The sequence below is a fragment of the Castor canadensis genome, chromosome 12 (genome assembly GCF_047511655.1).
Source record: "Castor canadensis chromosome 12, mCasCan1.hap1v2, whole genome shotgun sequence".
In the NCBI taxonomy this organism is placed as follows: domain Eukaryota; kingdom Metazoa; phylum Chordata; class Mammalia; order Rodentia; family Castoridae; genus Castor; species Castor canadensis.
In genome coordinates this window covers 79,258,009-79,546,366 of record NC_133397.1, presented here as the reverse complement: position 1 = coordinate 79,546,366, position 288,358 = coordinate 79,258,009, and the positions used below count along the sequence as shown (strand labels likewise).

Here is a 288,358-nt window from a genome sequence, read left to right as displayed (position 1 = left end):
ATCTAGGATTGATTTTGTGCATGCTATGAAGTAGAATTCCAATTTAGCTTTTCTTTATAGTTAAACAGTTGTTCCAGCAAGATTCGTTGAATAGTCTACTCTTTCCTTGTTGATTTGCAGTGTCACATGTTTTTACTAAGTAGTGTCCACACACATGGATTTTGTGATCTACAACATTTATCTCCACTTATTCCTTATCTCTGATGATGGACCAGGAGACTCAGGGAAGCTCTTAACTCGAAGTACTGTGCAAAGATGCCAAAATAGGAGTGGAAAGAAAACTGGAATCGAAGAAGAGGATTCAGATCCTGCTCTGAAACCTACTTACATGACTTTGAGCACATTTTTTTTTCAGAATCTTGGTCTCTTCATCTGTCAAGTGGGAATAGTAATTTCAATTCCAAAGCCAGTACAAATGGTTAGATTAAATTTTATATTTTAAGGGTTTTGAATATGCCCAGCATTAGAATGGAGCATTTTATAGCACCCTCAATCCATGGCCACATGGATGTTTTCTAATAGCTCTAGTTCAAAGTGAGTCAGGTCTCAGAATTATCCCATAAGAAAATGAGACTTAGGCCCCTAAATAAACTATTTGTTTCAGTTTACCAAACTCTTTTCCCACACATCCAGACTTACTCCAAACTCATTTCAGAGGGCATGGGGCTGTGACATTTCCTGCTGAAAATGATTGAGGATAACTGGAAAAGAGAAACTTACTATGTATTACTGAGTTGGAAATGGCAGATGAAGAAGAAAGTCACTCAGGGGAAGTCATGGTCAAGCACTTGAACTTCAGCTTCCGCAGTCCAATGTAAAGAAAGGCTATCAAACCAAGTATTGGCAATATAATACAAGTAAAGCACTTCACAATTGATGAAGCATTCCTATAATTTAGTCCATTTTAATAGATTGATCCATTTTACTCTTAACACTGTGAGGTATTCTGAAATTGGAAGTTGGCTCTGGGAATTTGAGACATGCTCAAGTTTATAGAGCAAGTAAATAAGGTTATCAGGTCTCAGATTCTGGTTTGGCAATTAAAAGGCTCCTTTTATTACACAAATGTGACTACCTGGATGTAGTGGGATTATTTCAGAGTACAAGGTCAGATTGCACAGTTCAATTTGGGCTTCAGAAGACAGTCTCATTAACTGACTCAAGATTTCTAGTATTACTGGGCTTGGGCATTTTTCTAGAAGACTACCAAATTCTCTCAACTCCCTAAAATGCAAGAAGATTTAAAAATATTACTTGTATACAGATGAAAATGCTTTCTAATGGGTTTGTCTTCATCATCCACTTGCTGTAAATTTTCAACTAGGCCTTGGGACCACAGTGATACTGACTAGATAACCTGCTTACACAGAACAACATGGCACAAGGAAATCCAGACTAGGTTTTAGTGACCTCAAAGATGTGGCCTAAGCACTTGGTCCTGCCCTGGAAGCAACTTGAAAACTGGAAGCAAAACATTGTGGAAATTGTCTGAAAGATTTCCAAGTTTCTGTGTCTCTTTTCCTGCCCCTGCAACGTATACATATTGCTCTCACCTCTCCACTCCAAGGCACTGACCCTAGAACACCAGGGACCCCCTTATCATCTCTGAGTTTTAATACCTTCAGCCCCTTTCTCCAGAGTCTCTTGTTATTGTCTCATCTCTAATTGAAATGCTTCATCCTACTTACTGTAGGAGATAGTTTTATGGCTCATCACGCTTTCCCTAATATGACTTATGAACCAAGCTTTCTGCCTCTTTCTCCTGTTATCCACACTGAAGGATCCATATGCACCTCTCCTGTGTAGATAGCCTCTGAATTTTCCTCACTCAGACCTGAATATTGATGAGAGTAGCTTTCTTCTCTAGAAACCTGTCTGTGCTCTCCTATACTTACATCTCATCCTAAACTGTAATGTTTCTAGTTTTTCCTTATCCATCAATATTGCCACAATTTCATCAATCAACAAGGGATATCTTTGCCATCTCCCTTCTCCCCCCTCATTCCCTGTCTTACCCAGTAATCAAATCCTATCTATTCTCCCATCCATAATAATACTTTTCAATCTTGGTCTAGATTTCCAGAACATGTTCCAGTAGCCTTCTGACTTGCTTTCCCATGGACAGTTTCAATGTTCTGCTGACATATCAAGCCTTTCTTCATGTTAGATATTTTAAAATCTTCCTCTTCCAGCCCTTCTGGAAGTGTTTTCCAGTCTTCCTGAGCATATTAAGTTTCTGATTTTCTGTAGTGGCTTTCACCACTGTGATTGTATGTGTGTGTGGAATCCTGGCCATTATACTACTCACAACCACGGAGCCTTCTCCATTTTTGTTGTAGGTACTATGTTGTTTGGTCATATCTATCTTGAATGGCCACTATCCTGATTCCTGTATATCTTGTAACTTCTCTGGCCACATAAAACTCCATTCCAGAATCATCTACCATTTCTTTGACACATGGTTTAGTGGAATTAAGGGGTGAATTACTGCTTCTCAGAATAGAGGTCAGGGTTGGAGCTGGGATCCTTTAGGCCAGGTACAGATTTAATCTAACTTTCTAGACGTTTTTGATGCTTCCAGACAAAGTTTTCATTAATTCTTCATTGACCCCCTTTTTACAACTGTGTGTTCAATCTTCTCAGCTGTCCTTGACACCTAACTTCTCTCAACAACTTACTTCTCTTGCTTCCTCTTGGGAACATCACCTCAGTTCATACTTTGCTAAGTTCTTAGGTACACAGTACAATAGATTGAAGTCATAGAGTCAGGAAAAAGGAATTAAACTCAGAAAATCTTATGTCATTTATAGTTTTGGGAAAGTTACTTATCTTCTCTTACATTGTACAAGATTGTCTTACATGAAAGCTAGAACTAGTAATACCTCCCTTTTTGTATGTGATCCAGTGACATAATAAACATGGGAAGCCTTTCAGACCATAAACCATAAAGTGAGGGTTACTGTTAGCCACCATTTTCTGCACCTTCAGACCTTTATATATTCCTATCTCCTTCTTATTCTTGCATCTCCTTCCTCTAACTTGCAATTCACCTCACACTTCACACTGGTTGCAGCAACTTCTTTCTCTATTGACACACCCCATCCTCTAGCACATAAACAACATTTTACTTAACTCTGCTGTCTGCTCTACCTCCCTCAGCCACTGTCTTCCTCCCTTTCCTTTTATAATCAGAGAGGACAACAATCACCTGATGGCTCATTGCCCACTCTTTCCATAACTCTTGCATTTCTTTTCAACTATGCTTCCCAAGCTAGCAGATCTTTCTACCTTCTTGGTTCTTATCCTTCACAACCTTTGCAGGGCCCGACTCTGTAAACTACCCCTTGCTCTTTAATCTTTGTCTTCTTTTAGATTTCATGACACTTCACACTATTACGGTATGTATCTCTCCTATAGACACTCTTTTACCAACACATTGCCTCTTTTTTTTTAAATTTTATTATTCATATGTGCATACAAGGCTTGGGTCATTTCTCCCCCCTGCCCCCACCCCCTCCCTTACCACCCACTCTGCCCCCTCCCTCTCCCCCCCCACCCCCTCAATACCCAGCAGAAACTATTTTGCCCTTATTTCTAATTTTGTTGTAGAGAGAGTATAAGCAATAATAGGAAGGAACAAGGGTTTTTGCTGGTTGAGATAAGGATAGCTATACAGGGCATTGACTCACATTGATTTCCTGTGCGTGGGTGTTACCTTCTAGGTTAATTCTTTTTGATCTAACCTTTTCTCTAGTACCTATTCCCCTTTTCCTATTGGCCTCAGTTGCTTTTAAGGTATCTGCTTTAGTTTCTCTGCGTTAAGAGCAACAAATGCTAGCTAATTTTTTAGGTGTCTTACCATACAAGGCTTGGTTTATTTCTCCCCCCTGCCCCCACCCCCTCCCTTACCACCCACTCCACCCCCTCCCGCTCCCCCCCTCAATACCCAGCAGAAACTATTTTGCCCTTATCTCTAATTTTGTTGTAGAGAGAGTATAAGCAATAATAGGAAGGAACAAGGGGTTTTGCTGGTTGAGATAAGGATAGCTATACAGGGCATTGACTCACATTGATTTCCTGTGCATGGGTGTTACCTTCTAGGTTAATTCTTTTTAATCTAACCTTTTCTCTAGTTCCTGGTCCCCTTTTCCTATTGGCCTCAGTTGCTTTAAGGTATCTGCTTTAGTTTCTCTGCATTAAGGGCAACAAATGCTAGCTAGTTTTTTAGGTGTCTTACCTATCCTCACCCCTCCCTTGTGTGCTCTCGCTTTTATCATGTGCTCATAGTCCAATCCCCTTGTTGTGTTTGCCCTTGATCTAATGTCCACATATGAGGGAGAACATACGATTTTTGGTCTTTTGAGCCAGGCTAACCTCACTCAGAATGATGTTCTCCAATTCCATCCATTTACCAGCGAATGATAACATTTCGTTCTTCTTCATGGCTGCATAAAATTCCATTGTGTATAGATACCACATTTTCTTAATCCATTCGTCAGTGCTGGGGCATTTTGGCTGTTTCCATAACTTGGCTATTGTGAATAGTGCCGCAATAAACATGGATGTGCAGGTGCCTCTGGAGTAACAGTCTTTTGGGTACACATGAAAAAATGCTCACCATCTCTAGCAATAAAGGAAATGCAAATTAAAACCACACTAAGATTCCACCTCACCCCTGTTAGAATAGCCATCATCAGCAACACCACCAACAACAGGTGTTGGCGAGGATGCGGGGAAAAAGGAACCCTCTTACACTGTTGGTGGGAATGTAGACTAGTACAACCACTCTGGAAAAAAATTTGGAGGCTACTTAAAAAGCTGGACATCGATCTACCATTTGATCCAGCAATACCACTCTTGGGGATATACCCAAAAGACTGTAACACATTGCTTCTTGACGCCTTTTCTGATTCAGTATCACCCTCATCTCTTTGTATATGAGTTTCTCCCTGGACTAGTTTTCTGTCATTTTCTCTACTCCAAGTGGAGAAATATCATCTCATTTTATTATGTGTTACTTGAACCACACCTGATGTAGTCTGTTTACTTCTAGGTTTCACCTTCAGTGGGCATTATTACAAATGGGGTGATGAGTTTGTAATAACTTATAAAGGATGACCAAGATGGTGAGGAATCTAAATGAGTCTTATGGAATATTTGAGAGAATGGCTGTTTAATCTACAGAAGAGAAAATTCAGAGAATACAGCTTTTACTGTCTTAAAACGCTTAAGATACAAAAAACATCCATCTACTGATTTTGATCCCTACAGAAAACAGAATGTGATAGAAATTACAGACAGGCAGATACAGATTCACCAGCAAGGCATCATCTTTTAATCCTATATAGCCTTTGTAGTCAGGTTAACATGTGTTTAAACCCTGCTTTGGAACTCCTTAGCTGAATGATCCCAATCAAACTATTTTATTTCTCTGTGTCTTTGTTTCATCATGTGCAAAATGAAGGCAGATAATGATAGCACCTATCTCATAATTCTCTTTTTAAGATTAAATATGATAATAGAGTATCTAGCAGAATGCCCAGCACAAGGAAACTGCCCAATACATGTTAGCTATCTTCTTGTCATCCTCTTCCTTCTTCTATCAACATTGTAATCATCACCATCATTTAGAGCTATCCACCAGTGGAACCAACTCTTCACAAAGTAATGAATCCCATATTTCTAGAATAATGTTCAAGCCAAGTTGTGTTGAGCACATGGCAGAAACTTCTGCTGCTGTGGGGTTGGTAGATGGTCCCTTCCTATGTTCACTTTCCAACTCAATAATCCCTGAATAACTACCTTTCTGAGTTCACTGGGTCCTTCCATGGTAGCACAATGCTGTCTAGCACATAGGCCTAAATCATCCCTCCAGTCACATAGCTTTCTTATACATTGCATATGGCAGACACAGTGGCTTTCTACACAGGCTCTCATTCCCACATTGCGACTCATGCAAACTGAGCCTCATGTCCCTCTCATCATTAGTACCAGAATCTTTGTCCCTTGTCCTTCTAAGGTTTAGCATATCTTGTGGAATTCTTTTATCATCTAACCTTAATCATTCCTTTTTATTGTTGAGCAGTATTCCATTGTATTGATGTGGACATTTGGGTTGCTCCCAGTTTGGGGCTATTATGAATAAGGAAGGCTTCCATGGATATTCATGTACATGTCATTGTATGAACATATTTTTTTTTATTATGAGTAGATACCTAGAAGTGAAATTGTTTGCTGATATGTTAACTATTTATATTTTAAAGAAACTATGTGACTCCTCTTCACTCTGTTCTTATATATTATCTCTTGGTTTATGCTAGTTAAACTTCCCCCTCTACTGTCTTCTGAACACACCTTCTACATTCTTATCTTCATGGTTATATTCATTCCACAGGATGAATTTCCTCCAGGAAATTTCCACTTGATCCATTTCTTCTCAGTCATGTTATTGCAATAAAGGTTTATTATTTCCTGAACTGGACATTATATGTGATACAGACATGATCATGTCCAGTGGAGATTGCAATCTACTGGGAGAGGTAGAGTTACACTTGGGTCATTCATATATGAAGCAGATAATTGAGCTAGAGGAACAAATATGATGAGAAGGGGAGAGATCATTTCAAGAGGGGCATAAGGAAGGATTGCTTAGTGGAGGCAGGATCAGTGTAGGTAAAGACCTGGGGATGACAGAAAGCAGGACTTGAGGACTTCCCCCATGTCAAATTTTATCTGATTTGGGGAGCCTTTCTTATGAAGCCGTCACAAGTGCTTGTCTTTCTCAAAATCTCTGTGTGGACCTCATGCTGCCTGTTATCTTGTAAGGGACAAGTGTCTTTCAGTCTACTCTACAACTGAAGCTGTATCTTATTCTGGTCTGAGCATAGACCTAAGCATTTTATCTAAGGGGTGGATGGTAGAAGCCTACAGTATACTCTGAGGAGAGGTCAGGACATTGCAGAACACATTTATTGGCTAGAAAGCCATCCAGAGGGAGGAACAGGTATAGAGAAGGCAGGTGTGTCATCTACCTGGAAAATGGAATACAGCCACATAGATGTCCCTTTATGTTCATTGTCTGGGGCAGAGCTGTGCAAACAGCAGTTTCCCTATGAATAAATGAATGAATGAATGAGCACATGTCACCATGTAGGTTCTCATATATGTTGGGTCATAATACATACATAATTTGGATCAGTCAGGTATGTAGATAGTTGAACACCTACACTTCTTGCTACTTTCTGGTTAAGTGCTCAGCAATCCACATACAGAGTTGAATGTCTAAGAAAATAATTTCTTTGCGTTCTGATGCTGTAAAATATTGTTTGGATTAAAAGGGCAGGAACAAATTGATGGATCTGAGATTTTTTTCTTTTGGCTTGGAGATGACAGGGCAATCCATCAGACAACTTCCTTGGCTCCCTGTGACATTTCAAGCTCAAATGTTATAGCTTTCTTATTTTTTCTTTTCCCTTTTTTTCACCCCCAGCTCTCTATTGAACTGTGGCTCTAGGAAATGCATCCTGTAGATTTGACTTATTTGACACTTGTCATACAGCAGGAATTAAGCCTTGTCAGATGGTGGCTGGGAATACTTGGGCTAGTTTAACAGGTTGTGCTAAAGATGAGGTAACTCCTTAATGTACCTAGGATGCTGTCTTAGAACATCCAGCAAAGGGTTAGACAATGGCCAAGGACATAGAGGCCCACAAAAGGTGATTTCAGCAGTTAGGTTGTGTGTGAAGAGAAAGTTCTAGAAGTTAGAATGTTTGCCTGTCTCTGCCACGTGCATAATGTAAGCTTGGAAAGGCTACTTAACCTCTCCAAGTTACAACTTTTCAACTTTTGAGCCAGAGAAATTAAGTAAGTATAAGGGTAAAATGAGATAGCAACTATGGATGCATTGTGAAGATTCAGAACTTAACTGGAAATGGTATACATCCTCTACATTTGCTATCTGTTGATATGTAGTAAGTAACACTAAACCTTCTTGAATTAAAACAACAAACATTTATTACCTCACAGTTTCATGGGGTCAGGAATCTGGGTTATGACTGGGAAGTTCTTCTCATAGACTCTCAGGTCACTGGTTGGGGTTGCAGTCATCTGACAGCTAGACTGGAGCTGGAGAATCCTCTTCCAAGATGGTTCACTCATGTAGTTATTGTCAGGAGGCTTCGGGGCCTTGCTGGCTGTTGTCAGGAGGCTGCAATTCCTCATGGTGTGGACCTCTCCATAGGACTGCTTAAGTGTCCCCATGACATGGCAGCTGGCTTACCACAGAAGTGAGAGATCCTAGACAGAAGATACCAAGGGTTTTTCTAGGAACTGACCAAAAAATGTTGTGGATTCTAGGAGGTAGGGGGTCAGTGGGATCATGTTGGAGCCTGACAGCCATACTTTCTTTTATTCTAAAGGGTTTGTCTGGGGAATGAGGGAGAATAACCGATAATTTATTCTTTAATGGGGTTCTGTGGAAATGGCTGTACATTGCATCTGAGTGGGGGTCTTTGGAGCTCATACTGTGCCGAGCTGCATTAGTTGGTCATCTTCTGGCAGATAATTTCCGCCTGGGCTACACAGAGCCATCACACGCTCATTTATGTGAGATGGAGTCCCTACTATGACAGTAAGGAGATGACCTATGTGGGAGAGGAGGCTTAAGAATAGTGCTCTGGTCTCCAGCCCTAGAGAGCTGCCTTTAATGTGAGTTTGTGTGTGGGCTCACTTTTGATTCTGTCAGCTGAGATAGAAAGAGTTGGCATTGTTCCCTTCATTGTGTGGATTGGAAACTAATGCTCAGAAAGTCCTAACTGAGGCAGAGCAAAAAAAAGATGTCAGATGGGGGTTGGCTTTGATCTTGAGGTGTCTATGGAGAGCATATTAAGTGAAGTTAATGTGCAACCTTAAATACAGCTTCCAGATGATTAATTTGTGCATAGAACAAGACCTAATGTCCTGATTATTTTGCTTTATCTGCATATTTTTCCACTCCTTCCTGCTGATGTATTGTGTTCTTTCTTCTTGGTCCAGATGTCCTGGGTCCATTTCCTCAAGGCCATCCTCCTTAGCTTCATCAACCATGTTGGCAGCTTTGAGTGGCCCACTAATTGACCAGAGCTGCTGTCTACTGGGGAGGGTGCTAACTGAGCTTATATGAGTCCCTATGAAGAGAGGCTGGGAGAAGCTGCAATAGTGTACTTCACTATCCTTTAGAAAGAGCAGAGTTTAAAATAGCCCATCATCCAAAGGGACCTCCACTTTCTATTTCTGTTTAAGGTTTTGGGGTCCAGCCTACAGTTATCTGTGAAGTAATGAGGTTACCTATAAAGATCTATCTGGACTAACTCTCATAGACCTGGTATTTGCTTGAACCCACCATGCTGCCTCCACCCACAGCTGCCAGCTTAGTGCCTGGCCCCTTGTGAACCCTGGTTTGCCCCCAGCTTTAGAGGATCATGAGGATCACCAGAGTGGAATTTCCTGATGGCCAGGCACCCCACAATCCTGTCCCACATGCCATTGGGGCAGCTGTCTCTCTAACCTTATCTTCCTTCTGCCTCCACGGAAACCTGAGAAAGACAGAAAGGGGGAAGTGGCGTGGTTTCCCAACACAAATAACCCCACAGAGCTTTCTCAGCAGTGACCCTTAGCCTGTCCTGTCAGCCTCGGGCTGAAGGAGGAAGGAAATAGACCTTCTATTCAGTATTTTTCTTTCCCTGTCAAGAAGATCAGAGGAATTGAGAAGGGAGAGAATAGGAGTCAAAAGCACCTTGTGGCCTCCTCCTGCAGGATTTGTGTTGCCTTTCCCCTCCCTCCTGAGCGCTAAGTAAACAAACTCCTCAACTAAGCAAGGCCCCAGGCCCAACTCCAAGCAGGCCATAAATAAGAGCCCTTCAGCCTTTCACTCTCTACAAGAGGAGAGGGCATATCTGAGTGGAACATTCGATAGCAGGACCAGAGTGGCTGGGGGAGGGAGGGAGGGAGAGGCCCCATGTTAATTGAATCCCAATTTCCTTCTCTCAGGCTGGCTCTTATCTTTTTAATTATACAAGGCCTTTAATCTTCCCAAGGACTTGTCTCTGTCATTAATGCGTGATCCCTATTAGAGATAGAGGTCTGTTCATGGGTAATGGGAGCCGCAAGCAGAGGCCTTTGGCAACTTTTGTTGCTTTTTAAAACACCTGGAATTACCCAGGGCAAATCCAGGTTGAGGGCAGAAGACATGGTGGGCTCCCCACAGCTCTCAGATGGGTTTTTTTGAGCTGTCTGTATTCAAGAGGGTCCACTCTTGAATGGGGGACAAGAGCCTCTTATGTCACTATTGGTTTTTGTGACTCCCAAACCAAAGGGTCACCTGCTCTAGCACCTAAGGGGCAGGTAAGCTACCTGAAAGCAGGTCTCAGGTCACCTGCTCCGAGAAAAAACATCACACAAACTACTCACAAGATGTTGGGTGCCAGGATAGACCAGGACAGGTATTTTGCATTTCCTGAATATTAGTCTGCATTCAGGGCTTGTGAGTGGAAACTTACATTCTCATGGCTTTCCCTAACATCCCAGAGGTGCATTATCTCCAGGTGACAGTAGCTTGGGACACTCCAGGGTTATGTTTCTCTTCAACCTCTGCCCTCCCAAGCTGCCCTGTCAAATGGCTGATGGGCAGTAAACTGATACTTAGGAATGAAAAAGACACACCCCACTGGAAGAGGTATGGTTCATATTAGGTGTTCAATAAATGTTTGCTAAATAACATTTCAAACAACAGTTCTGAGATCCATTCAGTTTAAAACTTGAATTCACAAGTGTCAATTGAGCAATATAACTCCTGATTTATAGCCTTAAATTCTACCAGAATTTTTTCCCCCGGGATACAAGTTGGGTTTTAGAACCCTTCACTCAGGCAGTCTGATAAGTCACATACCACCTTAGCCATTTGGTATAAAAAAGGTAGGCAAAGCTGAGTCTTTGCCAGGAGCCTAATGCTCAGTTGGGAAGATAAATTGTATTAGTTTTAAATATATTGTATAAATAAATACATTTACATATGCACAAGCATAAGGCAGAGAATATATATATATACACACACACTATGCAACTGTATGTTTACATAAGTAGATATTTATGTGTAGCACATATGTGTATATGTATGTATGTATTTATGAACTCTTACCTTCAAAGAATTCAGCTGTGATTTCAACTACATATATGTCTGCATATACACATCTGTGTATATATATATGTGTGTGTGAGCGTATACACACACAAAAATAGAGCTGATGTCACAACTGACTTCTTTGAAGACAGAGCATCAGCAGTGAACTAAGGCCTTGGTGATATATTTGTGTAGGTTCTGGTTGCGCTTGTGTCTCATCAGCTTCCTGATGAGACATACAACTACCTTAGTTGCACAGTGACTGATGAAGGTCACATAACTGAAGGAGAAAGAATCAGGATTCCAACCCACATCTGACCACAGACTCCTGAGTCCCACAGCCTTAACTGCAATCCTTGCTGGAAACCACGGTCTGTCTGCTCCTGAAAGTGTGAGGTTCTGGTCACAGGCATGCGTGAAGACATAATGAACCCAGATATGGTCCAGAGAAGAGCAATTAAAATACTCAAGGGAAGGAGAGGCTTCTGTTGGAGGACAGTCTTAAAAATAAACAGCAGTAAAGGCAGAGCAAGATGTAATGGAAGTCTATGGCCTGGGGAGGGGACCGAGGGGAAGAGACAGGTATACCTGCCAAGGGGGCACCCACTGAAGCTTAGATGCAGCCATTCTAGGACAATGACAAGAAAGTTCTACTTAACACGTTCCATAAGTTTGCTGCCTGCTGTGGGTTCTCAAGAAGTGGCACAAACTGAAAATATAAATAGACTCCCAGTCTATGGATGCATTGCTGTGAGCTCCCTACAGAATGCCTGGTGTCTCATTGCCTTAGTTCAAGCTCCCTCAGTTTCTAATGGCCAAAACAAGGAGTCAGCACACTTTTTCTATAAACAATCAGACAGTAAATATGACCTTTGTGATCCAACTCTGTTGCTACTGCTTAACTATGCTGTTGCAGTGCAAAAACATCTGTAGACAATATATATGAATGACATGCTGTGTTCCAATAAAACTTTATTTATAAAAATAGGCAAGGGCTCAGATTTGACTAGCAAGCTGTAGTTTGCTAATTATTGGTCTAGAACAATTCAGGGTTGGATTGAGTCAACCCTGAATTTTAAACTCAGAGGCATCTTGATGATTGCGCCCTCATTTTGTAGAGTGTAACAGTGACATTCTGACATGTCAAATGAATTTCCCAAGGTCATACAGTGAGGCCCTGAGTTCAACCCCCACTATCACAAAAAAAGAAAATGTGCCAAGGTTATACAGCTGGAGACTCACAGTGACTATAAGGGTTTTCTGTGGGAGAATATTTAGACCCTCTGAAGATACTTATGCAGGATAGCAACAAATTGCTCCAGTACTGAGCATTTCTGACTCTCTTAATTGTAACTCAATGCTATATTTCAGGTAGGGGAAGATTTGGAAGTATAGCATACTTTAAGAAAATTAAAGGATATTTCAAATTCTCTGGAAATCAGAAAACAAGTAACATGCTGTTCTCTCAAGCTCCCACACCATCCCTAGCTTTGAGATGATAGAAAATTATTTCTTGCCAGTCTATGTAAATACCATCGACCTTCAGAGTCAAGTCCCTTTAGAGCTGAGGTCTAGAAGTGTAGGTTATACAACTATCTCTCTTAGGTAGAGAGGTGCTCCCTGGGGCTTGTCTGCTGAGAATGTTCAGCTCCCACAGTTGGGCAAGACTTTGCTGAAAACAACCTTGGCCTGCTCTGGCCTGCCATATTCTGTTGTCTAGAGCCCAGAATAACTCAAATTGGTTAGTGCTTAGAGCCCTTACGGGGAAGATTTGTGTGTGCGTGTGTGCACGTGTGTATGTGTGAGTGTGTAGCTGGTGGGGGAATTGCTTAGGAGTGCATCAGTGCTTGAATGTTCCTAAGAACTACTTGTCTGTGTTTTTTTTTCTTCTGGGACCCATTAAAGATCCCTTATGAAAATAAGAGCTCATTTATTAACTCTCTGAAAGTCAAAAATCTTAGACAGTGTCCCAGGCTTGTTGTTCTAGGCTTGGCATCTGGCGCTCTCAGTGGTATCCCAGCTCTCACCCTGTGGCTCTCAGCCTTGGCAGACTCAGCACTGTCATCTGTGTAAGGTTGCTGTGTTGCCTTTGTTTTTGGCACCTTGGGGAAATGGCTGTAGGTGAGGAAGACAACAAAGGTGAGGGGCGAGAACAGGTTATTTTAAACTGGGAGGTTTGATTTGCCTCTGGGGATAGCATTGTGCTTCAGGGATAGAAAGGATTTTCTACAGACTTAAAAAGGAGTCCAGAAGCTTGGTGACAAGGGGACAGTAGGACCTGATAATTTAACTGTGTTCCAGCCAATCCCTGAGCAATGCCTCCCCCAAAGAGACATTCTCCACATGAAGGCCATGTGAATCTGTCAGGAGACAATTCTCCACAACAGATTGCAAAATCTACCTATGTCTTGATCCCAAGAGGCCATGCATGCTGCTGGATGTATAAACAGTACTACTTCCTGTAGGAGGAGAAGACTGCTTCAAACATGAGCTTAAGAAGGAGAAAGTCCTGGATTCGGATTTTAGCTCTTACCAGCTTCAGTTCATTACAAGAGTTATTTGATTCTAAATCTCAGATTTGGAGCACAGAAACTAATCTATAGCAGGTGCTCAGTAATATCCCTTTCTTTCTTTTTCTTTCTTTCTTTCTTTCTTTCTTTCTTTCTTTCTTTCTTTCTTTCTTTCTTTCTTTCTTTCTTTCTTTCCTTCCTTCCCTTTTTCTTTCTTTCTCTCTTCTCTCTCTCTCTCTCTCTCTCTCTTCCTTCTTTTTTAAAAAAATCTCACCAGTCCTCATCTCCTGGCAGCCTTTTCATTCAACTTCCCACCCAGTACAGACCTGCCCACCCCATAACAGAAGGCTGTATGTCTTCTGTGCCCATTTACTGAGCTGCTCTAGATAGATCTCAGAATCTATCACTTATTCTGCATAAAACTGCTCTTCAAATATTATTATTTTTATCATAAAGACAACAATGCATTGCAGAAGATTTTGAAGACATATTAAAATTAAATGGAAGAAATCACTGGTAAATACAACCTGTGGTGATAAGCATAACTGGTAGCATTTTGGCATGTTTCTTATTTGTGCATGCATGGGAATGCATGTGTTTTACAAAATTTGTATTGCATTTACTTTAGATTTTGTATATAGCTTGTTCTTTCCACTGAAGTTGTGATTATTTCTCCTATCATTAAATTATCTTTGAAGACATATTTTAATGATTGCTAAATTTTCTGTGGTATGGGTGTATCACAATGTGTTTAACATACCCATGGATGTTTAGGTTGCTTCTAATTTTTCAACATTATAAACATTGTAGGAAATGGCATTGTAGGAAAATCTTCGGCACATTCTGATTACTTATTTGAAATAAATAGAATAAGTAATAGAAATAGAAGTCCTGGCCCAAGGATGTGAACATTTTTTTAGTGGGTGTTTGATATCTAATACCATGCTTTCTCTAAATAGGTTGGGTCAACTTCTATCAGTGGGGCATGAGTCTCAGCATGACTTTGTAATACCCAGATCAAAGCTCTCACATAAAACTCGTCAAATATTGGAAGGCAGCTCTCAAAATTCTCAAGTTCCTACCCCTTTTGGCTAACCAACCACATCTTTATAATTTTCCAAAGGCTACTTTCTAAGCTTTTCAAAGTTCTAGTTTATGGTTTCTGATTTGTTGGCTATGGGTTTAAAAACATGCTACTTAGAACAGAACACATTAACATTATACCAAATGTAATCTGACCCATTTTTGCCTCTATCTATATATCTATCTATCCATCATCTATCTATCTATCTATCTATCTATCTATCTATCTATCTATCTGTCTATCTATCTACCTATCTATCATCATCTATCTGGTTGGATTTTTGAGATTCGGTCCTGCTATGTAGCCCAGGCTGGCCTGGAACTTGAAATTCTCCTGCCTCAGCCTCTTGCATGCATGAATTGCTGGAATGTAGCCCCACTTCTTGCTAACATCTTTTATTTTCAACCCTATACTTCCTTAAATGCAATCTAAGATTGCATTAGCTTTCTGTTTTTGTTTTAGCAGCCAATTGACTTATGTGAGTTTGTGGTGTGCTGACATTTTGAGGTCTCAGTGCTTTGGCTAATTAGAGTTTCTGCCATTTGGTACTTGTTCAGTTGATTTTTCAAACCTAAATCCAAGACATATCTGATTGAAAATAGTTCAGTGTCCCACTTTTTAAAAATGCCAGTTATGTCACCTGAGAACAAGTCTGTGGTGCCCCAGATGGGTTTCCACACCACATTGTCCAATAGGCTCAACCTGGGGCTTTTGCCCAACCTGTCCTAGTGCAGAGGTCAGCAAAAGGTCATGGGGTTGTTGAGGCCTGGGTTGCCTGGCGCCACCTTGACCAGCCATCCACTTACAGAATGTTCTCAAGAGTACCTGGGATCTTGGATTGAAATAACTCTAGTGAAGGGTGCCGCTGACCCCCTGAGAAGGGCTCTTATGTGATGCTGGACAATCCACTCACAGGAGGGGGCTTCTGGGCTCTGCAGACCATGTACCCACCTGGCTAAGGTCTCTAGTCAGACCAAGGGACAGGACTGGAGACTGCCAGGACTCTGGCTTGTTCTGCCTCTCTTTAGCCTCTTTTCCTATACAAATAGAATGTTATTCCTCTGTAAAGCTGGCACTTAACTCCGTTTTATAGGCAGGTCTGAGTACTGGCAGGTTCTGTGGTAAGAGACCTGAGGCCTTGCTAGCTTCCATTTCTCCAGCTCTGACCTGAACCCTGAGAGACTTTGTGCATAGATTGTGGACACCTTGTCCCTTCATAGTCCTTCTCTGAAATTGGCCACCTCACGGCCTTTCCTAGGCATAGGTGAACTAGAGCACTAGGTAGAGTGTGGTTACAGGTAGACTTGTATCCCTGTTCCCCAGAATCCACACCTGGTAAGAAGGATCATGGCTGATGAGCCAGAGCAGAAGCCACAACAGAGCCATTGAAGACATGTGGCCGAGGGCAGGGACTCAGGCTATCCCAGGGTGTAAGGTGACATTGCTTATGGGCAAACTGTTAAGTCAACCATTTGATCTCTGTAGATCAATAAACTTCTGTGTGTGGTGGATGGGGGCAGGGAAGAGGTGAGAGTAAATGTCTGAATGGAGCAGTGGAACCCACACAGGGCAGAAAACCTGTATAAAAAAAGGATTGGGTTCAAATTTGAGTGCTCTGTTGTACTTGTAAACAAGAAAATTCAAGGCCATGTTCAGATTGTGGAAGAGACATTGGCCAAGGAACAGAGCCTGAACTCTTATTGTAGGATCTGGCCATGGAATGTTCTGGTCACAGGACCCTAGGCATTGTGGCCAACTAGAGTTCAGGGTTGCAGGTGTGAAGGATCTGCCTCCATTTGATTCCCAGGGCCTCTGAAAGCTTGTCTCATGGCACCCATACATGTGCACTGCAGTACTATTGCCTGACCACTTCCCAGTCCTAGAGGAGATTATGTCTTGTTCATATTTGGAGCCACCTCGGCTCCACTCCACATTCACTCCACATTGGTTACTATGAGGGATAATGAAACTCTTATTTAATTCAGATCAGTTCAATTCCATCCCACTCAACTGTCTCACATCAACTTTATCTCTGTTTTTTATTGCAATCATCATTTGCTTTTTTGAAGGAGGTAAAGCAGAAAATGGAAACATACATTAAAAATAAACCCCCTGTCTTGCACTTCATAGTCTCAACGTGCTTTCACATAAAGTATTTCATTACAGACTCAAGCAGCTGCTGTCATAAAATATGGCCTCAGATGTAGGATCCATGAAAACCAAATGAAAAGATACCCTGAGAGCAGATGGATGAGAGAACAGTTCCATTAGGGCCCCGGCCCCATTTCCGTTAGGTACAGGCAACAACTAGGCACCTGCTTGTTACCATAGTAAAGTGAAATATTTGGACACTTCTGTTTCTTCCAAAATTCTACTTTATCTCTCAATTTCTTCCCTTATTATACTGCTTCTTAGAAATAAAATCCTGAACTCTCAGAGCTGAAAGAGGCTCTAGTCATTAGGTCAGTAGTTCTCAAAGTGTGATCAATGGAGCAGCAGCATCTGCCCCACCTGGGAACTTGTTAGACTGTCTCAGGCCCCACCCCTGACTTGGTGAATTTGAAGTTCTTGCAGGTGACTCCAGTCATACATATTTTAACAAACCCTCCAGGTTCTTCTGATGCAGACCCAAATTTGAGAACTAGTGATAAGGGCTAACTCCCAGTTTTCAAACTGAGGCCCCATGGGCAGAAGAGTCATGTCCCTCTTCAAACACTGCCAGCTGAAGAGCCCAAATGTGAAGCCAGTTCCCAGGCTCCTGTCCTGAGCACTTTCTCCTGCTCCCACACTCCCACTGCTGACCTCTGGGTTGTCTCCCCCACAGAGCAGTTCCACTCCCTGCTTTTCACTCCATGTCTGAGGATGCAGAAGATGAACCAGAAAGACAGCCAACGTCCCTGCAATAGCAGGGGCCAGTGCTTGCTAGTAAGTTGAACTGCCTGTTACCCAAATATACTTGCTGGAACATTTTGGAAACTATAATCTCTAAAGACACATGACTGCAGAAACTCAGAACTCACCTTCCTGCCCCTCCACCACTCCGCCTCCATTCCTCCTTTGGTCTTTCCTCTTGAGGATAAATTTGCATGTATGAGCAAACTCAGGGTCTTGCTTGTACCAAGTGGACAAACACCTGGCTAGGAAGATCTGGGTTATCTCCAGACTGTTAGCCAGGAGTTGGTTGGGTTGCTCCTCTTCAGTTCCTGCTAGAACTTGGAATCCAAAAAAAGTGCAGAGATGGGCAACTTGATTCTGTGATCCTAGATACTGGCATTCTTGGGATAGTTTTGAAAACAATAAAAAATATTTATTACATGTCAACCCTGGTTGTAAGTAATTGGGTGTTTACTAAGTACCTAAAATGTGCCATTCTCAGGGTCAGACCTTGCCTTTTTCTTCAAGGCTTTGTGGTCAGTGAATCACTAGGGCTACTCTTAGGCACATTTCCACTCATGTGACATGCATCCTCACTCTTTCCATTTCTCCTCCACAGTCTCTATTGCTCCACAGATAGAGAATGTGGCATTACTTTTCCCTGATGGATTGTGGACAGGCACAGGGAGCCTGACTTGTGAGAACAAAAAGGTAAAGTCACCTGCTGGAAAGGAAGGTGAGGATGGAATCAGGCCCACCAGAAGACTGGAAAAGCTTCTGGATAATGGGACAATTGGGGAAGGAAGTGCCCAAAATGGACATGAGATGAGTAAAACTGCCTGGTTGATAAAAGAGACATCATAGGCAGAATGGGGTCTCAGCATGACCTGGGGTTTTGCATGGAGAGGCAAGGGCTGACAGAGGTCAATGAGGATGGTAGAGGGGACCTGATCACGAGGATCCAGGCTGACATAATTTAAGTGGAGTTCTAGAGATCTAGAGATCAGGGAGCCTTGGTGAGGGCAGAGGAGCACAAGATGGTCATCAGGAAGCTGATGGTCAGAGAAGAAGAAGTGGTCAGAGAGGGTTGGTATAAGGATGTGAGACAGATATCATCTTAGAAATTAAAACTGGTCAGAAACAATAACTGTAGTTGCAGTGCTTATTGAACCCTGGCCCTGGGCTAACCAATAAGCTCATATTTCCTCCTTTATCCCTCACAAATTTTTTTTCTGGCCCCTGTAACATGCCAGGCACTACTCAAAAGTTCTTTTGAATCCCCATTTCATTTGGTCCACTTCCCTTCACCACACCTGGGAGGACAGATGTGGAAAATAAGGAATGTGACTTGCCAGGGACCCATGGAAAGCAGAAAACCTTGATGGTCTTAGAGCCCACATCTTCTCACTCAAAAAAAATTTAAAAATGTCTCAGAGGGATCTTGGTGCTCAGAGAAACTAGAAAAATCAACAAGCCAGAACAACCAAAGAGATGCAGTCACAGGGGGCAAAAGGTCCTCCACTGAAGCCAGTACCCAAGATAAGGAAGAAGAAAGCAGAGGGCTGACCTTTGTCAACACACTGGGCAGCATGCCCCACACCTCCTGATGCAGTATCATGGAAAGCTCACAGGATCTGTGCTCAGAACCCTCCCTGCCCGCCATGCTACTACTTATTATTGAGTTGCCCCTGGAAGAACCTTGTGTATCCAGGTAGATAAGAATGCATGCTATAGCTCATTTTCAGAGGTGCTGGGAGGACCAAAGGGGAGAGTGGCTGCCAGAGAGTGATACTAAACTTCATTTCAATGGTAGTGACTTCTATTTAGTCATTCAACAGGTATCTATGGAATACCTGCCATGCCATGTGGGGACCTCAGCTTGTACAAGTCAAAGGTGAGCTCCCAGAAATATTACAGCAATAACCAAAAGCCAATGAGTGCCGCAACTGCTAATTCCCCAGGTCACTTATCACTCTTGAGTCATCCCTCCTTTTGGTCCTACCACCAGCCACAGTTCCTGACTTTTTGACCCTTGAGTAAGTTGGTCAATATGTGCTGTCTTTATGCTGTTATTGAACAGACTTCACCTGGAGGAGAACAATAGCCCATAGGAGAGGTTCAGCACAGGTGTGTGGCTCCATAGCCCAGGACCTCTTGAAATAGCTTTGGATAAGACTGGAGCTTCCCTGCCTTTGCTGCTGAGACCCATTGACTTAGGGCTCCTTCTAGGAGACACCTTGTATCTGCCCCTTATACTAAGACTCTCCATGAATTAAATGACCTTGGATGAAGATAAATACTTGGGACAGGGGAAGGTGGTGAAATCTTGCATGGGTTGGCAGTTTTAGGAAGTAGAGGAGCGAGATTTTCTCAGAAGAAATGCTCTTATCTAGTTCCAAGTAACAATTTGGAATGTTTTAATAATTTATCTAGCTACTAAGCTCAGCTTGTTTTTGGTTTTGACCTTTTTGTCCTCTGAATTTCCAAGAAGAATGTCCATTCTGGTCCTAGCTCTTCCTCCTTAGGGCATCTGGATTGCTCATTGAGCTCCCGGCAGAAAGAGTGGACTTGAATTAGATCTACCACATATTGACTATGTGACCTTGAGGAAGACAGTTCTTGAACATGAGTTTATTCAACTGTGAAATGGGGATAAAAATGTTCATCCAGGCTGTGTCAGGACCAAACTGCATCCACAGCACCTTCATCACCACTAATCTGCTAACTGAGTGGGCATTAACCACATGCAATTCTGTGCTAGGCATTTTATGTGAAGCACCCCATTTAATTCTCATACAACTTCTATGCTACAGATGTTATAAATGAAGGAATGAATTGAATAATGCATGCATAACTTTCCAAAACTGTGAAGGTAGGCAGTGATGGGGAGAAATTTGGATCTAGAGACTGACTTCAGGTCTGAACTCTTCAGCCTCTACTGCTGCTACCTGGGAAACTGGTCTCCCCTGATTTTCTGTTCTCTCTTTCTCTTTTAATGTATTCTGCCTTCCATGTAGACAACTGTATTTCACCTTGGGTAATACTTCATTGGACACAGAGAAGCTTGGAGGCATCTCTTCCACTCTCTGACTCTAATTCTTTCTAGGAAAGTTGCTTTAATTTCCCATGTGCCTACAGATACCTATAGGACTGCATCCAACATAGCTGATACTAGGCTCTTTGAAATAAAATAGCAAGTGAGAAGAGGAAACAGTGACTTGTGGGATAAGCCCAATTTGTGCACTTTCCCAGAGCTTGGGGGAGGAAAGGATAGTGACTTGTTGCTTGGAAAATGCTGGTGGCTGACCTGGTATCTTGGGAATGTGCTCAGAAGGCCAGGGGATGTTTTTCCAGCCTCTCCGTCTCCTCCCCATTCCTGAGATGGTACTTTGGACTCCTCACCACTATTCCCAGGCACAGAAGAGAAATTTGTGACTATTGTTTTTCAATGCTTTTAATACTAATCTCATCACAAAAAGCTCTATTTCAGTATCAGTATGTGCCTGACTTAATGCTAGTGTTCAATGCTATCTAACTTACTTTTCACAATCCTATGAGGGAGCTATTATTGCCCTCATTTTATAGTTGAGGGGACTGAGATTCAGAGAGGTGAAGATTGTATAGGTGGAAATGATGAAACCAGGATCTAGGTACAGGATCAAGTCTGGATTCTTACTCACTATGTTATACTACTATGACTCATGAAGCCACCCTCGAGCATTTTTTTTTTTAGCACAAAATGTGCCATCCTAGGTATGCCCATGCTTGCTTCTTTTGTGTTGAGCTAAGGCTCTATGCATGCTTCTGTCATCTTGGGGCCTAGCCTGGTCAAGTTGCTTGGCCTTTTTGTCCACGTAGAGCACCATGGCCACTGTAGCAATGTACTCACCCTGCAGGGCCAGTGAAGAACAAATAAAAGGAAAATGATGAAAGACACTTTCAACTCATCAGAAATTTATTCAGCTGCAATCATTTGTTGGTGCTAAGTGCTTTAGAGGATGATTAGACCTAGATCTAGATCCTGATGTCCAGGGACTGCAGGCTCAGGGAACTAGAAGTGTAAACTTAGCCTAAAATTGAGGGAAGGAACCCTGAATGCAAAGGCTTAGGAGAGGTGAAGGAGAAAATAATTCCAACACTGGGAAAAACTCGGAGCAGATGTTCTAAGCCAGGGCTTTGAAAGACTTTGAAAGCAGATGGTAGGATGGTAAGGTACTTCTAGACAGGTATGAGGATATAAAGTGAAGACATGAGGCATGTGAATGAATGGTGCGTATGCTGGTGCAGTGAGTCTGTCTGCGGACTGTATTGGATGCAGTGGTAGGTAGGTGTCTTCATCTGTTTGGGCTATTATAACAAAACACTATAGCCTGGGAAACTTAAAAATGACAAATTTATCCCCACAGTTCTGTAGGCTGGGAAGTCTCCAGACTGTATGGTCAGGGTCTTCTTTCTAGCTCAGAGGCAGATCTTTGCTGTCCTCACATAGCAGAAAGGGAGAGGGTCACTTTGGGACTTCTTTTATAAGGGCATTAATCCCATTCATGGAAGCTCTGCATGTAGGACCTAATTACATCTCAAAGTCCCTACCTTGTAATATCATCTACTCAATGTTGGGTCAACATACGAATTTGGGGGTGGATGGGAAAATATTCAGACCATGGCACTCATCTTTGAAGGTTTTGACATATACTCTCTAAGTTACAAAAAGTTTCTGCTGATTTTGAATGGGGAAATGGCATGACACCACCTATTTGGGAAGATCTTTGCAGGGCTGCACTAGAGGAACTGGATGGACCTAGAGGAGGGTGTCATAATAATTCAAAAAGGAGGTGATGAGGGTCTGACCTTGGACACTCAAAGAGGGGATAGAGAGGAAATGTAGGGGTCAAGAGACATTAGGGAAGGGGAATGGACAAGTCCTGGGAGGTAAGAAGATGGAATGATTTTCCATCTAATGATTGTCATAGCCATAACTATGATAACTGTAGTGATAATAATATGATTTCTTCTAAGGATACTAACATGTGCTGGGTGGGGGTAGAAGGGGTCTTGGAAGAAATATGATGAGATCCAATTGACTGGCAAACATCTCTCAGTCATGTGGAGAAGACCTAGCTGAGAGGGACATATCTCCAGCCTTTGGAGAATGGACTTGTTCTTAGGTAAGAACACATATAACCCTTAGAAGGGCAAGGAAGGCCCTGAGTATCTGATGTATGCCAACTAGGTGCATATTGGCTGGTAGGGATAAAGAAAGACACTTTGAAGCTTTGGACCTTCTTCCCATCTCTGAGAAGCCTTCCTGGGGTTCCCAGGTGACAGTGGTCCCCATTCCTGCCCCAGGCTCCTTTGTTTTTTGGCCATACAATTAGCCTTTAATAAGACTTGCTGTGTCACAAAATAAAACATTCATAAAAATGAGTTACAAAGCCTGCTTGAATTATTACCTCATTTAATCCTGCCAACTACAAAGGCTAGCATTATTATTAGCACTCCTTCCCTATAAATGTATTCATCTCTTCAAAAAACTTGTATGGAGCAGATAGCATTAAACACTGAAAATAAAGTTTGTGTGGGGCCAGGTGCTGGGCACCACCAAAAGCAGTTAGTTAGGGGCTATGTGACTTAACCCTCAAGCTGGACTCACACCTAGGTCTTCTTTCTCCAAGCTGTTTGCTCTTCTCCTGTTCCACATTTCCTTCCTTCCTTCCTTCCTTCCTTCCTTCCTTCCTTCCTTCCTTCCTTCCTTCCTTCCTTCCTTCCCTCCTTCCTTCCTTCCTTCCTTCCTTCCTTCTTTCCTTCTTTCCTTCCTTCCTTTCCTTCTCCCTCCCTCCCTCCCTTCTTTCCTTCCTTTCCATGTTTTTGACAGTGCTAAGGATCTAATGTAGGGCCTCATGCTACATTCCCAGCTCACTGCTATCTTAATTTTGAAGTGTGCAAACTACCAAATTTTAGCACTTTACTTGTGCATGTTTTCAATATTTAATTTTTCTTCCTAAACACATAGGATAAATCTATATATAAGACTTTACAATTACAGCCTATTATTATTAAAGAATAGTTGTAACTGAGTAACAAAATGGGGAAATTAAAAGATCCTATCTCCTAGCTTTAGCTGAGTTCCTTTAAAAACATTGGTCTCTACCCCCATCTTAAAAAATTTTCCAAGAACTTACTTTTGGAACATTTGGAGTCTTTATTTTAAAATTATTTTGCATCCAGTTTTTAAATGATGTCCAATATTTGAGAAGATATTAATATGTCCATTAGGAAGAGAAAACAATTGAGGCCAGGTAGGGATAATTAAAATCTTAACCTCCTTTTCAGTGGTCTGAAGCTGGTCTTTATTGCATATAGGTTCCTTAGACAGTTATGGAAAGATGGAAGGGCCTTAGGGCTGGCAATCTTAGTGGGAGATTGACTGTGCAATGCTGCCATGTTGTGGTGGAGTTTGATATCTTCTGTTCTTTTCCCACTAGGAGGAAACATATTTAGTCAGTATGTATTTGATGAGCACCTGGGAGTTTTACTCCCAGGTACCAGGTGTTGGGGATACAGGTGTCTTGACTGTTCAACAACAGATGTATACTGGAGTATGACTAGTTGTTTTGCTTGTTTTCCCCTTGCATCCTCCATCCCCAAATAGAGAAATTCCTTGGGAAAGGTATGCTTGTCCACAATGACAAAAATTGGAAGAAGAAAGGACTAATCTCTTACTCCCACCCTGTGGTTGGGATGATTTGTCAACACTTTTTTCCCTTTTAAGTGGACTCTTTTTAGAGTTCTTTTACATTCCTAGCAAAGTTGAGCAGAAGGCACAGAGATTTCCCATATACCTCTAGCCCTGCACTGATGAATCAGAAGTCCCTGGTTTATATTAGAGTTCATTCTTGGTGTTGTATGTTGTATGCATTTGGACTTGCATCACCATAATGGTATCACAAAGAGTAGTTTAATTGCCCTGAAAACTTTGTGTGCTTCACTTACTCACTACATCTTTTCCCTCACTCGCAATTATGGATCCTTTTCTAGTCTCTCCATAGTGCCTTTAAGTTGAAATTATGCAGTCTTTTAAGCCTGGCTTCTTTCACTTAATAATATGCATTTAGGCTTCTTTTATCTCTTCTCATGGCCCAATTGCTCATTTCTTTTTAGTATTAAATAATACTCGAATGTTGGGTGTGCCTTAGTTTTTTTTATTCACTTAACGAAGGACGTACTGGTTAGCAATTATGAATAAAGCTGCCTAAACATCATGTGCTGGTTTTTGTGTAGACATACATTCTTAACCTCTTTGGGTAAATACCAAAGAGCACAAATTTTGGATTGCATGATAAGAGTTTGTTTAGTTTTGTAAGAAACTGCCAAACCATCTTCTAAAGTGGCTGTGCCAGTTTGCATCCTCACCAGTAAGGAAGAAGAGTTCCTATTGCTCCACATTTTATATACAAGTTTTTTTTTTTTATCATCAGTATTCTGGGTTTTGGCCATTCTAATAGGCATGTAATTATATCTCATTGTTTATTCATTTGCAATGCTTTGATGACATACAGTGTGTAGCATCCTTTAATATGCTTATTTGCCATTTTAGTGAGTTATTTGCTCAGGTCTTTGGCTTATTTTTGAAGTCAAATTGTTTTCCTACTGACTTAATTTTAAGAATTCTTTGTATATTTTGGATAACGGTCTTTTATTAGAGGTATCTTTTGGAAATATTTTCTCCTAGTCTGTGGCTTGCCTTCTCACTCTCTTGATATAACCAAAAGGGGTTCCCCACCCCTGGACTTGTTTGGGTAAATATGGGGTGCTATGCAGAGGTACCTGCAAATAGAATCATCAGACTGAAAGAGTATATTCAAGGTCATGAGCAGAGAGTAGCTTCTGGAGGTGGCACTGTTGTGAATGTGGGCTGGGCCAGGGTCTGGATTAATGCAAGAACACTGAGATAGAGGTTATCACACAGTAAGGCTCAACTTGTCATTATTGTTGAATTCCTTTGAAATGCTTCTGATTCTGGGCAAATTGGAAAGTAAATACCCACATTTTTTGTCCTAATATTTGTGAATCTAGAACTATGATCAGATATCGAGGAAAAAAATAAACATTGAAAGAGTTCAATGGACCAAGCAGTGGCTGGTGATTTCTCAGCTACAGGTTTCAAGGTAAATATAAAAGGCAGAGAAAGAAAAAAAGAAGAAAAACTGAAAGAAGTATGGAAAGAAAGAAAGTAAAAAAGAAAAAGGAGGGCAGGAGGAAATCAAGCAAGCAGGGACACAGAAAAACGAAGAAAGGTTGTTCTTGCAGGTTTTCTAGATGCAGAAGTGTATGATTTAAAATTGAAGGAGAAAACTTGGGCTCCTCTTCCCCATGTCCTCCCTGCTTTGCACTGAATTAGGGTCAAGCTCTCCCATCATCTACCCAGTTGCCTGAGGAAGGACATGAGGCCAAAGTGTAAGGGAGCCTGTGCAAGATCACACAGTTTAGGGCATTTGTCCCCCTTCTATGTTAAAGGTTTGAAGAAGTAGTTTTTGGAAATGATACAATTAGAACCTTAGACACAAATTAAAAGTCATTAACAGCTGAATAAAGGTAACATCAAACAGATTTACAGAATTAGGGAAAGAGACTGAGCAGAAAGCAGATAACTTAATTTCCATAATTCAGGCAGCAGTACAACTTAACAACCATATGACAGCCTTTAAGATCTGAAGCCAAGAAGAAATAACCCTTAAGTTGTAAGAACTAAAGAAAAGAAAGATGGAAAGAATGAGAAAATTTTGTTTCTGAAAAAGAAACTTCTTTTTCAAAATAATCATGTTCATTAAACCATTGTCCTTGCCAATTTGTCACTTGTAGGAAGAATACAATAGAGTAGAAAACCCACAGCTGCTGGACCAGTGACACTACCACTTGGCTTCATGCCTTCCTCACCCTTCCTGTTCTACCAGAAGGTCCTCTGTGGCTCTCTTTTCCCAATGTTTATTCTTTAGTGGGACCAACCTGGCCTCCCCATCTTCCCAAGTGTCAGAAATGATTTCCCCAGCAAGTTTAGCTCCTAAATTAGCCTTTTGATTGCCTGGCCTGTTGACTCCAAAGCCTTGCTGCTGGGTAGAATCACCTAGAAAACTGCCCCTGGCCCTAGAGATACGAGTCATGTGGTCACTGATGTTTCAAAAGGCCATAAGGTGACCCTAATGTGCATTGAGGGTTGGCTTTTCTGAGCCCTTGAGAACCTTTGTAATTCACAGTTGCCAAAGTTCAGAAATATTGGTGGAGTTTCCTGATGGCTTTATAGAATGTGTGAAGAGGCATTTAAAAAAAATTTTAAGTTTCATTTCTCTTATTAGTTGACACATAGTAATTGTACATATTTATGGGGTACAGTGTGACATTTCAATACATGCATACAATATGTAATTAAATCATGGTAATTGGCATATTTATCACCTTTGATATTTATTATTTCTCTGTGTTGGGATATTCACCAAAATTATTTTAGTTATTTTGAAATATTCCATTAATGGTTGTCCATCATGGTTGTCTCACTGTGCGTTATAAGTTATTCCTTCTATGACTGCATGTTCCAACTGTACCCCTCATCCACTTATCATCCTCTCCCCATTTTCTTCCCAGGATCTGGTAACTACTATTTTACTCTTTGATTCTTGGAGATCAACTTATTAGCTTCCATATAATAATTGTCAAAATGTCTTCCAGTTCTATCTACACTACTGCAAATGACAGGATTTTATTCTTCTTATGACTAAATTAATATTCCGTTGTATATGTATATCACATGTTCTTTATCCCTTCATCTGTCAATGGACACCTAAGTTGATTCCATATTGTGGGTGTTGTGAATAACACTGCAACAAACAGGCAAATGCGGACGTGTCTTTAACACATAAAACTTTCTTATATTTACACCAAAAAGGGGGTCTCATCCTGGTGGTCTAAGGAACAGTCTCTCCTCCTTCTACTGAGAGTCTCTACTGAAAATTCATGGTAGGCACAGTCTAGGGCAACTATTTTTGTGGGTTTGCTTACTTGTTTCATACATGGTTATAGTGCAATGTCAAATTTTAGCACAAAAATGAACACAAAACAAAGGAAATACGTATTCAATAACTTCATCAACACAAATAAAAAGAATAAGCCACTAAAATGTCTGGAGATGAGAGACAGGCCAGAGCTAAAACCAGTAACTAGAGATGATATAGGAAAAGCAGTCTGAAATAAGCAGCATTAATCCCAAAAGAAAAATAAAATCATACATGGAACATGAAACCAAGTAATTAAAATAGTTAGAAAATCAACTACTCAGTCAGCCCTTGCAAAAAAATAATTGTAACATTTTTAAAAAGTCCGAAAAAATTGAAACAGAAAGAAATATTAACCCAAGAATGGAAACCAACACTTGATTTTTTTATTTAAAAATATGACTAAAATAGTCTGGCTTGACCAACCAACAAAAGAGAAAGAATATTATGAGAATATTAACTTGTTTTTAAAAGGCAATTATCATCATTTAAAAAGGCAATTATCATCATAGAAAAACTGTAATTTTTTTCAATGTTATCTACCAGTTCATGTAACTGTAAATGCTATGAATGACTGTGCAAATTAAACTGCTTGAGAACCCCAAACTATTGGAAAGTGTAGCTGTTGGGTTATAAAATGAAGCTGTTGGGTTATAAATGTCTTAAGAGTGGGGCTGGGCTCCAGTCCCTGAGGAGCCGAGGTACCATTGCTGCCATTCCTTCCCACTGGCCACAGAGGGTGCTGTTGATCACTGTCCTTTCTTGTCCAATGCCTGCTGGTCCATCCATCTTCACAATCCTAGGTGGCTCAGTGATGACTCAGGACAAACATGCCATACCACCCTCCCCCCCTTTTCTGGCTATATAAGCAGGCTATTTCTCAGTTTTATTGGGTCAGTCTTGGAGACTTCTGTCCTGTGTACTGTGTACTACACTCCCCACTACAGTGTTGCAATATTAGACACCAATAAAGGCTTCTCCCATATGGTCTTTATTCACTACTTGTGGTCTTTTCCACAGGTGCAGTGGGCTGACCTGGTTGCACAAAGAACAGAAGAGCTCCTGGGGTTTTTAGCACCAGAACTACCCAACAGCAGTGAGAAGGACCCTTTTTAACAATGAATGCGAACTTTAAAATGAAGGATAGCATTGTAAATCAGGTACTGTGAAAGGGTGTGAGGGGTGAGGGGGAGTGAAGGGAATAAAGAAAGTGAATATGATCAATGTACTTTATATATTTGTATGGAATAGAACAAAGCATGTAATTGTTTTAAGTAATGGGGGAGGGATAAGGGACATGATTGTGGAGTGAACCTAAGTAAGGCATATTGTAAGCATGTACAGAAATGTCACAATGAATCCCCCCTGTACAACTAATATATGCCATAAAATGATTAAGAAAAGACTTCTAGGGAACAGCCTGGAGCAAAAACTGTGGAAAGCTGAGACTGCAGAAGGCAAGAGGCTATGATGAACTGTAGGCAAAACTTGCAATCCTTGCAAGCCCCAGTTACTTGCAAGAGTTCCTGATATCTGCCAAAGGTTCTGACACTTAGAGCTGTAACACTAGCTGTGTATTCTAGGCTGCTGGCACTCAAAGCCCAGAGCAATAAGCTTCTGACCTGAGCACCAAGAGATACAGATCTTTGGTTTTAAGGTCTGGAGCAGTAAGGGTATTGTCAGGCCCCAGAACTATAAGCCTCTAGGTTTGCTAAGCCCAGCCTGTAAGTCTCTGGCACTCAGGAGCTCAGGACTGCCAACACTAAGGGAGGTGCTCCTTGCTTATTCACGATTTTTACCCAAATAGAGCAAAATTACCCTGAGCAGCTGTTTGTAATAGGACTTACACTAAGTGCTTTTTTTCCTTCAGTGACCATAGCCCTACATTGTCTCTTGCCCAGTGATTGAAAAACCCTTGTTCCTTCCTATTATTGCTTATACTCTCTCTTCAACAAAATTAGAGATAAGGGCAAAATAGTTTCTGCTGGATAGCGAGGGGGTAGGGGGGGAGAGGGAGGGGGTGGGGGGGTTAAGGGAGGGGGTGGAGGAAAGGGGGAGAAATGACCCAAGCATTGTATGCACATATGAATAAAATAAAAAAAAGAAAACAGTTGCTTTATGTATTGTTCAGTTTTATAGCTAATCAGAGTAGAAGGATATATTTGATGCCTTTTACTCCATCATAAGTGGAATCTGAAATGCCTTGCTTCCAAATCTCTTTTATAATACATTGACAGATATGTTCTCATAAAGATTGCTAATTTCATTAGTTGGAGGAGAATTTTACTTGTTTACATATTAGAGCAGACATCACTACTTAAATGTCTACTAAGACTGGCAAGCAATGTAAGTGAGTAAGGATGCTTGGGTGGGGACTTTATTGTATTGGAAAGTGTGGGCATGGTCTAAACAGTACTTGATATTCAGGTCTATGCAAATGCTATTATGCAGAATACACACTGGCCATACATTTCCAGCTGTCATACTGTAGGCAGAATTCCTAAATAGCAATGACTTCTTTAAGATTCCCTGCTGAGATCTGTTTCTCTCATTGGCCTGGATGTACCAGTTATCACCTTTGGTTTATGCTACCTGGAGATAAGTATTGTCTGTTGGTCTGAAAGTAACTGGGAAACCATATTCTTTTCTGGTGTCATATCTTGAAGAGACATGGGCCACACAGAGGTCACCTAGAGAAGAAATGCTTGGACCCTGTAAGTCCAATTAGAACTGGAGATATCTAGATAATTTCTTTAATCTTAGTGTTTGTTTTATGAGTTAACTGCATTGTCACCATGTTTATTTTGTCAGCAAAATATTTGTATGATAACCATTCTCTTCCATGCCGATTCCAATTTATATATTAATTGTGTGGCTTCTCAATTTTTCCCCTTAAAATTACTATCTCCCTGTCAGTCTTATTTTATTTATGTTCTTATCTTTGAGCACCTATTTTGTGAACTAAATTCTTGCTCATTTACTCTGGAGTATAAAACAATTACGACGAATTTCCTTCAATTCTTCATGGCATTATTATCAGTGTTGATGTGCCTGCTAAACACTGTAGGCATGGTATCTGGGACCCATAATACTTTACAAGCCCAGAAAAAGTGTTTTAATTTTTAAATTTCTTTTTAAAATTATTGTTGTGCTGGGGGTATGTTGTGACATTTACAAAAGTTCTTACAATATATCATAGTTGAATTCAGCCCTTCCATCATTCTCCTTTATTTCCCCTTTAAATTTCTTTTAAATCAGAAAAATAAATAATATTGTCTATGTAGTATTGAATCTCTATTGGATAATATTGATTTTTATGCCAATGAGATCATGAAAGATGCTTTTTAATAGTGTTTTCATGGAAGAAGGGACACCCAAAGACAAAAGACAATGAAAGTCATAATGCGACCATGATTATTCTACCTAATACAATTGACATTAATTCCTTGAGTCAAGGAATTATAATCACCTTGATTATAATTGAATTTCCCCTGCTATCCTAGACTTACTTGTGAGTAAGACTCACAGCTGGCTGTGAGTGTGAGGATCCAAATAATGTGAAACATTAAACTTGACTGTCAGGACTCCTGAGTCTAATCTAGGGTGGCTCCTCTTCCCTCTTAGTCCTCACACTACTGAACTGTTGCAGACATCAGGCTAACTGCCCCAACCAGGTTGGTTGCCTTACTACCAACATCTATTTGTCTCATTTTAATGTCATTTAACTTCTTTCTCTAGTTTTTATATTTTTTATAAGGGAAGTCTGCATACAGGCTTAATAAGTACAAGTTGAACTTCTATGGAAAGGATGCTTTATGAAAAGAGGCATGTTTCATGTCTCATCACTAAAGAGGTCCCCATGTCTGTTGCCCCAATTTTCAGAACAATAAAGATTAGCAACTCCATTCTGGTAGTGATAGAAAATGACTAAATGTATTAATATTGCTGCCTAAAATTTTTTCATTAGGCTTTGAAAATACTAATTTTTCTGCTTTGTTCATTCCTATGCAGCAGTTCTTACATCTGGAACTATTTCATTCTTATGGTTCATACAGAAAAATTAGGGTACACACATCTCTTTTTTCCTATTAAGCAGTGCTGTGCTGATTGCTTTCATTGCTATCTAATGCAGTTTCCTTGTTCTTTTTCTCTGCTGAAAAGCTCAGAAACAAAAACAATCTAGTAGCAAACAAGTTTGCCCAGGTCCAGTAGTTGGTCCTCTTAGTTCTAGTCTCCAAGGAAAGGAATCAAGGTTTCTTGAAGGCCAAGGAATCAAGATTCCTTAAAAGAATGACTGATTCCAGTTCTGGGGACTCAAGATGATTCTGGAATATTTGTCATGTCAAAAGCTAGGAAGTTATCAATAAGTAATAGCACGAGTCAAAAGGATATAGGGATTTTACTAGGACAATGTCGTAACAAAAAAAGAATAACAAAAGTGCTTAATTAAAAAACTGACTATTTGAAAGCTATGAACTCACCAAAGAGAGGGAGAAAAGAGATGGATGGGGAAGGGAAAGGGGGAGGAGAACATAAAAAACTGCATTTCTATGTCTTTAGTTATTGACAAATGTCCCCTCCATAAGGGTGGCATCATTTTTCCTCAGCCTCTGAGACATGGTCTCACCGTGTTGCCCAGGCAAGCCTGAAGTTTGCTGTGCAACCCATTTGGCCTGGAACTCACGATACTTCTGCCTCTGCCTGCTGGGTGCTGGGATTGCCGGGGTGAACAACAACTAATACCAGCTAATGCCTCCTGTTTTCAAGCAGATTCACCAACAGAATATATTGTTGAACTTTAAGATGAGAAGTGACCTCTTGGTACAGCTTCAATTTGCACTTCAGTATGAGCCACGGTAAGCGTCTTTTTGTATGTTTAAGACCTTTCTTTCAATAAACTCTTTGCATATCAATGGCTTGTTGTCATATTCCCTCCTAGATTTATAATAGCTACTTGTATATTTGAGATAGGAGCTCTTTTTTTTGTACTGTAAGTTGCAAATACATGTCTGTACGTTGTCACCTGTCTGTTGGCTGTGATTATGGTCCTTCTTATTTTGCTATGCAAAAACTTATTTTTGGTTTTGTTCTGTTTTTCTTTAATGTAGTTGAATTTATCAGTCTTTTAAATTGCTCAGGATTTTGTGTCATTATTACATGGGTGACTTTTTTTTTTTTTCAGTACTGAAGTTTGAACTCAAGGCCTCACTCTTGCTAGGCCTACTAGGGAGGCACTCGACCACTTGAGCCACTCCACCAGTTCTATTTTGTGTTGAGTTTTTTTCAGGATAGGCTCCATGAACTATTTGCAGGGGCTGGCTTGCAACCTCTACCTTCCTAATCTCTGCCTCTTAAGAGCTAGTATTTCAGGTGTGAGCCACTGGTGCCCGGCTCCATGGGTGACTTCCTGACATTTTTTTCAGAGCATCTGAAAATTGTTTGCACTTTTGATGACCTAACAAATACTGGGCTTTTTATATTTTCATGAGAAACAGGAAAACTGACAGTTGGAACTGGCCTGGCTCTATCTGCTAGGCCTGGGTATGACTATAAGCTGAACCAGCACCCACAAATAGGCCCCTTGGTTTCTCCACTTGGACATAAACAATTTCACAGAACATCTTCATGGGATAAGACCACGTTGTTTCCTTACTTATCAAGACAAAAGAAGACCACTTGGTGACTATGTCTGAGAACAAAGCATAAACGTTGTTCAGATCACAAAAATGACAAGACATCTACCTATCTGTGTCAGTGCCTGTTGCTTCATACTAATTACAGCTTTCTCCTTCTTTACCAATTACAGCTTCTTTTATCTTTGTTTTCATTTTTTTTTTTGAGGCAGGGTCTTATCGTGTAGCCCAGGCTGGCCTTGAACTCATTAGGAAGCCCATGCTGCCTTCAAACTCATGATCCTCCTCGCCTTGGTCTCCCAAGTGCTAAGATTACAGGTTTATACCACCACACCCAGCTCCAATTGCAGCCTTAACCCATTAAAACTTTAATGTAGTTTTACATCCTTCTAATAAGATTTATTAAGATACCTAATCCTAAAATACTCCTGCTTCCTGACATCATCCAATCAGAATATGGCCCCATTTCCTTAAAACCTCCCTCTAAATTATTACCACATACAACCCTGAATCTAAGTCCTTTCTAACATCCTCCTAGTGAGATACTTCTCAGTTATCTATTCTGTGCATTTTCTTTGCTCACTAGTAATAAATCCAACTTACTCAGCTACAGGTGTATTCCCGGTTGTCTTTCACAAGAGTAGAATGACACCACCCCTTTTTCTGGAATCAGGAGGCTAAAGAGGGAAAGATGAGCTGGGGGGGTGTCTAAGAGTTGGTTGGAAGGGTTGCATGTATGTCACTTCTAGGCACGAGCGCCATGAGGACTCCACTGGGCTTTGGCTTACTTTCCTAATTCCATGTGTGGCCCTGACTTCTGTTAGGCAAAGTCCATCTCGATGTGCACTCTGCCTTATTTCTCCTGTTCCTCCCACTAGTTATCAGCAAAGAGAGGAGCACATGAGGATGCCCATCAGGAGGGAGGGGTTGGAAGTGGGTGAGTGGCTGAGCTCTGCTGTCTCTCTCTGTTTTGTTCCTGAATTTTATTTCTCCACCTTGAATAAACAACTTCCTGGCTTTATTGTACAAGATTGTGTACCTTTTCTTGTTTGATTGCTGTTAGATATGTTTTATTGGTTTTAAAATTTATTAACTTTCTAATTTTGTTAATACCAAAGGATGGAAATTCTGCAATGCTACTTCCTTCTAATAATGAAGGTGCCTCCTCTGCCTGCCCCTAGCTTGTTTCCCCAATAAAAGCAGTAAGCAGTAAGTAGTCTCTCTTTCTCTCTTTTGCAATACTCTTTTCTCTTTTACCTTTTTTGCAGACCCTACAAATTCTCCTTTCTTTCAGCTTATGTTTTTGGAAACAAAATTCAGGTTATACTCTATTAAAATAGAGTCAGATTGTTGATTGAATAAAGAAAAGGAAAAGGGAAACTGCAATAAGAATTTTGTAATACCAGAAGTATCTTATTTCGTTACCTGGTTATGTAAGTCTTGTCTTATTGCAGCACTCATGTGTGCTTGTTCATCATAGTTTGTTGGTCATGTTGAATGCTCCCTGTCTGTTTATAGGGACCTCTCCTTAGTGACTGGCAATTGCACTTACCAGGAATTTTGTGTGTTGAATAAAAAAAAAATAGTTTCTTGGAGTCTTAGTCTGTTTTGTGCTGCTATAATTGAACGCCACAGGCTGTGTAATTTATAAAGAATAGAAATTTATGTCTTACTGTTCTGGAGTCTGGAAAGTCCAAGATAAGTTCCCCTCCCTTCCCTTCTCTTTTCTTTTCTTCTTCTTTTTTGGTGTTGGTGATCCAATCCAGAAATTTTGTGGATGTTAGGAAAGTAATCTACCATTGAGCCATGCTCTCAGTTCTAAGATGGCATCTTGAACACTGTGTTCTCCAGAGATGAGGAACATGTTTGTCACATGTGTGAACCCATTTCCACAAAACCTTTCTATAATGGCATCAGTCTGTTCATGGGGACAGAGTCCTCATGACCTAAACCCCTCCCAAAAGGTCCCACTTCCAACACTGCTGTGTTAGGGAGTAAGTTTCCAGCACTTGAGTTTCCAGGGATACATTCAAACCATAGCACCAGTGAATTCCATCCTCGGAACGACTTCTGTTAACTGGAATAATGTGAAATAAGTCTACACACTTTAGCAAATGACCTTCCAACCCACTGAAACCCAACATCATGTGACCATTTGAGCTTAATCTTCTCTTGATTAAACAGCTGCATCTGTTCATGCTGGCTTTTATGCGACAAGGAAAACAAACTTTTTACCATCCTGAGTTTGTAAAAAAGGATTTTTACAAACATTACGTGGAAATTCTTGGTTTAGAACATACTTCTTAGAATTGTAGTAATAGATAATTAGGTGATGCTTCTTGATAAATGCTTATGAATTTTGTGTACAGCCACACTACACCGTTCATATCAAATTTGTGGCTAGTTAAGATATTTTTTTCTGTTTCCCCTACTATATTTGTATATTTAAAATTTGAAGTAAATTGTACATTATTTTCATTTCTCTCTCATAGTTCATTGGTTTGTAAGTTCTCTGAGGGCTGGAATTATGTATTTAAAAGCAGTATCACTGTGCTGTGGCCACCTCACCTCCTTATTCCTAATTTGTAAAAAACACCTGGGTGGTTGAACATATCAGTCTAGGAAACTTTTCTTCACTATTACTTAGCACAGAACTAGAACATTCTGTGCTTATTAAGTGAGTAAAGCCTTTGTCTCCCACAGTCATAAGGAACACACAAGAAGAATGCCCTTTACTGGCTGCATTGATTCTGTTCTGCACCCACCTACCTTTGCTGAACTTAGCAGTGTGGGAACTGCCCTGTGTGCTCAGAATTCAGTTTGTCTCTTCCCTCCTGACTGAGCTCCTGTGTGTGCTTGCATAGGTTGGCATGTGCAAGAATCATCTTTAGAAGTTTACTGTCCTAGTCTATTTATGTTGTTATAACAGAATACCACAGATGACATAATTTGTAAAGAACAGAAATTTATTTCTTATTGTCTAGAGGCTGGGAACTCCAAGATCAAAGACATTGGCAAACTTGGTGTCTGGGGAAGGATCCCATCTCTGCTTCCAAGATGGCAGTCTGAAGTCTACACACTCCAGAAAGGAGGAATGTTGTGTTCTCACATGGCAGAACGTGGAAGGGCAAAAGGGTTCAAACTCTATCTGTCAATCCTTTTTATAAGGTCACCTAAGCCCATTCAGGAAGACAGAGCCCTCATGGCCTAACCACCTCTTAATGACCTCATCTTTTAATCCCATCACATTGAATTTTGGAAGAGACACAGTCAAACCAAGCAGATACTCATAAAGCTGGAAACATGGCTAATGCCGGAGAGGAAAATGGGTATCTGGGAAAACTTACTTCTGAATTTTACAACACGTGTTCCTTTCTCCTGTGCAGATAAATGAATTAACTGGAGCAGAAGAAAAGAAAGGAAACTGGAGAACTGTATTATGGGCCAATGACAGCAATAATGGCAAATTGAGTGAGAACAATGTACAGGTACCAGGACAACTGTATCTTTTTAGCAACTTGAAGATGGAAGAGATCACTGAGTCTTGACTTTGATGAAACAGAAACAAGACTGAAGATCATATTCAAATGAGGCAGATGATAGTTCTTCTCTATCCACTGCTCACTAGAATATATGACTATTATCATTTACTCACTTATTCAACAAAAATTCATTTTGGTGTAGTAAGTTCTATGCCCTGGGGTAGACATTTAGGAAGGACAAAGGGAAGAATAAAAACTTTTAATTAAACAGTAATTGTGTTAAGCAGTTGACATGACAAGGCAGACACTTCCCAAAGACAGAAGGATAGTGAGGTGTGTTCTCTCAACGCACCAGATCCCTCCACATCCCTCCCTCACTGGAACCCACCTTTACTATTTTCCTATTCTACCTCTTTCATCTCTCAGTTTAGGAATTGCTTCTTCACAAAAGTCTCCCTAGCCTCTCAAGCTGGTAAAATGCCCTTTTTGGGCTGCTTGGGACCCTGTTGGCTCTCATCAGAAAAACGTCATGATGGATACTCAGTCTCTGGTTTATGTGTTTGTCCCTTCAATAGACTCTGAGCTCTGTCCATTGCTGAAGCTTAGGAACTAGCACAGGTATGTCCCAAAACGTGAACTAAATGAATGAATCAATGGAGCTATATAGCTGGGAAAAGAGAATGCTCATAGGAAAGAGTGATCACAGTTGTACAGGTCTGTCACAGGCTCGGCACCAAAGGTAGAACTAGACTGACAGATAGAAGAGGCGAATTTTGACTTCACCCCAGGAATGTCATGAAAACCAGAACTAACCAAACACATAGGTGATACAAGGGAGGGAGGAGGAAGTCTTTCATCACAGGAGTTTTTAGGTGGAGCTAAGAAATACATGGTGCCAAGTGTGCGTTCACTATTTGTTGACACCAGAAATTCAGAAATAATGGTCAGTAAACTCTAGTAGAAAGTTCACAGGAATATTCTTTTTTCTCATTTAAAAAAATTTAAAAGTAGTATTGAGAAGAGTTGGGGGGAGGGTGGAAAAAGTGTGGCTAGGTTTGACGAGTGCACACTATGTGCATGCAGAGACTTTCCACACTGAATCCCACTCGTGTGTAATTAATTCATATGAATAATTTAATGATAAATTAAAAGTTCAAGAGTAATATAAGCTTATACTGAAGAATTTGAAAGTACACAAATCAAAGAGAAAAGTAACAACTGATAATCCCATCAATAATGATAAACTAAAAGTTCGGTTCAATCTTGCCTATCTTTTTTATGAGTTATAGTTGAGCTTAAAAGATAGTAATTAAAAATTTTATCTTGATTTTTTTACTTGACAATATATAAACAGTTCTTATGCCATTAAGTTACTTATTTTTAGTGATTATCACTTTATTTTAAAGGATCATATCCCTTTTCCCTACTGTTCCCTGCTTTTGTATCCTGCCTACTATTTAATTTTTCCTTAATGTAAATAATACTGAGATGAACAGAATATGTAGATTTCAATTACAAATGAATACAATATAGGTAACACTACCAAAAATGTGGCAGTCATAATTAGCTAGAACAGGTTTAAAGAGATTATTTTTATTTCGAGCATTCTTTAATAAATATATTCTATAGGAGGTAGGCAATAAGCATTCATTCCTTCTTACGGTTTTGATAAGTTTATGTTAAGACAGAAAGGATGGGTATCATCTGACTTTTTCTGATAGTGACAGGTGAGGAGGAAAATTTAAAAATCCAGAAATTCCTTTGCAGTTCTTTCAGAGTCAGATGCAAGTGCAGGGAAGTAGTGGCCTCTATCTAAAATAAGGAAAGTAAAACCTCAGCCATTAAACGAACGCATGTCTCCCTCTAGTGGTTACAATGAACACATGCAGCGTTTCCCAACACACTAGCAGGCATGGCTTAATTTGTACTTACAGTTTCATAAAATAGAAGAACTGGGTGGAGTTTTGGAGATCAAGTAGTTCAATTTCCTCATTTGCAAAAAGGAAAAAAACACTGTTCGGAATAAGGAAGTGAGTTGTCCAAGGTCATGAAAGACATTACAAATTGAGCTTAGAATAAATTTCTCACTTCCTGATGCCCTGATTAATGTTTCCTTCTGGCACAGCTCTACCCTGGATGCTGCAATTATTTCTGTTTTGCTCTCCCACCCTTTTTGGACCTGGTGTGTGTGTGCATGTGTGTTCAGGTGTATGTGAGTGTGCTTGTGTCAAGGAGGGTAGACATTAGGAGTCCTTCCTCTCTAACTATCTGAGCAGTGTGTGAGTAATTGCTAGCCTCAAATGTGTACCACGCAGTTTCCCTTCCTACACTCTGACCCCCAACACACTCCTGATTCAGTTTCTCTTCCTGATATTTTGCTGGGACTGTCACCCAAACAGCCTGAAAACATCACAATCCTTCAGTCTTTCCCTGGCAGTATGATCCTGAGCACCTCCTCCCTAATTGATGAGGAAATTCCCATGGGACTCTTTACTGCTGCTGGTGTTCATCAGGCTGGGAGGGACTTTTTTGAGGCAGGGCCTCTCCAGATGAGGGCTGAATTCATTCCTTGTACCTCTAGGCTCAGTTCATCATGCACTTCTTCCTAGATAGCATCAAATTGATGGTGATCAAATTGATGGTGCCATTAAATTGATTGGCTGGGTAATCTCATTCTTAACAAAGGTTACACACAACCTGTAACTTATAATGGCTCAACTTTTGACTTTTTTGGCCTTATGGTGGGGTGACAGCAATGTGTGTTCAGTAGAAACAGCTCTTTGATTTTGAATTTCGATCTTTTCCTGGGATATTCTGTATGACCCTCTCTCCAGTGCTGGGTAGCAGCAGTGAATCATGGCTCTTAGTTAGTCACACAAACATGAGGGAAAACAACCAACACTATGTTGTATTTTGTGTTTTCACATGCCATTGTGTCTACAAAACTCCCATCTGTGTGTGTACATGAGATATCCAACACTTCATTATATATAGGCTTTAATTTTACCAACTGTAGGCTAATGTAAGTGTCTGAGCATGTTTAAGGTAAGCCAGGCTAAGTTATGATGTTCAGTAGGCTATGCATTTTTCACTTATGGTATTTTCAACTTACAGTGGGTTTTTCAGAAAGGACATTGTACAGCATCTGTATCCACTGGAGATTAACAAATCATAATAGGACACTTTCCTCAGGCCACAGTTTCAGCTGGGAATAAAATAGCAGGGCTGAGGCTAATTTCTGAGGACCAAAGACTCAGGTTCCTACATTGAGCTGTAGTAGATCTGGGACCAGCTCATGATCACACTCTACAGCAAGTGCATTTCGCAAATGTCAGCTACTGGGTTAAAGAAGAATGAGAAAGGGTCTGAAGAAAGACTCCAGGCACTCCAACATTTAAGTGGTGGGCAGAAAAAAATATATATACAGTAAAAGACAGAACAAGCAATCAGGTAGATTGAGAGAGAATAGACTCACAAAAGCAAAAAAGGGAGGCTGAGGATGTAGCTCAGTGGTAGAGTGCAAAAGTCAAGAATACAGCATTGCAAGAAAACAACAACAAAACACAAGCAAAAAGAAGGACATTTTAAGGGAGAAGTGAACAACAGCTTGAAGATCAGGTAAGATAAGGGCTGAGACACAAGAGTTGGTCATGCTGATTTGTCGGTGCGGAATTTGCAATAAAGTGGTGAAGGCAGAAGCCAGGCTATAGCAGGCTGATGAGTAAGAGAATAATAAAGAAGTGGAGGCTGTGAGTATAGACAATTATTTCAAAGCAAACCGCAAAGAGGAAAGTATGGTAGCCAGAGAGAGCACAAGCAAAAGGAAGAGGCTGGGTTGTGTTGGATGGGTGGGTTTGATATTGGATAGGAGAAGTCAATGTGTAGAAGTTGAAGAAACTGCAGGAAGGGCGATATGGTAGGGCACATCTGGGGAACAACAGTGGGAAGAAGCTTCTTTTGCAACAGGAGAATGGCTGGAGGAGGTGGGAAGGGGCACGTCCTCCTCATCTCTTTGAATCTCCCTATGCTCTTCTTGCTGTCAGGATCCAGCAGGATGCAGGGGAGCTCATCTGAGCTTCTAAGCTGTCACCTGCCTCAGATTGATCCAACCCACCTGTGCTAACAGGGAGGAGCTGTGGGGGAAATGTGTGAAAAGGAGTAAAGAAATTGTTGCTTTTGTAAAATTTATTCTATTTTATTGATACGCTAATTGTACATATTAATGGAGCCTAGCTGATATGTCAGCACATGCATACAGCACACATTGATCTCTAAATCAAGCTTTCATTGTGTTCTCTCCTCCTCCTACTCTGGATTCATGTGGATAATTCACCATACTTTGCACATGGGTGTTAAGAGTTGCAACCCTTGTTCTCACACACATTCAGGACTGTTGTTGACCGGTAGTTCCTACTACCTTCAGGAATCTTTCTAGAAGAGTTTTATTGGTAAGTTGTGGTTATTGGAGACCAGAAAGTAAAACAGTTGACATTCAGAGGCTTCCACATGGGGCAGATGCAGCCTATAGTGATCAATGTCCCATCAGCCATGTGAGCAGTGAAGGCTGGGCCGAGACACAGCACATGGCTCCCAGTCAGAGGGGAGGCTGCCAGTGGACTGCAGAGTGATTTGTCTTGTGACCACATGGACACCAAGCCACATGTGCTTCTCTGCTCCATGGGAACCACTAGGAATAACCCAGGGATGAGTTCTAGGCATATCACTCACAGAATCTGTGGTGCCTCAGACCCCAACTTTGGTTAATCAGGAAAAGGCAGGTCACTGCTCTGACCAGCAGAGACAGGGTGGGAAGGGGGGCTCAGTGTCATGAGTGAGCTTTGTGAAACTTCTGCTCTGTGGTGGGGAGAGGCAGCAGTAAGGTGGGAAGAAGAAGGCCACTCATTTCATGGCAGTCAGGGAGCAGAGATGGCATGCGAAAGCAAGGGGCTGCAGACCATATAAATAGCCTTCAAGGCAGGTCCCCAGTGATCTACTTCCTCCAAACTCAGCCCCACCTCTGAGTGTTTGCACCACCTCCCTATAGTGCTGCTAGCTGTGGACCAAGCCTTCAAATAGGAACCTTTGAGGGACATTCCCATCCAAACTGTAACACCTGGCTTGGCTTCTTCCAGCTCAACGGGGTAAAGATGCCTCTGGGATCTCTCCTCCCCATCCAAGTTAACTTAGGCAACATAATTATGGTAACATTCTTTACCTCTTTCACAGCAGCCATACACCTCCTTTGGTTTATTGAGTACCAGCTCTGTCTTGCTGTGCATGTTGGGACGGGGAGGCTCTTCAAGCCCAGGGAAGGTGGAGCAATTGGGGGCACACGTGGTCCATTCAGAAATGAGATATACTAGGAGTACAAGTGGGTGGACTCAGTTTCTTTCTTTCTTTCTTCTTCTTCTTCTTTTTCTTTTTGCAGTACTGGGCTTTGACCTCCCCACCCCATTTGGCCCATGGTATTTTTCAGATGTGGTCTCACAATTTTTGCTGAGGCTGGTTTCTCAACGTAGCTCGGAATACAGGCATGAGCCACCATGCCTGGCCTTAAAAATTACTAACTTAGTCAGAAAAGACCTTCAAAAGGGAAAGACTCTGGTTGGGTCTTAGACCACCTACTTAGGATAGGACAGGTATCATCATGCATTTATATGTGTGTTTGTGAGGAGATTGGAGCATGGAGGGCTGAAAACCCTCATGTGTCATTCCCTTCCTGACATCCTGGTCATGCTTTGCCCACAGCTAGAAAAACTTAAACCACTATGAAAAGTTTATAAATTCTGTTCTTTCTGTACCCATTTCTGTTTTTTTTTTGCATCCAGAGCATGAAATAGACCCTTGTTCTCATTATCTCTTCTCTCCTCCCAAGGTCAGTAATGTAAAACTGTGGTTAAGAAATAGATAAGAGGGCTGGGAGGTGGGGCATGACTCAAGTGGTAGAGTGTGTGTCTAGCAGAATAAACCAAAATAAACAAGTCAGATAAATAAGCCAAAATAAACCAAAGCAAAACAACAAACAAACAGATAAGTTGGAAAGTTGGAAAAGACATAAAGTCTGGGGATTTTGTACATCTTCTCAGCACCAAAATTGTGTTTGCAGGTTTCTCTCCATTCTCTGTTGTTCCTGATGGAGAAGATGCTAGCTGAGCCAGGAGGCTCCTATCATATCAGAAGCTGCATTCTGAGGGTTTACAGAGAAAAGCTTTCAGGCAGTTACTGTTGGATTCTGAGGAGATTAAGATGGAGAAGGCCTGAGTTAGTCTTGAGAAAGGCTGTGGGGGTGGAAAGAAGGAACTCAAAACTCAGATCAATAGCCATAGCCTTGGGATTCCAAGAATGAATAACAGGGATCTGGGATGGACTCCGAGTCAAGAAGCCCCATTTTATCAGTGGCTATCCCTGACTTTCATACAAGTTAGTACTCATCTTGACAATGGTTCCATATGGCTCCAAAAGCAATGACTTCAGATTCTTGGTGGAGATTGGCTAGCATGAAGTAAGCTTTATCCTAGGATGTGTGTAGGGATCCTGGAAGTGAGATACTGTACTGTTCAGAATGCAGAGGGTGAGTGGTCAACAGGGAAAAAATAACACCTCAGTATTGGAATTATTGAAGAAGTTCATACCAATTGTACTAACATCTAAACACAGGGGCTCCCCATTTCCTGTCAATCTGTTATGCTGCTTTTGAAATCTAAGGTCTTCTCTGGTTCTAGGTTAGCCCTGAAGGTAAGTTCTGTATTTCAAGAGCTCTATTTTTTGCTTTCCCCTCCAGGCAGGGCATCATTTTCCTTCTGGTCATTGTCCAAGGATACAAAATATTTACAAGAACACTGGCATCCACCTCAGTTCAATATCCCACTCTCCAATCCCACAGGACTTGTGAATCCTTTCCTTTTTAAAATAATTTTTAAATTTTTATTATTTTTACATTTACTCACATGAATCCTTTCCTTGGTTCCTCAGTTTTGCATGTTTCTGCCTCATCCATCCCCAGTCTGTATGAAGATCTGATGTCCTGTGCACTACCCAGGCTCTGAACACTCCTTGCCAGTGCATCCCTAAGGGCTCAGGTGAAGCTCTCTACAGCCTGGTTTTCTGGAGAGCAGGTGACTGGGAGACCTTGGGGAGAGAACAGTTCAGTTAGGTCCTCCTAGGTGAGGCAGTGGCTGCTTGGTGCATCACTCTTCCGTGCAGTATCAGTGCTGTATTCCTCATTTACTCATTTATTTCTTTTTTATTTTTTGAAACAGGCTCTTACTATGTAGCACAGGCTGATATCAAATTTGCTATTGCCCTGCCTCTGCTTCCTGAGTGCTGAGATTACTGTTGTGCACCACCACAATTTGCTCTTCGGCAGTGTGAAGGGATTATCATCCTGACCCAGGTACCAGTCTCTCTGTGTGGACCTCCTGGAGAGATTCTCCATCTCCTGTACTTCACAATAAGGTACATGGAGAAATATTTTAAATCCAGGTAAAGCTTGGCTAAATATTTGAACCCTCTATTTTCACATCACTCTCCTGGCACCAGATGTCCCACTCAGGTGCAGCAGCAGGGGAGACAAACCAGCTTTGTCTTCAGCATCAGCACTTGGGAGCCTGTAAAGTGTTGTGTGTGAATCAGTCTTTTAGTTCTGACTTGACTCAGTAGAAGGGAGAAATCTCTAATTTAGGAATACAATATCCATTTGTCTCTATGTCATTTGGCCTAAGATATTGCTGAGGATTGTTGGAAAGAGCCACCTTCCTACTACTTCTTTCATTTCCCCCTTCAGAGACAGTTGCAGGGATTCACTGGGCTCTCCCCTAACAGAATCCAGTGATGAAGGAGGCCTGAGGGTCCCAGGAGGCTCCATAGAAGCACAGGTTAACAGTTCTCTCTTATGATACTTGATCGTCTGGTCAGATGTTAACTTGGCATCAATTGGAACAGAAACAGAAGAGCCTCTCATTCCATGGGAACAGAATGCCACTCAGCAGACATCTGATTGACTCTGGGGAGAACTCAGTTCTGTCTTTTGGCTAGGAGCTCTATGAATGGGTTAGTTCCACTGTCCCACTCAGTCCAGACTCTGTGAGACCAAAGGCATCTTCTGCACCACTACCACTTCAAATAGGGTGAGCCTCTTTGTCCTGGGAAGGCCTCTGGTTCAGACCATCAGGTATGCAAATTGGCTCAAAGCAATGTGCTTATTTAAGCCCCTGAACATGGGCTCTAATTCCAGAGCATCCCTGACAGGTAACCAGCCATCCAACTCCACTTTAAGTCTAGAAGCAGTGGATTCTGTGGACACTCCAAAATGAGCTCCCTGGCCAGGTTCCTCTGTCTCCTTGTGATGGGCTTTCAGGGTGAGCACATTTTCTCCACAGATCTTGAGCTGGAAATTTAGCTCTTGACACAGAAATAATGTGTTTTAGCTGTGCCTTGGAAATTACACTATAATATGCACAGTTCTTTTGATTTAGCTCTTATTAGGAAACCAAGGCACAGAGTCCAAGTCTAACAATGAGGCAGAAGTACAAATAACTTTAGACCTGTCCTCTGCCTGAGCAACATGGAGAAGTAATATATGTGTTGCCTGAATGTGGTGTCCTTGCAGGCTGTAGGGGGAAGATCATCCTGACTCAGTTTCCAGAAGCCCTGGCAGCATCTCAAGGTGACTTTATCTCCATCACCTGTAGAAGCAGCATGGAGGTAGGTACCTCCATGGCCTGGTACCATCAGAAACCACAAGAGGTTCCTAGGCTGCTCATCTTTGGGGCTTCTGCCCGGGCTGCTGGAACCCCTTCCAGGTTCCGGGGAAGTGGTTCTGGTATTGACTTCTCCCTTGCCATCCATGGGGTAGAAGCTGAAGACATTGGTACATTTTACTGCCAGCAACACTTCAGTCAGCCTCTCACAGTGACAGATCCCCAAATAAAAACATCCTTTCAGGGTGGTGGACACCTGTTCTGCTACAGGGACACCTGCTTCCTGCAGGAGACATAATGTGATAGGTGTGAAGAGCCCACAGTAAGGATGTCCATATCTCAAAGACTGTGTCTTCTGAGGTGTTGAAGCAGGGGCAGGCAGAAGAGTAGTGACCTTACCTTTAAACCAGATCTACACAGAGGAAAAGATGGAAAAGAATTAAAGCTTAGTTGCGGTTCAGAAGATGCTTCACATGGATGCATTTACTGATGCTTCCATTAACTATTGCAGTATAACAGAGCACTTCAAAATTAAAAGAATTGAAATAATTTATTATTTCTTGTGATTTTTCTGGGTTGGTGGGCTGATTTCTCTGCTGGTCTGCCTGGGCTCCTTCATGCAGCTGCAGGCAGGTAGGCTGGGAAGTTCATGTTGGCCTCACCCACCTGTCTGACAGTTGGGGCTGGTTGTGCCTCAGTTCTCCTCTTTGTGACATGCCAACAGAAGGGGTAATGGGAACATTCCACTTCAGCTTCAGGCATTTCAGTATAGAGTCTCTGTAGAAAATTTGAAATGAATAATAAAACTGCTTTTTTTTCTTTTCCCTGTGCACCAGTAAATTCTGAACAATATCAGATGAAATGCTCCTTCCTCCTGCCTTACATGTTATAACACTGAAAAGCTCTACTCATATGTCTGGGGGTTGATGCTGGATGCTGGCTGGGCACTTCAGTCTCTTCCACCTGACCTTTCTTTCTCCAATAGGCAACATCAGGTTTTTACTTTCCAAGAGTGGAGGCTGAATGCTGCAAAGTGGCTTAGTCCAGGATCTCGGGCACTGTGCTGATCTCACCACTTTCTACTGGTCAAGCTAGGCAGAGTTTCCAATATTTCCTCCTCTTCAGTTCTTTTGAAGAATTTTAGAAGTATTGATATCGTTTCTTAAATATTTGGTGAAATGCATTAGTGAAGCCATCAAATCCTGAGATTTTCTTTGACGGGAGATTTTAAAATTACTGATTCCATTTGATTACTCATTATTGGTTTATTTAGATTTTTTATTTCTTCATGATTCAGTTTTGGTTGGTTGGTTGTATCTAAAATTTATCGATTTCTTCTAGGTTATTCAATTTGTTGGCTCATTGGGGTCTCTTGTGATCCTTTGTATTTCTGTTTCCTCTTTTATTTCTAATTTTATTTGTGTCTTCTAAGTTTTTTTTTTTTTTGGTCTAGCTAAATAAGAAGCTAAGGAACCAAATATTGGAAATAAGGGAACAAAATTGATGGTTAATCATTTTTGTTTATATTTAAATAAAACCAAAACTTAGTTTTGTTTCTTTTCTACTGTTTTTCTAAGTCTCTAATTTATTTATTTCTACTTTGATTTTTATTTCCATTCCTTATGCTGTCTTCGGGCTTAGTTTACTCTTCTTTTCTAGTCCCTTAGGTATAATATTAGGTTGCTTATTTGAGATTTTTCTTCTGTTTTAATGTAGGTCTTGCTGCTATAAAATTCCCTTTTGAACAGTTTTGCTCCATCCCATAAGTTTGGGTATATTATATTTTCATTTTCATTTGTCTTAAAACAAAGATAAGTTCCTTTTGATTTCTTTTTTGAACCTTTTGGTAGGTCAAGAACATGTTTTAAAAATTCCATATATTTGTGGATTTTCTAAAATTCTTCTTCTTGCAGAGTTCCAGTTTCATACCATTATGGTTAGAGAAGACACTTGATATGATTTTACTTTTCCTAAGGTTGTTAACATTTGTTTTGTGGACTAACATATGATCTGCCTTGGAGAATAGTCCATGAGTGAGATGAATGTGTGTTTTGCTGTTATTGGAAGGAAGGTTCTCTATGTGTCTGTTAAGTCCATTTGGTCTAAAATATACAGATTTTCTGTCTGGATCCATTGTTGAAAGTTTCTACTATTATTCTTGTGTTGCTATCTACATTTCTCTTCAGAACTATTAAGATCTGTTTTATATATTTAGGTGCTCCAGTACTGGCTATGTGTATGTTACCAATCAGCTGGTTGAGGTACTTTTTGCTCTACCAGAGTAGAAATTGCGAGTAAGCAAGGAGTAGCTCTTCTAGTATTGGCAGCTCCAGGCTCTAGAGCGCCCAAGGCCTAAGGGCTTGGCTGGCAGACTCAGAGTCTTACAGTTCCAAGCCCTGAGAGCTACAAGCTTCTTGATCCAGGCTTTAAAAGACAGAGACTTGTGACTCTAAATGCTCAGGTTAGAGGCTTATTGCTCTGGGTTTTAACCAGCAGCAGAGCAGCCCAGAGCAATAAGCACTTGGCAGCTATTTTAATACTTGGTTTCCAGCAGCAGTGAGTAGCAGCAGCAGGCAGTACCTGCTAGTGTTACATCTCCAGGGTGGGCCTTGGGTTCTGGAACTCTCAGAAGCTATAGCAGCTAGTGTAACAGCTCTTGGCCCTAGGATGTCAGGACACTTCTCCTTTAAGGCTTGGCAGCTCCTTAAAATTCTTTCAGTGATCAGGTACCAGTTTCTTATAATGGGTTATTCATTGTCTTTGCTACTTCTGTTCCCCATCATTTTTGCCCCAGAGAATCTTTCTGGAACCCTTTGGCTCCTTTCTTACTGCTATTGCTGCTGTAGTGGCAGGTGCTGCCTTCGCTGCTGCTATCACTCTGCTGTGGCAGCATCTCCTCTTCCTGTTTCCAGCTCAACTAATACTACTAATGATAAAGATAAAAAATAAGTAAAAAAGGCCATTCAAGAGATTCTTTTTTTTTTTTTTTTGGTGGTACTGTGGTTTGAACTTAGGGACTCATGCTCTCTAGGCAGGTGCTCTACCACTTGAGCCACTCTGCCAAACCCTTTTTGTGTTGGGTATTTTTGAGACAGGGTCTTCCAAACTATTTGCCTGGGCTGACCTAAATCATGGTTCTCCTGATTCTGCATCCTGAATACTGAGGATTAAAGATGTAAGCCACTAGTGTCCAGCCAAAAGAAGCCTTGAAATAGCTTAATGTTTGCAACATCAGGGGCAGCCCAGGAGAGTGTCTCCCTGCTGACTGGAAAAGAGCCAAATAGCCTGCTTATATAACCAGAAGTAATGTGTGGCAAGGGTTTCTGCACCAATCAAGGTACAGTCATTCATGTAAATGAAGGCTTGTGTTTGCATCAATCACAGGCCTTCTGCTGGGCTAAAGGAAAGTGCTTCACTTCTGGCCTGGGTAAAAGTATCTACAGGGTCATCTCCATTTCATTCACATTTGTCTTGTTTAGGGTGCTGCTTTCCATGACTGGTGCAGACTGTCTGGATTGGTCATGACTGGAATGTGCTGCAGTCTGACTGGTTGCCGGTAAAAGGCAATTTGGCTGACAGCTCCCTGTTCAAGACTATCAGACATAAAGTAAGGGCCTGTCAAACATCCCACTTGTGACAGTTTTAATCACTCACAGAAAACATTAAAAGGGTATTTATAATAAAGGCTTAACAAAAGTTCACCAGAGAATAATTCTAATAGAATTTCATATTACGTAACTGTATTTAATGATGTTCAATGAAGCTTAACTCATGCCCCAGTACTCCAGAGAGTGTTGGCTCTATCATATGTATATTTATAATTGTTACAGCCTTTGGTTGAGTTGACTCCGTTGTTATCTAATGTCTTTCTTCATGTCTTTTTCTGGTGGGGTATGAACCCAGGGCCTCATGCATAGTAAGCAAGTACTCTACCACTTGAGCCATGTGTCCAGCCCTTTTTGTTATAGTTTGTTTCAGATAAGATTTCATGCTTTTGACTGAGACCGTCCTCCTAGCCATGCTCCTCCTACCTCTGCCTCCTCAGTAGTTGGACCACAGGTGTGCCACACCCTGTCTGGCTTATTTTTTGGGATAAGATCTTGCTAACTTTTTGCCCAGGCTGAACTGTATTCTTCTTATCCTTGCCTCTTCTTTATGTTTTTGTTCATTTTTTGTCTTAAAGCCTATTTTGCCTGTTGTAACTATAGTAATTCCTGCTCTCATTTAGTTCCCATTTGCTTAGAATATCTTTTTCTGTATCTTCATTTTCAGCCTATTTCTGTCCTTACATCTGAGGTAAGTCTCTTATAGGAAGCATATAGTTGGTTCTTGTTCTTTTTTTTTTTAATCTAGTCAGGCTTATGTCTTTTGATTAGAGACTTCAATTCTTTTCTATTAAACATAATTATCGACAGATAAAGACTTACCACTGTGTCATTTTTGTTACTTTTTGGTTGCTCTTTGGTTGCTTTTCTCGTTCTTTGTCTCTTACTGTATTCCTTTGTGATTTGATAATTTTTTATGACGATTTCCTTCTCCTTATCTTTTGGGTATCTACTATACATTTTTGCTTTATGTTTACCATGAGGTTTATGTAAAACATCCATAACCGTAAGTCTACTTTAAATTGATAACTACTTAACTTTGAACACATGTAAAACCCCTATACTTCATCCTGTTTTATTAGAGAATATAAATGTACTTTTCTCTTTCTTTCTTTCTCTGTTTCTTCCTTTCTTTTTTATTTCTTTCTCTCCAACCTTTTTTTCTATCTCCTTCCCTCCCTCCCTTCCTTCCTTCTTTGCATCCTTCCTTCATTTCTGCTTGATCTATTTTTTTTAATTGTTGGCCTGACAATATGACAACCAATTTGTTGATATTTTCAAATAAAACTCTTTTAGTTTTATTGATTTCCGTTTTTTGTGTGGTATTGGGAATTGATCTCAGGGCCTCCTGATTGTTAGAAAATGTCCTACCACTTGAGTCATGCTCTAGTCTTTTTTGCTTTTAGTTTGTTTTTCAGACAGGTTTTGACTATTTTTCTCAGGCCATCCTTGGACAATGACCCTTCAACTGCCTTCTGAGTAACTGGGACCTCAGGGGCATACTATCATGCCTGACTTATTTTTGAGGTAAGATCTTACTAATTTTTTGCTTGGGCTTGCCTTGAACTACAATTTTCCTCCTGAGGATGTGGGATTACAGGTGTTGACACCACACCTAGACTTGATTACCTATTTTCAATGTAATTGACTTTTCTAATTTTTATCCTTTTTTCCTTTGGCATAGTTTTGTATTTCTTTTTTAATTTTTCTAAGGTAGAAGCATAGGCAATTGATTTTAGACTCTTCATCTTTTGAAATATATGTGTTCAGTGTGTAAGTTTTCTTTTTTTGTCAGTACTAGGGTTTGAACTCAGGACCTTGTATTTGCTATAAATTTTGTCTTAAGTATTGTTTTTACTGCATCCCACCCATTTTCACCACTTTTTTTCCTTGTAGTGTTGAGGATTGAACCCAGGGCCTTAGCTGAGCTACATTCCCAGGCCCCAACATCCCACACATTTTGATAAGTTGTTTTAATTTTCATTGAATTAAAAATATTCCATAGTTTATCTTGTAATTTTTTCCCCCACTCACTTGTTATTTAAAAAGCATGTGTTTAATCTTCAATTATTTTGGGATTTTCAGCTTTGTTCTTGGTTTCTTATTTAATTACATTGTGACCTGGGAGAAGACATTGTATGATTTCCATTCTTTCACAATGATTAAGGTATGTTTTGACCCAGAATATGGCATATCTTGGTGAATGTTCCAAGGAGTTAGAAAAGAATGTGCAATCTGTGGCTGTCAGATGAAGGAGCATACAGATATCAATTATACACGGTTGATTGATTGAGATTTTAAGTTGACATATCCATATTGATTTTTTCCTGCTGAGTATCTCCATTTCTGATGGAAGGTTATTAAAGTCTCCAGCTATAATGGTAGATTTATTTATTCCACCTTATAGTTCTATGATTTTTGCCTTAAATATTCTGACACTCTATTCCTATATACTTACATGTGTATATTAAAGAGTAAGTTTTTATTAGCAAATAGATCCCTTTATTTTATGTAAGGGTTTATAACCCTAACAAATTTACTTGTCTAAAGTCTTTTCATTTTGAAATTTATGTAGATGTTATAGCTTTCCTTTAATTATGTTAGCAAGGTATGTATTTCCTCATCTTTTTACTTTTAATCTATATATTTCTTTACATTTAAGATGGATTTTTTTCTAGATAATATACTTGAGTGTTCCTTTTTAAAGTCACTTTGACAGTCTCTATATTTTAATTGGTATATTTAGACCTCTGCCGTTTAAAGTGATTATTGATATAGTAGTATTAATAGTTACTATATTTGTCACTATTTTCAATTTGTTGCTCTTGTTTTTTTGCTATTAATTTGTTTTCTGTAATTTTTATGCCTTTTAATTAAGCATTTTATGTGCTTAGTATTTCTCTTCTTTCTTAGAATATCAATGATACTTTTTTCTTTACTTTTTTAGTAGTTGTCTTAATGATTGCAATAAATTAGCAGCTAATCCAAGTCCACTTTCAAGTAAACCATACTGCTTCCTGGCCAATGCAAGTGTTGCATAATAATAAAATACTACAAATTTCTCCTTCTTGTTCTTTATATCATTGCTGTCAATCATTTCACTTATATATAGGTATACACAAGCCATCAGTTCTTGTTGACCTTTGCATTAGAGCCCATAGCATACTAATTATAACTTCTTAAAATTCCTGTTTTGACAATTCTAATGTTCTTGCCATTTCTAACTCTGGGTCTCATACTTGTTCAGTGTTTTAAACTGTGCTTTTTGTCTTTTAGTAAACCTTAGGATTTTTTTCTTAAAAATGGACATGATATACTGAGTAAAATGAACCACAATAAATGGACTTTTAATAATGCAATATAAGATGTGTGTGTGTGTGTGTGTGTGTGTGTGTGTGTGATACATTCTATAGTCTTATCCTTAACTCTTGGTATTTTGTGAGTCTGGGCCTGTGGGCTGTAGGGTTTTATCAGATACTTGGGTCTTCCTCCCAACTCCCCTGTAGGAACAAAAGGATGATTAGAAGGTGCTAGAGTTAGGCATTTCCCTTTTCTTCCTTGAAAAACTAGATATGGCTGGAGTTGAGTGTTTTTTTTTACTCAGATAGATTAGTGATGAAATCCTGATTGGTAAAACTATAGCAAAGTAGTTCCTCTCCTGAATATAGGCCTTGTTAATAAGAGAAGAATGCACTGGGATACTTTGGAATGGTTTATTTTTCCCTATTCACTGCTGGAAACATGAGGGGATTTTTCTTTGATATTCATTTTGACAATCTGATACCTAGAGGTAAAACTCATAAAAGCATGAGACTCTCCTATGAGTTGGTTCTGCTGGAGTTTTTGACTCTCAGACTTGGCCATGTACCCTGAGCTGCTAGTAATCTGCCAACTATAGTTTAGGTTTCCTTACTCCAGCACTGATTCTCACAGAAGTTTCCGCTCATGGGATTCTGGTCTGATAAGTTGTGATTTTGTGCATAAGCCTGCTTGTCTATCTAATTTTGGAGGCTAAAATTTGCTCTATGACTTCACTTCTCTAACAGATCTAAGAAGAGTTTCTGATTTTTTCAGCTTGTTCAGCTTTTTACCTGTTGGGAGAATGGAGTTGTGACTTCCAAGCTCCTTATACTCTGGACTGGAAGCCAGAAGTCCTGAGTTTTATTTCTTAATTTCTGGTATTATGCTCTGAGTAACAATTTGTTGACTGTCTCCCATCTCTTTTTTTTGCATTTCTATTGAGGAGGGTTATTACCATCATCAGCAAAACCTGTAACACAGAGACTGATGATATAGTCTACAATGCCATGTCATAGTACCAAGAACAACTAGGCTACACACTAAAACTCTGTATGAATTTTTAAGGTTCAACTCTCTGCCCTGATGGTAGTGACAGTTAAAAATGCCTAGACTAGAGATTTTGTTTTTCATTTAAGAGTCTGGAGGCTAATGACATCATTAATTTTTAATGTCAAGAGCTTAGTAATTCAACCGTTCCAGCACCTATTCAAAGATTTGGCAATCCCACATCTAAACCAAGAATGAATGCGGTCCTGATCTATGTTTTTAGTTTATGTTTATATATATTATATATAATGTTTATATATATATATATAATATACAAGTGTGTCTCTCAAAAGGGAAAATAAGACATCTTTTGACACAATTTTGCTATTAAGTTTTAATTATAGTAGGCTACTAGGAACAACTTGATTCTAAAATTAATATGGAAATTTAATAAGCAAATAAAAATAAAAGTTTAAGAAGAATAAAATTGCACAGCAGTCTGGTAGTAGGACTAAAGGGTAATTTTCAATTGAACTGCTTCCCACATGGGCAACTCTGCAGACTGTCTTCTAACAAGAGTGGCTACAAAAAATTAAATATTTAACCACAATAATGAGTCTTGGATATGAATGTAATTGAGCAAAATAATGGGTTAAAGAGGAAGACAAAATCATATTGATAAATTATATAAAATTGTGGCTACATTTTACACATACTATTAATTTTTAATTAAGAAATAAGTCAGTATAGTAGGAATAGAAAGACTTAGAATATAGGCTGATTGTAAAGTTTTAATCTAAAATGGAGTATCGGTGAGACTAAAAAGGGAATTTAGTGACCACTCTATCAGGTAACTATATCAGTTCTCTATCTAGAACTCTATCAGACAAAAAAAGAATAGTTACCCTTGATATGACAAAGTAATGGGAGAAAGTTAATGAAAGACATGAGAACAAAGTAATACAGAAAATGAGAAAAGTGTACACTATGCATTAATTCCCTAAAGAATCACACTGACCATGGAAAACTATGAGCCTTCATAGTACTCCAAGAGACATGACATAGATTTGCTCCAAGACATTTTCTTCTTCCTACCCTCATGCTCATAGTATTTAATCTAAACAACATACCAACATGGAACCATTATTTCATACACATCTCTAGAAGATAATATTCTATTGACAATTATATGTTCATATTGAAGTTTAAGCCTTGGGTGTCATCTAACTTTGTTTTCTTACTTTTAGAAAGACAATAGCCTATTTTAATGATAAACTCTTAGACCCCTCAAAGGACAAATAAGGAGCAGAAACATGACAGGTGGTTTTATCTTAAAATACCAAGGAGAAACTCCTCTGGGACTGAATGTGAACACCAGAAGCAGCTGAACCCTCCAGGGGCCTCAGCTCTGCAGCTGGCAGGCAGGACAAGCTCCACCTCTTGCTGATTTGCATTTTTACCCAGAGTCCATTCCTGTTCCTCAGGATCCTCATGAATACCTGTTAAATGAATCTGAGGAAAGAGTGCCTCAGGCAGGGTCTAGACTGAATATGGGTGTCCTGCTTCCACTATTCACTCTTCTGCTGCTTTGGATCCCAGGTGAGGAGGGGATAGCAGGGAAAGTCCTAAGGTGATGGGAGGTTTCTCCTGTTATCACTGAGATTATTCATGGTTCTGTCTTTGTGGGTCTCTGACCCATGATTTCCCCTCTAAGTTCCAAGTGCTCACAGGTAAGTGGACCAGGACAGTCAAGGTCTGCTGGAGGAAAAAGTAGTGGGTCCTTCTTAACAACCATGTTTTTGTGGTTTTCTTCCTTCTAGGCACAAGCGGGAACCCCTTGCTGACACAGTCTCCAAACTTTCTATCTGTGACTCCAGGAGAGAGCATCTCCATCATTTGCACGGCTAACGAGAGTGTTAGTGACTATTTGACCTGGTATCAGCAGAAACCAGGCCAGGCTCCTAAGATTCTCATCTATGATGCTGATAACCTATATTCTGGTGTCCCAGATCATTTCATGGGGCTACAGTCTGGGACAGAATTCATTCTCAAAATCAGCAAGGTAAAGGTGGACGGTATTGCCACTTATTACTGTCAGCAGGGCTACACAGTCCCTCCCACAGTGTTATAGCCCCTGCGTAAACCTCCCAGGCTGGCTGTGTAGGGAAGTTATGTGACTCCAGCAGGTGTCTTCTCCTCTACTGTATGTTCAGAGGCACAAGATTTACATGGGGGAAGTATTTGCAAGTCCTAAGGGTAAAGGCATGCAAGGGACTGTAGTCATTCGAAAGCCTGTTTTCTTGTAAACACCCCTACCCCAAACACTTTAATTAATTCTAAAAATGAGATCTACATATCAGACCTGCAAAGGACTTATCTTTGAATCTCTTCTCTGAAGAGGAATTCTGAAAAATGTTTTTTAAAGGCAGAGAACTGCATCTCTCACCTCACAGGGAATATGGGAATTATTTCTTCTCCTTCTCCTCCTCCTCCAGTTAATTAATGTTAGAAACATTAAATATCAATAAAAAGGTAACATTCAAAATCTTATCTCAATATTTTAATCATATTTTGTGTTACAAGATCAATTATCAACGTCATAAATATGTAACTGGTTTAAATCATCCCAAGGACTTCTTATTTTATCTTACTAGATTATATCTAAACTCCAAATTTCAAATATATAGCTGAAGGTTCCCCATAGAGAAATTATAAGGGGAGGAAACCCCAAATAAGCAGAATAAATGATACATTTTAGAGCAGTAATTGGTAACATATAGCCAAATATAAATAAAACCAAATATAAAACAAAAGCTTCTCGTCCTTCTCCTCCTGTGGTAATAGTAAACAGCAAAACTACTCCCTTGCCAATTCCCATTTACTGGTTTCTTGAAGACTTGCTCCTGTGTTAAATATGGCTCTTTGGACTTCCTCATCTAGTGCAATCAATCCCACAATAATTCTCTATAGATGATAAATCAGAGTTTCTCAGAGCTTAGCTTATTCAAGGTACCAGTACTGATAGGGAAGAACATGGTAACAGATTCTGATACCCTGTCTCCTACACATTCATTCACTAAAGATTAGATACAGTTAAGTGCAATAAGAAATAAAGTGAGTACCAAGTTTACAGCTGAATGAATATAAACTTATACACATTCTCTTGAACTACTACCTTTAGGGCCTAAGATATCCCCTCACGATTTCTCCAGAAGCTTCATTATTTTAGACTGTGATCTTCCACTAATTCATGTGCTTTTCTGTTGTGACATGGTCAAGATTTTTTCTATGACCTATTTGATTTCATTTTTATATCCAACTACTCCTCAGCAATTAGTGACAAAAATAATGAATGAACTTATAATCCATTTTAATACCTGTGTTAGAAATCAGGTGACCATGAATATATGGGTTCTTTTCTATACTCTGTTTTTTGTTTGCTTATCCATTTATTTCTCTACTAGTGCATTATACTGTCTTACTGAGACTCTTCAGTCTTTTTAAAAACATTTTTGGTTCTTGGGATCAAACCCTGGCTCTTGTGCACACAAGTACTCTTAGTGAATTATGTTCCCAGCCTCTGGAATAAGTCTTAAAGCATGACATTATTAGTATTCTGATTTTATTTTTTCCTTTTAAAAAGTTTTGTAGCTATCACATGTGCTTGGAATTTCCACATAAATACTAGATTTGACTCATCAATTTCATAAATCTTTTGGAGATTTTGATTGCATTGCAAACATACACATGTATGTATACATATATGTAATATATATTAATTTAAGGAAAATAAAATCTTAACCATATCAGCTTTTCTACTCTATGAACATGCCAGAAGTCTCTATTTGTTTAAATATTATTCAATACACAACACATAATATATATATGGACAGTAATTCCTGTGATTTCATGAAATTATTCTTTGTAGTGTTTGTTGATAGGGTCTTTAAGAATTTATGTACAAAATTTTTTTGTTAGTACTTAAAGATATTTGACTTCTTTTTTTGGTTTTGTGGTACTAGGGCTTGAACTCAGAGGCTTATGCTTATGAGGCAAGCACGCTATTACTTGAACTGCTCCTCCAGCCCTGATATTTGACTTCATTATTTCAATCTTGTGAATGTGAGATTGTAGACACATTATCAGGAGTGTAAGCAGAGATTTTCAAGATTGTTAAAGTGGGAAGGGCCTGAGGTTTGTTTGACAGGTAATAGACTCATTAACCAACCACCCAATGAATAACTCCTTGCCCATGTAGAGTGCTACTCTCTGTCTTCACATAAATGTTTTCAGAAAACTGAAGGTCTTGCTCATCTGTGTAGTTGTGGTTATCCAGGGATCCATACTACTGAACATAATTGAATGTTGCCCATTATAAATTATTAAAAAGATTAAGACAGCTTCAGAGACATTGGGAAAGATTGTTAGGTACTAAAGAAAAGTATGCATGGAAGACAAATTTATGGTCAATGACTAATTTCATCCAGATACAGTCCTGCACCAAGAAAGATGGCTAGACACACTGAGGGCACAAACAAGAAAATGACACATTAGGCTTCCATTTTTTTCTCAATGAGTTGTATTAAACACCATTTGGCGAAGTCTAGGCATTTGGTGAAACAGGATGACGCAAATATTGAATTCTACCACCACAGGAGTAAAATTATATGCTAAGAAGGAGCCTTGGGCATTTTCTGACATGTCCACCTGGACTTGGGTTGCTCAAGGGCAGAGAAGAGAAAGCAAACGTCTCTGTAGCTGGGAGCCCAGCTCACCCACGCACATCTGCTTTGCATTTTCCTCCTGGCCCACTCTACTGTCTACAATCCATATCAATGCTTGGGTCCAAGCTCTGGGATAGATAGGATTCAGGTAAGATTCAGAAAAAACCATGGAAGTCCTATTTCTGTTCTCTGCCTCCCATTACTCTGACTTGCAGGTGAGGGGAACACAGGATGGTTATGTATATGAAAGTCTCTCAACTTTTTTGAGCTCTAACCTGGCATCTCTATACAGCAAGCACAGTAATTAAAGCTACTTATAGATTAGCCTGGTTCTACTAAAGATTACAGGAATAAAATTTTCCATTTTATTCTCAATCTCAGATACCACTGGACAAGCCCTGTTGACACAGTCACCAACCTCCCTATCTTTGTCTGCAAAGGGACAGAGTGCTGGCCTCTGCCTAGCCTGATATGAGCAGGAGCAGGCTCCCAGGCTTCTCCTCTTTTCAGTAACCACCAGTGCCACTGGTGTCCCAGCTGGGTTAAGTGGTTGTGGGTCAGAGACAGATTTTACTCTTATCATCAGCAGGCTGGAGCTTAATGATTTATAGTTTATCACTGTTATCAATATAAGAGCTGGTACTCCCTAGTGATTCAATGTGAAACAAAAACCTTCCCAAGATCACCAGCGTTATTTTGCTGAAAACAGCTGCTTCATTTGTGGGCAGCTGCTGTGGTGAATGCTCTGATTTAGTATCTTTGTTTTAGTATCTCTGTCTTTATTTGGAAATTTTGTGGTTTTAAAAAGTAACTTGATGACAAGATTTTGACTGATTCGTTGAGTTTTCCTCAGACTTAGTTGCCCAACCAAGTTCAAGAACAATTTCACTGCTAACAGCAACGGCATCTCATGATCAAAATCCCATGAGTGGATGCCTTTAAAGGTAATCATAGTATAGAAAGGCAATGCAAAACCCAAGAAAACAAATTGGTTATATATTTGTGGGATTTACCCTACCAAAAATAATCTTTAAAGCATGATATAATTTCAACTAATCAACTGCAAATTAATTTCTTTTATAGTCTCATTAGATGACATTTAAAATATATGGATTCATTTCCATATATCATAGATGAGCTCATTTTACCATGTGTAAGAGATCCCAGGGTTGACAAGTTCCACATAGTGATCTCAGGGACAAATTAATCATCATAGCATTTTTTTTGTTCTGCAAAGCATTTGAATTCCAAGATACTTAAAGTTCATTGTACTATCACAATTCAAACTTATGAACCAAATCAAATAATAATCATACAATAAGTACATTTTTCTTCAAAGTATGTTCAATTCATATGTATGCATAAAAGCATGCATGCAATTGAACTCGCTAAAAGGTGAAACCAATGTGTACATGTAGTCATTCTTGCCACACCACTCAGTAGGAATGAGGAGAGTAAAATTCAGATAGAGAGATGGTGGCTGTGGTTAAAAGTCATTTACCTATTTGAAAAACATCATAGGGAACTTGGAAATCCCATTTTTGAGGACAAGCTGTTATTTAATAATTTTAAAGATGTGTCAACGTAAATGTGCAAAGGACATCTCAGAACAACAGGTCCCAGACAGAGCCCACAACTTCTTTGGATATATTCTAATTTTTTCCTTGCCCAGTTCACTTTCTCCTTGAAATCTCAAAGTTTTAGTTAATATCTGTATGGTAATATAATTCACATTCTATGCAGTTCATCAGTTTAAATTGTACAATTCAATAGGTTTATAGTATAGTCACAGAGTTGTGCAATTGCCACAAGAATCAATTTTGGAACACTTGCATGCTGCCAAAAGCAACCCTGTGCCTTTTAGCCATCAATCTCCATTTCCCCAACTCCTATTTAGCCTGATGCAAATACAAATCTGTTTTCTGTTTTTGTATGTTTGTTTTTTATAGATATTTTGTAAAGTAAATTTATATTATATATTTTTATGATTGTTCTTTTATAGGATTTATCCACATGGTAGCAACTATGAGTACTTAATTTCTCTTCATGGCCAAATAATACTCCATTGTATGTATACACACATTTCGCTTATCCATCCATCAGTGGATAGATACCTGAACTGTTGCCAATGTTTTGGTTCTTTAAACAATGCTGCTTTGAACCACAATGTACAAGTTTTTGTGTGCACAAATGTTTTCACTTGAGGGGATAGAAGCATTGGAGTGGAACTGCTAGATTATATATGGTAACTCCATTTTTATTTTTAAGGGAAGTGACAGACTGTTTTCCAAAGGAGCTGCCTCATTAACCTGTGTAATGAGAAAAAAGAATCTCTTAATTAGTGATCAATTAGAGAAGTTAGAATATATCAGGTTGCAATGAAATAAGTCTGAGGTAGCTCAGAAATTCTCATTGATTACTGTTAATTTGCCCCACTCTTCACAAGATAAGGTCTATCTTATTTATTCCTGGTCTATGCCAACTCCAAAAGTTACTGAGAGGAGGGAATAGGCTAAGGGACAGAGGAAAAATATTGCTTACATAAGGAAGAATTGGCTAAAGACACAGAACAAGGAAAACAAAAATAGTAATGAGGAGACTTCTTGTAGGAGGAACAGAACATTTGAGAGAGAATGCCTTGTCTTTATGAAGTGTATTTCTCTTTAGGATCCTGGGCTTCTATATTTGGTACATTTCCTAATGTAGAATAACTGGGGTACTAATATACACTCCTTTTGCTAATTAACCTTTCGGTTTGTTATTCTAATTTCTCACATAAAGTACAAGAACTTTGAGAATGTAGATGTTTAATATTCTTTCCTCTCTCATTGTCTCAATCTTTGCATCTTGTTGCATGAGAAAAATTCATTTTATTAGTAGATGACCACTGTGAGTCCTAACCAAAACACATGAAAATAAATGAAGAATCAAAATACAAAGAAAACAAGCATAATGTTTTTAATACTTTGTTGCTGTGCCCTTTGGGAAAACAGGTAAAGGCAGAGGGAAATGTAGGAGGATGTGGGGTAAGAAGTTGATCTCTGGGACCACAATAATGTGTATTTATGTCCCATTCACGTATGAGATGGCAGGTTTTGTGCTCCAGAATAGAGCATGTGATGTTTAGATCTGTTAGATTGAAGAATATTTTAGAAGCAAAGACCTATGCTCTAGTGAAGACTGACACAGAGAGGTGGTATGGTGTAGATTTCTAGAGGCCATTTTGTGCCTTGTATCTCTTGGGTTCAAAATTAGATATTTTGGGGAGTGTTAATCAATACCACATCAATATTGAGTAGGAGTATAGCTCAGTGGTAGAGTGTATGTTTAGCATGCGTGAGGCCAGGGTCCAGTCTCCAGCACATACACATGTACACACAATCACAATAGTAAAAAAGTAACTTCTCTTGAAATAAATAAAATAAAATTCTGAAAATGACTCACAGTGTTTGTACATGATCTTGCACTATTGTCTTATTATTTCAGGATCCAGTTCCTGCCCGTTGCCCCTGGAAAGCATGCCTCCACTTCTTGTGGGTCTAGTCAGAGTCTCCTACGTAGTAAGGAAACACAAGTTTGTATTGGTACCTGAAAAGACCAAGCCAGTCTCCATAGCCCCTGATCTATTTGGGTTTCAACTGGTCCCCTCTGGGGTTCTGATGGATTCAGTGTCAGGACAGATTTCATGCTCAAAATTGGCAGGGTGAAGGCTGAGGTTATTGGAATTTGTTATGCTTGCATGCTATAGAATTTTCTCTGGTAGTGGTACACCCAGGAACACAAACCTCCCTACTTGGAGTGACCCAGTTGCCCTCATGTGTTGTTTGTCTGTGGAGCACCACAGCAAATTATATAAGTCTGTGTGAGAGGAAGATACTGGAGAACTGAGGGGAATGTTTGTTGCTGAGGGCTCCGGACCATGAGTGCCGCATGGCTACAGCTCAGGTACCACCATTCAAGGCCCCATCAGCTCCAACAGGCTTGGCATGGCATAGGCAGGAGGGGAGTAGGGGTGGCCCAAACAGCTAATGATGGTGATAATGAGATGATGACATGGTGTTTCATGATGGCACTTAATAAGAGTTCACCTGAATCCTCTCTGTTTCTCTTATATTTTCAGCTAAATTTAATCAGTCCAAATGCCAGACAAATATATTTGTGCCCACAGTTATTGAATATGTCCCAAGGCTTATTGAATTTGAGAAATTTAATAAGTTAATTTTCCATGATCCCAACTTCTCACTTCTCCTATTTACTATTTATCTTCCACTCCATAAAGATGGTAGAGATAACATTCTACACTGGTGATTCTTTGAGACAGTTGGCTGAGGACAATCAATAAAAATCCCAATGTTTTGCATGTAAATATGCTTTTCTAAGTTAATATTGTACACAAGAATCTCAAGTACATATTGCTGATAGAGAAAGGGCTTTATTATAATTCCAAAAGTGGGCTTTAAAAATAAAAAGCATAAACTGGAAGATATAGAGCATAGATTTTTCCCCATATACCTCTGGAGATATGACTTTTTTTGTGTAGTAAGGCTAAAGCTTAAGACTGTGTGTAGACTGTAGAATTAGAACATGAATGGCATGTGGTTTACTGTTTAATTAAATGCTCTTTGGCTTGCATTTGGTGGGCTCTGGATGGGGGTGAGGGTGGCCATCTATGATGTGAAGCTAGAAAGAGGCCTGGTGTGTTTCTTGAGAAGAATCAGTGCATAAGGTACCAGGGTCTGGCTTCCCAAATGCAGCCTGCACCACTACTAGACTCACAGGAAAGCAATGCATTGAGCAGGGCTATAGGTCCAAAGTCATCAAAGGTTTAGTGAAGTACCTGTGCAAGGAGATGTGGTATTATGTCACTTAGTTCCACTCATCCCAACACGGCCAAGGCGAGATTCTGAAACTCTTATTCAAAGGTGGCCAGGCAGATACCACACAGCTGGGATTGAGAACATGGATCATGTAGCGACATGTTAACCAGAAGGTTCAGCAGGCTCTTTACCAACAGAGAAGCAATGATTCAGATATACATTAAGGATGGTGTATGCAGCCATGAGGGGGAAAAGCACTCTGAGTCTGTGAGAAATCTGCCATTCTTCAATGTCACTCCCAGCCTGCAGACTCAGGCATCAGAAAATGTCCCTTGGAAAACACTGGCCTTGTGCAAAGGGTACCCTGTGCTGCCACCAAGGCTCAGATGCATTATTCTTCCCCAGATGGTTCTTCTGTCTGCATCCAATGAGTTCTTGTTTGCAAATGCAAATTTGTCAAATACTTCAGAGAATAAAAAGCCAGATAGAGTTCAGCTTAGCTAGAAGAGGTGATTTTCACTGTGATGTTTTAGATCATCTCATTCATGCTTCTTCCATTGTATTCTGATGCCATTAATATACACATATTCTATTGCATTCTTTAAATTTTTTGTACCTTTCAGTCATTGTCTTGAACTACCCATCCTTAAATCATTGTATCTAGGAGTATTTCTGAATTAGTAATGAACAAGTCAGTTTCATGCCATGTCATAGCATGATTAGAATAAAAGAACATTTTAGTCACTAGGATAATGGATCCCATGGCATTTATGATTGAATGTGCTTTCTTAAGCAGACAGAACAAATATAAAGTAAAAAACGTTTTATAATGAGTTTGTAACACAAAGAGCGAGCCCTGGAGCAACCAGTAAGGTCCCTGCTCACCTCATGGCTATAGCCACACTCAGTCAAGTTATCAGAGGAGGCTCAAATCATTATCAGATACTTTGGCCTCTCTGGCCACAATCTTTTCATTGGCATTCTGTTAGGAGAATCTGAAATTTGACATAATAACTTTTTAAAACTTTCTACTGTTACTTAGTTTCAACAAAACACTAGGGGGCACTCAAGTCCAATTATATACAGACATTTCAGACATTTATCTTGTTAACAACTTCTGTCATTATATATTTGTATCTGATGCTTTTATTGAGATCTTATTGCTATGTGGATGGTTAGTGCAATTGTTTCCTTACTGACATTTACCTCTCTCTGAAATGTTAACTATGGGATAATATTTGTATCCGTTTTTTCCTTTTATTCATATATTCATATGTATATACATTGCTTGGGTCATTTCAGGTTTTTTTTATTGTTTATTTTTATCCACAAGATTTTAGGGTTGAACTATAGTTGTAATACTACAAGTTATGTTTGAATCCAAGAATAATTGTTTTTACTGGGTCTTCAAACTTTATTATTAAGTCAGAAACAAAGATGTTATTTTTGCTTAGGTGCACCCTCAAGAGTATTTTTAAAGTCTAGCAAATACTTTTGGTAGTATCTGCATGCAAACAATAGCTGTCTACCTTTAACTCATAATTCTGGTGCAATCTGCTTTCCTGGGAGAGATGATTAATATAAATTATCATAATTAATCTGAATATTCACCTTATACTGCTGGCATGCCAGGGCGCCAAGATGTGGCATGTATTGCCTGAAAAAATGTCTCCTAGATGCTTTCTTCCTTTTAAGAAGACAGGTCTTAAAACACTAAATGGAATACATACCTTTTGCTCCAACTTGTTCGTGAATTTTTTTTTTTGTCAATAGATGATAATATTTTCTGAAATTTGGATTCAGTTGCAGAAGAGAGTGCTCATAAACAACAGCTTCACAGCATCTCTACTTAGGGGAAAACAGCCTCCAACTACAGCAGTTATTTAAAAAAAGCATCCAGATGGAAACAACTCTCCTTAAAAAAAAAGTAATTTAATACAGGACTCAGAGGGAAATGAAGAAAATGGATACCCAGTTCCTGACTCCAACAAAATAATGATAAATGACATAAGGAACCCGGTGACATCCAGAAAACACACTCAAAGAAGAAATCTTGCAAGAAATCATGGAGAATTTCAAGAGAAGATATTAGACATGGTTAAACAAAATGTAGAAGATGCACTTGAGAAGTTTCAAGACACCCAAAATAAAGAATATGAGAAGACACAGAAACAAAGAAAAGAACACAGAGGAGCCCTAAATAAACACCAAAGTGCCAAAGTGAAACAGAGAACACTATAAATAGAGAGGTAAATGACTTAAAGATGAAAGTAAAAAATATTAAAGAAGTGACACAAGATATGGAAAACATCAGAAAAAAGAATAAAACAGAAACACATAACACAGTGGAAGCCACCCCAGAAAACTAGAACAAGTGGAAGACAGAATCTCAGAACTCAAAGATAAGATAGAAATTTTTTAAAAAACTGAAGAAATGTTAGTCAAACAACTGAAGGACTGTGAAAGGAATATGCAAGAACTCACAGACCCCCATCAAAAGAGCAAATCTGAGACTCATGGGCATTGAAGAAGGGGAAGAGGTCCAACCAAAAGGGATTTATAAAATATTCAAGAAAACAATAACAAAAATTTTCCAAATCTCAAGGAAGTTTTGCACATTCAGGTACAGGAAGCCTCCAGGACACCAAACAAACTTGACCAAAATAGAGCCTCCCCATGGCATATTATCATTAAAACAACATACACAGAGAATAGAGAAAGAATACTGAAGGTGTATGAGAGAAAAAACAAATAACGTATAAAGGTAAACACATCAAAATAACAAAAGATTTCTCAGAAAATACCTTGAAAGAAGGAAGGGCATGGAGTGAGGTATTTCCAGTACTGAATGAAAATAACTTCAACCCTAGAATACTCTACTTGTTGGGGACCAGTCATGACCCTGGACTGGGAATAATAGAGTTTGCACAGCCTCTCCATGTAGGAGTTTGCACAGCCTCTTCTACCATAATTTCCCTAGTACCTGGTGTCTTCACCTTTGTTCTCACATCTCCTTGAAGAATACAACATTCTGTGTCTGCATACAAGCTCCTTGATGCAAAACTAGATAAAGTACCAGAACTGTTAGGAGACTGCCTTATGCCAGATTAATCAATACCTTAGATAAGGTGTCCTGAGTGCCTTGATGATTCCAGAACTGATGTGTCACAATTAAGCTTCTTTAGCTTTAGGAAAATTAGCCCACCAAACCTCATTCCTTTCACCTTGCAACAAGAATTGTAAAAGCTTGATTTTTACCTGAGTCTTTCCTTGTCCTGACCTAATACAATATACACTCTGGCTTAGGTAGGCACTCACGTTTCCCATCAGGAACGTGCGGTCCTCCCGACACCAGCGTTCTGTTTTATGTTGTATGTCTCTAGGTTGGTGTGTATTTTATTTCTCATTCCCCACTGCTCTTAGTCAGGCTCATGCAGCATACCCACACAGGCTGGGGCAAGTGGCCCTCTGAATCCAAACCAGGAGACTATAAAAAATCAGGAAATGGCAGCCACCACAGCTTTAACCAATTTCAGCTGTCACTGCCTTCAGCCCCTATGGCTCTGGTGGAACCCCTGCCACCTTGTTCCAAATTTAACACACTCCTCACTGATACAGATTCTGAGAATGGATCTGAGTCAAAAGGCAACGATAATGAGGAAGATTATCAGGATGCTCTGCCTCAACCTTTCCAAAAATCACTTTCAACTATATCCTCTAAAAAGAGTCCATTACAACATATGTTGGCTCTGGCATGAAAGTCAGGGGAGGACAATTTCCGTTTTAATATATACCCATTCTTTGAACAAACTGATGCAGCTACAGGTCAGCCTCAGAGGCATTATGAACCTATTCCATTTAAAACCTTAAAAGATCTCAAGGAAGCTTGCACTATGTATGGAGCTACAGCTCCATTTACACAGCAATTGTTAAATGGCAATGCTGCTGGCCCTGCTTTCCCTCCTGATGATTGGAGGGTTATTGTTGAAGCTTGTCTGGGCCCCAGAGATTACTTACTATGAAAAACTAGCTATACTGAAATATGTAAAGAACAAGCCATCCACAATACTGCTCATGGCATACCAATTACTGCAGATATGCTCCTAGGTCAAGAGAACCATATAGGCTTACTAAATCAATAAAATTATCCCCCTTTAACATATGACCAAACAGGTATTGCTGCCACTAGAGTGTGGAAAAAGCTACCCACTAACCCACTAAAGGAGATAAGACCCAAGAAGTTACTAAAGTTCTTCAGGGTCCTGGAGAGCCTTTTCAAGACTTTGTGGCTCACTTATTACACCATATGGGTGGAACTTTTGGGGACCCTGAACTGGGTACTCTCCTTGTAAAGCAGTTAGTCTCTGAAAATGCTAACAAACATTGTAAGGAAGCTCTCAGACCTTACAGAAAAAAGGCTTCTTTACAAGACATTATTCAGCTTTGTTCAGATATAGGGGAAGGCTATGTTCAGAGAATGGCATTAGCGGCCACCCTGAAGGAAACCTTACGCCCTTTAAAAGCAGGTCTCTGTTATAATTGTAAAAAACCAGGTCATTTTGACAAAGAATGTCATAAAGCCACAAAGGCAAATTCACCATCTGTTGGATCTTTTGGTCAAGGACAAAAGCCCCCAGGAATATGTCCTCATTGCAAAAGTGGCCATCACTGGGCTTATGAGTTTCACCCACAATCTGATATAGAAGGGTGACCATTTCAAAGGCAACAGGGAAACTCCTCATGTGGCCAGCCCCAGCCCACATCAAACAGTAGAGGCACTCACCACCTCCCAGGAAGGACCAATCAGGTCACCATTACAGACCTCCTTCGTGCCACCCCTGGAAATGCAGGACTAGATCTCAGTCCCTCTACCCAATATGCATTAACTCCTGAGATGGGAACTCAGACAATCCCTACAGGAATCTATGGGCCATTACCATAAGGGACAATAGGATTAATTTTAGCAAAAAATAGTTTGACATTAAAGGGTCTGCAAATACATCCTGGAGTTATTGACCAAGATTATATGGGAGAACTTAAAATTCTTGCTCAAGCTCCTCAGACTTTTGTGGCTATTGCTCCCACACATAAGATTGCATACTTGATAATCTTTCCCAATGTAAGGGTAGGAAAAATGCTCATGGACACCCCACAGAGAGAAAAGGGGCCTGGTCATTCTGATCATGCTTACTGGGTACAGCAAGTCACTTCTGACCACCCTGAGATGGCTCTATTTTTAAATGCCAAGCAGTTTATGGGATTGCTAGATACTGGCAATGTTTCTGTAATTGCAGAGTGATACTGGCTATCCACATGGCCTTGTGTTCAGGCTACAACAGATTTAAAAGATGTTTGCTCTGCCACTGCTCCTTTACAAAGTGCTTGTGCTATCTCTTGGCATGGTGAGGAAGGACATTCTGGCACCTTTTTACCATTTGCCAGTAAATTTATGGGGAAGAGATGTTTTACAGGAAATGGGAGCTATTTTATTTAACCCCAGTGCTAAGGTTTCCCATATGATGTTACAACAGGGTCTTGATCCTCATAAAGGCCTAGGAAAGAGTCAGCAGGGTATAAAGGAAACCTTCCTTTCTGTGCCCCATCCTCCTCGTATGGGATTGGGATATGAGACATCTCCTACACATTTTTAGAAGGGGTCCTGCTTAATAACTCCCCCCACTTCATACAGCTGCTAAAATCACTTGGCTCACTAATGAGCCAATATGGGTGGATCTGCGGCCCCTAATGGGAGTATTAGCAGCACAGGCCTTAATTCTGGAGCAATTTTAAGCAGGACATATAGAAATATTTCATAGTCCATGGAATATGCCTATTTTTGTTATTAACAAAAAGTCAGGCAAATGGCGTTTGCTACAGGATTTAAGAGCTATCAATAAAGTTATGCAACCAATGGGATCTTTAAAACCTGGGCTTCCCTCACCAACTGCCATTCCTCTACAAAATTATCTTTATATTATTGATTTAAAAGATTGGCTTTTGAATATTCCATTACATGAGGAAGATAGAGAAAAATTTGCCTTCTCTGTACACATGCCTAAACATCAGTCTCCTTGTAAACGTTGTCATTGGAAGGTTTTGCCTCAGGGAGTGAAAAACAGCCCTACCATGTGTCAAGATCTTGTTGCTAAAGTTTTAAAGCCTTTAAGACAAAAATTTATTCAGTCTTATATCGTTCATTACAGGGATGATATTTTACTTAGCCACCCTGATTTAGATATTCTAAAAACCTATTGTCTCATGTATAATTGGCAAAGTGGGGCCTTATTGTAGTGCCAGATAAGGTATAAAAACAATCTCCCTTTTCATATTTGGGACAGCTTATTGAGAGATGCACTATCTGTCCACAAAAAATAGAAATTTGGAAAGAGAATTTAAAAACTTTAAATGATTTTCAAAATGTATTAGGTGATATAAATTGGTTACGTCCTGCCTTAAAACTTACCACCTGTGAACTGTGTCCTCTCTTTAAAATTTTACAGAGAGACACTCAACCATCATCTCCTAGATATCCCACACCAGAAGGTTGTATGGCCCTGGATAAGTTTGAACAAGCTATTCATAATTCTCAGAGAACTCATGTTGATTATTCTCAACCAATACACCTTCTTATTTTACCTACTGCAAGTCTACCCACAGGAGTTCTTTAGCAGACTCAGGGAGTACTAGAGTGGTTACATTTACCTCACCCCCCCCACTAGAGTCATCACTCCGTACCATAATATGGTAGCAAAATTAATAGCCATGGGACGTTTTGATACTGTACAACTGCTAGGACTAGAACCATGCCTTATTATTGTCCCATTTATCAAGGAACAACAGGTGTGGTTATGGCGCACTGATACCATGTGGCAGAATGTATTAGCAAACTTTACAGGACAGTTTGGAGAACATTTGCCTTCCTCTAAACTTCTTAATTTTGCTTCTCAACATGCTTTTATATTTCCTCACAATATCCAAGAGGATACCTCAGGCTCTTGTGATTTTTACTGATGCTTCAGGTTCTGGAAATGCTACTTACTTTTCCTCTCAAGGACAAAAGGTTGTACAAACAGGTTTTTCCACTACTCAGCATGCTGAGCTTCAGGCCATTATATTGGCTTGTCAGGATTTTGCTCATGTTCCTTTTAATTTGCATACAGATACTGCATATGTTTATGGTGTATTGAAACAGCTTATATAGGTCCTACTAATGACGAACATCTTTTTCATCTCTTCCATGAGTTAAGGGCTTTATTACAACAATGCCAACATCCCTATTTTGTGGGCCATCTCTGGTCCCACTCTGGCCTTCCTGGGCCATTGGCAGAGGGCAATTGCCAGGCAGATGCCTTAGTTTCTCTATTAATTTTACAGGTGGATAACTCATCAAAAGTAAACCAGGCCATACAAAGTCATTCTCAGTTCCACCAAAACACCAGAGCTCTTCAAAAATATTTTCATATCACCCAAGAACAAGCTTGTCAAATTGTTAAATCATGTTCAAAATGTGCTCCTCATTTGCCTGTGCCCAGTGAGGGAGTTAACCCTCGTGGTCTTCATCCTCTATCATTATGGCAGATGGATGTTACTCACATTCCATCTTTTGGATGACAGCGTTATGTCCATGTTGTCATTGATACTTACTCTGGTTTTGTTATTGCCTCTCCAAGATCAGGAGAAGCAACATGCCATGTCATAGATCACTGTTTAGTTGCCTTTGTAGTGATGAGCAAGCCGCTCTATATTAAAACTGACAATGGCCTAGGCTATACATCTACTGCCTTCAAGGCTTTTTGTTCCTCCTACAAAATTCTTCATACCACAGGCGTACCCTACAATCCCCAAGGCCAAGCTGTAGTAGAACAAGATCAACAAACTTTAAATGTTCAATTACAAAGACAAGAAGGGGGGGATAGCTCCCAGCCACTCAAATTAACAAAGCTCTTGTTAGTTTAAAATTTTTAAATTGCTCTAAATCTGGCTTTCCTTCAGCTGAAAAGCATTGGGAACATCGTAATAAACAATATTTGCCACAGGTATTGTGGAAAGATGTAATGACTGGGGCCTGGCAAGGCCCTAGACTGGTCTTGTTATGGGGCCAAGGCCATGCTTGTGTTTTTCCTGAAAGTACAGAAAGCCCAATTTGCATACGCTCATGGTTTGTGAAGACGCATGGAACCCATCAGCCATCAGATGCAGAAGCTCCACCTGATGGAGGAGGAGAGGAGGCCAAGCCCACCAAGAGCCAAACCAATGGAGATCTTGTCACTGAAAGCGATAAGGAACCACCCTTACCAGTCCTACAAGAGATAACTTCATGACCTTGACAAACACAGTTAAACAACCCATGGATCTATTTCCCCAACTTGGGGTCAAACAAAATAATTGATGCATATGGACAAGAATGCCATTAAGCAGTGGGGACAGGAGGAAACTCCTGCTGTTCTGCTAGCTATGATTAGCATCATTAGTCAACAGGTGAATGCTGCAGAGGCCCAAAACTTAGTACATTGGGCTTTTGTGCCTCACCCACCTCTGCTTCATGCAGTTACCTGGAAAAGTCCACCTATATCAGTTTTTACTAATGATTCTAAGCTAGTAGAAGGTCACTCCAGTGAACACTTGGTTCCTACTTTCACTAATTATAATTTTACAGGACAAGCTGTTGGTTTACCCATATGTCTGAGGAATTTGCCTTATTGTCTCCCTCTCACACCCATTTGGAAAAGTGTTCTGTTATGGAATGGTACTCAGTTTCTTGATAAAAAGAACTAGAATTTTTTGGTTTTAATGTCACTAAGCCATATAATGTTATACATTGGCCTCACATTCCCCACTGTCATGACAAACGCAATCTCTGGCACCCCCATAAGGGAGTAACACTGATGAGAAGTAATTTGAAAGTCATATCTCATAATGTGTATCTTGAGCATCCAAAGAGACCTGCAATTAATCTCAAATGAAGTGTTTCAGTGTTTTCTCATTGGTTTATAAATATAGACTTTTTTTTTTGTTGCTGGTGATGGTGGTTCTGGGGTTTGAACTCAGGGCCTCATGCTGGCAAGGCAGGCAATGTACCACCTGAGTTACGCCACCAGTATAAATACAAATAATAGTTCCCATGACTAGAATGAGAAGACACATGGTAAAATACGGAAGACTCTTTCTGATTGTCAAACTTCTGAATCCTGAGTTTGCAGAGGACACACCAGGATAATTCACTGGAATGTGTCCAGAAAAGGGTAACCCAGGTGGCAGAGAACATGAAACCTGTCATCTGGGAACTTATGTATAGACTGATAATAAGACTTAAAGGAGTTGTGACAGTGTTTTAAATTTTCAAGGCCAGTCAAGTATTAAAATTCAACAAAGGTTTCAGAAAGTGCCTACATATCTGGACATAAGGCTAGTTGTCTGAGGTACAGTTGTTTATTTTGACTTAAATACTATCCTGCCTTTGTCTAGTTGTGTCATTGGCATTAAATACCTACTATTGTACCAGAGCTTAAATTTACCTAAAAAAATTGGTTATTATAAGTTTAGGAGGTGAGAGTTAGGTTCCATAGGACATAATGTGATTGAGAGTTTATTTTTACTTCTTTCTGTCTGTGTGTTTACAAACAAAGCAAAACAAAACCATTCTTTGTTATCAAGACACCAACTAAGGTATGTCTCTCACTCCCTTTGACTTTGTGCTTCCTTTTTCTTTTTTTGTCTTTTCCTTTTTGGTGTTGGGGATTGAACACATCCTGCATGTAGGCAAGCAATCTACATCCAAGCCCTACTTTTCATATACATTTGAGATTACTTATCATTTCCTCATGTCCTTATTTCATTTGGCAAATTAAAGACTATGTTAGGGAGGAAGCAGGTTTTGCTGGAAAGAAGAGTGGGACAAGTATATACCAAAGACAAAGTAGAATAGAATTAGACATTAATATAAGTGAGTGCCCCTATGTGAAATGCTTAGAAGTGTTTCAGATCTCAGATATTTTACTATTTGCACATATCTAGTGAGATATCTTTGGGATGGGACCCAAGTTTAAACATGAAGTGAATTATTTTTCATATATTCAACAATAGTTTTAGTGTGCCTGCATATTGACTGTGACCTGTGACACGAGGTCAGGTATGGCATTTTCTGTTTATCAACTTGTCTATGTTGGAAGGTTTTTCAATTTTGAAGCATTTCAAAATTCTGATATTCACATTAGGGTGACTCAACTTCATATTTTGTTGGTACTAGGATAAGGTGGTCAATGAATTGTAGTCTCGCACATATGAATAAAATAATTAATTAATTAATTAATTAATTAATTATTGTCTCTTTGAGTCAGAAAACTGCCTGTAATTCTTTCAACTCTGCATAGTATAGTAACTGTTGATAGGCTTATTGTTCCTCCTGAGGTAATTTTGCACTTCAAAGTGAAATGATGACAGAACTAACTCAAGAGGAAATGGCAAATAAGAAATTCTCTCAGAAGAACACAGGCCAGGAGACACACACAGGAGCTCTGGGTACCATGCACCAGGCTGCGCCCAGCACAGCAGAGATGCTCACTTGTATACCCCTGAGGCTAAGAGGACTCGGCTAGAGAGGCAGGGACACGTGTCCTGCCATAGGCCTGTGGTGCTCCACACTGGCGGGCTCCGTGGCAGCTTTGCGGCCTTGTCCACCGACAGCCTTCGTGCTATGTCCCTGGGAGCTGTGTGCATATCTGCGGAGGTGAGCTGGGTGTAGGCGGCGGGCGAGGGGTGCGTGTGTCCTCCAGGCCGACTCTCAGAGCACGGTCGCAGGACACCAGGGGTTTGGGCGCACCTGCGGGCCACAAAGGAGGGAGTTAGTCGCTCCGGGATTCCCTGTCTGAGGCACCCAAGTCATTCCCGCCCGCTGTCGTTCCCGTGCAGGTGGCCCAGAGCAGAGTTGCGGCGGTGGGAAACACCACAGCAAGCGCTTGTCCTGGGAGCGCCATGGCGACAAGGCTGCCCGCGCCGAGATCGACAGCAACAGTGCCTGGAGTAGGAGCACAATATCACGATGGGGAGCAACAATGACCCCAGCGTCTACAGCCTGCCTGGGTAAGGGGGTTTTGGGGACCAAGGTGTCGGGTGGCAAGTTCTTCCTGATGCCATCTCGAAATACGATTTAGTGGCAGAGTTCTTGTTTTCCCGGGCTCTGACTCCTCGGGCGCCAGGGTTGAGGACAGGTGCGGTGTGGTGGACATGTCCCCGCCGTCTGCCTTACCTCTCTGGGTCTCTGCTGTTACAGACTGCGTTCTGAAAACCATTTCCGCGGCCCTCAGGCGACATGGGAGGCCAGGAGCCAGGGGCAGGCGCTGTGGGCACATCACGGAGGGGAAGCTGCAGTGGCTAGAGAGGTGGGCCACAGGGGCAAGTGTCTCAGCAGCTAGAGAGGAAGGCTTCTGGGCGCGCATCTAGGAGGCGGCTAGAGATGGCGACCTCTATGGTGCAAGGGGGGCTGCTCCCCCCGCGCCGGCCTCGTGGTTTTGGCCAAACAGTGGAGGTGCGCTGGAGTCCACTAAGTGAACTTCCAGAGCAGGGGCGGCGGGATGCCTAGCACCCCTGCGGGCAACGAGGGAGGGAATTCTGAAAGGTGGAAGGGGACACCAGGTGGGACTGCATGTTGACGGATGTCCCTGTCTTAAGCAGCCAGGTAGTCATTCCTGTGCAGGTGACCCCAAAGCCAAATTGTGGCCGTGGAAAACCCCACCAGCCAGCTTGTGTCCCAGAAGCGCCAAGGCGTCAGGGCTGCCAGTGCCTAGAACGACAGACTCCATGCCCTGGGGAGGGAGCACAAGATCACGGTGGGGAGCAGAGATGAGCCCAGTGTGTTCAGTCTGCCAGACACCCAGGTAAGTTTCCTGCTCCGGAGAATGGGTACATGAGCCCACAAGCCTGCGGCAGGGTTCCCACCTTGAACTGCCCTTAAAGGGATTTCAGAGACCGAGGTGCCCAGTGGCAAGTCCTCTCTTGGTGCCGCCTCAAAAATAGGATTGAGGGACGGAATTCTTGTTTTCCTGGGCTCTGACGGGCTTGGCTTACATGATAATTTTGTTTGTTTGTTTTTTTGGTGCTACTGGGGTTTGAATTCAGGGCCTTGTACTTGCTGGACAGCTGCTCTACCGCTTGAGCCACACTCCTGCCCGTTTTTGCTTTAGTTGTGTTTTTGGATGATGATCCTCTTATTCATGCCTTCTGCATACCTAGGAGGACAGGCCTGCACCACCATGCCAAGCTTATTAGTAGGGGTCTTAACACCCTCCACTTCACTCACCACCCCACCTGCTGCCTCCAGTCTTGATCTTGAAGATCTGCACTCTTCAGTAGCTGGGATTGCAGGCATGAGTCAACATACCTAGACTGTTTAGTAGTATTTTGACTTAGTAATGTACAATTTTATTTACTTGTTTGCCAGTCACTTATGTTATTCTGAAGTACAGATTTATATACTTTTTTCTCTAAAGCAGTAGATAGTAAATATTTTAGGCTGTAATTCATCCAGTCTCTGTCTGTCTAAAGTATTCTGTTCTGGCACTGTAGTGGGAAAGCAGCAGAAAAAACAGTAAACAAATGAGTGCAGTTGCTTTCCAATGAACACTATGAAAGCATCTGGCTCACTTACTGTAGAGAAGAAGCTAAGGAGTTCAGTCTTTTCGCAATCCTGTGAACCTCATTTGTTTATGAGCTGCTTTTGTTAAGGAAGCTGTGTTGCTTCTTGACACTCCAAAATTTGCATCCCTGTTCCTGGAATACCTTGTATAAACCTGGGATAGGTAGGCAAGTAATATTTCCTAAGCATTTCTCCAGTTTTACTAAATCAATGATGTGTTTTTTAGTATTTATTTATTTATTTATGGTGCTGGGAATCAAACCCAGGGTCTCACATTTACCAGACAAGTGTGCTACCAATAAATTGTATCGCCAGCTCTTAGATTTGGTTTTTGTTGTTGTTGTTTGGATTTTTTTTTTTTTGTGGACTGGACTGGGGTTTAAACTCAGGGCTTCATGCTTGCAAAGCATGTGCTCTACTGTTTGAACCACGTTTCTTGCTCCAGTCCTTGAAATTTTAATTTTTAATGTTCCTTTGTGCAAATTATTAACTAAAATTGTGTTTGTGAATTACTTACAAATTCTGGTATCTGTAAATTTCAATCCAACTCATAACTGAAACCTGTTTAGATATGCCTGTGAAAAATGTATATTTGACTTTAATTTTTTTATTTTTACCCTTTTCTGAGGTGTACTTGGAAACATGTAGTAATTGTATGCCTGTGGGTTAACCTGGCAGCAGGGAGTAGAGTAATCCAAAGGTGCTGGACTAGCAGTGATGTGCGCAGACTCAAGTCAGGCTGTGATTTAGACAGCACTTGAGAATGAGCCATTTGGGCCATTTTCAGTGCTGTATTAATTCTATTCCTACAATTTGTTCAAATTCTAATTTATTTACTAATTTTAAAGCTCATATTCTAGGGCAAAGTCAAGCACCTCTTTTTACCCTTGGGAGCAAAGTAACCTTTTAAAAATTCTTGGGTCCCAATTATTCTAGGATGATCTACTGCTTCTTACAGCTCCCTGGGGACAAAGAGTTTGCATCCTGGCACCAGGATTTGAACAACTGTAAAAGTCCACACAGCAGGCTTGGTCCATGGTTATCCTCTGTTCTGAAAGAAGAAAAGAGGTCTTCATCTCTGGGTCCTCCAACAATTGAAATGCAAAGATTCCAATGATCAAGAGGTGCAGACAACAACAAAAGAAATGGTCTCTAAACTGAAGAGACCACCCACAGACTGGGAGAAAACATTGGCCAGCTATACCTTAGACAAAGGACTGATAACCAGAATATACAGGGAGCTCAAAAAACTAAACTCTCCCAAAATCAATGAACCAATAAAGAAATGGGCAACTGAACTAAACAGAACTTTTTAAAAGAAGAAATCCAAATGGTCAAAAAACAAATGAAAAAATGCTCACCATCTCAGGCCATAAAGGAAATGCAAATCAAAACCACACTAAGATTCCACCTCACCCCTGTTAGAATAGCTATCATCCAAATCACCAACAACAATAGGTGTTGGTGAGGATTTTGGGAAAAAGGAACCCTTGTACACTGCTGGTGGGAATGCAAACTAGTACAACCACACTGGAAAACAATATGGAAGCTTCTTTAAAAACTAATCATAGATGTGTCATATGATCCAGCAATCCCACTCCAGGGATATACCCAAAGGAATGTGACTCAGGTTACTCCAGAGGCACCTGCAAACCCATGTTTAGTGCAGCACTATTCACAATAGCCAAGTTATGGAAACAGCCAAGATGCCCCACTACTGATGAATGGATCAAGAAAATGTGGAACTGATGCACAAAGGAATTTTACTCAGCCATGAAGAAGAATGAAATCTTATCATTTGCACGTAAATGGATGGAACTGGAGAACATCATCCTGAGTGAGGTTGGCCAGGTTCAGAAGACCAAAAATTGTATGTTCTCCCTCATATGCAGACTTTAGATTTAGAGCAAAGGCAGTAATGTTGTTTGACTTGGGTCACATGCTAAGGGGAGAGCACATATGCAAGGAATGGAGATAGGTAGGAAAGCCAAAACTTGTAAGTGATGTCCTCACTGCAGCGGAGATAATACAGTAACCTTAAAGCAACAGAGGTCACTATAAGAAGGTGTCTGGGAACTAGTGAAGAGGTCAAGTACAGATGAATCAATTCAGGTTGTTATATACTTGTGCATGGAAGCAATGGTAAGAACCTCTCTGTATAGCTATCCTTATCTCAACTAGAAACATGCTTTGTCTTTCTTATTATTGCTTTTGTCTTCTCTTCAACAAAATTTGAGAAAAGGCAGAACATGTTCTGCCTAGAAGCGAGAGGGGTGGCAGGGAGAGGGAGGGGGTGGGGAGCAGGGTAGAGAATTGACCCAAACAATGTATGTACATATGAATATATGAATAAAGAAAAACAAATAAATAAATAAAAATGATTAACAAAAGAAAGAGGTTGAATCTACAGGGTCCAGGAATAGAGACCTATTTTCCTGTGTTAGAAGACAAACAGCCTTGTGGGTACCTTCTTTAAAATGGTTTACACAGTCTTTTCTGTGCTTGGATGAAGTTGTCTAGGATTGACTTCTGCACTAAAGCAAAAATATATTGTGAAGTTGCAGGCAGTAAACTTTATTGCTTCCAATATGGAAAGAGTACCTTGCAGTACTTCGTTTTTGTGGTGCTGGGAGTTGAAATTAGGGTCTTGTACTTGCTTGCAAACACTCTACCACTTCAATTATGCCTCCAGCTCCCTTGCAGTACTTCTGTGTGCTGGACATACCTGTTACCTTATTTGTACTTGCAAGGGATCTCTTCTGTTACAGCAAAACAATTGCACTAAAGGGAACCATTGTGGGGGAATCCATGATTCATTATGTTTTTCCAAGATATTGGTTAAGAATTAAACCAAATAACGGTCCAAGGTTACATAGAAAAGGAGAATGGATTTATAGGTTATTTTTGCATGAGGGATAGAGTGGCTTAGTAATATGGGAAGTCATTGGTATGATTCTATGATTGCCACTTGTTTTTTACATTCTGTTTTTTAAAAGGAATTTGCTTGTTCAACCTGTTTTCTTCTGTAGCCATAATGACTTTGTTGCCATACTGGATCTCCCTGAGAAAAAGCAACAATACAAGTTCTTTGTGGATGAACAGTGGACTCATGATCCATCAGAGTAAGACTTTGATACCCAAAAAGAGCCATTAGCTTAAAAGTCTCATTTTATCTGCTATTACTGTGAGGACTGATGGGCATCAGCTCTTCTGTGCTAAGGAATTTCTCTTTCAATAAAAGATGGAGGTGCTAAGTATAATCGCTTTTAACTTTTAGTAAAAGCAGAGGGGAGGTTGGATAGAAGAGGTGGATTTGAAAAGGGAATTCAGTAATGTTTCTGGCCCCTGTTTCAGCCTTTGATTACCAGCCAGCTCATAGAGGTTTGGGGAACAGGGAGAGTGAAACCTCTGCTTATTTTTCCATACTGTTACTTTTCTTGGGGGTATAACAGGTCATCTACTTTTCACGCTCTCTTTCTCTGCACTTTCTTCTGAAACTGCTTCTAATTTCAACTGACTGGAATAGTAATGATAACATAATAAATAAGGACTCCATATTCCTATGTAAGAATGTGTTCAGTCAGATAAATATATGCATATAATATACTCACTACAGGTTCATAATGAAACATGTTTCTTGAACATACACATGTGTATGTGGCAGGTGTTATCTTACATAATGTGAATATAGGATATATTTTGCAAATTTTATAAATTTCCCAGGATTAGTCCACCTAGTACTTTTCTGTCATAAGGTTTTTTTTCAACATTGATTGGCTTGATTTTTATAATCTTTTAGTTCCCCAAAGCACAGACTATATCCAGTGTAATTTCATTATCATCCTCTTATATTCTTGGGAGATATTGGACTTTACTAATCCTGTTTTTCTGGAGTATTTTAATAGATTAAAAGTACTCTTGTATCCATGCAATTTTATCATTAATGGCTATATAAGAAATATCAACAAAAATTCTAATATCAGAGTATATATAGGATTCATCGCCCTCCTTAACATTCTTGTCCCAGCCTACTTTACTTTCTCTTTCCTGCTTTCTTTACAGCCTACTTTCTTTACCTCTGCAGTATATTGATATCTTAGATATAGTGTATATATATATATATAATTATATAAAATACATATTGGGATATATCCCAATAAAGTCCTAGATAACAATGGCTGTGGTTTCAATTTCAGAGGTGAATTCTGATGCTTCCTTTGAAGTGGAGAACCATGCCAAAGTGAATGGTGATTCTATCCAAGAATCAGTTGATAATACACATGTGATTCAACATGACCTCATTGATGCTGCACATGTCCTGAAACAGAAGATTATCAAAACAAAGCTACTGCTCAGAGATCCAAGATGACAGTTAGGGTAAGAAATCAGAAATCCTGAGCTCTGTGACACCAGAAACCACCTCAAGACATGGGAGCTTCACTTGGAAGATAGAGTATCAACCATAATCGAACTGCCACATCCTGGATCCCTAACCTGTGGAAAGCCTCTCTATGCCCTGCTGCACTGAACCCTGTCCTAGGAAGTGTCTGCTTTAAGAAGAGCAACATGCTATTTCTCCCCACCAGCCCGTTTAAAACTGCTTGTGTAAACCTGTAAACCCAGTAGGTGAGCAACACACACTACACACAACTTCCCTCCAACCCCCGGGAACACAATCTAGTGCAGCCCCTGAGCAGATTGAAACCCCTCTGAATAAAGCTGAAAAACAGAAACAGTGAAGGGTAATCTAACCCCAACAGTGAGAGTGGGGTGGAACACTGAACCTGCCTTGGAGAACAGGGTGGAGCAAGTATCAGAACTCTCAGTGAATGAAGGTAAGAAAAGCAACAAAGGCTGAGATCAGGGGTGGGGTGACAAGCCAACCTCCCAAAGCGGAGCATAGTGGATCACTGAGCTAGTCTCATGGGACTGAGGCTTGTACTCAAAACTGAATTGCCCCACCTTGCTGGTGGAGGAGCTGACCAATCAGAGTTGCAGCTGTAAGGGCAATGTAGCTGCTGTCAGGCAAAAACAACAGACCTGACCACCACCTTGCACTAATGGGCAGTGACATACCTCAGATTCCAATTGGAACCTGCTTGTGGACAGGAACCAAATACTACTCTGGTGAGATGACTTTAGAGCCCCCATTTGCAATGGATAACCTATAAGAGCAAGGAAAGTGGGGAAAAAACCCTCCAGCTGTCTCCAACCCAAGCTGTCTGACAAGACACGCAGCACCCTTCCCCACAAAGCCCATAATAACAAGTGCCAATACCTGGAATGTATACCAATGGGATGAGTCCAGAACTTTAACAAGCAGACTGAACTTTTTGTTGTTCCTGTACCTGTTTTTTTCTGTATTATTAATTTTCCATCACTATTTTCTTATCCATATTCTTACCCCCTTCACCTTTCCCTCCTTTTCTTGTGCTACAATCCATTGTTCTCCCTCCCATCTACTCTTCCTTTCTCTTCTCATCCACTCTCTCCCCCAAAATTGCCTCCTCTCCTATCCTTCCCCAACCTGTCATCACACTACCCCTCCATCCTGCACAGTCATCACCCACTGACTAGCCTACTGTACCATCTGTACACACTCCAGCCCCTTGCAATCCCTGATAAAAGCACCCTCCAGTACAACAGCAGAAATATACCCAAACACACACAATGGGCACAAAACCCAGCAGCACCCTTATATCTTCCCCCACCCACCCACTTCTTTCTGCCCTCCCATTTAGTGCAAATTCTTGTCCAGCTCCTTCCTCTCATTCATGACCCTGCATGAGCTGCACTTGTGTCTCACCTGCTTTGGAAAAGGCTATGAGCTCCTTCAGATCTGATTTTAATACTGCTGCCTCTCTTGTTCTGAGAACCCAGCAACACCCAGCCTTCTCCATTTTCATCCCCTCATCCAGTCCAGAGCTAGCCTCCTCTCACCTAGACATCTGCAACCTCCAACTGGTTCCACTCTGCTTTCCACCATTCCTTCTCAGGTTCCATCACCTTGCACACACTTATAGGATTGCCTTCCTGATGGTTGAAAGATCAAGTCGGGCTCAACAGCTTACCCCTCAGCCAGTCTTCAAATGTCCTACAACTACAATGAACTTTTTTTCACCTGTTTGGCTAAGGCCTTTTTCTAAGCTGACCTTGACACCTTCAATATGATACTGACATTCCAAAAGCTCTGCCTTCCCTGACTGTTTCTCTGTTTGTATCTAAACCACTCCTGTCCTATGGATCCAGCAATAATGCTGGGGACAAGGAGGAGGGGCAGTCCCTGGATTACTCCAGGCAGAAGCAGTCCTAATCTGCTTTGAGCACCCGTGAAACTGTCTGCTTTAAATCTCTCACCACCTTCCTCATCATCACTGATTGGCTCCTCTTAGGTCATGCATTGTGCTGTGAGAGAGGTCCTTGCCTAGTTTAGTTCTGTTTTCCACAGTGCCTTATGTATAGGAAGACTCAATATTGTTACTAAGATTAAAACATAAAAACATTTGTGTTTCTGTCAGTATCCTAAAATTTCAGTGAATTGTCCTAAGAATAATATACCTAGTATCTTTTTGAAAAGTTCTCAAGTCCTGGTGTGGTGGTTTTCAGGTCTGTAATACCAGCTACTCAGGAGGTGGAAGTAAGAGGATCAAGGTCTGAAGTCTGCCTGGGAAAAAGTTGAAAAAGAAACTAAAACAAAAAAGGCTCGAGGCAGGGCACAATTAATAGAGCTTCTGCCTCCCAAGTGGGAGTTCAATGCCCAGTATCACCAAAAAGGAAAAGAGAAGTCTTCAAGAACCGTTACTCTTTCTGACCTTTAATCAAGGCAATGGGAAGGCCACACCCACAGCAGCAGTTGCACCTACTTGAAGTCAGGCTGTCTTCAGGGAAGCAGCAGACTCTTACTTGAGCATCTAGATTCAGCATAGAACATGCAGAGCTTCACTGGTGATGGAGAAAGCTTTTCCCATACTGTGAGTCCACTTGGGCCTTAAGGAAGACTGCCTGGTACTTAAAAAGCTAAACATTGATCTACCATTTGATCCAGCAATACCACTCTTGGGGATATACCCAAGAGACTGTGACACAGGTTACTCCAGAGGCACCTGCACACCCATGTTTATTGCGGCACTATTCACAATAGCCAAGTTATGGAAACAGCCAAGATGCCCCACCACCGACGAATGGATTAACAAAACAAAAAGGAGTGGGGAGAGTGTGCACTCTTGTCTCATTCCTTCCTGATTTCAGGGGAAATGGTTTCAGTTTTTCTCCATTAAGTATGTTGTTGACTGTATGTTTGTCATATATAGCCTTTACAATGTTGAGGTACATTTCTTCTATCCCTATGTGTCTTAGCACTTTTCTCATGAAGTGCTGTTGGATCTTATCAACATCTTTTTCTGCATCTATTGAGATGCTCAAGTGGTTTTTGTCTTTGCTTCAATTAATGTACTGTATTACATTTATAAATTTGCATATGTTGAACCACCCCAGCATCCCTAGGACAAAGCTGACTTGGTCATGGTGAATGATCTTTCTAATATGTTGTTGGATTCAGTTTGCCATTATTTCATTGAGGATTTTTGCATCGATGTTCATTAAGGAGATTGGTCTATAGTTCTTCATTTTGGAGGTGTCTTTTTATGGTTTTGGGATGAGTGTAATACTGCCTTCATAAAATGAGTTAGGCAGTGTTGCTTCTCTTTCTGTTTCATGGAAAGCTTTAAGGAGATTTGGTATTAGTTCTTCTTTAAAGGTCTGATAGAATTCAGCTGAAAATCCATCAGGTCCTGGACTTTTATTTTTTGGGAGACTATTGCTGCTTCAATTTCATTTTGTGTTGATCTATTCAGGTGATTAATATCCCCTTGGTTCAGTTTTGGATGGTTCAATTTTGGATGGTCATAAGTATCTAGAAATTTGTCCATTTCTTCAAGATTTTCAAATTTATTGGAATATAGGTTCTCAAAATAGTCTCTGATGATTCTGTGGATTTCCGTGGTGTTTATTGTTATCTCTCCTTTTTCATTTCTAATTTTACTGATTTGCATTTTTTTCTGTCTTAGTCAGGTTTGCCAGGGGTGTGTCAATCTTATTCATTTTTTCAAAGAACTAGCTTTTTGTTTCATTGATTCCTTTTTTTTCCTTTGGTTTCTATTTCATTAATTTGGGCCATTATTTTTATTATTTCTCTCCTTTAGCTTGCTTTGGGTTTTGCTTACTCTTGTTTTTTTAGGAGTTTGACATGTAGCATTAGGTCATTGACTTGAGATCTTTTTGTCCTTTTAGTATGTGCACTCATGGCTATAAACTTTCCTCTTAGGACTGCCTTTGCTGTGTCCCATAGGTTCTGGTAGGTCGTGTTTTCATTTTCATTAACTTCCAGGAAAGTTTTAATTTCTTCTTTTATTTCATCAAGGACCCACTGATCATTGAGCAATGTGTTCTTCAGCTTCAGTTGTTTTCATGTTTTCTACAGTTGCTTTTGTTGTTGAGTTCCAGTTTTAATTCATTGTGATCAGATAGAATGTATGGGATCATTTCTATTTTCTTATGTTTGCTGAGGCTTGCTTTGTGCCCTAGGATATGGTCAATTTTGGAGAAAGTTCCATGGGCTGCTGAGAAGAATGTATACTGTGCAGTGGTTGAATGAAATATTCTGTAGACATTAGCTAGGTCCATTTGATCTTGGTATGATTTAGTTCTATAATTTTTTTATTGATTTTTTTGTTTGGATGACCTACCTATTGGTGATAGGGGGGTATTAAAGTCTCCCACTACTACTGTGTTGGAGTCTATATATGTTTTTAGGTCCTTCAGTGCATGTTTGATAACGTTGGGTAAATTGACCTTGGGTGCACATAGGTTGATAATTGTTATTTCTTTTTGGTGTATTTCCCCTTTTATTAGTATGGAATGTCCTTCTTTATCTTGTTTGATCAATGTAAATTTGAAGTCTTTGTCTGAGACAAGTATTGCAACTCCTGCCTGTTTGGGGAGGGCCATTGGCTTGGTATAGCTTCTTCCAGCCTTTCACCCTAAGCCAGTGCTTGTTTCTGTCAATGAGTTTGGGTCTCCTGTAAACAACAGATTGTTGGATCTTCCTTTATAACCCAGTTTGCCTAATGGTGCCTTTTGATGGGAAAGCTGAGTCCTTTGACATTCAGTGTTAATATTATTGATAAGTATGTGGTAATTCTTGGCATTTAGTTGTTTTTCTTCTTCAAAGATTTGATTGTGTGCACTGAATCAATGTTACTCTCTGATTCCTTATTTTTTCTTCTCCTGTGGCTTGATACTGCCCATGCTCTCAGTGGTTTTGTTTGCTTTCATGTCTGTGTGCAGAATTCCTTGGAGAATCTTTTGTAGTGTTGGCTTGGTGGTCATATATTGTTTTAGTTTCTGCTTATCATGGATGATTTTTATTGCTCCATTTATTTTGAATTATAGTTTTGGTACATAGTGCCCCAGCCTGCATGGGTATGCTGCATGAGCCTGACTAAGAGCAACAGGGAATGAGAAATAAAACATACACAAACATACAGACATACAACATAAAACAGAATGCTGGTATCAGAAGTACTGCATGTTTCTGATGGGAAATGTGAGTGCCTACCTAAGCCAGAGCATGTGTTGTGTTAGGTCAGTAGAAGGAAAAGTCTCAGGTAAAAATCAAGCTTTAACAATTGTTGATGCAAGGTAAAAGGAATAAGGTTTGGTGGGCTAATTTTCCTAAGGCTAATGGAGCTTAATTATGACATATCAGCTCTGGAATCAAGGCATGCAGGACATCTTATCTAAGGTATTGATTAATTTGGCATCAGGGAGTTTCCTAACGGTTCTGGTACTTTATCTAGTTTTGCATCTGGGGGCTGGTATGCAGTCACAGCAGGTTGTGTTCTTCAAGGAGGTGTGAGAACAAAGGTGAAGACACCAGGTACTAGGGAAATTATGGTAGAAGAGTCTGTGCAAACTCCTACATGGAGAGGCTGTGCAAACTCCATTATTCCCAGTCCAGGGTCATGCCTGGTCCCCAACATCTCCCCCTACTCTCTTTCTTAAAATCTCCCTATGCATTTCTAGGTTTAATCCAAGGAGTCACCTTTTGATCTTTCGAGTTCTGACTGAATGTGAGCAAAAACAACAAATCATTAACAGTACAATACCAATGAAATACCACAAGGAATATTTTAGAGTATTAAAAAGGTTAAATCCTTGCAATTCATCTAATATAGTTTTTGCTATACCTGCAGGAGCAGTCACCTGATCATGTGCCAGCTGCATGGCTAAAATTTGCCGTCTTAAGGATTGTAAGTTAAGGGAATCATTGTTATTTTCCCAAGCTCCCATGACATGGGCTTTAGTGAGTTTCCATGGGAAGTCTGTGGCATTGTAGGGTGCTGCAGTAACAAAAATATGTTGGAAGCCTGCATGGCACAGTAAATCTTGACAGAATTTCAGCATTTGAACTTTATCTCCCATACCCAGCAAAACAGCTTCTAGAGAATTTAAGCGTATATCAATTTTTTTATCATAGTAAATTGCTGTTGAAAGGCATAACTGACATTTTTTGTTAAGGTATTAACATAATGAGCATTTTGAATGCTTTGGGAGAGAGCTACTGCAGCAGTAGCCATGGTGGCAATAGCAGTGATGGCTGCCACAATGCCTGCTATCAAGAACCCTACAAATCTTTTTTCTCTTACTAATAAAGATTTTATTTCTTTGACAACATGTAGTCCTCTGTCATGATACCATGGTCCCATGAAATTTGTAGGTACCAAGATATAGAGATTTTGTTTTACTATAAGTAGGCTGCCATTTATGTAATTGTCCACACATGAAGTTAAATGACAATTAGAACCAGAGATATCAAAAATAGTTCTACTTTTAGAGATGTTAATTGATCAAGCCAATAAAGCAAAAGAATGTTGAAGAGAAGCTTGCAAGCCTTTAATAACAGAGGTGCCTGAATGGCTAGTTAGATTGATATTAGCAGTAGCAACTCTGAGCTTCCAAATATCTGATTGAATGTTTCCTCTGTCTGGTCCCATCAGTGGGGTGGTTCAATATCCCATAATATTAGTTTCAGAAGTGCCACTATAAGACCCATACACAAGCTTGAATACAGCCTGTAATGTTAATAGCCATTTGAGAAGCAACTATACACTGTTCCCATGAGGCTCCCTTATGGGTGTGCCAGGGATTGCATTTGTCATGACAATGGGGAATGTGAGGCCAATGTATAACATTATATGGCTTAGTGGCATTAAAGCCAAAAAATTCTAGTTCTTTTTATCAAGAAACTGAGTACCATTCCATAACAGAGCACTTTTCCAAATGGGTGTGAGAGGGAGACAATAAGGCAAATTCCTCAGACATATGGGTAAACCAACAGCTTGTCCTGTAAAATTATAATTAGTGAAAGTAGGAACCAAGTGTTCACTGGAGTGACCTTCTACTAGCTTAGAATCATTAGTAAAAACTGATATAGGTGGACTTTTCCAGGTAACTGCATGAAGCAGAGGTGGGTGAGGCACAAAAGCCCAATGTACTAAGTTTTGGGCCTCTGCAGCATTCACCTGTTGACTAATGATGCTAATCATAGCTAGCAGAACAGCAGGAGTTTCCTCCTGTCCCCACTGCTTAATGGCATTCTTGTCCATATACATCAATTATTTTATTTGACCCCAAGTTGGGGAAATAGATCCACGGGTTGTTTCACTGTGTTTGTGAAGGTCATGAAGTTATCTCTTGTAGGACTGGTAAGGGTGGTTCCTTATCGCTTTCAGTGACAAGATCTCCATTGGTTTGGTTCTTGGTGGGCTTGGCCTCCTCTCCTCCTCCATCAGGTGGAGCTTCTGCATCTGATGGCTGATGGGTTCCATGCATCTTCACAAACCATGAGGGTACCCAAATTGGGCTTTCTGTACTTTCAGGAAAAACAAAAGCATGGCCTTGGCCCCATAACAAGACCAGTCTAGGTCCTTGCTAGGCCCCAGTTATTACATCTTTCCACAATACCTGTGGCAAATGTTGTTTATTATGAAGTTCCCAATGTTTTTCAGCTGGAGTAAAGCCAGATTCAAAGCAATTTAAAAAATTTAAAGTAACAAAAGCTTTGTTAATTTGAGTGGCTGAGAGTTATCTCCCCCTTCTTGTCTTTGTAATTGAACATTTAAAGTTTGTTGATCTCGTTCTACTATACCTTGGCCTAGGGATTGTAGGGTACGCCTGTGGTATGAAGAATTTTGTAGGAGGAACAAAAAGCCTTGAAGGCAGTAGATGTATAGCCTAGGCCATTGTCAGTTTTAATATGGAGTGGCTTGCTCATCACTACAAAGGCAGCTAAACAGTGATCTATGACATGGCATGTTGCTTCTCCTGATCTTGGAGAGGCAATAACAAAACCAGAGTAAGTATCAATGACAACATGGACATAACGCTGTCATCCAAAAGATGGAATGTGAGTAACATCCATCTGCCATAATGATAGAGGATGAAGACCACGAGGGTTAACTCCCTCACTGGGCACAGGCAAATGAGGAGCACATTTTGAACATGATTTAACAATTTGACAAGCTTGTTCTTGGGTGATATGAAAATATTTTTGAAGAGCTCTGGTGTTTTGGTGGAACTGAGAATGACTTTGTATGGCCTGGTTTACTTTTGATGAGTTATCCACCTGTAAAATTAATAGAGAAACTAAGGCATCTGCCCGGCAATTGCCCTCTGCCAATGGCCCAGGAAGGCCAGAGTGGGACCGGAGATGGCCCACAAAATAGGGATGTTGGCATTGTTGTAATAAAGCCCTTAACTCATGGAAGAGATGAAAAAGATGTTCATCATTAGTAGGACCTATATAAGCTGTTTCAATACACCATAAACATATGCAGTATCTGTATGCAAATTAAAAGGAACATGAGCAAAATCCTGACAAGCCAATATAATGGCCTGAAGCTCAGCATGCTGAGTAGTGGAAAAACCTGTTTGTACAACCTTTTGTCCTTGAGAGGAAAAGTAAGTAGCATTTCCAGAACCTGAAGCATCAGTAAAAATCACAAGAGCCTGAGGTATCCTCTTGGATATTGTGAGGAAATATAAAAGCATGTTGAGAAGCAAAATTAAGAAGTTTAGAGGAAGGCAAATGTTCTCCAAACTGTCCTGTAAAGTTTGCTAATACATTCTGCCACATGGTATCAGTGCGCCATAACCACACCTGTTGTTCCTTGATAAATGGGACAATCATAAGGCATGGTTCTAGCCCTAGCAGTTGTACAGTGTGAAAACGTCCCATGGCTATTAATTTTGCTACCATATTATGGTACAGAGTGATGACTCTAGTGGGGGGGGTGAGGTAAATGTAACCACTCTAGTACTCCCTGAGTCTGCTAAAGAACTCCTGTGGGTAGACTTGCAGTAGGTAAAATAAGAAGGTGTATTGGTTGAGAATAATCAACATGAGTTCTCTGAGAATTATGAATAGCTTGTTCAAACTTATCCAGGGCCATACAACCTTCTGGTGTGGGATATCTAGGAGATGATGGTTGAGTGTCTCTCTGTAAAATTTTAAAGAGAGGACACAGTTCACAGGTGGTAAGTTTTAAGGCAGGACGTAACCAATTTATATCACCTAATACATTTTGAAAATCATTTAAAGTTTTTAAATTCTCTTTCCAAATTTCTATTTTTGGGGGGTGGATAGTCCATCCCTCAATAAGCTGTCCCAAATATGAAAAGGGAGATTGTTTTTATACTTTATCTGGTGCTACAATAAGGCCTCACTTTGCCAATTGTACATTAGACAATAGGTTTTGAGAATATCTAAATCAGGGTGGCTAAGTAAAATACCATTCCTGTACTTAATATAAGCCTGATTAATATTTTGTCTTAAATGCTTTAAAGCTGCAGCAACAAAATCTTGACACATGGTAGAGCTGTTTTTCACTCCCTGAGGCAAAACCTTCCAATGACAACATTTACAAGGAGACTGATGTTTAGGCATGTGTACAGAGAACGCAAATTTTTCTCTATCTTCCTCATGTAATGGAATACTAAAAAAGCAATCTTTTAAATCAATAATATAAAGATAATTTTGTAGAGGAACGGCAGTGGGTGAGGGAAGCCCAGGTTTTAAAGATCCCATTGGTTGCATAACTTTATTGATAGCTCTTAAATCCTGAGGCAAACGCCATTTGCCTGATTTTTTGTTAATAACAAAAATAGGCATATTCCATGGACTATGAAATATTTCTATATGTCCTGCTTGTAATTGCTCCAGAATTAAGGCCTGTGCTGCTAATTCTCCCGTTAGCGGCCACAGAACCACCCATATTGGCTCATTAGTGAGCCAAGTGATTTTAGCAGCTGTATGAAGTGGGGGGAGTTATTAATCAGGGCCCTTTCTAAAAAATGTGTAGGAGATGTCTCATATCCCAATCCCATATGAGGAGGATGGGGCATAGAAGAGATGGGTTCCTTTATACCCTGCTGACTCTTTCCTAGGCCTTTACGAGGATCAAGACCCTGTTGTAACATCATATAGGAAACCTTAGCACTGGGGTTATATAAAATAGCTCCCAATTTCCTGTAAAACATCTCTTCCCCATAAATTTACTGGCAAATGGTAAAAAGGTGCCAGAATGTCCTTCCTCACCATGCCAAGAGATAGCACAAGCACTTTGTAAAGGAGCAGTGGCAGAGCAAACACCTTTTAAATCTGTTGTAGCCTGAACACAAGGCCATGTGGATAGCCAGTATCACTCTGCAATTACAGAAACATCTGCTCCAGTATCTAGCAATCCCATAAACTGCTTGGCATTTAAAAATAGAGCCATCTCAGGGTGGTCAGAAGTGACTTGCCCCTTTTCTCTCTGTGGGGTGTCCATGAGCATTTTTCCTACCCTTACATTGGGAAAGATTATCAAGTATGCAATCTTATGTGTGGGAGCAATAGCCACAAAAGTCTGAGGAGCTTGAGCAAGAATTTTAAGTTCTCCCATATAATCTTGGTCAATAACTCCAGGATGTATTTGCAGACCCTTTAATGTCAAACTATTTTTTGCTAAAATTAATCCTATTGTCCCTTATGGTAATGGCCCATAGATTCCTGTAGGGATTGTCTGAGTTCCCATCTCAGGAGTTGATGCATATTGGGTAGAGGGACTGAGATCTAGTCCTGCATTTCCAGGGATGGCACGATGGAGGTCTGTAATGGTGACCTGATTGGTCCTTCCTGGGAGGTGGTGAGTGCCTCTACTGTTTGATGTGGGCTGGGGCTGGCCACATGAGGAGTTTCCCTGTTGCCTTTGAAATGGTCACCCTTCTATATCAGATTGTGGGTGAAACTCATAAGCCCAGTGATGGCCACTTTTGCAATGAGGACATATTCCTGGGGGCTTTTGTCCTTGACCAAAAGATCCAACAGATGGTGAATTTGCCTTTGTGGCTTTATGACATTCTTTGTCAAAATGACCTGGTTTTTTATGATTATAACAAAGATCTGCCTTTAAAGGGCATAAAGTTTCCTTCAGGGTGGCCGCTAATGCCATTCTCTGAACATAGCCTTCCCCTATATCTGAACAAAGCTGAATAATGTCTTGTAAAGAAGCCTTTTTTCTGTAAGGTCTGAGAGCTTCCTTACAATGTTTGTTAGCATTTTCAGAGACTAACTGTTTTACAAGGAGAGTACCCAGTTCAGGGTCCCCAAAAGTTCCACCCATATGGTGTAATAAGTGAGCCACAAAGTCTTGAAAAGGCTCTCCAGGACCCTGAAGAATTTTAGTAACTTCTTGTGTCTTATCTCCTTTAGTGGGTAGCTTTTTCCACACTCTAGTGGCAGCAATACCTGTTTGGTCATATGTTAAAGGGGGATAATTTTATTGATTTAGTAAGCCTATATGGTTCTCTTGACCTAGGAGCATATCTGCAGTAATTGGTATGCCATGAGCAGTATTGTGGATGGCTTGTTCTTTACATATTTCAGTATAGCTAGTTTTTCATAGTAAGTAATCTCTGGGGCCCAGACAAGCTTCAGCAATAACCCTCCAATCATCAGGAGGGAAAGCAGGGCCAGCAGCATTGCCATTTAACAATTGCTGTGTAAATGGAGCTGTAGCTCCATACATAGTGCAAGCTTCCTTGAGATCTTTTAAGGTTTTAAATGGAATAGGTTCATAATGCCTCTGAGGCTGACCTGTAGCTGCATCGGTTTGTTCAAAGACTGGGTATATATTAAAACAGAAATTGTCCTCCCCTGACTTTCATGCCAGAGCCAACATATGTTGTAATGGACTCTTTTTAGAGGATATAGTTGAAAGTGATTTTTGGAAAGGTTGAGGCAGAGCATCCTGATAATCTTCCTCATTATTGTTGCCTTTTGACTCAGATCCATTCTCAGAATCTGTATCAGTGAGGAGTGTGTTAAATTTGGAACAAGGTGGCAGGGGTTCCACCAGAGCCATAGGGGCTGAAGGCAGTGACAGCTGAAATTGGTTAAAGCTGTGGTGGCTGCCATTTCCTGATTTTTTATAGTCTCCTGGTTTGGATTCAGAGGGCCACTTGCCCCAGCCTGTGTGGGTATGCTGCATGAGCCTGACTAAGAGCAGTGGGGAATGAGAAATAAAATACACACCAACCTAGAGACATACAACATAAAACAGAACGCTGGTGTCGGGAGGACCGCACGTTCCTGATGGGAAACGTGAGTGCCTACCTAAGCCAGAGTGTATATTGTATTAGGTCAGGACAAGGAAAGACTCAGGTAAAAATCAAGCTTTTACAATTCTTGTTGCAAGGTGAAAGGAATGAGGTTTGGTGGGCTAATTTTCCTAAAGCTAAAGAAGCTTAATTGTGACACATCAGTTCTGGAATCATCAAGGCACTCAGGACACCTTATCTAAGGTATTGATTAATCTGGCATAAGGCAGTCTCCTAACAGTTCTGGTACTTTATCTAGTTTTGCATCAAGGAACTTGTATGCAGACACAGAATGTTGTATTCTTCAAGGAGATGTGAGAACAAAGGTGAAGACACCAGGTACTAGGGAAATTATGGTAGAAGAGGCTGTGCAAACTCCTACATGGAGAGGCTGTGCAAACTCCATTATTCCCAGTCCAGGGTCATGACTGGTCCCCAACAAGTAGAGTATTCTAGGGTTGAAGTTATTTTCATTCAGTACTGGAAATACCTCACTCCATGCCCTTCCTTCTTTCAAGGTTTTTTCTGAGAAATCTTTTGTTATTTTGATGTGTTTACCTTTATACGTTATTTGTTTTTTCTCTCATACACCTTCAGTATTCTTTCTCTATTCTCTGTGTATGTTGTTTTAATGATAATATGCCATGTGGAGGCTCTATTTTGGTCAAGTCTGTTTGGTGTCCTGGAGGCTTCCTGTACCTGAATGTGCAAAACTTCCTTGAGATTTGGAAAATTTTTGTTATTGTTTTCTTGAATATTTTATAAATCCCTTTTGGTTGGACCTCTTCCCCTTCTTCAATGCCCATGAGTCTCAGATTTGCTCTTTTGATGGGGGTCTGTGAGTTCTTGCATATTCCTTTCACAGTCCTTCAGTTGTTTGACTAACATTTCTTCAGTTTTTTAAAAAATTTCTATCTCATCTTTGAGTTCTGAGATTCTGTCTTCCACTTGTTCTAGTTTCCTGGGGTGGCTTCCACTGTGTTGTGTGTTTCTGTTTTATTCTTTTTTCTGATGTTTTCCATATCTTTTGTCACTTCTTTAATATTTTTTACCTTCATCTTTAAGTCATTTACCTCTCTATTTATAGTGTTCTCTGTTTCACTTTGGCACTTTGGTGTTTATTTAGGGCTCCTCTGTGTTCTTTTATTTGTTTCTGTGTCTTCTCATATTCCTTATTTTGGGTGTCTTGAAACTTCTCAAGTGCATCTTCTACATTTTGTTTAACCATGTCTAATATCTTCTCTGTGAAATTCTCCATGATTTCTTGCAAGATTTCTTCTTTGAGTGTGTTTTCTGGATGTCACTGGGTTCCTTATATCATTTATTATTATTTTGTTGGAGTCAGGAACTGGATACCCATTTTCTTCATTTCCCCCTGAATCCTGTGTTAAATTACTTTTTTTTTGAGGAAAGTTGTTCCATCCCTTCTTCTTCTTCCCATTGCTCCACTTTGTACTGTGCAAGTATGTTCTTGATAGGCTAGTTGGTTGTTTTAGTCACCTGTTTTCTTCACCTTGATTTAATTTTTACATTGTGCTGACTTGGTTGTTAGCTACGCTGTTGTGCTATTTCTCTCCCTGGTCTGGGAGGTATAATTTAGCAATGACAATTCACAGGTTCAATACCCAACCAGTTGTTTATATATTACATAGAAGACTCCTTGGTGGTAATATCTATAAGCAGTGGGAGTTGGGAGGTTAATGTTTGTTAGGCTAGCTATAGAAGTTTGGGGAGTTGGTTAGGGTAGCACTAAAATGGGAGCCAGGAAGTGGAGTGGGTGAATGAGAGAAGTGGTGCAGGAGCTGCTGGGTTTTGTGGCTCTTGTGTGTATTTGCATATATTACTGTTGTTGTAGTGTAGGGTTCTTGTTGTGTAGGGGGTTGGGGTTGTGTAAAGTTGTTATAGGAGTTTGGTCATTAGGTAGTTTTGCAGTGCAGTCTGGTATTGGATGGTGCTTTTTGGCTCGAGATCATCTCTGTGATCCACTACCTGCCCTGCTTCAGGGAGTGTCTTTTCACCCACCTGCTCTCAGTCTTCACTGCATTTCCTGGGTTTCTTTACTGATAGTTTGGCACTGGGTTTAGCTCCTTGCCTCTTCCCCTTTCTCTGGGATAGATTCAGCGTTTTCACCCGCCCCCTCCACTGTCCATGTTTGATTACAGTTCACTGCTTATTGTTATTTGTTGGTGGGTCAATCAGTCTGCCCAGGGGTTGTGCTGATTTATGTTCCTGGGGTAGATAGGGGATTCCCACATGGTGCATAGTGCTCACCTCTTTGTTTTGTCAACTGATGTGCAGGCAGGTTTGGAGCTGGCTGGGGTGGCAGCAGCAGTGGCAAGAAATGGTGGTGTGGGGAGGCTTCCCATGGGCTAGAGGTTCATGATGTCAAAAGTTTGATTCTGGTTGATGCTTTATTTCCACTTGATGGAGGATGGAGAAGAGAAGGAAAGAAAAAAGAAAAAGAAAAAACATCACCACAGGGGAGGAGGGTTTCCCTAGGGCTGGACCCACCTTGCTGACTGTGCAGCAAGTTGCAGCTGTTAGGTGCAATTAAAGGTTGGTTTGAGGGTCAGTGTTTGAATTTTTTTCCTGCACCTAGTGTGATGGCAGTTATTATTTTGGCTAGAAGAAGTCAGAATTACCCAAGTGTGGCTCCAGTATCTCAGGGAGGTTTTTGGAGTCACAGAGGTTAGTCTTTGTGCTTCCATACTCTAGTCACCATCTTGGATTCACCCTCAAAAACTCTCTATTTCAAAATCCATAACACTTTTAGTTCTTAAGAATCCTGTTTAGACATTTCTTGTTATTTCTACATCAATCTTTGAAGAATGACACTAACAGTTATGCAGTAGTAACCCTACCATTAAGCTATCTGCTAAAATAAACCAGAGGCCATCATCACTTGCTATACTTTTATTTTTGATGAACTACTATTAAAGCTTTATGTACAATATAAATATTGCTATTTTTACACTGGAACATTGGCTGAGATCATTTATTAAATTCCACATTTGTGTTCATGAATTATAATTTCCAACATTTCCTTATTTAATATAGTAAGCAAAAAGAAAGATGAAAAATTCTTTCCAAAGACCATTTGAAAACCTTCTCTTGGTTGTGATAAGATAATACACTTAAGAATCTGTCCAAACTTGTTTCCATTTCACCTTCACAAGCATTAAACATAGGACTGGTGGAATGGTTCATGTAGCAGAGCACCTACCTAACAAAGATGAGGCATGGAACAATAGAGACATGCAGGAACTCAATTCTGTGTGCAGGCTAAATAACTTTCTATGCAATATAATTGTGGGGATTCTCCATCTTTCAAAATTGAAAGTCATTTAATACTATCTGAGAGCAGGGATCTTTTTTTTTCACAAGAGAACAGAAGTTTTACTTAGGTGAGTTCAGTGCTGAAAACTTGCTGCTGCCTGTTCCTAGCCTAGAATGAGAATAGTCAATGGACAACGCCATTTCACTCCAGTTTTCATTGTTTCCTTGTGTGATTTTATTGTTTCCTTTTTAAAAAAAATTATTTTATTCATATGTACATACAATGTTTGGGTCATTTCTCCGCCCTTACCCCCACCCCCTCCCTAACCCCGCTCCCCTGCTCCCTACTTTACCGCCACTTACCCCTCGCTACCAGGCAGAAACTATTTTGCCTTTATTGCTAATTTTGTTGAAGACAGAGTATAAGCAATAATAGGAAGGAACAAGGGTTTTTGCTGGTTGAGATAAGGATAGCTATACAGGGAGTTAACTTGCCTTGATTTCCTGTGCATGTATGTTAACTTCTAAGTTAATTCTTCTTGAACTAACCTTTTCTCTAATTCCTGGTCCCCTTTTCCTATTGGCCTCAGTTGCTTTAAAGTATCTGCTTTAGTTCGAGAGCAGGGATCTTTGGACCATCTTGCACTATTATAGTCTACCAGCAACATCTGTCCATAAATTAACAAATCATATTTCCTATTAACATGATATGCTAAAAGAACAGAAAAGAGAGTCAATGAGTTTTGCAGAGGAGTAGAAAGGAGGCAAAGAAGAAAGGTTCAGAATGACTTCATGGAGCTCTGGGCAGCCAGGGAGCACCAGAAAAGCCTTGGGCCACTAGACCACTTGGAATGGAAAAAGCACTTAATAAAAGGTAGGAGATGTTACAGGACCCACACATTTCATTGTCTTCTCATTTTATATAGCATTAGTTTTACTTAAAAACATTTTCAAAATATGCTATTATGTGTATCAGAATACACGATATTGAAAACAGATTGAAATTAAAGGTAGAAATTTTTTCCCTTAATTAAGTTCACAGAGATAGTTGGCTGACTTTGGCAATAAAATTGAGATTATTCTTCTTTCCATTCCCTCATATGCACGTTCTGCTACACCTTATGGAGCAAGCTGAAAATTCAACAAATAAATGCATTCATTATTTAGCAGAAACAAGGAAAACTGCCAGAGCCACCCCACAGATCTCCCACTTTGACAAAAACAATTACAGTGGTGTCAGGACTGGTGGTATGAACCCAGCCTGTGGGCAGACCAGGGATGCTGCTTCTGCAGTTGTTGCTTTTAGAGCTGTAATGAAGTAGCTGTCTCTCTGGCATTAGAATCTGAACATTAACCATGACTGAGAAACAGGAAGTTCAAATATGTTCATGTAAAGGGTTCTTCCTTCCTCTCCTTCACTCTGCACAAAAGTATGTCCTAGTAAAATTCAAGATATCAGCTTAGAATATGTTAATGCTTATAAATTAAATTGCTCATATAGGTGATAATTTTTAATGTTTACACTCAAGATGTTCTTTTTCATTAATACTTAACTACATTTGTACTCTGCTCACTGCAGAAAATGTCTGAACTTGCAGAGAACTGCAACAAGTTGTACGACATCAAACTACAGTCATTTTCAAAGTCGCACACTTTAACTAAAGAAAAAGAACTTAGCTTCAAAGTGTTGACATCATAGAGACTAAGTTACGCTGAGGAAGTAGTGGGAAGTTACTTTGTATACACAGATTTTTTGAAAGTTATTTATTTTGCTAATATGGAGGTGGAAATTATCCATCCAAAGTGTTTGTGATGTACTCTTAGGACACATGAAATTAAGTGTTCTCCCAGCACAAAGTTCATTGATTTAGAATCCACTGATTTTTAGTTAATGTTACTTCTTAACTATATAGAGCTAGAAAAAAACTAGATTGTTTACTAGCTGTGACCTTGAGAATTTGACTTAATTTCTCAGAATAAAACATATGATAGTTTTATGAGTATTAAATAGTATATGTGGAGTGCTTAGGAGAGCTTCGTGTATATTAGTTATTGAATAAATATTAGTTCTTTCCAATGTATTTTACCTTATGTACTTCCATTGTGCTTTTTGGTACTTTCTTTCTAAAAATGGAAATGCGTTTATCTGAAAATATATACATATCCTACTGTGGATAATATTGTTTCTGATATTGTCTGGGATCCTACTCTGAGATAGGAACAATTCAGGAAAGCAGATGAAGAACATTGAAGTATTCTGCAAAGGACAAAACAACAAAACAACAAAAAAACCCAACATTATGCGTCATTTAAAGAAAACAGATTCTCATGGACTAAAGTTGACAGAGTGGCATAGCCAATCTATAGAAAATAAGATGGGAAAATATAAAAGAACATTTTTTAAGATAAACTGGATTCTTCTCATCCTTAGCTTTTCTCTGGCTTGTTTCTGTCTTGTTTTTTAATGATATGTGAGAATAACTCTATCATAGAAATTTCTAAGTTTTCTTAGTTTGATGATAGAAAACATTTCAGCTTAAATAAAGATAGCAGCAAAAGAGAAGAATTGGCACTAATGAGGATGGGTGGGGTCAAGACAGACTTTTAGTACTGATAAAAGTGTGATTTGTACAAAATGGTTGGAAATTTTCCTCTCTGCATATGATCAAACTTGCTGTGCACTGGTGAAACATCTAATTGTCAATGTAAGCATTTTACTACTAGTGAACTTGTTGCCTAGGTAGATCTCAAACATGTCTTTGGGATTAAGTATTTTAAGGTATGAAATTCTAGATATATAAATACTTTCCATCTATGTGAAATTCTAATTCTATAACCTTTGCTTTCAGATATCTATGGGTGGCAGGCCGCCGAGCTGGCCGGGCTGAGGCTCAGGCGGGATGCGGCGCTGGTGGAGGGCGGGGCTCCGAGGCGATGGCCGAGGCAGGAATAATGGCACCGGCAGAGGCGGCGCCGGTGCTCCTTCCTTCTCCTCAGAAGGGGGCCAATGGCGAACAACAAGCCGGGGCCTAGACTCGAACCTCAGCCCATGGGGCTCATTGCCATCGGGGCCCGCCGCTGAGGCGGTGGCTGCGGTGGCGGCGGTTTTGGTGGCGGTTGGTGACGCGATGGCTGCTAACGCGACAGTTGCTGATGGGGAGGTTGCTGGGGCGGCGGTTGCTGGGGCGGCGGTGGCTGACGCGGTGGTAGTGGGGGCAGCAGCAGCAGGATAGCAGAGCTGAGGGAGCCTCTGGCTCCGGCTGGAGGGTGCTCCCTGCGGGAATGATTAAACCCTGGGTGCGGATCCCGCAACTTCCGGATGAAATTCTCAGTGGTGTTTGGACTCATACAGATCGGAAAGGTCAGCGACAGGGACATCGTGGAGACAGTGCTCAACCTGGTAAGGGAAGAGGCGTCCACCGCGCGTCCCCGGGAGCAGGGCTTGCTGGGCAGAACAGCGGGTGACCTGCCCGCGCGCTGCCTAAGCCAAGCCACCCTGTGCCCTGGTTGGGTCCATTCCTGCCAGCTGAGCGCAGTGCCCAACTCCACACCGCTTCTCATCACTTCTCCTCCATGGCTGGAGGTAAATCGGCCCTCCCCTGAAAAGACTGTGGGTGGACTTTGGAGTTAGGGAATGAGGGGAGAGACCTCTGGTTCCCCGGGGCTCCTCCTCCCACACTCTTTAATTGTCCTTGGTGTCCTCTCCAGAAATGACAGCCTTGGTCACTGGAGTCTAAAATCTTCCCTGCTACTGAAATGTGAGAAGCACATTAGCTCCGACTTGAGCAGCTGGGGTGTGATGTTTTGGAGGAAAAAAAATGATGCGGTTTTGCGTCTGTCTTTAAATATATTCCGAGGTTGTGGTGGAGAGTGTTGTGCCAGTATCCACTCCCTTTCCCCATCCTATGTCTTAGGCAGCCTTCCCTTCTTTGTAATTTTGCCCAGAATATATTGGTTTGCTGAGTCATTTTTCTTTTTTCTTATTCACACAGGTGTTAAATGTGAGGGCACCAAACCATGCAGGTTGGTTTCTGTGGTTGCCTTTAGGAGAGTGACTCATGGATAAAGACTAAAGGAAAGATAGTAAATGCAGCCTGTGTCTTGTTTTCTTTCATAGTAAGAGTTACTGCAGAACTTAATGTTTTGCACTATCTTCAGAAGAAGCGTTCAAGATGTCAGGGGAAGAAATAAGGAGAGGAGAATCATAAAGTATAATTAAGAGTAGTTCATTTTTAATGCTTTGTAACTGCAGTGTTTGCTGCAGCAAAACATTTAAAAACAGTTCTCTGCAATATCTAGTCTTCGACATACTTACTGTAAGATTGGTTTTGGGAAGGCAAGGTGTAAATCAGGAGCAATCAGTTGACTATTGAACTTGATGTGGAGTCAGAGCAATATAAAAATATGCTTGCCAGGGGATTTAATAACACCCAAACAGTCTGAGTTTTTGGCTCAGCAATTATTTTTATTTGCTCTATTGGAAAACTGACAGAAAGCTTCAAATAACAGCAGTGGTGCCCTAAGACAGGATTAGATAATGTGTATGGTTTATGAGCCTTTTAAATTCACAGAGGGGTTGAAGCATCCCCACCCTCCTTTTTTTTGCCAGTGTTTCGAATCAGAACTAGGAGATTACTTTGCTATGTTTATTACTATTTAAATACAAAACACCTTTCTCTACTTTTGCCTACCCAACAAATAAGCCACTATGAAGGCAGTGTAAATTTGGAAGAATATCACCCTGTTGATAGCACCAGTTCTTTGCAAACACTCAAAGAAATATAGCTTTCTTGGGCTTTTAATTTTAACTAGTTGTCAATAAGAGGTCACTACTTGCCTTTTTTTTTCTTTTTAAAAGTAAAAGATGAATTCTCAAAAAATGTTAGCATAGTAGCTGGTAATGTATTTCCATATATTTAGTGGAACACATTTTTAAGTTTTTCCCACTTTTTCTCTAACCAATATAATTTTTACTGAGATAGTGTGATAATGGTATTTGTATGCTTACTTAGTCCATCAAAAACTGATAAGAGGCAGTAGAGCTTTCACAAGCTGGAAACTGATTGGAATGTGTAAGCAGCTTGGACTCTGTACCAGAAGAGAAGTATGCTGAATCAATTCTTAACAGGTGGGGGTTCTTTAGATATAGTAGACTCAGTAAGGAAGTGAACTATTTGTCTTGATGTAAAGGCATTTAACTCTTCAATGCAATGAAAATCTACCATGAGACATGCAAACATTGTTTCTGAGATTAGCATTACTTTTAAGCTTAGAGTCCTTACAAATACAGTAATATCTATTGGATATCCTGGTATCCATTAAAGGCCTTCTATCTACCTTGATTTCTGGAAAGAAAAAGTTAGGTAAAATTTCTTTGTACATATTTAGAGAATGCAATCAATTTTAGAGGAAATTTTTGGGACAAAGGATGAATGACAAAAGGAGTTGTTTATTTAGTTGCTAATTATACTAATTATAAGCATAGAAATAGTCATTTGAAGTGTAAGATTTCATAAAAGGTAGGTTTATGGTTTTACTGTTCCAAAACACTCATGGTGAATAGTGTAATGTGAAATTTTAAGCTGATTCTCAAAAATATATTTGGAGATCATAGGCATTTATAAATTAATTATCAAAACTTTATTCTCTTTGTAACCAATGAAGTTCATTTAGGGCACGAAGTGACTTGTTAGAGGTTGGAAGCCTTTAATATTATTTCTAAAATTAGTTTTCCATTTCATTCTTAACTTAAAATATTAAAGAAAACTTTAAGTTGAAAATAGTGAAATATCTATCACAGTGCACTATACAACAGAAAAAAGGAAACTAGTGAAACTTGATAAGTGTTTAGACAATAACATTGTCATAGTTACCTTTGTCAGAATGTTTCATTTTTCCTATTCATTTATTCTTCCCATGTAATATGAGAATACAAATATTTGGTTTTAGGTGCTATTTTATAATTGTTTTGCCCAGAGTAAAGTTTAAGTATTCTGTAAATTATAAGACTTCTTCAACCCTTGCTGTGTTTGGAATTTTTCTACTTTTTTGCCAAAGGTGGACCGCCGTTTGTACTATTCAAGTGGCTTGTGGGAGTTTGGAGGAGACTCAGCAATGTAATGGGAAATAAAATGATGTCATTGTAAATGCATGCATTTTGCAAAATGACTTTATAGTTAACTTTAAAACATTTCAAATAAGGCATGGAGAGTATCAGGAAGATGAGTAAATAGTTTGTGAACAAAGTTAAAATGAGAATTTATTCTCAAGGATTTTGCCCAATCAAGTGAAAGAAACTGATCATGAACAAGCTTTGGGTTCAGGAAGTATTATTTAATGTGGCATTATAAGATGTTTTAATTATATTCAATAGATTTTATTGGTTGGTTTTCTGTTTTAAAGCAGGTACACTACTTAACATAACATACTTCATATATGTTTATATAAGATTTCTCCTTTCTTGAAGTAAATGCTATGTAAATATCATGTGTATTTTTGTTTAGAACATGGAAGAAAAGATAAGATAGAGGACTAATATTTAATGAAATGATTCACAATAGGTGTGTTGAATAGCACACCTATTATGTAGTATATAATTCTTTAAGTATAATTATAGAATTTAATTATATACTTGTAGACTTTTTCATGAATTTGTAGATTATTTTGTGAATTACTATAAGGTATATCATTGTGTCTTTAGTTGTAGGAAATGGCATTTAATTATATTTTTTTAACATTCTAAGTGACATGTTGTTGACTGTATCAAAAGCATGCCAAGACATTAGAGGCGATTTTGTTGGCTATTATATTCCTCTCCTCTTTGTATACATATCATAGTATGTTAGTCAAAAGGGAAATTTTAAATTATATTGTACTTGAATTGACAATAACTGTTCTTCCTCAGGGATTTTTCATTTATAGCTTGATAGTTAGAATAATTTTTATTTTGGTGCTATTTAGAATTTTACAAACAAAAAGCCTTTTAATTGAATTTTATTTAAGAAATACACAGAACTATTTAGTTGTGTAATGACACTAAAGCAGCCAATACTCTAGCCTGCATATGATCAAGTTATATTAATTTTAAGTAGATATTTTGTATATTACTAGTCTGTTTGTGACACATATATCATTAATTAAAAGCATCTCAGAGTTCTCTTTCCTTTTATTATACTTATCCCCAAAATAGTGTAAAGAAATACATTGGGTCTAGCAGAACCGGGACCATTTTGTATACCAGTGTAGCTGTATTAGTCAGTCATCTGCACTTTCACTATTGACTTAAAAATTGTTAGGCATCAGTTCCAGAGGTCTTTGATTTCATGCCTGTACTTCTGATATTTATGCACTGTTATCCTATATCTTTTGTATCACACATCACTCTCTAGTATTGAAATCATTATGTGTGCTTACTCTCCTTGTGTGTTAACTCCATGAGACAGTAGCTGATTTTTTATATTATATATATGTTATAAAAATATATGTTATGTATATTATATTTAAATATATACATTATAAAATATTTGTTATAAAAGGTTTATATATTATATAACACACATATATATAAAATTTAAATATATAATTTTTTTGCATTTCTATCATTAGGGTAAATTAAGTAAATTTTTTTTTGTTTTTGGCTCTACTGAGGTTTGAACTCAGGGCCTTGCATGTTTGCTAAGCAAGCCTTCTACCACTTGAGACACATCTCCAGGCCTTTCTTTTTCCTTTATTTTTCAGGGAGAGTCTTGCACTTTCTCCCAGGGCTGGCCTTGCACTACAGTCTTCCTAAGTATTTATCTCACTTGTCTGTGGCACCTGCCACCATGCCCAGCTAATGTATTGAAGCAGGGTCTCCATACCTTTTTGCCTGGGCTGGCCTCAAAATGTGATCCTCTGATCTTTGCCTCATTAGTAACTAGGATTATAGGTGTATACCACCACATATGGCCCTAGTCAAGTGCATTTTGAGTATGTATGAAATTAGACAGTACTAGTTATGACCAGTTTTTGAAAGTGTTTTCAATAGGAGCATTCAAATTCTGGAGTTAAAGTAAATCAAACTCAAAAGTTTAATGTACTGCTTATTCCTAAAAGTAGAAATGTGTATTGAGTATGTGTATTATCTACATATGTAAAAATTGTTTTTAATTGGCATCTGAGAATAAGTAAGAATTAAAAGCTTTTCAGTTCTATTTTCATGTGATCAATAGAGAAAAAATATTTTTAAATTTCAAAATATTTAAAAATTGTTAGCATTTTTCATTATTAAGAAAAACCATCAACACCTCTTGTTTTTGTCACTCTAGCATGCGTTTTCTCTTTCTGTAATGGGACCTCAATTTTCCTTTGCCAATGCCCCATTCTTAGTTCAACTGGTTTAAATGGGTTGATGCTTGCCTTCAGGGGTGACCAGAATCAGTGGTTGGTTTAGGGATGAACCTCTAGACCAAGGGGAGTCACATACACAGTTCAGGGCTTGTGCCAGGAGCTCCTTTTGTTGGGTCTGCTCAACAGATAGACTCTTAGTCTATGACTACAGTGCCTGTCTTAGATTCAATCTAGTGTGAAGCCAAAAGAAACAAATGGCTTCTTGATTCTATTGGAATACTTGGAACCTGTGCCTGTGATTATTATCTTCTAACCCTTAAATGTTGTCTTTTAAAATATATTAATGTTCTTGTTTTCAAATCAGTTGAAGTTGGGTTTTTGTCAGTTGTAAATGGAAATAATCCCTACTAGCATAGAATTAGTATGGGAAAATAAGACATTATAAAATGCAGATCTTACATGTTGAAATGGAGTATAAGACAGTGAGGACTTTGCTATCCCCTAGCAAAGTAATTTTAAAGGATTACAGAGTGGCTGTTTAAATTGTCACCTGTTATATTGTTGAGGCTTGAATTTTAGGGATGGTGGAGTATTTGGCCACTCCTTGAATCTTTGAAAATATCTTATAAGAGAGCAATTAGTTGTGGTCCATGGTGGCATACCTGAAAGCAGAGAGGAAGGAAAATGTGGTCTTTCTAAGTAAGAGAGGCCTTTTCTGCTTGGAGCTGCCATACAAAATGGAAGAGTATCAGAATACCAAGAGCTTTGGGGTGGGGTGGATCATGCCTGTAATTCCAGCTACCCTGGAGGCAGAGACAGGAGGCCAGCCTGGCAAAATAAACTAAAATCAATAGGGACTGGGAGTTCAAATTGGGAAAATTTCTTTTCTCTAGGCTTCTCCCAAGTACCTCATGCAGTATACTTCCAGTCGATAGGCGAATGTAACAATTAATACAGTTGTAAGAGCTTTAAATTAGGATGCATCCAGGGAACAAGTGATAGAGTAGTTATGCTTCCTCATCCAGCATATTGTTTCACACTGCTTCAAGGAGGATCACCATGATGAGGGTTAAGAGGTAGTACTGGGAAGAGCTATTGCTATGAGACTAAAACTTAAACACTGAACTCCAAACTGGTTTACTATATCTTGGCAAGGTCTATTGTTTTGGTTCATAATTCAACCCATTGGCTGAAGTAAATTGACCAAATAGCTTACTAAGTTTTTAGGGGAGCTATATTTTCAGCAAAATGTCCAACATGACAAGCAAAAGCCTCTATGTTTTGTTCTAAGGCAATTATAAGCTCTTGAGGCTTCACTTAGAGGGAGTGGGCTGCTAAAGCAGATGGAGTTATGCTGGCAGATAATGGAAGTGAGGTCTTCTGTGACAGTAGGAATAAATGCTTCCAAATTTGGCTGACTAAAAACCTCCGTTAGTGAGGAACGGGAATTTTTGCTACTCTGACCATAGATTATGCTTTGAAGTAGAGACCATGGTCCACTTTACATTCTCTACTCTTGTAAGTGGCAGTTATTATTACTATTGTTTGTATTCCTCTTTACCAGTGCATATTAATTATGAGGGTCAGGAAATTTTGTTATGTAGCTAAATATTGCCAGACTGTGAAGTACTACAATGAAGAATCTACTACAATGAAGAATGTACTCTTGGACCAAAGAATATTGTTTGTAATGCAAAATTTTTGGGCTTGTACCTTGTATTGGGACAATAACTTGACATTGTCCTTTAAAATTGACTTATTTATTTTACCCAGTGGTGTGTAGTAGAGTCTATTTTATGTTGTGGCCAACATGGTAATAGTGTTAAACATAGCTTTTTAAAAAGTTGTAAGTATGGAAAGGAATGAGTGAGTGTATGAGTGTATGAATGGCTCCTAAGGGATAGATGTTACAGATTGCTCTTGGTTTGTGCTGCTTAGCATACATTCTTTCTGCTTTTAATGGCTCTAGATTTTCTGGTATTTACTTGGGAAATCATCCCTTCATCATTTTTAAACTTTGGGGCTTCCTTGGACTTCTCTCTGCTTTCTTGGACCAGACATAGAAACTCACATTTGGCTCATCAATAACAGATAGTTTTCAGCTTGATAACTTCTTTTCTTCTATTGGAAAAAATAAAAGGTGTTTTCAGTGGGGTTGTTAAAATGTTAGGTTGTAATGTAAGAGTTGAGTAGCAATCTACCATGATGAAAGAAGCATCTCTTTGAGAATGGAATACCATAGAGGCACAAAGATCCAAGAAAGAGGTTGGGATGGCAGCTTTGCAACCCCTCATTCGGTTATATCTCCAGGCATTTTAGTGGATTAATCTAGTATATCTCCTGGTTTGCTTAAGCCACTTGAGTCCTATTTCTATTTATTGATTCCCAAAGATTCCTAATATTCTAAATTGAAATCAACCCTTAAATGTTAAGTATTATAGGACAAGTCACAAAAATATTAATTTGTAAAGGGCTTGCTACATTTTAAGAAAGAAAAAATATACATGGTTAATATCAAATATACCCCCACTAAATAAGGACATGAGGTAATAGCACAAAAAAGAAGTGATTAAAAAGAAATGATTATTACACAATAATTATTAAACAATTGTTTAAACAATACTTAAATCTCAAATGTTGTTGTTAATCATGTAAAATGTTCTGAATGACATTTTAGCAATGCGTATCAAGAACTTTAAAGAGGTTCCTTTCATTAATCTTTATTTCTTTAGACTAAGGAAATGTACCTGTGGTTAGGTTAGAGAGTAACATACAGATTTACAATATAAAATAATTGACAAAAAACCAAATATTCAACAATAAGAAAAAGATAAATGAACAATTTCATATCCACTTGTGGAATAGTATATAGCCATTGATGTTTTCAGTGCCTCAGTTTCTTAGTTTTCATCCTTTTTTTTCAGTGGTAATGGGGGTTGAACTTGACCCTTGCACTTGGTAGGCAGGTGCTCTGCCACTTGAGCCATGTACTCAGCCTCTTTGCTTTAGTTATTTTTTGGATAAGGTCTTACATTTTTCACCCTAGCCAGCCTGGATGAGATCCTTCTATTTATGCTTCATGCATAGCTGGGATTACAGATGTGATCAACAGCCTTGTGCCTCAGTTTTCTTATGTATAAAAGGTGATATCTCTCATATATGTGTTGTGCAGAATAAATGAGTTAATATGTGTAATATGTATGGAATATAGCTAGCTTTATTAACTACTTGCTATTGTTATTTTTATTCTTAGCTTAGTCCTGGGGATCATCTAATCCTCAGGAAAAAAATAACCTAACTAAAACTAAGCTATCCTATGTTAGTTTAGAGTTTCTGAGTCTGGTGAACATGTCAGGGAAGGATAGGTTTTCATATATCCACTAATCATGATCTCATAGTAAAGCTTTAAAGATCTGTTCTCCTGAGTCCTTCAAAATCTTTAATAATGGGTGAAATAGTTTTTTTTTAATTCCCCCCTAATTTCCTACTTTTAGTGAGAAGAGAAGAATAGAATAGGCATGAACGTTGTTACATCTCTTCCTTCCCTCACATAGTTGAATCTCATAAGGACATGTAGTAGGACATGAATGGTGATCCTAGGCAAATAATGCCTCCCTCTGGGAATATTTGCTGAAATATTTAGAAGACTGCTTGGGTAACAAGCCTTAGGGGCAAGATGGCAGGTTAAACACTATTTCATGAGTTCATCAGTTTGTTTTAGAAGAACAATTTTAGCCTTTATTTTAATGGCTATTAAAATATTTATAGTGTATTTGTGAAATTGGACTGTATTATGTAATCCTCAGCGTAACTCTTTAATATATATCATTACTTCTTTTAGATAAATTCAGAAACCAAAGACTGAGGAAATATGTAGTTGACAGATCATCTAAAATTCTTCAAATTCCAAAGTCTAGGTTTCTTCCTCACTACTAAGCAAAATATAGCTATGTAGAAATTATTCCACAGGCAGTATTGTGTGTAGAGATAACATAGGAACTGGAGGAAACAGAGAGCCTCAATAAGTTGATTCTGTGGTACAGAATGCTGGACAATTGGTTGGATTTGTATACAAAAGGAACTTAGCAAGAACTATACTATGAGCTATTTATTTTTGAGTGTTGTGGAAATAATTTGCTGTATCATAGTATGGATGATAAGTGGCTTTGAATTTTATACCTTCTTAGTAGGCAAAATAGGAATGCTCTATGTAGTACTTGAAACCAGAAGGATAGTGTTCATTAATATCTTTCATAAAAAGTAGATTTGGTGTGGGTTGGTTGTGGTGGCTCATGCTTGTAATCCTAGCTCCTCAAGAGGTGGGAGGCAGATTTCAGGATAATCCATGCTTAGTGGCCAGAGAGGCAAAATATTAGTGAGATTGCATTTCAACCAAAGACTGGGTGTGGTGGTACATGACTGTCATCTCATTTTCATAGGAGCCATAAGTAAAAGAATTGCAGTCCAGATAAGCCTGGACTGAAATATAACTAAAAGCAAAAAGTGTTGTGAACATGGCTCAGGTGGGTAGAGTGACTGTCTAGCAAGTGTAAAGCCCTGAGTTCAAATTCTAGTACTGCCAAGCAAAGTAGATTTGGTGATTTTTCTTGTTATATTTTAGATTAGAGGAAATTATAAGGACCACCATGTATGTTTGCTTGAATGTATATTGAGCCATCATATTTGCATAAATAAAACAGGTAATATTTCTAATAATTATGATTCCTCTCCAGTTAGTAAAGTAGAACAAACATTGATTAATGGAAAATTTTATGGGCATGTAAATTTCTAAGTATATCTCTCTTTAGCAAATTCTTTCATTTACTGAGAGAAATACCTTGCAGTTGATTTAAAGATCATATGTAAGTATTTCTATTACCATTTAAAACCTTTTCACATTTGGAAAGGAAATTGTCATTTATAGGTTGGGTTTTCATTCATACCTTATATATTCATTGTCATCTCCCAACTCAGGAAACTTTTAATTTCCTCTTTTATTTCATTGATGACCAATTCATCATTGAGCAATGTGTTGTTCAGCTTCCAATTGTTTGCATTTTTTTATTGCAGTTTTTGTTGTTAATTTCTAGTTTTAATGCATTGTGGTCAGATAGAATGCATAGGATTATTTTGATTTATATTTTCTGAAGCTTGCTTTGTGCCCTAAGACATGATCAATTTATGAGAAGGTTCCATGGGCTGCTGAGAAGAATGTGTATTTTGCAGAAGTTGGATGAAATATTCTGTAGACATCGGCTAGGTCCATTTGATCTATGGTATAGTTTATTTCTAGAATTTCTTTATTGATTTTTTGTTTGGATGACCTATCTATTGGTGATAGGGGAATATTAGGGTCTCCCATATCACTGTGTTGGAGTTTATATATGTTTTTAGGTCCTTCAGAGTATGTTTGATGAAATTGGGTGCATGGATGTTGAGTGCATATAGGTTGATAATTGTTACTTCCTTTAGGTGTATTTCCCCTTTTATTAGCATGGAGTGTCTGTCTTTATCTCATTTGATCAATGTAAGTTTGTAGTCTACTTTGTATGAGATAAGTATTGCTACTCCTGCCTGTTTTTTGGGGACCATTGGCTTGGTAAATCTTCTTCCAGTCTTTCACTTTCAGCCAGTGCTTATTTCTGTCGATGAGGTGAATTTCAATTCAGGTGATTGCTTCAGGCAAGGCTCTGGTGGATTACACTTTAGTTATTCATTAACATGATTGTGACATTATGTCTTCCTTCCAAGAACATTGGAGGAAATGATGTCACTTCACATATTTTTCTTAAATTGATTCTTTTTGAAGTGCTGAAAGTGTCCCCTCCATAGTGTAACGCATGGAATTTCAGCTATTGCGGGTAACATTACACTTGCATTGAATATGGGCAGGTTTGTATTTCTCTCTTAGTGTGTATGTGTGTGTGTGTGCATGATATTTGTGGTTTGCAAGTGTGTTGATTTCTTTGCTCTTTCTAATAAATTCTCATACTACAAATTATTTCACACTCATTGAGTATACCCACTATTTAGGCATGCATAAGACTCCTTCAATCAAACTCTTTCTTTAACACTGTTTAAATTGATGGAATGCACTAGTGTGTCCTGGTAATCAATGACTTCTGGTCTTGATCAACATTACCTAGAAGCTGAGAAATTCATTTAATCGATAACAATTAATATATCAACAATTTGTGTGTGTGTGTGTGTGTGTGTGTGTGTATGTACGAGTGTGTGTGTGTGATCTTTCTGGTTCAATTTGCCATCAGTGATTTGTAGATATTCGGTTAATTTCTGAAGTCACTTTGAGGAAAAGGCTTGAGTCCCCCTGACTTTAAGTCCTCAGTTCCATGAAGGAAAGGTGTAGTGTTTTGTCCCTCTGAGAACCTTTGTAGAAATGAGGGTCCTTCCAGAGATTTTCATGATATTCCATACTTTGTGTTGTTCCTGAAAGCTGCTGTTCACTGGAGAGATGGTACCAATTTCACTGACTAAGGAATACTAAGCATTCATTTACTATCTCCTGTGTGATCCACTGTATTTCTTGGATGAAAGTGAATTAATTTCTTTGTCGACATAAAGTGAATTCCTGTGGTCAGTTTCAGGATCTTACCTGACAGTTTGCATGTTTTCATGAAGTTAGGAACAGAGAAGCCTGGAATAACAAACCCTTGGTTCCCAGTTTGGTACACTTTGTGTCCACATAAGGGAATAGCCTCAGGTGATGGGAGATGTTGTTCTCATAGGGAAATTGCCTTGAAGTGAGTTTTCATGGCTGATGGTATTACAATGGGATTGAGGCATTTTTGTACTCACCACAAACAATACTTCCTTTCATCCAGCTGTGGGTGTCAGATGGGAAGTTCTTTGGGACAGGAGAGAAATGTCATCCCAGTTCCACCTTGAACAAGCTGATGAGGGAACATGGAGGAGAAAAGCCATGCTCAGATCAGAAGATCTTGCCAGGACCCCATCACAAAAGTGGATGGAGAGTGGAGTGGGGGGGGGTCCTTAGAGGGATTGCTTATGCAATCCAACCAATTAGGAAAGACATGGTTGTGATCTCACAGTGGGCTAACAGCCCCTGGAAATTGGAGAGTCCTGAGGCATCTCCAGCCTGTCCTGTTGCTATGGCAGGCCAGCCAGCCAAGCAGGAAGGAACTGAAGGAAGGTGCCACTGTCTTGTGTGGAAGACTTCTCAGTTCTGTGTGGCCTAGAGAAACAAGTGGCAAGGAGCAGGAGCACATGGATGATGTGAGCACATCAGGTTTGGTGGAATCCATTCTTCACAAGTAGCCTAAGCTACCATGCCCCATGGTTTGGAATGTCCACAGGCCGTTGTGCCACTTGGGGTTGGATTTCACTTTAGAGAACTGGCTGACATGGATCTCACTGTGGTAGACAGGCTGCCTTGATTTCAGGGATCACATGTCCACCTGATCTCAGGGTGTGGTACAAGCACACTGGCAAGGTAGGAAAGAGGTTACACGGAGGTCCAAGCACTTGTTCTTCTGACATCACTTCTTCTCTGGTCTGCGGGGTGCACTAACCCATGGGCAACGAATGTTAGAAGAAGTTAACCTAATCCTCTAGTGTTTCCTGGTGTTCATTAAGAATTGGATCGGCAGGAAGGCACATTTGTTAAATGAAGGCCAGGAAATTTACTGAATCCAGAATATTTCCTATTCGAGGAGCATAGCAAGTTTGTCTCTATGTGTGCATTTGTTTGTGAGCATTTGTGTGATCTTGTGCGTTTGTGTGTGTGTGTGTGTGTGTGTGTGTGTGTGGGTATGCAGGCATGGTTGGTTGTATAATAATTCTTCTGTCAGTTTCTGTGAGATACTCTGTTCCAAAAAAGTGCAAGTCAGGAATGATTCCTGGAAGTCAATAATTTTGGGTTGCTCAAACTTCTTTTCCATAGGACAATTATAATACATTCTGAAAGGAGGAAATATTCAGCACTCATGGCATATGCACAGTGTATGTCCGGGCGTCATGCTACATGTGTCAATGTGCATCATGGGCTTGCTAAAAATGATTTCAATTCAAGTGATTGCTTCAGGCAAAGACTCTGGTGATTGCGCTTTACTTGATCATTAACATGATCGTGGCATTATGTCTTCCTTCAAAGAACATTTTAGGAAATGATGTCACTTCACATATTTTTCTGAAATTAATTCTTTTTGAAGTGCTGAAAGTGTCCCCTCAGTAGGGTAGTGCCTGGCATTTCAGCTATTGTGGGTAACATTGTACATGCGTTGAATGTGGGCATTTTTTGTATTGCTTTCTCTATGAGTGTGTCTGTGTGTGTGTACAATATTTGTAGTTTCGGAGTGTATTGACTTGTTTCCTTTTTCTAATAAATTCTCATACTTCAAACTATTTCACACTCCTTGACTAGTCCAATGTTTAGGCATGCATAAGACTCCTTCAATCAATACTATCTTTTTAAACAGTGGAAATGGGTGGAATGAACCACAGTGTGCTCATGTTCAAAGACTTCTCTTGGTCAATGTTGCTATTCATTATATAGAAGCTAAGAAATTCATTTACTAGATAACAATTAGAATATCAACACTTTGTGTGTGTGTGTGTGTGTGTGTGTGTGTGTGTGTGCTCTTTCTGGTTCAAATCACCATCAGTGACTTGTAGACATTAGGTTAATTTACAAAGAACCTTTGAGGAAATGTCTTGAGTCCCCCTGACTTTAAGTCCTCAGTTCCATGAAGGAAAGGTGCAGTGTTTTGTCCCTCTGAGAACATTGGAGAAATGAGTGTCCTTCCCGAGTTTTTCATGGTATTCCATACTTTGTGTTGTTCCTGAAAGCTGCTGTTCACTGGAGAGATGGTACCAGTCTCACTGACTAGGAAATACTAAGCATTCATCGACTAATCCCTGTGTGAGCCCGTGTATTTCTCAGATGAAAGTGAATTAATTTCTTTGTCAACATTCAGTGAATTCCTGTGGTCAGTTTCAGGCTCTTGCATACCAGTGTGTGTGTTTTTGTGGTTTGATGAATTTAGGAACAGAGAAGCCTGGAATAACATCCCCCTTGTTCCCAATATTGTACACTTTGTGTCCACATAAGGGAATAACCTCAGGTGAGGGGAGATGTTGTTCTCATAGGGAAATTGCCTCTTTCAAGGTAAAGGGAAGTTTCCTGGATGCAGGAAGTGCAATGCGATTGAGGCAGTTTTGTATTCACCACAAAGAACACTTCCTGAGGTCCAAACTGTGGGTGCTAGATAGGGAGTTCTTTGGAACAGGAGACAAATGTCATCCCAGTTCCACCTTGAACAAGCTGACGAGTGAACATGGAGGAGAGAAGCCATGCTCAGATCAAATATCTTGCCAGGACCATGTCACACAAATGGCTGGAGACTGGAGGGGAGGGTGCTTAGAGGGAGTGCTCACACACTCCGACCAATAAGGGAAGACTAGGTTTGATGTTACAGTGGGCGTACAGCACCTGGAACTTGGAGTGTCCTCAGGCAGTTCCTGCCTTGCCTGTAGCTATGGCAGCTCAGCCAGAGAAGTGGGAAGAAGGTGAAGGAAGTTGGCCCTGTCTTGTGTGGAAGACTTGTCAGTTCTGTGTGGCCTAGGGACATGGGGGGTAGGAAGAGCAGGAGCACATGTGTGACCTGTGCATATGAGGATTGGGGGAATCCGCTCTTCAGTACTAGCGTAAGCTGCCATTCCCCACGGTATCGAATTTCCACAGGCCTTTGTGCCTTTCGTGCTGGATCTCATTTTGCAGAACAGGCCACTGTGCATCTCACTGTGTATGTAGGCTGCCTTGATTTTATGGGCCCAATAAGGCTACCTGATCTCAGGGTGTGGTACTAGCGCACTGCTAGGTAGGAGTGAGGTGACATGGAGTTCCAGGCAACTGTTGATCTGACATCATTTCTTCTCTCACCTGCAGGGTACACTAAACCATGGGCAAGGAGTGTTTGAAGAAGTTAATCTGGTTCACCAGTGTTTCCTGGTATTCATTAAGGATGGGTACTGCTGAAAGGTACCTTTCATATATGAAAGTGCAGAAATTCACTGACTCCAGAATATTTACTATTCGAGGACTGTAGGAAGTGTGTGTGTTTCTGTGCGTTAATTTATGTGTGTTTATGAGTTGGTGGGCGTTTGTGTGTGTGTGTGTGTGTGCAAGCACACGCACACTGGTGGTTGTATAATATTTCTTCTGTCAGTTTCTGTGAGGTTCTCTATTTCAAAAACTGCAAGTCAAGAATGTTTCCTGGAAGTCAATAATTTCAGATTGCTCAAACTTGCTTTTCCATAGATCAAGTGTAATACATACTGTGAGGAGGTAATAATCAGCATTCATGGCATATGTACAGTGTATGTCCGGGTATTATGATACATGTGTCAATGTGCACATTGGCTTGCTGAAAATTATTTCAATTTAATTTTTTGCTTCAGGCACAGACTCTGGTGGATGACGATTTAAATGTTCACTTGCATGAATTTGTCAGTATGTCTTCCTTCCAAGCAAATTGGTGGGAATGATATCCCTTCACATAGTTTACTTAACTTGATCTTTTTGAAGTGCTGAATGTGTTCTCTCCTTAGGGTAACGCGTGGAATTTCAGCTATTGTGGGTAACATTCCACATGTGTTGAATATGGGCAGGTTTCCTATTTCTGTGTGTGTGTTGTATGAGTGTGTGCAATGTTTGCAGTTTACAAGTGTATTGATTTCTTTGCTCTGCCTAAAAAATTCTCATACTATGAACTATTACACACTCATTGAGTATACCCAATGTATAGGCATGCATATGACTCCTTCAGTCAAACTCTTTGTTTAAAACAGTGGAAATTCATGGAATGCACCAATGTGTCCTGGTGTTCAATAACTTCTGGTCTTGTTCAACATTGCTATTTAGTACATTGAAGCTTAAAAATTCATTTACTAAATAAAAATTAGGATATCAACACTTTGTGCATTTGTGTGTGTGTGTTTGTGTGTGGTGTGTGTTTATGTGTCATGTGTGTGTGTGTGTGTGTGTGTGTGTGTGTGTGATCTTTCTGGTTAATTCTCCATAGGTGATTTGTAGACATTAGGTTCATTTCCAAAGAACCATTGAGGAAATGTCTTGAACCCCCTGACTTTAAGTCCTCAGTTCCATGAAGGAAAGGTGCAGTGTTTTGTCCCTCTGAGAACATTTGCAGAAATGAGTGTCCTTCCCAAATTGTTCATGGTATTCCATACTTTGTGTTGTTCCTGAAAGGTGCTGTTCACTGGAGAAATGGTACGAATTTCACTGACTACGAAATACTAAGCATTCAATGACTAATTCCTGTGTGAGCCCATGTACATCTCGGATGAAAGTGAATTAAATTCTTTGTCAAAATTCAGTGAATTCCTGTGGTCAGTTTCAGGCTCTTGCCCGCCAGGGTGTGTGATTGTGTGGTTTGATCAAGTTAGGAACAGAGAAGCCTGGAATAACCACAGCCTGGTCCCGAATATTGTACACTTTGCATCCACATAAGGGAATAGACTCAGGTGATGGGAGATGTTGTTCTCATAGGGAAATTGCCTCCTCCAATGTGAAGGGAGTTCTCCTGGCTGATGGAAGTGCAATGGGATTGAGGCAGTTCTGTACTCACCACAACGAACACTTCCTGAGGTCCAAACTGTGGGTGCCAGATTGGGAGATCTTTGGCACAGGAGAGAAATGTCATCCCAGTTCCACCTTGAACAAGCTGACCAGGGAACATGGAGGAGAGAAGCCATGCTCAGATCAAATATCTTGCCAGGATCATGTCACACAAGTGGCTGGAGACTGGAGGGGAGGGTGCTTAGAGCGAGTGCTCACACACTCTGATGAATAAGGGAAGACTAGGTTATGATATCACAGTGGGCTTACAGCCCCTGGATCTTGGAGTGTCCTGAGGCAGCTCCTGCCTTGTCTGTTGCTATGGAAGCCCAGCCAGAGAAGTGGGAAGAAGGTGAGGGAAGTTGCCCCTGTCTTGTGTGGAAGACTTGTCAGTTCTGTGTGGCCCAGGGACATGGGGGGCAGGCAGAGCAGGAGCACATGGGTGACCTGAGCACATCAGGATTTTGGAAATCCACTCTTCACCTCCAGCATAAGGTACCATGCCCCACGGTATCGAATGTCCAGAGGCCCTTGTGCCAATTGGGGCTGGATCTCACTGTGCAGAACAGGCCACTGTGGATCTCATTCTGTATGTAGGCTACCTTGACTTCATGGGCCCAATGCGACAACCTGATATCAGGGTGTGGTACTAGGACACTGCAAGGTACGAATGAGGTTACATGGATGTTGAAGAAACTGTTGATTTGACATCATTTCTTCTCTTGCCTGCGGGGTACACTAAACCATGGGCAAGGAGTGTTTAAAGAAGTTAACCTGCTTCAACAGTGTTTCCTCATATTCATTAAGGATGGGTACTGCTGAAAGGTACTTTTCTTTCATGAAAGCGCCGAATTTCACTGACTCCAGAATATTTACTATTGGAGAAGCATAGCAGGTGTGTGTGTTTCTGTGCATTGATTTGTGTGTGTTTGTGAGTTGGTGTGCATGTGTGTGTGTGTGTGTGTGTGTGTGTGTGTGTGTATGACTATGATCTTTCTGGTTCAATTTGCCATCGGTGATTTGTAGAAATGAGGTTAATTCTTGAAGTCACTTTGAGGAAAATCCTTGTGTCACTCTGATTTTAAGTCTTCAGTTCCATGAATGAAAGGTGTAGTGTTCTGTCCCTCTGAGATCCTTTGCAGAAATAGTGTCCTTCCCAACTGTTTCATGGCATTCCATAGTTTGTGTTGTTCCTGACAGGTGCTGTTCACTGGAGAGATGGTACCAATTTCACTGACTAGGGAATTCTTAGCATTCATTGACTATCAGCTGTGTGATCCAGTTTATTGCTCAGATGAAAGTGAATTAATTTCTTTATCAACGTAAAGTGAATTCCTGTGGTCAGTTTCAGGCTCCTTCCCGCCAGTGTGTGTGATTGTGTGGTTTGATGAAGTTAAGAACAGAGAAGCCTGGAATAACAAGCACCTGGTTCCCAATATGGTATACTTTGCGTCCACATAAGGGAATAGCCTCAGGTGATGGGAGATGTTGTTCTCATAGGGAAATTGCCTCCTCCAATGGGAAGGGAGTTATCTTGGCTGATGGTAGTTCAATGGGATGGAGGCGTTTTTGTACTCACTAGAAAGAACACTTCCTAAAGTTCAAACTATGGGTGCCAGATTGGGAATTCTTTGGAACAGGAGACAAATGTCATCCCAGTTCCACCTTGAACAAGCTGATGAGGGAACATGAAGAAGACAAGCCATGCTCAGATCAGAATATATTTACAAGAGCTTCTCTCAAAAGTGACTGGAGACTGGAGGGGAGAGTGCATAGAGGGTTTGCTTATGCAGGCTGACCAATGAGGAAAATCATGGTAGTGATACCACAGTGGGCTCACAGCCCCTGGAACAAGGAGAGTCCTGAGGCAGCTCCTGTCAGTCCTGCTCCTATGACAGCCCAGCCAGACAAGCAGGAAGAAGCTGAAGGAAGGTGCCCCTGTCTTGTGTGCAAGACTTCTCAGTTTTGTGTGGTCTAGAGAAATGACTGGCGGGTAAGCCATAGCACATGGCTGACCTGAGCACATCAGGATTGGTTAATCCATTCTTCACTGCTAGTGTAACCTACCATGCCCCACGGTTTGGAATATCCACAGGCCTTAGTGTAACTTGGAGCTGCATCTCACTTTACAAAACAGGCCACCATGGATCTCACTGTGGTACACAGGCTGCCTTGATTTCACTGCTTGTTCCGGACCACCTGATATCACTCTGTGCTACAAGCAGACAGGCCTGGAAGTAATGAGGTTGCATGGAAGTACAGGCACCTGTTGTCTGCCATCACTTCTTGTCTTGGGTTCAGGGTGCTCTAACCCATGGGCAACGAGTGTTGGGAGACATTAACCTGATATTCTAGTGTTTCCTGGTGTTCAGTATGGATTGGTACTGCAGGAAGGTACATTTCTTAAATACAGGCCCAGAAATTTACTGAATCCAAAATATTTCCTTTTCGAGGAGCATAGCAAGTTTGTCTCTGTGTGTGCGTTTGTGTGTTCTCATGCATTTGTGTGTGTATATGTGTGTGTGTGTGAGAGGGCACTTGGCATAGTTTGTTGTATGGTATTTCTTCTGTCAGTTTCTGTGAGATACTCTATTCCAAAAAGTGCAATTCAGGAATGTTTCTTGGAAGTCAAAAATGTTGGATTGCTCAAACTTCTTTTCCTTAGGTCAATTATAATACATTCTGTAAGGAGGAAATATTCAACATCCATGGCATATGTGCAGTGTATGTCCGGGTGTCAACATAAATGTATCAATGTGCATCATTGGCTTGTTTAAAATAATTTCAATTCAAGTGATTGCTTCAGGCACAGACTTTGGGGGATTATGCAATACTTTTACGTTGGCATGAATATGGCAGTATATTTATTTTTTACTTTCTTAGAGTCTTTATTTTTTTTTTATTCATATGTGCATACAAGGCTTGGGTCATTTCTCCCTCCTGCCCTCACCCCTTCTCTTACCACTCACTCCAACCCCTCCCTCTCACCGCTACCCCCTCAATACCCAGCAGAAACTATTTTGTCCTTATTTCTAATTTTGTTGTAGAGAGAGTATAAGCCATAATAGGAAGGAACAAGAGTTTTTGCCGGTTGAGGTAAAATAGCTATACAGGGAGTTGACTCACATTAGTTTTTGCGTGTGTGTGTGTTACCTTGTAGGTTAATTCTTTTTGATCTCACCTTTTCTCTAGTTCCTGGTCCCCTTTTCCTATTGGCCTCAGTTGCTTTTAAGGTATCTGCTTTAATTTCTCTGCGTTAAGGGCAACAAATGCTAACTAATTTTTTAGGTGTCTTACCTATCCTCACCCCTCCCTTGTGTGCTAAAGCTTTTATCATGTGCTCAAAGTCCAATCCCCTTGTTGTGTTTGTCCTTGATCTAATGTCCACATATGAGGGAGAACATATGATTTTTGGTCTTTTGGGCCAGGCTAACTTCACTCAGAATGATGTTCCTCAATTCCATCCATTTACCAGTGAATGATAACATTTCGTTCTTCTTCATGGCTGCATAAAATTCCATTGTGTATAGATAGCACATTTTCTTAATCCATTCGTTAGTGGTGGGGCATCTTGGCTGTTTCCATAACTTGGCTATTGTGAATAGTGCCGCAATAAACATGGGTGTGCAGGTGCCTCTGGAGTAACCTGTGTCACAGTCTTTTGGGTATATCCCCAAGAGTGGTATTGCTGGATCAAATGGTAGATCAATGTCTAGCTTTTTAAGTAGCCTCCAAATTTTTTTCCAGAGTGGTTGTACTAGTTTACATTCCCACCAACAGTGTAAGAGGGTTCCTTTTTCCCCGCATCCTCGCCAACACCTGTTGTTCATGGTGTTGCTAATGATGGCTATTATAACAGGGGTGAGGTGGAATCTTTGTGTGTTTTTAATTTGCATTTCCTTTATTGCTAGAGATGGTGAGCATTTTTTTCATGTATTTTTTGGCCATTTGAATTTCTTCTTTTGAGAAAGTTCTGTTTAGTTCACTTGCCCATTTCTTTATTGGTTCATTAGTTTTGGGAGAATTTATTTAAGTTCCCTATATATTCTGGTTATCAGTCCTTTGTCTGATGTATAGCTGGCAAATATTTTCTCCCACTCTGTGGGTGTTCTCTTCAGTTTAGAGACCATTTCTTTTGATGAACAGCTTTTTAGTTTTATGAGGTCCCATTTATCTATGCTATCTCTTAGTTGCTGTGCTGTTGGGGTTTCGTTGAGAAAGTTCTTACCTATACCTACTAACTCCAGAGTATTTCCTATTCTTTCCTGTATCAACTTTAGAGTTTGTGGTCTGATATTAAGATCCTTGATCCATTTTGAGTTAATCTTGGTATAGGGTGATATACATGGATCCAGTTTCAGTTTTTTGCAGACTGCTAACCAGTTTTCCCAGCAGTTTTTGTTGAAGAGGCTGCTATTTCTCCATCATATATTTTTAGCTCCTTTGTCAAAGACAAGTTGGTTATAGTTGTGTGGCTTCATATCTGGGTCCTCTATTCTGTTCCACTGGTCTTCATGTCTGTTTTCGTGCCAGTACCATGTTGTTTTTATTGTTATTGCTTTGTAATATAGTTTGAAGTCAGGTATTGTGATACCTCCAGCATTGTTCTTTTGACTGAGTATTGCCTTGGCTATTCATGGCCTCTTGTGTTTCCATATAAATTTCACGGTAGATTTTTCGATCTCTTTAATGAATGTCATTGGAATTTTGATGGTAATTGCATTAAACATGTAGATTACTTTAGGGAGTATCGACATTTTTACTATGTTGATTCTACCAATCCATGAGCATGGGAGATCTCTCGACTTTCTATAGTCTTCCTCAATCTCTTTCTTCAGAAGTGTATAGTTTTCCTTGTAGAGGTCTTTCACATCTTTTGTTAGGTTTACACCTAGGTATTTGATTTTTTTTTGAGGCTATTGTAAATGGAAATGTTTTCATACATTCTTTTTCAGTTTGCTCATTGTTAGTGTATAAAAATGCTAATGATTTTTCTATGTTGATTTCATATCCTGCTACCTTGCTGTAGCTATATTATGATGTCTAGAAGCTTCTGAGCACAGTGTTTTGGGTCTTTAAGGTATAGGATCATGTTGTCTGCAAATAGGGATATTTTGACAGTTTCTTTACCTATTTGTATTCCTTTTATTCCTTCTTCTTGCCTAATTGCTCTGGCTAGGAATTCCAGTACTATGTTGAATAGAAGTGGAGATAGTGGGCATCCTTGTCTGGTTCCTGATTTTAGAGGGAATGGTTTCATGTTTTTCTCTGTTAAGTATAATGCTGGCTGTAGGTTTGTCATATATAGCTTTTATAATATTGAGGTACTTTCCTTCTATTCCTAGTTTTCTTAGAGCTTTTATCATGAAATGATGTTGGATCTTATCAAAGGCTTTTTCTGCATCTATTGAGATGATCAAGTGGTTTTTGTCTTTGCTTCTGTTAATGTGGTTTATTACATTTATTGATTTTCATATGTTGAACCACCCCTGCATCCCTGGGATGAAGCCTACTTGGTCGTGGTGAATAATCTTTTTGATGTGTTGTTGAATTCTGTTTGCCATTATTTTTTGAGGATTTTTGCATCAATGTTCATTAGGGAGATTGGCCTGTAGTTCTCCTTTTTGGAGGTGTCTTTGCCTGGTTTTGGGATAAGTGTAATACTGGTTTCATAAAATGTGTTTGGCAGTTTTCCTTCCCTTTCTATTTCATGGAACAGTTTAATGAGGGTTGGTATCAGTTCTTCTTTAAAGGTCTGATAGAATTCAGCAGAGAATCCATCAGGTCCTGGACTTTTCTTTTTGGGGAGACTCTTGATTGCTGCTTCAATTTCATTTTGTGTTATAGATCTATTCAGGGGATTAATTTCCTCTTGGTTCAGTTTTGGATGGTCATATGGATCTAGAAATCTGTCCATTTCTTTAAGATTTTCAAATTTATTTGAATATAGGTTCTCAAAGTAGTCTCTGATGATTTCCTGGACTTCCATGGTTTTTGTTGTTATCTCCCCTTTTACATTCCTAATTCTACTAGTTTGGGTTTTTTCTCTCCTCATTTTAGTCAGGTTTGCCAGGGGTCTATCGATTTTGTTTATTTTCTCAAGGAACCAACTTTTTGTTTCATTAATTCCTGGTATGGTTTTTTTTGGTTTCTATTTCATTGATTTCAGCTCTTATTTTTATCATTTCTCTCCTTCTATTTGTTTTGGGATTTGCTTGTTCTTGTTTTTCTAGGAGTTTGAGATGTATCATTAGGTCATTGATTTGGGATCTTTCAGTCTTTTTAATATATGCACTCATGGCTATAAACTTTCCTCTCAGCACTGCCTTAGCTGTGTCCCATAGGTTCCGGTAGGTTGTGTTTCCATTTTCATTGACTTCCAGGAACTTTTTAATTTCCACTTTTATTTCATTGATGATCCATTCTTCATTAAGTAATGAGTTATTTAGTTTCCAGCTGTTTGCATGTTTTTTGTCTTTACCTTTGTTGTTGAGTTCTACTTTTACTGCATTGTGATCAGATAGTATGCATGGTATAATTTCTATTTTCTTATATTTGCTGAGACTTGCTTTGTGCCCTAGGATATGATCTATTTTGGAGAAGGTTCCATGGGCTGCTGAGAAGAATGTATATTGTGTAGAAGTTGGATGAAATGTTCTGTAGACATCAACTAGGTCCATTTGATCTCTTGCATATTGATTTCTCTTGGATTTCTTTATTGATTTTTTGCTTGGATGACCTATCTATTGATGATAATGGTGTGTTAAAGTCATTCACAACCACTGTATTGGCATTTATATATGCTTTTAGGTCTTTCAGGGTATGTTTGATGAAATTGGGTGCGTTGACATTGGGTGCATACAGGTTGATAATTATTATTTCCTTTTGATCTATTTCCCCTTTTATTAGTATGGAATGTCCTTCTTTATCTTGTTTGATCAATGTAGGTTTGAAGTCTACTTTGTCAGAGATAAGTATTGCTACTCCTGCCTGTTTTCGGGGGCCATTGGCTTGGTAAATCTTCTTCCAGCCTTTCATCCTTAGCCTATGCTTATTTCTGTCGGTGAGATGGGTCTCCTGTAAGCAACAAATTGTTTGATCTTCCTTTTTAATCCATTTCATCAAACAGTGCCTTTTGATGGGTGAATTAAGTCCATTAACATTAAGCGTTAGTACTGATAGGTATGTGGTGATTCCTGTCATTTAGTTGTCTTAGTTGTTTGAAGGTTTGATTGTGTGTACCTAAGTTGAAGTTACTCTCTACTGTCTTGCTTTTTCTTTTCCTGTGGTTTGGTGCTGCCTGTCTTTTCATGGTTAAGTTGGGTTTCACTTTCTGTGTGCAGAATCCCTTGAAGAATCCTTTGTAGTGGTGGCTTTGTGGTCACATATTTAGTTTCTGCTTTTCATGGAAGACTTTTATTGCTCCGTCTATTTTGAATGATAGTTTTGCTGGGTACAGTATTCTGGGGTTGAAGTTATTTTCATTCAATGCCCGGAAGATCTCACCCCATGCTCTTCTTGCTTTTAATGTTTCTGTTGAGAAGTCTGCTGTGATTTTGATGGGTTTACCTTTGTATGTTACTTGTTTTTTCTCTCTTACAGCCTTCAATATTCTTTCCTTAGTTTCTGAACTTGTTGTTTTAATGATGATATGTCGTGGGGTAGTTCTATTTTGATCTATCTGTTTGGTGTCCTGGAGGCCTCTTGCATCTGTATGGGAATATCTTTCTCTAGATTTGGGAAATTTTCCGTTATTATTTTGTTGAATAGATTATGCATTCCCTTCACTTGCACCTCTTCTCCTTCTTCGATGCCCATGATTCTCAAGTTTGGTCTTTTGATGGAGTCGGTGAGTTCTTGCATTTTCTTTTCACAGGTCTTGAGTTGTTTAATTAATAGTTCTTCAGTTTTTCCTTTCATTACCATTTCAAGTTTAAGTTCTGAGATTCTGTCTTCTGTTTGTTCTATTCTGCTGGATTGGCCTTCCGTTTTGTTTTGCAGTTATGTTTCATTCTTTTTTCTGAGGTTTTCCATATCCTGGGTGGTTTCCTCTTTAATGTTGTCTATTTTTGTCCTGAGTTCATTTATCCATTTATTCATTGTGTTCTCTGTTTCACTTTGGTGTTTATACAGTGCTTCTATGTTTTCCTGTATTTCTTTTGCTTTTTCAAATTCTCTATTTTTGCTGTCTTGGAATTTCTTGAGTGTCTCCTGTACATTTTGGTTGACCCGATCCAGTATCATCTCTACAAAATTCTCATTGAGTACCTGTAGTGTGTCTTCTTTTAAATTATTCTTGTGGGCTTCATTGGGTCCTTTGGCATAGATTATCTTCATTTTGTTGGAGTCTGGATCTGAGTTTCTGTTTTCTTCATTCCCCTCTGGTTCCTGTACTAATTTTTTGCTGTGGGGAAACTGGTTTCCCTGTTTTTTTTGTCTTCTTATCATTGTCTTTGGCGTTGTTACTGTCCCTGTACTGTGTGCAATTAAGTATTTTCTAGCTTGTAATAATAATAATGGTAATATTAATAATGGAAGGGTGAGCTGGGATGGAAAGCAAGAAGTTAATGAAAAGGGGAAAACAAATACACAGATATGAGGGAGAAAGTAGAACAAGGTTTCAGACAGGAAAGTTTCAAAGGTATAAACAGGGAGCGTTAGTGTACTAATTGACAGTAAGCTGAACAGACATTAGAGAGACAGAGAGAGGATTGAAAATCAAAAATAAAAAAAAAGATAAGAATAAAAATAAAAAACAAGTAAATGAAAGAAATATCTATATATAAAAATGAATTAAAATAAAATGGAAAATAGAAAGTTAAAAAAACCAAAAAACAAAAAACCCCCAAAAAACCTCCAAGTTGAAATGTAATGAAGTTTCAGTCTTAATAATTTGGGTGTCCACCTCAGTCTCCAATCCTGGAGATGGTGCCTCAGATGTTGTTCTGTAGTTTTCTCATTCAAGGGGATGCATAAAGTAGAACAAAACTACACACACACACACACACACACACACACACACACACACACAACCCACCAAGTGTCCCAAGTTCAAATACAATACAGTTTCAGTAAGTTTTACTGCTTGCAGGTGTAATTTGGTTGTTCTCTCATCAAACGTTGGGAGAAAAAGAAAAAAAAGGGTTTGGAGACAGTTCTTAGAATGGTATCTGCAGCTGTGGCTTGCCTGCCCGCTGCTGTCAGCCTGCTGTTGCTGTAGGCATTGTTTATGCAGATCTCTGCGGTGAGTTTAGTACTCACCTGGCCCTGCAGGCTTTGTTTGTTCAGAGTTCTCTTGTGTGGGAGCCTCTGCTACAGGCTTTCCCCTTTCCAAGCACTGGGAAAGATGACACTGCACCCACGTTGTCAGGCCTGCGTGTTTATTTACAGTTCATGTGGGAGGTGGTTCTTCTCCCCTCTCCTGTGGAGTTTTCCTCCCACCGCCACTTTCAAAAGCTTTCCTGCTCCTGATTACTGGGTGGTGCACCTTGTCCTGCCAGCCACCATGTTTGTTTACAGTTCACGTGGGAAGTGGGTCTCCCCACCTCTCCTGTGGAGTTTTCCTCCCTCCACCACTCTCGCCAGCTTTCCCACTCCTGGTTGCTGGGTGTGCGCCCTGCCACTGCTCCTGCCAGAGCCTCTCTGGCCCACCCGACTTGTTTATTTACAGTCCCAGGAAGGATTCCCTTCCCCCAATCTTCAGTGCACAGGGCGTCCCACCCTCTTTCCTGCATGTCTTTATTGCTCTTATTGCTTATTACTCAGTTTCTCTTTTTGCCCCGGGAGGAGGTCAGTCTGTCCAGGGGGCTATGCTGCTCTGGCCCAGGCTTGTCTGTGGGAGTACCACGGTACCACAAAGCTCACCTGGTCTGCGTCTTCCCAAGCAGTCTGGGTGCCTATGAATGGCGGCCCAGGGGCCCTCAATATTTCTCCATTTAACTTGAAGTGGAGATTCTCTGCGCTGGCTGGACGTGAGGAGGGGTCAAAGTTAATCATCTCAGTGATTATGCCTGCAAATTGTGTCTCCAGCGTCTCGTAAGATTTCACTATAGGAGGCTTTCTTTCTGCTTCCTCCCTCTAGCCGCCATCTTGGAATCTTCCAGTATGTTTCTTTCTAAGAACATTGGTGGAAAAGATATCAATTCACATATTTTCCTCAAGTTGATACTTTTTGAGGTGCTGAAAGTGTCCCCTCGATAGGGTAATGCCTGGCATTTCAGCTGTTGCTGGTAACTTTCTACATGTATTGAATATGGGCATATTTTGTGTGGCTTTCTCTATGAGAATGTGTGTGTGTGTGCTATATTTGTAGTTTGGAAGTGTATTGATTTGCTTCCTCTTTCTAATAAACTCTCATACTTGTGTGGTTTGATTGTGTGAGTTTCTGTGAGATACTCTGTTCCAAAAAGTGCAGTTCTGGAATGTTTCCTGGAAGTCAATAATGTTGGGTTGCTCAAACTTCTTTTCCATAGGTCCATTATAATACATTCTGTAAGGAGGAAATATTCAAAATCCATGGCATATGTGCCGTGTATGTCCGGGTGTCAGCATACATGCATCAATGTGCACCATTGGTTTGCTAAAAATGAGTTCAATTCAAGTGATTCCTTCAGGCACAGACTCTGGCAGATTTTGCAATACTTTTTCCTTTGCTTGAATGTGGCAGTATGTTTCTTTCCAGGAACATTGGTGGAAATGACATCACTTCACATCTTTTCTTCATGTTTATACTTTTGGAAGTGCTGAAAGTGTCCCCTTGGTAGGGTAGTGCCTGGCATTTCAGCTATTGTGGGTAACATTGTACATGCGTTGAATGTGGGCATTTTTTTATTGCTTTCTCTATGAGCATGTGTGTGTGTGCTATATTTGTCGTTTGGAAGTGTATTGATTTGCTTCCTCTTTCTAATAAACTCTCATACCTCAACGAATTTCACATTCACTTTCTGCACCCACTGTTTAGGCATGCACAAGACTCCTTCAATCAATGCTATCTTTGAAACAGTAGAAATTGATGGAAAGAACCAGACTGTCCTCATATTGAAATACTCTGGTTTTGGTCAATGTTGCTCTTATGAACATAGAACCTAAGAAAATCCTTTACTCGATAAGAATTAGAATATCAACACTATGTGGTCTTGAGTGTGTGTGTGTGTGTGTGTGGGTGGGTGCATGTGTGTGTGTGAGTGTGTTTGTGTGTGTGTGTGTTTGTGTAAGTGATCTTTCTGTCTCATTTGCCAGCAGTGATTTGTAGACATTAGGTTCATTTACAAAGAACCTTTGAGGAAGTGTCTTGAGTTCCCCTGACTTTAAGTCGTCAGTTCCATGAAGGAAAGGTGCAGTGTTTTGTCCCTCTGAGAGCATTTGCTGAAATGAGTGTCCGTCCCGAATTTTTCATGGTATTCCATACTTTTTGTTGCTCCTGAAAGCTGCTGTTAACAGGAGAGATTGTACCAATTTCACTGACTAGGAAATACTTCGCATTCATTGACTAATCCCTGTGTGGGTTCGTGTATATTTCGAATTTATGCGAATTAATTTCTTTGTCAACCTTCAGTCAGTTCCTGGGGTGAGTTTCAGGCTCTTGCATACCAGTGTGTGTGTTTTTGTGGTTTGATGAATTTAGCAACAGAGAAGCCTGTAATAACATCCCCCTGGTTCCCAATATTTTACACTTTGTGTCCACATGAAGGAATAACCTCAGGTGAGGGGAGATGTTGTTCTCATAGGGAAATTGCCTCTTCCAAGTTAGAGGGAATTTTCCTGGCTGCAGGAAGTGCAATGCGATTGAGGCAGTTTTGTACTCACCAGAAAGAACACTTCCTGAGATCCAAACTGTGGGTACCAGATAGGGAGTTCTTTGGAAGAGGAGAGAAATGTCATCCCAGTTCCACTTGACCAACCTGACCAGGGAACATGGAGGAGAGAAGCCACTCTCACATCAAATATCTTGCCAGGATCATGTCATAGAAATGGCTGGAGACTGGAGGGAGGGGGAGGGTGCTTAGAGGGAGTGCTCACACAATCCGACCAATAAGGGAAGACCAGGTTGTGATGTCACAGTGGGCTTACAGGCTCTGGATTTGGAGTGTTCTGAGGGAGCTCCTGCCTTGCCTGTTGCTATGGCAGGCCAGCCAGAGAAGTGGGAAGAATGTGAGGGAAGTTGCCCCTGTCTTGTGTGGAAGACATCTCAGTTCTGTGTGGTCTAAGGAAATGGGGGGCAGGCAGAGCAGGAGCACATGTGTGACCTGAGCACATCAGAATTGGGGATTCCACTCTTCACTTCAGGCGTAAGGTACCACGCGCCACGGCATCAAATGTCCAAAGGCCTTTGTGCCACTTGGGGCTGGATCTCACGGTGCAGAACATGCCACTGTGGACCTCACTCTGTATGTAGGCTACCTTGATTGCATGGGCCCAATGCGACAAGCTGATCTCAGGGTGTGGTACTCGGGCAGTGCAAGGTAGCAATGAGATTCATGGACGTCCAGGCAAGTGTTGATCTCACATCATTTCTTCTTTCCCCTACAGGGTAAACTGAACCATGGGCAAGGAGTGTTTGAAGAAGTTCACCTGCTTCACCAGTGTTTCCTCATATTCATAAAGGATGGGTACTGCTGAAAGGTACTTTTCTTTCATGAAAGTGCCAAATTTCACTGACTCCAGAATATTTACTATTGGAGGAGCATAGCAGGTGTGTGTGTTTCTGTTCATTAATCTGTGTGTGTTTGTGAGTTTTTGTGCATCTGTGTGTTGATGTGTGTGATCTTTCTGGTTCAATTCGCCATCGGTGATTTGTGGAAATGAGGTTAATTCCCGAAGTCACTTTGAGGAAAATACTTGAGTCGCTCTGATTTTAAGTCTTGAGTTCCATGAATGAAAGGTGTAGTGTTCTGTCCCTCTGAGATCCTTGGCAGAAACAGTGTGCTTCCCAAGTGTTTCATGGTATTCCATACTTTGTGTTCTTCCTGAAAGGTGCTGTTCACTGGAGAGAAGTTACCAATTTCACTGACTAGGGAATTCTTAGCATTCATTGACTATCAGCTGTGTGATCCAGTGCATTGCTCAGATGAAAATGAATTATTTTCTTTGTCGAAATGAAGTGAATTCCTGTGGTCAGTTTCAGGCTCTTTGCTGCCAGTGTGTGTGATTGTGTGGTTTGATGAAGTTAGGAACAGAGAAGCCTGGACTAACAAGCACCTGGTTCCCAATATGGTACACTTTGCGTCCACATAAGGGAATAGCCTCAGGTGATGGGAGATGTTGTTCTCATAGGGAAATTGCCTCCTCCAAAGTGAAGTGAGTTTTCCTGGCTGATGGTAGTTCAACGCGATAGAGGCGTTTTTGTACTCACCAGAACAAACACTTCCTGAGGTCCAAATTGTGGGTGCCAGATTGGGAGTTCTTTGGAACAGGAGACGAATGTCATCCCAGTTGCACCTTGGACAAGCTGAGGAGGGTACACGAAGGAGACAAGCCATGCTCAGATCAGAATATCTTGCCAGGAGCTTGTCACAAATGTGACAAGAGACTGGAGGGGAGGGTGGTTACAGGGAGTGCTTGTGCGTGCTGTCCGACCAAGGAGGAAAAACATGGTTGTGATGTCACAGTGGGCTCACACCCCTGGAACAAGGAGAGTCCTGAGGCAGCTCCTGTCAGTCCTGCTCCTATGGCAGCCCAGCCAGACAAGCAGGAAGAAGCTGAAGGAAGGTGTGCCTGTCTTGTGTGCAAGACTTCTCAGTTTTGTGTGGTCTAGAGAAATGATTGGAGGGAAGCAGTAGCACATGGCTGACCTGAGCACATCAGGATTGGTTAATCCATTCTTCACTGCTAGTGTAACCTACCATGTACCACGGTTTGGAATATCCACAGGCCTTAGTGCAACTTGGAGCTGCATCTCACTTTACAAAACAGGCCACCATGGATCTCACTGTGGTACACAGGCTTCCTTGATTTCACTGCTTGATCCGGACCACCTGATATCACTCTGTGCTACAAGCAGACAGGCCTGGAAGTAATGAGGTTACATGGAAGTACAGGCCCCTGTTGTCTGCCATCACTTCTTTTCTGGGGTGCAGTGGGCACTAACTCATGGGCAACGAGTGTTAGAAGACGTTAACCTGATTTTCTAGTGTTTGCCCATGTCCATTAAGGCTTAGTAGTGCAGGAAGTTACACTTCTTAAATGCAGGCCTAGAATTTTACGGAATCCAACATATTTCCTTTTTGTGAAGCATAGCAAGTTTGGCTCTATGTGTGCATTTGTTTGTGGGCGTTTGTGTGTTCGTATACATTTGTGCGTGTCTGTGTGTGTGTGTGTGTGTGTGTGTGTGTGTGTGTGTGTGTGTGAGAGGGCACGCAGGTATGGTTGGTTGTATGATATTTCTTCTGTGAGTTTCTGTGAGATACTCTGTTCCAAAAAGTGCAGTTCAGGAATGTTTCCTGGAAGTCAATAATGTCGGGTTGCTCAAACTTCTTTTCCATATTGCTCAGATGAAAATGAATTATTTTCTTTGTTGAAATGAAGTGAATTCCTGTGGTCAGTTTCAGGCTCTTTGCCGCCAGTGTGTGTGATTGTGTGGTTTGATGAAGTTAGGAACAGAGAAGCCTGGACTAACAAGCACCTGGTTCCAATATGGTACACTTTGTGTCCACATAAGGGAATAGCCTCAGGTGATGGGAGATTTTGTTCTCATAGGGAAATTGCCTCCTCCAATGTGAAGGGAGTTTTCCTTGCTGATGGAAGGGCAATGGGATTGAGGCAGTTTTGTACTCATCACAAAGAACACTTCCTGAAGTCCAAACTGTGGGAGCCAGATCGAGAGTTCTTTGGCACAGGAGAGAAATGTCATCCCAGTTCCACCTTGAACAAGCTGACCAGGGAACATGGAGGAGAGAAGCCATTCTCAGATCAAATATCTTGCCAGGTCCATGTCACACAAGTGGCTGGAGACTAGCAGAGGGTGCTTAGAGGCAGTGCTCACACACTCTGACCAATAAGGGAAGACTAGGTGGTGATGTCACAGTGCTCTTACAGCCCCTGAAACTTGGAGTGTCCTGAGGCAGCTCCTGCCTTGCCTATTGCAATGGCAGCCCAGCCAGAGAAGTAGGAAGAAGGTGAGGGAAGTTGCTCATCTTGTGTGGAAGACTTCTCAGTTCTGTATGGCCTAGGGAAATGGGGTCAGGCAGAGCAGGTGCAGATGGGTGACCTGAGCACATCAGGATGGGGGAATTCACTCTTCACTTCTAGCCTAAGGTACCATACCACACGGTATTGATTGTCCACAGGCCCTTGTTTCAGTTGTGGCTGCATCTCAGTTTGCCAAACAGGCCACTGTGGATCTCACTGTGTATGTAGGTTTCCTTGGTTTTATGGGCCCAATGTAGCAACCTGATCTCAGGGTGTGGTACTAGGGCACTGCAAGGTACAAATGAGATTACATGGTGGTCCAGACAACTGTTGATCTGACATCATTTCTTCTCTCCCCTGCAGGGTACACTAAACCATGGGCAAGGAGTGTTTGAAGAAGTTAACCTGGTTCACCAGTGTTTCCTGGTATTCATTATGGATGGGTACTGCTGAAAGGTACTTTCTTACATGAAAGCACAGAAATTCACTGACTCTAGAGTATTTACTATTCGAGGAGTATAGCAAGTGTGTGTGTTTCTTTGCATTAATTTGCATGTTTTTGTTAGTTTGTGTGCATTTGTGTGTTGGTGTGCATTTGTGTGTGTGTGTGTGTGAGCACATGCACACCTCGTTGGTTGTATAATATTTCTTCTGTCGGTTTCTGTGAGATACACTGTTTCAAAAACTGCAAGTCAGGAATGTTTCCTGGAAGTCAGTAATTTTGGGTTGCTCAAACTTCCTTTTCTGTAGATCAAGTATAATACATACTGTGAGGAGGAAGTACTCAGTATTCATGGCATGTGTGTGTACAGTGTATGTCCGGATATTATGATACATGTGTCAATGTGCACATTGGGTTGTTTAAAATTATTACAATATAATTGTTTGCTTCAGGCACAGACTCTGGTGGATTACATTTTAAATGTTCAGTTGCATGAATTTGGCACTATGTCTTCTTTCCAAGAACATTTGTGGGAATGATATCCCTTCACATAGTTTTCTTAGCTTGATCTTTTTGAAGTGCTGAAATTGTTCCCTCATTAGGGTAATGCGTGGAATTTCAGCTGTTGCAGGTAACATTCCACATTCGTTGAATATGGGCAGGTTTCATATTTCTGTGTGTGTGTGTTTGAGTGTGTGCAATGTTTGTAGTTTGCAAGTGTATTGATTTCTTTGCTCTTTCTTATAAATTCTCATACTACAAACTATTTCACACTCATTGAGTATACCCAGTGTTTAGGCATGCATATGACTCCTTCAGTCAAACTCTTTCTTTAAAACTGTGGAAATTGTTGGAATGCACCAATGTGTCCTGGTGCTCAATAACTTCTGGTCTTGCTCAACATTGTTATTCAGTACATTAAAGCTTAGAAATTCATTTACCCAATAAAAATTAGGATATCAACACTTTGTGTGTGTGTGTGTGTGTGTGTGTGTGTGTGATCTTTCTGTTTCAATTTGCCATCAGTGATTTGTAGAAATTAAGTTAATTCCCAAAGTTACTTGGAGGAAAATCCTTGTCGCTCTGATTTTAAGTCTCAGTTCCATGAGTGAAAAGTGTAGTGTTTTGTCCCTCTGAGAACCTTGGAAGAAATAGTGTCCTTCCCATGTGTTTCATGGTATTCCTCACTTTGTGTTGTTCCTGAAAGCTACTGTTCACTGGAGAGATGGTACCAATTTCACTGACTAGGGAATTCTAAGCATTCATTGACTATCAGCTGTGTGATGCAGTTTATTTCTCAGATGAAAGTGAATTAATTTCTTCATTGACATATAGTGAATTCTTGTGGTCAGTTTCAGGCCCTTGCTCGCCAGTGTGTGTTTTTGTGTGGTTTGATGAAGTTAGCAACAGAGAAGCCTGGAATAACAACCCCCTGGTTCCTAATATGGTACACTTTGCATTCACTTAAGGGAATAGCCTCAGGTGATGGGAGATGTTGTTCTCATAGGGAAATTGCCTACTTCCGTGTGAAGGGATTTTTCCTGGCTGATGGTAATACAATGAGATTGAGGCATTTTTGTACTCACCACAAAGAACACTTCCTGAGGTCCAAACTGTGGGTGCCAGATTGGGAGTTCTTTGGAACAGGAGAGAAATCTCATCACAGTTCCACCTTGAACAAACTGAGGAGGGAACTTGGAAGTGAAAACCATTCTCAGATCAGATCTTACCAGGACTTTTTTACACAAGTGACTGGAGACTGGAGGGGAAGCTTTCTTAGATGGAGTGCTTATGCAATCTGACCAATCAGGAAAGACTTCATTGTGATGTCACAGTGGGCTCACAGCTCCTGGAACTTGGGTAGTCCTGAGGCAGCTCCTGCCTGGACTGTGACTATGGTTGCCCAGCCAGCCAAGCACAAAGAAGCTGAAGGAAGGTGCCCCTGTCTTGTGTCGAATACTTCTCAGTTAAGTGTGTTCTAGGGAAACAGGGGACAGGCAGAGCAGGAGAGCATGGGTGACCTGAGCACATCAGGATTGGGGGAATCCTTTCTTCACGGCTTTTCTTCACTTCTCATTCCTTTTTAACTTAACATTTAGTGCTGTATGTAAAGTTATACTGCAGAGAAAATAAATGAGCTCACTGTTCTTTTGTTCTCCCCTGATATTAACTGTTACATGTCCCAACCAAATAGGAAAGGAACTTAATTCAGAAAACAATATATAAGTTGCCATTGTAGGTTTTGTTCTATATTGTTAGTGTTTTTCACTGAACATGGATGTCCTGCCTTCCATATCATAAGCCTGTAATAGATCTGGGGAAACAAAAATAAGTAAAACATGTAATGCATTTATAGTCTGCATATAGGAAGCCTTTGAATATTGTAACATATGTTGAAAAGTTTTAATTTATTGCAATTATATGTGTTTATTGTTGCATATTATTTCATTTTATAGCCAACTCTGCTTCTTTAGTTTATTAACTACAGTTTTACACCAGTAAATGTGAATTTGTTTTTGGACCATTACTGTTTGGAAGGATGCCTAAATGATACATGTATCATTTTTCTTAATCCTCTGATCATTTTGAGAGAAACTAATATGGGGTTCTGGAATGTTTTGGTTTTGGTTCTAAATTTACAAGATTTGAATGATATTTTTATTTTTCCAGCCAAGATATGGAAAAATTTACCCTTAACATGTTCTCTCCTAACTTTTACAAAATCTGAGTTATCCTAAGAAGAAAAAAATAATTGTGGTTTTCCAAAGGCCAGGATGAGAACAAGTTATCTTGCAATAGTATGTTGCTATATTGATTTCAAAATAATGTATGCAACTATATCAGAAGTAAATCTTTTCCTTATTTCTGTGTACTTTTTCCTTAAGGCCAAACATTGCTAGTTGACATTTCAGGGACCAGCAGCTGAGAATCTCCCTAACTAGTGTTTATAGGAAGCTAGAGTCTTACCTATTTTATTCGACCATAATACTTTATAATGCTTCTTTATATCATGGAATGGTTATATTCTACCTAATTCTGTGGCCCACTGAAGTAAAAACACATTTTCTTAGAAACATCCTTCTATGTGCTTCAGAAATTACTTCTAGAATAGACCAAACAGAATCATTGCAAACCATTTAAATCTTTGACAAGAGGCTTTAACAAGTCTTTCAGTTCTCTTTTTACCCTCTGTGATTTGAAAGAATTAGTATTCTACCTCAGAAAGAAGTACTATATACAGCTGATAGTAAAACAATGGAACCTAGTTGGTGATAGAAATTGCAAAAAGTGTTCAGTTTAGTAAGAGTAACAACTACATGCTTCCAGATCTTCTTCTGGAATTTTACACCTAAAAGCTTTTTTAAAAACATAGATTACTGAGCTCACCCCCAGAAGTAGCCATTAGGAGGAACAGGTGGGACTTGAGAATCAGAGTTCGAACTTCTGGCTCATGGACCATATTTGGCTGAGCACTGTTAAAAGCAGCATTGCTAGAAAAGAGTGCCATGCTAGGGAAATCACAGTAGATAGCTTATTAGTTGTTTATTATGGGTTTTCCCCTAATTTTCACAGAGACCATAATATACTGATTCCTCTAAAATTGTTTTGTTCAAATCTCAAAAGAGTCCAAGTTTTACTTATTGAAAATGGAAGTTTTTCCTATCCCTTAGAAATTATGGACTGCTTTGATATATGTACACATTGTAAAATGATTATTGTAATCAAATCAATTAACACATCTGTCACCACACATTACCATTCTGTGTGTTTATATATTGAGGATACTTAAGACCTATTCTCTGCAAGTTTCAGGTAAACAGTACAATGTTATTAAATAATCAGTATTTTGTACTATCGTCTCCAATCCTTGCTCATCTTGTAACTGAATGTTTGTACCTTTTGCACCACAAGATTGCTGTTTTAAATAGGATATGCAGGGAAAGCCCACTTGATAAGGTGACATTTGGCAAAGACCTGAAGAGAACAAACCATACAGATGTTTGGGTGAATTACAATTCAGGCGAAAGAAACATTGTGTTAAAGAAAGTCATGTTTTCCCAATTCAAATCAGAATCTTAACACCTTAGCCTGATAGATTTCTGCCAGAACCTTTTCATAGTCTCTTATTTATGATAGATGTATTACATTTACTTTTTATAATATTCTGCCTATGAAAGACTTTCTTTCTACACACTTGCTATGTTTTTCTTTGTAAACTGAAATCAAGGATATTATTTTTTTGGGGCCCCACTGGCTTTTTTAAATGGTTGGCTTTTAAGAAATGACATTTGAAAACAATTTTATTTTATTCTTATATCTTTCTAATGTGATTTGTGATTTCTTTTTACTAGGCTGCTACAGACAAGATGGTGCAAGCCCTAATGGAAAGAAATTCACAATTACAGGCTTTGCTCCAGTATTTAGGAGGGAAAGACTTGATGTCCCAAGCACTCATCTCTAACCAACAAGGTGAAGTTACCTCCATCAGCCTGCATATTGGAGAGCAGACTGATCAAGTAAGAACTATAGATTCATGTAGACAGTCATGTCAACTGCACTCCCTTTCTACATGTAAGTCATAAGTCTGACCACTTTCACATCAAATTATGTGAGAATTTTCCTATCATTGTGATCATAGTACCTGTACCTTCCTAATTCCCCCAACTCTTCCAATTTTTAGGGTTCAATGCAAATGCCCTCCAGAGATGATAGCACCTCATTAACTGCTAAAGAGGATGCAAGCATACCCAGGTCCACACTAAGTAGGTGTCAAATTTTGTGTTTCCTTCCTGTATCTCTGTGTCAATAGATTTGGCCAGAACTCTCTCTTTTAGTGGGAAAAACTAATGGATTCCCATAAGGCTAAAGACATGTCAGTTCTAAGAAGAGCTGCCTTTGTCCTCTGTTGATTAGAGGCTGTTACTCTGGGTTCACAGCTTCATCCTAATTCTCTTCTTCAGAGAGCTTTGCAAGGTCAGAGATGCAGACATAGTGCTTTTAATTCTGCACAGCAAGGTCATGGGGCTAACACCTTCTCCCTAGCATCCTCTAAGATGCAAGCTGCTCACTGTGACTTGATTATCTCCATTGAAGTGTTGGGAGGGGCAGGCACTGTCTATTGACTTTTTCTGAAGTACAGTCTTTTCTTAAAGTTGTAAGGTTTGAACTCCCCACAGTCAACCAAACTCTATGCTTAGTGGGAACAAAACTCAAGTTGCTCTAATTTTCACAAAGCAGAAGTTAGGTATTTAAAGTGGCCTTAAGGAAGATATTTGCCAGGGAGTTTCAGAAGTAGGGAGTCATGATAATTAATGATGTGGTATGATAATAGTACTATGTTAAGAAAGGCTGTTGACTGGGAGAGTTAACTTACTTGTTTTTTATTGATACTAAGACTAGAAATTTTGTGTTTGGTATAATGTAAGGAATTAGGGAGCTCTATATAAAAGTCTTACAAGTCATTTTCCAATGGGAAAACTTTATGTTAGTTAAAGGTTAAAGAAGTATAGATTTGTTTAACTTTAAATAAATTTGCTTTTTTAAAAAAAAAACATACTTTCCTCCAAGTTTTTATTGGGAAATTTCAAACCTCCGGAAAAGTGGCAAAACTGGTATAATGAATACTCATATACATTTTGCAGCATCAAAATGTTATTTCCTCCAAGTACACACTTACATAGACATAATATAATATTTTTTTCTGAACCATTGGAAAATTTCTTACAGATATCATGAGACTTCATTATTGAATAAGTAAGAATTTAATAAGAGAAAGGGCATTCTCCTACATAGCTATGAAGTAGTTATAATGCTAGGAATTTGACCTTGAATATAATCTTAGTTTCTTTTTAAAAAATTTTTGTTAGCATACATTACTATTACAAGTGAGTTTTATTTTGATAAATTCGTAGATGCATACAGTTTATTTTGATATAGTCATACTTTCTAATATAGTCTATTCAGAGCTCCTTTTGTCTCTGTTATATTTTTTCTGACTCTGGGGTCATGAATTTGCTTATATATCATGTCTCTTTAATCTAGAACAGTTTTTCTATCCTTTTGTCTTTTCTGTCATTGGGATTTTTTGAAGAATCTAGCCTAATGTTCCTCAATTTGGCTCTGATTATTTCCTCATGTTTAGGTTCAAGTTAAACATTTTTGTCAAGGATACTATATGAATGACCAATATCTTTCTCTGTGCATCACATCACTGCATGTTAATCAGTTTCTATCATCCTTGGTAATTTTAAGTTTGGTTGGTTGTTTAAAGTTGTACTGTGTCTGCTCTATCTTTATATTGTGAATGTTCATTTTTCCCTTTGTAATTTATAAGTGATCTGTCAGCTGATATCTTGATTTATTGACAACATTTCTCAACACAGTCATTTACCTTGCCTTCTACTCATCCCCTGAAGGAAACCAGTCTCATTTCTGGGTTATCCTTTCTGTGTGTCTTTTTCTAAAAGTAAACAGATGAATCATATGTATTTATGTGTTGTGTATGTTTATTTCCTCTTTTTCCTAATAGGCCTATTCTTTTACATCTAGCTTGTTTTACTTAACATATCCTTAAAATCACTCCCCAGATGTTCATAAACTCATAAACGCCTTCCTCATTCTTCTTTTACAGCTGTAGGGAGTAGCCCATTGTGTGAATATACCATTGTCTATTCCATTTTTTCTTTACAGCATGTAGACTGATTATAGAATTTTGTTATTGCCAATAATGCTACAATTTAAGCTTATATATATATATATATATGTTTAATTGTTAGAAAGATCATCAGAGTGAGTTTCTCAGATATGAGGCAGCAGAGATTTCATTGTATTTCTAGCGAATAAAACTAGCACTGTGTGTTCATTTTAGGAGACTTGGACACAGTAACAGGGCTGGAGAAAGAACTGAGCAATGCCAAAGAGGAACTCAAACTCATGGCTAAAAAAGAAAGAGAAAGTCAGGTGAGTTCTTTTACAGTTCTCTACATATAATACCTGAGTCCAAGGGCAAGGTATTTTTCTTTGTGGAGAAAAATAGACATTTTTTCATATAAATCTTATCTCAATAAGGTGCTCTTGTTTTTATAGTGGAGCCTATTTAACTTTTGAAGTACTGAAACAACAGTTTTCTCTACTCATTGTTAACTAAATAAAATTGTTGTAAATCCCGTGGGGAAAAGCAAGTGCTATATTATTATTGCTGCTTAGAATTATGACATTAGACACATGAAAATAGAACTTAGAGGCATTAAACATTATTACAATGTGTTGTGCTAGGTTCTTATTATACACAAAAATAGATGACCGTGGCCTTATTTTATGGATGAAAAGCCTGAAACAGCAGTTCTTTTTAAAGTGTGGGGGGGGATTAGTCATATAATGAATAAACACCAAGTCTTATGACAGAGCAGATATATTTTCCACCTTATGCTTTTACTCTTCCTGTCAGTAGTTTCCATCAGTTTTCTCAGAATGGGTCTCTCAGCCTTGCAGAATCCCTTTGCCTCTGACTTCCGTGTATAGCTCACTGCATGTCCAGTTATGATGTGGGAGAAATTTTAGGACCACTGCAGAATACAGACTACAATTAAAAACTTACATGTTGCTTTGGCATCTTGTTTGGTCAGCCAGTGTCATAGCTTCCTAAATTAAGTTTGACTATCTCAGTTCTTCAGGTTTTGTACACCTTTTGATGTAATTTGATATGTAATATAAAATCTCAATTCATATTTGTAATGGAATGATCATATTGTACCTCTTGATTTTATTACTCTGTTTTTTCTTTCCAAACAGACTCATGTGACTCAGTTTTAGGATATGAGAGTGCTTGGCATTTAAAAAATCCACTTGTTCCCTGCCTTTTTTCGTTGTTCATGTCAGACATTGTAGTTCATTCCCATGTGCTATTCTCATTTTCTCATCTACACTAACACTGGAGTAATGTCACTTTTTGCTTCTGTCCTACTTCCAGAATCATAGAATTGTAATGTCTATGTATGAGGGTTTTGAGTCAATGATAATTAACTATTGCTTAACTGTATGTATCTCTAATCAGTTATGCACTACTAAGTCCAATGCTATATAAACTTATTATTGTATTCTCTCTAGTATAGGTATTTTCTAAAATCTATGTAGATTTTCCTATATTTTAAAACATTCCCCTTGCTGTTTTGAGATTACAGTGGTAGCAGAAGTAGCAGTAGTTATCATTCAATGATTCCCTGTTATGTGCCAGGCATTTTAAAAACATTTTCTTTAATTCTTACATAGTCCTAAAAACAGATAATATTCCCATTTTACAGTTGAGGAAACTGAGTCTCAGTTTAAATGCCTTGTTGAGGAGTTTATGCCAGAATTTAAAACCTGTGTCAGTATAACTGTGGACCATTATTGTGATGCAAAATATCTTCTTCCTCATGTTTTCATTTTTCTTTAATGGAGCAAATACTGGGATATATAATGACAGCAGTCTTTGAAACAGGCCAATAAACAGACCCATGCTCAGAAAAAGTGAGAAAGAAAACAAATTAGTGGCAGATAGTCTGATACTTTATCATCATTATTATTGGTACAATCTTAGGTAGAGAACTTAATGCCAGAGCCAAGTGAGCCTGCTAGCCAATCCCCCAAACCAGTTAAACTGACCTGCCCAGTCAGGTTGCATTTTGCCTTGGCAAACCACCATGTGGTGGGGGACAGTCTGCTCTTAGGGAAGCTATGGTGGAACCTGGCCTCCTGCAGGCAGTTGTTTCCCAAGGAGTGGAAGGATGTGGTAGAATCAATCATGCCTGGCTTATTTGCCACTGTGTTGTTAAGATGCTTGCCTCTAACTGGCTAGACTGATGACTGAAGAGGCGGAGAAATGTCAGGAGTCACAGTAACTGAGCTCCTCCAGCCTGGAAGGAAATGTAGAAGTAGTCCAAATCATTAGATGATTTTGTGTAGTTATAAATCATCATGAGAGCATTGATGGAATTAGATAGCACATGAATAAAATTTATGTAGCTTATAACTTAAATTCTGCATATCTAAGAAAAGAACTTCCTTTAGGAAGTTTGGTTACTTCTTATACTGGCTTTTGTGCCATCTGCCTTACTCATCCCATCTGATTTTTCTAAAGATTATCTTAAAATAGTTCTTTAAAATGCTTATTTAAAATAACTTACTGTTACCATAATGATTATAAGGATGTATAGTACCTAGTGGTCTGAATCTCTTCCCTGAGTTCACTCCAGATCCACTTACAAGTTCTGTGCATTCCCGGTTCCTTAATTTCCTGTGCCTCAATAACTTCATCTATAAATGGAGGCATAAGAAGTCCCCTTATCTGTAAGTTGAAGAGTAGTTACTCTGTAGGATTGTCAAGAGATTCACTTGCTCATTCATTCATCTGCGGTGTGGGTATCTTGTAGTGCTGGGGTGAGAGTGAGCGAAATCAGCAAGCTCTCTCCCTGGACTTACATGATTAATTTTTACTAAGAAGATAATAAACAAGCAACAAATGAGTAGTATAAATATTATAATTGCATATTATAATTGCCTATTATAATAAATGATGTGAGGAAACATGGGCAGGGACCACCTTAGATAGAGTGTTCAAAGAAGGTTCCCTGAGCAGATGACACATAAGCTGGGACCTGAAGTGAGAAGGAGGCAGTTTTGAGAAAGATAATTCAGGCTGATGGAGTAACTGTTATACAAGTCCTGAGTCAAGACAAAGTAAGAAAAAGTCTAATGTGGCTAGAGTCACTAATGAGGACTAAAGTGGCAGATATTGAGATAGGGGTTATTCAAGTGGAAGAGTTAGGACCAGACTATATGTTCTTAAAAGACTAAATGTATGCAAAGTGTTGACTCTGTGCCTGAAACATAGAAAGCTATAAATGTTAGCACTTATGGCTATTAGCATAATTTTTAAGGAACTTAGTCATAACCAATATTTGTCATTTGCTGGTAACTAGAGCAGAATAAACACTGAAAGTTTAGGGCCTACAGTGCTAACTGTTGGTAAGATTTCTTTGAGGTAATAGCATGCTCTTCATCAGGTGGCATATAATGTTTGGTGATTGCCAATGGTGTTAGCAGCTGTTGCTGCTTGATGCATTGTTAATTAATTAAGGTTGCAAAATGGAGGTATTGTAATTCTATCATATTTTCACCTATTAGCTGAAGTACTTACATAAAGAAAATCTTCCTCTTCTGCTAATGATAATTTTTTAAAACTCACTATTTAGGCAAATTTGATATGTTTTATGGTATTAACTAAAGTGGACATTGTTAAAGACAACTATTATAGCTTCCTGTAAAACATCCTTTGGTACCCCATTGCATGGTTTACTGATTTAATCTAGTACAGCACTGTCCATGATCTAGTTTTCTCTGGTTTTTGGTTGATTGTGCTGTGAAATGGAAGAAATCATTGCTTCATTGTTAAACTGGGACACATACTGTTTCCTTTGCCCACTGACTTCAGTATCTCTCTCTACAGATGGAACTTTCTGCTCTATAGTCAATGATAGCTGTGCAAGAAGAGGAGCTGCAGGTGCAGGCTGCTTATCTAGAGTTCCTGACCAGAAACCTACAGATAAAAGAAGACCTTATAAAGGTCTTGGAAAGCTTTTTTAACTACCATTGAAAATGTTTGAGCTCAGAATACTTGTAGGGCACCTTCAAACAATGTGTTAATATAGTGAGTCCCTTGTTTAGGGGACTCAGTTTCTCACTTGAAAGAAGAACAAACTATTTCAAAGGCATGTGTTCCCCAACTCCTATGCTGAATAGTATTTTTACCACTGTTTTTACATCTATACTTATTTTTTTACTCCAAGGACCCTCAAATGCAACTGGGTGACCCTGAAGACATACAAGCTACTGAATGCATGACCCAAGAAGTCTTAATTCTCCAGGAAAAAAGTTGCTTCAGTAGAATCCCAGGGTCAAGAAATTTCTGGAAACTGAAGACAACAGGTAAGTTATTGTAGTGCGACTTTAGTTTTTATTTGAAATAGTGAAAAGGCTGTCAGTCTCAGCCTCTTGTAAAGAGGACAGTTAGTAGTATTTCATAGAGAGTCCTTGTGCTACAGTTTCCTGCTGTGGTCATAGCAGTCGTAGGTGCCCCTTTCTGACATTTGAAGTTCTGAAGGGAGCAGTTCTTTTTTTGGACACAGTCCATACATAAGTCACTCTCAACTGAATCCTCATGATCAGGTCTCTCCCAATTAGGAGGGAAAAAACCAAACAACTAACCCTGCTTCTGCCCTTAATTCCTTTATAGACACTAATCCATATCTAACCTTTTCAATGCCAAACTTTGAAACTTGCCTATACTTCCTTTCTCCCTTAGTATCTCCCTCAGTAACCATTCCTCTCACTACAATCTGGCTGGGTTTTTTGGGGTTTTTATGTATTGGGTTTGAACTCAGGGCTTCATGCTTGCTAGGCAAGTGCTCTTCTGCTTGCCTATAGCTCTTTTTGCTGTGGTTATTTTGGAGATAGTGTCGTACTTTTTGTCCAGGCCAGCCTGGACCTCGACCCTCCCATTTTAAGCTTCCTGACATTCCTGGGATGACAAGGAATATACCACCACAATCACCTTTTTCCATTGAGAGGGAACTTGTAAACTTTTTGCTGGCCTGAAACTTTGATCTGCCTGAGCTCAGCCTCCCAAGTAGCTAGGATTCAGATGTGAGCCTCTGGTGCTCAGCTCCAATCTGGGTTTTAACTTAAACATATCTTGCTGGTTATACATTAGCAGAGATCATTATCTTTATAGCATATTGTATAGCTCATAATGACACATGGCTATGATTGCTGAATGTCTTTTCCTCCCATGAGATAGTAACCTTAACCTGAGAATTAGAACAGAGCCTGTGCATAAAAGGTGCACAATAAATATTTATTGAATGAATGAACACTGATAACTAGGAAGTCCTATTTTATGTTTCTCTTTGGCCCATGATTTTTTCCTCTTTATTTTCTTAGCCTCTTTCCTGTGCTTCTTCTATCTCTCGTTTTTTTCTTGCTCCCATGTTTGATTTTGGGTAGTAGGGATTTAAAAAATGTAAAATGATAATGAATGTAACATTAGTTGAAAACTGTAAAATACTGTAGAAAGCTCAAGTAAGTCATAAGATACCTGGGAGGGTTTCAGTCATAGTGAATGTTAATGCCTTGCTTTTGTCTCTTCCTCAGGATTAACTATGGCTTTATGTCTCACTTTGCTGCTTGCATATTGCTCCTTCTCTCTTCTTTCCTCAGTTGCTGCTGATGTTAGAAGGACTTGTGGATGAGCAGAGTCGGCTTAATGAGGCCTTACAAGCTGAGAGACAGCTCTACAGCAGTTTGGTGAAGTTCCATGCCCATCCAGAGAAGTAAGAGAGTGACTACTTTTTAAAAAAATAATTATTCCTTTCTTTTTCTTCTTTCTCCTATTGTTCTTTATTAAGTGCACATGCATATAATATCAATGAGAAGAATAAAAGAAAGCCTCCTACTTTGTCATTTGTTGTGTGGATTGTTCTGAACTTTAGTTAATTTAAATCTTAGGTTAGGAATGGTACCATTTCCCATATCTATAGTGAAGATTAAATGAGAATGCAGGTTAGGTATCTAAAATAGCACTTTGCATATAGTAAACACAGTATTTGTTCCTGTCTTTTTTCTGCTCTGTGTCCTGTTGAGGACGGTGAAGTTCACTGATACTCATTTAATAACATTGACTATCATTGAAGAAAATAGATTCATTGGGATGGCTAATATCACCCCAAATCATTAATTTTATCATGATGAATATACTTTCTTTAGCTCTTACTTTTTGGTTATGTGTATTGTATCTTTTAGTTTCATTTTATATTCCTTTCTTTTTTTTTCTCATTTCACTTTCCCTCCTAGCCTGTTTTTCTTTCACAGTTTTTACTCTTTCATTAATCTGTTTCTTTTAATTTCTTATTGAGTTGTAAAAATGTTTTCTTTCTACCTCAGGAAAATAAAGGCAGAATAAAGATATGATAGGACCACATGTTTGTGTTACATTTTAAAGAACCTCTGGATCTTGAGTCTTTGTGAACTGGATTCCTTTTCAGAACACTGTCAAATTTGGTAGCAATGAGAAAACTGCTATCTTCAACAGCAGCCCTTCTTGGCTCAGCTGTGTTTCAGTTACAATTACTGTTTTCTGGATTTTAGTCAATTAATGAAATTTATCTTATGCTAGCTATAGGAGTATGAGACCAATCCTAGGAACAATAATTTTATGTGAGATTGACCCAGAATCTAGCCTGAAGGGGCAAGCCTTAAGAAAGGAGCAGGTCTTGCTACATTCCCAGGTGTCACAACTAAGACTGCCTTCATTTACTGTGTCCTAAAGAACAATTACTTTAGAAAGTCTCATGGCCCAGAGACGCATTGCTGGCTCCTTGGAAACACAGGTGGGCTTATTATAGTTGAAGGCTAATCCACTTTCCTTCCATGTGGCATGTTTAATCAGCTCTGAGAGAGACTGAACTCTGTAGGTGGAGCTGGAAGGAGCCCAGGTGGTATGCAGTTGACTAGAAGAAGTTCTTGGAAGAAGCCTGGGGTGTCTAAGTAGGCTGGAGATGGGGAACTGGAAAGTGTGCGAGTTCATCACAAGCATGCCTTCTGAGCACTGGTGGGTCAAACTGCAACCCAGGATGGAAAACCTTGCTTACACTAACCAGACAGAGCCTTGTCTGACTTGGCAGAATTAAATGGTGACTTACTAATGATAGAACTTGTACAAGTAGCATCAACTACAAAATGAAACTCACTTTAGCCTACCTGTATCTCACTGTACATATCTTTCTCAGTTAAATGGTGGAAATAACAAAATATACTTGTACATTTTAAATCATTCAATTTTAGTTTTACCACACATACTCATTCTTTTCCCTAGCCTCTCCTTCTCAATCCTTCATCCCTTGTATGGGCCAATAAAGGTTATTCCTCCCCCTTTCACATTCCATTTCATATGTTCCATATCCTGTCATAAATGCATGTGTGTGTATTATTTTTGCCATTTAATCAACTTCTGCTCTTTGAGTGAGAGCAATTTTTAATGAAATAAAAGAAGTAAAAATTTCAAGATGAGATAGAGAAAGATTGAGAGTGTATAAGAATGACTTTGTAAAAGTGCTATAATCCTTTTCAGAAGGTAATCAAAATCAGAAGGGTAGTCTTGGGCCAAATTAAAGAGCAGAGGCAGAGACTATTAAGGTACCTCTTATATTGTTTCAGAATTGAATGTTGAATGACACAGGAGGAATTTGATTGGTGCACATGAAATTCTGTTTGAAATTTTTTTATTGATCCTTTAGGTTTCTTTAAACCAAGGGGTTGCTATTTGATCAGAACATGACTTCAAGAAAGGTTTTATAGTCAGAATTCTCTATGTACAAAGATAATTCTCACTGTAATATCCCCCTTAAAAATCAGTGTTTTAACAAAGATCTCATCATAAGTTGAGAACAGTATTGCTTCTGTATTTCCATTTGATCGTGGAACTAGGTGAAATCCTTTATTTTTCATTATTTAGTGTGCATACATTTCTCCAGATTAAAATAAGTAATCAACTTTAGGCTTTTAGGTGCATGATAGTTTACAATGAAGTGTCACAGATCTGTGTTCGTAGGTTTTAGTCATTGTCTTCTCAGTGCTTTTCTGTGGCAATGGGACAAGTGGAAGGAAGGGCACTGGAGAGTATATTCTGGTATCAGGAATGTCGCAAGTGTTGAGTAACCAAGATTACTGTGGAGGCTTGTGGATTTAGCACCATAAGGTTTCTTATTTCTGTGAGATATGAATGACCTAGATTAGAAGCTGAGATTTCAGTCACTTTTAACATGGCATTAAGGGCTTTCTAGCATCTTAAGTGTAACCTAGTTCCCATCTAAGCTAGGTGGGCACAGTGGCTTTTTTTTCCCTTTTTTTTTTTTACATTATACTTTGTTTCTTTCACATTCATATGTTGACCTGCCTTTCATTACTTTCTAAATTTTATTGAAGATTCTATAATCATCAGCATTAAAGTCAAATTAAAGTGGACAGGAAGAAACTGTTGTACTGGAGAAACACCCTGGAATCTTCTGATTAAATAGTTTTCAAAGATTGATGGACATAAGACTTTCTTTTAATGGATTATGCCATTCCAGGATTTTTATTTGTTTTGTTTTGTATTAAGGACTGAATTCAGATTCTGAATCTAAGCAAGCACTCTACCTTTTGAGCCAAGTCCCCAGCACTTTTGTTTTTGAGATAGAATCTCACAATTTTGCCTGGACTGGCCTCAAACTCTTGATCCTTCAACGTCTACCTCCTAAGTGGCAGGGATTACAGATGTGTACCACCACACTCAGCTCCATTTCAGTTTTTATAGCCTTCAGGGGAAAAGGGAATCACTTAAGTATAAGCAGAACCAACTACTTTTCTTAGTGTTCCCATTTTAAGAGACTTTCCTGTACAAAACTTTTGTAACTTACTCTCCCAAGTAAGGAAGAGTAGAGCTGTAGATATGTCAGTCTGTCAAAGACTAGTCTGTTTTATCATTGCAACTGGGTATTTAGAAAATCTCTTCCTTTATTTTACAAATAGTCCAGGGAAACTTTCTGAATTTTTCTGTTAAATTTCAACAATTGGTGATTCTTGGGCTCTATTGGCTCATGGTGACTCCATTAATTTACAGAAATTACTGCTTTTGGTCCATGTGCATCAAGAATAGATTGATGAAAGGATAAATTAAGAGTTCAATATTGATATATAAGTGGGACTAAAATCTGGTACTTTCTAGTCTTGATAGCTGAAACAAGTCTTGCAAACAGTTCTACCTGGAGAAGGGAGCTTGGTGGTCTAGCAAGTTTATGTGATAATTTGATACCAGATTAAAGAACACAATTATGAATTTTTTTCTGTAACCCACAGATTGATGGTGCTGTGATAAGAGAAATAATTATATGATCATATTTACCATGACTTAACATATTTCCATCATCTCTGAAGAAGCACAGGTTTGATTGCTGGATTATGTTACCTTTTTCAGGCATTTTCCAACATTACAGTAATTTTAGATAAAGTATCATGTGCATATAGAAGCTTGTCCTTATATAAAAATAGTTTTATTCTTTTTTTAAAGTTCATTTTGCTCTAATTATTTTGAAAATGGAGGGTCTCATGAACTACTTATTAGGGATGGCCTTGAACCATGATCCTCCTGATCTCAGCCACCCAAGTAGCTAAAATTACACACATGAGCCAGCAGCACCTGGCTTGGATAAAAATATCTTGAAAGAAAAATAATGAAGTAAATTTTTACTTAGTCCATGCTTAATTAGAAACATAGAACTTAAATTTAGAAAACACATACTGATAGATTTCATTTTTTTCACTTTTCCTTTGAATAATAGTAAATATCACAGAAATAGTTGTAAAAGATCGGAGTAGATAAGTCTGTAATTTTTAGAACTGTAGAACTGAAAAGGACTTCTAAGAATTTAATGAGTGAAATGGAAATCCTTAAGACATATTTTCCCTTAAACTTTTTTCTATTGTGGGATTTTTGTTTTTGTGGAGCTTTGTACATGCTAGGCAAGCACTGTACCACTGAGCCAAATCCTCTTTTCAGCTTTAAATGATTTATTATTGAAATCTGATGATTTTAATATCAGTATCGATCAACATTTGCCTTATGCCCTCTTTTTAGCAATTTAGCCAAGTTAAAACTTTTCTGAAAAGGCAAAATTGGGTTATTTTAATATGTCAGCCTTTTACATTGATTAAGTGTAATCTTATCTCCCTTTCTCCCCACCTCCACCCCATCCACGTCCACATGTCTCTTCATTCAGTTGTGAACAACAGCAATATTTTTAGTACCTGTAGTCTTAGGGAAAATACATTTTTCCATGTTCATATTTTCTTAAATATTTTTCAGTTACATTATATATGGTAAGAGATATATTATGGATGAAGAAAATTTTAACCTAGATAGGTTCTCAGAACCTCAGAAGGTTCTTTGGTATATTCAGCTTACACTGCTTATACGGTGACCTCTGTGGAAGGTATACACAAAACTCCTATGGCTTGTATGCTCCTAATTCAGCTCCTAGATCATAAGAATTTGGACATATATCTTCAAAATAGCTCAAGAAAATTGATAGCAGTTCTTTCTATTTTGATCTTTGAGCTGGAGCAGGAATCCTCTGATGAGGGAAAGGAGCAGGAGGTCACATTACACCAAAAAATTGTTCCTTTCTCAGGAGTGACAGTCTACTCACCTACCTAAAATTCCTTTCCTTTGGGTTGTCACTCTTAGAACAGCTTCAGAACTTTTGCTTTCCTTGAACTAGTATTAGAAAACTCTATTTCCCATTGTTAGGATAAAGTCACTGTTTTCAAGTTTCTTGGTCTTTTTGTATGAAGAGTCCCAGAACCTTCAGATGTGAAATTGCAGAAAAACTCAAGTTGTCTCCTCCACAAGAGTCCTAAGTAGTACTTTGCAGTCCTACAGCCAGTGTCTTGCAGGGGAAGGTGACAAATTTCTTATGAAATTGAGAAAAATATTAGTTGCACCCTTAAAATACATATCCCATTTTGCCTTAAGGACATTGTATGAGTGGCAGAATAAGTGAAATTAGTTTGCTTTTTCAGGACTAATATTTTATGAGATGCAAGCACATATTTTCTCATTTCTCTTATGTTAAAACTCAGAAAGCTCTACTCCTTTCGTAGTAGAACAATTTGTACTATGGAAAAAACTGCTGAAAACATGGAGCTTACATACGACAACACAAAATGAAAAGTAAAGAATGAATCAGTATGTGATACATTGGGGTTATTTCTATGGGATCATAGTTTCTGAGTCTTAATGCATTTTGTAGTATTGATTTAAGCTTCTTCCTCACCATTTTCAGCAGTAACTGCATTAAAACATTTAATTATGATTAGAAAACAAATATATTGCTTTTATTTAGTCTGAGTATTCATAGAAGATAAGTCCTCAACTTTTTTGCCTGCAGCAGAGAATGGGATGTGGAAGTGAGACACAAAACGTAGAACTGACAATGCTAATTTTACCAGACTTCAAGTAAGTATAATTAAGCTTATAAAGTGATATACTCATTATTTGTGTGTTATTTTCCCTTTTTTGTTGTTTAAAGTCAAACCCCAGAAATAAATTTTATTATACTGTGTTCCTCTTGCTGATGCTGGAAGGATAAAGCAGAAAGTTCTGCAACATCAGAAAAATGTTTGATCTAAAGTAGTATGAAGAGTAGGAGTTTTAAATGCATAAAGCAAGTTGGCTTCCTTGTCCAAAAGGACTCCTAATTGTGTAGCAAATGCTTGTGGACTTGCCTTTAGTGTATAATGTGAGTGTGCATTGCTGTTGTTTTTCACTTACCAAAGTCATTGCTCTGATCTTTTGACTTCTCAATCTGTAAACTTCAGTGGCATGTACATATAAACATATGTTATAAATCATTCGTTTCTATCTATACCCATAAAGTAGTATTAGTTTAATAATAAAAGCAAATTTACTTGCTTTCATTACTTAAACTTTTGTGAGCTGTTGAGAAAAGTTAAAGTGATTCATAATAACTTCAGATGAAGAAAAATGTGGTATGTTAAATGATCAGAAACTTGGAGTCAAATTATGTTCAGGACTTTCCCCACCAAATTAAACTGTATATTTTTCTGTGGAAGTTCATTTCTTAATAGAACTGTGTTGTTAATATTTATGCTGAAGTAGGGAGTGTGCTTTTTTATATATGTGTTAGAAATTCAGCTACTTTAATTGAGACAAAAATTGTTACTAAACCAATAAAAGTATAAACAGAAACTATTTGGTTTCATTCTTAAATGATTTATGAAAAAAGAAGTAGAGGAAGCTCTTACCTTTTTTCTTTTCCTTTGTAGGAGAATTATTCTATTTATCATTGTACTAAAATTCCAAGTCAAAGTAAGGCTCTGTGGACTGCGTATTTACTTAACTAAAGGAAGGAAGAAGAAGAAGCTTGAATTTTTTTTCTTCCCAAAGAAATGAGAATAAAGAAACAGCCTTGCCATTTCCCCAGAAAAGTAAAATGGGCTACTTTACCTTTAAAGTCCTTTCTTGCTCTCCCTGCTGCAGGAGAGCAGTAGAAAGCAGGAGAAATTTGAGGATCCTATTACTATGGTTTGTTGGGTGGTGCCATCTCTTTAAATGTTCTTATAAAGGTCTGCTTCTTGTGTTCCTTGAGGAAAAGAGCCCATAAGCAGGAAGAATCCATTGACATTACAGAATTAAAACAGTACAGAATAGATATAATGGGCATATCTTCTGATCTGTGTAGGACAGTCCTAATTTATACATGTCCCCATTAGTTTAGGTGACTAGTTTTTGAATAATCATCCTTTGGGAAAAGTAGAAACTTTCCAAAAATCCTGTTGGGATTGCATACCCTGAAAAGTGATTTCAGTCATAATTTAGGAAAGTTGCTTACTAGTGCTCATGCTGGATGGTCCTCTAAGCTATTTAAGAGATGTTGCCATTTGAGACAAAAGAACACCATAAAGGAACTTTACTGCAGAGTGCAGCTTTCTACTATTTCTGTTCCAAGACCAGCATCTGTTCAGATAAATTAATTTTCTCAGCAGAAGCTATGCAGAACTATATAGAATCTTGAAAGTTTTTTCATGGTCCTAAAAGGAGTGGATGCAGGTAAAATTGCATTTTGATAAGACACCCTTTTTGTTTGATTCACTCATAACATCATAATACTAAGCATGCCAGCAGAAGTTGGCTCATGACATGAAAATGTGAGAGTTAAGGTAGTGAGTACATGGCAGAGTGTCTGGGAATGAAAGTGAGATCGGCCATCGAGGACCTGGAACTGAGGGAGAAAACACCTGGCACTGCAAATTTTATACTGTGAGGCTTTAGTTCTTCAAATACTCTGTCACATTAATAACATATGACCCGTGCTAGGTAGTAAGTAACCATGTGGAAAAAAATGCCCCTTTGCTGTTTTCCATATAGGTGGCTTAAAGGAGAAATAATGACTATAGAGTAAAATTTGGGGAAATGACCTTACCTCCACCCCGTTTGTACTCATTACTAAGAATTAAAATGATGCCCTGAATTGTTCTAGAATGCTTTTTCATACATGGTAGAGTTTCGAGGCATTTATAATTTAGTGGTGATGAGTCCTATTTGGCACCTTTTCAGAAGAATCCATCCTATTTCACTGGACAGTGTTATGCTTTTTTCAGTTTTCCTGTGAAACAGGGAGAGCAAAAATGTTTTATTTCAAGCCTCTTGCTGAGGGAAACAGGTATCCAGAAATGAAGAAGTGCAGGTACAATAGGTCAAGATCATCCAGTTAATAAGTTTGGGTGTAAAACTTCCCACTGATGACTATGTGTAGTGTTTGTGGCCTTCAGCTTTGTCAGTACAAGAATTACTTCAGTTCATCAATAATAATAGAAAACTAATACTTATTGTTCAAGGGTACGATTTGTACTTTTGCCAAGCCCTGTTATAAGTACTTGCAAATCCACAAACACTTTGAAGTTCACAACAAGTGTATGGAGTGGATAACACTTAATTCTAACTAGTAAGTGAGGAAACTGTGTTGCAGAAAGATCACATAACCAGTGACAAAAGCAGAATTCAAACAGATATTCTTGCTCTGGAAACCACGTTCTTAATCATTATGCCATATTCAACTTAAAAAATTCTACAAAGTTATGAATTTTTGCCTCAGTGACAAGACTATCTGAGGCTGACACAGTGCTTAAATTATCATTCAAGGATTCCGTCATATTTTAGAGGCTTATTTCTATGTGCTTTGTAGAGTCAGATAGTTGGTAGAAAATGATTTTCTAGATCTCAATAATGGGCATTTTGGTATCACCTCTATGTTGTGGAGCTCAGAGCCTAGAACCTCCAAGAACTACAATTTGAGAACTTCCATTGAAGGCTCACACGAAAGTGTTTGGTAAAATTTCAGTCATGTTTACATATTAGCATGTAAAATTTAGAGAAGGAAGTTAATTGTGAGTGAGCAGATTCTTCACTTTCAGAGAATCTTGAGTTGACAGACCATTTTACTTCATATTTTATCAAAAAATAATCCGGAAGATCTGGTGCCTGACTCAAGTAGTAGAGTGCTTCCCTAGCAAGGATGAGGCTGAGAGTTCAAACCCCAGTACCAAAAAAATACAATAAAATAAATAAGCAGAAGATTCATCAGTTCAAAAATTATTTGGTCCATTCATTTAAATTAGCAATTTAAAGTATTCCAAGATGGTTCTGAAGGCAGTCTTTTATTGCCTTATAAAAGCTTAGAAAACAGGCTCTCCTACAGAATAGTTATTTCAGTTTCATTTATTTAAAAATGGTAATGGTAAGGGTAAGGGTAATGGAGAGATTGCTAGTGTTCTCTTATATTGGATCTTGTATGAGCTCATTTTGTTCCCATATATTTTTATACAAAATGTTTTCCGCTTTATTATGCCCTTCAGACACACAAAGTTTGCCTTGTTCTTCAAGTTGGTAAATGGTTAAGCAACTAGAGCTGACATCAAAAGAGTACAGCAGATTATAAATTAGGTGGAGGTGATAAAAAGGAAAGAAACAAAGTACCTATGCAGTAGAGTGCTGGGGTTTGATAGGCATCCTTCCGTTGTTTCTATCTAAGTCAAAGACAAAGCATGCTGTCTACTCCCAATGAATGAATTACAAGGAAATTATCTAGAAATGCAAATGTGGCATCTGAGAAGCCCAGAAAGGTAAGTGGAGGACAGAAAGTGTCAGATAAAAACTTTCAATATCAACCATGGTCACCTGTCCTAATCTCTATGGAGCTTATTCTTGGAACCTAGTACTGAAATCATGTGGGATGTGGGCTTAGCATGGGTACACAACCCTCCAGGAATGGTGTAGGGATGACAGTTTTCAGATATCTGAGCTTTCTTATCCCACAGGGCCGCTTTGTACCTGTGTTCTCATAAGGGGACAATGTGAAAAGTGTGTTTTAGTCTGTCACTGAGTGGGACAATTCATTTTCTTTGCAGGAAAATGAAGATAAATGAAGAAAATAAAGATTGAAATTTCCACTGTGGTACAGAAAGATTGTCCCAAACAAGTATAGTATGATATGGATGTCCTCAGGTGAATTAACATCCTGATTTCAGTAAGCTTCCAAAACAGCCCAAAGTTAGGGAACATGTTCATTCACCCCTACTGCCCAGTACCCTAAGTGGAGCTGGACTGGAAGAGTGAGTATTGGAAACTCTTGATGTATACTGTCTGCCATGGATCTAAAGATGCTGAATAGCAGAGGGGCCTCCTGTGGAGCACTTTACCAAATGTAATCCTGCCTTGGTCTGAAGTTAAGGCACCTTTCATGGTGAAGATTAAGGAATATAAGCTTGTTCCTATGGACAGCATGTCTTCTACCTCTTAGTACCCCATGACATCAGGGAGCTTCTGCAAGTATTCTGGCATGAAGTTGGCAGATGTCAAGAAATGAAATGTAGATGTTAACTGCCCCTGCTCAGCTCATCTGCAGGATGAGAAATTATTCAGGCTTGCTTGGAACAGGTGAGGGGTAACCACTGGTAAGGAATTTTCCTTATTCACATAAAGCCTTGGATAGATTCTTGGGTCTTGGAGGAGGAACTAAAGATAAAGATCTGACTTGTCACTAGAAGGAACCGCTCTGGAACAATGAATTATTCTGAGTCCAGACACTGAACTTTTTGGTATAGCTCTTGTCAGGATCAACTATGCAATCTGGGACAAGCCACCTAATCTCTCTGAGGCCTAGGTTATTCACTGGTTAGAAGAGGATTTTAACAGCTTGTTGCTGAGCTCAGAAGTAGATCCTGAGGTGCTATAGCAAGTTCTACAGAATTATGTAGAACGTAGAATGTAGAATTCTGGGCAGAATTATGTAAGATGTAGAAAGTACCACAGTGGGTGTGGAGAAAAAAGTATAGGTTATAGTTCTTGATCTAGAATTGTACTGAGATTCTTTTATTCTAACCAATGTAAAAAGGAAGAAATGTCTTAGATTTTTGCTGTCCAATAAAGCAGCTACTAGCCACATGTAGGTATTTAAATATAAATTAATTTAAATATGATAAAATAATTCAGTTCCTTAGTCATAGTAGCCACATTTCAAAGGCTTAATAGACACAGGACCCCCCAGAGAGGAGTTCCTGAGAGACACTGTTACTCTATGCACAGCTGATCCCCCAATGAACACCAAGAGAGGACCAGAGCAGCCCTGATACCCAGGGAAGAAGGGACCCTCCCAGAATTCAGTGGCAGAGAAAACATTACTTATGTTTGGCCCTCATAAGAAAAGAAAGTTGTTACATGATCAGGATGAGGAATAATTCAGGCTTTCTTGAAATATGTGAGGAGTATTTGCTCTGACGGCTTTTCAGGTATAGATGTATGGACTCAGAATTGGTTTGTTTTGAGTGTCAGTAAGAAAGTTCTGCTAGCACAAGGACAAGGCTTGGTTCTGCCCTCCCTGATGGCTAGGGCGCCATACATGTGGGGAAAGGAAGAAATCAGAGGTTATGACAGAGAATGTAATTCTACCTGCTGTCTGGAAGCCATCTGTGGAGGGAGTCACCTTTCTGTTCTGTAATTAACTTCCAGGTGCAGCTGCAGAGGATGACACCAAAGATGCAAGCACTGAATTCACTGCCAGTATTGACGAAGAGGCTGCACGTAACAGTCACCAGCAATTAAGTCAGTGTCAGGCTCCGGGGCTCCCAGAGTGGAAGGTACACAGCCCTTCAGGGGTTTCATGGTTGCCTGCAGCCTTTGTGCACCTGGAGTGAGATGACATCTTTTATATAAACCACTTCCCAATCTGCTTCCTGTTTTCCCTGAGCTTGCCAGTTCCATCTCCAACTCATATCCCCACTTTGTTTCTCTGCCCATGTCACCATTTTGTTTTCACAACTTCTCTTTCTTTCTTCTGCTCTATTACTCTCTTCTTCCTGCCCCTTTCTACCCACTTCTATCCCTATTTACTGTCTGTAGTGATAGCATAAGAAAAAAGTTTGCTTACGAGACAATGGATTCTTCCCTTCTTGGGTTTTTGTAACTGAAACACACCACAGAAGACAGGGTGACATCAAAGGGCTGCAAAGGGAGATAGCAGGGGTTTGGACCTACTTGGGGCCAAAGGTGAGAAACTCCAAGAGGACTGGAATGTCTCCATAGCAGAGATCTTTCTCAGTGAAATCTTATTATGCAGAAGAGAACTTTGCTGTCCAACGTGACAAACTCTAGGTCATGAAGAAGTTAATGGCAAACAAGTGGGATTTCAACAGCAAGCTGCTGCTGAGCCTCAGAATTTGGTATCCAAGCCTGAAACACTATTTCTACCACCATGAGAGAAGGTGTAATCTGCATGTTCTCAAACCCAGTTTTGAACATCCTGGACCTCAGAGATTAAGTCACCAGTAGTGATTCCACAGCATTCATTGGAATGCCTCAGTATCTCCACCCGGTCCAGTGATATTTAACAGTTGAATATCCTGTCACAGAAATCTGCTCATGACTCTAAAGTCACTATAGAGGAAGTGGATCATTGACAGACGCCCTTCTGCAAAGCAGCTGAGCGCTTCCAGTGATCACCTCCTTTAGGACCATTAGAAACACCAGGAAAAAGGAGGTTTCCTGGGTCTGCCTGTTCAGTTGTGGCATAAGAAAAAGGGGACATCTGTTAAACCACTAAGATGAAACCAAGTGAGCAGTCCTCAATCTTAGTGAATTTGGCACAGGCTTTGGCTCTTGAGGACCTGAGTAGGTGTCTGAGATTCCTCACATCTTCATGTGTTGCTACCTTTATGTTGCTATAGGCATAACTAACCCTCTCCCTTTACTTTTGGCATCAGCACTGCTCCTCTTTTGCTTGTACAGCTTCTTCTGACTGCTCCCTACATGCTCCATATAACATAATTATGTGCTCTGCACAGATGCCTCTACCTTTCACTCCCTGATTTCACTAAGGATCTTGGGTGAGAGACAGGAATGTGCAGGATGAAAAAATGTCCACTCTAAAACAGCTAGATGGGATGTCAGATGGTCACTGGTGGTTATAACAACGGTTGGACAGGATTAACTCCAGAAGTTGTAGATAAGAAGAGAGTCAGATTCTGTCTGACATAGTTTGAATTATAAGCATTGCAATTCCTGTGGGCAAACTGGTTTGTAAAGTCATTTATTCCTCAGCTGCCTTTCAGTAGTCTAGCACTGAGAATTTAACCAAATCCTATTTTGAGAAGGTCTGCCTCACCTGGAATAGATTTTCACATTTGGGTAATGCTTGCTATAGTACTTGGTGTAGAAGATGTTATAAGTTAGCAAACCTTTGGATAAGTGACTCGACTCATGATAGAGTATATGCCTGTTGGATGAACACTGTCTTGCATAAGCGTGTTTTTTATTTCCTTGAAAAACAGTTTTCAGCTGTGTTAGGAAGAACTTTGGTATGTGAAATTTTTGTAAGTTTACTTCATCTTTTTGGGGGTTTGAGGTTGTGACTCTCCTGCTATCAATTAAAGCTTGTTTTGCCATAACTGTTTTGTGTCTAGATTCTCAAAAATTTGTTTGTTTGTTTTCTTAAAATTAGGCTCTAAGCTCCTTATTGTATTCTTGGAAGGTACACTTTTTTCTTGACACTGAATTTACTTTTTACCTTAAGTGCACACTTGCTTACCTTAATAAACACATCCAGATTTCTGTTCCTGAGAATCACCTTTAAGCTAAATCAAGTTGTTTCTTCCTTATTTTTTGGACTCACTCAACTTAGAAAGCCTCAGGTCTGCTCATTATGGTAATTTTCCCTAGATATCACCCACAAAATTCTACTGTCAAGCAGATATAAGATCTCTAATAAATATCCAGGAAATTTCCATTAAAAAATATGGTAACCATTGGTTTTCTTCATTTCAATTCTTGCCATGGAGAAAAGTTGATCAAGTTTTAATTACAAAGGAGAGGAGTCAGTAGACTAAGTTATGAACTTGAGAAAAACTGTTTTTAAGATATTAATGTTATTTTGTCAAATCATAATTATACACATTTAGAGATGTACAATCTGATGTTTTGATATGTGTATGCAATGTGGAATAATTAAATCAACTTAATCAATATAGCCATCACTTCATCTACTTACAATTTTTGTGGTGAGATATTTGAAATTTACTCTTAGTTATTTTGAAGTATACATTATTGTAGTTACCCTGCTATGCTATTTATCTCAACCTATTTTTTCTACTCTTTCATCAACAACTCCCCACTGTCTCCCCTTTTCCCCAGCAAACTCTGGGAGCCATCATTCTACTCTCTTGTATGAATTCAAAATTGTTAGATTCCACATATAAGTCATATTAAGTGAGATCCTGTAGTGTTTATCTTTCTGTGCCTGGCTTATTTCATTTAGCTTAATGTCCTTCATATTTATCCAAGTGACAGGATTCCTCCCCCCGCTTTAAGGCTAAATAGTGTTGTGTAAAAGTACCATATTTTCTTTATTTACTTATATATTGATGGACACCCAGGTGGACTCCATATTTTGGCTATCATAAATACCACTGCAATGAAGATGGAAGTGCTGACATCCCTTTGACATATAGATTTCTGTTCCTTTAGAAATATACTAAGAAGTGAGAATGATTCTTCATACCATTTTCCATAATAGCCATTTTTATTTACATTCCCACTAACACTATATAAGTGTTCCTTTTTCTTGTCATCCTCTCCAATAGTTTTTACCTGTATTTCCTTCCTTGCCTCCTGACTCCTTTCCTCCCTCTCTCTGCCTTCTTTCCTTTTTATTTTTATTTACAAAAAACATTATATCTCATTGTGATTTTATTTTGCATTTCCCTAATGATTAGTGATGCTGAGCATTTGAGAAAAGCTACTTTTTAATTAAGCAAGAGGTAAGATCTGCACTAGACCTCTATATGTCAAATAGAATCCAGTAAAACTAAAACCCAAAAGTTGAATTGTATGGAAACAATAGTTCAAGTCAATTAGGTAATCTAATTAAACAAGATACAAGGGAGCTATAACTGAAAACAGACATACCACCACCATACCTGATGAAAGTGGGTTTTATTTGAGGGTAAGAGCAGAAATATTTTTTTTATAGATGATACAAACTCATGAGAAGACTAGGTCCTTAGTCACTTTGCATGCATTTATATTAAATTACATTTATATTTCAATTTTTTAATATTAGTCGAAGTAATCCCCTTTGAGATGGAACTCTGAAAACCCAAATTAGCTCAGACAAAAATCAGATCCCTAGGCAGTGATTCATTTTCTCATTTTAAAGAAGAAAATCAGGTGAGGTGGACCTTGAAGTCCTTCCAGTATTAACATTTCTTGAGTCATATTTAGAAAGGCACTTTAAAAGTGGATAGACTTCATTAAAGCTAGATATTATTTTTAAGCAGGAGGAACACTTAACATTGAGAGAAGAATAAATATTGTGCTCATATGCAAGGCTGATAGTACTGTTAAATTTATTTATTTTAGTTGAAAAGAGTTTATATAGAAAGATAACATCATATAATTTAAATCAAGGGTATGGTCATAAACTTTCAAAAGTAGTTCTATCCAGGACCCCATTCTTTATTTTGTCACCAAATGCCTAGTGGCACATGTGTCACTGGCTACAGCCTAAGTCTGGGACAGCCATTGTCATGATCCTACCAAATGTCAGGCTCACAAACCTAAGGTGGGACTGGCTGCCTCAGGATTGCATAGCTTTGTGAATCTCTATCTTCATCGATATGGGTGCACATCTCTTTGCAATCTAAACTGCTATGCTACTAAATACCATGTACACGCATGCTGTGAATTAATCTAACCACAAACCTGTGGCTTAGACACTGCCATACTTTATTATGAGGACTAGCAAGAGTCACCAGCTGTGTGACAACCCAAGCATCTCTATACATCATTGATCTATACAAGTTGCTCTGGGCCCCATTCTGCTTAATATATTGCTGACAAGAATGAGTGAATAAAACATATAATTAATTCTATAAATCACCCTAATCAAGTGGCCACTCTATGATTTATGGAGATGTGCATCAAATATTTTGATGATTAGAAAATGATTGCTTAGCAGGAATAAATGTATAAATGATAATTACAACTCACAGTATTTGTAGAGATAAAAAAACATCACCCAGAAATTGTTGTGGCAAAGGAGTGGGAAATTGGGAGTTAGAATTAGCCTGAAAGGAAAGAAGAAACCAATATATGATTTTGGGATGTATTAATGTTGGACAGATAGGCAAGAAATCCTTGTACTAGGGTAATGAATCATACTATGTAGATTATCACTCTGATTTTGATTTCTACAACCTAAAAAGTGTGGAAAACAACTGGAAAAGAGCCACAAATAAATGATAAATTCTAAGTTCAAAAATTCCCATTTGAGGAAAACCCATTCAATCTGCTTTAATTGAAGCTTTGAGGAATATCATCGAGAATATCCTTGGGAAGAAAGGCATTGGGAAATTGTTTCTACCTTCTTTTGTTCTCACTTTCCTAGATTTGTGGACAATTTAACTGACAGCACTGGATAAAGGGTAATAACCAGAAAGTCTAATTGACTGCCAGGCAGGGTGGCTTCACTTCAACTTCTCAGTAGTTGTAAGGTGTCATTCTCCTGCTGTCTTAAGTGTAGCTCCACCATTATTGTAATTCTGTGACTGGTTGCTAGATATTCTCTGAGTCCTTATCTACTCTTTTGAGTCTAGGTTACAGGCAGGGTCTAAGGCACTGAGCCATGGCATCTTGAATCACGATCTTTGTGCTCAAGGCTCTTGTGTTATTCAAGTAATCTGGTCTTAATTCAATAAAATGCCCATCATTACTGCCCAAATGCTCATCATACACATGGTAGCCATGGTTGGAAACCCTTAGTTGTGTGGTTGAATTGATTGGAACATGAAGGATCTTCTACCTAGGAAGCTTCATTGTTGTGTGCAGAATTAGAACACTCTATGAGGGAGGAGGGTTTATACAGATGTTACTCTGTCTCTTCTCAGAAGTAAAAGTACGTGAATCATGGAATAGTGATTTCATATTCTCTGCCACTTTATTAACTTTACAATGGCAAGTACCTGATTCATTGGCTAAATTGGCCACTCCAGCTTTTATAGGCTTTTTATTAAAAGATATGTGGACACTAAAAGAGCTAAACTAATGTTGTAGAGCTAATCCATTCATAATAAGCCAGCCTTCCTCATGGATTTATTACATGAAATTTTGATTGAACATGGTCAAAAAATAACAAATAGAAGTAAAAGTAAATCTTAAAAACAAAATTTTTAATTCGCATTTCTGCATTATGCAGCTCAGTGGATTCAGAGAAGCTCTCAATCCGTTCCACATTATTGTCAGTTGTGTTTAACTCATTGAATGATCTGCTAAGTGTTTTCCTGTCCTTAATTTTGTGAAAATCTGCCTCCCAAAAAGCAAATGGTGCACCAAAAGCCAGGTAAAAGTTGATGTGTGCTTATTTAAGTGATAAAGTGAAAAGTTAAGATTTGCTAAAAAGTGGCATGTCTTTAGTGGAAGGTGGGCTGTGTTTTGAGAAAAATTAGTCAAGCATCTACAGTATAGTGCTGAAGTCTGTCTCAACAGAGGTCACCTTGGAACCATATACCCATGGCTACTAAGTCTGTTGTGTCTATTCATCCTTGAGGGCCATAAACAGCTTGGCTTATTGTGTACAGTTCAGCTATGTTCAACTTTTAATTCATGACCTATCATTTCCTTGCATGTTACATATCACTTTTACTTCCCAAAATAATGTTAAACTGTGGCATCAGCCTATTGTCCTTGTTTCATAGTTGAAGAAACTAGGGGCTAGAAAGTTCCAAGTGACCTGCTTAAAGTTGCATAACAGTCCATGGTAGATCTCTGGCTCCTGATTTTTAACACTAAGCCTTTCTATATTGTATATTTTGTCAAACAATTTTTAAAATTGTTGTGATCATTCTAAGTGTCCGGTGTTTTTTTTTTTTGCTGAATTTTATAAATCTTTCCTAAAGTTCTACTTAAGTTAAAATGTAAGTTTTACTTAAACTTCTATTTATTTTTTTGGTCATACTGGAGTTTAAACTCAGGGCCTCACTCTTGCTAGGCAGATTCTCTCTACCCCTTGAGCTTCTCCACCAGCTCCCTTACTTAAACTTCTGCATGTATACACTACATTTCGATGTGATGAGTATTAACAGTAAATCTCTTTTGGTTCAACACACCATTTGTAGATACCCTCATGAATTATTTTCTTTCTAACCTGAAATTCTGAGTTGCTTAACAATCCACCTAATCTTAAGAAATATTGATGTTGTATAATACAGAATCCAGCCTCTCCTTCCAAAAAAATTTTGTGGAGCTTTGCTTTCTTAGTTTGTACTATGAAAACATCATGGTTTACCCTGAAACATGAAGTTGTAATGTAATATTAAATATACTTTTCCTCTTTCTCTCCCTCCTATATCCTAGTTTTAGTAACATACCTGCCTCCTTTTTCTCCATTAAGAAGGGAGATAGACAGTCTATCTGAGTTCTGTGCCTAATGTCCCTAAATCACACCAGACAGGTTCTTCTGGAAGCTCCAAGTCTTCAGGATTCTGAGAAATCCAGCTAACATGCATAGCTGACTGCAAATCCCTCAGACTATGAATTACTCATTTTCTTTGCCGCTTTTAGCTCAGCATTCATAGTTCTGTGCAGTTAAAAATCACCTGTAGAACCTACATAAAATGTACAGAGTGTCATAGATTTGGGGAGTCACAAGTTGGTAAAAGAATTTACTTAGACAGAGAGTAGGGGAAAGTAAACATATATTAAGACACCATTAAAAGTGGATAGAATTGCAGGACAAATGAGCATAGTGGCTGAGCCAGGGATGAGAATAGGTTTTATACCTCAGATTAGGCCAACTGTTGATTGGCTGTCTCTTTTTTTGTGAACCTTCCTGATTTATTTCCTCTTCCTTGGATCATGGTTTGAATTTCAAGCATGTGGGAACATCTCTGTTTTTACTTCTGCATTCCAGATTTTAAGGCATGGATTTATTTTTTTGACCCCTGCAAAGTGAAAATTTATATGAAACTCATGCTAAAAATCAGGTATAGGAGTCAAGCTTTATGCTGTGGGTTGACAATTAGGTTTAATTTCATCTGTTTTATAGATTACATCCTAGTATCTCAAAAAATGATTTTCAAGCTGTTATTGGTAGAAGCTATACTTTGCAGAATGAAATACAAAACAAAGCCCAACAGAGGTATTTAAAAACCTAACTCATTTGACAGAAAAGCACTTGCTAGAGTATTTTAGTGGGTTTGATTATAAATGTTCCAGATGGATCTAAACTGTAATGACAAAAGACTAGAATAACTATAGTTAAAATATTGAAAAAAGCTTAGCAATTGACAGACCTATTTGTAGATTTTTAAAAAAAATTTGTATTTTGAAATACTTTTTATAAAATTTTGAACTTAGAAAAATTTTTGATAAAATAAATAGTCAAACTTTAAGGATAAGCCCCCAATTAAGCAGTCAAAACAACCACTTGAGTTTTTAAATTGTCAATTTGTTTTTAGTTCCAGTCTGAGAGTTAATTTTTGAAAAATCTGTACTTTAGTTAGACCTGATTGAGATAAGATAACCACTTTTTTTGGGAAGAGGCAGTGGATTTCACATATTTACAAAAATAACACATATAAATCAGTGTATTGATTTACAGTATTCTCAGATAGACCTTTTAGCCACAGATTAATTATAATTTTCCCTAAGGGGTAACAAGATAGCATAGAACTCTTAGTGCCATCATGGCAGAGATGGCCAATGTGGGGTTGGGCCACTGGAGGAGGCATGGCAGAACCTGCCATGGTGGCAGCATTTCTCTGCTCCATTCTGCTGATTCCATAACCATGAGATTTTTTCAAATGGTTTTCAGATGGAATCTAAAGCCATGTTACCTACAACACACAAGCACAGTACAAACAAATGAGATATTTTTTGTCTTTTATTTGGGCCTCTAGAGGCCAAAGGTGATAGAACCAATTTATAGGGCTCTCCCTATAAGCTCTTTCTATAACTCTTTCTAATTTCTGATATCCTGGGTGTTAATAGAAAACTGGTTCCCTGGTCTCAATGCCAATTCACAACTTACAAATCATGAGAGCAGGGTTTTGAGGAAAAGGAAATAAAGTTTGTTATTTATCAAATAGGAAGACAGGAAGAGCCAAACTCTCAAAGCACTGTCCTCCCCATTCTGAGAGAAAATGTTCATCTTTTAAAGGAGAGTCAGGGATTCAACTGGCCTATGTGGCAAGATGCATGTTCAACATGACTGCTGGCCTTGATTCTCCAGTTGTTCAGGGCCACTTATAAAATAAGTTTGCTTTGTGCTCTGGGATGTCTCTGATTCTATCATGAGGTGAAATGAGAGGGATTGTTCAGAGGTGTGGTCCAGACCAGACCTGGTTCCTGATTGTATGTTCCCTGCAGGAATACTATGCTGAGCCTTTGTCTTGAGAATGCAGAACTGAAAGAGCAGGTGGGGGAAGCAATGTCTGATGGATGGGAGATTGAGGAAGAGAAGGAGAAGTGCAAGGTTATGATGGAGACTGTAGTCACCAAAGGGGGTCTGAATGAGAGTGGCCTTCAAGCTGAGTTCAGAAAGCTCCAGGGAAAATTGAAGAGTGCTCACAATATCATCACCCTCCTCAAAGATCAGCTTATAGTGAGCAGCAAGGAAGAGAATAGCAAGCTTACTCCAGAGCTCCTTGTGCACCTGGCCAGGGAGATCGACAGAATAAACACAGGTCTGGGTTGTTCTCCTAGGAAACACCAACACCAAGATGAGGAGGCTGTGACCCTGAGACTTGCCCCAGACTGCAGAGCCTTGACCTTGGGGTGGCCCTCACAGTGGTTACGCACAAAATAAGTAAGGGTGTGGGTGGCATAAGAGGCAATTAGTGAAGGGCTGGAGATTTTAGTGTTGACCTCAGACAGTTCTGCCTTGTGGGTCAGGGGACACTGAGTGAAGGGCACCTTTGCACAGCAAGCAGTGCTATGGTGATAATAAAGGCATCCTTATGGATTCATAAAGGCTTTTACAAGATTATCTGTTTTCCAGATAACATACTATGCATTGGCAGTGGGTACTACAACCTCATCTCTGCCCTTAGCATACTCAATATGGTGGGGGAAAATTGTGCATTCCCAGATCATTTTAATAGGATGTAACTGCCACAGTATTGACATGCATTGGGTCTTGAGGCAGCCTAGACAAGTGATTATAATGACGTCTCTTCCTTAGCACTGCTCTTGTTATCACAGCTCATCACAGCTGTTGGTGTCTGTTTCTGGGACTCAGAAGGGATTACTGGGGTCCTCTTGAGGCAAGGAGCTTTGCTGAGCATTCAGTGAACTGAGATTACAGAGAATTCTGAGGGACAGGAGTGTAGGGAGAACTGAGTGGAGGGTTCTACCTCTTCCCTTTAACCACTGAGCAAGAATTTCCTGAGGATCAGTTGTACAAGGATGAATAAAACATCATCTCAGCTCTCTCTGGAAGGCCAGGAACTACCAATGGCATGCTAAGTGCTATGACAAACACATGAATACAATCCATGGAGTTCAGAGGGGGAAGAGGCTGTCCTCATGTGGGGTGTGACCTCAGACTGTCCTGATCCCTTTATTAGCCCCATCCACAGCTGGATAACCAATCCCAGGACCCTGGGCCTCAGTCAGAATTGTGCCTTCTGGCATCTACCAAGCACCAGTGCTACCATCTGGCTCAATGCAGACAGCACTATCAAGATCTCCAAGAGAAGCTGCTGATCTCAGAAATGACTGCTTTTGCCCAGGCAAACCAGCTGGAGAAATACACACCCATATTTAGTAAGTATTACAAGCTCACCACACCAAGGTGTCTTTCTTCTCCCTGAGAAACTATGTGTTCTGCAGGTTTTACTTTTGTTCCCCAACCTCAGAATAATTAGGTCTGGCCATAATCCTAGAACTATGGAAGTGAATATTTTACTTGAATTTGCAGAGGACAGAGAGGAGTAAAGAAGAAAGCAAGGTTTTTCAGTCAGAGTATAAAGAGTAATTGGGGAAATGTTTGGACTTGCTAATCTCTTGTATATTCAGCAAACTGCCTAGCCTCTCTCAACATAACCATCTCTCTCCTGCTGTTTGCATGACAAGAATCTTCAAAGACATAGTTTCATTATTGGTCTAGAATCAGCACTGTTTAATGGAACTTCTTTAGTGATGAGAAATGTTCTGTGTCTGCATCACATGAAATGTGGCTAGTGAAACTTGAAATATTAAGTGTTATTTAATTTTAATTAATTTAATGTAAATAGTCACATGTGGCAAGTAACTACCTGGACAGTACTGGGCCCGGTTCTTGGGACTCTAAGTCAGCTTAGTTCTATCCAAATGCTTATTGAGCCCTTGTGGGTAAGGGCTTTGCTAATCTCACTGGGCCTTCCAGAGATGACAGTATATGATCCCCCAACTTATAGATATCTGTGCCAAGCTAAGCCTAGGTTATCAGAATTAAGATCCTCATGGTGAAAACAGTCTCATGCTTGTGGGAGTCAGTCCTACTGACTGGAGAAAGTCTAGAGAAACATCACTCTGACCTTCCTGCACCCAAAAGACAGCATGTGTGCCTATGAGGTTGAAGGACATGTGGGAAATCAAACACTGTACCACTCACTGTCTCTTCTTAAGCAGTGAATCTCTGGTGAAGTAGGACAGCAAGCAGGTCCAGGTGGACCTCCAGGACCTGGGCTATGAGACTTGTGGCCGAAGTAAGAATGAAGCTGAGTGTGAAGAGACCACCAGCCCTGGTATGTAAGAGCTCAGGATATGAGGCTTCCGCTCCCTCCCTAGAGTCAGCCATCACATTTGGGCTGTGTATGCTACTCCCACACTGGATGAATAGTGGATCAGGAGGGATGACTGAAGGGAACATAATACCAGAGGACAGAAAGTTTGGAGAACTCTTGTCCAAAATGAGTCCAAATGTGAGCTTGAACTTCTGTAATTTGCTTTTAGCATACTGCCATTAATTACAGTTCTATCCAAACTGATAATTATAGAAAAAATACCAAAGCCTACTTATTAAGGAAGAGACTATATGAGCTTTGGAATACATGAAAAGCATGAGGTAAAATAAAATTGCATGAACCAAGTGCTATAAGCACAGGGACTCACCGAATAGAAACTGAGAGGAGGAGACTCACCATCTCTCTCACCCTGGAGGCAGTATATTGTGACAGTTTAGAGCAGGGATCCTGTAGCCAAACTGGTTGGATCAAATCCTTGTTTAAAAAAAACCTCTCTGTGCCTCAGTTTCTTCATCTGCTAAAATGGTAATAACCCATGAGACACTAATGTCAGTTAAGTGAATACATTCTTATAAACACTTTAAAACAGGGTGTGGTACCTAGTAAAATGCTTAGTTCTCATTTGGGCCACTGCCCTAACACTACTATTGTTAACATGCTGGTACATTTCTGTGAGGTCTTATTTTCTAGGCCTATTTTTCACATGGTTGTAACCCAATATTTTTAAACCACAGAAGTATTTAACAGCATTAAACTTTCTGCATGCAGGAGCAGCTGGTTCTACAGTTCTTCTTGTCACTTAAAATATATATAAGGTGTGTATTACTGTCACACTTAAGAGGCATCAACGCATGTGGAAAGCACACAGTTCATTGGAGGATTGAATTCTGGCTCTGCCAAGTTTTATTCTAAGTGATATAGGACTAGCTAGGTTACCTCTCTGTAACTCTTGGTCTTCCCAGTCAGTAAAATGGAAGGTTGACCGTACCTAATGTGCAGGATGTTGGGAGAATAAGGAATACTGCATTTGAATGCCCAGTGCAGAGTCAGGGCTGAAGAAAGTACTACTTCAACACTTGCTCCAGTACTTGTTCTTTTGACCAATATGTTCCCCTAAAGGGAGGGGTCACAGCAGCATGTTCCACTTTTCTCCAGGAAAATGTCTTTGTCTCTTTCAAAGTGTGAAGAACATGATAGCCTCAGGGCCAGAGCACAAATGTGCTCTGAGCAGGGGCACCTGGGCTCAGCCCTGGCCAGCCCTTCTGGGAAGAAGCATTTGGAGAGCAAACTAGGGAAGCAGGAAGAGTCCCAGGCATATGGAAAGTCAGAAAATATCTCTGTCCTATGAAAGGGCATCTAGGATCTGAAAGTCCAGTTGCAGAATGCCAACAAGGTTACTCAGAACCTAAAGAGCCATGTCTGATCCCTTTCAACTACAAGTGATTACTCATTGAGCCTGGGAAGACCTCAGAAAGTGAGAGCTGCTGACACCCTTGAGGGGTCTTCACCTCACAGTGTCACTGACAAGAATGAGGGGTGGCTGTCAGATGGCACTGGGGCTTTCTATTCCCCAGGGTTTCAGGCTAAAAAGGATCTGGAGAGTCTCATCCAAAGAGTATCCCAGCTGGAGGCCCACCTCCCAAAAACAGGAGTAGAAGGGAAGCTGGCTGAGGAATTGAGATCAGCCTCATGGCCTGGGTAAGGACGGCATTGTTTGGGTCCCTACTTGATGGATGATGTCTACATTTGTGCCTGGAATAAGGCAGACTAGGGAGTCAGAAGGGAGAACAGATCATGGCAGAAGAGCATTTAAGTAGAGTTAGGTCTGAGGAAAGACAGGTATATCAGCAACCTGCAGGGCTGTGGATGGTGTCCCAGTGTCTGGGAAATACCAGTTTCTGGGATTTCCTTTAAGGGTTATATTAGTAAAGAAGCAATATATATGCCATAGGATAGTATAAGACTAGACTCAGACTAGACTCTGCCTGGGTTTAAATCCTCGCTCTGCCACTTATTACTTGTGCAGCATACTTAACCTTTCTGAGCCTATTTGTTTACTATTAAATGACAATAATAAGAGAACCCAACTGAAAGGATGCCTATTAAGTTTAAATAAGTTAATACAAGTGCTTAGAATGGACCTGACATGTAATAAGTTCTCAATGCTTTTTGCTGTAATTATTATTGTTATAGTGTATATTTAAAAATACTGGGTACACATCTATCTAGTATCTGTCCTAGTTATCTATTTCGAAGTAACAACATGTCCAAAATGTGGCTGCTTTTCCATTTCTCAAGTTTTGGTTGGTTGACTGGATTCAGGTGGTTCTCTTTTGTGAAGCCATCAGGTAGTAGCTATCACTGGAGTTGTTTGAAAGTCCTCACTGGACTGGGCATGGCTTTGTTGTCTGTGTCTAGTGACTTGGTGCTCCTTCGCTCCTCTCTTTCTCCATGTGGCTTCTTGTCTTCCAGGGCTTCTCCTGTGGCTCTGGCTTCTCATAGTATAGTGGTTTCAGGGTAGTTTCTTTTCTATATGAAAGTTGGTTTCTAAGGCACCAAGTGAAAGTTGTCAGGACACTCAAGGGCTATTCCTGTACTTATTGCAGTGTTACTTCCACAATATGACCTTGGTCAAACTAGGCACATAGCCTTCTCAGATTTAAGGAAGAGTGGAGAATAGTCTCTATCAACTGATGGAGGAGTGGCAAAGCCATATTGCAGAAGAGTGTGTGGAATGGAATGGGAAATCATGTAATGGCTGTCTTTACAAAATGCCATGTGCATGGTTCCACAGTATAGAAGAAATTCATGCATCTGATGGTGTTTGAAATAGAGGAGAAGGAAGGTCCTATTTAGACTTAGGATCAAGTGATTCTGAGTATTTATCAAGTATCTGTTGGGAGTCTACACTATATTGGTGCTATATGAGATATAAAATAGGCATTTCCTTTGATCTCACAGAATTTATGACTTAGCTTTGGACATGTGGCTAAAATATATTGAAGAACAGTGGTTTCCTCATGCTTTGATGCAGTGGTATCTCAAAGTAGAATTTACTCTTATATACTTCCCATGGATTATGTGAATTCAGCTTGAAGGAGTTCCTTAGCCATACTCATCTAAGTTCTTCCTATTATCTTATTCACACTGTGCCAATGTCTAGAGAAACCCAAACTATTTCCCAGAGTTTATACATTCTCCTCTCTTTCTCTATTTATTTTGCTAAGTATGAAATAGTGCTTTCTTTCTTTAATTACTTCCTCCTCCAAGGTTCATTCAAATAGAATTGTGACTTGATTATCCACTCAAGAGAAATCTGTACTGAGACAAGATGAGAGCAATAGACCACTTGTAGGACAATAGACTAATTCTGTGTTTCCTGGCTCCCCCACCCCAGAGAGAAACATTCCCTGTAGGGAAAACTCAGTTGTTCTAATCACATATTGCACACCTGAGAACTCTGTCTGTGCTGAGTTACTGAGATGAGCCACCCCTGCAACTGTGCATAGACCCTGTTGATTTGCATATGCCTAGAGCATAGACTGCACTGAAGACTTATTAATAGGTTGAACACACCTTGTACAAGATTCTGTCCCAGTTAGGACAGAGCATGGACATGAGAGTCCTCAAAACCCATACAGGAATGAAGTGCCATGTGACAGGCAATATTTATGGACAAACATGTGAGAAAGTGATAGCAGGTTTGTAACAGCTTAGGTTAGCCTCATTGGAACCATGGTCTGATAGTTTGCTGCATTTCATTGAAGAACAGTTGCTGTGATTGAATGAAATTCAGCTACTTGTTACAAAGTATGCTGCTTATGTAGGCTTTTATTAAGATTGTACAATATGATCAGTTGTACCTTGCTGCATAAGGATTCAAGTATGGAGGCATGCTCAAACAAGTTTAACGTAATATAATAGTACAATAATAGTTGCTATAATTATTAATATGCACCCTATTTCCATAACTTTCAGAATTTTGCCAATGAGATGATCTCAGAATATACTTGGATGAGCCTTACTATATTACAAGTGAGTACAGGATCATAATATGTAAAATCACTTAATTCACAGAATAAGAGGACAAATAATAGTATTTCATGATAATCCTTTGATAACAACATTTGAGAAAGAAATGGAAATCCTTTACTTAATTAAAAATATGTCACACTGACAACTTAAATGTGAATTTGGCCTTCTTTTCCATTAATATGAAATTACCTTGCATATCATTTGTTTAGGAGTAAACACCACTTCAAAAACACTGGGAGCATTTGGCCAATGCAAAATAGCAGCATCCCTTAGAATACAGAATGAGAAACTATATATTAAGAAGATGATAAAGGATCTATAGAAACTTAAGAAGGCATGTTTTAAGTTTTTTTTCAGGTAAAAAGAATGCTTTCCCCAACAATACCATGTATTTCTTTTGAAAGACACAGTCTGTATGCACATTTTATGACAAACCAGCTGGCTTGGATCCTTCTGCTCTATCTGGATAAAAGTTGTAGGGAGGCAGGGAAAAGCCCCCATATATATTCGTGACCTATGGAATGTTTTTGTATGAAGAAATGAAGGATGACAGTGGATAGAAGCATGTGGTTCTGTTTAATGCCACAGCTACTGTTATTCAGCATTCTAGCCCAAAGCATTTGATGGCTGATTTGGAGTCACAGACTTCCACAGACCTAGGTCAACTGACAACTCTCCATGAAGGGGTTAAACCTCTCATAATCTGTAGTTTAGTCCCAGACTCTTTGAAAGTCCATGGTAGGGGAAATTGCTGATGCTTTTTCAGTCCAGGATCCAATCCCAGAGTGTTTGACAGACTACAATGTCAGCAAGTGTCATAACTCTTGACCATTATTCATAATTTCTTCTGTCTGGCTCTTCAAAGCTCTCTGGGTTTCTTCAGTGCCAGCTCTGGACTCTCTTTACCTTTCTTTCTATACTTCAGACACACCTCACTATCTCAATCACCTCTTCCCTTTGCTTTTGTCATGTTTGCTGTCACCACTACCACCACCACCATTTCTCTGCTGCCACCTCTGCCATAGGTCCTATCAGTGTCTGATGTTAACTCTGATCCCAACAAAATGGTGGGGCCTGATGGCCACAATTGACCCCCAATGCCACTGATGGTGATGGTACCTGCTGTTGTGGGAAGCTCTATTTCTGTTCCTGCCAGGATGTCTCCAGTCACCACATGGCTGCTCTTACCATGTCACCATTTCTCTTTGTGTTTCCAGTTTTAGTGCTCTACTAATAGTGAAAATCAAAAATAGACAAGGATGACCACACAAGAAAATACTTATTGGGACCTAATGTTGCAATATGAGCAAGGCAGGATAGGAGGTTGTCCTATAGTGGCTCTCCAAGTGAACTCAACAGTGTTCTTATACAGTCACATGATGGGTGAGGCAAAGGTGTATGCACCAATTAATGCAATCCTTTTGAGTGAATGAAGAATTGTGCTTGCACCAATTATAGCACAGTCCCTTTTATTTGTTGGCAGTCCCAAAAGAAGGACCTTGATCATTCTCTTGGGCCAGCAGGGGAAAGGCTCTCCCTGTGGTGTGGGTGGAAATGGCTTTAAGATCATTTAGAGTTCACTGAGGCTTGTGACACACCTCATAAGATTGGTGGAAGATGTTTGTATAGATGAGCCTAGATTTGAATTTTAGTAGCAAGCTATGTCTATCTGTATATTCTTTAAGATATCCATGGAGTGTTCAAAGCAGCTGGTATTGGCATTAGGGCAGTCCAGCTGGCTGCATAGCTGACAGTCTTTGACTGAATGCAGCCAGGGTCCCAGTGAAGGATCTGACACTTGTTATTATAGAGTTAAACTCCTCTCAGCCCCAATTTCTCAGTATATTGAATGGAAAATATAAACAGCATAAGGGCTGGTTACAATAAAGACTTATTAGTAAGCATGTTTAACATTATTTATCAGTGGCCTAACAAGACTTAACCCTTCTTATAAATCCCTTGTTACTAAAGACTAAAACATGTTAAAATTATTCTTAAAAAGGTAAGATGGTAGAGAATGTTGGAAGTAAATTCAACTATGATATATTGTAATAACGTTTATAAATGTCACAGTGCACCCCAAGCACAAAAATAAAAAGAAACTTATTATTAAGTGTGCTTAACATTAAATATAACTGCTTTAATTTATGCATAGCACTCTGGCACTTCAGGGAAAGGTAGATCCCTACCATGATTTTCCACTTAAATTTACTTTCTTATCAATGGAAAATCACTTTTTAAAATGTTTTGATGAGTTTAAAGGCTGAAAGAACAATGATGCACTACAAAATAATCAAATACTTTCATATTTCAATGGAATTAGACTTTAACAAATGTTAACAATCACTAAACTGAAAATATTAAAATTGTGTGTACCTGTGTTAGAGATTACTAACCTTAAATGTACTCTGGGTTTGGGGATTTTTTCCACTTGTCGATTTGCCATCATGGTCTTGTGACCTGGCTGATCACTGTCCTGAAGCTTTTTTCCCAGATAAATGCAATCTATTGCTCAGCTCTGCATTGATCAGCCTGGTGATTTGCTTGAGCATCCAGGAGCATGAAAATGAATGCCTAATTATCAATCATGATGTTTTAGGTGGCTCTGTGTATGTGGAACTGCAGACAGCAGAGGACCTTCCACTGGCTGTGTAAACAGTGGCATTCTTAAATGATTTCTAGAGGCTGTCAGGAGTCTGCTCCATAAAGCTTCTACATACTTAAGAGCAATTCCATAATCCACAGTTGATTCCTGTCGATTTGTTAGACTTGATTTTTGCAACCAAAACAATGAGTGGATTCAACTGGGTACATTACCACTCTTCCTTTTTTTCTGATTGTATTACATTTTAGTAAATCTGCCATAGGAAGCCATCCTAAACAACCTTCTATGAAGCAAGAGTAGAAGTCAAAGAAGCATTTTGGAGCCACTGACCATACTTCATTGAACAAAAGGTGGGGAATGCAACATTCTTATCTCTGTCATCAAAACAAATGAAGAGACAAACAAAATACAAACATTACCTATATTGTTAAAGATTTTCACAACTAGGTACTTGGGCTCACATTAATGTTTGGAATTAAAGTGAATCAAATGCTACAAAAAATAGAATGGTTCCCCCTCCCAAAAGATGATCTGTGAGTTAATAGATTAATAAATGACTCTCCTGAATCTTATTAACTAAAGTACTGGAATTCATAGTCAGAGCAATAAGACAGGAGGTAAATATAAATGGGATAAAATAGCAAAGAAAGTAAATTTTTCCCTACATGCAGATAATATGATCTTATACCTAAAAGATCATAAAACTGTATAACAAATCTCTAACAACACATGAAACTGATCAGCAAAGTAACAGGATAAAAATATCAATATGCAGAAATCCATAGCCTTCCTGTGTACTGATAGTGATCACTCTGAGAAAGAAAGCAGGGATACAGTGTATTCAAACTTACTTCAAAAAAATTAAAATACTCAGGAACATACTTATTAATGGAAGTGAAAGAACTCTACAGTGAAAACTATGAATCACTGAAGAAAGTAATTGAAGAGACATTAGAAGATGGAAAGTTGTCCCATGCTCATGGATAGGAAGAATTAATATTGTGAAAATGGCTACACTACTGAAAGCAACAAAACAATCTCTATAAAAGTGCAAAAATGTTCCAAAGATGTTCTTCACAGAGTTAGAAAAATCAATCCTAAAGTTCACATGAATGCATGAAAGACCTCAAAGAGCCAAAGCAATCCCGAGTGAAAAAAATGCCATGCGGGATGATGGAACACTGAGTGATACTCATTCTCACCAATGACCATAATTAGGAACACAAATAAAGGAACCCTATACCCCTCTCACAACTTTCTAATGTCACTCTTTTGGAACCTATTTTTTAATTACTTCTGTATAGAGGTCTTTTAGAAACTGAGATATATGTAATTTTCATACTCATAGTTTATTGTATGGAAAGAACAATGCTGTTCTTGGTGATTTTAATGAAGCTACAAATGATGATGATATAATACCCTGTAATTAATCATGTTCAATGGCTGATTTTGTTTTTCCTTCTTTCTTTCTTTTTTGATTGGTACTGGTATTTAAATTCAGGAACTCATGGGTGTCACACAGGACTTCTACTACTTGAGCCATACCCCAGTAGAGTTGGTCTTTTTTGTTCTTGCTTTATTTTGCTTTGCTCTTTTGTGATATTGATGTTTGAAGTCAGGGCTTTGCACTTACTATGCAGGGCGCCACCACTTGAACCAAAGTTCTAGCACTGTTTCTCACACAAATCTCCTGCATATAGTTGAACCAAGTCTTCATGTTTGGGAAGATTTAAACATTTTCTACCCCTGGAAAGAATTCTCTCATTATTTAGCATACTCAGAAATAAGAAATTCAAAGCCAAATGAGAGTTGGCTCACACCTGTATTCTTAACAATTCAGGAGGCAAAGAACAGGCAGATCAGGGTTCTAGGCCTAATTGTCTAAGACAGTTTGTGAGACATCATCTCTAGTGTACAAAAAGTGGGAGTGATGGTATGTGTCTGTCATCTCAGAGAATAAGGAACAAAATATAGGAGGGTCATGGTCCAGGTTGTCCTCTTCAAAACAAGAGACCCTATCTCCAAACAATGAGAGAAACGTGGGCCTGAGGCATGGTACAAGCAATAGAGTTGCTGCCTAGCAAATCCAAAGTCTTGAAGTCAATCCTCAATCCTACAAAAAAATGAAGGTTTTATGTTAGCACCATAGGTACCACTTTTTGGGATACTTTTACTTTATATTTAAAAAAAAAACCACAAAGATAAAACAATAGAACTTCATCCCATTAACAAGGGAAGAATATAAATTGTGTCCAATAATTTCAAAATTCATACTAGAGATGATAAGATACAATAAATTCCAGGACGGATGGATCAATTTCTTGCAACTGCTTGTGGTTCCTGCCACACTTTTACCAGTGGACAGATGAGGGGGATTCCACAGCTTCCTACTTTCCACACAAAACCATAGGACCCTGAGATCCACAGGTATGACAAGCATTTCAAAGTGTCTCACAAGGAGAAACACAAGGTGGAAGTTTTAGCAAGGATTTATTTGAACATAACAGGTTAAAGAATGAACAAGTTTAGGGACATGGGAAAGAGAGAGAAACATTTTCTGAAATCCAAGTAGGAAAGAGGAGCAAGACTTGGAATGGTGGTCTAGTTTCTGTGGTCTTATACTTTCAAGGGACAGGGGAATCCATATCACCAAAGGCAACCAATTCTAACCATTAGACAATGTTTCTGTGTACCCAATATGAGTGCTGTTTATTATTGTAAACTATAGAGATGTTCTGTAAACATAACCAAAAGTGAAGGACAAGAGGTGAGTTGTAGGTTTCTTTGTGACAGGCAAGACTTTATCTCTACATATGCAAGGATACTTGTACCTGGTTAATATCCCAATGAGGAAGGCAGATGCACATAGCACATTGTCTCCCTGTTCCTATAACTTAGCCTCTAAAAGGAAATGGGAGGGGGGCATCTAGTTGCTCTGGCTGCCCAGCTTTCATCTCCTTGTTCCAATGCCTTAATCTGGCCCTTTAAATAATTACTAAAGTAAGATAATTTACCTGTCTCCCCATCTATCTATCCTGTCTCAATAATATAAATCTATCATTATGATCAGCTGCCCTGTAAGTATTGCTGGATACACAACCACATGGGATCTAACCATGCCTAACAATCACATGAATTTTGATTTTTAAGACTCACTTTAAGAACTAAAATTTAAGATAATATAAATGCTACCCCGTGCCAGTGCTGTGGGAATCACTATGACATATTCAGACTTCTGCTTACCTCATAGTAACTTCTAATTAATTGGGTATTTTTACCCAAGTTTTATAAAAGTGATTAACCAAGACTTCTTTTATGGGAATAAGATGACAAAATATAAGTTTCCTCCACATGACTCCATGAATGATAAGAGTCAGGATAGCAAAGGAGAGATTATATTCCAAAGAGAGAAAGAGAAAGAGGAAGAGATAGGTGACAGGAAAGCTAAAAATTCAAAGAGAAACAGAGAGAAACACAGGATGCAGAAAAACACAGGAAACACTCTTTAGCTCAAACCCCAGCTCCTATTGGGGAGGGAATGCTAAAGTCCCAATCTTATATTAAGGCAAGGAACTCTGATGATAATAGACTGGCAGTCTGAGGCACAGGAGATACCACAGTCTTGAAAGCCTTAAGTACAGTGTGAGTATTTAGTGTGAGAGTGAATGCTCCTGCAAGGCAAGTTAGCACTGGAGAAGGAATCCACTGTATTGCTTTCTATATCTTAGAGTACAGTAACCAGTTACCACAATTAGAGGGGAGCTATTCTTTGAGACTATTCTTTGTAGTTTAAATGTATAACTAAATTAATAATTAACCAAAGGACTCATATCTAAAAAAAGAAGCAGTATCAGATCAGGGTTGTCTTTGGGGATCCTGAGGTTAGTGCTTTCTATTCCTCAGAAGCATTCAAAGTCTGGGGAGATCAAGGTTGTTAAGCTGGATCAACAGCCATAGTGATTCTGTCCCCTGCCCCACCTCAGCTGTTCCAGCTGCTGCAGTGCCTCAGCTAAGAAGCACCACAGGCTCTGCCAGGGAGACCAGTGTGAGCTTCTGTTGTTCTTACAGTCCACTCTGGAAGCGTTTCAGGAATGAATGGGAAAGGTAAAGTTGGGTGAATGGATCTAGAATGCAGTCCTCAGCCTCTATACCTCTTACCATTGCACCCCTCAGGATTTCTTAAGATCACCCTGTGTTGCAAAGCCATACCTTTGTCATCTAATTTGGAGTATGCTACCTTGACTTTAACTGCCCTGTGATCATTATTTTACAGACTTTATGGTGAAGTTCTAGTAAGGTGTGAATAATTACTTGGGCAACTTATTGATGAGTGGAATCATTTTGTTTTCATTTGAGAAATTTTATTTGATGTGCGTTTCACATTTGACTTTTCCATAGTCAGGACATTGGAGTCCCCCAAAAAATCCTGTAAGCTTGCTAAGCCACAAGATGGTGACAAAACCCCACAAGAACAAAGCCCATGGACTAATCTTAGACGTCCTGGGAAAGCAGGAGGGATGGTGTCCAATATGAACAGGTGTCCTGAGGCTTCTTAGCTCTCTGCCTGGCTTTCATAGCTCACATGGTGCTATGAGCAGCTGGGATGCTGTTTACATTGAGCTGTGTCTTTCTGTGCAAGTTCCTGAGATTTTTCTTTTACTTTATATCTGTGATAAGCACAACCCATCAATGATGATCCTTCTACCAGCATTCTTGAAGTGAAGTCAGAACTACACGTCATCAATGGACCAGGATGTAAGAGAACATAGGTCACAGCTCTGAAGATATGCCAGCCATGTGTGCAGCCATGATGAATTGTGCCCGTGAAATCAGAGTAGGAGCAGGATTTAAACCACTGAAGATTCCAGTCAGTAAGGTGGACTAGACACACTGGGTGTGTCCTATACAGAGGGCAAGATTGTAAGGCAGAAGTCAGGTTGAAATTTCAGTCCCATTCCAAACCTGTTCCCCAGAATCCTCAGCAATGAGTAAGTCACTGCTCTGTGTACAAGGCATAAGGGTGGATTCTGAACTTCATGATCCTCAGATTTGTAGTGTAGAAATCTCATGGTGATGTGCCCATTTGTGGTCATTGTGTTCATACTCTGTTTGTTAGAAAATTTAATGTGATGTCTTATAAAGCAATTTAAACTACAATTTATTAATGTATCAATTTATTTATTAGTTTACTGAATGCAAACAATAGACGTTTAATTTCTGTGTTTATCGATCTTAGGTGGAATAACTATGACTTAGTTAAAACTCTGGGCTGGGGTCATTTGCTGACTCTCCTCTTTAGTCTTGCCAGGTCAGGACCTGTAAGAACAGCCCACAGACTAGAAGCCCCACAGAGCCAGGTCCGGTTCTGATATCCTGGTCTTTCATACTCTTGTATTAGTCTCAGGCTTTTTCTTTGGTTCAGTGCCGCAGGATATTGACCACATTCTTTCTCAGTGTCCCCTACCAGGGAGCAGCACGGGCAGGAATAATGTTCTCCATGTATTCAGCCCCATTCCCTCAGCAGATCAGCTGGATCCTTAACAGCCCTGAGCCAGAGCCCAACTTCCTGACTTCAGTGATGGTTTAAGGCCCCTTTCTAAGTCTTTTCTATTTTGTCCAGTATTTAAAAGTCTGTGCTGGCTTTAAATTAATAAGCCACAATAACACACTTGCTGATGCCAACATTGCCACCTGGATAATTAGAAAACTGAATTTGTTGTCATCCTCAAGACCAACCTGCTTCTTCCAACCTCAGTTGGATCTCTCCTCTTCATCCAACTTAAATTCATTCTGAAATTTAAAGTGTGGCAAAACTCTTCATACCCACACAACAGCCAGCCAGACACTTTCTTTTTTGGTTTATTGAGCATAAGCTCTCTCCTGCTTTGCATCAGTAAGGATAAGAAATCTCTCACAGCCAAGAGCACTATTGGAGACTAGGAAGAACATGAAATCAGATAAAAAATGAAACACAGGAGGATTGGGGTTCATTGTTTTTAGGTAGGATTTTGATTCCTCATAAAATGACAAGATCAGGAGTTTTGCCGTGTACTTTGTCTTGGCACAGTTAAGTTAGGACACAATGCTAAGAGCTTCTGTAGCCCTTGTGGCAATGAGGCATTGAACACAAGATTAAAAAGTCAATGGGGTGATGGTGACAACAGAAATATAGAGAATCTGAGTCCTTCCATCTGTCATTGAGCTACTGCAATAAGGCTAAGCAGACTTCTGTTTGTGGCTTAAGCTGTCACTATAGTTTCTTTACATTGCTTCTAAAATATCTAGAAAAGAAACTAAAATACAGAGCCTTGGCTGGGCCTTCTTATTTCCCTTCAGGAGAAAATAGGCATTATCATGTATCTATGTGTATTATTGATGGGAGTCAGAGGCACAAAGGGCTGAGAAGCAGAATGAGTTATATTCCCCCTTGGCATCTTGGTCATGCTGTGTCATTGTCTACAGAAATAGAAAACACTTCAGAAGTTTATAAATTTTATGTTGTCCATACTCCTTTTTATTTTCATACTATAAACCTCAAACAGCTTCTTCCTTTCTTTAATAACTCTGTCCTTCAAGGAGTGAGATGCATAGTGGCAGTAAAATCAGAAAGACACAAAGACAGTGGAAATGACAAGGGTGGGTTGAGCTTATATTTATATCCTCAACACCAAAATTATTTTTGCAGATTTTCCCTCTATTCGCAGTACTTCTGATGGAGAATGGGCTGACATATCCATGCAGGTTCCTGTCAGGAGTTGCATTTTGAGCATTTACAGAAAAAAACTTCTGTGAAGTTAGTGCTGGATTGAAGGGAAAGAAGCAGGATGGTGAATATGTGTTATAGCACAGAGAAGGCCACAGGGAGTCCTGAGAAATGTTGTTGGTGTGGGAAGAAAGAAATCATCACTCAAAGCTCTGTCTATAGCCTTGGTATCCTCCATTTAGGGACCATTTATCAAGAAAGACCAGGCAAAGGAAGAAGATGGGTAGTTGTTTTTTTTTAACTTTAAAATTTTAGTTCTATGACCATTCTTGATAAAACCAAAACTCATATTGTGGGAAGATGGGTAGTTCTGAGGAGATTTTGGCCATGGACCAGGTGAAGATGATGGAGGCTTGCCTAGAATAGAGCCTCAGAGGTGAGGACTGGTCCGGTCCGATTTGGAATGCATTGGAGGTCTGGGATTATCATAATAATAGTAATAATCCATTTCTGTTTGTTACCAAGTGGCTCATGCAATGTTTTGAGCATAGAACAACTATAATTTTTTTATTTTTATTTTTATCTTTGGTATATTCAGTCTGTTTTCTGGTGCTCAGAAAGTGGACTCATTTCCTCAAAATTTCTTTTAATTAACCAAGGCTTTGAATCTGTTTCACCTTTCATATTTCTTATTGTTCTTATCTTTTAAAAGAGGTGGCCTGTGTATTCCACTACTGAGTATTCAATATCTTATTCAAAGGCCTCTGTTTACTACTTTGTCAAAAAACAGAGTATTCCTAGCTCAATTAGTGGTAGATGATAAATACTTAATTAGTATTTAACCCTTTCACATCTTTTTGGTTGTTAAATTCATAATTGAAGACATTTTTGGGTAGATTAGAAAAAATATTGTAGCAGCTCCCTTCAGTGGAAAAGTGGAGTGTATTTCCCCATGTTTGGAATTAAAGTTAGTCTGTGTCTTTCTTTGACTAATGCTATCTTATTCAAATCAACCTGCACCAATTATGAAAGGCAGACATCAAAAGATTTTGCAACTTAATATCTCCAACTCTTGGGATATGATAGACCTGATCTCATCTATTAGAGCATGCAAAGCCATGGGGAGGAGAGGAAGACATCTAGCTAATAGTGTGCAACAGGTATTATACAAGTGTGAAGCCAACTTAGACCTCCCTGCCCAGCTGACCAAGGTGTGCGCAGCTGTATAAGGAAGCCCAGGCAAGCCACTAAAGAAACCATCCACTCAAACTGTAGATAAAGCATCCACTCAACCTATAGAGTCATGAGAAATAATGAATCATTGTTTCAGTCCTTCAAATTACAGAGTGCTCTTATGCTGCTGCAGGATTTAGAGAAACTTCACCTGTACCTTAGTAGAAACATGTTAAATATAGTATGTGTTTAATATAACATATGTTTAGTATTTAAATATAATATATATTTAAATATGACCTTACTAAAATTATGTGTGTACAAAAATTCAGATGGAAATTTTTGTCAAACATCTACTCAGCAATGGAGGGTGCTCTGAGAGGAGACACAGATATGTCATGACAAACTTTTGGTGAGCCTCTAAGGACTGTGTTGACATTAGAAGGCATGGACACAGTGCTCTATGGCCCTCATGGAGGCACAGGAGAAGTTTAAGAATGTTCAAAACTCCAGTTTGCTGTGCCTAGGCTTCCTAATAAGAGTTAAGTTAAAACCGCTGTATACATGGCAATACAACTTCTGAAGTATATTGAAGCACATTACTTTTCTGTCAAGGGTTAAAGTTTCATCTCATTATCATAGAAGGAAATGTGCTTATTCTGAAAGCCCATCACGAGGAGTCAGTGGAAATCACCAGGAAGGTCATCGTGATGTGCCCATAAATTGTGCTCCTTCTAGAGCCATGTTCTGAACTTGAGTACACACATTCTGGTTAAATAAACATAGGCTTTCATGGAATGGATTTCTGATTTGGATTCCCTGAACCAGATCACTTCTCTCAGAGGCCTTCCACAACTGGTAAGATCACCTGCAATTGTTAGGAGGTGGTAGAGTTAATATAGGGGCCTCTGTTCTCACAGAGCTGAGGTTACACATAGATTTACAAATGATCCTACCACATTCTCAGGGCTCCTATAAAGAAGATAACATTGTAGTCACCTGGGTTCCAGCAAGATATCTACACAGTGGTCATTTGACCTTCTAGTCTTACAGAGATGATGGGAGGGAGAGTTGTTTAGATTTCCTTTTTCAAAAGCTATCAAGTTAACCATTGGTCAAAAACCACAGTAGGCAACAAATAACACGACCAAGAGAGACAAGTCAACCTGTGCTCCCATGGAGACTTCTGGCCCTAATAGCCCTCTGTAATCATTAGAATCTATTAGGAGACAGTTTCCTAAGCACCTGAATATTGCCTTGGAGGGGACAATAAAAACAGAACTTGAAAGTGAGAAAGTAGGTTTTCTTAATAGCATTTAGACCTAATTGAGGCCAGGATGAGGAGCATGAAGATAAACACTTGATTTTTGTGTTCAAAATCACAATGACAATTGGGTATTATACTCATTCTTATGGCTATTTCCTACATCTTATCAGGTAACATAGATCCAGAAATTGATTTTCATATAAAACTGATGAAAACATTCAAACTGTGTTATGAGCTTAAATAAAAACACAAACAAAAATACAGTCTTTTCTATACATTGGAAAAAATATTTATCTTTGTAACATGTGAAAAAGTATACTGTCCACAGTGAATAGAAAGGGGTAAAATGGAAGGAAGATTCAGGTTTGACCCAGGGAACTGCCATCCTCTCCATTGGGTCTAAAACCTCAGGACTCTGAAAAAAAATCAGAGGTCCATATAATAATAGCTCTGGGCTTTTCTCTCCAGAGATAGCCTCTCCCCAGATGGTAAAGGGCCATCTTTACTTGTTCCTTCCTTACACATGACAATGAATGGCTGAGTAGATCTTTATGCAACTCTCCTGCAGTTCCCACTATGTAAATTCTGCTGAGGTTGGATAGAGTAGGCATTGGATACACTTAGGGAACTGAATTGATTTGTGATAAAAGGAAGGGAATAGAGACAGAACAAGAGAGGGAGAGAAACAGGGAGAGGGAAAGGCAGAAAGTCGACACTGAGATTTCATTAGACTGTGGATCGTCCCTGAATTGTCATATTCTATTTTGTGGCAGCTCTGAGTAACAGTTTATATGTGAAAATATGCAAATGTAAATTAAGAAACTTAAGCAACTGAAATTGGGCTTTAAATGAAATCACCAGTGTACTTATAAGAGCAAGACAGAGAGACAGACAACAGAACATAGGGAAATGGAAACACAAAGACAGAGACTGTAGAGATGTGGTCAGAGCAAACTTTCCTCTGGAGCCTTTTCAAAAAGTCCAGTATGGTATCTTGGGAAATTGATTTTAGATCTGTCCCTCAGGAATTGGGACATAGTAATTTCTGTTGTTTTAAAATCACAAGTCATTATTTTAAAATAATTTTTGACAACAGCCCTTGAAAGCTAATCTAAAGGGAACACAAGACAAACCTGGACAAAATTGGCTATAGTCATTTGTAATCTCTGTTCTAACCTTTCTAATGCTATATATAAATGGACTGGTGGGGACTTTACAGTAGAAAAACTGTACATGAAATCACACATATAAATGGAGTAACTATTGGTGATAAAATAATTATTTGTAATCTATTATTGAGTATGACATAAGGCTTATGACACATTGCATCTTCATTCTAAGATACACAAAGGCACATAATAGTGCACTAGAGACTCTTTTCTTCAAATATTACACATCATGGTACATCATCTGATTAAACCCTCAGGATACCTCTTGATGTCTTAGGTCTTCATTTCGCAGATTAGATAACCCATCATCTGAGCCCACGGGTGGATTCTGCAATGTCACATGGTCAGTGAAGGCTGAGGCTGGGATTTGAAACCAGATCTGTCTGATCTTATGTATATTCCTTCCTGTGGACAAATGTATCCCATAGATAAACTCATGACTCATAATATTATACAAAAGATAAGTATAGAATAGTGTCAATTCACAGCACACTGCTTCCTCTGATCCATGCCATGTTGACCTTAGTCTTAAACTCAGTCTGTCTGCAATTTTTTCCCAGAAAACACAAATCTTCAAAATCCTTTACAAACTGTAGATGACCTTAGTTCAGATTTAGGAGCAGGACATAACTTGCACTGCCTTGACCCCTGCTTCATCAAGTCTTTTTCTTTCAAACTGTCCCTCTCAGATTGTGTCCTGTATCATTTCTCCTTCTAACAAGAAAAAAAGGACCAAAACAAATAAGCAAGTATTCTTCAGTGCCATTAATTTTGCTGTAGATTCCTCTGGAATCAGATTGTATTAGATTTAATCAAGGAAGATTTATCCAAGACATTTTGTAACTATGAAGAACTTTGGTACTAACTCTTCTTACTGTAAAAAAAAAGTTCTGTCTCTTGTCAAAATTGACACCACATGATAAGGTGGCAATATTGAGAGATCAGAGGACAACCACCAACTCTGGGATTAAAAAATATCTTCTCTTTTTGTATGAGTTTGCTGTAGATGCTTAAACAGATCACCAGTACTCACTAGCTTCAAATAAAACAAACAGATTTTCTCATAGTTCTAAAAGTCAGAAATCTCATTTAACTGAAATCAAGTAGTCAGCCTGGCTTGGTGACTCATGCTTGTAATCCCAGCACATGTGAGGTAGAGGCAGGAAGATCATGACTTCACGGTTCACATAATGAGTTCCAGGCCAGTCTGAGCTGTATAGTAATAACTTGTCTGAAATAAAAAAAACAAAACAACTAGTCTAAGGTGCTAACTTCCTTCTGAGTCTGCAAGGGAGGGAATCTGATTCCTGCCTTTCTAGCTTAAAGATGTTTCCACAAACCAACAACCATCTCATTGTCACATCAGCTATCTTACTGTGATCCCCTCCCTTCATATCATTAGAACATCTGTGATTACATGGTCTTACCCAAATAATTCAGGATAATATTCAGATCTAAAAATCCTTAAACTAATCACATGTACCAAGATCCTTTTGGCATAAAAGGTAATAATTTTATGTTCTAGAAAATAAGAGATGATTTCTCTGGGGGTTTTGTTATTCATTCACCAAGCCACTATTATCATCTATTCTCCAAAACTGCACTCTTCTAAAGTAAATGAAATATCACACAGCAGATTAATGAAAGAAAAAAGCATGAAGAAATCTGTGACTTTGGGCACTCTGATATGTGGGGTTCAAAGGCTAGGGGATGCTTATTTCACTGCTTCTAATGTGGACCTATGATGCAAACCTATTTGTTAGATGCTTTTCTTATTTTGTGGCCCAGAAAGTGAATTATTGCTTCAATACAACCTAAAAGATGTTAGTAAAGGGAAATTAAATGTTTCTAGGATATTTTAAATTTTCCTATTCATTTATTATACTTCTCTTCGTGACCCTACTGCTGAGAGAGTTTCTTTGGTGGATCCAGGATCTCAAGATCACTGTGAGGGTCTGGTAGAAGTGCCAGTGAGGCTTCTCTGTAGCCTAGCTCTCTTTCCTATTGCTCAGTCACAGCAGCAAAGATATATAAAGGAAACAGGTATGTACTCTTGAGTAGATTGGGTTCAGGTACCAATTTGGATTCATAAGGTTAAAGAAATGTCATTCTATGTATATCAGGCAGGATTAAAAAAAAATAAAAGCAATGGGTGTCTTTATAGCTTTTGAAAATAATTTTTGATTGACACATTTATTTCTTGGTGTACAATATGATGTTCCATATATGTATACATTGTGCAATAATCAATCAAGTTTAATTAGCATAGTCATTAGCTCAAACAATTTTGTGAGCCTTTCAAAGACCTGGGGATTTGCCAATCAAATATAACAAGCCTAGAAATTGGGGATTTTCTGGACCTCCACCAGTAGCCAGGTGTGTCTACCACCCAAGATTTTGACTGTCTAACCATGAGACCTGCAGATCTATCTAGGAAATTGCACTGTAATGGTGCTAATGCTCTCGGCTCCCAGATCACCAATGCAGACAACATAGAAGAAATAAAACTCTGAAAAATATGTGAACAAGCAGAATACATTTTAGGTCATTTATGGAAACTTCTGACAGGAAGAGTTAATGCAAAGTTTATTCACAATATAGCAATACTTATTGAAGTCATCAGAATCCCCTCCATCCATGTCTTTTAACCCAGGTGCTGATGACAGGACAAAATACTCCATTTTTAGTTTCCAAATTTCACAGAGACCCCCCATGGAGCAACTTCATCAGAAACCAGAGAGGGAGAAGGGGAAGTGACAGTTGTGCTTCGAGAATGATGCAGACGCTGGGTAATTGACAGTCAGAAGTGATCACTATTTCCTGACTCAAAAACAGGTCAGTTAGGTGATGGCTCTAGATCACACTTGCAACTGTTTACAAATATTATTATTAAGTCTAGAGTCATAGCAACAAATTTCATTGTCACATAATAAATACAAAAATGAGAAATGACATTAAATTTTTACAGCAATTGCATGACCTTCCTTTTTTTTTGACAGTAATAGGGTTTAAACTATGCCTCATAATTTCTAGACAGGTACTCTACTACTTGAGCCATGCTCTCAGCCCATTACTTCCTTGAAAATACACACACACACACACACACACACACACACACACACACACACACACAGATATGACATTTTTTCCTTTATATAAAAACTTTGCTACTAAAATTTGTTCTGAATCCAAGAACAACCTCATCATAACTGAGAGGAAGTTAAAGATGTTGAAGTGAAGCCCTGCCTTAGAACTGCTGAATGGCAGTCTTCACTTCAGCCAGATAACAATGATCCAGAGATGATTTTAGAAGTTATGTTTTAGGGAATTTTTACTTCAGTGAATGAGATCTTTTAAGAAAATTGATTTAATTCATACACTGAGAACATATTCAAGTTTTTTATGTTTAAATAACACAAAATTAATTTTCATTTTTAATGCTAAAGTTTGAAATAATTATTTCTCAATAAAATTATCTTATCCATTGAAGGTAAAATGGATTAATATCTTTTCAGTAACTTGAGGAAATATTAAAATATAAAACAAACAAATTTTATGTGTCTGTTTAGCTAGTGTACATAATTTTCTTTCAGTAGTTTGACATCAGAAATCGATAGACTGGAGGTGAGCCCAGTGACCAGCATCAAAACCACTCAGCTGAGCCCTGCCTGGATCAGGCAAATCACTGTGAGGGTGAACATCAATATGCGTTAAGATAAATTCTTTGTGTTGTGAGCACTGTGTTTTGGAGAGGTTTGTTATACACTATTATTATTGAGAAAATCATTCACAGGGCTGTGTTCTGGGCACATGCAGATCAACAGGTTCTGGCCAGAGCCTGGCACAGCTGCAGCATTGGCTTATTTCAATAATAAGAGAGATAATGAAAAGCAATGCAAGAACCCTTTCCTCCTGCTCATCTCACAGTAGCCACTGTTTAGAGCTATGGATAAAAACGTTTTCTTGATATTTATGTTATCATTGTTATCCATACTGATGATAATAGTGCTCAAATTATTCCACCTTCACACCAATGTAAGTACTAATTTAACTTTCGTATTTTATGTTCACAGTGCATATTTGTGCTTTAAATCACTCCCCTGTGCATGAAAATGTCCAACTCCATTCAATAATCAATGTGAATTTGAGGAATCCCAGAAAGGGGAAAGTAATAAGAAAAGAGGAAAAACACAAAGTTGGGCAAAGGCTGGTATTCTCTGATACATTTAGCAACTTAAATGTTTATAAGGTTGTGGATCTTTCTCCTGATTTATTTTTATTGGAACTTTACATTTCTCCTGTGTTCATTCACTTTTCCTCTCAGTGATTATTGACACATGGGACAAAATCTCTCCTTTCCCTTACAGTCTTACAAAAAATAACCCTATTATTCATAATTATTTTTTATTTTTTGTTAATTTTTCAGGTATTTACACATTCGTTCCTTACAAATTCTACTATAAAAAACACATAATTTAGGAACTTATATTCAGGTGACAGTTTATAGACTCCCATATACTTGTGTATCCTCATGAATCTGAGAATCTTGGGTATTTGGTAACAAAGGTGCTGGCTTAGAAAGACAGGTGAGGTCACTGGTAAACAGTAGACAGAGACCAGGGAAGGCCCAATAATATCAAACTTTAGATCACAGGAAAATCCTTGCTCATGATGAGGCTAGAGCTACCTTGATCCTGATCTCCCTAACCCCACCATGTATATTCAGAAGAGACTGCAAACTTCATGTATAGGGCCCTGTGACTGGAGCTACTGCCTTTGTACATAGATGGAGAAAGTTCTAGCCACCTGTAGGGCATCACCCTATTACCATATTTGGGTGGAAAATGTAAACCTCACTCAGGATGAGCCAAAGATGCCCCAGGCACTGAGACCTTGCCCAGTGAAATCCTGGGGAACTGTGCAAACTGAATAGGGTACATCCTCACCCCCCCATGGCTGTCTCTACTCCCATATATTTGGCTAGAATGTTGGAAATGAAAAGCTCTATAAATGAAATAAAAATACAGTAGATAGTATCACCAGTAAACTAAAACAAGTAGAAGAGTATCACGGATAGAAGATAAGGTTGAAGGAATATTACACTCAGACAGCAATAATGAAAAGAAAACCAAGTATGACCATGACCTTCAAGAATGATGAGAAATGACCAATAGATCAAACCTAAGAATATTTGGGATGCAAAAAGCCCTGAGATACAAACTGAAGGCATAGAAAACCAATTCAATTAAACTGTAACACAAAATTTTCCAAATCTTGGGAAAGATGTGGACAGAAGGTATGAAAAATGTTATAGACTTGACCAGAAGGGAATTTCTCCATGTAACATTATAGTTAAAATGCTAAGACTACAGAACAAAGAAAAGAATACTGCAAAAGAAAATGCCAACTCATTTAGGAGAAAAACACATCAGAGTTATGTCAGACCCTGTAGCAGAAGTCCTGTAATACAGGAAAGTATGAAACAGTATATTTCCCTCTATGAATGAAAATATCTGCCTAACTGGATTACTATACTCAGAAGAGTTATCCAAAAATAAAATAAAGGCTTTCCAAGAAAAGCATAAGTAAATGAATTTCATTTCCACTAATCCTACAGAAAATACTAAAAGAAAAAAAATTATATACAGAAGAAAAAGACAGTCACAAACATAAGAGTTCAGGAAAGAGTAAGTTTTATGAGAGGAAGAGACAAACACATGAGAGTTAGAAAAGAATGAAATATGTTCAACTCAGTAAGCCAGAGAAATGAAAAAGATGAATAAAGGCAAAAGAAAATGACAAATAGCACTAAAATTAAAATATAAAAAAAAAACCAGAATGACAGAAAAGAGAAAACACCCCTCAATCATAACCATTAATGTAAATCTCCAATTAAAGATGTAGAATGGCTGATTGGATTAATAATACAATATGCAACTGCATGTTGTCTATAAGAGATCACACCTCACATCAAAGACATACACAGAAACCAAAAGAAAGGATAGCAGCTAATACACCAAATAGCAAAAACTAAAAGCAAGCAGGAGCAAATATACTCATATCTCACAAAGTAGACTTCAAACAAAAATTAGAATAGATAAAGAATGCCACTACAGAAATGTATTCTTCCAGGGGATACATGTGTCTCTCCCCTCCAGAAGTATAGTCCATATTTCATAAAGTGAATGAATTTCCCACTTGAAAACACTGAGATTGGATACATGAGTCTCTTCCATTAAACAGTATAGGACTATTTTTCATAAAGTCAATGATTCCCCCACTTGAAAATGCTGACAGGGAGTATCCAAAATGGTAACGGGGCACAGACGCAGACTGCATGAACTCCGTGAATCAGGGACCTTGCTCAGATGCTGGAGACATCCTTGGCTGAGGTACAGCACCAGGGAGAGCTGAAACCTCAGCACCCTGAGCCCCTATCCCATGGGAGGCTTCTCCCATGATAAACCCATACCATGATAAACTGAAAGAACATGCAGGCCTCTGCTCTGCAGGCCTACCATGCCACTGCCCACCAGCCCACCAGGCTGCCACATGCCTGCTGGCCCACTGGCATGCCAGGCCTCCAATGCACAGGACTGCCAGACTGCAGCCTGCTCACCAGCCCACCAACACACCAGCTACCTTCCACCACAGGAGGGCTACAAGACCACCAGATGGAGGCACAAAACCTGCCTAAGAGATGAAGGCAAGCAGGACTGTATGCTAAAGGTAGAACACCAGAACTAATAAGACTGAAATTCTACTGTTCTTAAACTTGGGATTTTTTTTTTCTTTTTTCTTTTCTTTAAGTGTTGGATTGTCTTATTACTGTTTGATTGTCCACCATCTCTCCCTGTTGATTTCTTTGGTTCTCCATTTTTAAAATTTTTCCTTTCTTTTCATTTTTCTTTTTTCTCCTTCTTTCTTGGTTTTATTAGTTTTAGTATTGTAAGTTAGCTAATACTAAATTACACATAGAACAGGAACAGAAACAGTTCCAAGTAGAATCATGGGAAGATGAAAAAGGGATGGAAACAATTCTTCCCATAAAAATAATACAGGATTCAGAGGGAAATGAAGAACACAGATACTCAGATCCAGACTCCAACAATACAAAGTTAAACTAAACCAAGGAACTCAACAGACCCTACAAGAACACTCTGAAAGAAGAAATCCTGCAAGTAATCAATGAAAATTTCATAGAGATGTTACTGGACATGGTCAACCAAAATGTACAGAATGTACTCAAGAAATTCCAAGACAACAAAAAGGAGAAATATGACAAAACAGAGAAACGAATAAATGAAATCATAGGAGCCCTAAATAAACACCAAAGTGAAACAGAGAACATCATAAATAGAGAAATAAATGAATCAAGGATGAAAATTGACAATATTAAAGAGGAAGTGACTCATGATTTGGAAAACCTCAGAAAAAAGAATGAAACAGAAATACAAAATAATCTGCCACTCCAGGAGATTAGAATAAGCAGAAGATACAATCTCCAAATTCAAATATAAAATGGTAATTAAAGGAAAAACTGAAGAACTATTAGTCAGAAAACTCAAGGCCAGGGAAAGGAATATGCACGAACTGATTAACTCCATCAAAAGACAAAACCTGTGAATGATGGACATGGAAGAAGGAGAAGAGGTGCAAGCAAAAGGAACTTGTAATATATTCAACAAAATAATAACAGAAAATGTCCCAAACCTAGAGAAAATTCTGCCTATTCAGGTACAGGAAGCCTCCATTACACCAAACAGACTTAATCAAAATAGAACTACTCCACAGCATATTCGTATTAAAACAACAAGGACAGAGAATAGAGAAAGAATATTGAAGGCTGTAAGAGAGAAAAAACAAATAACATATAAAGGTAAACCCACTAAAATCACAACAGATTTCTCAATGGAAACGTTAAAAGCAAGAAGAGCATGGAATGAGATATTCTGGGCAGTGAATGAAAATAACTTCAACCCAAGAATACTCTACCCAGCAAAACTATTATTCAAACTAGATGGAGCAATAAAGTCTTCAATGGTAAGCAGAATCTACAATATATGAGCATCAAGTCACCACTAGAAAAGATTCTTCAAGGAATTCTGCACACAGAAAATGAAAGCAATCAAAAGCATGAAAGGGAAAGTAGTACCAACCACAGGAGAAGAAAAGGCAAGAAATTATAGAGTAATATTGATTCAGTTGCACATAATCAAACCTGTAAACAACAAAGACAACTAAATGACAGGAATCACCACATTCCTATCAATACTAACAATGAATGTTAATGGACTAAATTCCCCCATCAAAAGACACCATTGGGCAAATTGGATTAAAAAGGAAGATCCAATAATATGCTGCCTACAGGAAACCCACCTCATCAACAGAAACATGCACTGGCGTAGGGTGAAAGTCTGGTAGAAGATCTACCTAGACAATGACCCCTGAAAACAGACAGGGGTAGCAATATTTATTTTGGACAAAGTAGACTTAAAACTACATTGATCAAATGAGAGAAAGAAGGCATTCCGTACTAATAAAACCAAAAAGAAATAAGAATTACCAACCTATACGTACTCAATGTCAATGCACTAAATTTCATCAAACACACTCCGAAGGACCTAAAAACATATATGGACTCCAACACAGTGGTAGTGGGAGACTTTAATCGCCTCCTAACACCAATAGATAGGTCATTCAAATGAAAACATCAATAAAGAAATTATAGAACGAAATCACACCATTGATCAAATGGACCTAGCTGATGTTTACAGAATATTTCATCCAAATTCTGCACAATATATGTTCTTCTCAGCAGCTCATGGAACCTTCTCCAAAATTGATCATATCTTAGGGCACAAAGCAAGCCTCAGCAAATATAAGAAAATAGAAATTATACCATGCATTTTAGCAGATCACAATGCATTAAAACTAGAACTCAACAACAAAAACAACAGAAAAAAAACATGCAAACAATTGGAAGCTAAACAACACATTCTTCAATTATCAATGGATCATTGATGAAATAAGAGAGGAAATTAAAAGTTTCCTGGAAGTAAATGAAAATGAAAACACGACCTTCTGAACCTGTGGGATACACTGAATGCAGTCCTAAGAGGAAAGTTTATAACCACAGTGCATATATTAAAGAGACAGAAAGTTCTCATGCCAATGACCTAATGTGACATCTCAAAGTCCCAGAAAAACAAGAACAAGCAAATCTCAAGTAAGCAGGAGGAGAGAAATAATAAAAATAAGGTCTGAAATCAATGAAATAGAAACAAACAACAAAAAATACAAAGAGATGATTACAAGATGGTGGCTAGAGGGAAGAAGCAGAAAGTGTGCCTCCTATAGTGAAATCTTGGAGAGACACTGGAGTCATACCTTGCAGGCAAAACCACTGAGAAGAGGCAAAACTTTGACTCCTCCACACCTCCAGCTGGCACAGAGCATCTCCACTTCATGTTAAATGGAGAAACCAGGAGGGCCCCCGGGCCACCAGTCACCCGCACCCAGATGGCTGGGGAAGATGTGGACAAGGTGAGTTTAATGGTACCACGGTACTCCCACAGACAACCCTGGGCCAGATCAGCATAGTCCCCTGGACAGACCAACCTCCACCTGGGGAAAAAAGGGAAACTGAGTAATAAGCAATAGGAACAACAAAGACACATGGGAAAGAGGGTGCTGAAGACTGGGGGAAGGGAATCCTTTCTGGAACTGTAAATAAACAAGCCAGAATGGTGGGAGCAGGGGTGCGTGCCCAGCAACCATGAGCGGGAAAGCTTGTGAGAGTGGCAGAGGGAGGAAAACTCCACTGGAGAGGGGGGAAGACCCACTTCCCACATGAGCTGTAAACAAACACACAGGCCTGAGAAAGCAGGTGCAGTGTCATTTCCCCCAGTCTGCATGGAATGGGGAAAGCTTGTAGCAGAGGCTCAAACACAGGAGAATGCTGAGTAAACAAAGCCTGCAAGGACAGGTGAGTGATAAGCTCAACCCTGGGATCTGCATAAATAACGTCTCCAGCAACAGTAGGCTGACAGCAGCAGGCAGGCAATCCACAGCCGCAGATACCATTCACAAAACTTTCTCCAGACTCTTTTTCTTTTCTCTCTCTCCCTACCTTTGATGAGAAAACAACCGAACTACACCTGCATGCTGAAAAACTTACTGAAACTGTATTGCATTTGAACATGGGACACTTTGTGGGTTTCTTTTTTTGTGCAGTTTTGTTCTACTTTATGCATCCCCTTTGATAAGACAACAACAGAACAACATCTGAGGCACCATCTCCAGGATTGGAGCCTGAGACAGACACCAAAATTATTAAGACTGAAACTTCTTTGCATTTGAACAGGAGGATTTTTTTAAAATTTTCTATTTTTCATTTTGTTTTATTTTACTTTTATATATATATATATTTTTTTATTTTTATTCTTATCTTTATTTTTTTATTTTTTATTTTCAAACCTCTTTCTGTCTTTCTAATGCCTGTTCAGCTTACTGTCATTTAGTACACTAATGCTCCCGCTCCCTTTTTTGTTTGATTCCTTGCTTTGTTTTTTTCTACTTGTCTGTTTATTTGTTTTTCCCTTTTCTTTAACTTCTTGCTTTCCATCTCCTCTCACCCTTCTATTCTAAATATTGCCATTGTTATTATTACAAGCTAGAAAATACTTAATTGCACACAGTACAGGACAGTAAAATCACCAAGGACAATGACGGGAAGACAGAAAATACAGGGAAACCAGTTTCCCCAAAGCAAAAAATTAGTACTGGAACCAGAGGGGAATGAAGAAAACAGATACTCAGATCCAGACTCCAACAAAGTGAAGATAAACTATGCCAAAGAACACAATGAAGCCCACAAGAATAATTTAAAAGAAGACATACTACAGGTACTCAATGAGAATTTTATAGAGATGATACTGGATATGATCAACCAAAATGTACAGGAGACACTCAAGAAATTCCAAGATAAAAAAATAGAGAATTTGAAAAAGCAAAAGAAGAAATAAAGGAAACCATAGAAGCACTGTATAAACACCAAAGTGAAACTGACAACACGATTAATATACAGAACTGGAGAACATCATTCTGAGGGAGGTTATCATGGCCCAAAAGACCAAAAATCTTATGTTCTCCCTCATATGTGGACATTAGATCAAGGGCAAACACAACAAGGGGATTGGACTTTGAGCACATGATAAAAGTGAGAGCACACAAGGGATGTGTGATGATAGGTAAGACACCTAAAAAATTAGCTAGCATTTGTTGCCCTTAACACAGAGAAACTAAAGCAGATACTTTAAAAGCAACTGAGTCCAATAGGAAAAGGTGACCAGGAACTAGAGAAAAGGTGAGATCAAAAAGAATTAACCTAGAAAGTAACACACCCACACAGGAAATTAATGTGAGTCAACTCCCTGTATAGCTACTCTTATCTCAACCAGCAAAAACACTTGTTCCTTCCTATTATTGCTTATATTCTCTCTTCGACAAAATTAGATAAGAGGGCAAAATAGTTTCTGCTGGGTATTGAGGGGGTGGGGGTTAAGGGAGGGGGCAGAGTGAGTGGTAAGGGAGGGGGTGGGGGCAAGGGGGAGAAATGACCCAAGACTTGTATGCACATATGAATAATAAAACAATGAAAAAAATGTATAAACAGATAAATGAACTCATGACAAAAATAGACAACAATAAAGAGGAAACCACCCAGGATATGGAAAATCTCAGAAAAAAGAAACAGAATTGCAAAACAAAAGGGAAGGCCAATCCAGCAGAATAGAACAAACAGAAGACAGAATCTCAGAACTCGAAGATGAAATGGTCATTAAAGGAAAAACCAAAGAACTATTAATTGAATAACTCAAGACCTGTGAAAAGAAAATGCAAGAACTCACTGACTCCATCAAAAGACCAACCTTGAGAATCATGGGCATCAAAGAAGGAGAAGAGGTGCAAGTGAGGGGATGCATAATATATTCAAGAAAATAATAACAGAAAATTTCCCAAATCTAGAGAAAGATATTCCCATACAGAAGCCTCCATGTAGGCTTCATCCCAGGAATGCAGGGATGGTACAACATATGAAAATCAATAAACGTAATAAACCACATTAACAGAAGCAAGGACAAAAAACACTTGATCATCTCAATAGATGCAGAAAAAGCCTTTGATAAGATCCAACACTATTTCATGATAAAAGCTCTAAGAAAACTAGGAATAGAAGGAAAGTACCTCAACATTATAAAAGCTATATATGACAAACGTACAGCCAGCATTATACTTAATGGAGAAAAACTGAAACCATTCCCTCTAAAATCAGGAACCAGACAAGGATGCCCACTATCTCCATTCTTATTCAACATAGTACTGGAATTTCTAGCCAGAGCAATTAGGCAAGAAGAAGGAATAAAAGTAATACAAATAGGTAAAGAAACTGTCAAAATATCCCTATTTGCAGATGACATGATCCTATACCTTAAAGACCCAAAAAACTCTACTCAGAAACATCTAGACATCATCAATAGCTACAGCAAGTTAGCAGGATATAAAATCAACATAGCAAAATCATTAGCATTTCTATACAGTAACAGTGAGCAAACTGAAAAAAAATGTATGAAAACAATTCCATTTGCAATAACCTCAAAAAATTCAAGTACCTAGGTGTAACCTAACAAAAGACGTGAATGACCTCTACAGGGAAAACTATAAACTTCTGAAGAAAGAGATTGAGCAAGACTATCGAAAGTGGAGAGATCTCCCATGCTCATGGATTGTTAGAATCAACATAGTAAAAATGTCTATACTCCCAAAAGTAATCTACATGTTTAATGCAATTCCCATCAAAATTCCAATGACATTCATTAAAGAGATTGAAAAATCTACTGTGAAATTTATATGGAAACACAAGAGGCCATGAATACCCAAGGCAATAATCAGTCAAAAGAACAATACTGGAGGTATCACGATACCTGACTTCAAACTATATTACAAAGCAATAACGATAAAAACAGCATGGTACTGGCACTAAAACAGGCATGAAGACCAGTGGAACACAATAGAGGACCCAGATACGAAGGCACACAACTATAACCAACTTGTCTTTGACAAATGAGTTAAAAATTTACTATGGAGAAATAGCAGCCTCTTCAACAAAAACTGCTGGGAAAACTGGTTAGCAGTCTACAAAAAACTGAACCTAGATCCATGTATATCACGCTATGCCAATATTAACTCAAAATGGATTAAGGATCTGAATATCACATCCCATACTCTAAAGTTCTGACAGAAAGAGTAGGAAGTACTCTGGAATTAATAGATATAGGCAAGAATTTTCTCAATGGAACCCCAGCAGCACAGCAACTAAGAGATGCATAGAGAAATGGGACTTCATAAAATTAAAAAGCTTCTGCTCAACAAAAGAAATGGTCTCTAAACTGAAGAGAACACCAACGGATTGGGAGAAAATATTTGCCAGCTACACATCGGACAAAGGACTGATAAGCAGAATATATAGGGAACTTAAAAAACTAAATTCTCCCAAAACTAATGAACCAATAAAGAAATGGGCAATGAACTAAACAGAGCTTTCTCAAAAGAAGAAATTCAAATGGCCGAAAAACACATGAAAAAATGCTCACCATCTCTAGCAATAAAGGAAATGCAAATTAAAACCACAATAAGATTCCACCTCACCCCTGTTAGAATAGCCATCATTAGCAACACCACCACCAACAGGTGTTGGTGAGGATGCGGGGAAAAAGGAACTCTCTTACACTATTGGTGGGAATGTAAACTAGTACAACCACTCTGGAAAAAAATTTGGAGGCTACTTAAAAAGCTGGACATTGATCTACCATTTGATCCAGCAATACCACTCTTGGGGATACACCCAAAAGACTGAGAAACAGGTTACTCCAGAGGCACCTGCACACCCATGTTCATTGTGGCACTATTCACAATAGCCAGGTTATGAAAGCAACCAAGATGCCCCACCACTGACGAATGGATTAAGAAAATGTGGTATCTATACACAATGGAATTTTATGCAGCCATGAAGAAGAATGAAATGTTATCATTCTCTGGTAAATGGATGGAATTGGAGAATATCATTCTGAGTGAGGTTAGCCTGGCCCAAAAGTCCAAATATCATATGTTCTCCCTCATATGTGGACATTAGATCAAGGGCAAACACAACAAGGGGATTGGACTTTGAGCACATGATAAAAGCGAGAGCACACAAGGGAGGGGTGAGGATAGGTAAGACACCTAAAAAATTAGCTAGAATTGGTTGCCCTTAACGCAGAGAAACTAAAGCAGATACCTTAAAGCAACTGAGGCCAATAGGAAAAGGTGAACAGGTACTAGAGAAAAGTTTAGATCAAAAAGAATTAACCTAGAAGGTAACACACATGCACAGGAAATTAATGTGAGTCAACTCCCTGCATAGCTATCCTTATCTCAACCAGCAAAAACCCTTGGTCCTTCCTATTATTGCTTATACTCTCTCTTCAACAAAATTAGAAATAAGGGCAAAATAGTTTCTGGCAGGTATTGAGGGGGTAGAGGGTAGAGGGAGGGGGCAGAGCGGGTGGTAAGGGAGGGGGTGGGGGCAGGGGGTAGAAATGACCCAAGCCTTGTATGCACATATGAATAATAAAACAATAAATAAAATAAAATCAAATAGTTCATCTGTAATTCATTTGAATAATAAATTACAAAGAATCAATGAAAGAGAAAGCTGCTTCTTTGAAAAAATTAATAAAATTGACAGACCCTTGGCAAACCTGACTAAAATGAGGAGAGAAAAAACCCAAATCAGTAAAATAACAATTGAAAAAGGGGCGATAACAATAAACATCATGGAAATCCAGGATATCATCAGAGACTACTTTGAGAAAGTATATTCTATTAAATTTGAAAATCTTGAAAAAATGGACAGATTTATAGACATTTATGACCACCCAAAACTGAAACATGGGGATATTAATTACCTTAATAGATCTATAACACTAAATGAAATTGAGCAGAAATAATGAGTCTCCCAAACAAAAAAAGTCCAGGACTTGATGGATTCTTTGCTGAATTCTATCAGACATTTAAAGAAGAACTAGTACTAACCCTTCTTAGACTGTTCAATGAAATAGAAAGGAAAGGAACACTACCTAACTCATTTTATGAAGCCAATATTTACTTTCATCCCCAAAACAGACAAAGACACCTACAAAAAGGAGAACCATAGGCAAAATTCCTTAATGATCATTGATTCAAAAATCCTTAATAAAATAATAGCAAACTGAATCCAACAATACATCAGAAAGATCATTCACCATGACAAAGTTGGCTTCATCCCAGGGATGCAGGGATGTTTCAACATTTGCAAATCTATAAATGTAATACAGCACATTGATAGAAGCAAACACAAAAACCACTTGATCATCTCAATAGGTGCAGAAAAAGTTCTAAGAAAACTAGGAATACAAGGAATGTACCTCAGCATTGTAAAGGCTATATATGACAAACCTGCAGCCAACATCATATTTAACAGTGAAAAACTAAAAACATTTCCCCTAAAATCAAGAATGAGAAAAGGGTGACCACTATCCCTACTCCTATTCAACATAGTACTGGAATTTCTAGCCAGAGCAATTAGGCTAAAAGAAGAAATAAAAGGAATACATATAGGTAAAGAAACAGTCAAAATAGCCCTATTTGCAGACGATATGATTCCATACCTTAAAGACCCAAAAAAAAACTCTACCCAAAAAGTCTTAGACACCATAAACAGGTATAAAAGTGGCAGGATACAAAATCAACTTACAAACCTCATTAGCTTTTCTATACACCAATAACGAACAAACTGAGAAAGAATATATGGAAAAGATGTCATTTACAATGGCCTCAAAAAAAAATCAAATACCTTGGAGTAAACATAACAAAGGATGTAAATGAGCTCTAAAAGAAGAACTACAAATCCCCGGAGGAAGACTACAGAAGATGGAAATATGTCCTGTGCTCATGGATTGGTAGAATCAACATAGTAAAAATGGCTATACTACTAAAAGCAATCTACATGTTTAATGTAATTCCCATAAAAATTCCAATGACTTTCATCACAGAGATTGAAAAATCTACCCTAAAGTCATTTGGAAACACAAGAGACTATGGATAGCCAAGGCAATTCTCAGCAAAAAGAGCAATGTTGAAGGTATCACAATACCAGACTTCAAACTATATTACAAAGCAATAGCAATAAAAACAGCATGGTACTGGCACAAAAACAGACACGAAGACAAGTGGAACTGAACAGAGGACCCAGATATGAATCCACACAGCTATGCCCACCTTATTTTTGACAAAGGTGCCAAAATATACAATTGAGAAAACACAGCCTCTTTAATAAATGCTGCAGGAAAAAGCTGTTTTCCATCTGCAAAAAACTGAAACTAGATCCATGTTTATCACCCTGTACTAGTTGGTATCAACTCAAAATGGATCAAGGACCTTAATGTCAGACCTGAAACTCTGAAGTTAGTACAGGAAGGAGCAGCAAAAATCTGGAAGCTATAGTTATAGGCAAGGATTTCCTCAATAGAACTCCAGTAGCTCAGCAACTATGAGAAGGAATGGACAAATGGGACATCATAAAATTAAAAGACTTCTGCACAACAAAAGAAATGGTTTCTAAACTTAAGAGACCACCCACAGAGCAGGAGAAAGTATTTGCCCACTATACATCAAAGGACTGACAACCAGTATATACAGGAAACTTAAGAAAATAAACTCTCCCAAAATCAATGAAACAATTAAGAAATGGGCAACTGACTAAACATAACTTTCTCAAAAGTAGAAATTCAAATGACTAAAAAACACATGAAAAATGCTCACCATCTGTAGCCATAAAGGAAAAGCAAATCAAAACCACACTAAGATTCCACCTCACCCCTGTTAGAATACCCATCATCAAAAATACCACCAACAACAGGTATTAGAGAGGATGTAGGGAAAAAGGAACACTCATACACTGCTGGTGGGAAAACGTGGTATTTATATACAATGGAATTTTATGCAGCCACAAAGAAGATTGAAGTCTTATCATTCGCAAGTCAATAGATGAAACTGGAGAACATCATTCCGAGTGAAGTTGCCTGGCCCAAAAGACCAAAAATCATATGTTCTCCCTCATATGCAGACCTTAGATCAAGGGCAAACACAACAAGGAGATTGGGCTTTGATTACATGATAAAGTGAGAGCACAAAATGGAGGTATGAGGATAGGTAAGACCCAAAAAACTAGATAGCATTTGTAGCCCTCAATGCAGAGAAACTAATGCAGATGCTTTAAAGTGACAGAGGCCTATAGGAGAAGGGAACCAGGAACTAGAGCAAAGGTTAGTTCAAGAAGAATTAATTTAGAAGTAAACACAGGAAAGCAATGTGAGTCAGCTCCCTGTACAGCTATCCTTATCTCAAATAGCCAAAACCCTTGGTCCTTCCTATTATTGCTTATACTCTCTCTTCAATAAAATTAGAGTTCAGGGCAAAATAGTTTCTGCCTGATAGTGAGGGGGTAGGGGAGAAGAGGGAGGGGGTGGAGGATTAAGAGAGGGGGTGGGGGGAAGGGGGGAGAAATGACCCATACATTGTATGCATATATGAATAAAAGAAAAAAAAACAAAAGAAAATACATAATCCACACATAAGGTGCTTCAGGCAACTGAAAGCATCAGAAACACAACTGTAAGCTACCACAATTTGTCTGAGGAATATATGCTTAGGCAGCCCATACTGTAGAACATAGGAGCTCTGGGAGAAAATCAAAGAATCTCTGTATTCTAATATCAACTTTCCTGACTAATAGACACTCCAAATAAGTTAATGTGTCTGTAGTTTATACTCCCAGTTCTTGAATTAAAGCAATCTCTTTTTGGAATGTCTATAATGACATCTTTTTTTTGTATGAATCCAAATGAAGCCAAAACTCACATGACTCAGATATAACCATCTAAGTCCTTTATTAAATCCTTTATTAAAGCAGCATTTTCATGTCTGTGCTGTTGGGTGTGAAGAACATTAAAAAGTTTGAGAACTGTAGACTCTCCCTGGTCTGTCTACCAAAACATACAGTATCTCCAAAGCATGAATGAATCTCAGAAACATTCTCAGCAAATGGAGTCACCAGGAGGAACAGCTGGGGCAGCCTAGCCTCACACTTCTGCTTCTCTATGTGGCTTATGTTATGACTTGTAACACTGTGGGAGGGTAGCTGTCATACCGTTGACAGTAATAAGTTGCAGTGTCTTCAGGATCCAGGTTGCTGATTGTTAGAGTGAAATCTGTCCCAGATCCACTGCCACTGAACCTCGATGGGACCCTGGATTGCAAGTCGGATGCTTTATAAATAAGGAGCTTAGCAGCATTCCCTGCTTTCTTCTGGTACCAGGCTAACCATTTGTTAATGCCCTGACTTGCCTGGCAAGTGATGGTGACTCTTTCTCCAGTAGTGGCAGCCAGGGAGGATGAAGACTGGGTCATCTGGATGTCACATTGTGTACCTGGGATTGTAAACATTCCACAAATATACACTGTTAATCATAACACATGAGTAATTCCCTGAAAATCAGTTGGCACTAACAACAATGGCCTGAGTAAATCCCCACAGTGTCCTTTTTTACCTGGAAACCAGAGTAGTAGAAGCACAAGGAGGTGAGCAGGAGCCTTCAGGTCTATGGTCTGCCCTGACTGAGACTGACTCCTGTACAGGGTGTGTGTGACCAGTGAATTAAGACGTACTCAGGGGTCTGGGCACATGCAAATCAGCATGGCAAAAAAGGACTGGGCACAGCTGAAAGCTGGCTTATCACCATACCTCAGAATTGGCCCATCCAGTCTCCCTAAGTGCCCAGGCCAGAACAAATCAGCAGAAATTGGTCTTCAGAGAACATGATTCCCCTCTGGGGATAAAATAACAGCATCAGTTTATGCAATGAATAATGTGTTATTAGCTCACTTCCTGATCCAGTACAAATAAAGGTTTCACTTTATTTTTTTTAATTTTTAATTCATTTATTCACATGTGCATGCATTGATGGGCCATTTCTCCCCCATACGCCCAGCCGCTCCCTCTCCCCATCGTCCCCCCTTGCTTCCAGGCAGAACCTGTTCTGACATTATATCTAATTTTGTTGAAGAGAAGACATAGCATAATAAGGAAGAAAAAGCCTTTTTGCTAGTTGAGATAAGGATATCTATACAGAGAGATTCCTAGCATTGCTTTCATGCAAAAATGTGTTACAACCCAAGTTGATTCATCTTTAACTGATCTTTCCATTGGTTCCTGATTGCCTTCTCATGTTGACCTCTTTTGTTCTAAGGATTCTGTATTAGTTCCTCTGCAATGGGGACATCAAATACTTTCATGTTTTGGGTTTTCTACTTATCCCCATACCTCCCGTATGTGCTCCCCCATTAGCATGTGACCCAAGTCCAACAACATTTCTGTATTTGCCCTATTTCTAAAGTCTACATATGAGGGACAACATAAGACTTTTGGTCTTCTGAGCATAACTAACCTCACTCAGAATGTTGTTCTCCAGTTCCATCCGTTTAATAGAGAATAATAAGATTTCATTCTTCTTCATGGCTGAGTGAAACTTCATTACGTATAAATACCACGTTTTCTTAATCCATTCATCAGTAGTGGGGCATCTTGGCTGTTTCTATAACTTGGCTATTGTGAACAGCACTGCAAGAAACATGGGTGTGTAGTTGTCTCTGGAGTAACCTGTGTCGCTTACTTTGGGTATATTGCCAGGAATTGGATTACTGGATGATATGGTAGATCTATGTTTAGATTTTTAAGAAGCCTCCATATTTTTTTCCAGAGTGGTTGCACAGCTTGCATTCCCACCAGCAGTGTACAAGTGTTCCTTTTTCCCCACATCCTTGCCAACACCTGTTGTTGGTGGTGTTTTTGCTGATGGGTATTCTCACAGGGGTGAGGTGGAATCTTAGTGTGGTTTTGATTTGCATTTCCTTTATGGCTAGAGATGGTGAGCATTTTTTCATGTGTTTTTTGGCCATTTGAATTTCTTCTTTTGAGAAAATTCTGTTTAGTTCAGTTGCCCATTTCTTTATTGGTTCATTTATTTTGGGAGACTTTAGTTTCTTAAGTTGCCTGTATATTCTGGTTATCAGTCCTTTGTCTGATGAATAGCTGGCAAATATTTTCTCCCAATCTGTGGAGGGTCTCTTCAGTTTAAAGACCATTCTTTTGTTGTGCAGAAGCTTTTAAAATTTTTATGAAGTCCCATTTATCCACCCTTTCTCTTAGTTACTGAGCTGCTGGGCTTCTATTTATGAATTCCTTGACTATACCTATTACATCCAGAATATTCCCTGCTCTTTCGTGTACTAACTTCAGAGTTCCAGGTCTGATATTAAGGTCCTTTATCCATCTTGAGTTCATATTAGTACAGGGTGGTAAACATGGATCTAGTTTCAGTTTTTAGCAAAAGGATAACAACTTTTCCAACCAACATTTGTTGAAGGGGCTGTCTTTTCAACACCATATATTTTTGGTGCCTTTGGCAAAAAAAAGGTTAGCATAGCAGTATGGATTCATATCCAGGTCCTCTATTCTGTTCCACTGTTCTTCATGTCTGATTTTGTGCCAGTACCATGCTGTTTTTATTGTTATTGCTTTGTAATATAGTTTGAAGTCAGGTATTGTGATACTGCCAGCATTGCTCTTTTTGCTGAGTACGGCATTGGGTATTGACAGTCTCTTGTATTTCTAAATGAACTTTATGGTAGATTTTTCAATGTCTGTGATCAATGTCATTGGCATTTTGATGGGAATTGCATTGAACATGTAGATTATTTTTAGTAGTATAGCCATTTTGACTATGTTGATACTACCAGCCCATGAGCAAAGGAGATTTCTCCACCTTCTGTAGTCTTCTTCAATCTCTTTCTTCAGGGGTTTGTAGTTCTCTTTTAAGAGGTCTTTCACATCTTTTGTAAGTTTATTCCTAGGTATTTGATTTTTTTGAGGCTATTGTAAATGGAATTGTTTCCATGTATTCTTTCTTAATTTGTTTGTTATTGGTGTATAGAAAAGCTAATGATCTTTGTAAGTGTTTATCATGAAGTGGTGTTGGATCTTGTCTTTTCTGCATATATTGAGATGATAAAGTGGTTTTTGTCTTTGCTTCTATTAATGTGCTGTATTACATTTATAGATTTGTGTATGTTGAACCACCCCTGCATCACTTGGATAAAGCCGATTTGGTCATGGTGAATGATCTTTCTGACGTGTTTTTGGATTCAGTTTGCCATTATTTTATTGAGGATTTTTGCATCAATGTTCATTAAGGAGATTGGCCTATAATTCTCCTTTTTGGAGGTGTCTTTGTCTAGTTTTGGGATAAATGTAATAGTGGCATCATAAAACTAGATAGACAGCGTTCCTTCCCTTCTATTTCATGGTAAAGTTTAAGGAGGGTTGGTATTAGTTCTTCTTTAAATGTCTGATAGAATTCAGCAGAGAATCCATCAGGTCTTGGACTTTTCTTTTTTGGGAGACTGTTGATTGCTGCTTCAATTTTGTTTTGTGTTGTAGATCTACTCAGTTGATTAATATCCTCTTGGTTCAGTTTTGGATTGTCATAAGTGCCTAGAAATCTGTCCATTTCTTCAAGGTTTTCAAATTTATTGAATACAAGTTATCAAAGCAGTCTCTGAGATTTCCTGGATTTCCATGGTGTTTATTGTTATCTCCCCTTTTGCATTTCTGATTTTATTGATTTGGTTTTTTTCTCCCCTCATTTTAGTCATGTTTTCCAGGGGTCTGTCAATATTATTAATTTTTTCAAAGAACCAACTTTTTGTTTCATGGATTCTTTATATGTATTTTTTTGTTTCTATTTCATTGATTTTGGCCTTTTTTTATTATTTCTCTCCTTCTGCTTGTTTAGTATTTGCTTGTTCTTGTTTTTCTAGGAGTTTGAGATGTAGCATTAGGTCACTGATTTGAGATCTTTCTGAGCTTTTAATATATGCACTTGTGACTATATCCTTTCCTCTTAGGACTGCCTCTGCTGTGTCCCATAGGTTCCAGTAGGTAGTGTTTTCATTTTCATTAACTTACAGGAATGTTTTAATTTCCTTTTTTATTTATTCAATGACCCATTGATCATTGAGGAATGTGTTTCTCAGCTTCCAATTTTTTGCGTGCTTTTTACTATTATTTTTGTTGTTGAGTTCTTGTTTTAATGCACTGTGATCAGATAGAATGCAAGGCATTAATTGGGTGCATTGAGGTTGGGTGCTTATAGGGTGATAACTGTTATTTTCTTTTGGTGTATTTCCCCTTTTATTAGTATGAAATGTCCTTCTTTTCCTCATTCAATCAATGTAGGTTTGAAGTCTACTTTATACAATGTAAGTATTGCTACTCCTGCCTGTTTTTGGGGGCCACTGGCTTGGTAAATCTTCTTCCAGACTTTCACCCTAAGCCAGTTCTTGTTTCTGTTGCTGATATGGGTCTCATGTAAGCAACAGATTGTTTGTTGTTCCTTTTTAATCCAGTTTGACAAATCGTGTCTTTTGAAGGGACAACTAATTCTGTTAACATTCAGGGTTAGTATTGATAGGTATGTGGTGATTCCTGTCATTTAGTTGTCTTTGTTGTTTAAGGATTTGATTGTGTGTAGCTGAATCAATGTTACTCTCTACTTTCTTGCCTTTACTTCTCCTGTGGTTTGGTACTGCCTGTCCTTTCATGATTTTGTTTGCTTTTATTTTCTGTTTTCAGAATTCCTTAAGGAATCTTTGTAGTGGTGGCCTGGTGGACATATATTATTTTAGTTTCTGCTCATCATGGTGGACCGTATTGCTCCATTATTTTGAGTGATAATATTGCTGGGTAGAGTATCCTAGGATTGAACCTATTTTCATTCAGTTTCTGGAATACCTCACTCCATGCTCTTCTTGTTTTAAGGTTTCTGTTGAGAAATCTGCTGTGATTTTGATGGGTTTACCTTTATATGTTATTTGTTTTTTCACTCTTACAGCCTTCAATATTCTTTCTATTCTCTGTGTTGTTGTTTTAATGATAATATGACATGGGGTTTTTCTATTTTGGTCAAGTGTGTTTGGCACCCTGGAGGTTTCTTGTACTTGAATGGGCATAATTTTCTCTAGGTTTGGGAAATTTTCTGTTATTATTTTGTTGAATATATTACAAATTCCTTTTGCTCGCATCTCTTCTTCTTCAATGCCCATGATTGAGGTTTGGTCTTTTGATGGAGTCAGTGAGTTCTTGCATATTCCTTTCACAGATCTTGAATTGTGTTGCTAATAGCTCTTCCGTTTTTCCTTTAATTACTATTTAATCATCAAGTACTGAGATTCTGTCTTCTGCGTGTTCTAGTCTACTGTAGTTGCCTTCCCTTGTGTTTTAGATTTTTGTTTCATTCTTTTTTCTGAGGTTTTCCATATCATGGGTCACTTCCTCTTTAATATTGTCAATTTTCATCCTTATTCATTTATCTATCTATTTACGGTATTCACTGTTTCACTTTGGTATTTATCTAGGGCTCCTATGATTTCTTTTATTTGTTTTTGTTTCTTCTCATATTCTTTTTTTTTATTGTTGTCTTGGAATTTCTCGAGTGCCTACTGTACATTTCAGTTGACCATGTGTAGTAACATCTCCATGAAATTCTCATTGATTACTTGCAGGATATCTTCTTTCAGAATGTGCTTGTGGGCTTCAAGGGGTTCCTTGGCATAGTTTTTTTGTTTGTTGGAGTCTGGAAGTGGATTTTCTTCATTTCCCTCTGAATACTGTGTTAAATTCTTTTGGGGATGGGAATGTTTTCCATCCCTTTTTCATCTTCCCATCGTTCCATTTGGTGCTGTTTCTGTCCCTGGTCTATGTGTAATTTAGTATTAACTATCTCACAATAATAAAACTAACAAAACAAAGAAAAAAAATGAGAGAGAGAACCAAAGAAATCAACAGGGAGAGAGGGTGGACAAACAGGGAACAAAAGAAAAAAATACATAAAATAAAAATTCCTGTTCAGGAGCAATAGAATTCATTCTTAGTAGTTCTGGGGTTACTCTTTCAGCATCCAGTCATGGTGTTGGTATTTAAGCAGAAGTTCTGTCTTAGTCTCACCAGGTGGTTGTGGAGACTCACCAGTTTTTTTGTCCTGTCTCAACATCAGCTACTTAGTCACCTCCTCCCTCAGTGAGGTGTAGTTTGTCCTCAGGCTCCAACGATCAGCTCTATGGCCCAGTAACCATCCTGATTTGGAGTTGGGTTTTCACTCTGTTGGTTTATTGGGGGCTTGTTTCTTTGCCTCACATCCTTTCTCTGGTGCAAGGTCAGAGATCTGTTAGCCCTCTCTCTGCTGTCAGCATGCTATGCTGGTTTGCTGACTGTTTTTCAGCTTTGCATGACTGTTTGACTTTGGATGTTGTTCACTGGCTCAGGAGATGAGCTTGGTGTATTGCTATCTGCCCTATTTCAGGCACAGTTTATCACCCACCCACTGTTGGTCCTTATGCCATTCCAGTCTTTGTTTACTGAGAGTTTGAGGAGAGATCAGCTCCTTGCTTCTCATTTCTCCTGTGCACTTAGAGCACCCTGATCCCTCTACTGCAAGATCATTTTCAGTTCCTTGTTCATTATTCAGTTTTGCTTTTGTTTTGAGGGGCGGGGATCAGTATGTCCAGGGGGCTATACTGGTTGATCGTAGGGTAGCTGTGGGAATACTGCATGATGCTTACTTGCTCACCTGTTGGTCTGCATTTCCCAAACAGTTTGGAGTCAACATCTGGCAGCCCAGGAGCCCTCCTGTTTTCTCAGTGAAATGTGGTGTGGAGAAGCTTTTTATGGGCTGGTGGTTCAGGGTGTCAGAGTTTTGATTCTTCTTCGTGTTTTTTTTTTTTCTGCCATGTGTGGCTCCAGCATCTCAGCCAAATTTTTTATTTACAGAGCTCACGCAGTCTGCTACTGCCCTCTTGTGGCCATCTTCTATACTCCTAATGTTCCACTTTGGATGGGGGTTTTCCATTATGGAATGAACCCAAAAAATTAAGGAAAGTATTTGGTCTTTTTTCATTGGTTCCTGTGGTTTTTGTTAATTCCAGAGGTGTTTTCTTTTGCTCTGATGTCATAATACTCTGTGTGAATTTGAAAAGCAACGAAAGCCATGGGGTGTCACTATTTTTATGGAATGGTAGGATCAGTTGTCACTAACCTGTCATCTCCAGCTAAGCAATTTTTTGAATACTTTGTTCTACTGTTTCCATCAAAGCTACCCAAGGTCAATAATTTTTTCCTTTCCCATTTAAGGAATAAGAATTCCCTTCCTATCAATGCTTGTTTTTATGTATATCAGTGTTTGATATTTTTTGGATGCCTCTATCCACATTAAACAAATGACATTTTCTTCAGAAGTGGTGGTCCTCTGTCTACCAAATGCACGTTCATACTCTTGAATAAACTATGTTGCCTAAACCTGAATATTCTACTATTCCAAAATCTCTTTTAGCTTGTAAGAGAACAAGTTCTTATTGATAAGCTTAGGACAGTGAAGCTAAAGCAAAGTGAAGAGGAAATCTTGAAGTAATGAAGGTCTAAGCCCTCTATGGTGACTTGAAGACAGAATAGAGTCCAGAGGGTATCCCAATTTGTGTATGAATGTACTGACGGTTCAGTGTGGATGAAGAAAAATGCTGGCATAAAAAGAAAGTTTATAATGGGTAGTACTGCCCAGAAATAAGCATCCTTCAGAACAGCAGAACAGCTCTAAATAGCTGATGACAGGAGGAGGTTCATACATACCCCCAATTCCTTCTCCTCACACCAAATAAACAAGAAACATTTCTTTATGTTTCCATGTGGACTTCAGCTCCAGACATTCTCTTTGGTACATGATCTGCTAAAAGGTGTTTACTGTACATCTTTCCTTCCTGTTTATCTCACCTCCCTCCCTCTAAGGTCATTCTGCACAGTCTCAACCTGCTGCCTACACTGGAAGTTTTGTGGATTGAAAGACTCAAACTATAATAGTGGACACATTCTTATTCTTGGAGAGATTCTCTGATCTGAATCTTTGCCACTTCACCTTGTTCAATGGGGAGAAAAATTGACAAATTTTTGATGATTGGAAATGTCCTCTGAGTAAGAGAAGCCTAATTTTTTATATCAAATGGTATCCTGAGGTATAACCAGATGATCTATCATGAGGTATAATTATTTAAGAATTAAGAATTTTAGAAAACATTGATTTCTTTTCACCAATTTCTATTCATTGTAACTAAGAACTAATTCCACTTTCTGAATCACAAGATCAAAAGATTCTCTAAGAAATGCTTATGTACCAAGAAATCTATTGTATGCACAGCAGAATATATGTTAAAGCCCTTAAATCCTACCCGCCAGAGGGCCTTGAATCTTCTATTTGTTTTTAATTTCCTTGACTTGTAAATCTGCCTCTTGAGATTTTATTCTCCTTTATTGGATATGTTATTCAGTTTTTCATCACTGTGCCAATTTCTGAGGAAAACAACTATTAGAGCTAAGATTTGTTTTGACATGAAGTGTCAGAAGTTTCACTCCATGGTCAGAAAGCTCCATTGCTTTTAGGCCAGTGGTAGATGGTTGTAGTGGAAGAAAGTTTTTTTTTTTTTTTTTTTTGTTTTTAACTTTATATTATTTATTTATTTATTTATTTAATTTTTTTTTATAGTTCCACTTCTTTTTTTTTTTTTTTCTTTTATTATTCATATGTGCATACAAGGCTTGGTTTATTTCTCCCCCCTGACCCCACCCCCTCCCTTACCACCCACTCCACCCCCTCCCGCTCCCCCCCTCAATACCCAGCAGAAACTATTTTGCCCTTATCTCTAATTTTGTTGTAGAGAGAGTATAAGCAATAATAGTGGAAGAAAGTTTTGACACCAAGAAGCAGTGACCATTGCAGTAATAAATGAAGTAAGATTGATGTCCCAGAGCCAAGGCAGCATCATCTTCAAAGTGCCTTTTCAGTTTTGAAATATAAAATTTAAAAAGTAGTGCAGAGAAAATTTGCTTTTACAGTTGGTTATTATTAAGTAGTCCACCCACTTTCATTTGTAGGATTACAAGTTTCTCTGTGCAAGTGGAAGATTTGGAAGGTTACTTTTAAAAAACAAGTGGGGACTTGCTGCCCTCTGCTGGTCATGCTTTGCACTAGAAACTTTAGGTAGTTGTTTCTCATCATCCTTGCTCTTGCAAACTGTCTTGACTGTTTTGCCAACCACTGTGCTCTAGTATAATGACTGCAAAATTCTTTTAATAGCTCTATATTAAATCAGTTAAGAAGCTTATGCCTCATCTGACCCATTAATTTCATTCTACATATTATAAATGATGGTATTATATACATAGAATTCTAATTTTGCTAGTCTGCCAATTGCTGACTACTAAATCAACAAACTTTCTCCCAGGAATTCAGTCAAACAAAAATTCACGTTCTACTAAAGGGACTTTGCAGATGTAATAAACATGTTGACTTTAAGAAGGGGAGATTTTCTGAGTGGACCTGACCTAATCATACAACCATTAAAAGTCTGGATCTATACTCAAAGAATGGGAATTTGTAAATATGAAAACATTAGGTACTGTGAGGTTCTCTAATGCTGACATTGGAGATAAAGTGACTTTTTATCAACAAGATAAGGCTATTTGAGGGAATGAGTGCAGTTTCTAGGAGATGTGAGCTGGCAACCAGAAAAGAACTAGGACCTCAGTCTTAAACTGTCAAAACCCAATTCTGCTGCATCTACTTGAGCTTAGAAGAAGACCCTGAACTTCACATGAAGTTCTGCCTAGACTGCTCCTCAATGCTAATTTTGAATGACCCAGACAATCCAGCCATCCCATTCCTAGACTTCTGAAGTATAAGTATCAGAGCTCATAAGCTGTTAAATTGATGGTTATTTATTACTCAGCAGTACTAAACTAGTATAGATATCAATGTGTTACATGTTAATGGGAGAGCCAGAAATCTAAATAGAACAGAAATCTAACTAGCTCATGGCAAAGATGATGCTGAAATCTCTGACTTGGGTTGCAATGTGGTGAAGCTCTGCTATTTTTCTACCTCAGATATTTTCAAAACTTCGGTCCAAACCCAACAACCAAGGTTGAGTTCTGTTCCACAAAATACCTACATGTCCACAATACCAGCTTCTTGAGAAGCATAGATAGGAGGATCATGGCTCAAGGGCAGCCTGGGCAAAAAGTTAGTGATGGCCTATCACAAAAAACAAGTGCATAGTGGCCCATGCCTGTAATTGCAGTTATGCAACAGGGAGAGATAGGAATATTGTAGGCCAAGACCAGCCACAGGTAAAAGTATGAGATCCCCTCTACAAAATACATGAAGTAAATTGGGCTGGGGTGTGGCTTAAGTGGAAGATCAATTAACTAGAAAGTACAACACCATGAGTTCAAATGCCAATATTTATCAAAAAATGATAGATAGATAGATGATACATAGATAGATAGATACATGGGTAGATTAACAGACGGGTAGACATAAAAGAACAGAGTGGCTCTTTTGGAGGAGGCATACTGGGGTTTGAACTAAAGGTCTCACACTTACTAATCAGGCACTCTACCATAGTCTGAACAATTTTTTGTTTTGGTTATTTTTAATGGGTCTTTTGTTCTCATCTAGACTGGCCTGGACCATGATCACCTTATTTAGTTCTCTTGCATAGCTACAATTATATGCATGTGCTAGCATGTCTGGTCCCAACAGATTGCATATGAAGAAGGTCATATGGAAAAATGTTTCTGGATATCCACATTTGAAAAGCATATGTAGAGACATCGTGGACACTGTGAACCCAGAAGAGGGGTGAGAACTGATACTTTCCTTGCTGTGAACATGGAAAAAAGGAAAGCTGTTGAACTCTAGGAGCTTGAAAGACAAGAGACAAATTTCTCTTTTAGAGCCTCCAAATGTGACTCCAGCCTTTCAACAGCCTTCCATTGAGTCCTGTGTTGGTCTTCTGAACCCTAGAGCTATAAAATGATTGATTTCTCATCTTCAAGCCACACAGATGGTAATATTTTGCTACAAACGAGAGAGGAAACCAATATAGAGGTCTCATACTGCATTTAATATAGAGACCTAAGTTCCAAAGGATCTAAGAGACACTGAGCCCCTTCATTTTCTGTTGAGCTTGCATCCTTCTCATCAATAAGTTAGGACACAGAGGATCTCAGGTAAATGGAGATGGTGTTCCAGGCCAGGGCTGTGTGGAGTACAAGCAGCTGATGATTCTCTGAGAGGAAGTTTATTTTCAAGGATGAAATACTGTAAGAGAAGCACTGTAACCTGCTGAGAGTAGTAATCTGCCAAGTCTTCAGCATGGAAGCTGCTGATGTGAGATTGAAGTCTGCATTAGAACCACTGCAACTGAAGTGGTCAGGGACCCCAGAAGCCCGGGTTGATTCCCAGGAGATGAGAAGCTTAGGAGCCTGTTTTGGTTTCTGCTAGTACCAGGACAAGAATTTTTTATTTTCGAAGCTCCATGAAAATCCTGGATGGATTACCATTTCATAGTGATGCTCTCTCCTGCACATGCAACCAGGATAGTGGAGACTGAGCCATCGGGATGTTTCCAAAGACACCTGTAACTAGGAATGGACAATGATCCTAAGTACATAAACATACACAGTTTTTACAATACAAACATTGAAATATGTAATTTCTAATGGAGTTATGTCAATATACTATTGTGTTCGTATAGAAAGTAGTTATACCAAAATATAGCTTATCATTTTTATCTCTACAAAAATATTATTCTAGTTTCTCCATCAAACAGAAATAATCAACCAGAATCAAGCTCTGAGACATCCTGAACCCCTAGCCCATGGAAAGCCTCCCCATGTCAAACTGCACTGGGAAAAGATGGCACCATTTCTCCCCACTGATGCTGAATGCCCCAAACCTGCCTGTGTGTCAATTAACAGAATGAACAGGTGAGCACCACGCACCATGGATGATCCCCCTATCCATCCCTGGGAATATAAACTGGTGCAGCCCCTGGACAGACTGATCACAAGTGGGCAACAAGCCAATGCCCAAAGCAGGGCAGGTAGTAGATCACAGAGATGATCTCCTGAGATAAAAAGCAGCATCCAAAACTGAACTGACCCACAAAACTGAAAAAGAAACAGCAAACTGTAATCAAACACAGACAGTGGAGGAGGGTGGTGGAATACTGCACTTGCCCCAGTGAAAGGATGTGAGGCAAAGAACTAAACTCTCAGCACCAAACTCTTGGTGAATAAACACAGTGACAAGCCACCTGCCAAAGTCGGGCAGGTAGTGGATTGCAGAGCTGAACTCCTGAACCAGAGGGCAGCATTCAAAACTGAACTGTGTCACCTCACTGGGGAAGGAGCTGACCAAACAGCCACAGTTGAAGGATAACACAGCTGTTGACTGGAGAAATCAGCCTACATGATTTGGCAAATTTAATTCACTTCATAATTTCAATTAAACTGGTGAAAAGAAGAAAAAACACTACTCACAAACCAGTCACCTAGGGAGATCACCTCAGAGCTTCTGCTTATTGCCAATACCAGGGCTGGATGCCAGAGAAGTAACTCCAGAATTTAAACTAAGACTGATATTATATTATTCCTGAACCTGGTGTTTTTATTGTTTATCTTTCTCTCTTTGTTTGTTTGCTTGCTATATTATTGTTATATTATTATATCTTTTAAATTTTTATTCCTATTTTTTTTTTCTTTCTATACTATGAACTTCACCATCACTATCTTCTCATCCCTATTCTCAGCCCACTTCACTCTCCCTCCTTCTGCTGTGCTACAATCCAATGTTCTCCTTCTCAACCACTCTTTCTGCCCCTTCTCATCTACTCTCTCCCCCTGCCTTCCCTGTCCTCTCCCAACCTCCCCAAATCTGTCACTGCATTACCTCTCCTACACATTTACCACCTAGAGACCAACCTACTGCACGCACTTTATGCAAGCCCAGCACCCTGAAATCCCTGATGCTGCACCCTACACTACAACAACAGAAATACACCAAGACATACACAAGTACCACAAAACCCAGCAGTGCCCACATAACTTCCCCCACTCACCCACTCCACTTCCCACCTCCCTTTTTAGTGCCACCTTAAACAACATTAATTAATGTTAATGTTAACAAACATTAACCTACCAAATTCCATTGTTTATAGATAATACCACCAAGAAGTTTTCTATGTAATATATAAACAACTGGACATACATTGAAACCTTGAAATAATTACTGCTAAGTTACACCTCCAGGCCAGGGAGAGAAATAACACACCAACCTAGCTAACAACCAAGAAAGCTGTAACACAAAAAATCAATCAAGGGAAAGAAAACAGGGAGCTAAAATAACCAATTAGCCTATCAAGAACATAGTAACACAGCACAAAGTGGAGATGGGAAGAAGAAGGGATGGAAACCACTCTCCTCAAAATAAATAAATACAGGATTCAGAGGGAAATGAAAACAATGGATACCCAGATCCTGATCCCAACAAAACAATGATAAATGACACTAAGGAACCCAGTGATGCAAACAAAAGCAACCTCAAAGAAGAAATCTTGCAAGAAATCCATGAGAAATTCATTGAGAAGATACTAGACGTGGTTACCCAAAATGTACAAGATGCACTTAAGAAATTTCAAGACACTAAAAACAAAGAATATGAGAAGACACAAAAACAATTAAGTGAATTCAGAGGAGCCCTAAAAAACACTAAAGTGAAACAGAGGATGCTATAAAAAGAGAGATAAGTGAATTAAAGATGAAAATAAAAAACATTAAAGAAGAGGTGACCAAAGGTATGGACAAACCTCAGAAAAAAGAATCAAACAGAAACACAACAACACAGTGGAAGGCCACTATAGCAGACTAGAACATGTGGAAGAAAGAATCTCAGAATTCGAAGATAAAATAGAAATTAAAGAAAAAAACTGAAGAAATGTTAGTCAAACAATTCAACAGCTGTGAAAAGAATGTGGAAGAACTCACTGACTCAATCAAAAGACCAAACCTAAGATACCGAGGAAGGAGAAGAGGTCCAAGCAAAAAGGATTCATGTTTTCAATAAAATTTTTTTTTTAATTTCTCAAATTTCCAGAATATTTTGCCCATTCAGGTACAGGAAACCTCCAGGACACCAAACACAATTTAACAAAATAGAACCTCCTCACAGCATATTATCATTAAAAAGATAAGCACAGAGAATAGAGAAAGAATACTGAAGGCTGTAAGAGAGAAAAAATAAATAACATATAAAGGTAAAGCCATCAAAGTCACAGCAGATTTCTCAATGGAAACCTCAAAAGCAAAAAGAGCAAGGAGTAAGGTATTTCAGACAGTGAATAAAAATAAATTCAACCCTAGGATACTCTATCTAGAAAACCTATCATTTTTTCAAAATTGATGGAGCAATAAAAATCTTCCACAATAAACAGAAACTAAAACAATATATGACAACCAAGCAACCACAACAAAAGATTCTCTCAAGGAATTCTGACCACAGAGGACTAAAGCAAACAAAACCTCAACAGTACAGGAAGTACCAAAACACAGGAGAAGAAAAGACAAGGAATCACAGAGCAGAATTGATTCAACTGCACACAACCAAACCCTTCAACAACAAAAACAATGAAATGGCAGGAATCATCAAATACCTATCAATATTAACACTGAATGTCAATGGACTCAACCTTCCCACCAAAATACACCATTTGGCAAACTGGATTAAAAAAGGAAGATCCAACAAATTGTTGTTTACAGGAGATCTACCTCATTGAAGGAAACAAACATTGGCTTAGGATAAAAGGCTTGAAGAAGATCTGCCAAGGCAATGGTCCCCCAAAAAAAGCACAAGTAGCAATACTTATATATGGCAAAGGAGGTTTCAAACTTACAGTGATTAAGCAAGATAAAGAAGTACACTTCATACTAATAAAAGGGAAAATAAACCAAAAGGAAATAATAATTATCAACCTATATGTAACCAATGTCAGTGAACCTAATTTCATCAAACATACTCCAAAGGACTTAAAAGCACATATACACAGTGGGAGTGGGAGACTTTAATACCCCCTATCACCAATAGATAGGTCATCCAAACAAAACATCAATAAAGAAATTCTAGAACTAAATTACACCATAGATCAAATGAACCTAACTTCTACACAATATACATTCTTCTCAGCAGCCCATGGATCTTTCTCCAAAACTGATCATATCTTATGGCACAAAGTAAGCCTTGGTAAATATGAAAAAATAGAAAGAATCCCCTGTGTTCAATCTGATCACAATACATTAAAACTAGAACTCAATTTAAAAAAGCAGAAAACAAGCAAACAATTGGAAGCTGAGTAACATATTGTTCACTGATCAGTGGGTCATATAAGAAATAAAAGAGGAAATTAAAAGCTTCCTGGAGATTAATGAAAATGAAAACACAACCTACCAGAACTTATGGGACACAGCAAAGGCAGACCTAAGAGGAAAGATCATAGCCATGAGTGCATATATTAAAAGGACAGAAAGATCTCAAATAAAAGACCTAATGCTACATCTCAAACTCTTAGAAAAAAAAGGACAAGCAAAACCCAAATCAAGCAGAAGGACAGTAATAATAGAAGTAAAGGCCAAGATTAGTGAAATAGAGATCAAAAAAGCTGAACAAAGAATCAATGAAACAAAAAGCTGCTTCATTGAAAAAAATAAACAACATTGACAAACCCCTACAAATCTGACTAAAATGACAAGGGAAAAGACCCAAATCAATAAAATCAGAAACGTAAAAGGGGAGATAACACAAACACCAAGGAAATCCAGGGAATCATCAGAGACTACTTTGAGAACTTAAATTCCAATAAATTTGAAAGTCATGAAGAAATGGACAAATATCTAGACAATGATGACCATCCAAATCTGAACCAAGAGGGTATCAGCCACCTAAAATGACCTATAATATGAAATGGAATTGAAGCAGCAAGAAATAAAAGTATCCCTATTTGCAGATGATATTATCCTGAACATCAAAGACCCCAAAAAAAAATCTACCCTAAAACTCCTAGACACAATGAACAGGTTCAAGAATGTAGCAAGATACAAAATCAACTTACAAAAATGAGTAGCCTTTCTATATACCTACAATGTACAAATTAAGAATGAATGTAGGAAAACAATTCCATTTACAATAGCCTCAAAAAACTCAAATACCTAAGGATGTGAATAACCTCAACAAGGAGAACTATAAACCTCTGAAGAAGGAGACTGAGGAAGACTACAGAAGGAGAAAAGATTACCCATACTCATGGATTGGTAGAATCAACATAGTAAAAATGGCTATACTAGCAAAAGCGATCTACATGTTCAACATGATTCCCATCAAATTCCCAAATGACATTCATCACAGAGATTGAAAAATCACAAGAGACTTTGAATACCTAAGGCAACACTCAGCAAAAAGAGCAATGGTGGAAGTATCACAATATCCGACTTCAAACTATATTGCAGAGCTAAAGCAATAAAAATAGCATAGTACTAGCAAAAACAAAAACAAAACAAAAAAATATGGAAACCAGTGGAACAGAATAGAGGACTGAGATATGAATCCACACAGCTATGCCCAACTTGTTTTTGACAAAGACATCAAAAACATATAAGGGAGAATAGACAGCCTCTTCAAGAAATGTTTCTGGGAAAAGAGTTACCTTCCTGCAGAAAACTGAAACTAGATCCATGCCTATCACCCTGCACTAGTATCAATTCACAGTGGATTAAGAACCTTAATATAACACCTGAAAATCTGATGTTAGTACAGGAGAGAGCAGAGAATTCTCTGGAAACAATAGATATAGGCAAGGAATTCCTCAGTATAACTCCAGTAGCCAAGCAACTAAAAGAAAGGATGGAAAAAATGGACTATATAAAATTCTACAGCTTTTGTGCAACAAAAGAAATGGTATCTAAACTGAAAAGACCATCCAAAGAGTGGGAGAAAATATTTGCTTGTTAAACATCAGACAAAGAACAGATAACCAGAATATACAGGGAGCTCAAAAAACTAAACTCCCCCAAAATCAATGTACCAATAACAAAATGGGAAAATGAACTAAACAGAATTTTTCAAAGGAAGAAATGAACATGTCCAAAAGACACATGAAAGAAATGTTTACCATCCCTGTCCATAGAGGAAATGCAAGTAAAAACCTCACTAAGACTCCACTTCACTCCTTTTAGAATTGCTATCATCAAAAACACCACCAATAACAAATGTTGGCAAAGATGCAGAGAAAAAGGAACCCTCATACACTGCTGGTGGAAATGTCAGCTAGTACAACCACATTGGAAAACAATACTGAGGCTTCTTTAAAAACTAAACATAGATCTGTCTTATAATCCAGCAATACCAGTCCTGGGAATATACCCTAAGGCATGCAATTCAGGTTATTTCAAAGACACCTGCACACCTGTGTTTACTGTAGCACTATTTACAATAGCCAGGACATGGAAACAGCAAACATGCCCCAAAACCAACTAATAGATTAAGAAAATGTGGTATTTATACAGAATGGAATTTTAATCAGCCACAAAGAAACCTGAAATTTTGTTATTCACAAGTAAATGGATGTAACTGGAGAACATCATCTTAAGCTAAGTTAGCTAGGCTCAGAAGGCCCAAAATAGTATGTTTTTCCTCATGGGAAGATTACAAACCTAAAACAAATGCAGTAATATTATGGGATATGGGTCACAAGACTTTGGGGAGAACACACACAAGAGGAAGAGGGAAAGGGAAGGAAACCTAAAACTTGAAAGTCTTTGATGTGTCCCCCATGGAGGAGCAAATAAAATAATCTTAAACTGGCAGAGGCCACTATGGGAAGGTGACCGGGAGGTAGTGAAGAGGTCTGGTAGAGATGAACCAATTTGGGTTGCAATACACGTTTGCATGGAAAGGATGCTAGGAATCTGTCTGTGCATCTATCTTCATCTCAAGCTAGCAAAATGCAAAGACTTTCCTATTATATCTTTGTTTGCTCTTTAAAAAAATTGGAGAGGAGGGCAGAAGAGCTTCTGCCTGAAAGCAGGGGTGTGGGGTAAGAAATGGCACAAACAGTGTATTCACATACGAATAAACGTGTAAAAAAATTAAACATTTCTATCTTCCAAAATCTATCTAGATACTTTATAATATTTGCATATCTATAATTAAAGCACAGATAAAATCATTAAAAAGGTATTATTCTGAAGCGATTGTGACTTTTTAAAGTTCTCCTCAGAGACTCAGAGTAACAGGGACAAGAGGACCTGGGTCTGCAACACTATCTTGCTGTCCCTGCCTGCCTTATGTGCTCAGTTCTCACTGCAAAAGTCTTCTTTATAAATTCTGAGCAGCTGGACTGGGTCTCAGGGATTATGCAAAGCAATCAGAAAATAGGGAAAAAAATTGCCTGAGCAGTGGGTTGTGAAAGTAACTGATGTTAGTCAAGAGCCAAAAACATCATCCCAGAAAGGGTAAAAATGCCACTGGAAAGGCATAGAAGTCAGAAGTTTTCAGGGCAACTTAGAAACTAAACCAAAAACCACTAGATTCTCTAACAAAGAGCTTTAGTTTTAAATTAGAAATATTTTTAAATTATATGAGTTTTACAGAAATGATAGATGAACTATCTCACACAACACCAGTAAAACAAAAACACATGCTAGAAAATAACAAGGTAAGGGATCAGGAAGGAAGGGAAGAAATAAACAGGCAGGAAGGAAGAAGGGAGGGAGACTGGAAGAGAGGAAAGAGAAAGAAGGGAAGAAAGAACAAATAGATAATTTGAGTATGAATTAAAACAATAGAAACAACAAAGAATAAAGATTTTGGCCAATCTTTGGGTTTAGGAGTTATGAAAGCACAAAAAAGGAAGAATTACGAAATCACAAAGCAGAAAAGACCAGAAAGTGACAGCTTTTGGGACAATGTTATTACCATCTGTGACAGAAATGTGTCCTATCTGCAAAGTCACTCTTACCCACAGCTGTTGAAGAACACTACAAACTCTTGCTTCCAGTGTCCAGGGTATGTATTAGGTATATAACAGGCAAAGACGGGCATGGAATTCACTTTGTGGGGAATCCTGTGGGATTCTAATGTAAGGTTGTCATCAGTGAGGCTCTAAGGCTCTAATATCAAAGAAACTGCAAACCAGAGAGGAGCTGGAAACTATCCTTCCCACAACTGCTAGGAAATGAAGAGAGGCCTCTTAAGTAAAGTGAGAAATGGAGAGGAAAAAATATTTTCTGAGGAAATAATCGCTGTGACCTACACTGTCAAGGATGTTTACTCTGGAAATGCACGTCCTAAAGGAGGCTTCAACTCACCAACCTGACATTGGTCTAGGATGGCCTTCCTTACTGATAAGATGCCCAAATGAAAGTCTCTCTGGAGGAGTTTATAACCATTTTCACTCCTCAAGAAACCATAGAAATAATTTTTCAAAAGCCAAAAGACCAAAAAAATTAGAGTCTCATCACTGGGTGAATAAAAAAAATGAGAACACCTGCAGATTTGGGGTTTATAACAGTATTTTTAAGAAAGAAATAATGGTGCTGGTGGAATGGCTTAAGTGGTAGAGTAACTGCCTAGCAAGCATGAAGCCCTAAGTTCAAACCTCAGTACTGCTAAAGAAAGAAATAAAGAAATTACAGAAATAAAGGAATGGTTACTGAGGGTTAGGAAGATGGAAGCAGGCTGCATACATACATATGAAAACAGCATAATGAAGCCCACCAAACTCTCTGAAAAAGTGGGGAAGAGGTGGGGGGAAATTGGAATGTAATGAAAAGGATGACCTTGTTCAAGGTACACTGTATGCATTTATGGTATTGTCACACTGAAATCTCCTTGCATTATTTGTGTATAATAATTCAAAAATAAACTGAAAAATTATTAATAGAGAAAAGAAATAAATTATAACTTAGTGTTATGTGCGAAGTACAGGAAACTGAAAAAAATTTAAGCAATCTAGGAAGGTGCAGTATTGAACTTCTATAATTCCAGCTCTCAAGAGGCTGAAGCATGCCACAATGTACCAATACCTAATACAACAATTAAAAAAAAGAATAATTAAACATGAAAAACATGAAAAATAAAACCAGAAGTTAGTGCTAAAAAAGAACCTGAAGTATGAGGGTCATGAATTTGAGGCCAGCCTGAGCTACATAACAATGCCTGTTGCAAAAAAATAAAAATAAAATGAAATAAAATTAATACATCATTTATCAGCTGAATATAATTTACAACTCAGAGTATTTATTTTGGCAGTACTAGACTTTGAACTCAGGGCCTCAGCCTTACTAGGCAGGATCTTTACCACTTTAGTCATGCTCCTAGCACAACATCTCTGAGTATTTTATATCCAAAGCAAATTATTAACCTGATCTTGAAACTTTAACACAAAGCCAGAAATATTATTAACAAATAAATATTTGTTTTAATTTTTCCATTTAACAATATGATCTTTGCTTTGAATAATTTTGTGAAATATTTTTTCAGGTATAAAATATTAAAATAAATCCTTATAGTTAGATTCATATTTCACATAGAGAATGCCATATGCTATGTGGTTTGAGGAAGTTCACAATTTCCCAGGCCAAGTATATGAAAGATAAATAAATCTGTTCAAGTCAGTTTCTAACAAGTTCTCACATCCTCTTGACCCTTCATAAACTTTACAATTTTGCTTTGTGATTACCTCAAAGAACTCAAATTATTTGCATTTGATTAATTTCATGCTGTTTATTGAATTAGGAAGATGAGGAATAAGGTTATTGTGATGCAAAAAGGTGGAAAAATAAACATAACTATTTCTTACAGTGTTAGACCTTAGAAAAAAGGTCTATTCCTTTTTAAAAAGGAAATCTAATGGGTGCATTAGATTTCTTGGTCTGTGAAAAAAAAAACTATTACAGATTTGGTGACTGAAAACAACACATACAGAAACTGTCACACCTTCAGATGCAGGAAGTCCAAAATTAATATCCCTGACCAGCACCCAGCACCCAGCAACATTTTCCATAATGGCCATCTTGAAAGAAGAACAAGGAGAAGTTCAGTCTTTCCTCCAAATTATAGCAGGGAAGAGGACCAGACAAGAAACAGGCAAGCCTGTGTTCGTGTAAAGTAGCAGAGAGGAAAGGATGGCATAGCAGAGAGATAAAACTTAAAGAATCAAAACGTGAAGACAGACAAATAGCAGTGGGGATAGAAAGTCATGTAGCACTAGGGTGAAGTAGCCTATAGAATTGCAGGTAAACACGTATGAGTCAAACCTTGCTTTTTGCTTCTGTAACCTGCTTACAAGTGTACAGAAGTTGAGAACCCTTTGTTGTAGGGGCTCAGCCTTTGGACATGAATCTACTGAGTTGTGCTGGCACAGTAAAATATTGCTTGTTGTTGCATTGCTTCAGTGTCCCGTGTCTTTGTTTGAATTTCCAATAACATTTCGAAGGCTCACTTCTGTGATCGCAGAGACAGTATTTTTCACCTCCTTTGCCACCAGGTTGCATCCTTCAGACCACCAGGAGAAGTGATCCTGACAGGCACCAGCAGACAGTTTGATCTGAAGGAGCAACTCACTCTCCAGGTGAGTTGGGGTAAGGGTTTCAGATGCACAATGGAACCTGGTGAGGCACAGGAACCAGTGAGTGGAGCACTGCCCATAAGAGTGGTAAGAACTTGGGTTTGAATATTAGGCCTGCCCTTAAGTGGCAGAAAGGGAGCTTGATCACCTTCCAGGGTCATTCAAGTAACTTTGAGCAAAAGCAGAACTGTGACTCCTAGGCACTGAGTGTGGGGTGATGATGAATGCCTACATGTGAATTTGTGTGAATGAGATGTAGTCTAGCTACAAAGTTAGTGCAAAGTACTGATTCATAGGTCCATGGAGAGCTCATATGGTTTAGGGTGAGACCTAACAGGGCCTCTGGTCTGGGGATTATGCAGACTCATTACAACCAAAGAGACACCTAAATCCCCATGAGGGGAGTGGCTGAGGATGTACAAATCAAATGAGGACCCTGTGTAGGTGCAGTTCCTGGCAAGGTGACTGTGTTCAGGTCACCAATTAGGGGTACATATTTTCTTCCTTGTGTGTCAGAGAAGAGGGCCCCCTTTACCTCTCCTCCAAAACCCTTACCCTTCTGTGTCTGTCTTGCCATCTAGTAATGGGAGGAGATGTGTGGAAATCAGAGTGAAAACACACTCTTGGAGTGTATGGTTAAGAAATTTAAAAAGGGATTTAATGGAGACTATGGAGTTAAGTTAACTCCTAACAAGCTTAAGGCCCATTGTGAAGTAGAGTGCGATGCTCTTTGTGTAGGGTGGACCCTGGAAGGGTCACTGGATGAAACTCTGGTTAATGAAGTTTATGGGGTAGTTGTAAGAAGACCTGGGCACGCAGATCAATTTCCTGTATTGAATGCTGGCGGGATGCTGTCCTCAGATGGCCCACATGTCTAAGGCCCTGTCTGGAAGAGGCCTATAAAATTATGGTAGCTAAGGTGGCCACACTTCCAAGTGTGGAGAGAAAACAAAGGAGCCTATACTGGAGAGGAATCCAAGGAAGTACCACCACCTTGTGTGCCACTCTGTCCATCTCTGCTACCAGCATTCAGTTCCATATCCCTGCCTCTGACATTGGATGGGAAAATCCAAGGGACAATCACACCTGTAAAATCTGGCCCAGAAGTCCCTGGAACTCCAACTCCTATGAACTCCCTGAGTCCTATGGACTCCATGCTCACTCTGACTCTGCCAATTCTCACTCTGCATACTCCATTTGATCAGGGGCATCTGACCAGTCTCTAGAAGGACCCCTCCTCTCTTCAGACACCTGCTGTCTTGTAGTTTTCCCTAAGGGAGGTCAAGACCCTAATGCATTATGACCAGGAAGGCCAAATGTAAGGAGGAGGATGGATATTTGTCTACCAACCCTTTACCACCACAGACCTCCTCAAGTGGAAACATCACACCCCCTCCTTCACAGAAAAGCTTCAGGCTCTGGTTGATTTGATGCAGTCTAACATCCAGACTCACAAACCCAACAGGACAGACTGTCAACAGCTTCTTCTGATTCTATTAAATACTGAAGAGTGACACCACTTAACATAGGCAACTCTAAAGTGTTTAGAAGATCGTGCCTCTGAAGGCACTCTAAATGCCCAAGCATATGCTCAGGCCCATTCCCCCAAGGAAGACCCCCACTGGGACCCCAATGAAGACCAAGGTTAGTGGCAACTTGAAAAATATCAGGAGGCATTATTGGGAGGCATGAAGGAAAGAGGGGGAGAGGCCATGAACATGAGCAAGACATCAGGAATCCTCCAAGGGCCACATGAAAGTTCCAGCCAGTTTTATAAGCATTTGTGTGAGGCCTTCCACTTGTACACAGCCTTCAGCTCAGAAGCCAGCAAAAACCAGCAGATGATTAATGCCACTTTTACTGGACAGACCCTGGGAGACATAAGGCAAAAATTTCAGAAACTGGAGGAATTTGGAGGTATGAGTGCTAGCCAGCTTCTGGAGGTTGCCACAAAAGTTTTTGTCAATTGAGATCAGGAGACTAGATAGGAGGCCGACAGGAAGATGAAAAGGAAAGTGGACCGTCTTGGAGCACCCCTTTCTGGACAGTCAGGTGGGCCACAGGGAGCTAATCCAAGCAGAGGCAGAGGGAATACCTGAGGATGATGACAAATGCCCCCAGAATAACCCCACCGTAGGGGGGAACTAGGGTTAAATCAATGTGCCTACTGTCATCAAGAAGGGCCCTGGAAGAATGAATGTCCACAATGGGCCAGGGACTCCAAAAAGGCCCTCCAGACCAGAGGCAGAGGCTAGATTGTTGAAGGAAAATATCAGCTCACCCACAAGGGATCCAGCCCTTGTGAGGAAAACATTGTCAGTCTGGCAGGCCTGGAAGGCTACAAGGAGAACTAGGACAGACTGGTCCACAGGAAACTGTTGTATGAATGAATTTAGGGGGCCATCACATTGATCTCATGGTGGACGTGGGTGTAGAACATTCATTTGTGACCCAACCAGTGTTCCCCCTTTCCAAGAGGCATGTAACTATTATCAAGGCTACAGGGAACCAGGTCGGCCACCCTGTAGCCTTGATAATAATGGCAAGACAATGTAATTTTGGGAGTCATGAATTAAGTCATGAATTCATTTATCTCCATGATTGCCCTGTGGGCTTGACTGGCAGGGACTTATTATGCAAACTGAAGGCACAGATAGCTTTTGATTCAGATGGTACAGCAGCCTGAACATTGAGAGTAATTGAGGCAAAGACTCTAATCCTCACAGTTATACAAGAAGAGGAATTGTGGGTCTATGACCCTAAGAGAAGGCCTCTTGAGATTTCTGAGCTTTCCTTCAAGGTTTCAGGTGTATGGGCTGAAGGTAATCCCCCTAGGTCTGGCCCAAAATGTGTTTCCAGTAGTGGTGGAACTAAAGCCAGGAGCCATCCCCATCAGTCAAAAACCATATTTCATCCTCTGCAAGGACCAGGTTAGAATTCAAAAACACTTTGACAGAATCCTAAAATATGGGATCCTCTGAACTTGTCAGTCATTTTGGAACACACTCCCTTATTGCCAGTCCAAAAACCAGGGACCAAAGATTTAATGCCAGTTTAGGACCTCTGGGCAGTAAATTCAGCAGCAGTCAGTCCTCATGATGGGACAAGCCCTAATTCTCCTGACAACTGCCTTGTTCCCATGCCCATTAGCTAAATTGGACCTATGGTACACACCACAAGAACAGTCTTGGTTTAAGACTGAGGAGGGAAATTTTCTACTGGACAGATGGTGGAAGTTTGCCAATGGCCATATTGCCATACCTGAGTTGCTGACTCCTACATTTGTCAAGTTCCATGAAGGAACACACTCAGGGCAAATAGCCCTTGAGACCACCCTGGCCCAGCATTTTTATGTCTCTAAGCTCTCCAGAATAAGTAAGGAAGTATGAAGATGTAGCCTATGTGCCAAAAACAACGAAGGCCAAGAGCACCTCCCCAGGTGCAGAGCATTGGTGGAACTCCTCTTGAAAACTTTATCATAAACTTCACTGAAATGCTACAAGCTCACAGATGCAAATATCTGTTGATGTTAGTCTGTACTTTCTTAGGATGGGTGGAGGTCTTCCCCTTGAAGACTGAAAAAGTCCAGGAGGTTGCCAGATGTCTGCTAAAAGAAATCATCCCTCAGTTTGGAATACCTGTGTCTATTGGGTCAGATAATGGGACAGCCTTTGTGGTTGAGGTGGTATAACTGATAGCTAAGGGCTTAGTAATCCACTGGAAGTTGCATATGAACTACTGCTCCCAGAGTTCAGGAAAAGTGGAACACATAAATAGAACCTTAAAATTACAGTTGGGAAATTGTGTCATGAGTCCTTTCTGCAGTGGGATCAATTACTACCCATAGTATTACTGAGGATTAGATCTAATTCCATGAAGTGGATAGGGCTCTCACCCTTTGAAGTCCTTTGTGGATGCCCACCCTCCTTAATCAAGAGTATATGGGGGGACCTCAAAGAAATATATGACCTCACCTTCACACAACAGATGCAGGCCCTTGGTTTGAGTCTCTCAAAATTAATGACTGGGTCCGGGTGATATTTCCTGTCATTCTGACAACTCCCATGCACTTTCACAAGTCAGGGGATGCTGTCAGGGTAAAGGAATGGAATATCAAACCATTAAAGCCCCATTGGAGAGACCCTGTTATTTTGTCTACCTTTATTGCAGTTAAAGTAGCAGACATTGCTCTTTGGATCTGCCACAGCTGAGTAAAGCCAGCATCTCTTGACTGGGAGTATATCCCTGATCCAGCTTTACTGTGCAAGGTCACCATCTGGAATATCTGTGCCCTTCCTAAGAAGGACCCTTCTTCCCAGGAAACATTAGAGAACCACAGACAGAAGGATGACAGCCCTGCTTTAGTCACTCCAGAAGCCCATTAGCCTACATACTGCAGAAGGTTGAGGAGTCACCTTCTTCCTCCAGGGATTGATTTTTGCAATGTTTCCTTTTTGTTGAATCTAATCAGTTCCTTGCTCAGGAACTCCCAGATCTCAAACTGTGACCTATGTATGCATTTACTTGTGCAGGAAGTGTTGTCACCAGGACTTTACTTTTCCATACTTACTACTCTTGTGTAGGCACTGTCATTGGGTCATGCAAACACAACTGTACCATCTATTGGTGTGCTTCCATGGTAATCAGCATGTCTGCTTCAATTCCCCCTACAGCCCTTGGGAAAAATGGTTGGAGGTCCAGAGATTGATGGTGCTATCTAGGGGGCAGGGGAATAAGGGACCTCATTAACAACACCCAGGTGTTCAATCCTGATAAGCCAGTGTCAGTGTTTTTGATGTATGCATGGCCATAGACCAGGGTGGATATGGTGCTATAGGCTGTGTCCACAGAGGCCTAGCCTTGGAAAGAGCCTACATGTTAAATGGTAAATACATGTGCCCGAACCCATGTGGTGGCACAGGTTGGCATTATTGCATTTACTGGAGTTGTGTCTCATGGGCTACTGGCAGACAGTAGGACACTCAGCTCTCCTACACAAGGGAACACCCACACCTGACTGTACCCTTGGCAACTGTAATCATGTAAATTTTATTATACTTAAGCCTTCAAATTGGGAGCAGGGAAGTTAAGGTAAGAATAACGAAAAATGGAAAGGGATATGATCCCGGGACACTACTGCACCTTGTTGGTAACTATCAGCCATGACAGTTCCTCTTACCAAGTCTTTCATTCCTTTTAAGAGGAAATGAAAAGTGAGTTCCCTCTATCTGACAAGACCAAAAACTCATTACTCTTTGGCTGAGTCTGTAGCCCAGACACTGAATGTCACTTCATGCTGTGTTTGTGGAGGAAATAACATGGGAGACCACTGGCCATGAGAAGCAAGAGAGCTGTACCCATGGGTGCCCTTTAATGAGACTGCCTTCCCCAATCACAGGAAAAGCATCTGGCTCCTAAAACCTTCTATCATTGGGAATGACTGTATCTCCTGCCCAAAGGGTCAGTTCTCTACCCTGGTAGGGGATCTAACTTGTTTATGACCAAATTTTTACAATGACACTGCCTAAATGACCCAATGGTGGGGAGCTACAAACAGCACAGAATTCCAGTCCCACCCACTGGCCAACTTCTCTTATCTCCAGAAATCTTGGCACAATCTTACCACAAACATAGATTGGCAGGCATCCGGGGGCTATATTGGATCTGTGGGAATATACAGTACTGCCCAGCAGCCACTTTGGTCTAAAATACTGGGCTCAATCAGACCATCCTTCTTCTTGCTTCCCTTTAGACAAGGTGAAAAACTGGGAGTCCCAAGATATGAAGAAAAATTAAGTAGACAAAAACAGGGTGTCTTACAAATTGGCAATCCGAAAGATAACAAATGGCCTCCTGAGTGAATCATCCAGTACTATGGTCCTTCCACTTCTGCAGAAGATGATGGGTCCTGGGGCTATCACACTCATATATATATGCTCAAGTGCATCATCAGGCTGCAGGCTGTTGTTGAAATTGTAACTAATGAAACCACAAAAATTCTCAATTTGCTGACAAAACAGAGCACTAAAATGTGCAATGCTATCTATCAAAACTGCTTAATTCTAGAATACTTACTTGCTTCTGAGGGAGAAATTTGTAGAAAATTTAACCTAAGTAACTGCTGCTTACAGATTGATGATGAAGGGAAGGTCATAGAAGAAATCACAGACAGAATGGAGAAGCTTGCCCATGTCCCCATCAGGACTTGGAGAGGATGGAATCCCAATGACCTGTTAGGAGGATGGTTCTCTGCATTGGGTGGATTCAAAACCCTGATAGGTGTGGTGGGTCTAATCTTGGGAATGTGTCTGATGTTACCCTGGCTGGTTCCCCTGGTATTGTGTTCTACCAGGACCATTATGGATGCCACTATAGAAGGAAAAACAGCCTCCCATGAAATGATGCTATGGAAATATAAACCCCTAAATCATGATGAGGGTGTTTGATCCTAGGTGTGTCTGAGCATCAAAGGGGGGAATAATGTAGCAGGGAGGAGAACCAGAAAAGAAACATACAAGCCTGTGTTCTGATAAAGTACCAGGGAGGAAGGGATGGCATAGCAGAGAGATAAAACTTAAAGAATCAAAGCGTGAAGACAGACACTTAGTCCTGGTGGTAGAATGTCTCATAGCAGTAGAGTGAAGTAGCCTATAGAATTGTAGGTAACCACATATGTGTTAAACTTTGCTTTTTGCTTCTGTAACCTGCTTGCAAGTGTACAGAAGTTGAGAACCCTTTGTTCTAGGGGCTCAGCCTTTGGACATGAATCTACTGAGTTGTGCTGGCACAATAAAATGTTGCTTGTTGTTGCATGGCCTCATTGTCCCTTGTTTCTGTTAGAGTTTCCCATAATGAAATTACCCTCAGGCATTACAAGAAAGAAACCTAGAATCTCCTTTGAAACTCTGGACTAGTGACTGTGGCTACCCAAAATCCATCACAAGAATGGATATTGGAAGAATGTTTCAGTGATTCATCAGGATAAAAATGACATACAATCATTCCTTGTTCATCCTGTCCAAAACTAGGGAATTATTCTCTTAAGAAATGTTATGAGGAGCTGGCTGAGTGGCTCAAGCAGTAGAGCACCTGCTTAGGAAGCTTGACCCTGATTTCAAACCCAGTGCTGCTAGAACATATATGTATATTTTTTCAGATCTTCAGCCTCACCATTACTGCCCAGTGACTGTCCACAGCCACACACTCCATACACACCACATTCAGTCATGGACAAAAAACATAATTGATGCAAAGGCCAAAAAACTGGTCAAGCATCTGAGCAATAGGATGACATGACGGTCTGCCTGAAGGCTGTAACCTTGCAAGTTGCTGAATTATCTATGAAGAGAGGGATCTTCTCTGGGTTGCTTATTACAAAGTTGTAGGAGCCTATAGGCCATCTTGGAGTTCAGTCTCAAGTATTAAGCAAGGCAAGACACTGAGTAAAAGTATCAGAAGGCCCTGAGACAGACCAGAAATATAGGGGTGGGAGGAGAAAGGGACAGGGAAGTGGACTTTGACTATCAGATACCCTGTAACTTTTCCTAGTGGCAATTGTAAAGTGTTAGCAGTTTAGTTGTAAATCCCCTGCAGCCTTGAGGCCACTCAGCCCTGTTCCCTTCCCTTTATCTCTCATATAAAAGCCCTTTGCTTAAAACATGAATAATGATCACACTTCATGCTTATAATTAAAGTCCCTAAAAGCTAGCTTAAGTGCATGAGAACAGTAAAATGAATCTGTCCATCAGCCTAGCCCATACCACAGAGGTAGCTCAGATTCTTCCAGATGTTTATTTATTCTTTGAATTTATAAAATGCCCTTTAAACAAAGACCTATGGGCTTCTACCCCACCTGGCTGAGGGTCATCTCTGCTTTCTCCATTGATAGCTTTCCCTCTCTTTTAATAAATATTACTGTACTTCCAGGTCATACATGGATTCTTTCCATTTCTTCTGAGCAGAATTTCCCAGTGACCACCCATCCAGTAATCACTCCAGAATACAGAGAAAAAAATGAAAACAAGCTCAGAGATTTCTGCAAGGATCCACTGTCTCTTCTGAAAAACTTCTTAATTCCCAATGGTTTACAAGCAGAAAGAAAAGTATTCTATTTGAAAATGAAGGGAGGCTTTATTTACTTGGCTGAGGTTCTTGCTGGCAATGATAAGAAAGGGATTGTGGATCAGTCACAACAAGCTTTGCAAGATTTTGAACTCAGCAAAAGAGAAATGCAACCAATGTATCCTATCAGATCAAGGCTGGCCCTTGAATTCCATGTTCTACTATGACATTCTGAACTCCCCAGAGGAAGCCTACTCACTTGCAAAGACAAACGATTGCTAAACTTGTAATAGTGAGTGAAGTGTCATACAAAGACAGCAAGCTAACAATACAATTACTGAGAAATGACTTGACATTGTGGACACCTGACATTCAAGTACACAAAGGAGGAGGCAGGTGAAGGAGGGAAAAATTAACCACCCTTCCAACTTTTGTTTGCCTCATTCTAAAATTTGCACAGTTGACCATTTGTCTTCCATGCTGTGCCACAATAGTTTTTGTTTACAATTGATGACAGGTTTATGCTACTCTATTTGAATTTTTCTACACCCCTGTAGTATAAGAACGACAGGAGAGTTTAATATTAGGTGAATAGGGCCAGTTAACATTTAGGGATTTATCTGTTTTCATCTTGAGATGGTCAAAATAGGGATGTGGAATTTTTTTACAAATTATAAATATTTGTCATAGTACTTTTGGTACTATTGTAACTTATCAAAAGGGCCAGTGTTAAAACTGCTTCCATGTCTAAGTAAAGAAAACTGCCTACATAATGGTTTGTCCTGATGGGGAGTAAAAGGTATAAATAATTGGCAATACACACAGTTGTAGTTACTGTAGGTATTTTAAGATTTGCAGCAGTTATACTGCTATAATACAAATATCCCATGAATAATGCATGTTGGAATCATATCTTTCTGTGGAATAGTCAATCTTAATGTGCACACCTTTGACTACAGCTGCAGAAATGTTCCTTCAGATAAATTTGTGGCCCAATTAACTTTGGATAAGGACAGAAACTTTCCCATTCCATTATTTGAAAAGTTGCATGCTGCTTGCTTTCATTATTTTTGCTGTACACTTTATTTGCCTGTAACTGTTTTATGCAACCTAACAACAAATATAAAAGTACGGATGCAGTAGAAATGAACTATTTAATGTTCATTGCTTCATGGATATCAAGCACAGCAGTAAACCAAAAACAAAATCCTATGTTTTCAACTTTTTGGTTTTCTGATTTTTTTTCTCTTTTGATACTTACCATGTGTGTGCTGTAAAATAATCAAGAGGGAAATAACTTCAACTAAGTGGAGTAAAGTTTTATTAATGGACTTTTCAACAACTTCCTCTACAGCTTTGCATGTAAAATAGTCTTAGATTTGAAACTTTCCTGAAGGGAATTGTACATTTTTGCGAATTTATTCCTTGTTCCCTCTCGGCAGCTAAGGGGCTTTTACCAAGTCTAAATACAAAGTTTATCATAACAAAAAATACTACTAATACAACTACCTTCCATGTTTAATTTTCTCCCTCTATACTTCCCACACAAAGAAATGAAAAACCAATCTGGGTTTAGGAAGATTGATTGGAAAAGTAATGTGTTCCGTTTGCAAATTTGGTACATGGCATTTCCTATCTTAAGAAGCCACAATGTTCTTGACCCATCATGACATGGGGTAGCAATAACTGTATATTTTGTGCTTACATTTCTTTTTTTAAAGAAATTTTTGATACTCTTAGCTTGCCTTTGATTTTGATCCTTCATTCTTTCTGTTTGTCAGGTGCACACAATTGTTTTACCATTTTAGCCTCTGTCTTGTCATCAACCATTCCAGCTTGATTTAGCCTGTACTTGGAACAATACCATCAGTTTTCACTACTGTATAAAGAAAATACTGAAGGGAGTTTGGCTGATGATAAACATTATAAAGATTAAGAGAAGAAGCCTGGAATATGTGAATAAATAAGTTCATGGCTATACAAACAACAGGTAAAATACTATCTTATAGACTATAAGATGCATATGTGACTTCTAATATAAAAAAGCAATCACCAGATAAGGTAGTTTGCATATATTTAAAATATTTTGATTAATTCATACATTTGGTAAATTTAATTTTTCATCATGGTAGAAATCGAACCAGGGACCTGTGTGTGCTAACCAGGTGTTCTAGAACTGAACTGTACCTAATGCACTTAGAATCTTTAAGCAATATAAATTGAGAATGTCTGCTAGATTGAAATGAGTTTGTAATTAACAAGTAAACAAGAAAATTAGAATTAAAATGCCAAATAATACAAACTAGTTGAAAAAAATAGAGATAATGGACCATAAAAACAGACAAATTGAAATAATACATTTTAAAATTCTATGTGTACTCTCAGCTTTAAAATATTTGAAATATATTTTCCAAGTAAAATTATAAAATCCACTACTTGGGAATTTACTTGGAAACTGAGAGTCTGAAGGACTGCCTCACCCCTCATCCCATGGGCAGAAGACAGGCAAACAAGAATAAGGAGTTGAATCTCACAAGAACATCTGAGGGTGTTGCTGGAGGTGAAATAGTTTCAAGAATATCAGCTTCTGAAGAGTACCTGCAAATGCCTATAACAAGAATAAGTGAAGCTTTAATAGGTGACTAGAGCAGAGAACCTACAGTGCACAGCCTGCGACAAAGAAATCCAGAGTGCAGCCTAGAGTAAAGAACCCCACAGAATGTGGCCTGGGTCAAAAAATCCCAGTGCACAGCCCAGGGTTTGGCACATGGCCTGGAGCAAAGAAGCCACAGTTGTCAACAGAGGATGGAAATGCCACTGTGGCACAAGCGCAGATTCTGCGGAGGGTCCAGTACATGGTCTATAACATGGCAGAGAAAGTAGTGAGAGGAATGCAGGCAGTGGAAACATCTGAATATAATTCCCCACTCAACAAAGGATAGAGCCTTAGGACCAGTGAGGCAGAGTTGTCTGCCACAACCCAATCTAAGAAATTTCAGTGGTGAGCATCTCTGACAGGAGCTGTCATGCTGAGTTACCCAACATTTGACAAAGTAATGCACCTAAATTACATAAGTAGTAAGTAGTCTGGAGCTTGGGAAAAGAGAAACCTACAAGGTTAGTGAGGATGATATGAGACTGGCAAGTTAGGGGTCCAAACCTTGGAAGACTTCATCAGAGATAATATTTTGATCATCAAATTCTTCCTCACCCCACTGGAAAAGGAGCACAAGGCTATGGACAAACACAATTCTATAGCCAAGTATCATACTAGAACTGGCATCTAGTGGACTGAAAGACTGACACTGGGGAAGTTGGGGGCAGGGAATACCCACTTGGGGGAGCATTAGAAAATTCTGAATTTTGCTGGGCACTGGTGGTTCACGCCTGTAATCCTAGCTACTCAGGAGGATCATGGTTCAAAGCCAGCCAGGACAAATAGTTCGAAAGAACCTATCTTGAAAAAATTCTTCACAAAAAAAATGTTGCTCAAGTAGCTCAAGGTGTAGGCCATAAGTTCAAGTCCCAGTACCACAAAAAAAGAAAATTCTGAATTTTTATGGTAATTTGTTTTTGTCACTGTTGAGATTTTGATATTCAGAAATTTTTATGTGTTTGTATTGTTTTTCTTCCTATGTAACTGACATTGGCGATTTTGTACTCTCTTTCTTCCATTTACTATTTATTGCTTTTCAGTCCCTTCTATTTCTCTGAACACTTCATGTGAGATCGATGAAATCCGTCTTTCAGTATTCAATCTTAAACTATATCTTCTCCTTCTTCTTACCATTGTCCTTCCCCATTTATGGTTTCCTCTTTTCTATAACTAGGACCACTCTCTAAATCACATTTTTCTCCTGTCTTTGTCTCATAATATTCTATTTTACCCATACTTTCAGTGAGTAAGAATTGAAACATCTGAATAATAACCAGTCCAAATAACCATAAGATACCAATCTGTATTTGGTAAATTATGAATAATGATATTATATAGACAAAACTCTATGTTTTCTGGCCCAAAGTATCCCCCAAAAAGCTCAAGTGCTAAAGATGTGGTGCCTAGCTGGCACTTCTAATCAGTGAAAGATGACTGAATCATAGGGACTATAATCTAATCAATAGACCAATCTATTGATGGGGTTATCATATCATAGATTGAAGGTGGTAGAAAGTAGGAAGTGTGAACTTTTAAAGAGACGGTTAACTGGAAGTGTGTCTTTGAAGACTATTTCTTGTCCCAGGATTCTTCTACTCTCTCCCTGCTTCCCAGTAACCATGTGGTAAGTAGCCTTCTTCTATCAAACCCTTCCACCATGATGTCTCTGAGGAGCTACACACCTAAAAGCAATGTAGCTGGTTGACCATAAAGTGAAAACTCTACAATTGTGAGCCAAAACAAATCCTTTCTCCTTTAACTTGTTTACCTACAGTGTATTGTCACAGCAACGAATACCCTAAGACAATTGGTACAACCCTTATCACCCGATGCCATTTCTGGAGAAAGGCCTGACACATCTGTGTCACATATGGGCACATTAAGCCAGTTAAGAAGAGCTAGTTAAGAAGAGCTAATTCATATGCAGACAGCTTTAAGATGCCATGGAGTTCTCAAATGGCCTATGACACTCTTGTTCCCTGCTGCATCTTGTGCCCCATGATAGGTGCTCAATTACTATTTTAAATAAATATAAGAATGGAGTTAGTTATCACGTTGTTTCCATAGAGACACCAAGATTTACCCTGCCCAAACATTGAATTCTCAATTTTGATTTTCTCAAAAGGAAAAGTCCAATAAACACAAAACCACATCCAATATGGTTTTGTGATAATATATTATCACAATAATATGAGAAAGGTTGTCTACATTTGGAAAACAGATAGTGAGACAAGGACCTACAATAAAGTTAGAGCTATGTTCTTTGCTCTAAAAATGGAGGAAAAAGGCAGTGCACCAGGGAATGAAGGAAACCTTTAGGAGCGGGAAAGGGCAAGAGACATATGTTCTCCAAGAGCCTCCCAGTAGGAACATAACTTGCCAAAATCTTGATTTTAGCTCCTTGAGTCCTGTTTTGAACTTCTGAGCTCTAGAACTATAAAATGATCAATATCTCAGCCTCAAGCCAAAAAGGTGATAATCTCTGTAAATGGTTACAGGAGAAAACTCTTTGATGTTCATTCCTATATTTTCCTGTATGTACCTTCCATACTGAAGGATTTAAGAGCCACTGAGACCTTCATTTCCTCTTCAGTACTGCAAGCCTCCTCATAACAGGCTATTATGCAGATGAAGGTGGTGTGCCAGTCAAGGGCTGTGTGGGGTTTAAGCAGCTGATGAGTCTCTAAGAGGAAGTTTATGGTCAAAGCTGAAGCACTATGTGAGGAGCACTGTAGTACTGCTGACTGTAGTAATCACCAACATCTTCAGCCTGGAGGCTGCTGATGGTGAGAGTGAAATCTGTCCCAGATCCACTGCCACTGAAGTGGTCAGGGACCCTAGATTCAGGGTGAATGCCAAGTAAATGAGAAGTTCAGGAGGCTGTCCTGGGCTCTGCTAGAAAGAGGCCAGGCAGTTCTTCTGGTTGGAGCTTAATGAAAGGTCCTGGATGGACTTGCTGTTGTTAGTGACCCTCTCTACTACAGATGCAACCAGAGAGCCTGGAGTATGAGTCAGCATGATATCCCACAGACACCTGCAATCAAGAAAGGATAATGATAATATGTCCATATATACATAAACTTTATAATACAAGTATTGAAATATGTCTTTTAAAATATCATTTCTTATGGAGATATGTCAACATATTATCGGGTTCATATAAAAAATAGTCATTATATTCATGTACATTGTATCATTTTTATTTCTACAAAAGTATTATATTGAAGAGCTGTGACATTTTAAATTTCTCATCAGAGACTGAGAGCAAAAAGGACATGAGGATATGAGTCTGTGATACCATCTTTCTTCCCTTGCCTGCCTAATGTGATTCATTTCTTACTGAAAAGTGCATTTTTAAAATTGGAGCAGCAGGACTGAGCCTAAAGGATCTATACAAAGCAAACAAAAATTAAGAAAGTAATTTCACTAGGCAGTAATTTGTGAAAGTATCTTATGTAAATCAAGAGCTAAAAATATCACAGAAAGGGTAATTGTGCAACTAGAAAAGACACAGAAGTCAACATAGAAGTTCTAAACTACAAACCACTGGATTCTCTAATGAAAGGATAGCAGTTTAAAATAAAAGACATAATTAAATTGATTGAGCTTTATAGAAATAACAGATGAAATACCACAATTAGACAATTCTAGTGAAATAATAAAACATGGTAGAAAACAACATTGACAAAAGAATTAAAGAAACATAGGGGAAGGTGGGAGTTAGAGAGGGAGATGGGGAGATAGGGAGGGAAGAAGGAAGGAAGGAAGGAAGGAAGGAAGGAAGGAAGGAAATAAAGATGATGAATAAGTGGAAGAGGGAGAAGAAGAGGAAGGAAAGGGACAATACAAAAAGAAAGTGACATCTTTGGGCAAATTTTTACTTTCTTTCACCATAAAATTACTCAGCTCCAAAGCTACTCTTATTCTGAAGCCATTTAGAACACTGCAATCACTTAGGCTCAAGTGTCCAGGCTATCCATGGGTTAGAGAGGCTAAGATAGGTATGGAATTCACTCCGTGGGGAATCCTGTGGTACACAAATTTATGCAGGGATCAAAGATCCATAATCTCACAATAATTGTGAAAAATATGGAACCTTGACTCTATCATTCCAACACATATAGAAACAAAAAGATGGCTTTGAATTAGTTGGAAAATTGAGAGAGAGAAAAAGATTTCCTGAAAATACAAGAATATGTACTGAAAGCTGCTGGAAGATTGAGAGTGAGAGGGAAGGGATAACATAGAACAATGGAAAGAACTGAACTGACCAAAGTAAAGTATACTCACAGAAAGGACACCCACTAAGAAACACTTTGAACATCAACTTAGAAATTACTAACAAAAGACAGGACTGTATAATAGGTACAGTTTTGGGGGTACTTGTAGGAAGAGCAAGGATGAATAAAAGAGATAACAGTGAGGGAATATGGATGATGGGGTTCATATACATATAAGAAATAGAACAATGAAACCTCTGGCAAGTGATTTAAGTGTGGCAGGAGAGGTTTGAGGGGCAGAGATGGTTGGGGTGATCTAAACAATGTACAGTGTAAGCCTATTTGAAATTGTTACAATGAGCCCCTCATCTACAACAAAGGACTATTTATAAGGATAGATAATGATAATAATAACAGATTTCCACAATCAGTAATGGCTCAAACCAACAGTAGACAACAATTTTTACTTCATGGTGTACGGAGGTCTATGAGTCATCAGTCTTGACATTGGTCTGAGATGGCCTTGTTGATAAGATACCCAAGTGAAAACCACTCTGTGAGAACCCATAAGCACCTGAATTCCTCAAGTAACCAAAAAAATAATTTTTCAAAGCCAAGAGACCATAAAGTAAGAAATTCTTTGCACCCAAAACTAAAAAGATAACTTGAGTATGAAGGAAAAGCCTTATCAATAACATAGAATTCAGAATTCAGGTTTGGGTGTTATGTGAGCATATTTAAGAAATAAGTTCTAAAATTATTATGTATAAAATATAGGAAAATGAAAAATTAAAACATCATAGCCAGGTGTGGTACTGCACTGCTAAAGTTCCAGCACTTACAAGGCTGAGGAGAAGAGGATCTCAAGTTTGAGGCCAGCCTAGGTTGTAGAGCAACACCCTGTCTAAAGTGATAAAAAATGAAAGCATTATTAATCAAATGGATATAATTGACAACTCAGAGCATTGTATATACAAAACATCTTATTGACACAAAAGTGTCATTAATATCAAGTATATGAAGCCAAATGCGTATTTTAATTTTTCCATTTAATGAAGATGATCTTCCCTTATTTTGCTTTATCATTTTTGGGCATAAGCTACAAAGATATCGTAATACGAGAGTCAAATGATGCGTGGTTTAAGGAAGTTTCCAATTTCCAAGGGCAAAATTAAGAAAGACGAATAAATTGGCCAAGTCAGTTTCTAACAGCTCCCATAATCTCTAGACTCTTGTCAAACTTTACAATTTTGCTTTGTGACTACTTCAGTGAGTCCAAGTTGTTTTCATTCAATTAATTTACTGTTGCTCATTCAAGTTAGGCTAACAGAGAAAAATGTCTTAAGAATTCAGAAAAGTGACAAAAGTGCAACCATCTTTTTGCTTGTTCCTACCTCTGCACTTCTAGCGGGAGGTGCTTCTTCTCTTTTGAAATTTTTCTCTACTTTTACCCTGTGACATTAAAATAGATCCTTACTCAATTTCCAGCTTGTAAGACTTTCCTTGTATGTGGGTGACACACATTGAAATTCTTTTCATGTGTGTGGACCTCAACTACCTGGGATTTTGCATGGAAACTAGAAATATGAAGGCGCCCCTTCACCCTCTCATCCTATGATGGGAGGTTGGCAAGCCAGAGCCAGGAGTTGATCTCACAAGAACCACTGTGGTTGTTGCTAGAGATAAAAGAGTTTTGAAACAATCAACATCTTCAGAGCATCCATAAATGCCTACGACAAGCATCCATGCAGCAATAATGGGTGGCTGGAGCCATGAAACTGTAGGACACATCCCAAGACAAAGAAACCAAGTGTGCAGCTTATGGCAAAGAGACCACACACAGAATGGCCTGGGACAAGAAACTCAGTGCATAGCCCAGGGTCTGGTACAAGAACTGGGGAAAAGAAGCTGCAGTGTGCAGCCCAGGAGGGAAATGCCAATGTGGCACAAGCACAGATGCCGAGGAGGGTCCAGCAAATGATTTGTAATGTGGCAGAGAAAGTAGTGAAAGGGATACAGGCAGTGGACTCATCTGAATATAATTCCCCACTGAACAAAGGATAAAGCCTTAGGACTAGAGGGCCACTGTTGGCACCCACTGCCCAATCTAAGAAATTGCAGTTACAAGCATCTCTGATGGTAATTGCCATGCTGAATATCTCAGAGGCGTGTTACTGGAGTAACATTTGACAAAGGACTGCATCCAGATTATGTAACAGGCTGTAAGTCCTTGGAGCTTAGGAAAAGAGAAGGCCACATGTTTAGGGGGGGATGATGTGAGACAGGCAAGTTGAGGGCCCAAACTCCATAAGTCTTAACCAAAGATTGCATTCAGATCACCAAATTCTCCCCACACATACTCTCCCATCCTACTGAAAAAGCTTCACATGGCTGTATACACACACCATTCCAGAGTCAGGAATACTCTAGGCTTCCATCTAGTGGACTGAAAGACTCAGACACTGAGGGGCAAAGAAATACCCACTCAGGAGAGCATTAGAAAATTCTGAATTTTTATGCTGTTTTGTTCTTCTCACTGTTAAGTTATGGATGTTCAGATTGTTCTATGTGTTTGTACTGTTTTTGTTTTTTAGCATCTGAGTTTTACAATTTTGTACTCACTCTCATTTTCTCTCAGTTCTGCTTTTCCTTCTCTTCTTTTATTCTGAATTCATCACATGAGATCCATGAAACCTGCCTTTCAGTATTAAATCTTAAACTCTATCTTCTCCTTTAATTTACTATTGTCCTTTCCCATTTATACTTTCCTCCCATTCATAATTAGGACTGCTCTCTAAATCACATTACCTTCTCTCTCCTTTTAATCACACATAATCTTCTTTGTTACCTATGCTTTTAGAGGGTAAACATATTGCAAGATCATCTTGTTTTGGTTTTGTGTTTGTCTGCTTTCTTTTATGAATTTTTCTTCCTCCTCTCTCCATCAACACAATATTAACTAGATGTCTTCTATTCATCAGCTACTTTGGAAAACAATATGGAGGCATCTTAAAAAACTAAACCTAGATCTGCCATGTGATCCAACCATACAATTCCTAGGGATATACCTGAAGGAATGTGAAAAAGGTTACTACAAAGGCACCTGCACACCCATGTTTATTGCAGCACTATTCACAATAGCCAAGTTATGGAAACAGCCAACATACCCCACTACCTATGAATAGGTTAAGAAAATGTGGTATTTATATACAATTGGATTTTACTCAGCCATAAAGAAGAATGAAATTCTGTCATTCACAGGTGAATGAATGGATCTGGAGAACATGATCTTAGGTGAAGTCAGTCAGGCTCAGAAGGCCAAAAATTGCATGTTTTCCCTCATGTGGGGATTATAGACCTAAAACAAATTCATTAATATTATTGGATGTAGGTCACACACTAAAGGGAGACCACACATGGGAAGGATAAGGAAAGGGAAGGACACCAAAAATTTGAATGTGGTTGATATTCTCACTATATAGGAGTGAATATACTAATAAAAAACTGGCAGAGACCACTTTGGGATGGGGACTAGGAAGCAGTAAAGAGGTCTGGCAGAAATAAATCAATCTGGGTTGAAATACACATATGCATGGAAATAACACAAGAATTCTCTCACTATAGCTATCTTTATCTCAAATGAGCAAAAACACTATTTTCTCTTATTATCTTTTATATTTTCTCCTTAACAAAATTAGGGAACAATTATGGGGATCAGATTCTGCCCAGAAGCAGGGGTGTGGGGGGAGGTGGTCCAAATAATATATACACATGTATGTAAATGTTAAAACAATAAAATAAAATTAAAAAAAAGAGGAAAATATTAGGAGGGTTATGGTTCAAACCCAGCCTGGCACACAGTTCATGAGACTGTATCTCAAAAATACCTAACCAAAAACAGGATTGGCAGAATGGCACAAATGGTAGAGCATATGCCTAGCAAGTGTGAGTGCCTGAGTTCAATCCCAGTACCAATAAATAAATAAATAAAACAAAGAAAAATATTGAATGTTGCAAAAGAGAACATAAGTCACAGATAAAGACAAACCCAACAGCATAGATTTCTCAATACAAAATCTAAATGTAAGAAAGAAATTGAATCATGTATTTCAAACCATGAAAGAAAACAACTGTCAATCTAGCCTATACCTTTCACAATTGAAAGATTCCATAAAAAACAAAAACTAAAGGAATTAAGGTCCACAAAACATCAATGTAGAAAATACTTAAAAGACTTCTACATACAAATAAAGAATTTAGACAAAGTCAGGAAAATGTAAGAATAAACTCCTCTAGACAAGTAGATTGGAAAACAAGGAAAAGAGGGGAGGCAAACAACAAAATGACAGAATATATGACATTCACTTCAATATTAATAATGAACATAAATGGCCTTAATCCCTAATCAAAGACATAGAATGGTGAGTTGAATTACAAAGTAAGTTCTGGCCTTTTGTCACTTACAAGAAATGCATCACAAGCTAGCTTAGAATGAAAAACACTGTCCAAGCAAATGGACTAAAAACTGGGCATAGTCATATCTGATAATGCAGACTTCAGACCAAAATTACTCAGAAAATACAGTGCAGTGAAGGTGGTTTCATATAAATAAAGGAACAATCCATTAAGAAGAAAAACAGTTCTTAACATCTGTGTGCCAAATGTTGGTGCATTCAGCTACATTTGAAAAAAAAACACCACTGAACTCAAAACCACAGGACTCCTCCAACAAAACAATAGTGGATACTCAACACTCTGATCTTAGCTATACTTGAATCATCCAGACAAAGAAAAACAAAGAAATCTCAGAATGAATTGACATGATAGGACAAATGGACTTAACAGGCATCTAAGAGTCCTTCATCCAGCATTTGCACAGTACACATTTATCTCAGCAGCTCATGGATCATGTTTTAGAACAGAAAGCAAGTCTTAGAAAATGTAAGACGACAATGGACTAAAACTAGAACACAGCAGCAAAGGAAGACTGAAAAACAGATTGTTAAATGACCAGAGGTCATTGAAGAAATAAGGAAGAAAATAAAAAAATATCTGCTATGCAATGAAAATGAAAACATAACCTACTGGAGCCTTTGGGATACAGCCCAGGCAGTGCTGAGAGGAAAGATTATAATTAAAGATTTATTAAAAAATAAATAACCTAGCAAGGCCCCACAAGCTCTTGGAAAACAAGAACAAGCCAAACCCAAACTATCAGATGGAAAGAAATAATAAAACCTGGGATAAAAATTAGTAAATTAGAAGCCAAGAAACTATACAATGCAATTAATGAAGCCAAAATTTGGTTCTTTGATAAGCCTTAGCCAATGTTGTTGCACACCATTATTATTGAAAAGCTGACAGATACAATATTTAACAAGCAGATTTACAGATAGATCCATTTTTATGAAAACTGACTGAATAACTATAAATGCTTAGAAAACAATGTATAAAGAAATAGAAAACATAGAAATAAAAGTATGGAAATTATGTGAATAAATGGAACACAGTTTAGGCCATTTATGGAAACATCTAACAGAAACAGACAATGGGAAAGTTATCCATATTGTAGCAATACTCACCATGGTGATTAGAAACAGAGTTTACATAAAGACTTACTGATAATCATTAAGGTCATGTTTAAAAATAAAAATTTATATTTATACCTGCAAGTGTGCATGTCTATGTATGTAAGCTTAAATAGATATAATATGTACATATATTTATATTAGTTGTACACACATATGTATGTATATTCATATACAAAAACACATATATATCAAATACATTTATACAATATTATCAGAATGCTAAGGATATATAGTTTAGCCTTTGCTGACTCTGCATTACAAAAAACCTGTGGGAATCCAGTGGAGGGAGGCTTGTTAAAGAAACAGATCCACAAACTGCATGATCTTGTGTACATTGTCTAAATAACCTTCTTTCACCTTTTCCTTAAAAGCCTCATAAAGTTAGAGCTGTGTTTTGATCACTTGTATAATTTAGGCTTTGGCATAAATTTATGTCCCATGAGGGAAGATGGATGCTACCTTGAAGGGGTTTGGTTTTCCCCATCGCTTGTGGTAAGAAGAGTTGTTATTATTTGCAAAGGAAAGCTTCCAAGGTTAATCACTAACACATTGTTCCTAATTTTTAAAAAAGTGTGAGTTCCAAATGTATAAAATTGTGATTGGTAATGGACAGTCACAGGGAGACAGAGGTAGAAAAACTCCTGTACCCATAATCAGATGAACCCTCAAGAGATAGAAACGAGGATGTAAACGTCACAGGGAGGGCTGCAGGCCAAGATGATTGGTACTGGTGGTTGGCAGCAGGCTATGGCCTTTCTATGGCTAGGAATGAAAGGAGCAGCTCTTATCTCTGCATGAGGCAACCTAGTGAATGTTCCAGGCTCAGGCAGGAGGCCCTCCTTCCAAAGTCTCAACCAGCTGCATCTTTCTTGTATTTTTTATTTTTGGTGGTATACTGGTGTGAACCCAAGGTGTCATACTTGCAATGTAGATGCTCTACCACGTTTGGCATGCTTCCAGCCCTTTTTTCTCTGATTATTTTGGAGACAGGGTCTCAATTTTAGCCTACATGTTCCTGGACTTCCATTCTCCTTTTTATGCTTATTGCCATCACTGGAACAATAGGAGTGTGCCACCATGCCCAGGTGTTTTCTATTGAGTTAGGGTTTCACAAACTTTTTTGCTCTGATTGGCCTTGAACAACAACCCTCCCCATCTAAGCCTCCCAAGTAACTAGGATTACTGGTATAGGACATTGGCACCCTGCTTCTTCGATGATTTTTGGAAGCTACATCTTGTGGCTGACTTGTAAAGCTTCCTAATAGTTTGTGAGCAATTATATATCCCATAGGAAATTCTATAGGCTGAGAGTACTTAGCATTTGTAACCAAGAACAATAACCCCAGGCTCTAAGGGCATTATCACAGCCTCTGTATTTGTTACCAGATATAATATTTTCTTAGCTGCCTGGCCACAGGAAGCCAATATGAACAACCTTCCATGCCATCCAAACTAAAGCCAAATAAATACAGAGGGACCACTGGGTTCTCCCCAGCTGTACTCTATCATGACACAGAGAGAGAATTTGAGGGATTTTCCTCTAATTCTTCAAGTTTTCTTTCTTCAGTCCTGGGTGGGCTCTCCACATGCACACACTGGTCAGTACTCTTGTCAAATAATGAGAGAGACATTCTGTAGACATCCTGGGCTCTCACTGTGTGGTTCTCTCCACTCTATTTCTTAGGATTCACCCTTCTGGATTCACAGTTATTCTCCTTATTCAACTAAAGGTAACACTGGATTCATTGTGGATTTGTTCTCCCAGCTTAATGAACTTCAGACATTCTTCAGACTGTAATAGAAATCAATTAAAATCTTAGCTTTCCTGGTGTCCAACTTTCTGACATCACTGTCTTATTTCCAACGTGCAATGTCTTGAAAATATTTTTTTCATATATTTTTTGCTTTTTCTATGCTATTACTCATTTATTTCTTTGAGACAGGTCTTGCTATGTAGTCCAGGCTGTCCTCAAACTCGTGATCCTCTTCCATCTGCCTCCTGAGCAATGGGATTATAGGCATATATCACTGTACCAGGCTCCATGCCATATTTTAGGTAGTACAAGTAGGAGTGAAAATACAGTCTATGTTACTCTATTGTGTTTCTGTTTTTAAAATTAAATTAGAATTAGCTAGTATTTATTAGCAATAGTTTTTTGCTTTATTAATTTTACTTAAATTTAGATATATAGTTTTTCAACAAAGAGCTTTCTTTAATTTTTTATAGTGATGAACACATTTAATTCGGACTACTATTTTATAGTATTTAAATTAGTCATAATTTAAGTAGATGTGACAATATCATATAGAGTCAAATAAACTGGAAGTGCATCCCTGGAGATGTTTACCATTTTCGTGTCACTTCTTATGACAGACGATTTGGCTTCTAAGGAACAGATTGTCGTAACAGAGAATTATTATATCAGATGAAAAAAATGAGCTGATGAGTACTGGAAAAGATATTCTTCATACATATTTCCTAATAGTAACATGAAATTATACCTAAATATTTTAAGTAAATATGATGACTTTATGATCACTGGAAGCCCTGGTTTCCCAGAACTTTTTCACACCTGGAGTTCTTAGATTACAGTTCCTAGTCCTGAGCTTGTCATCCGGCTTCACTGTCCTTCTCTCATCTCTTTCTGAGTCCACACCCCAAAAGATCTATTCCACACATTCACAGGCATGCTAGGTCACACATCCAAACTCCATTGTGCCTCCCAGCAGTAGCCCTTGGTCACATTTTGGACCTGAGGAATGAACATCTGCTGTGTTGTGACTCTAAAGGACATGGACTATGGAGAAGAACCATGTAGTCTGTGGAACTTAGACCCAGAGTTTTTGTTTTCAGATGTGGTCTCCTGCTTTTGCCCAAGGCAGAACTCAGACTGATCCTCCTACTTGTCTCCCAAGTAGCTAGGATTACAGGTGTGTATCAGTATGCCCAGCTTTTTTTTGAGATGGAATCTCACTACTTCTTTCCTGGGATGACCTTAAATAACTCTCCTCTTAGCTATGTAAGCAGAGTAGCCAGAAATAAAGTTATGCACAACAGCACCCCCTCACCTGCATTACAGAGCTTTTGAATTAGAGATTTCAGGGTTCTTGTTGCTGAAAGTGTGATGTTGAGGGACAAAATTGGTTCTGGATTAGCCCAAACTCTCTGCAAGAATTACTGGAGGAGAGACAAATGAGAGGCCTGACTACTGGGGACCGCTTGTTGTGATGAAGTGCTTCTGGTGGATGCATCAGTGTTGTGATAGCTAAGTTGAAGCAGACAATGGGAGGCCTTGGATATTGTCAGTTTTCACAGAGCCTCCGTATGCTCCAGGAGATATTGAGAATGCCCTGGCTTTGTACAGTTTCTCTCTGTTCTCATGATACTTCGTCCTTGTCTGCTTTGGAATGCAGAGTGATTTTCCATGAGATATGCTCTTGGTCTCCATACTTCTTTGGAGATTCCTTAGGGGTTCTGGGCTATTGTAGGGCATTTTAGGCTATCATTCCAGTGTCATCCTGTTTGGTTGGAGGACGAAAGAGTAATTTATTTTCTTTCAGAATCAGGCTTGGTAACACTTGTCAGAGCTTGGGGCTTCTGAGCTATTAGAAATGAGGCTAAATGGTAGCAAGGGGATAAAACATTGAGGTCCCTAAACCAAGAGCAAGATGCAGCTCATTTTGCCAATGGGTACTAAAGAGACTTATGACTTTCATTATTGTTATTTAAAAATATTTTATGGTACTTTTTAAATTATTATTGTACTCTATTGAGGATATTGTGACATTTACCAAAGTTCTTACAATATATCACAGTTGATTTCACCCTCTCCATCATTCTCCTTTATCTCTCCTTCCCCCACTCCTGAATAGTTTGAGTGGGTCTCACTTTTCCATTTCACACACGAGTGCATATTTCCATCATACTCATCTCCCACACCCTTTCCTTATGTCTTCTCTCCTGCCATTGCTGCCAATCCCTAGCCAGAACTTGTTTTAAACTTCTGACCACTCACTTTGCCAAGAAGAATGACCACCCCTGTGCCCTGCAGTTTTAGTACACATCAGGAGAGCAGTCAAACACCTGGTGTGGAGCTGACTGCAGTGCCAGCAGCATGATCTGTTCCTCTGCAGTGCTCCAGTCCTGAGCATGAACCCCCCTCTGCGGATGCCTGGGTGGGGACGGACAGTGGCTCCTGCAGCTACAGTCTGCACTGTGGTCTATGCAGCTGTCTATGTCAGTTTCTGATGATGTTATTCAGGAGTTAAGATTGCTGCCAGAGGCCCCACTGTCTTCCTCTCTTCCATGAGGTAAAACAGCCTCTTCTTCCACCTGCTAACACTGTTAAGATGTTCTGCCTCAACTGGCCCAGAATCAATGGAGTTTAGGACTATGGACTGAAATCTTTGAGACTCAGCTTAAGCCTTCTCTGCCTGCTATTTGGTTATATTAACAATAAAACTGACTAAGACACCTAGAAATCCACTAATTCTGTGAACTTGTTAAGGGCATCAGAACAAGTGCTTGTTCTGATAACTTCATTAATAACCTGCTGGTGTATTCAGGAACAAGCCTGTTTGTTGCCATTCCTCATTATGGGATTATTTTCTCCTATACTCCAATTGTATCCCCTACTTTGAAAATGCCACCAACAGGGGAAAGTACAAAGCCATTTCCACCTGTGCATCTCACTGTGCCTTGTGTTCTTATGCTATGTGATAAGTTTTTCATGTATATGAGTTGTGTGTTAGACAGCTCTTTTATTAAGAATGCAGCAGACTCAATCATGTGTATCATCCCCAATGATGGACCCTTAACAGTTAGAGGAAGAAGGTAATGAAGGGAATCTTTAGACATCTGATCATGAAAGTTAATCAGCAAACACCTATAATCAAATATCAACAAAACTGGTGTTTTCTAGTGTGAGTTCAAATGGAAAAATAATGGTGAGTTTGTATAATGATACTTCAATCACCAAATTTCCCAGAAATGCCTAGATAATATGATGGCTAACTACATGTCAACTTGGCTTTAAGTCTGTCTTTGCTTTATGTCCAGTTCTATGATATTTCACAAATTATTTCAATCTATATGTTTCATTTCACTGCTTTACTTCCTTTGAAGCAGAACCTGAGCTTGAGTTGTGTGTTAACAAATTTTTATGCATCTGTCTCAGAAGAATAAATATTTTAGAAAGTGAATAGGAAACAAATTTGAAAGCAAGGCCAAAGTGATATCAAGAAACTTAAGGACATTTTGTTCCCATGGTTGGAGAAAAGTGGATTGCAGATCACACCTCGACCTATTGTGATGCAAATGAACAAAAATTTCAAAGTTAATGAAGTAGTTTCTGAGGTCTCCTGGAAAATGGTAGCTTTATTAGGTCATGTTTGCGTCCATTCTAATCAGTTTCATTATTTACAATATTCCCATAATCATTTTATCTCTTTGGCATGAGTTGGCTTTGTGATAGCGCTACCTCATTAGAAATGATTCTGAGAGTTCCCAAAGAAAAATAAACATTAACTCTATTATGCAGAGAAAATAAATTTTTTATTACAAGGACTTTAGATTGGGATTAGGTTTAAGAATTAGTGATTGAGGAGCAAGTTCATATCCAAGGTAATAAGAACAAAAATAACAGAAACACAATCTACACTGCCAACTGTCACTTTCAGAATTCTTGAAGACTTACTATGTGTTCAACACTGAACTAAGGACGGTACAAAAGCACCATTTCTGGCCTTCAGACACAGTATTTATGCATTTTTGAAGAAAGACTATCAAGGTTTCCATAACTATTGGTTTAAACCTTCATAAAATCTATGGTATATTGGGTTTAGGAAAGATAGATTAGGGAATCCTCTTCCCTTAGAATCACCTGGCACACACACTACCCTGATTCCCTGAGATAATTGCATGGCATAAAGTTGAGATCCAACCAGAATTGAAAACTTGAGATCAGTTTTCCTTGCAACCATCACCTCTGTTTGCCCAATACATTCTACATAACCTCAGGGATGCCAGTAGGATGGAAAGGGATGGACACTTCTTGGCAAACAAAAGCTCTTGAATCTAGTATTTTTTCATAAAAGGGTTTATTGAGCCATTACATAGCTTGTCAGAAAAGTACCAAGTCCTGGGATAATTTCCTGCAACTCCTAGTAGGAAGGCTGGATTACAAATAAATATGTCTGCTTATTCAGACATGCCTTTTTGTAAGAAAAGTTTGGAAGAAAAATATAATTTGTTCATACTGATCTCATACTGGCTGTGGATTAGAGGAGAGAGATTACATAGAATGGGGGAAAGCTGTGGAATAGGAGGACAGTCCATAAGGGTGAGTGCATGTTACTATGGACTGTGGGGTTTACAACCTCAAAAGTTTATAACAACCAAGATTTGGTGGCCCCTTTGTTTGGTCACTGGGGTTTTGTTTAAAGTTTCCGAAAAACTTCAAGAGATATTGAACCAGTTTTGTTGATATTTGATTATAGGTGTTTGCTGATTAACTTTCATGATCTTTTCTACCTTCATCCTTCAGTCCTTTTTGTTAAATTTAAGAAATCTAGGTTTTCTTTTATCTGGCCCCACATAAAATGACAGAAATGGAGAAATGTGTACACAAGCAAAGACTAAGACTGAATTTCTGTGGACTCCAAGAACAGTCTCTACAATCACTCTACTGTTAATCAGATTGTGTTGAATAGTGAAGTATTGCTGACTTTTGAGTTCAGACATGGTGGTCGAATCCCAATTCATAGGCTATTAACTTCTGACTGAAATTTGCATATCCTATTCAATGTGCCCACAATCTTACAGTGTGTCTGAAAAGCTCTTTTGAGTGTTGTTTTTAATAAACAAACAAACAAACAAACACGCAGCATGTTTTAAAATGTGCCAAGAAGTCAATATTCCTCTAAAAATGATGCTGTCCAAAGGAAGTAAAACCTTCAGCATGTCTGTCCACACTTGGCCACCACAGGAGGCAAGTGCACCACAGCAATTGCATATTTAGCTCTGAAGATGTGTCTGCAGGAGTCCAACTGTTTCAGATATTATTGTTATTAGTAATTCTTCATTGCCTTTCATAAATTATCTTTTTCATTCAGGCATAATTTCACACGGCCTCACTCCATCCATTTTCTACCCACTCCTTGTTCTGAGAGCAGCTGATACTTAGAAAAGACATAATTAATTGGTAAATGGTCAAATATCAGTTCTTCTATCACACACAGAGAGAACTAAGATCATGTATAAGCTGAGAGAATGACTCAAAAGGAAAATACACTTGAAAGTATCAAAATAGCATAGAAAAAGGAGTATGGAGGAGGTGCCTGGAGCAGGAAGTCACTGATGGGCATCACGACAATAATGATCATACAGGTGGGAGAAAGTGCAAAATCTGAACATTGTTCCCAGGCCACAGGTCCAGGCTTGGACATCTGCAGGTCAGACTCACATTTACTCACAAACACAGATTCCTACTAGCTCTAGAGATAGTATTGATGTGGTCTACCTTACCAGCTCCCCTGGAAATGTGGAAATACTCGGTCAATGACGAAAAAGCAGCTGCCTAGGGCAGGAGATTAGAGACCATGGAGCAAGATCTCCACACAGCAGCATTTTTGAGAGAGCAAGCCTATAATCCAAAAAAGGCCAAGGGTGAGGAAGGGCATCACACTTTAATGTGGTGTGTCCCCTGGGGCATGTATCCCCGGCCACAAACCAGCAATGTGTACTTTATGCATTGGAGCAATCCCAACTCCCCATATGGCACTAGGTGCTTTTCCAGAGTGACTTATGGGTCTCTATTGTCTCGGCGTGACAGTCCTGCATCACCCAAGCCATGGGTGGTGTTTGGTTTTGAAATATCAGGTGGAGGGACTCAGGTCCAGAGAACAGAAAGGGATGGGTTAGGAGAAAAAGAAATGAACTGAAATAGCATCTTGAGGTCTAACATCTTTAACTCCTGGCTGGCTTTGCCACAAATGTTAACAGCAAAAGGTATTTCCAGAAGACTGTGGTCCTTGAGCTCTGGCATGGAAGAATCCAAGCAGAACACGTGGATGTAATTGGGGTTTATTCAAAGTTTCGGAAAGGAAATACAGGTGGAAGCCATGAAGCAGAGAGAGCATGCTTCTCTTCTCCAGGTGCTCTTAAAATTTATGTTGGGATAACATGGGATATAGTTTTCCTCTATTTAATTAAAAAAAATCTCTCATGTGTTTAATTCTTTTCCTTTTTCCTTTATTCAACTTTATTTATGTATTTTCCTTTATTTTGTAGTTTTTAAATCTGTTGTTCATTGCTCTTTCTCTTCTTCATTTCCTTCTTTTTGTTTCATTTATTTAATATTATTTTTCTTTCTTTTTTCCCTTTTCCATTCCCTCATTTATTTCTGTGTCTATTTAAATTTATAACTCATTTCTGTACCCTAAAGATAACTTAATATGAGCTGAATGCTTATTCTGCCTCTTCCCATCACATGTCCTAAGTCCTGTAATAGGTCTCCTTTCTCTGTCCTTCCCATTGTCTCTTTATTTGGCATATAGGGATGAGTGGCCAAACCTGATATGTGGAAGCCCAGGAGCTTGGAACCCCAGTCCCAATATCAATAGTGGTAAAGCAGGAATATAGAAGGAATCCACATCTTCTCTACTGCCACCAACCTCCTGCCAATGGTAACTTGTCTGTGCTTCAAACTTCTATTTATGTCTTAAGCCACTGGTATGATTTCTGTATCATATGATGAGTCCTGCAAATCCCAGCCAGGGTAAATCCATCATGCAGGAAGTTGCCATTTATCTGTTCTACATGAGAAAGGGCAGGAAAACAATTCATCTCCTTACCATGGTTGGGCAGTGTTTATGAAAACCAACAGAATTCCTCATATTGGCAGGAATAAAATAAAGTTCCCATAAGGAAGAACTTTCCTAGTGTCTGATTCTGCCTGTGTCTTATGTTTTTTGAGCCTGTAGTTACTTCTGATGTTTGGACACTAGATGCAGATCTAGGTTCAGGTTTCTGACATAGACTTACAGCCATGTAAAGTAGGAGCTAAAAGGTAGAGGGCCTAGGGTGGAAGACTATGGATGATAGTCTTCTGTAGTCATCCACAGCTTCGTAAATAACTCCTGTTAAACTCAATGACACTGGATTTATATAAGCCACTTTTTGGGCTTTCATTTCTGTCCCAGTTTGGAGGCACAAGATTCTTTATGCCTGCTTGAAAAATTAACACAACTAGTTTCTAAATTTATCCTTATCTAGAAAAGACGCTTAAGAAGAAGAGCCTAGCTGGGCCTTAGACATGCTCTTAAGGAAAGCACAAGAACTATAAATCATTTTTGTATGTGTTTTGAGAAGACTGAGGCATGAAAGGCTGGAAACTTTAATTAACTATGTTCTTCCAGTAACGTTAGTCATACTGTGCCAATGTCTAGAGAAGCCCAAACCACTGCCCAGATTTTATAAATTCTCTTCTCTTCCTTTCTCTCTTTATACTTCAAGTATGAAATAGTGCCTCATTTTCCTTAATTACTTCCTTTTCCAAGTGTCATTCACATAGATTCTGATTAAGAAACAAATGAAACCCATGTATTGAGACATGACAAAAGCAATAGGTCACTCACAGGACATTAGACTGAGTGTGTCCTGTGAATCCCTCAGAAACAAACATTCTCTGTAGGAAAACACTAAACTGCCCTCTCCTGATCTGGGACACCTGGGGACTCTGAGCCTGTGCGGAGTTACTGGGATGAGCCAACCCTGCAATTGTACACAGCCCCTGCTGATTTGCATATGCCTAGGGCACAGACCACTGCCCTGAGGACTTAATAGGTTGGTCACTCCCTGTTCAGTATTCAATCCTAGTCAGGCCACACCATGGACATGAGGGCCTCTGTTCAGCTCCTGGGGCTTCTGCTGCTCTGGATCCCAGGTATGGATGGATGACACTGGGATTTAATTAGCCCAGTGTGGCCAGGGCTGCCTGGCTCTTTAAGGAAGTCCTATTATAACATCAATAATAATGTGAATATTTGTTCTTATATTTCCAATTTCAGGTGCCTAAAGTGATATCCAGGTGACCCAGTCTCCATCCTCCCTGTCTGTATCTCTAGGAGACAGAGTCACCATTTCGTGCAGGACCAGTCAAGGCATTGGCACTAATTTACATTGGTATCAGCAGAAACCAGGGAAAGTCCCCAAGCTTGTGATCTAGTATGCTAACAGTTTACAGTCTGGGGTCCCATTAAGATTCAGTGGAAGTGGATCTGGAACAGATTTCACTCTCACCGTTAGCAACCTGAATCCTGAAGATGTTGCAACTTATTACTGTGAACAGGGTAATAGTTAACCTCCACAGTGATACAAGTCATAGCATAAACCGCCTAGGGAAGCAGAAATGTGAGGGTGGATTGCCCCAATTGCTCCTCCTGCTGCCTCCATTTGCTGAGAGCCCTTCTCAGATTCAGGATTTGAAGATCACCAGGAGGCAGACACTCATCTGTACTCTAACTCTCTATATTCCTGCTCACTCCAGCAACACAGATATGACAATAGATCTCTTGATTCAACAAAGGTCTCAGAACAGTACACCTGATGAATGTGGGTTTTGACATCAATTTGTTTCATAAAAGACAGTAGATGTCACTGAAGACATTCTAAGTAGAAACTTTCTGTAATATAGGGAATAAGAATCTAAAGTATATTCTTATAACCCTGGGTGTATTATTGAGAAAAGCTGATAAAGGAATCAGGGGATATTCTAGTGCTCCATGAGATGCCAGAAGTCATCTGCCATTGAAGGTTTAGGTTACCTAATCCTATGGTCTTCTGTCCTGTCTTGAAAGCCCAGTGGTGGAGTGTTGATGCTCTCATCTGCCTGTAATTCCTCACAAGGTGGTTGTCCAGTCCTCTCTTCTATCCCCTTGTCTGCTTACAGATGTCAATGAATATCGATTAATCCTCTTCTAACTTTTAATTGTGTGGGAAGGACTTCATGAAGCAGCTCTGCAGGATACCATCAAGGGAAATGTACTTTCAGAAGTGACAATGATGATGAGGAATTGATAGGTGACAGCCAGTGTTGAAAGAATACCTTTAGACCAATGAAAGTTTAGCAGTGTTTGAGGAAAGAAAGAATTCATGACTTTGGTATGAACCCACACAGGAGTGAAATGTCATGTATCCAGACAACATTTATGAATAAAAATATGGGTCAGATACAGAAAGCAGGCTTGTAATTGCTCAGGTTTGCCTCATTTGAATATAGTCTGATAGTTTGCTGCCTGGGATTGAAGAGCAGCTGCTGTGATTGACTGAAACTCAGCTATACATTACAAAGTATGCTGCTTAGATAGGTTTTTAGTAAGATTATATACTATCATTAGTTGTACCTTGTTACATAAGAATGCAAGTAGGAAGATATGCACAGGACAAATTGAGTTTAATATACTAGCGTAAAATTGTTTGTTAAAATAAATGTCATCCTATTTCTATAACTTTCAGAATTTTGACAGTTAGGGATTCTCTCTGAATACTTGGGTGAGCTTTGATGTTTTACTAGCTTATAGAGGATCATAACATGAAAAATTCTTTGAGTCACAAAATGAGAAAAATAAAATTTCTTAACAATGTTTGGATAAAAACATTTGAGGAAAGAAATAGAATTTCTTTACTTCATGAAAATATAACACTAACAACTTAAATGTGAAATTGACATTCTTGTCAGTTAATATGAAAGGACCTTGCTTCTCTACATTTTTTTATGATCCAAGAGCAGTTTAAAATCACTGGGAACATTTTACCATTCAAAATAACAGACTTACTACAGTTATTCTCAGAATACTAAATGAGAAACTGCATTTTAGCAACATAAGATAGGATCTATATGTTTAAGAAGGTATGTTTTAGGGAATTGTTTTCTTCAGGAAAACAGAATTTTCCCCCCAACAATTACATTTAAGATACTTTCTTTAGAAAGACACATGATGAAAGCTCATTTTGTCACAAACCAGCTGGTAAGGATTCTTCTGCTCTACCTGGATGGAAATTTCAGGTTGGTGTGGAAAAACACTTCAGTTACTCTGGACCTGGTATGTTTTTGTAAGCAGGTGTAGTGGAGTGTAACAGGTCAGCTACAAGTGGACCCATTTAATGCCACGTCACCTTCACCTCAGTGTTCTAGCATTTGATAGATGGAATGAGTCACAAATTTTCCTGTCTCAGAGTCAGGCCTGAGGTACTTGACAGCTCACCATGGAGGTATTAAAGCTTCATTCTCTGGAGTTTAGTCCCAGAGACTTTTTTTTTTTTTTTTTTTTGGCGATTCTGGGGCTTGAACTCAGGGCCTACACCTTGAGCCACTCCACCAGTCCTTTTTTTATGTTAGGCGTTTTCGAGATAGGGTCTTCTGGAATTAATTGCCTGGGGCTGGCTTCGATCTGCAATCCACCTGATCTCTGCCTCCTGGTAGCTAGGATTACAGGCGTGAGCCACAATCCACCTGATCTCTGCCTCCTGGTAGCTAGGATTACAGGCGTGAGCCACCAGCACCTGGCAGTCCCAGAGTCTTTGACAGTCCATTGTAGAAGTCCCAAATTCCAAAGCATTTTACAGGTTCCCATGTGAGGAAGTGTTTCTGCTCATGACCATAGTTCATAGTTTCTTCTCTGTGGCTCTTCATAACCCTCTGTCTTTTTAAGCTTCAGCTCTTTATTCTCTCTAGCTTTCTCTCTGTACTTCTGACACCGATGTTGTCTCCATCACTTCTTCCTATTAACTTTACCATAGTTGCTGTCACCACTGAAACCTCAAATAATTCTCTGTTGCCACCTCTATCACAGGTCCTCTCAGCTTCTGGTGCTAACACTGATCCTACCACTGTGGATGGGCCAGATCCAAAATCAAACCAAATAATTGTGGTGACCTCTGCCATTGTGGGAGCAGCTTGTCAGCTTCATTTGTGCTCTTGTTAATACTTTTCCAGGCACCCCAGGTGGCTCTCATTTCTGCCACCACTTCTTCTCTCCCCATTTCTTTGTGTTACCAATTCAACAGTTATATTAATGGTGAAATCAAAAGCAGGCAAGAAGATCACTCAAGAGAAGTCTTAATTGGAAAAGATGTTTCCACACCAGGGGTAGCACAGGAGACTGTCTCACAGCAGCTTGCCAAGTGAACAGTCTGTTTATATAGCCCAATAAGGGGTGTGTCAAGTGTGTCTGCACCAATCGTGGCAGTCCACTCATGCAAATGAAGTGTTGTGTTTGCACCAATCATCACACCTTTCCTGTCACCAGTCATAGCATTCTTTTATGCAAATGAAGAACTTTGTCAACACCACTCACAGGCCTTCTGTTGGGTGAAAAGGACAAGTGTTTTTTCCCTGTGACTGAGATTGAAATGGCTTCAAAATCATCTAGGGTACCCTGTGGCTTGTTTTGGCAAAAGGCTGGTGCAAGATGTTTGCCTAGGCAGTACCTTTAAGGAGCCAGATTTGAGTGTCAATAGCAACTTGTGGCTGTCATGTAGCTTCTTCAAGATGTCTACAAATTGTTCAAAAGGGCTTGTGCTGGCATGAAGGCAGTCCATTTGGCTTGCTTGGATGATAATCCTTCACACATTGCACCCAGCATCACAGGCAAGGGTCTAACACCCGTCATTATTAAGTTAAACTGCTCAGGTTCACAAATCTCAGCAAATTAAAGGGAAAAATGAGACCTTCTTATAAAGAGTGCTCAAAAGTATTCAGAAGTTCTCTAACAATGCTGACCTCCAGCTCTGCTGCCCCAGGGAGAGGTGGGTCTCTATCATCATTATCAACTTGAATTTAATTTCTAATCAATCCAAAATTACATTTTAAAGTATACTGATGACTACAAGTGCTGAAAACAAATTATTTATCTATGAAATAATCAAATAACTTGATATTTAAATGTAGTAAGATTTTTAGAAATTTTAATAATCACTAAACTAAATGTATTAAAATTGTGTACTTATGTTATGGATTACTGATCTTAAATGTAGTTTGGTTTGGGGATTTTGTGCACTTCTCACTTTGCCATGGAAATCTTCTGCCCTGAGTAGTCACTGTCCTTTAGCCTTAGCCCTAGATAAGTACAATCCTTTGTATGGAGACAAGCTCAATATCCTGCAGCAAAACCAACATTTTGAGCCCTTCATTGATTAGCCTGGTGATATTTTTAGCATGAGCATCCAGGAACAAGAAAATGAATGTCCAGTTATTAGTCAAGGAGTTTTAAGCAGTTGTCTAAATGTGGAGTTATAGGCAGCTGTGATTCTTCCACCTGCTATATCAGCAGAATCATTCTTACACTGTTTTTTAAGGCTGCCAGGAGTCTGTTCCATAAGGCTTTGCCACAACTTATGAGCAGTTCAATACCCCATAGTAGTAGATCCCTGTATGTTTCATAGACTGAGCTTTGCAACCTAGAGGAATGACTGGAACACAATGAGTGCATTACCAGAATCTCCTTTATTTTTGGCTTATAATACTTTCCCATAAACCTGACATAGGTAGGCTTCATGAATAACCTTTTAAGTAACCAAGAAGAGAAAGCAAAGGGGGAGGAACTGGGTCCTTATCTTGCTGTACTCATGAAACAAAGGGTGTGGATTATAAAATTTTTAACTCTACCATCAAAAATAATTTTGTATCACCTTTTGTAATGAATTCTCACTTTGTAGTGAGAGTTGTATACAGTATGTTATGGTCCCCTCCATATCTGAGAGGTGAAGTGACATAGAAGGATCATTCACCTCGGAAAATTATTATCTTTTCAGTGTACAAAAATTGAAAATAAGGGCATTTAAAATGACATCTTTTATGCCAAAGACACAGATAACAATAAAAAGTAGATTATTTGAACTTGATCAAAATTAAAACTCCTTTGTACCAAAAGACATGATCAATAGAGTGAAAAATGCAAACTGTTGAATAGGAGAAAATATCTATAAAATCATGTACCTTTTGGGAAGTTAATATTTCATATGGAAAAATATGGCCTATAAATTGACAGTGAAAACAAAACAAGCCCTTTAAAAACTGATTAAAATTTGGGAAAATCATTTAATAGATAAATTCATCCAAAGAAGACTCACTATTAGAGAATAAGCACATGCAAATACACTCAACATCATTTGCTTAGTGAAATGTGCATGAAAATGACAGTGAGACACTCCCTTACTTCCATTAGGATGGCTATTTAAAAAAAACAACAAAACAAACAAAATCCAGAAAAAAAACAATACTGCTGAGGATTCAAAAATTGGTACTCATGGGCACACACTGTTGAGAATGTAAAGTGACCAGCTGCCATGAAAAACAGAGTGGCTGCTCTTCGAAAAAAAAAGAAAAGAAAATTTAAAATATACCATAGGATTAAAATTTATACCCCAAAACTTAAAAATAAGAACTTCAAAAGAGTATTTGTATAGCCACTTCATACTGGCATTCCTTTATAGTTGCTAAAAGATAGAAGTAGCCCAAGTGTTCACCTATAAATTTACAAACAGAATTTAGCATATACATATAATGTCCTATTATTATTCAGCCTAAAAAGTGAAGTAAACTGTGACTCATGCTATACCATAGGTGAACATTGAGGACATTAGGCTGTGTGAAATACTGCAGTCACAAAAGCCCAAAATAAGTATTATTTCACTTACACGAGGTATCAAGAAAAGACCAATATATGAAGGAAGAAAGTGGAGTGATTAGTTCCAGGATCTGGAGTCAGCTGGTATGGGGGAGGACATAACTGTTAAATTGGTACAGAGTTTCAGTTTTGTGAAACAGTTGTGGAGATGATTGTAGTGATGGCAGCACAGTCATATGTATATACTTAATGCCCCTGACATGGGTGCATTAAGTATATACTAATTACCTGAAATGTATAAAGGTGGTTAAAAGAGTCAGTTGCATATTTTATATATTTTTCAGTAATTTAAGAAATGGCATTTTTCTTATGGTATCATTGGCTTAGAACACATTGTCCCATTTCATAATTATCCCAGCAAATGGGCACAAATAAATAATTACTGTTTGATGATATTGTTCACAACACATTTTAACAATTTTTAGAAGACTGGACAGGTAGATTCCTAGAAAATATATATGAAATTGGAGCCACCTCCAAGGCCAGGCAATCTCCCAAGGCACAAATGCAAGGCCACTTTCATGATGTAACACATCTCCAGCAGGAAGTCATACACATCTATAAGAATGGGAAAAGCAAAGAGTCAACCAAAGTATTAATGACTGTGAAAATTGGGCACTAATGGGGCATCGGTGCTGCAGTGCTTCTCCAGTAATGAAAATCTCTTTATTACCAGCCTGGAGTTTTCCACGTAAGTCTAAGGGGTGTATAAGAAAGAAACAAGCTATAATACCAGATCTATTGTGCTCTCTATGAAAAACTGTCATTTCATCCTCCTTTTACCTCTCCCACCCTCCCTGAACTTGGGTTTTTCTGTGAAGATTTAACATGGAACAGCCTTCTCCAGAATGTTGCTTGTCTATAAGTATGGGAAGATGTAGGAGGTGGATTAAATGGTCTGTGTTGTGATGGCAAAGTCCCCTTGTGTCTTCTGAATTCTTGTTTCATGCTCAACCTCTATATCCAATTCTACCTTCAGGAAATAAAAAATAATCTTATATTTTGGAGCTTGATTTTGTGCTTTATCACAAGTGATATATCTTAGGTAATATAGCCTAAGCTGTCTTGTTGTTATGGCATCCAAATATATATATATAAAACTTTTGATTTTTATATATCCTTGGTATGTTATTTCTGATAATGTCATTTCTTTATAACACAATGAGCTGGGTAGACAAACCTTTATCATCATTGATTCAGCCTCAGACAGATTTTAATGCTTGCTACTATTGAATGTAAGAACTGAAACTAAAATTTCATTATTCTGCATCTTTCTCAAAAGCTAATCACAAAGTATACTGCCATATGGATCACAGTGATAAAACAGAAAAATTTCCCTTGTTGCTGTCATGGCTCCCTTTATATTCTCTGTTATTTTCCTAAATATACTAGCTTAGGAGAGGGGTTAGAGTAGAAACTTGACAGTATTGTTTGTGTCCAAGGGGTTACCAGATGCTGCAGGCCTCCTTGGGATGAATTGAACAGTCTACTGTAGTTTTATACCTGGTGAGGGAATTTTGAATTTCAGACCCTTGGGATTAAGTAGATTTGCAAATAGAATGCAGGAACTCATACCATCACTTTTCTTCTTTTACAGCCGTCAGAGACATTCATCTAGAGTCTCTGAATGTGTTGTTTCTAACAGTATGGAAAATTCCAAGCTTGGCACTTTTGCTCCCATGGATCTGGTTTCTAAGCATGGAAGGTAAAAAGGAGATCATTTCATTTTAGATGAAACAATTTTCTATTCTTATTTTTATATGGGCCTATGCATTTCTGGGGACAATTGAACGTGGACACACTAATAAAGCTCAGCACCTCAGCCCAGTGTGCCCAGCAACTTAATTCCTGGACTCAGAAGGATGGGATATGCTTAACAATGTGACCTGCAGTGACTTTGCCTTAACTTTGGCTCATTCACTACATTTTAAGATGCTGTCTTCTGTAGCAGTGCTGAATGGCATAAGCAGAAGAGAAAGTAAAGTGGTCCAGATTCTCTGTGAGTCACCAGCTAAGGTGACAGGGAGAGATGAATGACAGCTCATCCTGAATCCTCACTGTTTGCCCACATTTGTCAATGAATTTTGTTAGCAAAATGAGCAGACCATTTCCATAGTTTGGTGGCACCAAAATTTGAATAAATGTTGGAAATTAGCAATTTTGGGAGACTGATACTTGATAATATTGAATAATGTTATCTTATTTAACTTTCTATTTCTCATTTCCTTCTTACAGTGAGTTACCTTTATAATATATTGTGTGAAAAAGCATCCTAAACAACGTACCCTGAAGGAGAGTATGGCTGAGGATAATTAATAAAATGAGTTTTATTTTCGAGCATTCAAATATGCTTTTGAAAATTCATAGCAGATATAAGTTTCTAATATCAAAGATTGATTTACTGCAGTTACCTATTGCTGAGTGGAAGGGAGCGCTAACAACTGGAAAAATGGCTTTTGAGAATACTCAGAATAAACTGAGAGGGAGTTAAAAATTTTCAGGAAGTTAAAAAATTTTAAATTTACAGTCAATCCTAAATACTGTACATTTGGAACAACATTGCTATAATAAAATGTTTTAAGTAAAATAAACATGCACTATTTTATACGAAACCATCATTGCTTAAAAATGAATCTGAATTCTACATTTTTGTTGCTGCCATATAGAAAAATCATGCTTTCAGTGTGTTCTATTCAAAATAGTGCTCCAACATCATGTGGAATCTGCTAATGTGTCATGTCAATTCATTGTCTTAATTTGGCATGATGGACTTTAAAGAGTGATTAAAGCAACAGAGCACTACAATCCAGCTTCAGCTTAATGATATAGAATATATTTGAGATGACTGCCTATTCTAAGATAACAGATACCAAAGGTCCTCAATTAAACTTCCAATGTTTCCTTTCTGTTAGATTTATAGTTGTATGGCAAAACTTATTTAGAAATTTGTCAGACTGGAGCTTTCAAATTTTGAAACAGAAGAACGTTCATACCTGTTAAAGGTACTAATAAATGTTTCATTGTGCTTAAAATGTGTTACAGATGCAGTGGGGAAGACACGGTAAAAGGAGGAAGAGTAGGGGATCAGCACTCACAGGTACCTTCAGCCTTATGTGATTGACAACATCTATGACTGTTGCTTCTGTGGTGATGTGAGATAGGAGTTATAAGTAAATCCCATTCAACGTGGCTATTTAGTATATTAAAATTCAAAAGTGAAGCAACAGCAGCAAAATCCCTGGATGATGCTAGTAACCCAAATGGCTACACACTCAAGCTCTCCCCTGGAGACATGGCCAAGTAGAGTAGAAACTATTTAAGACAATGTCCCCAGTGGAGCCTAAGATGATAAACACATACAAACATAAAATATCACAAATGTACTGAGAGAATCTCAATGGAGGTCCATCTCATTGGTGACACCTGTGACTGCAGTTAGTGGCAACCAGAAAACAAAAGTTATATGGGAAATTTGAAGCATACAACAATGGCTTTTATTTCAGTGACCAAGAATTCAGAGACACAAAGAGCGGTGATGGTCAGAGTAAGTGTTATTGTGCTTGTGTTTATTTTTGTTTGTGCTTAATTTTGGTTGCCTGAGTGTGTATGATTCATTGAGTGGGAAGGCCATTCCCAGTGCTGCCTTTTTGTAAGCCATGTGGCTTTTATCAAGCTCACATTCATCTTTGATCATTGCATTGCCATTTATGAAGGCACACACTTGGGCAGTGAGTTGAGCCTGTAATTACTTTGACCATTTCTTCAGGAAGGGGAGGGAGTCACCAATGCAACTCTGATAAGTCAAAGGTCAGCAGAAGTAGGGCTAGCAGTCACTGTGATGCTAGGAACAAGAGAAGTGTTCCTAGCTTGTTGGTCTACTTGGCATCCAAGAAGATCTATGGGGTTTCAACCAACTTCTGTAAATGTTCTGAGCACATTTCACACACACAGTCTTGGATGTTGATTACCCTGCAAAATCCATTGTCTTCAGCAGAGCTCTAATAGCCTCTCCCAGATGCTGGCCCAAATAACAGTGTTTCTTAGTTTCTCGGTGGGCTTGTTTATTTACATTTCACATGAGGGAGGGCCCCTCCTTCCCGCTCTGGTGAAGCCCACACTTTAGCAGCTGTTACAAGCCCACTGCACAGGGTGGGGGGGGGGGAGTGCTGCCACACCTGCCTTCTCTGGCCAGCTTGTTTAATTACAGTTCCCTGCAGCTCAGGGAGCCCCGCCCCATTTGCTAAGTGTCTTTTTCTTTTCAGCTGCTTGTTTAGTATTCAGTTTCTTTTTCTCTTTTTTTCCCTGGGTGGGGGTCAGTCTGTCCAGGGTGCTCTGCTAATTTGTGCCAGAGTTATCTGTGGGAGTACTGTGTGCCGCTTAGCTCGCCTGGTTGTCTGCTTCTCCCAAGCAGGTTAAGAGCTGGCATCTGGCTGTGCAGAAGCCCTCCTGGTTTCTCCATTTAACGTAGAGTGGGGATGCTATGCGTGGGCTGGGGGTATGGAGGTGTCGGAATTTTGCCTCTTTTTGGTGTTTTTTCCTGCAAGGCATATCTCCAGTGCCTCTCAAAAATTTTACTTTAGGAAGCATGCTTTCTGCTTCCTCCCTCTAGTCTCCATCTATGTTGTTTTTTGATGATATGAATTATTATGACTAACAATTTAGTAGTTACTTATAGTAATACAATAAGAGTACACACACACACACACACACACACACATGTTGCAAGACCTAGCGAAGTGCTTTCAATTCTCCAATAGAATTCACCAAGTGGTTGTCCAGATGATGTAATTCTGAGAATGAAGATAACCAAATTTAATGGAAGACAGCTCTGACTTGTGATTTAACTATCCTCCAGACCCTTCTTCCATTTCTGGGCTAGAGAATCATAAAGCATCCCTGAGTCCTTCTGTTGATTGTGGAGAGCTGGACTCTCCTTTTCTGCTGCTCTTCAGCACTGGCTTTCAGAATATGTGTTCATGTTACAATGATGTCTCTGCATCCTCTGTGAAAGTTCCCTCATCTCCATGTTGTCCCAACTTCTTGAATAGAAGATTGTCCAGACTTCCAAGGGAATGAAAAGAGTGAATGTGAAAAACTGTGTCACAGATTCTCACTGAAGTCTTGCAAAGTTGTGGGAGGTCATATATAACAGTCTTACAAGACTGAATTTATCATTCAGATTATCTAAGCACTTTAGAATTGCTATTTCAGCAGTATGAGCACATTTACAAAAATGTTTTGTGGTGTGTATGGCATGCATCGGTTTTAGCTCCTGTGGGCTGTATCTTCTACATAGGCCTCTACCCATTAATACTTGGAGAAAAGTGGCTTGTGTGCTTATTGAACATGGTGATATTTCTATTCCCTCTTAAAATTTTCATTATTCTAAACCACCCACCCCCACCCACCCTTTTCTTGGGAATCAGAGGAAGCTGTCTTCTGAGCTCTAGTGGTGAATTCTGAGTTGAAACATATAATTGTTGCTTCCATTGTTCCATTTTTGTTAATGGGATATTCAATAGGACTTAACTATATAACTTAGAAATGGCTTAAGGGACAGAACAGTGTATTGCCCCTGTTTTCCACTCAAGAAGGTGACTGTCATGTGAATAGATGGAGAATGGAAGACAAAAGAGTCAGAAAGAATTTGACCTTATTTTAAGCCATTGAGTCAACCAGCTGTGAAATTCACCTATTCTCTGTTCCTGCTCTAGGGGTACTGACAGAATCCATGAGATAATTTGTGTTTCACCCCCAGTTTTAAAATAACCTAAATCTAAGTGTAGAATTCAGATTAAGCTACTTATGACCTCCTACTTACAAGAACTGAAAAAATCTGTTAATTTATAGAAGTGTTACATACATTGCTCATCTTGATGTTTTTGAGGATTACTGTAGATTATCTCACTAACATCCACAGAAGTGTGTATTATCATGCAAATTTCTCCAAAAGAAGCTAGTTTCAGTGTTTACAGGTCATGTTCTAAAAAAAGAAAAATTGCTACTAAAGAACCTCTCTGCCCAGCTGGCCTAAGGTCTCTGTTTAGCATTGTATTCTGTGGGGAGCTGGGAGAACCTTACAGATGAAGTGTTTTCATTCTAAATATTAAAATTACATTTTCAATTTTATAAAGATATTACTTATATAAATCTCTCCTCTGTTATTCAGACCACCAGGGAGATGAGGAATTGGGTCTATGACACCATCTTCCTGGTGTTTGCCTATCCTTTTTTTGCTCAGGCCCCATCTCCTAGGAAAGTCTATTATTAATATAGCTTTGAACAACCAATCTTGGACCTGAAGAGTCTATGCAGAGCACCAGACAGAGTGAAAGAGAAGTGCATGTGTGCAGGAAATTAATGTGAGTCAACTCCCTGTGTAGCTACCCTTATCTCAACTAGCAAAAACCCTTTTTCCTTCCTATTATTGCTTATACTCTCTCTTCAACAAAATTAGAGATAAGGGCAAAATAGTTTCTGCTGGGTATTGAGGGAGTAGGGGGGGAGAGGGAGGGGGCGGAGTGGGTGGTAAGAGGGGGGGTGGGGGCACGGGAGAGAAATGACCCAAGCATTGTATGTGCATATGAATAATAAAACAAAAACAAAACAAAACAAAAAAAGCAGTGCATATGTGTTGAGTTTTAAGGACTAATAATGGAAAGAGGACATGAAAATGGAATCATCTTAGGAAATGGATTGTAAGCCTAGTAAAGGTCCAGACAGCAATTGAAAAGCACAAATTCTAGTAATGTTCAACAGAACTTCCAATTGTAAAACACTTTTGATACCGACTGTACTCTTTCAAACAAGGTGCAATGTCAAAACATAAGTTGATTAATTACAGAATACATGAAATTATCAGTATGTAATTACAAAGATAAAACATACTCACGTTATTAGTGAGGAAATTTATGGCTTTCCTTCCAATAAATTTTGAGTTTCAAATATATATTTGAGTTTATCTTGGACAATAAACAAGTACCTTAATACATCCAAAAGACCTCTCATACTTCCTTCAGTTCAAACACTGTCCAAAAATGAGTCACCACGTACTCAGGAATCATTCTGTCACTGGTACTGAAGTTAACCAATTTCTCCTATGACAGCTAAAGTGTTCTCAGCTCCTTTTGTCACTAACAGATGTATAGAGTCACAGCTCTTCCTGGGGCTAAGAGGTGAAATAGCCCCAGACCCCAATCTTTTAGGACAGTTCTTGATTCTTTCTAAAAATAAAAAGAAAATACTTACAAAATTATGCACTAATAGTATCATGAACACTTCAAGGCATAGGCATTTTGAACATGTAAGAGAGAATCCCTGATCTCACAGAGCTTTCATTTATTGCCAGGGGAAGACAATAAGTGAAGAAATATCATTTCTGCTGCTGCTCCTGCACTGCTTCTCTTGAGATTCTCCCCTGGAGCAACACCGTTACTCAGGTCAGTGGACATTGGTGTTCATTCCATTTAGTATCTCCTCTTCCCGCCATGTAGACAGAGTATGAAGAAGGGAGGACAGGTAAGTGCAGTTAAGAATTTGTTTTCTAAAAAAACAAATTCAAATGTTGGCTTATTACTGAGCAGTTATTCAAATCAGGGATGTTGAGTTTTCAATCCATCAGGTCTTTCCAGATGGAATCCAACACAGACACAGAACAGTGAAGAGAGTCAGTGTTCTTATGAAATCTATGACAACAAATGGATCCAGTTTTAGCAGAGCATCTTTTACTATGTTTAACATTGATTTTAAAGAAGAGCATTCTTCTCCATTTAAGTGAAGTGTTTGAGGTTCAAGGGATAAAGGAGAGAAAGAGCTTTCTTTGGTGAAACTAATGTTTGGTATCAGGGTTTTCACTTGCTAGCAGGCACTAAACCATTGGAACCATGCCCCCATCACTTTATGGTTTAGTTGTTTTTTGAGGTAGGATCTCATGGTTTTGTCTGGTCCAGCCTGGACCAGGCTCTTCCTATTTCTGCTCCCTGCTTAGCTGGGATGACAGGTGTGTGTCATCACACAAAACTATTGGTTGAGATGAGATCTCACCAACTTTTTGCCTGGGCTAGAGTTAAATTGCTACCACTGGGATTACAGACATGAGTCCTCATGCCTCTCCTAGAAAGGAGCTTTAATCTGTTACGTCCCTTAGGTTCATAATCACTCCTCCTTCATTCTATGATTAACTTTTCCTTCTCTAAGTCTTAACTCACAGTCTTGTTACAAATAGTAGAGGGAACATTTGTTTTCTCTCCTCAAAACCCTTGATGTTGCCTTAAGCACTCTTAACTATTGATCAATAGCCTATTTGTTTTGGGGATACTGATTCAACCTAATTACAGAGAGGATGTGTAGGTTATCTGACTGGTTTCTTGGTGAAGACAGGTCTTTGTCTGCAATGGTCTGCAGTGATCTGTCCTAGACTGGACATTACCTATGCTTGGCCACATGGTGAGAAGTGGGGATCCTGGTAGAGGAGGTACAAATGCTGTATATGATCTTGGAATGTATTAAAATCCAGGATAAAGCTTTTCTTTTCTTTTTTCTTTTTTTTTAAGAACAACGCAGTCCTTTTTGACATGGATTTTGCAGTCTCAGGATCAGGGAATGTCATAGAGCCGTGGAAACCTTTTTATTTGGTAGGTTAAAAAATACATGTATGTATGCATATGTGTATACATGTCTATGTATACATATATACTTGTGCACCTAGTTTCCTTCTTCTGTAACTGGTTCTTGATAGTTCCTTACCTTGCATTTTCTCCTACCCATCTTACTCTGCATGTTCATGCCCCTTTCCTCCTTCACCTGTTCTCTGTGATGGTCAGCATAGCTGAAAACCCTGACCACCACCATTCTGCATCTCTCTTGGCCCTCCCATCACTGAACTGAGGTGAAGGTGTGTGTCCTGGTTTGAATCTGTGGCACACACTTCCTTTGGGCATGATGACTTCCTGGTCCTCACATTTCAGTTGTCTTCAGAGATCTCAGAATCACCTAGCTGTTTCTTAGTGATGCCTCCATGCTGATGTAGAGCTTTTCTTAATGTGGACCTAGCACACAGGAGGGCAGAGTGTAGCAGTAGGGAGGAATTGATACAAATGAGCTGTTGGATTAAACTTTTCTTTAAGAATTCCTTGATGGAATTTTTTTGCTTTGTTATTTAATGTAGGGTAGATTCATGTTTCTTACAATTATACATGAAAAATTGACAAGTTATTATTGTTTTAAGTAATATATTTTGATTATAAAACTGGAAAATCCCCCTTTTGTCACTTCCCAGGTAACATAAAAGGAACAAAAATTAAGCCAGATCAAGTCTTCTGGAGAACTATTAAAAAATGCAAGTCCATCAGGCAGGTCAGGTGGGAATAGCAACAATGGAGATTCTTCACAGACAGTTTGGAGACAAGAGAGGAAAGCTGTCACAGTCTTCATGGAGTCATCTGTGACAGACCTGACAGAAGTTACTAAAGCCAAGAGGTTTTAAAGATGTGATCTTACACAGGGATAATGGAAATCCAAGCCCTTACAGTCACCTCTGATTTGTGATAAATTCATATTTTTGCTAAGGCCTTCTATTTAAATAAAGACAAAAATTTTTTGTAAAAAAAAATGCAAGTTCAAAATTGTATATACTCATATTTTCTGTGCAAAAGCTCATTATGTCATAAGATTGTCAAATATATCTGAGATTTGAAAAAAGTGAAGTTCTATTAACTACATATGCAATTTCAATCTTTTATCTTAAAACACTGACACCATTTATTAACTTCAGAAATGAGAGTATTATTGGTAGCAGCAATAGTCTGTTTATCTTAATTACCTATATATGCTTTATGATTATATGTATTTTTAAAATATTCATTTTCATAAATGATACATTTCATTTCCTAAATAAGAACATTGCTTTTAGTTGAGATTTTTAGAGAAAAGAAATTTGAAGGCATCAAGTGTCTATCATAGTCCGGGTCTAGTTTCAAAGCTCCATTTTTTCTTGGAGGGAAATAGAAAAACAAGATTTGATTTTTGTAATAGTCAAGATTTTGCATTGATAGTTATATTTGAGACTGCTGAGCTGTGAGAAATAAGGCCTTGTGTCAGTAATGGGATAGAATGTGGAGGTGGTCATCTAATGAAGAATTAAAGGCAGTCCATTTAGTGACGGTATTCAGGAGACCTGTGACTTTTTTGCAATGACTTATCTGTGCACTACTTGTCTTTGAGAAACAGAGTTATCTTTGTGCATCACAGTAATTTCTTGGTGCTCTAATGGTAAGGCAGATATTTTAGTGCCCTGTGAATGCACTGCTCATCCTTCCCCAGATGTGATATTCTCCACTAGTAAATGGAGGTTACCCCATATCTTGAGCACCCATGTGGTGATATCCTCCTTACTCCTCTATAACTTCACTGCCCATGGTAAGTCCTCTCCTCCCTATGCTGAGGATATCTTCTCTACATTGTATGATTCCTATATTCTGCTATCCCTTTACTTTTGTTGTGTTTTTTTCCCTTTGAACTTGTTTGGGTCATAAACTCTAAATCTAGTCATTAAGAAGTTTTTCACTTCAGCACTAGAAGAGATGGGCGATGTAGGAATATGCAGGTTTATGGAGTAGAGGTGGAGCCCTGTTCTCAATAATACCTCAGTTCCTGAGAAGGAATAGCTTGGGTTAAGAAGAATAAGAGCTTAGGGAACATTTGATACAGAAATACATAATTTCCACAGATCTAGAAAGCTGGCCAACTCTTCTCAGAGGTATTAAGAGAAAAACAACTGAATTTAACTGCCCTAGATGGAGACCAAAGACTATGGGAAAGAACATTCAGAAATGGAGAATAGCAATCACTTATCTGGAGGTGACAGGTTTGCAATTGCAAATACCCAGTGGCTGAACACTACCTGGCAGATTATTAGATCTTTTTGCACATAGTATTATTTTAGCAGTTTTCATTTTTTAAATCTGTCATTCTATCTATCTATCTATCTATCTACCTACCTTCCTACCTATTATCAGTTTTATTGCTTGTTTTACTTCTGGATAATTGTGCACATAATTAACCATGGGAAGGAATTCAGAGACCAAAGAAGTCTCTGATCTCAATTATGTCCACAGTTATCAATGATGAAGTCCTCTAAATTTTCTGGAGATATCTTTGTCTGAAAGACTAACCTATTAAAAAATAAGCCACATAGAAATAAAAAATTATTACTCACTGAACAAAAGACTTATTTTGTCCTCTAGCCTCCTGGGAGAGAAATCATTCTATGCAGACAATCTATGCTGCCCTGGTATGGGCTCTGCAGCTGGAGACACTAGGCCTGTTCTGAGTTACTGAAATGAGCCATCCCTGCAGCTCTGCCCAGCTCTTGCTGATTTACATAATCAGAGCTCAGCCCACTGCCCTAAGGACTTCTTAACAGGCTAGTCACACCCTGTGCAGGAGTCAGTCCCAGTCAAGACACAGCATGGACATGAGAACCCCTGCTCAGCTCCTGGGGCTTTTGCTGCTCTGGCTCCCAGGTAAGGAAGGAGCATGCTAGGGAGTTTCTCAGCACAGTGTAGTCAGTGTGGCTTTGCTGTTCAGGGAAGTACTCTTATAAGCATGATTGTCAATGTGCAGTGTATTTTTTCTTTTTATGTTTACATTGTCAAGTATCAGATGTGACATCCAGATGACCCAGTCTCCATCTCCATCCTCCCTGTCTGCATCTCTAAGAGACAGAGTCACCATCACTTGCAGGGCCACTCAGAGCATTAGCAATTATTTAGCCTGGTATCAGCAGAAACCAGGGAAAGCCCCTAAGCTTCTAATCTATGATGCATCCAGTTTGCAATCTGGGGTGTAATCGAGGTTCAGTGGCAATGGAGCTGGGACAGATTTCACTCTCACCATCAGCAGCCTGGAGCCTGAAGATGTTGCAACTTATTATTGTCAACAGAGTCATAGTTACCCTCCACAGTGTTACAAGTCATAACATAAACCTCCCAGAGAAGCAGAAGTATAAGATTTGGCTGCCCAGCTGTTCCTCCTGGTGACTCCACCTATTGAGAGCATTTCTCAGATGCAGCTAACTCTGAAGGTCACTGGGAGGTTCTGTTAGACAAGACCAGGGAAACGCCTCTGCAATCTTTTTCTCCAGCTCAGGGCCCAGAGGCACAGACCTGCCAGTGTCTCACCTGATTTAATAAATGACACAGATCCATACTCATGTGGAGTCTGTGTTGTGGTATCAGTTTTGATTCAGAGAACAATGAAGCCACTCTGGTATAAGTATAATTTTTTAAATAAAGGAAATGCGAGTGTACACTAGAGCTTTAAAATAATATTTGATTGTCACATACACTTGTGTCTACTGTAGTGGTTTAATATATTTCCAAATATCTATACAATATATGATGACTAAGCAAGAGTAATTAGCTTATCACTTTAAATATTTATCATTACTTTGTGGTGAGCCTTTCAAATGCCTTAGATCACAGAAATTGTAGATTCTCTGCTCCTGCACTAGAAGTTAGTTTGCACATGCCACTGAGGTGTGAACTGTCTAACCATTGGGTACTCTGACCTGTCTGGGAAGCCCGAGGTTGAAGGTGTTGATGCTTTTAGCTGTCTGGAAAATCTCATAGGTGATTCTCAGTTCTCCCCTCTGTCCTCATGTCTTACTAGTGATGCTGATGGATAGGACCAAATCTTCATCTTCTTACTTAAAAATCTTACATAGGAAACCAGAGGGGAATAGGGGAATGACATTTGTACTTCCAGAATGATACTTATGATGAGTAACTTAGAACTGACAGTCTAGTACAATCACTGTGTCCCAACTATAATGTTGCCATTGAGATGATGGGCCTGAAATACACTTGGGAGTGTTTATTCTTATATCTGGGATCATGGCAAGAGAACCACACAATCATACAGTTAATAGAAAAATGAGAAATTTTGTTAAATTATAAATAGCAATCACTTGATGAACAAATGGAAGGTCTTTCTTTTTTTCTTTTTGCAGATTTATGGTTAGTTTATTGTTATATGCTAACTCCATAAAACTGCAATATGAATGCCTTTTATCACATCCGTAAACCGGGATGGAAGGTGACTTTAAAGGGAAGGGGTGCTATCTGATATAATATGGAGATTACATGCTTTCTATTTTGTTCAATGATTCACTGCTTTGGGTTTACCCATGAGTATTTTCCTTTTTTAAATTATTTATTTATTTATTTATTTTTGTTCATTTATTCACATGTGCATACATTGTTTGGGACATTTCTCCACCCTGCCGCCTTCCCCATTCTTTTCCCCCTCCTCTCCTTAGGTTTAGGCAGGTCCCGTTCTGCCCTTGTGACTGATTTTGTTGAAGAAAAGACATAAGCAGAACAAGAAAGACAAAGTGTTTTTGCTAGTTGAGATAAGGATAGCTATACAGAAAGATTTCTACTATTGCTCTCATGTACCCATGTGTTACCACCCATGTTGATTCAACTCTAACTGATATTTACATTAGTTCCTGATCCCCTGATAGTGATAACCTGTCGTTTTAAGGTTTCTGTATTAGTTCCTCTGAAGTGGGGGCATCAAATGCTTTCATGTTTTGGGTTTTCTACTTATTCCTATATCTCCCGTATGTGCTCTCCCCTTTCTTGTGATCCAAGTCCAACAACATGGCTGTATTTGCCCTAGATCTAAATTCCACATATGAGGGAGAACATACAATTTTTGGTCTTCTGAGCCTGGATGACCTCACTCAGAATGATGTTCTCCAGTTCCATCCATTTACCTGTGGATGATAAGATTTCATTTATCTTCATGGCTGAGTAAAATTCCATTGTGTACAAGTACTACATTTTCCTGCTCCATTCATCAATAGTGAGGCATCTTGGTTGTTTCCATAACTTGGCTGGTGTGAATAGTGCTGTAATAAACATGGGTGTGCAGGTGCCTCTGAAGTAACCTGTGTTGCATTCCTTTGTGTGTATCCCCAGGAGTGGGATTGCTGGATCACATGGCAGGTCTATGTTTACATTTTTAAGAAGTTTCCAAATTTTTTTCCAGAGTGGTTGCACTGGGTTGCATTCCCACCAGCAGTGGATTAGGGTTCCTTTTTTCCCACATCCTTGCCAGAACTTGTTGGTGGTGGTGTTTTGGATGATGGCTAGTCTAATAGGGGTGAGGTGGAATATTAGTGTGGTTTTGAGTTGCATTTCCTTTATGGTCAGAGATGGTGAGCATTTTTTCATGTGTTTTTTGGCCATTTGAATTTCTTCTTTTGAGAAAGTTCTGTTTAGTTCAGTTGCCCAATTCTTAATTAGTTCATTGATTTTAGGAGAGTTTAGTTTCTTAAGTTCCCTGTGTATTCTGGTTATAAGTCCCTTTTCTTATGTATATCTGGCAAATATTTTTTCCCACTCTGTAGGTGGTCTCTTCAGTTTAGAGACCATTTCTTTTGTTGTGCAAAAGCTTTTTAATTTTATGATGTCCCATATGTCCTTCCTTTCTCTTAGTTGCTGGGCTGCTGGGGTTCTATTGAGTAAGTCTTTGCCTATACCTATTTGTTGAAAAGTGTTTCCTGCTCCTTCCTGTATTAACTTCAGAGTTTCATGTCTGATATTTAGGTCCTTGATCCATTTTGAGATGCTACTAGTACAGGGTGATAGACATGGATCTAATTTCAGTTTCTTGCAGATGGGTAACCACTTTTCCCAGGAATATTTGTTGAAGAGGCTGTCTTTTCTCCAACGTATATTTTTGGCACCTTTGTCAAAAATGAGGTGGGTGTAGTTGTGTGCATTCATATCTGGGTCCTCTATTCTTTTCCACTGGTCTTCATGTCTGTTTTTGTGCCAATACCATGCTGTTTTTATTGCTTTTGCTTTGTAATATATTTTGAAGTCAGTTATTGTGGTACCTCCACCATTGCTCTTTTTGCTGAGTATTGCCTTGGCTATTCATGGTCTCTTGCATTTCCAAATGAACTTTAGGGTAGATTTTTCAACCTTTGTGATGAAAGTCATTGGGATTTTGATGGGAATCGCTTTAAACATGTAGATTGCTTTTGGTAGTATAGCCATTTTTACTATATTGATTGTACTGATCCATGAGCACAGGAGGTCTTTCCATCTTCTGTAGTCTTCCTTAATCTCTTTCTTCAGGAGTTTGTAATTCTCCTTGTAGTGGTCATTCACGTCCTTTGTTAAATTTACTCCTAGGTATTTGATTTTTTTTTTTGAGGCTGTTGTGAATGGAAATGGGAAAGCCTTTCTTGATAAAATACACACTCAGGGATGTAGCATGCATTTTTCTTAATAAAAAAAAACTTTATTACCCCAAATTTGTCCAGAACCTTCAGCAGAGACACATATAACAATGAAGAAAATGGTTTGTGTTGTGAGCCACTGTATTTGAGGTGGTTTTTTACACACCATTATTTTCCCAAAGCTGACTATACAATATGCAAACACACACACATACAGGCAGAAGCAATTTTGTGAAAACTGATTGCATAACTAAAGTATCTGAAGATCATTTACAAATAGATAGACAACATAGAAGAAATAGAAAATTGAAAAATATGTGAATAAATAAACATGTTATGTCATTTATGGAAACATCTAGCAGGATGAGTTAGTGGTAAAGTTATCAACTTATAGCAGTACTGATTACCAGAGTAATAACAATGAAATTTTCACATACAAAATATAAAATTAATGAAAATCATTAACTTCACATTTAATAAATAAAAGTGTGTATGTCTGCATGTACGTGTGCTTGTGTATACATGTGTCAAAATAATATATACACATATATTTGTATATTACTTGTTGCACAAATTTGTATATATATTCGTATAATAGCCAAGTTATATGGGTGCGTATATAAACCCACAGGCACATATAACAGATAAATATGCACAAAACTGTGAGAATGCCAAGGAAATATAGCTCAGCCTCTTCAGAACCTGTGTTACAAAAAGATTTGTGAGAAACCTGCAGAAAATTCCTTTTTCCCTACATCCTGGCCAACATTTGTTATTGTTTGTTTTCTTGATGGTACTCATTATAACAAGAGTGAGGTGCAAACTTACCATGGTTTTGATTTGCATTTTCTTTGTGGTCAGGGATGTTGAACATTTCTTGATGTTTTTTGACATTTGGACTTCTTCCTTAGGAAAAACTCCATTCAACTCATTTGTCCATTACTTCATTGGGTCATTGATTTGGGGGGAATTTAGATTTTTGTGTTTCATGTACATTCTGCTTTTTAATCCCTTGTCAGGTGTATAGCTGGCAAAGATTTTCTCCCATTCTGTGGACAGACTCTTCAATTTGGTGACCATTTCTTTGGTTGTGCAGTAATTTTTAAATTTCATGTAGTCTTATTTGACAATCCTTTCTCTTATTTGCTGAGACATTTGAGCTCTATTTAGGAAGTGATTGCTTATGCCTATTAATCCCAGTGCATTCCGTGCTCTTTCCTTCACTAGCTTCAAAGTGGTTTTTAAAGAAACACATCCATAAGCACTGCATGGTCTCACATACATTGTATTAAATCATCTCTCACCTTTTTATTAAAAGCTTTATGAAGCTAGAAGTGTGTTTTGATCACTTTTATAATTTATGTATGGGTTAAATTTATGACCCATGAAGGAAGATATATGCTACATTGAAGGGATTTGGTTTTCCCCATTACTCATGGTGAAATGAGTTGCTTTATTTGTAAAGGTTTAGTTTCCAGTATTACTTGTTAACACATTGCTCTTGATTTTTTAAAAAGTGTGAGTTCAAGTGTGGGAAAATGTCATTAGTGGTGGAAAGTCATAGGGACACAGGGGTAGAAAAAAAGCATATGCATCCATGAGCAGATGAATCCTTAAGAGACAAAAACAGATATATAAACAGCAAAGGGAATGCTGCGGGCCAAAATGATAGGCACTGGTAGCTGGTGACAGTGTTTGGCTTTTCTGTGGCAAGGAATGAAAGGAGCAGCTCTCTTCTCTGCAGGAGGCCACTTGAGTTTATAGCCTTCAGCATTAGGGGCTCCTTCCACAGGATGCAGCAATAGCAATGTTCTCTGAATTGTTTCCAGAAGCTTTGCCTTGAGTCTGAGATTTACTACTCCCCAAAATTTGTGAGGAATTCAATGTCCTATAGTAAATCTTTTTATGGTGAGTTTACTTGAAACTTGTAACCAAGAACAGTGACCAATTCATATTGACAGCATCATAACAGCCTCATTTTTTGTTAATTATTATATTTTCCTGATAGAGCAATCATAGTAGGCCAATATGAACAACTTCCATGTTGTTCAAACTCAACATCATCAGTACAGGGGCAGCCACTGGATTTTCTTCACCTGCAATGTCTCATGGTAAAAAAATAGGGGACACATTGAGGGATTGTTTTAATCCTTCAGCTTTTCTTTCTTTAGGCTTAGGTGGGCTCTCTTTATGCATACATGTATCAGTACTCATTGTATACTGAGAGAAACTTCTAGAAAATATCCTGTACTCTCTGTGCATTTCCTTCTTCTATATTTCTCTGGCTTTAGTCTTCTGGATTAAATTTTATTCTTCAATTCAAGGTAACAATGGAGGCATCCTGAGGTTCATCTCTCAGCATCATGTCCTGGAAAGTCTTCAGGCTGTTAACAGAAATCAATTAAAATCTTATCTGTTCTAGCTTGCAATTCTCTGGGATATTGTCCTTTATGTCTTATATCCAAAGTCATGAAAATAAATGTTTCATATGTTTTATGCTATATTTTACTTCATATTATTTGTTTGTTTCTTTCTTTGCTTGCTTGCTTGGTTGTTGAGACAGAGTCTTGCGATATAGCTTAGATTGTCTTTGAAATCACTGTGTAGCACAGGTTAGCATTGAATTCATGATCGTCCTGCCTCTGCCTCCTGATTTCTGGGACTAAAGGCACATAACACTTTACCTGGCTCTAGGCAATACATTCAGGAGTGCAAACAATGCCCATACTACTTTCAAAGGTCTATGAATATGGTTATGAAAGACACAGAGACAAAATCAAAATGATCACAACAACCAAAATTTGGAACACTGGTCTCTTTTAACAACCAGAGTGTATTTGTCAAAAAATTCTAGGTAGTAATTGTTTTTAATGTTCTTGATCTCCAAATAGCAATTTTTGAAAAGTCAGAGGAAATGATGATTAAGGAAGCAGAGTTTAGAAATAGGAGATTCTCTGTTTCTTTCTCAGAAACAAGAGCATACCTATCACTTATGCCATAGGCAGTCAAATGCTGTGGTCCATTTTTTTGGACCTGTCTGCAAAGCTTGGGTGTGGAGTACTGATGTTCTCAGCTTCATGTAGCACCTCATAGGTGATTTCCCAGCCCTCACTTCTGTCCTCCTATCTGCCTGCAGGTGCATATTAATAGTGATGAATGATCCTTGCTGCCTTCTAAATCTGAATGAGGTTCCTCAGAGAACATCTACACAGAAAGTAGAAAAGGAAAGAAGTACTGGGAAATGTACTTCCTAAGGTGATGGTGATGACAGCAAGTTCACAGCTCACTGCCTGGTGTGGTCACAATACTCCCAAATCTCAGAATTTTTTCAGATAAGGCATTATCTAAGAGCATTTTCACATTTGCTTCTAAGCATTATTAGCAAGTTGGAATTGTAAGAAAGAAAACTTTATTAAGTCATACACTCAAAAGAAAATTAAGAATTTACTTGGAATATATTTATAAAGATCATTTGACAAATAAGTGAAAAAGATTGAATAAATAAAAAGCAACCCCAACCAAACAAGGATGTAGAATTATTTTCCTTCTAACATGGACTTTATCTAGAAAATTCAACAGCATCATCAGCATCATCGAGAGTATGTTACAAATGCAAAATTAAAAAACCATCTTAGACCTACTCAGTGGGACTGCATTTTAGCAGTTAACATGTGGTCTATAAAGGGTTTGAGAATCTGTGTTTAGGAGAGAAATATTATAGATAAAGAGGTGCTGTTACTCCACAATTGCTCCATTTAACAACATTTCTCTTTTGTTAAACACACACACAAGCATACATACTCATACCTATACTTGTCTTTTATCTCTTGCTATAACAAAATATCTGAGCTGAATACTGGATGAAGAAAAAGATTTGTTTAACTCACAGTTTTAGGTGCTGAAAGTACAAGATTGAGTATCCTATCTGTCTATCCTCAAGTGAGGGCCCCCTTACTTGTATCACAACACAGTGGATATACTGTAAAGGAACCAGTTCCATGTTGAAGTGGCCAAGCATATGGTGTACCTTTTCTTTATAAAAGTGACTACTGAGATAAGAAATTCAACCCATTAGACTGTGAGAATCAACTAAAGGTAGGTCTTTTCTTTCAAAGGAGTTAATGTATAGATGCTAGCTCACCTCCCCCAATTGCTGCATATGTGCTTTGTGAAACATTGCTTGACTTTGAAAGGTTCTTGAGTCAGGCAAAGAAGTGTTTACCTGTTTATCACCAGATGCCTGAATCTCAAACTGCTTGATGAGTAAAATGTCACCCTCTATCCCTTATCTTCAGGGGACCTTGAGAAATCGCTTTCTCACTGAGCTGTAAATGTCACAGCATTGGAAAACGTTGCCCTTAGCAAACAATAGCTACCCAATCAAGAAGACTGTCAGCCCAATCCTGTCCATCAGGGTGAGAGACAGAGAGATAAAAACTGAGCTGTCTCCCTGCTCAGTGTGCTCTGCTTATCAGACTATGATCTGTGGCTATACCCTTCTGAAGAAGTAAAATTTTGCTTTTTGCCTTGCTAAGTGACTCCCCAGAGTTTCTTTGATCACTGTTTGGGAATGGCACTTCTAGCAAGACCACCATTACCTCATTCCAAAGGCAACACTTCCAGTGACCTAACAATTTCCCAACAGGTGTCACATTTTCAGTTCTACCGCTTCTTATCAGGGCCACTCTGGGGTCCTATTGAAGACCAACACAAGCCTCCAGTACATAAACCCTTTGGAAAATCTAAGTACAAAAGTTAATAACTCCCAAATTTATTCTTTAATTAATGTCAAAGGATTCTATACCAAAGTATTTGTATATAACATGATCAAATATTTTCTAGCACATCTTTGTTTGGGTATTTCATTTACTCCTGTAACAAATTGTGACCTCCAAATTAGACAAAATCTGGGGATAATTCTAGTGGCTTGCAGTAGAGCCAAATGTAAGTCCTGCCAGCATCAGCTAAATCATGAACATGAAAATACATGCTGATGTGTTAAGTCAAGGATCTTTGAGTGGTTGTGAACCAAAAATTTATTGTGCAAAGTTGATCGATATAATATTTTCACATCTACCCACTTAGGTAAATATGATTTGAAAATTATATAACATTCAGATATGAAAATATCATAATGAAACTGCACACATTGTGTAATTTAATGTACACTAATAAACATGAACATCTTTATTATGACTATTAATTAATTTGTTAATTTATTCATGAAAATATTAAGAAAAATTAAAAATAGTGCTATTTCAATAAAAAGAGTAAACTTTAAATCATTTATGGAAAATATGATTATATGTTTATAAAACACCTATAGGTGCCCATGTATTTACTATTATTTGCAAAAACTTATAGATGCATGAATTTATGTGCATTTCAGGTTAAAATTCTAGGTTACTCCAGGCATTCACTTCTGTTTCTGAATTATTTCTGAATATGGAGAGACGTGGTTGTCTTGATATTTATTGGACATTTATACTGGACTAATGTCACACCTCTTCCATAGTCAAGGATACCCTGGAAGAAGGAACATCAAATTCCAAAGGTTGCATTTCATGGTATGGTACTTTTGCAAGCTACAGTTGGCATTCATTGACACTGAGTCTTAGTTTTGACAGATAATTTGACACTTGAAGGTACACAACTGAAGGATTATGGACAAAATAGTTTTGGAAAAGCCATCAAAGCTTTTCAATATGGAACAAGATTGAAAGTGACTTTCCAAGAGAACACTTATATGCAGTTCATTGATCAGCAGTGCTGTTAATTATTATGTGATTCATCAGATTGACTTCAGACAGGCACTCTTCATAGCTTTTCCCAACTAGTTTCATGCAAGAGAGCAGCAATGATTTCTAGCTAGCAAAGGCTCACATGGCTGCTCATACTTCTCTTTTATTTTAAATATCATTGACATATATTAGTTATGCAAATTATTAGTATTGACTTAAATTTCTGCACATGGATTCAACATGACAATGTGAATTATGTCCATTCACTCTTCTCTTTCCTTTGCCTATTTCCTCCTCCCCCTCAACACATTAATAGTTCTAACAATTCCTCTTTTGCATTTAGGATATCTTTTTTTTTAATGCAACATATGAGAGTAAATACATATTTATTTTTCTGAGTCTGGCTTATGACATTTAACATGAGGAACTCAAAATCTTATTTCACTTGACATGATAATTTCCAGTTCCAACTGTTTTCCTTCATTTTTCTTGTTGGTTAAATAATGTACCTTGTATATGAATACCATATATTCTATATTCAAGTATTTGTTGACAGGCACCTAGGCTGCATCTTAGCTAAAGTGACTAATGCTGTAATAACCATGGGTACCCTTAAATTTTTTTTGCATGACAACTTCATTTCCTCCAGGTATGTGCAGGAGTAGGATAGCTGGATTCATATGATATGGTTTTATTTCAATTTCTTTGAAAGACCTCCATACTAATTTCTATACTGGCTTAATAATTCATATTTCCACTTACAGTGTGTGAACTATTTTATTCTCCATATCTTTTCCAGCATTTAAAATTTTTTAGAAACATTTTTGTGGTACTTCTGATTATCCAACTTGCCAAGAAAGACCACTTCCAGGCCTTTACAACTATACCACACTTCTGGGAGGATATCATCACATGGTGTTCAGTTGACTGCAGTGCCACCAGGATGGAAGCACCTCCTCTGTGTCAAAAAGAACAGTGTCTCCTGAAGCTACACTTTCCTCTGTTGTCTATGTAGAGGTGCATTGTCTATTTCTGGGAATCTTCTGAAGCACTTAAAAATCCTAAAAGAGGCTCTGTTATGCTTCCTATATGCTATGAGGTGAACAGCCTTCTCCTCCCACTGCTAAGATGTTCTGCCTCACTGCAAGTTCAGAGTCAATAGACCTAAGAACTTTGAAGTGAAACCTCTGAAACAATGAGCTAATCTTTCCTCCCAGACATTGTTTCTGCCATGCATTTTGTCATAGATGATAAAGCAGACTAAAACATCTATGTATCCCCCACTTTTTCTATGAACTTATTCATGCCATCAAATGTGCCTTTTCTAATACCCTTATCAGTAATCTGCTGTTATATTCAGGGCCCTCCCTATTTGCTGCTATTCTGTGCTCTAGGGTTGCTTTCTTTTATATGCAAATTGTCTACTTTATTTTGACAATGCCACCAGTTTGGCAGGGGCATAACTCCTTTTCTGCCTGTGATTCTTACCTGTGCCTTTATGTACTTATGTTGTGATAAGTTTTTCAGGTATGTGGTGAGTGACTTTTTCATTAAGAATATAGTGGCTTCGATGATGTGCATTGTGATCCTTCAATGATGAACTCTTTTCTTTCTGGTTTGAAAGTGAGGAAATAAAGGGAACCTTGAGACAATGTGCTTTTCCGCCTACATGTGTTTAAACATTTTCTGTAATTTCTTTTGCTGTTGAGTTCCAGTTTTATTCTACTGTGGTGTGATATAATCCAGGGAGTTATTTCATCTTTCTTATATTTACTAACACTTGAATTCAATCTTAAGTTATGTTCTATTTTGGAAAATTTCCTTCAAGTGCTGAGAAGTGTATTGTGCAATTGCTGGATGAAGTACTCTGTACATGTCTGTTAAATAGATTTGGTTTAATATTTTAATTCTAACATTGCTTTTTTCATTTTGTCTGGATGACCTATCTATTTAGTGATCTTGGAGCATTGAAGTCCTCCAGTATCATTTTGTTGGGATCTTTCTGTGGTTTATGTCCAATACTGCTTATGTAATTGTGTATACTAATGTTTGCCACACATATGTTAATAATTGTTAACAATTGTGATTTCCTCTTTATTGTTACCTTTATTACTATGATATGTTCTTTGTTTCTTCTGATTAATTTTGACTTGAAGTCTATTTTATGAGTATAGTTTCTACTGCATGCTTCTGGGTCCGTTTGCATGGAAAATCTTTTTTCTACCCTAAGCCAATGTTTGTTGTCTCGGTGAGATATGTTTCTTGAAGGCAACAAATGGTTGAGTCTTGTTTTGATTAATCATACAAAGTTTTTATTTCTCCCTCAGTTATGAATGATAGTTTTTCTGGGTATAGTAATACAGGTTGGCAGTTATTTTCTTTCAGCAATTGCAGTAAGTCATTTCATGCCCTCCTTGTTTTTAGTTTCTGTTAAGAAATATACTGTTACTCTGATGGATTTGTTTTATAGGTGACTTGGTGCTTTTCTTTTGCAGGTATCAGTGTTCTTTTCTTCTTATCTGTAATTAATGTCTTAACTATAACATGTCATGGACAGGCTGTATTTTAATCTTGTCTGTTTGAAATCTTAATGGACTCCTTTAACTGGAGTTAAAAACTTTCTCAAGATTGGGAATTTTTCTGGCATTACTTTGTTGAATATGATTCCTATTCTTTCATTTGCATCTCTTCTTCTTCAATGCTTATAATTTTTAGGTTTAAGTTTGGTTTGTCAATGGAGTCACAGAGTTTCCGCATATTCTGTTCACATTTCTTTACGTTTTTTTTTTAATCTTCACCGGATTTTACTGTTATTCTAGTTTGTCTTCCAGCCTTTATCTGTCTTCCATTTGAGGGAGTCTTCAGGAATTTTTCAACTTTTGTTTTTTGGATTAAGGAGTTTTCATTTCCATAGCTTCAACTTTATTTTTTTCACAGACTTTCTATATGTTTATATATGTTTATTGAATTCCCTTTTTTGCTGACAGGACTGGGTACTGGCAGAGTTTATGTACCTTTTCTCACCAGTGGCCTGAGGACAGAGCTCAGCAATAACAGATTCACCAATTCAATACCAAACCAGATGTTTACATGAAGTAATAAACCTTTAGCAACATAATCTATACCACCAATCATGTTATATATTAATGGAACCAGCATTCTTATGTGGGCAAAGAGGTACAGAGGGGAAAATATTTTGGTTGGAGAAATTATGTACTGAAAATAAAGGGAACTCAAAAAAATTAGGGAAGAATGAAAATGGGGGAAGTGTGAAAAGTATGTGGGCTTGAGGTAAAAAAATAGTATGTAGGAATATATTTCAATTATTTTTGAGAAGGATGTTATAGTCAAGGATTGCAATGACATAGAGAAATTATAAGTAATAAACAGGATATAGACTAAACCACCAACAGTAAAGTATATGGAAAATAAATTAAAAATATAAAAATATAAACAAAAGTATAAAAGAGGAAAAAAAGTCATAAAGAAGGTATCTGGAGGATTTGAAATATTCTATAGTTTTATCTGTATCATGAATGTATGGAACCTATACTAATTACACATTTAGAACCCCTGCCCTTCACACTATATGTGTTTAATCTTAATTAACAAGTAAAAAGACTAAATATGAACTCTTACAAATGTTTCTAAAAAAAGTAGTAGTAAGCAAATATATATGTGAGAACTCAACATTAATAATTAAAAGTGTGAGAAGTGCCTAGGAATATGTTGAGAAACTGGAAAGCAGGAAGAAGAAAAAGAGGAAACATTAAGAGTGTCTTTTCTCCTGCCACAGGAACATACATGTGATGTCTCTTACTTTTTTTTTTAACACACAAGTATTTTATGTAATTTTCTCACAGAAGCCCACCCTCCTGTTGTATGTCTTTCCACTTCACTGTCAGTTGTTTTCACACCACTGCACCCACCAGGGAATTTGCATATTGCTCCCTAAGGAGGCTCTTCCCTGCAGGTCTCAGATAAAAGCTCATCTCAGTCTTGCATTGACTGATCAGGACTCCTCAGGTCAATTCCCAAATATGAGGTTCCCTGCTCAGTTCCTGGGGCTGTTAATGCTCTGCATCCCTGGTAAGCACAGAGGAAGGAGAAAAAGATGGGGAGGGAGGTGAATTCTCAAACCCAACGTCTTCCTAGGTGTGTTCTTTCCACATGTGAAAAATGTTACCTTGTGCTCAGGCATGGGCATGTGATGTTTAGGTTTGTGAGAGTGAAGAAGGTTCTAGAAGGATTCTTTTGGCAATGACTTACAGATAAAGTAGTGGATGGCACAGTTGAATTCTAGAGACTTTGTGACTTTCTAATGTTGATTTATTTTTAAAATTGAACATTTTCGTGTAAAAATGTAAATAACTGAAAATTATATAGCCTAAAATAAATAACAAAAGGAAAATTACGAAAATTGCTTGTCAGATTTGTACATTACCTTGTCCTTCTCTCTCATTATTTCAGGATCCAGTGGGAGATATTGTGATGACCCAAATTCTACTCTCTCTGCCTGTCATCCCTAGAGATCTGGCTTCCTTCTCCTGCAGGTGTAGTAAGATTCTCCTGCATAGTAACAGGATCACTTACCAATATTGGTGCCTGCAGAGACAAAGCTAGTCTCAACAGCTCCTCATCTATATGGGCTCTAACTGGAACATGGGTCCTGGACAGGCTCAGAGGCAGTGGCTCATGAACAGGTTTCACACTCAAAATCAGCAGAATGGAGGCTGAGGATGTTGGATTTTATTTCTGTTTGCAAGCTGTAGAATTTCCTCTCCCAGTGATACAGTCCAAAACATAAACCTCCTCTTGTGGTGGCCCAGCTTCCTCATGTGTTGTTTCTCTCGGGAGCAGCACTGATTTCTGAAACTCTGTGCAAACAAGATGTTTGAGAACTCAGGGGAACAGGTTACTGCTCCTTGTCTCCTGTGTGCCTCATCTTCAGCTCAGACAGTACATGAATGGCTCATCTTCTGCAATTTTCTGGATATCACAAATAGAATCAGGTGGCTCAGGTGCCCTATGAGCAATCTGAGTAACAAGTTATCTTGACCCTCCCTGTCTGCCCATAGAAATGTCATGTAAATTTAGTCAGCATTATAACCAGACAATGATGCAGAAGCACAGCAACAAAACTTGAACACAGGTTGCACATTACTTATTTGGGGTAAAATTTTCAGGGTCATATTTGTAATCATTAGAATTTCCTTTTGAATTGTAGAAATTATGAAATGCTTGGTAATGAAAGGTAATAACAATCAGTGACTATGTTATTGGTTTATGTGTTTACTGCGCTATGTCTTTTTTTTTGGAGCCCTGGAGTTTGAAAGTGCTTGTTAGGCAGGTGCTCTAAGCCACATCCCCCACTTTCTTTCTTTCTTTTTTAGTTATTCTTCAGGTACAGTCTCACAAATTGCCAGTGCAGCCTCAGACAACAATCCTATGTATGACCTTCTGCATCTAAAACCACAGACAAACACCATCACTCCTGACTTATGGATTGAAATGGGGTCTCACTAAATTTTCTCCTGTGCTGGCCTCAAACCATGATCTTCCCACTCTCTATCTCCTGAGTAGCTGAGGTGAACAACTGCGATAAACTGTGATGAACAACCTGATAAGCATGAGCAACTGTGCCCACTACATTTTTCTTTTGATCATTAGAGTGCATTCCTTTTATATATTAAAAGAAGTTTGCTGTACAAGAAGATGCTGTGGTAGACCAGCAGCCTCATATATCTCATGTTTACCTTGTTTCTTCATTGCATCATTTCCTGTGGTTGATTTGATCTTACATTGTAATGGAGTTTACCAAAGGATATGCTTCACCACACAAAACTTGCAAAAATTCCAGAAAGACCTATGACAGGTACAGAGAAAATTTTTTGAGCTGAATTGAAGACCAGTTACAGAGGAATAGCTTTCTCAGGACTATAACTATCTTGACCCAAGCAAAAAGTGCAGTCTGGACCTTACTATGGTGCTGAAATTACTGATAGCTGTGGATGGCTCCATTGATTCAAGAATCCTTGTTCATTACACATATGAAACTGAGTGGGAAGTTGGTGAGTGCTGATGTGAAGGCAGCTGAAGGATTTCTGGAAACCACATTAGCGTTTCCAAATACTAGAGGAGCATTACTTGCCAGAGAACATCTTTAGTATTAATGAAATCCCCCTATTCTGGAATTGGATGCCTGAAACCACTTTCATCCATAAGGAGGCCTAGTCAGTGCCAGATTTCATAGGCTTAAAGGCAGGATCACGGCCTTTCTTGACACATGGTGGCAAATTACAAATTGAAACCCTTTGTGATCTGGCATAGTGAGAGCCACTGGTCTTTAAGAACATCTGTAAGTACCCCTGTCAGTTTAGTGCAGGGTCTGTAACTATAATCTATCTATAAATGAGGGTGACACTGAACAGCTCCTAGAATGTAGTTCCTGAGGAATCGACTACTTAAAGTTCTTGTAACATGTCCACATGTCAGAGGAAGGACCAAGAGCAAAGGAAACTTCAAGGGCAAAAATTAGAAGCATCTCAAGAAAATTCACAGTAAAGGGATATCAGAGACATTTGCAGATCTCAAAATTCTTTTTAAAGATGAAAACATGACCCACTACTGAAATTTTTTTCATTAATAGAGAGGAATGTCCATACTGCATTAACTGCTTACAAGAAAATCTGTCACGGAAAGAAGAATCAAATCAAGCAAATGTCCATGGATGCACTTCTGAAAGGTTCATGAGGAACCTCAGCAGGCTAACCAAGTGTTGCAGAAGAAAGCATTGCCACAATAAGAGTTCACAGTTCTGCGTGTATTACTTTCCCTGAGGACTTTCCAAGAGACAAGATGTGTAGGTAGAAGACAATAATGGTGATGATTCTAACCCTGTGAAGGCCTAGGCTAACATTTGTGTCTGTCTTCATTTTTAAAAAAAATTTCAAAATTAAATAATTAAACAATAAAAATAGAAAAAGGTCATTGAACAAGGATATGAAGAAAGAACATACTTTGCAGCTATACAAAGCTGCAAAATATGTTTGTGTTTCAAGTTAAGTGTTATTACAAGAGTCTCAGAGATGAAATGATAAATTTATACAGTAAAAATTACAGTATGCCAAGTTCAATTCATTATTAAAGGAAAGTGTTATTACAAATTTACTGCAATGTAAGAGTTCAGTGTTTACAGTCTACAGTGTAGACTATAACGAACTAGGCCATATTAACTGCCCACTGACTATCTGACTCACTGAAAGCAGTTCTGCAAGCTCCATTTAGAGCATCTTCCCTTTATATGTGTACCTTTTCATCATGTTAACTGTATGTGATGACATGATTTATATGTTTAGATAGATAAAAACTTACCACTCAACAATATTCCATAGTATATCCTTTTATGCTGAATGAACTTGAGACTTAAACCAAGAATTATGACCAATCCATACTGACAGCATCATCACAGTCTCATTTCTTTGCTAATGATAATATTTTAATGAAGTTGGTTGCACCAGCATTTGGAGGCATATGTTAGTAATTATTGACAAGTGTGATTTTCTCTTTATTGGTACCTTTATTACTATGATGTGATCTTCTTTGTTTCTTCTGACTCATTTTGGTTTTGAGCCTACTTTATCAGTTATGAGTATAGGTTCTACTGCATATTTTCAGGTGCATTTACTTGGAAAATCTTTTTATTCCACTCTTCCACCCTAAGCCAATATTTGATTGTGTCAGTGAGATATGTTTCTTGTGGGCAACAAATGGTTCAGTTTTGTTTTTGTTAATCATGGCAAGATTTTATTTCTCCATTAGTTATAAATGATAGTTTTTCTGGGTATAGTAATCTAGGTTGGCAGTTATTTTCTCTCAGCAATTACATTAACTCATTCTGTGCCCTGCTTGTTTTTATTGTTTCTCTGGAGAAATCTATCGTTACGATGGGTTTGCCTTTATAGGTTACTTGGTGTTTTATTTTGTAGCTTTAAGTATTCTTTTCTTGTTATCATTAATTAATGTTTTGACTATCATGTGCTGTGGGGAGGCTCTATTTTGGTCTTATCTGCTTGGAATTCTAATAGGATGCTATTACTGAATGGGAATCTCCTCTCAAGATTTGAGAACTTTTCAGGCATTACTTTGTTAAGCATGTTCCATATTTCTTTAGCTTGCATCTCTTCTCCTTCTTTAATGCCTATAATTTGAAGATTTGTTCTGTTAAAGGAGTCATAGAGTTTGTGCATATTCTCTTCACATTTCTTTATGTTTTTTTTCTTTACCTTCATCTGATTTTTCTATTATGTCTACTTTATCTTCAAGTCTTTGTCTTCCATTTGTTTCAGTCTTTTGGAGATTCTTTCAGTGGATATTTCTTTTGCTTAAAGGAGCTTTCCATTTCCAGAGCTTCTATTTTACAGGCTTTCTATAGGGTAATTCAATTCCCTCTTTACCTGGCAGGACTGGATAATGATAGAG

At 38.9% G+C, this 288,358-nt stretch overlaps 1 protein-coding gene and 1 pseudogene across 19 annotated transcripts; both read left to right on the top strand.

Annotated features, from left to right (window-relative positions):
- Positions 1-98,443: 98,443 nt before the first annotated feature.
- LOC141414859 (myomegalin-like) lies at positions 98,444-222,669 on the top strand. Of its 19 annotated transcripts, XM_074050161.1 has the most exons (11): positions 98,444-98,918; positions 127,989-128,151; positions 130,950-131,042; positions 135,381-135,600; positions 135,710-135,791; positions 137,897-137,988; positions 141,515-141,631; positions 141,855-141,993; positions 143,284-153,616; positions 154,688-154,815; positions 164,794-192,557. In XM_074050161.1, the coding sequence occupies exons 9-11, from the start codon at positions 153,553-153,555 to the stop codon at positions 165,037-165,039; spliced, it is 438 nt and encodes a 145-aa protein (XP_073906262.1). In that variant the 5' UTR covers positions 98,444-98,918; positions 127,989-128,151; positions 130,950-131,042; positions 135,381-135,600; positions 135,710-135,791; positions 137,897-137,988; positions 141,515-141,631; positions 141,855-141,993; positions 143,284-153,552; the 3' UTR covers positions 165,040-192,557. The 19 variants fall into 19 exon arrangements, 7 of the variants coding, with proteins under 7 accessions (XP_073906262.1, XP_073906261.1, XP_073906258.1 ...); XR_012439795.1 differs by lacking the exon at positions 141,515-141,631 and having other exon boundaries at positions 135,381-135,545; positions 143,284-143,396; positions 149,049-149,116; positions 153,088-192,557; XR_012439797.1 differs by lacking the exon at positions 141,515-141,631 and having other exon boundaries at positions 135,381-135,545; positions 143,284-149,116; positions 153,088-153,184; positions 154,688-192,557.
- A 7,276-nt stretch (positions 222,670-229,945) lies between these two features.
- Positions 229,946-231,142, top strand: LOC109679698 (14-3-3 protein zeta/delta-like; annotated as a pseudogene).
- Positions 231,143-288,358: the final 57,216 nt, after the last annotated feature.

Excerpts from the sequence above, each read along its gene's own strand:
- LOC141414859 (XM_074050160.1), top strand. The coding sequence starts at position 135,396 with ATGGTGCAAGCCCTAATGGAAAGAAATTCACAATTACAGGCTTTGCTC. Across the intron at positions 135,546-135,709 it reads TTGGAGAGCAGACTGATCAA|GGTTCAATGCAAATGCCCTC; the intron begins GTAAGAACTATA and ends TCCAATTTTTAG. Across the intron at positions 137,989-141,854 it reads AAAAAGAAAGAGAAAGTCAG|GACCCTCAAATGCAACTGGG; the intron begins GTGAGTTCTTTT and ends TTTTACTCCAAG.